The sequence below is a fragment of the Balaenoptera acutorostrata genome, chromosome 1 (genome assembly GCF_949987535.1).
Source record: "Balaenoptera acutorostrata chromosome 1, mBalAcu1.1, whole genome shotgun sequence".
Classification (NCBI taxonomy): domain Eukaryota; kingdom Metazoa; phylum Chordata; class Mammalia; order Artiodactyla; family Balaenopteridae; genus Balaenoptera; species Balaenoptera acutorostrata.
This window is the reverse complement of record NC_080064.1, coordinates 15,945,105-16,191,718: the sequence shown is the minus strand read 5'-3', so window position 1 is coordinate 16,191,718 and position 246,614 is coordinate 15,945,105. Positions and strand designations below refer to the sequence as shown.

Below are 246,614 nucleotides of genomic sequence, written 5' to 3'. Positions count from 1 at the left end.
CTGTCCTGTGACAAATTAATCCAGACAAACCTTCTCTGGGAAAATGGGTAAAAGAACTTTCTGAAAGTTGCCATATTCTCTCAATTTAGTAGAATTCACTAGAGACCAACCTTAGTTGGGTTTTTTATGTTTTGTTTTGTTTTTTAATAAGTTGTCACTCAGTAAAAGGAATGGCAGTACTTGTAATCATTTCCAGTCCCAAAATTTAGCCACACAGTTAGTGGATGGGAATAACTTCTGGCTCTTTAGAATGAACAGTTAAGTTTATATCTAAGATTAAGGTCATCTATAAACACCATCCACCTCATAAGGTTATTGTGAGGATTAATTAAAGGAGATCAGATAAAGCCCCCAGCATTCTGCCTGGAATACCTGGGGCATGTCCTCCCTGTGTCCAATGTACTTTTTCTATCCCATTCTGCAACCTTAGTCATATTCAGCCACATACAAAATTAAACTACACTACCTTCGAACCCATGCCCCCTGCAGCGGAGCATGGAGTCTTAACCATTGGACTGCCAGGGAAGTCCTTCCATCACCATTCTTTTTGGAACTTCAGGTTTGTGTTTTTTTTAACAAATGGATCCAATTTCATAATTCTGACTTTAAAAATCTGTCTTCTTTCCAGTCATAGATTTTGATTCATGTTTTCCTTTAAATTACTGGGTTTTATTGGGAAAAATATCTTCCCCTTTAAGCTTAAAGAAACTTTCTTAAACTTCCCCATAACCATGAAGGAAAGATGTGTTATGGTGACCAACTCATTTTGCTGGGATTTTCCTGGTTTAAAACCCGAAAGTCCTGCCTCCCACTAACTCTCAACCTCCCCATCAGTAAACCCTGACAGTCACCACCCTAGGTGTCATTGATCTGACTCTCACTTATCTCTGGCCACCATCACAGGCTTGGTTCCCCTTCAGGCATCTTCCTGCAAATAAGATTTACCTTTTAAGACACAAAGTAGGAGTGGAGAGAGAAGAATAGTACTGTTGGCAAATTTACTTCCTATTACACTGTCAAAACTGGATATATTTTGATTTTTAGTAAATCTGATAAATGAGTGTCTTTATTATGTCTAAAATGCGGTTGTCTTGCCTCTGGTGTTTAAAAGGGGTAAAAGACGGCTCAACACATACAATTCCCAGAACCTGACATGAACCAGACTTGAAAGCAAATCCTGTTGCTTTCCCTAGAGATGGCAGGACTAAGTACCTTAGGGACCTTAAGTCTAGGTTCTAGTTCCCACTGAAAGACACCTGTAATAACATTCCCAAGTGTTTTTGTTCCTTCGAAGGCTGAATTGTAACTCCATCCAATATGTCAGATGTTTCAAACTTAAAGGGTAGCTTTTAAAACCCTTATCCTCAAAATGACAGTAAACTCTTGGCACTAACACTTTTCAGACCCCCTCAAGGAGCTAGAAACGTTGACTCCAATTGAACACCGAAGGGCTAATGACATCTAGGATAGAGGTTCTCAAACTGTGAATGACAAAATTAACGGATTACAACCAGCATTAAATATATATATATAGAGAGAGAGAGAGAGAGAGAGAAGGGGGGAACATATGACAGAAAATGTTATTTTGTAAAATGTATTTGGTTTTTATATTCTGATGTATGATCCTTTATGCAAAATGATTGGGATCAGACATATTTTAGACTCAGAATTTTTCAGAGTTTAGAAAAACGTTTTTCAGTTCGATGACTGCTATGCTGAATAGAGTTAAAATTATTGTCACCAGTGAGTAGAAGAAAGTGCAACATTGGCAGAGGAGGATCCAGGGGTGTTGCTTATCTCTAAACCAGGGTCTTGGCCTCAGATAATGACAAACAATAAAAGAGAAAACCATTAAGGGGGTGGCAGTAGTGAAGTAATATTAAATCTCTTCATCAGTCTCCACTTTCTGCCTAATTGTATAAATTAATTCTCTTACCATCCCTTTCCAAGCTGCAGCCAAATTGAGAGCCATTTCCAGTCCTTCTGGCTGGAAACCAGAAAAGTCAAGTGACCCACAACCCTACCAGGACAATACCTTCTTAAGGGATTGAAGCTCCAGCCTGGCTTTTGGTTACTGCTGTGTGAAACTGCAAGCCCTCAGCCTTGATTTGTGGGGAAAATAAAGATCAGGCTTGCTAGGAACAGAAACTTCTCTCCCCACCAGGCAATCAAGAATTATTCTTCAAACATCTGTGTTAACACGAGGTGGAGTGTGAGTAAAATAGGTTGATGTATCTTTCATGCTCAACCTTGTGAGGCAGTATCATAGCTGTGGTCTGGAATATTCTTGGAATATGCAATTGCTTCAACTTCCTCTATCCTTATGCCTAAATCTCCAAAGTCACATATTTTGCTTTTCTATACAAAACAAGACCTTTTAGCCTAACAGACTTAAGTATCACTTAGCTTTAAATTTGTGGAATAGCAAAAAACCTATTACACTGGCAACAGGCCATGAAGTCTGCAAAGCTTGCTGTATGCTAAAGTTGCAACAGTGACTTGGCTTCTGAAGAAAATGGGTGTTTTTGTTGAAAACTAGAAATGATGCAGTTGCATTTTGGGGACTTTTTTTTTAATTTAATTTTATTTATTTTTTTATACAGCAGGTTCTTATTAGTTATCCATTTTGGGGACTTCTTAACACTTGCTTTTCTAGTTCACAAAACCCTACATTTCCTCATGTTTCTGGGACTCCAGAGTCAATCCTCTAAGCTGGTTGGCCCTGGGCAGAAGTGTGAAGTCATCACAGAGGACAGCACGTTTACTCCTTTTCTCTCTCCTGGAAGCTCTTCCTCTAGTCAGACACCCGGAGTTCTCACTCTTCTGATCCCTGACTGTCCAATGGAAAGCTTTAGATTCTCAAGTTCAGAGGTTAAAACAATGAATTCTGAATTATTAGTTTGAGGCCTGTATGTTAGCTCTCCTTGATAGCACACTTTAAAATTGCTATAGAAGAGATTAAAAGGAATGAATGGTGGAACTTCAGGGACTTTGATATCAGTGTGAGAGGTCTCTGTGCAAGAGGGTCTTACTGGTGCTCTGACTGTAAACTCCACACACTCCGTAAGAACTGAGCTGCTCTTAAACTTGCCAAGATGCGTGTTCCCTCGGTGCAGAACATCAAACAGCCTAACAGCTTAAGTAAAGGGTGCAAAATTCATCATGTAAATCTGTTTTTAACAAACACAACTGAATGATGTTTTTACTAGTATAGCTCAAAGAAAGCCAAGTGAGATAAACTATAAAACCATACCCCATGTCATCTTAACTCGGATGCGGCTAAGTATAAAAAGCAAAACTGACCAGATGTTACATTTAGCAGAGGTAAAATGCCTCAAGCAATATACATGTCCAATAAAAACTTCAAATCCCTTTGGAAGTGAAAAACTTACAGCTTCAGACTTCAGCGAGTGGTAGCTTTAGTGCATGGTTGGGGGGCGGTTGTGTGCAAGCGCCTCCATGCGCACACTCTGCAGAAAGAATTGTGTTTTCAGGGTTTTCCCTCCTTGAGTGTACATGTTGTAAACAACAGATAAGTTGTGTGTGTGTGTTTTAAACAAAAATCTGTGGAGTGGAGAAATCTAGTTTGCCCTTAATCTGTGTCAGCTTCTTGCATGAGATGGGGCTAAAGACATTTCCGGGAAAAAGAAGAAATGTAGGACGTTTTAAGCATATGAACACATAAAAATGGAAGAGTCTTTAAAAAAGGAGACAAAAGATAGAAATGTTGGTAAGAAAGGAAGTGAGCAGGATGAAGCTTGGGCACAAAATGACCAAAACGCCTTGTGAACATGTTTAATGGGACACCAGAGTGCCAGGGCATTGGTAATGCCATCGGGACATTAATGGTAACACTTACCTTGTAAGGAATTTTTGGTGGTGGTGGTTAAATTTTCATATACCTCCCTTTGGAACTGATGGAGTGGATGGCTATGCCTGGGAAAGCTGGTGAGACAGTTAAAGTGCTAACGGCAATGCCAGAGCCTGAGGACTGGACTAGCAAGTGCTTAAATGGTTTCATAATAAATCTTTGGGATGACAGGCACATGCATTTGAGTGCTAGTCACACTGCTCTGAGCCTCAAGGCAATTGTAGTGTTTATTATTTCCCTATATTCATTACCCGAACACCCTCTATCCCCGACAAAACACCTACTACCTCAGGTACATCGAATTTTCCCAAACCGACTTTGAAAAGTCACATTTTTAAACAGTACGTACAAGCCGAAATACGCCGATACCAACGTAAAATGGCAATCCAAAGGGAATTCCCTGTTTTCTAATATTTATTTATTTATTTATTTATGGCTGTGTTGGGTCTTCGTTTCTGTGCGAGGGCTTTCTCTAGTTGTGGCAAGCGGGGGCCACTCTTCATCGCGGTGCGCGGGCCTCTCACTATCGCGGGCTCTCTCGTTGCGGAGCACAGGCTCCAGATGCGCAGGCTCAGTAATTGTGGCTCACGGGCCTAGTTGCTCCGCGGCATGTGGGATCCTCCCAGACCAGGGCTCGAACCCGTGTCCCCTGCATTGGCAGGCGGATTCTCAACCACTGCGCCACCAGGGAAGCCCGGGAATTCCCTGTTTTCTAATGCCACGGTTTCCTTGTTGAGAACCGTCCCTGCATATGCAGATTAGGGAGCCAGGGAAGACCGTTTCATTGATTAGAAAAATCAACTTTTACAGTTCTTTTCCTGAGTCATTACGCTACCCTGTACTGTATGGATACTTAATGGGAACGAACGTGAGGTACTGAATTTTCCGCTCTCTGGGTTTCTAATAATTCCAACCGCCTTCAAAGAAGTGTAGTTCTTGTGCTGTGGCTAAATTCAGAAGCGGGAAATGCCAACCCCTCTAAAGGCAGACGACGGATCGCCAAAACCAGGGACTGAACCAGAGTAGAGAAGGGTTAAGTGAAAAGAGTGCCCTTCCGAGGAAACCGAAACCTCATCACCCAAGCTAACGGACGCCACCCGGGAAGCGCCGGGTGGAAGGTGCGAGGATACACAGACCCCGTCCGGGCGTGCCCACATCCCGGAGCGCCCTCTCGCGCCCCCGCGCGCCCGACCGGGGAGGCAAGCCTCGCGCGCTCCCTCCGCTCCCGCGGGCTGGGGGTGCGGCCGCCGGCGCGCGCGGGGGCGGGGCCGGCTTGGGGGGCGCGCGCGCGGGGCCGCGGGCAGGGGGGCGGGGCGGCAGAGCTCAGCGGCTGGGCCTGGAGGACAGCGGCGGCGGAGGTGACGAGCGGCAGCGGGAGCGGCGCCGAGAATCCTTGCGGGACGCGGGCGACAGGAAGGGGGGAGCGCAGAGGTAACTCAGGACGGAAAAGGCGGGTGGGGAGTGGGCGCGGGCCCGCTGGACCCCGAGGGCGAATAGCGGAGGCCGCTCGCCCGGGGCGCCGACGCCGCTCCCCGAGAGGAGGGGGCGGGGCGCTCGTGTCCCCGGAGGTGGTGCCTTTTGTCTGCCTTCCCCGACCGCTCCGCCCCCTTCCTTTCCCCCAACTGCGACCTATCCCCCTGCCCCTCTCCTGGAAGCCTCCTCCGGGGCCCTCTGGCGCGCGCGCTCCCGCCCTTGTTTTGTTTGGACTGGGGAGGTGGGGGAGCTCTTCCCTGATCGAGGGCCCTGCGTCCCAGCGCGCCTGCGCCAGCGTCCTCCCGCCCGCTCCGATTGGCTAAGGTCTTGCGCATGCTCCCGAGGCCCGCGGTGGGCCCCGCTGTCCGCTCCCGCCCTCCCCTTCACCCCACTCAGCGGTTTTCGGAGCCGGTTCGAAAGATGCCGGCGGCGGTGACTGGCTGTGGCGAACCCGCCCCCCGGGTTCTCCGCCCCCGCCGCCGCCATTACGGAGCTCCCAGCGGTGAGTGCGCCGAGCGCTGGGACTCGCGGTCCGCAGCCTCTTGCGTTGCGCGGGCGGGCGCTGCTCGGGTCGCGGCGTCGGCCTCCCCGCGCGCATCCCGGAGCTGGAGCCCGAGCTGACAGCTGCAATGAGCGCGCACCTCGGTGTCCGCCGCCGCTGAGCCCGCCGCCCTTTGCCTCGCCGCCTTCATCCTGGCTCCGCTCTCCCCCCCGCCTTGTGCTCGGCGCCGCACCGGCCGCTCCCCGCCTTTGTCTCTGCTGGTCTTCCTGCCCGGTTCTCTCGGCGGTCCGGGCGCGGTGTCAGCTGTTGGCGCCCCTGAAAAGCCTTTGCTGCTGCTGCCGCTGCCGCCGTGACGCGGGCCTAAGCTTTCGTTTTCCCGTATGGCTTTCCTAGAGCTTGTTAGTCACTGCTCCTTAGGTGATGTGATTTGAGCTAATAAAGTCAAACCTGTGAATAGGGGCGTTTGTAAAGAGCTGGAGGCAGGAGTGGTGAAGTGAGAGGCCCAGATTTGAGATTTTGATACCGAATTGACCACTGTCTGTGACCGAGGACGAGTCACTTAACCACTTTGAGGGAGTGTTCACCCCTGCACAGAGGACGGCCAAGGTGAACTTTACCGCCCTTTCCGCGTATACATTTTCTCTGTTATTTATCATGCTTCCCGACTTTATGTTACATTGAAAAGTGAGAATTTAGTTAAAAGTGCAGCTAGGAATTCACCTGGGACTTTATGGACAAAGCTGGCTTGTCTTAGAGTGAAGTTACACGTGTCTAGTTTTATTTTGGAAGATAGTTTAGTTTTGTTTAATTTGGCATAGGCATAAAACTGTTAAGAGCTTTTAAAATTCTTATTGCTTTTTTCAAAAGTTTAGTGTAATGTGTTTCAAAGTAGAAGTAACATTTTTAGATGTTATTTTTGGCCTTGTTTTTAAGCTTAATTGGAAGATTGAGGGCGAGAACTTGGAGGAAGTGTCCTGAACTCTTCGTGTATAGATGAAAATCCTAACTCTTCAGCCAGTTAGATTGTGCGTGTCTTAGGAATAGGTCCCTGTAGTGTCCATATCATCTGTGCCCAATATAGACACTGATATATTGAAATAGGAAAGTGAAAAAAAGTTGCTAGCTAATTATACGCATGCTTTTTGTGACATTACCCGTTAAGTCTGAATATAGTTAAAGATTTTAGATTGGGAACAATTTGATGTAATCAGTGCATAGCTAATGATATTATAATGTACAATGTCTTGTGTACATTTTATGGTAAAATATGAAATAATAATACTTTCCCTAAAATGCTTACTTTCAAGGATATCAGTAAACTGAAATACATTGTTGAACTACTTATTTTTCTAGTGCTTTCTCAATGTAGAGAAAGTAAATTAGAACTCTGAAATTACAGACTTTCTACTTTTACAACCTTTTCTTTATTGCCTGCATTTAAACAACTTAGCACTTCCCTTGACAAAAGCAAATCTTTGTTATGTTAATCTGACATTAAATTTAAAAAACAAACAGATTGATGACCACAGAAAGACCACATAAACCACAGGTAAACTCAGATGGCACATATAAGAACCCAGATGAAAAACTTATTCAAGTTTCATCTATTCATTCTTTCACTTAATAAATATTTATTAAGCACCTATTCTGTGCCTGGCATGTTTCTTAGGCACCAAGTATGCAGCAGTGAACCAGCCAGATAAGATTCCTGCCAGGAAACAAGTGTGGCGGCCTAAAAGTCTGATCATTCAGAAATGTAGCAACGAAAGTTAAATTAATGGGTACATGTGATGTTAAGGTAGTGTGAATTAACCATTCATATAGTTTTGTTAGCTCTGTGATGAACAGTAAACTTACGGAATAACTCATTAACCAACCTATTGTAAAGAAAGTGCTATAGACTGAAGCCTTAAGTTTCATGACCTTTACTAAGGAAATGCAGAGCTGAGGCAAACGTTTCTTAATATTTATATTAAGTTTTAAATATTTAGTTTTATTTTTTAAGTGTTCTTCACACTTGCTGAATATAGTAATAAGTACTGTCAGGTGTCATTGTTCGTTCAACTTTTTTTCCCCAATATTTATCCAGCACCCAGTATGTGCTGGGCATCCTTCTAGGTGCTGGGAATACAGTGATGAATTAGTCCTAGCCCTTGTAGTGCTTACATTTCACTGGAAGAGACACATAATAAAAAAGTAAATAGACATATATTGAATTACACGTGGTGTTAAGTACTATTACAAATGCAATATAAAGAAACCTGAAGGGCTTCCCTGGTGGTGCAGTGGTTGAGAACCTACCTGCTAATGCAGGGGACTCGGGTTCGAGCCCTGGTCTGGGAAGATCCCACATGCCGCGGAGCAACTGGGCCCGTGAGCCACAACTGCTGAGCCTGCGCGTCTGGAGCCTGTGCTCCACAACAAGAGAGGCTGCGATAGTGAGAGGCCCGCGCACCGCGATGAAGAGTGGCCCCCGCTCGCCGCAACTAGAGAAAGCCCTCGCACAGAAACGGAGACCCAACGCAGCCAAAGATAAATAAATAAATAAATAAAAAGAAAAGAAACCTGAAAAAGAATTAGAAGGATGGGAGGGCTTTCTGAGGGGGTGACACTGAGCAGAAATCTGATTGAAGTGTCTAGGAAAAGAATGTTGCAGTGTAAAAGAAGAGCATGTGCAAAGCACACACTGAGGACCAAAAGAAGATCTGTGTGTTTGGAGTCAAGAGAGTAGAGTGGTGGGTGGAGTAGTAGTAAGGGGTGAGATTACTGAAATAAGGAGTGGTGGTGATGGGGAGGTTTTAAGCAGGAAAGTGTCAGGCCCTGTTTTTTTTGGTGGATGCAGCCAGGAAGACTGGCAAACCAACTTATTTCTCAGTTATTCCATCCTGGGCATACTTCTTACCTGACCTAATTTAAACTAACATTCTTGTCCTCAGGTTAATGTTGTCTAATGTCTTTATGGACCATGTACTTGTTGCCCTGATTTCAGTCAATTTTATCATCTTGGCGTTGAGAGTAGTTTCCTTCGCACCCCCACTCCTTTTCTGAAACCTGTTTGTTTCAATTTTGAGCAATTAGTAAATATAGAGTTGACTGGAAGGGTTTTGACTTTTTTTTTTAGTATTTTACTTTCAGGGAAAATATTTTTTAAAGATCCTCTACGAACAGAGACTACTGAAGGTTTTGCTGACTTCACAGTATCATTTTCAACCTAGCTAGTATTATCATAGGTTAAGAAAGATGAATTCATTAGTATCACTTCACCAAGAATAACCTGATCATGAAGTTTTACTTCTGTATGGTATTTACATGTAAAAGTATCATCAGTTTTGCTTTTTTTTTTTTAATCGAGAAAAATATATTACTATGTTAAGTTCTAGTTGGATGAGGGAGCAAGTTTATGTTATTGAAATTATTCCAAGATAGACTTCTAGCTTTCACAAACCTAAATAATGCCCTTAAACCCAACTTTTCACAAATGAGAAAACAACTATTTTTATTTTTGTGTTTTATAGTTGTTGAAGTGAATTTCTATATGAGCATTTTAAGTAGTTTTTGTAATAGTTAATAATTTTAAAATATTCATGGATATTCCTAATTTACTCTTGATAATAAGTTTTTAGCGTATTATATGATCTTGAATTCTTTCAGCTGCCTTTCATTGCAGTTGACGGATAGTTCACAAGTCTGGCATTGCTCTTGGTGTTCCCATAAAAAGGTTTTCCCTGTAAACGTGAAAGCGTTCTGTATGTTTGGAGCTTGAAACTATTACCTGACAAATTGAAAGTTCTTAAATTCCTAGACAGGGTTAGAGCTTAAAGTAGAAGCTGAATGACTAGTCTACTCTTTCCCAAGTCTTCATTAATGTTCAATGGCACAAAGATCTAAACGCCTAACTGATGATTTTCTTATATTTTGGAAGAGTTTTTATTATAAAATGTTATTGAGTCCCAGATGAGGATGGGCAGGGCAGAGGGTGTTAATGATCAGGTAAATTTGAGTGATTTACGTGCGTTTTATTTTTAAATCTTTAATTTTGTTCTTTTGTGCTAATTTTGCTTAGCATTAAAGATATGACAAATAAGGTCTTAGAGGCATACTTATTCTCCTAGGTGATGGTCTGAATTTGCATTTCTGAGTCTGGAGGCTCTTAGACTGTCATGTTCTTCAGCAGTATTTTTGCCCTTGTATTACTTCTCTGATGGAGATGGAGTTAAGGTTACAATTAAGTTTCCTGACCCCTTTGAGAACAGTAACAATAGCCTCTCTCTTTAGTAAACTGATCTTTGAGTAAACCTTGACTAAACTGTCTCTAGGTCTCCTTATTCTGTTCTTTCTAAGTTCCTGATACTAACAGGCAGGGATGGGGTTAGGTCCCTTATGAGCTTTCTTGTCCTTGTTGCCTTTGTTCGTGTGGAAGGTGCAACAGCTGCTGTGGCTTGTGCATTTGTCTTAGTCGCTGCTTTTACATAGTCTATATTTTGATAGTGATTTTATCTTTCTGAATGATAACTGACCAAGTCATCTGTCACTTAACTATAAGTTTTATAGTGAATTTTTTTTCCCTTTGGATGTATATGAAATTTAGACGTTTTAGTTTAGTTTTGTTTCTGTTAATCTTCACACCAGGTCTTTTCTGTGCTTTAGGTTGATTCTTCACCACACTGAAACCATTAGGAAAAATCCTTGTGGTTAACAGCAGAGGCTTCAGAGTGTAACCTGTACTCGGGCCTAGAAATTATTTTAAATGGCGACTGATACGTCTCAAGGTGAACTCGTCCATCCTAAGGCACTCCCACTTATAGTAGGAGCTCAGCTGATCCACGCGGACAAGTTAGGTGAGGTAGGGGCTGACACATTCTTGAAGCTCACTCTTGGATCAGTCCCTGACTTCAGGCCCTGCTGGGTCCTTCTTGGTACCTGTTCCTTCCTCTACTTGGGGGAGTCTGGGTTATGCATCTGAACAAATCAAGTAGATACAAAGTTCTTTTCATCTTCCCTTTCCCCTCAAACTCCTGAGAAAACCTCCAACCTTCTAAATTTATTCCAAATCAAGTATAATTACTTATTTCCATTTGAAATTCTAGCTAAAGTAAAATACATTGAAAAGTACTTCTTAAGAATCATATTTCATTTCAAAAAACCTTGTTAAAAGTAATTTGCATCAGATCCTGGAGTCGACTTGAAGAATTCTCCTACATCTTCTGACACCCAGTTAGGCCCCTTGAGAAAGAGAGAAAAGAGAAATTTTGTTTGCATGTGTGATTATGGCCATTTCTTTTCTTAGAAGGTAGAAGATAACACCATGCCGATTCGTCGAGCTGTGAATTCTACCCGGGAAACTCCTCCCAAGAGCAAGCTCGCTGAAGGGGAGGAAGAAAAGCCAGGTAAAGTAAAGCGGTGGACAACTTCAAAAGGCAAAAGTTTCTGCTCCAGTTTGGAGTGTCCCATAAATTCCCTTGAACTTAATTGTTCTTTTTTTATGCCTCAGTGTTTGGGGGGAGCATTTAGAGAGAGAGGTGGTACGTGTTGGTATGTCATTTCCAGACCATGTGGGCAAAGAAAGAATTTCATCTTGCCTCTAAAGATTTTTAGGAGGTGAAAATTTCATGTTCTTGGAATTAAAAAACAGAAAGATGGTTGGAGAGAACAGGAATGGTCGAAGAGTAGCTTCTGGGCATACAGTGTCATGGGGATGAAGACCCTGGAAGAATGGAGGACTTGGGCCTTCAAGGTGGACATGGGAAGGCTCAACCAGAAATCATCAAGAGGCCTTAAGGGAGCAAATGGGCGATCAAAGCATTGGTTTGTAACTTTGGTGTTGGTGGAGAGAAGATTGGCCAGGCAGAGGTGGGAACATAATCAAGAGAAAGGTAGCACCGTCAATCTGGAGTATTTGTGCTCCTCTGTGGCACCTCTAACCACTTCTTCAAGTGGAACTGCTTTTCTTGTTCTTGTGACCTTTCTCTTTTTCTTTTCTTTTCATTGCCAGGGACGAGCACTTGGTGCTGTCCCTGTCGTGGCTGTTAGAACCAAATATTTGCTGACCAGCATATATTACGAATAAAATAATACATGCACCTTTGATGCCTCTATCCTTGGTGCACTAGGGATCTGCTCTTCTCCAGCTGAGCCTGGATTTTGTCTCAGAATCCTCAGACGAATACTACAAGCATTTGGGGTACTCTGGCCTAAGGCAGTGAGGAGACGTGGGAATCAGCATATTAAAAAAAATAATAGTTGCTGGTGAGTTGAGGATAGGTTATTTTTTTCAGCACTGAGATAAGCCACTTGATGGCCCATCTTGAGCCACATTTAACAGCCAGCTAAAGTCACTATGTCACTAATAATGTGAGTTTTCAGAATACACCAGAGTGTCCAGGTGTAAGGTATTAGAAAAGTCAACCGAGAATTTATAAAGGACCAGTAAGACACTTCACAAGTTGTGTTTGTTTATCTTATCTCTGTCCCATTATAGTATTTTGTACATGAAAATAATTGGACTTCACTCATGTTTTAAATTTTATAAATCCAAAAAGGCAGACACAATAGTTCTGTGAGTTGGAAACAATGTCTCATATGTAACAACGTCTCATTATCTGTTGAGCAGTTGAACCTTTATTAAACCGTAAGCTTTAAGTGAAAATAATGTGGAATTTAATTTGTAGTCCTGTTGTTACGGTAAAACTCAGTAAACGGTCTTGGCTTTTCAATTTTTTTAGAATAAGGCAATGTAAAAATAAGTAAACATGACTAACTAAAAGTAAGTTCTTACACAGACAGTTAGATCGGCCAGTTAGGTCAGATCGTTGGGGCGAAGGGTGGTAAAAGATACATCTTGATTAAAAAAAAAAAATACATCTTGTAGTTATCTGTATCACCAGATACCATTGTTATACTGAAGTTCTAGCCTTAATATTTGCGTAACAGCTCTAGAAGCAGTAGAAGAGGCCAGAGGAGGATGGGAATCAGTACAAGTGGTAGCCTACAGGTTTCCCCTAAAGCATTTTGTATAATGTTCATAATAACTCTGTGAAGTAAGGGTACTGAGATTTGGAGATGTCAAAGAACTTTCCCTAAGATAGCAAGCTAGAATGTTAGAAAGTCTGAACTTGAATCCAGATATATCTGACTCCAGAGCCTTGATTTTTGCTGAGCATATATGGGAGGATTTTTCACTTACCTGCAAGTCTGGTTGAAGAGCATAATCCAGGATGATTTACAAATTATAGTTGACTATCCTGAAACTTACGGTTTAGAATTTTAATTTGTAGAATTCCTTTAGCATTGTATGTATGTGGTTTGGCTATCAGAAGGAAGTGGCGGGCTTCCCTGGTGGCGCAGTGGTTGAGAATCTGCCTGCTAATGCAGGGGACACGGGTTCGAGCCCTGGTCTGGGAAGATCCCACATGCCACGGAGCAGCTGGGCCCGTGAGCCACAATTGCTGAGCCTGCGCGTCTGGAGCCTGTGCCCCGCGACGGGAGGGGCCGCGATAGAGAAAGGCCCGCGCACCGCGATGAAGAGCGGTCCCCGCACCGCGATGAAGAGTGGCCCCCGCTTGCCGCAACTGGAGAAAGCCCTCGCACGAACTGAAGACCCAACACAGCCAAAAATAATAAATAAATAAATAAATAAATAAATAAGAAAATCCTTTAAAAAAAAAAAAAAAGAAGGAAGTGGCATTTTTTAAAATTCTCTTATTTATGTGAAGGCCCCAAAGAAGTCTTCATTATTCCAGTAATGAGTTCACATAATTTAAATGACAAAACTCTTCAAGCATATCCTTTTTTTTTTTGCCTAGTTTTGGCCACTGATGCCCTTTTCTTTGAAGTCTCTGCTTAACCATTTCCTGGGGTTCTGTGTTCTGTAGTGGCTGCTCAAGGAGACCTACTGAGAAAAGACACAGACAAGCAACTGCAGACCTCAGTATTTCCCCCTCTTATATTTCTACACTTGCCAGAATCATTTCACTTGGAAAATAAATATTAATTTTCTATTATTTATTCCCTTACTAATATTAGCCTGTTAAATTATGAAATGACTAATTTCTTAATTATGAGTCTCATCATTAATATTATAGAGTAAAACACTCAAGAGATTTGATTTGGGGTAAAATGAGTTTCCCTTTCTGTACGATTTCTTGATCCTTCTCCTTTTCTCACCTAATGGTCTGGATCAGCAACCCCTTATACAGGCAGTTTGTGTGACATAAAGCAGGAAAAAAAAACTGTACTCATAGTCATTTGTTCATTTTAGGATACAACTGTTAATTGCAACATTTGACTTATCTGTTTAAAGAGATAAACTTTTACCTTTTTATTGACTCAGGCTCTAACGTATTTACTTGATGCAGTTCTACTCACCTGATTTCTTTTTTTCTTTTTTTTTTTTTTTTAGAACCAGATGTAAGTTCAGAGGAATCTGTCTCCACTGTAGAAGAACAAGAGAATGAAACTCCACCTGCTACATCTAGTGAGACAGAGCAGCCAAAGGGGCAACCTGAGAATGAAGAGAAAGAAGAAAACAAGCCTTCTGAGGAAACCAAAAAGGAGTAAGGACTTATGCCTTCTTGCTATTTATAAGTGAAGACTATGTAAAAGGACTGTAGGTCAGATTTTTTTTAAGTGATTCAACTTAATTTATGCTAAATACATGCTATTTGGATTTACTTTTTTTGCAGTTATCTTCTGGAGTAGGCTTACGATGTAGTCGTATGGCCTATTAGGATTTGTAGTAGTTATCAGAACAGTGGTTTGACTGATGCAAAATTCATTCTTTCTGGCTTTGGCATGTGTTTTTGTGCTTAGAATTCATTGTGGGAGTGTCTGCTATTGTAAACATTGACATAATTTCAATAAGAAATGGGATGTGACTATAAAAATCTGACCTGAGAGATTCTTCTTCGTTATATTCCTCCCTCTGTGCAGGAATGAGTTATTTTTACGTGCTTATGTTAGAAAGCATTAATCTATACCAAGACATTGCTAGAGTGACCTAAAACTCTGTATATATTTGATGAAGTATTCAATTGGAGGGTGACTTTGAGAATCTGAAGGCAAAATTCGCTATTGATAATCTGTATAATGTGATGGTGATTCTATTTTAATTTAAATTTTTTTTGCAGGACAGCTGGTAGCATTCATTCTATTCTTTTCATAATTGGTGAAAACAGGAATTACTTTTTAAATAAAAGAATGACTTAGAAATAACTATACCTTCCAGGTATAATCCTCAGGGAATCCTTCATCCCAGTTTCATAGGTATATGTAAGGTCTGTGGAATTTTTAGCAGCTACCCTTTCTTTTAGGTACATGGAGTATTGTTATTACTTAGAATAAAATTTGTATAATGCTTTATGGTTCACAAAACTTTTTATAAACATAATATTTCTTGCAGCACCTTGTGAAGTATTTGGTATTATATTACTGTTTTACAGCTGAGGAGATTGAGACTCAGGTCACTTGCTAAGATCATATAGCTAGTAAATGTTGGAGCTGAGACTCAAACCCAAGTTTTCTGACTTCAGAGCTTGAGTTCTTTGCACTGTACTGAATCGCATCTGTTGCAGCTGTTACTAGAATTCATTTTAAAATTCTCATTTCTGTACTGGCCCTTCATACTAGTGCTGATTTATATGACTCCTCTCTCCTGTGTGCAGCTGGGAGAACACACCTTTTTGGTTCATTTGTAGAACCCAATTTTTAAAAAATGTTTTATTTTGTAAAATGTTGCTTATTTTACGTATCACCTCAGTGTGGAAATGAATTAAAACATTGATTTTTATCCCTCTCTGGTCTTTTCTTCTTTCTGACTTTATACTTCTTTCTGAAGAGTTTATCTTGCATAATAACAATTCTTTGTTTTAAAGTGAGAAAGATCAGTCTAAAGAAAAGGAGAAGAAAGTGAAAAAAACAATACCTTCCTGGGCTACCCTTTCTGCCAGCCAGCTAGCCAGGGCCCAGAAACAAACACCGATGGCTTCCTCCCCACGTCCCAAGATGGATGCAATCCTAACTGAGGCCATTAAGGCAAGTTTTTATTTCAAGCAGTTCATCTTAGATTTATTCTGTTTGTCTCTTGCGTATTTGAAAATGGCATACTCCTGTGCAGACATCAGAAATCTTGCTCTGCTTCCTAAAAGAGATTTAAATAGAAGAAAGCCATTGCTAAGTTCATGTTTTTATAATATTATCACATTTGGTGAGCACTGTTAATTTTTTAAAAAATTCAGATTTACTATAGCAAGTATTTTTAACTTATCTTTAGATGTTTTTTTTTTTAAGCTCAGTTTATTTTCAGTATAGTTTTTATTTGAAGGCTGAACATGTTAATTCATTTAACAAACAATTGAGGACTAGCTTCTCTGTAGCAGGCAATCCTACTAGTGATATAGCATAGAATAAGACAAACAGAGTCCTTGCCCTTATGAAATTGAATTGTGATGCAGGGTAACTGAATAGCATTGAGAAAATTTTTATTTCAAAAACATATGCTATCTTTAGGTTCATTTTCAAAGCTTATGTCTAATATTAGTAGTTGGTTATCTTTCACACCAGAACTCTTTTAGAAACCTCACTACTTTGCTTCATCACCTAGTCATTCCAAAATACTTGCAAAATCTATCCTCCTTTCATAGCTTTATAACTTTGCTATAATTCATTGACTTTCATTAGCTTGTGTGATCATCAGATACTGTTTTCCTGTTTTAAGGGTATCTTCTAATCTGACCTTGCCTTTTTGTGTGTAAATTTTTCTGGTTCATTTTGCCATGTGTATTTCACATGATCAGATGACAAGAGGAGTTAAAGTAGAAGCCATAGACACTCTGATTTCAGGGACCTTGTTGTTAGGATCTGAGTCAGAATTGGGGAGAGAAGGCTACAGATCAGTTTAACCAACGGTGGTTTACATAGGAAAGAGGAGCTTGGTGCTCATTCTTAGAATTTGAGAAGACGGCACTGACAAACTGGAAAAAGGTTTGCCTTCAGACCTCTCCCTACACTCCTTCAAGACAACTCTCAGCTCATTAAGAAAACTTTCCTGGTTTATATAGCTTGATTATAGTGAGATCTCTTTTCTTTGTGTAGCCTTTCTTCAAGGATTTCACTTTGTGACCGCTCAGCCTAGGTTTGGAGGAGCAGGGTTACAGTGAGGGTGGAGAAGGGACTAAATTTTAAGATAATAAAACAAAAAATTTAAACAGTATAATTAGGCCTGAAAAATAGTTTGAATATGATTATGCATATTTGTACAAATGAAATACATCTATATCTATATCTATATCTATCTCATGTGTATTCCATGCAGTGTAACAAATCACAGTTTCAGACCATTGACACCATTTTCTGAATTGAACAGGAATCTTGATACCTATTTTCATCTTATTCAGTTTGGTGGAGCAAGGGATTATTTTAGCATTAGAATGTGCTTTTCTGCTTGATTTTCTTTACTCTGTGTTTTCTTATAAGATCAGGAGAAAACTTCAGTAGGTTGTAATAGGTCAGAGACATTTACTTGAAGCAGGTGATTCATTTCAACACAATCCATATTAAATTGTGTTGTACAGTCTTTTCTGGTCCATCTGTCTGTGACTTATTTTTCTTTATTGTCAGTGTATAAAATAACATTCAACCAAGTCTTTATGCAACGACAGTGAGTAAATCCTATGGTCATTTTATAGACAATGGCTACACAAAATTGGTGGACTAGCTCATTAGGTAATAGATGCTGCTTGTGTGCTTCAAAATGTAAAGCTTTTGAAACAAAATTGCTGCCTTTGTGACGTAATGACCTGCTTGAGTTTTCCATGGGCATTAGTCAAATGGAATATAGATAAATAGGATGGAAAAGGAAGAGGGCACTTCAAATTGCAATCAGATGCTCTCATTTTTGTCCAAAACTCCCCTTAAGGCTTTGCATCTGTAAACCCAGTTTTGTGCCATTTATTCAGATTATCTTTGCTTATGGTATCTGCTGGCATTCACACAAAGCCTGCAGAGGAATACTGGTTCTGGTGTGCTGAAGTTCATTCCATAAAATGGGCCAGATCCGTGAACCTACAAGGGATAGAAATGCCCTGCTTTCCTCACTTTAATGCTAAAGATCTGTCTTCTAAATACAGAATAGAATTAGAATGGAAAGAGCTTCTTCATTAACACACAGAATATTGTTCATATGTTGTATCTTCTCTTTGGCTGTTTTGAACAATTTAAAATTGTTGCAGAAATATTGTTAATTCTGTATTTCTCCACAGCCATGATGAACTGAAGTTACCTGCAATACTGTTCACTCTTTCCTGCCATTTTTATCATCCATTATCAAGTTCACTTCCAAAATAATTTATTTTGAAAACATAGGTGTCAGAAAACATATGAAAAACAACTAGTTTAAATTAATGTATATGGTTTGATAAATCTGTTTCCTAGGCATGCTTCCAGAAGAGTGGTGCATCCGTGGTTGCTATTCGAAAATATATCATCCATAAGTACCCTTCTCTGGAGCTGGAGAGAAGGGGCTACCTCCTTAAACAAGCACTGAAAAGAGAATTAAATAGAGGTGTTATCAAACAGGTATTAAATGGTTGTTTGTAATAAGATCATTTCAACATGTATTAGCTATAAATCCATATTTAGTAACATTTAGGCTTTTTGTGCTTTGTGAATTTGTTAGTTAAAATAAGTTAACATGATGATGAAAAGCTTAAAGATAACTATTCTAGAGAACAGAAGCAGTATGGTAGTGTAACTTTTTTTCTAGCAGCCTGTACTTTTAATTGGATTTTTGGGGGGCTGCTTGTGCTTGAGATTATGTAGTGCTGCAGATTAGAAGTGGGGTTGAGGAGTCCAGTTACTGCAGCAGCAGAAAAGGTAATTGTTCTTGTCTTAGGGTTGTTAGTTTTAAGGCCTAACTTCTGTGGCTAGACTGGTTATCATTATAAATTAGATTTGCACATAGGTTCACCTTAACTTTTTAGTATCTGAAACTATTAAGGCTTTTGGGAGCATCAGATAAACCTGAGTAAATTGAGAATAATACTAAAACCAATATTGATTTCAGGCATAAATCCGTGTTACTTTGCATAGTACATCAAAACTTTACTTAGAGCTATGAGGATATTTTGTACAACACAGCGAATATAGCCAATATTTTATAATAATTTTAAATGGAGTATAATCTATAAAACTTTTGAATCACTGTATTGTAACCTGAAACTAATATAATAATTGTAAATTAACTATACCTCAACTTAAAAAAAAAATTGTTTAAGATCATAAAAATCTAAAGCTAGAATGAACTTTCTTGTCAATCTTAGAGGTCCAGAGGGAGGAAGTAACTACCAAGGTCCCATGGTAATAGCAAAGATGGTTCTGAAGATCTAGTCCACTGCATTCCCAGAGTCCTATTGCCTTTTTTCTATATCTTTTTGCATGGTTTGATTAATATAGAATTCTGTGCCACTCAGGCGTTTAAACTCCTCTTAGGAACTTTTCAACAAGTGCTTAACTCCACAGATATATTATTGAGTGTGTCCTGTGTGCCAGGTGCTTGGGGGTCCATCTGTGAGTAAAACAGATTCCTGTGATGGAGCTTACATTCTTCCTTTCTCAAAATGTTGTAAGACTGATATTTAAATGGCCTTTAAAATAATCATTGCTTAAAATATATTATCTAACCATTATAATTAGTATCATAGTATATGTCAGCACAGTTTATTAGCTGGCTTCATGTTTTTCTTTTTGAAAATATAGTTTGTGACCTATTTTGCCTCATAGGCTGACCCTCAGTTTGATGCTTCAAGAAGTTTATAGGCTGAAAGCATTTCCATTTGATTGCTGTATTCACATAGGTGTAGGTGAAGCTAAGGTGTGGAGGACTCAGGTTAATGTGAAGTTCTATGGCAGCACTTCATAAACTGTGGAAGTATGTTCTAAGACTTCCACATACCATCATGTGCAGTGTCTAAAATTGCTAGATAACCTTTCCCATATGCAGTAATAATCTGTAACGGGCGAACTGTAGGAAGCATTGTGGCCTGAGATTAACCAGGCCTGAACTTTTGCCAAGGAGCTGTCTTCCTTTCAAGATAGAGGTTTTCTCACTTCTTTTTTTTTTTGAAAGCTTATAGTAGACTGTTTAACCTGGTATCACCAGTTTTGTAGATGAGGAAACAAAAGCTCAGAGGGTTTATGAGGTTGTCCAGTATTGAATAGCTAAATGGTACCATAAATAGGATTTGATTCCAAGTCTTTTGACTCATCCATTCTTTTTTCTCTGAGGAGTTCAGCAGCACTTTACATTAGTTCTTGCATCACCATGCCCTGTAATTCGCTTAGTCTACTATAAAGTTATCAATATGAGTACCAGAATAATTTAAAATAAAAATACCTGTTATTGCAACTAAAGTTAATTTACTTTAGGTAAAAGGAAAAGGTGCTTCCGGGAGTTTTATTGTGGTCCAGAAATCAAGAAAAGCACCTCAGAAGTCCAGAAACAGAAAGGTAAGAAGTCTGTACCAGTTTGAGCACTGTAATACTATTACTACTACTAACAATACAGTGCTGACTGAGTGTTCACTGTGTGCACTGTGCAGGATGCAGCCTTTCTATGAAGGCCTGGAGAGGTTATCATTCATTTGCTCATTGTGGTTCAGCCAGAGAGTAGGCAGGACAGTGTGCGACTCCAGGCACTCCAGCCCCGGGCCCGTGGGCCTAACTGCCCTCTGTTGAACTATGGGCAGCTGTATGAGTTACACTGCTTTTTTGTGAAATACCTTGTAAACTAGAAGAGGCATACAGGTACATGTTTACTCAATATTAGACCCTAAAACTATACCTTAAGCCAGTTTTTCTTTTTTGTAGATACTAACACTCCCCCTCCTCCAGACACGTAATTTCGTTTATGGGACGTATACGATAATAAAGTGAAATATGTAGTATTTCCTGTGTGTCAGTAATTGAAATCATGACTATTCCTCTGCATCCCCAGTGTTACAGCATTGGAGATTTTTGTACTTTTCTTTATAAGGCTTTCAAACTTTCAAAATGAACTTTTTTGTACATTGCTGTCTGGTGCTGCATGATCCTTTTCATTCTTTGTTATTGAAGGCCAAGAATGTATTAAGACTTTTAATACCTTTTAATTTTTATATGTATTTTTAACTCTCCCAGTTCAATTTTTTTTATTATTATTATTATCTTTGGCTGCATTGGGTCTTCGTTGCTGTGCGTGGGCTTTCCTAGTTGTGGCGAGTGGGGGCTACTCTTCATTGTGGTGCATGGGTTTCTCATTGCGGTGGCTTCTCTTTGTTGCGGAGCACAGGCTCTAGGTGTGCTGGCTTCAGTAGTTGTGGCACGTGGGCTCAGTAGTTGTGGCTCGTGGGCTCTAGAGCGCAGGCTCAGTAGTTCTGGTGCACGGGCTTAGTTGCTCCACAACATGTGGGATCTTCCCGGACCAGGGATCGAACCCATGTCCCCTGCATTGGCAGGCTGATTCTTAACCACTGCACCACCAGGGAAGTCCCTGAAACTTTTATCTCCAAGAAATTGCCACTCAAGTGACATTACACCACTGTGGTATGAATTATTTGAATATTTGCTAAAAAGGGATAGCTTTCTTTTGCTTACTTGATTTGGCAGTCAGCTTGGGAAAGCCCTTGAGTTGAATATAGAAGCATTAGAAAAGAAAGCTCTATATCCTGTAATGATGATAATTTTTGATATTACATTTCAGAACAGGAGCTCTGCAGTGGATCCAGAACCACAAGTAAAATTGGAGGATATCCTCCCACTGGCCTTTACTCGCCTTTGTGAACCTAAAGAAGCTTCCTACAGTCTCATCAGGAAATACGTGTCTCAGTATTACCCTAAACTTAGAGTGGACATCAGGTATGAGCCAGAGGCCTGGACTTTAAACACAGATGTCTGTGTTACTTCCTTATCCCCTTTTTCATGAGAAAGGAGAAAGATTAAATATTCAGTAAGGATTACTTTCCGTTGAGCTAGGAATAAAACCTTTTTTTGTGGGTTTTATTTTTTGTCCCATTATATTTTCCTTTTCATATCTCCATATGTAGTTTCTTTTTGAAACTCAAACCGCATGTTGACTTTCACAGGACTCTGATAGAATAACTCTTTTCATGATGTCAGCTGCTAGAATATTCAGCATTAAACTGTGTCCTCTCAGCTGCTTATTATTTTTTTAATTTTTTCTAATTTTTTTATTGTGATAAAATACACATAAATATAAAATTTACCTTCTTAACCATTTTTAGTGGTAACAGTGTTTAGTTGTATTAAATACTTCCATAATGTGCTACCATCGCCACCATCCATCTCCAGAGCTCTTTTCATCTTGTAAAACTGTGACTCTGTACCCATTAAACAAGAACTCCCTGTTCCCCCTTATCCCCCAGTCCCTAGCAGCCACCATTCTACTTTGTCTCTACAATGTTTGACTCCTCTAGGTGCATACTTCATACAAGTCGAATCATACAGTATTTTTGTGACTGGCTTATTTCACTTAGCTTAATGTCCTTAAGGTTCATCCATGTTGTTGTGCGTGTTAGAGAATTTCCTTTCTTTTTAAGGCTGAATAATATTCTATCGTATGTATATACTACATTTTGTCTGTCCTTTTGTCTGTCCGTTCATCTGTCATTGGACACTTAGGTTGCTTTCATATTTTAGCTATTGTGAAATAATGCTGCTCTGAACATTTGTGTACTAATATCTCTTTGAGACCCTGTTTTCAAATACCCAGAAGTAGAATTTCTGGATGATATGATAATTCTATTTTTAACTATGTAAAGAACCACCGCACCATTTTCCACAGTGACTGTACCATTTTACATTCCCACCATCAGTGCACAGGGGTTCTGATTTCTCCATATCTTCACCAACGCTTATTTTCTGGTGTTTTTTTGTTTGTTTTTTGATAGTAGCCATCCTAATAGGGAATGAGGTGGTTGGTAGCTCATTATTTTTTATTTAGAGGTATAACTGAGAACATAGGAGAATTCAGGCTTCTGTAGCACTTCTACATAGAAATAGCATAATATTTTCATCATTTAAACATTTAATGTAAAATTCTGAGAGAATTTTGATAGTAATTTATTTGTAAAATAATTGCCACTTAAAAGCATCTAGACTGATTAGACTGTCACATTTGCTTGTGGATTCATGCAGACACATTGTCTAAATTTGTAATTCACAGAGTTTGTGTTTTGAATGTGTTTGTGTAACATCTTTGTTATATTGACTTCTGGGAAATTGGGTTTAATCCAGAGTCCTTTCTACAGACGATTTCTGTATTGGATGCACATTGTCCTGATATAGTTTAGTACTGGTATTTACTTTGGATTACTGAGGCATACAGTTAGAATTGCAGGGGTTTCAGCCCAGAAGCCACATTTTCAGAAGAGCACTTAGTGGTCTTCAGAGTGGCCAGTTAGTGAAAGTGCAAGTGCCAAAGAAAGGGGAATCATAGAAGCAGAAAATTTGAAATTAATATCCTGATTTTTTCATGCTTCTTATACCCTGATTATGAGCCACAGATATAACTTTGGGTCCAATACGCGTTGCTTGGCGCATTTAAAGATGGAAATACATTTCAGTCTTATCTCCTCTTACTCTGTTTTTGGTGACTAGAGACTGTATCCTCCCCCAGCTTTTTTCTTTCCTTACGGTTCTACTTTACTTACATGAGACATGCTGGTGATTGCAGTGTAACTTTGCTCTATGTCTTTGGGAACATGTCCTGTTGTCATTTTATGTTGAAACAAAATTTGCCCGAAAATAGGTGGGTTGTCAGCCCATAGATGATGATGAACCTGAAGACCTTTTCTTATTACCTTATTAAATAGTAACTTCTTTCTTTGAAGCTCTTTTTTCCTTTACTTTGATTTTCTCTACCACTGACGGTAGTGGAGTCCTGCCATGCATACATTTAACGTGAAAGTTTAGCCTACTTAACGCTTGACTGACCAAAAGAACAAGAAAAGTACAGTTTTAAAATATGAGTTGTCTTTCTGTACTTGCTGTCTATGATTTCTCTCCTCCTACTTTCTCTTAAACCCACTTTTGTCACACTTTACCCCCACCATTTTACCTGAAGTACTTCTTCCTGTCAGTGTCACTGAGGGCCTCCACATTGCAAATTACAGTAGTCAGTTCATAGTCCTTGACTTACTTGCTGGTCTTTCTACCAGCATTTGACACAGTTGATGGCTCCCACCTGCTTGAAACACTTTCTTCACTTGCCTTTCAGAACACCACACCTTTCTGATTTACCTCCAGCTTCACTACCCACCCATTCTTCCTCAGCCTCCTAAGGATTCCTGATTTCCCATCTCCTGACTCCTTAATGTACGAGTGCCCTATGGTTAGACCTTAGGCCCCTTGTCTTTTCTGTCCACATTCACTTGGAATGAATGGTAATTTTTTCCATTCTCAAAGCTTTAAATAGCACCTCTACAATATTAGTATACAGGTATATAAATCTGGCCCACACTTCCCTTCTAACTCCACATTTATATATACAGACACCTATTTGACATCACCGCTTGTGTGGCTAATTTCACATGTTCAAAACTACACTCCTAAAACTCTTGATCCCCACCCCACCCTTGCCCCGCCCCTCCTGCCCCATCTCTCCCGCCCCACCAGAAAGGCCCTGCACTTCCCATACCTCCTCCATCTCAGTTAGTGGCAATAACATCTTTTCAGTTGCTGAAGCCAAAAACCTTGGGTTTGTCCTGGTCTCTTTATCTCACACCTAAATGTAATCTATAAAAAATTACTTTGTCTTTAAAATACATTCATAAATGGACCTCTTTTCATTACCTTCACTATTTTCACTCTTTTCGAAGCCACCATCATCTCTCACATGTATTAGAGCAGTAATCTCCTGCTTCTCCCATGCTCCCTCCCTTTCAGTCTGTTCTTAACATAGCAGTGAGTGTGAGACTTTTAAAATGTAAGTTAGACCATACCACCTTGCTACTCAGACCTCCCAGTGGCTTGCCAACCACCTCACAGTCAAAAAGTTTAAAGCTACAGTCTTTAAAATGGCCTACAAGACACTATACTTCCATTGCATCTCCAGCCTAATCTGCTACTACTCTTCTCTCCCTTACTGGCCTCAGAGACTTCACACTTGGCTGTGCCCTTTGCCTGGGTGGTTTTCCTCCATAACCCACCTTGCTCACTCTTTTACTTCCTTTAAGTTTTTACTCTCATATCATCACCACATGCCTGCCTTGATTACCGTACTATTTTTTAACATTTTATTTTGGAAATTTTCAAACATACACATAAATGTAGAGAGAACATAACCATCATACTAACCTAATTCCTAACTAAATTAATAATTCCTTAACATTATCCAGTACCCAGGCCATGTTCAGATGTCCTCATTTGTCTCCAAAATGACTTTTCACAGTTGGTTTTTTCAAGTCAATATCCAGACATGGTCCACTCATTGCATTTGGTTGATAGGACCATTTAACTTACATTTGCAACCTTTCCCTCCTCTCCCAGCGTGCAGAATTCTATTTCTCTGCCTTATTTTTCTCCATAGCACTCATCATGTTCTAACATACTATGTATTTTATTTGCCTTTTTTTAAATTACCTGTTTACCCCATTAAAATGGCAGATTTTTATATTGTTCACTTCTGTTTTTCCGAAGCCTAGCACACAGTACATGCTCAATAAATATTAGTTGAATGAGTGAACTAATATGGGCACTTCACCTGGCCATTTCACTCCAGGAGCTTTTGCCCTGGCACATATGAGATGAGACATGAATTTCTGCTACCATACACTGGAGGCTATAGAGCATTGTGGTAAAGAGCACAGACTTTGGAACCAGACCCTTACGTTTAAATCCTGAGTCTGTCATTTCTAGCTTTATATCCCTGAATAAGTTATCTCTTTGTGTCTTGGTTTCCTCATTGATAAACAGTGTATAAGTCATAGAGTTGTTAGGAACCTTAGTATGTGTTAAGCACTTAGAACAGTGCCTGAGACTTCCCTGGTGGTCCAGTAGTGAAGACTGCGCTCCCAATGCAGGGGGCCGGAACTCGATCCCTGGTCAGGGAACTAGAACCTAGAATGCTGCTGCAGCTAAGAGTCCACATGCCGCAACTTAAAAAAAAAAGATCCTGCATGCCACAACAAAAATCCCACGTGCCACAACTAAGACCCGGCACAGCCAAATAAATAAATAAATAAAAAACAGTGCCTGGCACGTAATAAGAACTCATCTAATGTTAGTATTATTAGTCAGTCTCAATTCCAATGTAGTTCTCATGGTATGAGCATCACACCATACTAAATACGATTCTAATGTTTAAAGACTGTTTTTATATAACATGCAAGTCACCTCCTTTATTTGTTAACAATGTTTTTTTCAACCCTAGAGAAAAATGGGGTATATTGGCTTTATATAGGCTTTGGGTTGGCCTCTAAGAAGGTGCTCTCAGAGTTAATTCTGTCATATGACATTAGAAATCAAATTTTAATATCTAATCCTTGTGTATGGTATAACTTCTTCGTATTCTCTTCGATTTTTCTCTTTCTGTGCATACCAAAGTATGAGCATAGCCCAAGATTCAGTTTTACCCCCTATACTTTCCTCTAAACATATTAATTTCTTTGGACATCCCTTAATTTCTTAACAGTTTAAACTCTTTAATTTCAAGAGTCTTTTGATCTTCTTAATTCTGTCCATGCGTTTCTAACAGATTGATGTAACTCTTAGATTCCTGCCACTCAGAACCCCTCCCTCCCTTCCCTTCCATTCGCTTTGTGCATTGCTTTCGTTTTTATCTCTCAGTGCAGACTAACTTTCTCCACAGTTGAAAAACACAGCCACCAACAATCACTCACTATTCCCTGCTTTCTAATTAAACTGGTCTGTTCATCTTATTTTTAAAAAGAAAAACTTGTTACAGTAAATATAAAAATTTGTTATAAATTTGTTATAATAAACAAATTTGTATAAAGTAAATTTGTATAGGGCTTTTAAAAACATTTTAGTTTGCATTGTTTTCTGTAATTCTCAAAATAGACTTAAAAATAGGTATTGCTACCTCAATTTTGCAGACAGAAATCTTACCCTGGGTTACCTGGCTATTCACTGGTGAAAGCAGAACTTTATTTCATTTTTCTATTATAACCTCTTGCTTTTTCCACTGTCCAGGGCTGTCTTATATTGGAAAGTGCAGGCCTACCTAGCATAGTAAGTAAAAATGCAAAATCTGGAATCAGACTGCTCACGTTTATAACCTGGTTCTTCCACGGCCTGGCTATGTGACCTGGGAGAAATGACTTAATTTTTCTGTCACTTAACTTTTCCCCTTCAGTAAAGTATGGGCAATAGTAGTACCTATTTCTTGGGGTTGTTGTATTCTCTTGTTTATTCCACACGTGTAAAACATTTACAGCAGCACTTAGCACTATCATAAGTACAAAATGATGTGATACAGACTAGAATTTTTTAGAAAGAGGAGTTGTGCCTGGGATTTAGCAGTGAGTTGAAAAGATGGGGATTGATTGGGCCCCGTCCAGTCAAGATGAGGATCCAGTCGGGTCCCATCCCATTGAGATGGGTCTAGAGAATGTGTAGAATTTAGATGGGATGATAGAGTGGAGAAGGCATCTTAAAGGAGCTTCATGAGAAAATTTCAGAGGCAGGAGTTAGCTTTCTTTTTGGGGAGTGGAAGGAAGCCTGTGTCTGACTGGATCTAGACTAACAAGGGCTGGCACCAGGCCATGGAAAGCTTTGAAGCTGGGTGGAAGCGTTAAGACCTGACACCTGATCAACTGAGTAACATATTAAAGGAGGCCTTTATAGGCTTATTGACCTAATAGTGGTGTGCACTATGAAAACAGTAGCATAGTGCCCAGAAGGGAGACTATGGTGGCTTGTACTAAGGTTATAACAGTGATGAGAGAGAAAGGGTCAATCTGAGAAGCTTTGAAGCACTTGGTAAGTGTGGTTTTACCTGAAGGTAGGAGTGAGTGATAGAACTGTGAGATTTCTAAAGGCCCAGGATAAGGTGTATGCTAAAGTAATGATTGGTATTGCTGAGAAAACAAAAATATTAAGGGAACCGATTTAACTGATAACTCATTCCTGAAGCATTTGAACCTTGGTTAAGAAGATTCTTCTCAGGGAATTCCCTGGTGGTCCAGTGGTTAAGACTCCGAGCTTTCACTGCCAAGGGCCTGGGTTCAATCCCTGGTTGAGGAACTAGGATCCCGCAAGCATCGCGGCACGGCCAAAAAAAAAAAAAGATTCTTCTCAGATTAGTTGTTTAATTTGATACAAGAGACTAGGGTTTCAGGGCTTCCCTGGTGGCGCAGTGGTTGAGAATCTGCCTGCCAGTGCAGGGGACACGGGTTCGAGCCCTGTCTGGGAAGATCCCACATGCCGCGGAGCAACTAGGCCCGTGAGCCACAATTACTGAGCCTGCGCATCTGGAGCCTGTGCTCCGCAACAAGAGAGGCCGCGATAGTGAGAGGCCCGCGCACCGCGATGAAGAGTGGCCCCCACTTGCCGCAACTAGAGAAAGCCCTCGCACAGAAACGAAGACCCAACACGGCTGTAAATAAATAAATAAGAGACTAGGGTTTCAGTGGTTAACTTAAGCTCTATGATCCTCCATTGGAATCTAACTTACAGAGCAACTAATAGTAAAATTGTTTGACACTTAAATGATTCCTTCAATTGTGTTCCCAAAGCTCTATGCACATGCTTCAACACTGAACCTTATCATTCTCTACCCTAATTATTATTTATTCATCATCTCTTAAATTCCTTGAGTTTAGTGACTAGATCTAAGTGTTTATTCCTGCATAACCATAATAAAAATACTCAGTAAATACTTGTGGGGTGAATGACTTTGAGTGTGTTTTGGGTTATGGCATAAATCATATTTGTCCTGAATGGAATAGCACTGGCTTAGAAATACTTGGATTGTGATTTGGCGGAGAGGGAGTTTCTTCATTTGGAGCGTCAGGATGTACAAGATTTGATAGCATGGTTTCTGCTCTTTAGCACCCTGTTAGAACAGGGGATCCCCTTCACCCTTCCGCCCCAGACGTGTGGATAATGTAATTAATAACTCTAGTGTCAGCTCAGGCTGTAATGCTTAGTGGTTAGAGAAAAGATTTAAAATTTCTTCTCCAAACAAAAGTATCAAAGCTCGATAAAGCACCTCAAGTGGTAATAGTTTGGCCCTCATCATTCTGCCCCTCAGTGGGCTGCCAAGTTGTTAATCTTTTCAACTTAACTTATCAAGTAATCAGTTTCAAAGAAGTCTCATGATTTTCTGCTCCTTGGGTGCTATTCTAGTAATTCTGGGGAGGTGTGGCAAAACACATCTCTTAACTTTTGGGTTACGATTAACCCTTTCTTCAGATGTCCTGTCGTTGGCCTGGGTGTATAGCTTTCCATTTTGTCTTGTTCCATACCACAGACCCCTTTAAGCCCTAAGTCAACTTGATTGATTTCTCCCTGCACCTGAGATTCTTCACCCACCGTTCAGGCCATTGCTCCTTGACAGAGCAGCTTTTGCCTCAACACTTTGTTCTTATGTGTTTCTATTTTGTTTTTGTTTTAATATTTTATTTTACTTACTTTTATTTTTTTGGCTGCGTCGGGCCTTGGTTGCGGCACGCGGGCTTCTCTCTAGTTGTGATGTGCAGGTTTTCTCTCTCTAGCGTGGCACGCAGGCTCCAGAGCGTGTGGACTCTGTAGTTTGCGGCACGTGGGCTGTCTAATTGAGGCGCATGAGCTCAGTAGTTGTGGCACCCGGCCTTAGTTGTGGCATGTGGGATCTTAGTTCCCGGACCAGGGATCAAACCTGCATCCCCTGCATTGGAAGGCGAATTCTTTACCACTGGACCACCGGGGAATTCCTGTTCTTATGTTTTTAATGATATTCAATTTCTTCTTGCCTGCCATTTGGTTTTGATGACCTAGTTTTTTGTTTTCGTTTTTGCTTTTTTTAATACAACCCTCTTAAGGCAGAGATACTATGTTAAAAACAACCTATTTTCTTTCTCAGGGAATTATGTTTTATTAGGCTGACTTTAGATACTGGTTTGTAAAAAACAACTCCATTTTTTGTTAATGTGTATATACTTTTAAAAAATCAGGGGCTTCCCTGGTGGCACAGTGGTTGAGAATCTGCCTGCTACTGCAGGGGACACGGGTTCATGCCCTGGTCTGGGAAGATCCCACGTGCCGTGGAGCAACTAGGCCCGTGAGCCACAACTACTGAGCCTGCGCGTCTGGAGCCTGTGCTCCGCAACAAGAGAGGCCACAATAGTGAGAGGCCCGCGCACCGCGATGAAGAGTGGCCCCCACTTGCCGCAACTAGAGAAAGCCCTAGCACAGAAACGAAGACCCAACACAGCCAAAAATAAATAAATAATTTTTTTTAAAAATCAGGAATTTTGCCGCAGAGAATATCAGAATTAGATGGGACTTTAAAGATATCCATTCTTTGCTTGATTACAAAGTTTGGTTGCTATTATAGTCTGATGGTAAAAAAGAGGCTTTTGGAGTGCCCTGGCAAGTTGGAAATTGGTTCTGTATGGTTCATGGTTCTGTATGTACAGGTAATGACTTAGCTTCTTTGCTTGAAGAAAAAAGAAATACCACTTATTAAGGGTGCCAACAATTTATTACTTTACTGTTTTAACAAAGTACTACACATCTAATAGGAATCAGAACTTCAGTTCTTTAGAATAACCCTGGTTCTGTTTTTTTCAAATCTTACCTTCATTAATATATTTATTGTTATTTTATGTTTTCTCTGCAGGCCTCAGCTGTTGAAGAATGCTCTGCAGAGAGCAGTAGAGAGAGGCCAGTTAGAACAAATAACTGGCAAAGGTGCTTCTGGGACATTCCAGGTTAGAGGCTAAAAAGGCTTGGTTGTAGAGAAGTAGTTCTCAAAAGTTGTGGTTTCAGGACCTCCTTATACTCCAAAAATGTATTGAGGGCCCCAAGAGCTTTTGTTTATGTGGGTTATGCATATCAATATTTACCATATTTGAAATTACAACTGAGGAAAATTTTTAATATTAATTCATTTAAAAAATAATAAACCCATTGCATTTAACATAAATAACACTTTTTATGAAAATTATATTTCCCATAGGACTTCCCTGGAGGTCCAGTGGTTAAGGCTCTCTGCTCCCAATGCAGGGGATACGGGTTTGATCCCTGGTCAGGGAACTAAGATTCTGCATATGCCACATGGCACGACCAAAAAAAACCCTGTATTTCCCAAAATAAAAAATTTAATGAGAAGAGGATTACCATCTATCACATTTTTACAAAAGCTTTACTGTCTAGCTTAATAGAAGACAGCTGGTATCTGTTTTAATATATTTTGGGTTACATCTATGAAGAAAATCCAGCTCACACAGGAGTACAGTTAGATAAATGTGGAGTATTTTAAGATAATTTTCAGATAGAGGTTGATACTGTTCTTTGATAGTATACCAAAACTCAACAAATGATAGTTTTTTGTAATAGCTTTATTGAAGTATGATTTATACACCATAAGATACAATCATTTTATGTTCCAATGTATAATTCAGTGATTTTTAGTAAATTTTTTTTTTTCCTCCATGCCTGATTGCACTGGATAGAACCTCCAGTACAGTGATGAGAGTAGATGTCTTTGTCTTTTTACCCATCTTAAAGGGAAAACATTCATTCTTTCACCATTAAAGCTGTGGGTTTTTCATAGATGCCTATTATCAGATTGAGAAAGTTCTCTTCTGTTACTAGTTTGTTGGAAGTTTATTACGAATGGCCGTTGGATTTGTCAAATGCTTTTTCTAAAACTCTTGAGATGATCATATGGCTTTTGTCCTTTATTCTGTTAATATGATATTACATTCATTGATTTTGTGGTATTAAAATACGTTAAAGGTGCCATGTGGAACCTGAAACCGTATCAGTGAACTCCTTGTACTCTTACCTTAAAATCCTTTGCTCTGTCTTGAACTTTGAGTGTATCTTTTAACCATAATTTTATCACTTGGTCATTTGAAGAATAGTAGTTCATTGAATTATGCAGTTTAAGTATTGGGAAATTATTGTGCTCATGATGGTAGATACAAGTTTTCCACAATTTAAATTTTCTCTTGAAAAGTTGAACTTATCATTGGCAACAAATACTCTTAGTTGTTTTCCTTGATATGACGGGCTCACTTAATTCATTTTCAAGAAAATGTCTACCAGATACCCAAGTCTGATTAACCATAGTTTATCTGTTAATTGTTCCTTCAAATAAAAAGGATATTCCATGAAAAATGCAGCTAATTCAGCTCACAACTCAATCACTAGGTGCTTTTCCTTGAGACTACCACCATCCCTCCAGATGCAGCTGACATGCTTTATAAATTTGTCTCACTTTGCCCCATCAAAGTATCAAAAAGACATGCACTGGAGTTGAGATTTAATAAAATCATTTTTATATCAAGGACATTCCTAAGTGAAACTGGGTTTTTTTTGTTTTTTTTTCTTTTAACCATAAGCGTATAGCAGTAAAGAATGCAGTAACTACTGGTACATTTCTGTGCCTCCACCTTGATTTGTAGTAAGGTAGCAGCGGTTTTACCCATCATTGTTTTTCCACCATTAGTGCAAATGTCATCACAGTGAAAAAAGCAAATCACATCTTAGTATTATGAAAATAGTTTTAACCTTGCAGATCCTCTGAAGGGATCTCAGGAACCCCAGGGGGTTTGTGGACCTTTCTTTTGAGAGTCAGTATTGTAGACCATACCTCAGTTTGTCCTTTAACCTTTTGGCTTATTGGTGCTAACCTTTGTTCCCCAGCCTTTTGTCCTTGAAGTATGCTATATAATTTTCTTTTGTATGATACCCTAAATATTTATCAAACTTTTCCTTTGCTGTTTTCCTTACAGGATTAAAAAGGCTATTTATTATTTTTATAAATACTCCATTTTTCAGATTCAGAAAAAAGGAAGTATTCTCAAAAGTGTTAATTTATTGTGGTCATAACAAGTTAACCTTCTTATTGGAGTAGAGCTGTCACTCTCTTTGGGTTAGGTTGGCTTTTGCTATCTTCAGTTGGATGGAGGGGTGGATAGAAGGAGGAAGTATCCCTAGGAGAGTTGGGACTCCTCAGTTAGGTTGAATACCTGAAGAGTGGGAAGAGAAAGTCCCTAACCTGACAATTTATTGTAAAACATATCTGTGCTAATGCAGGAACTCCGACCCACCTGGTGCAGAGGAGTCTTGTCTTGACCTGCTTTGGGAGAGTGTTGTCTTGATGCTTTTCTCTTCCTCCTTGGAAAACAGCTGAAGAAATCAGGGGAGAAACCCCTGCTTGGTGGAAGCCTGATGGAATATGCAATCTTGTCTGCGATTGCTGCCATGAATGAGCCGAAGACCTGCTCCACCACTGCTCTGAAGAAGTATGTCCTGGAGAACCACCCAGGGACCAATTCTAACTATCAAAGTAAGACTCAGAGTTGAGCACATTTAACGGGCATCCAGGGGATTGTCTTGTGAAAGGATCCCTACAGATCATGCTGTTAATGATAAAGCACTAACTACTGACTGAAAACCAAGAGGGAACAACTTTACAAACTTATTTATTATTTACAAAAAAATAATCAAGACTTATCCTTGATGTACAGTGTCTGCTGAGGATCAGAATTTGATTTTACTTTGCTATAAAGATTTTTCTGATATTTATTTTTATTATAATAGAGACAAATTTCTAGGTTCGAAACACCTCTCAAGTATAGTATCTTTTCACCGACTTCTGAATGTTTACCAGAACATCTAATATCACCCTGAAACCAAGCCATTGTTTTAAAATACTTACCACTTAGGTGATTTCTTATTGACTTAAGCCTTAAACAGAAAATACTTTTTTTCAGTAAAGTATATTTACCCTTTCAGGTGGTGATTTGAGATTAGAAACCTTGCCTTAGCAGCATTATCACATACAGATTAGTGAGAGTGTATATTTTCTCAGTGAACTATGAGAGTAGGCACAATGGTGTAGGGTGAGGAATATGAAAATTAAGTAACAGAAGATGCATACTAGAATATATTGTTTTAAATGAGAAGCTAATTTTGAAGTCTTTTTTTAAAAATAAATAAATTTATTTATTTATTTATTTTTGGCTGCATTGGGTCTTCATTGCTGCATGCAGGCTTTCTCTAGTTGCAGCGAGCAGGGGCTACTCATGATTGCGGTGCGTGGGCTTCTCATTGCAGTGGCTTCTCTCGTTGCGGAGCACGGGCTCTAAGCACGCAGGCTTCAGTAGTTGTGGCGTGCACGCTCAGTAGTTGTGGCTCGCGGACTCTAGAGCGCAGGCTCAGTAGTTGTGGTGCACGGGCTTAGCTGCTCCACAGCATGTGGGATCTTCCCGGACCAGGACTCAAACCTGTGTCCCCTGCATTGGCAGGTGGATTCTTAACCACTGCGGCACCAGGGAAGCCCCTGTATGGCTGTTTTTTCTCTTCCCTTACTTTAGATATGTACTGTGTTTAATTGTGCATATTGACCCTGTAGATTATTCTGTGGTTTTCTCTTTTGACCACGTGTTATAAGAGAAGATGAATTTGGTTATTAACCTTTTCAGTGTCACTAATAATTGTGGCAGCTATTTATTTGGACACTGAATCACTATAAAATGTATTTTTATGTGTTTTTATATGAAAGATGAGAACTGGTGAGGCCTTTAGGAGCCATGATACTGTTTTTTTACTATTTGCTGATTCTTGAGAAATTGGTTTTCTCTTTATAGATATCCTTCTAAATGCTTATCAGTACTTATAGGCACTCAATAGATGTTCAAATGAATAGAAATGAGAGATTGAGTTTTAAGTTGGCTATTAACCATTTATGTGCGACGGTAGGGTAAGTCATTACCCACCCTTGGCTACTATTCCACTTTTGTGCAATGAGGAATTTGACACAGTGGTCTGTAAAGTCTCTTCCCGTTACAATTAACTCTTTCCAAATTTATGGACACTTAATAATAATTTAGTGAATTAGTTAAAAATCCCTATGACCACAAGGGATTCACTTAGCACATGTCAGGACAATAAATTGAGGTATAACTGATTGTGGTTGAGGGAATTTTCAAATCTGAATAAATAAGTACTTTCTTCATTTTTGAATTTATTGTTCAGTGCATTTGCTGAAGAAAACCCTACAGAGATGCGAAAAGAATGGGTGGATGGAACAGATCTCTGGTAAAGGATTCAGTGGCACCTTCCAGCTCTGTTTTCCCTATTACCCCAGGTAAGCACCTAGCCCATGGTGTGAAGTAGTGGTCATTGCAAATTTAAAATCTGACTCCAGATTAAAGGTTTGGCTTAACTTATTTTGCCCTTATTATTGTTATACTGAACTGAATATACTTGAAAATAAAGACTACTTAAGGCGGTATTGTTCTAGAGCTGAAGGTTTTCATATAAGAACAGGGGGATTGGGGCTATCCTGCTGGAACTTATTGTTAGGCACATGTTCCTGAAATCAAGCGTTGAATTCTTTGAGATCCTTGGCCAGTCATTTAGATGTTCATTCCTTCTAATAAAGAATAAAGTACATGGTAATGACAGGAAGATTATTAGAGGATTATATATGTTTTAATGGTCCAGCACCAAGTAGGGAGAGCATTGGCTACTTCTAAGAATCCTAGTCTGCCTCTTCATACTATAGAGACAAGGCTGTTTATTTGAAAACTTGTCTCTTATACATATCTTATTTATTCATTTAACCAAAAAAATGTATTGAGCACCTCCTATGGACCAAGCCTTTTTCTGTGTACCCGTGCTTTCGCCTTCTTACACTTTCGTTTCTAATAAAGTACCATGACATGTACCACTAAAACCTATTTCAGCAGTATAGTGTAGCTTTCTTATATGGTTCTTTGTGCATAAACATAAGTGTTACTTGATTGAATGTATATTATTTGAGTTTTTCAAATGTTTAAATATTCTTAAAATCATACACGTACAGTGTTATTATTTAAGGACTTATTAATCAGTGGGATCAAGTTTTCTACCATTAAGGACAAAGAAAATTTAGAATATCCTTGCTGAATTTCTCAAAAACTTTGAAGAGATTCAGGCTTTATGACACTTTTGAGGTCTTTTACCAGTATCATAAAGGCAAAAAATATATACTGCTGTGTAGGCTGTTCACCGCTGTATAGACCATTCACTGCTATATATTCAATGGCTGATAACAGTGCCAAACACATGTCAGGCGCTTAAATAATTGTTTACTAAATAAATGATGGAACTATCAGTTTTATTAAATGGAGAGAGGAAGGGAATGAGGTATGGTCTGGGACTTTTATAGATTTGTCATAACTTCATATGTTTGTTCAAAATAGGTTAAATTGTACCTGATATTTGTAACCTAACTTGACATAATTGGGGAGGGTGGGAAGAAGTGGGTCATGTCCAGGGAAGAGCATATCTAGGTTCACATTCTTTTTTTTTTTTTACATTGAACAGTAGGTTCACATTCTTTTCCTTGTCCTGATGGGACTTCTCTTTACCTTTTTTTTTTCTTACTAGCCCAGGAGTTCTGTTTCCAAAGAAAGAGCCAGATGATTCTAAAGATGAGGATGAAGATGAAGATGAGTCATCAGAGGAGGACTCTGAGGATGAAGAGCCACCACCTAAGAGAAGGTGGGGACGTGTGGAAAACGCTTCTCAGAGCTGAAAATGACAGCACTAGGAGAGGCTGTGAGAAGTGTTTGAACAGTTCAGGATCCTTCTCAGATTCTTTGTGTAACATTTGAATTTGTCTTGTTCTTGAGCATTTAAAGGCTCTAAACTTGTGAAACACTGTGAATATGTAATTACTCTTCGGTCAAACCTGTGTGTGTGTGTGTGTGTGTGTGTGTGTGTATGTATATCCATAGTTTGGTTATTTGAAGAAAAAGTATTCCATATTTTTCTAGGAAAAACATTGAATTATGTGTAGACTTCAGGAATTGGTTGAGTTTTTATACAATTTAGTACAGCCTTTAAAAAGTAACAACCCACATTCCTCTTCTTAGCCTAGGTGACTTCTACCTGTGCTGTTTCTTTTTTGGCAAAGTATCTGGTCATCCTGGTGAAGTGAATCTCTCAAGTACTAAGTAATTGCCTTTGCTCTTTGGTTCTCACAGGTTGCAGAAGAAAACCCCAGCCAAGTCGCCAGGGAAGGCTGCATCCATGAAGCAGAGAGGGTCCAAGCCTGCACCTAAAGTCCCAGCTGCCCAGCGAGGGAAGGCTAGGCCCCTGCCCAAGAAAGCCCCTCCTAAGGCCAAAACTCCTGCCAAGAAAGCCAGACCCTCACCCCCAGTCATCAAAAAACCTAGTGGTAGCTCTTCAAAGAAGCCTGCAGCCAGTGTGAGAAAGGAAGTGAAATTGCCTGGCAAGGGCAAATCCACCATGAAGAAATCTTTCAAAGCAAAAAAGTAAATTTTATACGAAAAAAGGGTATCATGATGAAATTCAAAATCTTATTTTCTAAGGTCAGTGTGCATTTGTTTTAGTTTGATGCTTTTAAAATTACATTTTTTTCCTCCCCTATGAACGTTATGGGGAGGGAATATAAATAAACCAGTTTAGCCATTTGTTAGCTTAAGGTGCTCTTCTTGGTGCCTGCCCCTCCCCCCGCACCCTCCCTCCCAGTCATTTTAATTTCTGCGATAATTCTGGACTTCCCTGAACTGTATAATCTATACTTGTCCTTTTTTCTCCCCCCACCCCAATCCTCTTTCTTTTTTTATGGTCAGCTTTGGCTTTTTTTTTTTTTTTTCTTCCAGTTTTATCTAAACAGTTGCGAAGATTTTTATATTTGTTAGAAAGCATCAAGAATGGGATGCTAGTCAGGTGCTGGAAGTAAAAAGGAGGCAGTATAGCACTGACTGAATCATGAAGCCTCCTGCCTGGAGACTTCAGTTATAGCTATAATAACTAATCTTATTTATAAAACCACTCCACTAGCCCTTTCTCTCCAACTATAAACACAGAGATGTCTTAGCTTTGGGAATAGGCCAAAAACATTATGATCTCATTCAATTCTGAAGATGCACGACTCCTTTGGGCCACTTTTCACATTGATCAATTTCTAGGTATTTTTCATTGGCCCCTGGGCATTGCATTCCCTCAATAGCAAGCACAAGATCTCTCCACCACTTGGTTTTTGACTGAAGGGGAAATACAGGAACATACTGAATTTGTGATTTCTGGTGTCACCTGTGTTACCAAAAATCAAAACATATAAAATCTTCTTGATCAAATGTTTAAATATATTTTTTAATATTTGGAGCATGAGTTGTCACTTCCTCTTTGCCTTTTTTATTGGAGAGTTACACCATTGCTAATGTAGAAATGCTAAGTGGAAAAACATACAATTTGCTAAAATAAACTGTGGGTTTTTTCCCCTTCTTTCTTTCCATAGCACTTTTGATAACAAGCAAGTGGCTTCCTTTTTGAGTTATTTAAAAAGAGAAAAGAAAAAACAAATGAAGCCCGACTACCTAACCCTTTCTTATTTGTATTTGTTTTAGTATTGTGAAGTTGTGTTAAATAGCACTAGCTTTCTAAGAAATATTGATTTCTGGTTATCATTTATCTTCCCTGTGGCACTTGACATTTTAATTGTCTTAAACTTTTTGGTGTACATCTTCTGGCCCCTTGAGTGCTGCCAGAGGCGAAAGATGTTTGTTTAATTCATTCCATTTGCATTGTCTCCTGGGATCCCATCTGCAGCCTAAAGTGTGGCTGGGAATTGGACTTGAGAAGATTGGCTTGAATTAGATCCATAATCATGTGTGATCCCACCATGAGTTTATTGGAATTTGTGTTGCATGTAAGGCAATCTTTCCTGTTGTAAATCTTCCTTTTTTTATGTACATATATTTTGAAAAATATGAATAAACATGAAATTTTAAAAGCTGCTGAACTGTAGCTTACATTTAAAAGTTTCCAGTATACCCTCTGAAGTAGCCATAAGTGTTACACTTACTTTGAGTCTTTTCCACTCCTTGCACTAGCCACCATCCATTTTCTGTTTAAATACAAGCTCCAGTTTATTTGCTTTTTGAATTTGTATATGGATGGTAAATGTTTCTAACTACATTGAACCTGATTATTTAATGCATAAGAGATTTTTAAAAATCATTTTGTATTAAGGTCCTTGTTTTCAAGATCATAAATTCCAGTTTTTCATGTTTAATGTCTACATATGTCCTTGGACTAGAAAAATACAGCACTGCAAAAGAATTGATAAACCCTAGAGACCTAATTCTAGAAAGTAATTCTAAATTTCTGTTATGCTATTTAGCAGGTAATAATTCTTAATAGTACAGTTGTTAGGAACCTGTGCTAAGAATACTCTTATGGAATCAAAAGTGGCAGGATTTTGGTTGGTTTCTGTGTTTTATGATACTGTTTTATTTTAAAAAGAAGGCCTGAACCTGGTGGCTATGTTGTATATCAGGTACTCTACCATAGAGTGAGACACTTAGATCATTTAAGGTCCCTTCCTACCCTGACACTCTGTTAAATTCACAGAATTCAGGTAAGGACAAAACTGTCCTTGCTTTCAGCATGGGAAAAGACAAGAGGGCCATTGCACTCTTCCAGGGAAAATCCCCAGCTGTCAAAGACATGCACCTTCTTGACGTTGAGACAAAAAGTTGTTTGGGTTTTTTCCCTTCCAGCCATTCTCAAGGAGCAGAACACAGTTTTTACTTCCATGTTACATAAAAGAAAACAGCAAACCCAAGAGATAACCCAGCAATTCTTCGTGTGGATCAGTGGCTTCAGTACTCTCTGTTAGTGGCTTTTAGTGAACTCAGCTACAGTGTTTCATATGTCCTTAAACCACCTACAAACTGCCTTTGATAAATGAATCTCACAAAGTGCTGGGAGAGAGATTGTTGGCTTCTTAAAGCTCAAATGAGAAAGAAGAGATATACCATTGCAGGAAGGGTGGAGTCTCCTTAGTAATGTGACAAAAGCATTCAACACAGGTAGAAATCTATCCTAACCATCCACGCAGATTTAACTAAAGGAGGCCTGGTCTAGTCATGTCTATTGCCTATAACAGGAAAATTACTTGGAAACAAGAGCTAGGTAATATACCAATACCTTTGATGTTTTTTCCATCGTTGCTCTTTTATAAGATTTTGTCAGCCCCAGGATAGGCTTGCTAACCTATCCTTACACCTACTTTACTTATTTTTTAATTTATTTTTGGCTGCTTTGGGTCTTCGTTGCTGTGCACGGGCTTTCTCTAGTTGTGGTGAGCAGGGGCTACTCTTCATTGTGTTGCGCGGGCTTCTCACTGCAGTGGCTTCTCGTTGCGGAGCACAGGCTCTAGGCGCACGGGCTTCAGTAGTTGTGGCATGTGGGCTCAGTAGTTGTGGCTCACGGGCTCTAGAGCACAGGCTCAGTAGTTGTGGTGCACGGGCTTAGTTGCTCCGCAGCATGTGGGATCTTCCCTGACCAGGGATTGAACCCTTGTCCCCTGCATTGGCAGGCAGGTTCTTAACCACTGTGCCACCAGGGAAGTCCCCTTATACCTACTTTAAAGAACCTAAGAAGTTATTCTTGCTCAGGTCGAGATACCCTTGCCATCCTCATCTGTCAGGAGAAAGAGGTTAAGCCGGCCTTACACGTGAACTGCTGTACTTAGCCAACTAAAAGAAAACTTAATCCAAAAACTTAGGATTATAATTGAAGTGTCTCATCTTTGGAACCTGATAAATCACAATTCTTTGGGTTAAGCAAAAGTTCTAATCCTAACCATGAAGAGAAATTCTACTCTTAATTGGATAAAGACCATTATTAAACTGTTTCCCCCTGTCAGTCAGAGGTTCTGACGACATTACTTTCCAGCGTGTAGAGTTGCTTTTGCATTTTTGTGGTAGAACAGATGGTCACTCAGTTCTGCAGAGCTGAAGCTGAAGAGCTAGAACTTGAAGCTCTTGGCTTAGGAACTCCTTGATGAACACGTGCTTGGAAGCCAGGAGAGATGCTAAACGGCATCCCTCAGCTGCGTTGAGTTTTCCTTTTTTAAGAAACTAATCTATACCATCTTTATTACTGTATTCTTTCTATCATTTCCACAAGATTCTTAACTCTGAAGGCTTTTTTTGTGTGTTGGAGTAATTTTCTACCTTTATTTAAATATATTAGCTTAGTTTTAACTGCTTCTAATTTGTTTTGTCAACAACAGGTATGTCAAAGGAGGTTTCTAAAGGTACCTTCCCAAGCTGTTTTCCTCAAAAAATGGCAACTCGTGGGACTTCCCTGGCGGTCCAGTCGTTAAGACTCCGCGTTTCCACTACAAGGGCGCAGGTTCGATCCCTGGTCTGGGAACTAAGATCCCACATGCCCTCAGCTCAGACAGACAGACAGACAGACACACACACACACATACACACACACACACACACACACACTGCAACTCTTGATATTGTATGTAAATGTAGAATTTACATCATTTGCTTTTAAATCTTTGTTTATTAGAGGAGAGTTCTTTCTCTAGGGGGCCTTGAATATGTTTGACAAAGCGTAGTTATTATTTTGACTTATTATTTAAATAATAATAGTGACAATAATAGCTAACACTAAATGAATTTTTTTTATGTGACAGGCTCTGTACATATATCAACCTTGTTTAACCCTAGCAACCCTATGAAATGGTCATTGTTTATTATTCCCATTTTACAGAAGGGAAAACTCAGGCACAGAGTGAGGCTGAGAAACTTGCCTCAGGACACAGTAGGTGGCAAAGACAGAATTAAACCCAGGCACTCTGAATGCAGAGCCATCTCTAGCTGCTCTGCTCCATTGTCTCCCCTTGACAATTTTTCAAGCTTCTGAATTCTCCCTTTATCTTACAGCACAATGACGCTATGTTCTATTCATGGAAAAGAAAGGATTTAAGAGTGCAGAGGATTTGGAAATGAGATTAAATTATTAAATTTGCTAATTAGGAGTCAGTGTGACTTTTGTCTCAAGAAGTTTGGTAAGAACTATTAAAATTAGATCTTGGATTACTGGAAAATGTTAGCTAGGCTGCCCTAAGGTAGTCTTTTGTTTTTCTTTTAGGACACTATGCAGGCACTTGATCACTCTCAAATCCTAGCCATGGGACACTTCCTGGTTTCCTCACAATTTACTTATTCCAGGCAAATTCTTTGAGTTCACAGGATGCTGATAGTTGTGAGCACTTTCCCTCCAGGGGTCACAGCTTCTATCAGAACTTTTGTGTTGCTAAGTGAGCAGTGCTCTTACCCTTTATAGACTGTAAACTTGCATTCCAGGAGGCCTACCAAGAGAAATTCCAGAATGGGGATTGTCTGACAACTGAATTTTTTGTAATAATACCGGCTTAGTAATCATGAACTGGAATATTAGAAATCCTTGCCCTTGATTCTGAAAGAAACCTTAGTCATCCGGTCTCTCCTACCATCTCTGTCTGCTTTGTTTGCCCAATTCCAACAGATAATTCCTTTTCCTAAAACCCAGAGTTGCACAACATCCTTGCTCCTCCATTTTACTGTTTAAGAACTTTTACTCTGATGAAATTCTTCTCATGTCAAACATAAATCCTTACGTTGTAACTTAAATTCGCTGGTATGTAGAATAAGACATTTTCACTAATTCCAAATTGGGATTGACCCCTGGTTAGAGTATATGACTCAGCCCAGCATACTAATAACATCTTTAGCTGTGGTCTTGCACAGTGGTCTTTGGGGGCTGTATCACTTACCAGCTATGTGACCTTGGCTAAGACAATCTCCCTGTGCCTTGATTTCCTCTGTAAAATAAAGGGGTTCAAATCCACAGTTCTTGGGGTTTTTTTAGAATAGCCATCCAAAGGCAATGTGAGATGATCAAGTATCAAAGAAAGACTGAACCATGTTCACTAAGGTTACTAAGGCATTTTAGAATTTTAGGAAAGACTTTTTAAATGAGACAGAACATCCAATTTCACAAGAATTCGGTTTTGTTGTTTCAACTACCATTCATTGTAGTTTCCTGTTGTTAGGCACTTTAATCACACTATCTCAAATCGTCACAAATATATTCTCAAAAGTATGTGATATTGGACTTCCCTGGTAGTGCAGAGGTTAAGAATCCGCCTGCCAATGCAGGGGACACGGGGTTCGAGCCCTGGTCCGGGAAGATCCCACATGCCACGGAGCAGCTAAGCCCATGCACCACAACTACTGAGCCTGCGCTCTAGAGCCCGCGAGCCACAACTACTGAGCCCGCGTGCCACAACTACTGAAGCCCATGCGCCTAGAGCCTGTGCTCCACAACAAGAGAAGCCACCGCAATGAGAAGCCCGCTCACCGCAACTAGAGAAAGCCTGCACGAAGACCCAATGCAGCCAAAAATAAAAATAGATAAATTTATTTTTAAAAAAGTATGTGAGGGCTTCCCTGGTGGCGCAGTGGTTGAGAGTCTGCCTGCTAATGCAGGGGACACGGGTTCGAGCCCTGGCCTGGGAAGATCCCACATGCCGCAGAGCGGCTGGGCCCGTGAGCCACAACTGCTGAGCCTGCGCGTCTGGAGCCTGTGCTCCGCAACGAGAGAGGCTGCGACGGTGAGAGGCCCGCGCATCGCGATGAAGAGTGGCCCCCGCTTGCCACAACTGGAGAAAGCCCTCGCACAGAAACGAAGACCCAACACAGCCAAAATCAATCAATCAATCAATCAAACATATGCATCTGATTCAAGATCCTCATTTAAAAAAAAAAAAAAAAGTATGTGAAATTATCCCCAATTTTCAGAAGCAAATTTTGCTAATTTCCCCCCAATTAAACATGTAGTAAGTGGTGGAGTTAGACGTAAACCAAGGCGTGGCAGACTCGACCAATCACCTTGCTGCCCCACCTTCCTTAGCGGGTTTATACACTGAGAGCTCAGGTAGGAAGATGTCTGGCAACAAGTTACAAGAGGGACAGACCATAGATGAATGGGCAGTGGTTAACAGAATTTTTTTTTTCCAGTTAGCAGATTTTTAAACCACTAGGAGCTTACTTGTTAAAAGATGAGCAGGAAAAAAGAAACATATACAGCTTTGAGTTACAGATGCCAGGGAGCAGGAGAGAAGAGCAGCCAAGTGGACGAGAGAAGTGAGTTCCTTCTAGGCTGGGGTCACCAGAGGCCTAGGTAGCCATTGGCTGCCACCTGGGCCAAACCTGGGGCCTTAGCTGGCTGTGGATGAAGAGCGGGGCTGCAGAGAAACCGCAGCTACTCGATGTGCAATCTTTTTAAAATCTCCGTTAAATATTATTACCAGCTTATGTTTTCAACATAGACGTTATTTTGGATAGTATTTGATATTACCTGCGTTTCTTTACTTTCTGAAATGCATCCCTAGACTCCTGTCTGACAACAAAGCCTCTAATGAGTGTTTCTGGGGAGGGGTCCTGTTTAAACCTGTACTTTTCAGTTGGAAAAGTACTAGGAACTATTCCTTGTTCCCCTGCTTCTCAAATGGGGTAGAGGTAGCAACAAGATTAAATACCTATTTCTGGGGCACTCGTTTTATTCCAAAGTATCGGGGGCAGTGCTTTATGTTAATATCAAAAGAAGTAGAAGGAAGTACAAAGTCCACAATAGTCACTAAGATAAAACAAGATTTCCTAGAAATAAAGCAGCGGCAGCACTGAGGCTCTACCAGGTGATCCCCAGGGAGTGCCCGTTCCCTCTTCTCCAAAACCACTGGAAGCACTGCCCTAACCGTGACTGAGAGGGTGGGTGGAGGTGCCTGCATTCTGTACCCCTTTGGAACTAAGACTGCAACTTCAGGCAAGCCACAGAACCTTCTGGTTCTCAACTGGAAACGAGAGAGAGTTGAACTAGATTAGATAACATTTCTCTGATCCTGTAACCTCCACACTTTTTGCCACCCAGAAGACACCAGAAAGAGAGAGGATCTGGCCATAGAATGTTGTGGTCTAGTCTGCTTTGTGAATGAATGAAAAGGAATCTTATTTTAATCACTGTATTAGTCTCCTTGGCCCATAACAAAATAGCACAGACCAGGGCGCTTGAACAACAGCAATTTATTTTCTCAGTTCTGGAGTCTAGAAATCCAAGATCAAGGTGTCATCAGGGTTAGCGCCTTCCGAGGGCGGAGGGAAGGATCTGCTCCCGGCCTCTCTCCTTGGCTTGTGGTTGGCTGTCTTCTCCCTGCAGGCACGTCATCTTACTTCTGTGTGTGTCTGTGTCCAAATTTCCTCTTATAAGCATACCAGTCATATAGGATCAGTGCCCACCCTAATAACCTCATTTTAATGTAATTACCTCTTTACAGACCCTATCTCTAAATATAGTCATGCTCTGAGGTACTAGGTGTTAGGACTCCAACATATTAATTTGGGGAGAAAAGACACAATTCAGCCCATAACATATCGTAGAATTAAAAAAAAAAAAAAATCTGTTCTAGGTCACTTACATGAGGGGGTGTGTAAGATGTTGGGGGGAGGAGGGTAAGTTGCAGGGATGGCCATTAGGACACACCCGAGGGAAGGAAAGCATGGTGCTCAAGGTTGAAAGTAGCTACCAACATGGGAAGGTATTGCTGAGGAAACATGGAAACGTGCGCTGTAAAAGCCAGATGCGTATGGGATGCTGTGCTGAGGCCTGTTCCAAGCTCAGCATCTTGGCTCCAGTTTCAGTCCTCTTGTTGCAGACGGGCTTGGAAAGGATGTGATGTTACTTCCCACTCACATTCACCAGCTGGCAACTCCAGTACCAGATTCTGGGGTTTCTAGTGAAAAGGGAAGGTTGTGATAGCAAGATCACACCTGTATGGTTTAGTCACTGTCACTGACTCATCAGGAAATGCCATGACAGGGCCATGCGCCCTCACCTGTTCAGGGATCACGACCCCACCACCCTAGCTTGCCTTGTCATTCCTTCCCCTGCTTAATAGGGATGATTTCTCTGGTCTTCCAGCAAAAGTGAGTCATTAATCCAGTGGTTGAGGTTCTATACCTGATGGCTCCCAAGAGCTGTCAGGAATGTAGGATGAGATATGTGGGGCAGATAATGATGCGGTGGTGGCCGTTTCATGCTGCAGCCCTGAGCGGAACTAGCTTGGCTCACCCAGGAGATGGCTGACTCCCACTGAAGTTTGTTTCCCTTGGTGCAAACCTCGGAGCTTGTACATCTGTTGTACATTTACTAAGGCTACATGCATGGTAGAAGCTCAGAGTTTCTGTGCTTTTGGTGGAATTAGGTCCACTGAGTTTGGTAACCTGAGCTCAGACAGGCGGTTACGTTACTCTGGTACACAAATAAAAATGAAGAAATGAACTTCAAATGTATAAATCCATTTGGTTTTGAAACATATTCCTGAGTGAGTGTATTGGTGAAGACCAATAAGAAGAGGATCCTTGGTGGTCACAAAGTCAGGAGTCAATGTCACATACATTTTCCACACATGTATCTTCCCAGGTCTGGTTTTTGTGGTGTTCTGTTGTAAATTTCTGTGTCCCAGGGATCTAGCACAGTGCCTGCCACTCAGATCTTCACCCTCTGTCCCTTTCTCCTGAGAAAGATTTAGAAGGCAAAATTCTCCCTCTGGTTTTAACGGTTTCACCATCTGAATTTAATTCCTTGGTCTTTTTTCATTTTGACCTGAAACAAATTCCTGTTGCTATTTTTAAAATTATAGGCATCAGGATGAATTGTGTGCCTCAGGAACTCATTAGAGCCAGTAGTTAATTCTGCTGTGGCTTGTGTTGTTTTCTCTGAAGAGTATCAAAATGGGGACTGTGGTCTAGTAATTGGCAAGTTCTCTATTTAAAATTTACATGCTTTTTAGGAAAGCTAGTAAGAATTAACCCTTCATCCTTTGTGTACCCTGAGTTTCATAAATTGGGATTTTCGGAAAGCAGGACCAAGTTGTAAATCAATCGATCTTTCTCATCAATGGGCTCAGGGTTGTCCCATGGCCTCGGTGAAGGGTTTTCCAGAGCACCTGGCATGCGAACTCAACAGACACTTGCCGTTCAATAATGTATAAGAGAAAAAAAAAAATAATAATGTATAAAAGAAACTCAAGAAAAACAGCAAAGTCTAACAGCAGCTAATATCCACTGAGCACTTCACTTACCGTGGGTCAGGCACTGTGCCAAGCACTTTGCCCACGCTAACTCGTGGGAACCCTCACGTCCCTATGATTCAGGTGTTAGTAATACTTCCAGATGAGGCGCAGGAGGATTAAAGTGATTCAGGTGCTTGCCCAAGGTCCCACACCTAGTCAGAGGAAGTGCCCAGATTTGGGACCAAGCCTCGAAGCATTACACCTCGCTGCGGCCTCTTGGAAGGGCATCCAGGTGCTCTGGGGAGACAAAGCAATGCCCCGCAGGCCAGCATGGCTCACACGTGCCTCCTTCCCAACTCCCCTGAGGCCCTCAGACCTCTGCTGTGCCCGCCTACCTCTCAGGGTGCCCACCTGCGGGGGTGCAGCCTGTGCCGCCCCTGTGTCCCTGCTTTCCTGCCGTGTGGCAATGCTGGTGTTTCCTCTGCAGAATTCAGGTGTCATACCCGCCAAAGGCCGGACTGAATCGGGCTTGCTGTTTATTTTTTGGCACCTACAAGGTTCTGGGCCCTTTGGGAACAAAAGCGCTCTCCATCTCCAAGCTGTGGCTGACACCCTGGGCTGGATTTGCTCACCAGTTTCCCCCCATCTCAGTGGATTTCCGTGTAACCCGAAGGGCATGGTCACGGCCCCGTGCAGTGATAAGTGATAACGTTCGTGCCGAGACTTCTCGAGCGGGCTGGGCAGGCTCAGTTAACTCTCTTACGAGAAAGGCCCAGAACGGCCGGCGGGAAGAGGGCGAGGAAAGGGATGCGCCACATCCCCACCCCTCTGGGGCTGAGGGAAGGAAGGGAGAGACTGGCCGAGTTCCCCAGAGGCCGGGCCCTGCGCGCATTCATTCACTCATCAAGATGACAATCCCTGAAGGCCTCCTGCGGGCCAGGCTGCCCTGCGCACTGGGGATGGAGGCCCTTCTGGCCGAGGCTGCTCGCACTCTAGTAAGAGGAGTAGGATGACGGACAGGAGTGGCGAGGGCTCTTCAGGAGGTGGAGGAGTCACTGGTTGTCAGGGAAGCTTCTCGGAGGAGTAGCTGCCGCAGCCGCCGCCGACAGGACGAGGAGGAGCTAGCTAGGGGGCGGGAGAGAAAGACTCTTCAGGAGGAGGGACCCTTCGGCGAGGCCCGAGGCACGAGGCACTCAGGTCCCCCACCCGGGAAGAGGCGCCCTCGGCGGGAGGGAGCTGCCCCTCCCTCCCTTTAAGGCGGAGCGCCCGGGTGCGAGACGGCGGGGGCGGCACCAGGGCCCCTCGCGGCCGCCGATTGGACGGCGCGGCCGAGCGGAGCCGCCCCGCGGGCGCCGATTGGGTGGGCGAGGGCCGAGGTGACCCGGGCGCTGGTTCCCGCGGCCACGTGGGGGACGCGCGGGGAGCGGGGGGGGCCCTGGGAGGGAGGCGGTAGGGGCGGGGCGGGCTCCCGGATGGGCGGTGGAGACGCTCGGGGCTGCGCGGGGGTCGCAGCGCCGAGCTGCAGGACGCGGCTCGAGACGCGGCGGCCGCGGTGAGTGAGCGCCGGGGAGCCGGGCGGGGGCTGGGACTGGGACTGGCTGACCGGCGGGAGCGGGACTCGGTCCCCAGGAGCGGAGATGGGGGAGGTTCTCGGATGGGGAGAAGCACCTCTGTCCCTTCCCCATCACCGTCATCATCCATCACCTCCACCATCACCATCCGTCACTTCCACCGCCCCTCCGCTAGCGTCCTGCCTCGGTCGCCCCTCCGTCGGTCCGAAGACTTTCTCCGCCCCGGGCCGGCCGGGGACCGTCAGCTGAAAGCCCTGGCAGCGCTCCCCAGGAATAAATACCTACGCTATGGAGCGCTCCGTACCGCCTGGACGCTTGCCCCGTATGTGGTTTGGCCCCACTTAATCCTGAAAACAGCACTTTCCGCTTAATGTCGTCTGTATGGAGAGACCGCCCTGTACTGATAGCACCACCTTCCCCACCCCACACGCACACACATCTCGTATCTTCTTCACCTTGCTGTATTTTCCTCCAAGTAACTTAAGCCCCCTGAAATGTTTGGGGTTTTTAAAAAATTTATTTATTTTATTTTTTATTTTGGCTGCGTTGGGTCTTCGTTGCTGCGCGCGGGCTTTCTCTCGTTGCGGTGAGCAAGGGCTACTCTTCCTTGCGGTGCGCAGACTTCTCATTGCGGTGGCTTCTCTTGTTGTGGAGCACGGGCTCTAGGCGCGCGGGCTTCAGCAGTTGTGGCACTTGGGCTCAGTAGTTGTGGCTCGCGGGCTCTAAAGCGCAGGCTCAGTAGTTGTGGCGCACGGGCTGTTGCTCTGGGGCATGTGCAATCTTCCCGGACCAGGGCTCGAACCCGTGTCCCCTGCATTGGCAGGCGGATTCTTAACCACTGCACCACCAGGGAAGCCCCTCCTGAAATGTTGATTTCTAGTACTGTCCCCCCAACCCAGCTTGGGTGCTCCGTGAGGGCTGGGACTTTGTTTTGTTCACCTGGCACGTAGCGCTTGGAAATATTCTCAGCAGGAACAGATAGATGAACAACTCCAGGAGGCAGCTGCTATTACTACCCCACTTTAAGGCTGAGGAAATGGAGTCTGAGAGGTTGTGACTTGTTGGTTACATCAGCCAACCTTGTGGGACCCCACAGTCCACTATCTTGACCCTAGGCTGCATGGTTCAATCTCTCCCACCCTGTGGTCCAGGCAGGTAGGGGCGGCACCAGGGGTTGTACTGGGGGCAGGGGGCTCTTCTGTGCTGCTGAGCCAAAGCCAGTGGAGGTGAGGCAGGTGACTGGAGTGGCCCTGGCAGCCCCAGACCATCTGGCCCAGGAGGCAGTCAGAGAGAAAGCAGCTGTTTTGCTGATCAGATCCGCCCCCAGCACCGGAGGTGTTCCGGGCCACTGCCGCTGCTTCCTTGCCTCACCTGCCCCTGGATAGGCTGGGACCCACCAAACTCCAAAGGTGGACACCCTGCTCACTTGGGGGAGGGCGCTGCCATGGCCTGGGGAAAGAGCCCCCAGAGACCCAGGCTTGCTTCCGAGCTCTCCCCTATGCTGTGTGACCTTGGGCAAGTGACTTCACCTCCTGAGCCACCATGTGCTAAGCACAGAGTCTGCAGGCTGAGTGGTCTCCCACGATGCTGGAAGGTGGGCCCTCCTTATGACAACCATTCAGCTACAGTGCAGTGCAGCAGAGGGCCTCTGTCCGTGACCCTCGAGGTAGTCAACTCATCCAGTTCCCTGTCTCTAAGCAGGGCCACCTGGAAAACCTCAGAGGAGCAAGAGAAGTGCCCCAGTCTCATTTCAAATGTGTCTGCTTAGGAAGGTTCTGGCCCAGAGCCATGCTCCTGTGCAAAACCTCAGAAAAACAGGTCTGATCCAAAGGGATAAGTGGGTGTCTGTGCCTGGAACAGGTAAGCGGGTCTGTTTCCAGGGTTAGGGTGAGCCTGCACCCTCCCTGGTCCCCTGGGCAGCCCCCAACTTGAGGCCTGGGGCCGAAATGCACTGCACCTCTCAGGCTTGGGGGGAAGAAACTTCCAGTTTTCCGGGGTGGGGGAAGGATCAGGTGATGGGGGGTGAGGGGGGACCCATAAGAGGGCCAGTGGCCTCCCCACCCGCACCCCGCAGCCTGCACCCTGGGGTGTCCCCAAGGAAGCTGCGGCTCTGGATCTGGAGGGAGGAGGCTGTGCACAGCCTTAGACACAGCGGTCCCGGCCTGTGCGTGCGCCACAGCCCTCGTGGCTCCTTTCCATCTTACACGCTTAGCGTCTGCGGGACTGTGTCAGCAGCGCCGGCAGCATGTGAAATGTGCTCCCCATCTCTCCCTCCTCCCATCTCTCCTTTATCTCTTTCTCTACTGTCTTTCTTCCCACTCCTCTGTCCCCACTTCTGTTGGCTGCCTTTTCATCCTGGGTTCCTTTGCTCTCTCCCTTTTGCCCCGTTTGGTTTTTGGTCTTTGCCTCCTCCCACCCCCTTCTCCCCGCCCCCGCCCCCGCCCCCGCCCACGGGTTCCGGGCATCCCAGCCCAGGATGTGATTATGAAGTTGAAAGGCGAGTTCCCTGGAAGCCCCGTCTTCACACCTGGAACCGAGGCCACGTAGCTCTTGTGCCAGTTACACACCTAACTTGCTGTATTTAAACGTAAAATGACAGTAGGTAATGGACGTGATGTGAAAAATAATTAGGATCAAAAAGTAGAGAGGTGCCAGGAGGGCGGAACCAGGAAGTCTTCAAAGGGACCATGCAGCCTTTATTTGCTGGCTTTTCCCTTACTGGCCGCTCACCGGATGTGGTCGATTGTTGCTGGTGCCCCCACCTGTCCTGAGCCTGGGGTTGAAGGTCAGGGGCAGGCTGAGGTAGGGGCCGTTCCTGGGCCCTCGGCGCTGAGTCAGCTCCAAAGCACCCAAACCCTCCTTCTCCAGGACTCCTGCAGGTGCGAGAGCACACCTGGGATGCACCCATTTCCTGCCCAGCGCCCTGTCTGATCCCTGCTTTCTCCTGGCGGGAATCATGACTCCCAGGCAGGTCCCCCCACTCCTGGACCGGGTGGTCTCTTCTCAGGTGTGGCCCGGTGCAAGGATGGCACTGAAAGTGGTCCGACCTCGCTGTCCTGCCAAGCTCCTGCCTGACCATCAGGTTTGGGGGTTCCCCATCCCTCGTGAGACTGTACTTGTTGATCACAGCTCTGAGCCTGGCAGGCATCGTGCTGGGTTCTGCGCCTCCATTCAATTCTCATTGACTCCTCATGTCATCCCAGGTTTGGGGACAAGGAAATGGAGGCTCAGAGAGGTGAGGCAGCTTGCCCAAGGTCACACAGGATTTGGACCCAGGTCTCTGTGATCCCAAGTGCAGTGATTACAAGTAGCCTGGTGAGACGGAGCCCGCCAGGATGGGGGATGGAGGTGGGAGTCTAAGTTGGCCCCAGGGAAGCCTGAGGGAGCTGAGTCCCTGGGACCTAGGCAGAGGCATTCAGCCATTCTGTCTGTGACGCGTTTACTCCATGTTCACTGAGCACCAGCTGTGGTCTGAGCTCTGACGGGGAGTAAGTGCTCTCCCTGCCCTTGAGGACGGTCTAGAAGGCAGCTTTCCTCCTCTTCCCCCGCTGGTGGATCTGGGAGAGGGGCCCCAGGAAAGACCAGATCCTGGGTGGCAGGGCTCCTCAGCACCCCCGGGGGCAATTGTCCACCCTCCCTACCCCCTGCCTCAGCATCAGTGTCCGGTCTGGTTGGGGTGGGGTCTTCTGGCAGGGGCTGGAGTCAGGCTGGGTGGAAGGAGCCCGGGCCCCGTGACGCAGCCTTGGCCATCCAGTGCCCCCTGCCCCTGTGGACTCCAGAGCTCCTGCCCTGGAACCTGCCGTGGCTCCCCACTGCCCACAGGGCAGAGCCCCAGTGTGACGTTGAAGGCTGATCCCAACCCGGCTGCTGCTCTGCTAAGTTCTACCTCAGGGCCCCAGCTGCCTTCACTCCTCCGTGCCTTTGCAGACTCTGTCCTCGCCGCTGTCACATCCCTCCTCTTGGGTGCTGCCTTCCCAGGCTGTCCCCCTCCCCTGGCGCTTTGCACAAGCTGGTTACACGGCTGCACCCCCTTCCTCCAGCTCTTTCCTGAAGCTCACTCCTCAGCGAGGCCTTCTCGGCTGTAGTCAACCCCAGCCTGCCCTTCATTTCCTCCTCTCTGCTTTATCACCATGTAGCATATTCCATATCTTACTTATTATTTAGTTTACTGTCGGCTCCATGAGGGCAGGCAGGGAGTTTGTCATATTGGTCAGGGCCGTGTGTCCCCTGGGTCCCAGCGCCCAGGATACTGCCTGGCACACAGCCAGTGCTCAGGCAGCGTTTGTTGGATGCAAGAGCTTGGCGGCCTCTGATGGGCGCTCTGAGGCTCGACCGCCTGGGCACCAGCCCTCCTCCCCCGCCCTTTGCAGCCTTCTCTCCTGCGGACCCTGAAGCCGGGCACCCTGGGGGCCATGCAGAAGGCCGGGGCGGGGGGCCGGAGAGCCTCCGACTGCGGCCCTGCCCCTCACCGGCCCAGGTGCATCACCAAGTTTGCCCAGGTGGGTGGGCCCGCCCCGCCCCGCCCCGCCCCGCCCCGCCCCGCCCCTCCCCACGCGCTGGGCTCCGATGGGCCGTGACTGGGTGGCAGGCCCTGGGGGTGGGGAGGATTCGTGGGTCACGGGCCCATTTCGGTGGCCCCAGCTCTGGAGTGTGTGTGCACGGATGAGGCGATGGGGCCGCAGAGGGGCCGAGTGGCTTCACCAGGGAAAGTAGCAGAGCCTGGACTCCGAGTCCGCGCTCTGTCACCGTCCACAGCCTGCCCGACAGAGCGGAGTGTGTGCGTGGAGGGCGATTTGGAGGACGGGGGTCAGGAGCCATAGGGCCTGACCCCCTGCGCCGCCCTCCCACCCCCCACCCCACCCCCAAGCAGTACGTGGGCTCCTTCCCCGTGGATGACCTGGACACCCAGGAGAGCGCATGGCTGGTGCAGCAACAGCTGTGGACACTGAAGGTAGGGGCTGGGGGCTGGGGAGCGCACTTCCCTGCGGGGGATCACAGCCTTGGGGTGTCGGCCTGGGAACGGCCCCGAGACCCTGTGATCCGTCCCAACCGCCATTCAGAGAGATGGAACAAGTGAGGCCCAGGGAGGGGCAGCACCAACGCCATTCCGAGAGATGGGCCCTGTCAGGACCACACCCGGGCTCCTGGAGCCAAGCCCCTGAAGCCCTGGGGCCCCCTCCCTTGGGCGGTCATGACCTGTGCCCCACAGGTGGAAGCCACAGGTGGGAGAGCTGCGGGGTGGTCACAACATGGCCCAGGTTGGTCTGCCAGGAGCCATCCACACTTCCCCGGCTCCTGGGGGCTCCCTGTCCAGGGCTCAGTCCCCTGGCCGCTGGGGTGGAGGTGGCTGACCAGCCCAGGGGGACTAGTACAGAGGCTGGGCTGGGCAGGGCAGGGCCTGGGAGGTAATGTCTGCCCCCCACCAACTGTCTCCCCCCCAGGACTGTCCCCGCCGCCGGGCTGTCATCCTGAAATTCAGCCTTCAGGGCCTCAAGATCTACAGCGGGGAGGGTGAGGTAGGAACCCGTGTGGGTGCAGGTGAGGACCGGACAGGTGTCCTACTCCCTGGGGATGCACTCGCCTCCACCCAGCCCTGCACTGCCCCTCCAGCCTCCCCGGCTGCCCAGCCTGCTCTGGGCCTTTGGACGTCCTCTCTCCAAGGCCCTCCCGCCCTGGCAAGCGTGGACGACAGTTTCTCCTCCCTCTCACCCCCTGGCCCCCAGCCCTCCAAAATCTCCGGGGGCCACCTCCTGGCCTGAGCATCAGGACCAACCAGCCCCATGAGGTTTCTGTGGGTCCCCAGGCTTGGCCAGTGGGCTGTGGCTAGCCTCTCATGACTGTGGAACAGGGCCAGGCAGGCTGGAGGCCAGTTGGGAGCCCCTGCTTGGTCCGCCATCCTCCTCTTGGTGCAAACCAGTGTTTGATGAACACTAAACCGCGTGCCAGACTGTGAGACCCACGACTCCGGCGCCGCTCACCTAGGACTGGTGCAAATGTGTGCAGGGCTGTGCATTGTGGGGCCCTGGGTTCAGGGCCTGTGCCACCTGCACGAGGTCTCGCTCACCCCCCAGCCCCACTTGTCACAACAAGGACTCAGAGAGCTGCCCTCACTGGCCCAAGTCACCCGGAGAGTGAGTGGCAGAGCCAGGATTTGAACCCCAGTCACCTGACTCCAGAGACCAGGCGTGCAAGCCCAGGGCTGGCCACAACTGCCTGTCCCCGTGACCCGCAGGCCCTGAACCCTCTGCCCCTCAGCTCTGTAACTTGGCATGACCACCCCAGCCAGCAGGTTGGCAGCAGGGAGCAAGGGACCCGAGCTCAGGTCCCCTGTGAAGGATGAGGGTTCCCATGTGAAGCGTGGTTTGGGCAGGCCTGGAAGGAGGGCAGAGTTCTTCACCCCAGAAGCAGGGTGGGCCTGAAGCTGGGCGTGCAGGCTGGAGAGCAGACCCGGGAGGCCTGCCAGCGGGTGTGCGGGGCCCTTGGGGCTGGGCTGGCACACGCTGGGCTGGCAGCTGCAGGCCACGTGGTGGGTCTGATGGAGGCCGGTGTGCCTGCTGCATCCCCAGGTGCTCCTGATGGCTCACGCCCTGAGGCGCATACTCTACTCCACCTGGTGCCCAGCCGACTGCCAGTTTGCCTTCATGGCCCGAAATCCCCAGAGCCCGGCCAGCAAGCTCTTCTGCCACCTCTTTGTGGGCAGCCAGCCTGGAGAGGTACCTGGGGCCCAGGGCAGAGGGCGCAGCACTGGGGGGTGTGCTGTGCTTCAGTGTGGGTTCCAGGGACTGAGGCCGTGGACGGCTCAGCCAAGCTGGCCTGCGCCCCCTCCAGGCATGCACCCCTTGCCACCCTGGCTCCTTCTGTGGCCCTGCCCTCTGAGGACTCCCTCAAAGCGAGTCAGTGGCCTCAGCATTCCCCGAGCTTGGAGGTGGGGACCAGGCTGTGCCCTTAGAGATCGGAGGGTCACACTGCCAGGCCTTTGCCCTTGCTGTTCTCTCTGCCTGCAACCCCTTCCCCGTCTCATCCTGGCAAATTCCAACTTGCCCTTTGAGGCTCAGCCCGTGTGTCTGTGGAGCCCACCTTGAATCCTCCAGACCGCCCCCCATACCTTCTGCGGTCCTGTGACACGAACTGCACTCTGTCATCGGTCTGTCCCTAACTACAGTCACTGGAATTCTTTGAGAGCAGAGGCTGGGTCCGGGTGTTGAACTGTTCTGGTGCTTGGCCCCGTGGGGAGAGTGGGTGGGCGGGTAGATCCCGAAAGTCAAAGCCAGTATGGCCGCCATGAACAGTGGAGCCTCGGCAGCCAATTGTTTGGCAAGCAGAGGCTGGGTTTGGTTCTGCGCAGCAAGCATTTGCCATCACCCCTGTATGTCAAGCCCTGTGCCGGCCACTGGAGTGACAGCTGGCTGAGACATGGCCCTTGATCATCTGGAGCTCAGAGTTCCAACGTGTTGGGCCTGGATGATGTGTGTGGCGGATGGAATGTGTGGGCCCCAGAGTGCTGGGCTTCTCCAGGGGGTCTTCTGTGGTCCATTTCATTAAAGGGGCACAGGGAGGTGGGGAGGAGGAAACTGAGGCGCAGAGATGCCATGCTGTACCCAGGGTCACACAGCAGCTCCTAAGTGACGGAGCCAGGATTGGATCCCAGGTTCTGTGACTTCAGGGCCTGGGCTCTTAGCCACTCCTCCAAGAGGGTACAATGCACAGGGTGAGGGTAGTAAACCTAGGGGTAGGAGTGCATTTAGCCCATGTCGTCCCAGCTCCAAGCATGATGCCTGGAACAAGGTAGATGCTCGGTGTTTGTTAAATGAATAGAGGAAGCTGGCAGGGGATGCTGCATGGTGGTGAGGTTTTGAGGGATAAGAAGTTTTCCCCGGAAGAATAGGGAAGAGCATTCCAAGCCAAGGGGCTGCGTGCCCCCCTGGTGAGTGGACCGATGCCTGAGGAACCCCCCGGGAAACCTCCCCCCGCTGAGCCCGCCTCCCTCTCCCTCCCCAGGTCCAGATCCTGCACCTGCTGCTCTGCCGCTCCTTCCAGCTTGCTCACCTCTCGCAGCACCCTGAGCAACGGGCACGGCCTGAGCCCTGCCCGGGACCCGTAGGGGACGTGTCCCTGAAGCCCCTGTCCGGCCCTGGGGGCACCCCTGGCCTAGTACGGGAACCCCTCGGCGGTGATCAGCTCTCACGGAACGTTAACGCGCTGGTCTCCTTCGGGCGGCTGCCAGCAGAGGGGCCTGGGGGCAGTGGGGTACGCGGGACCCCAGCCAGGGAGTGGGCCATGGACAAGGGAACTGGGCGAAGGTTTGGGGATCAAGAGGGGCGGGTTCTGGACTTCCGTGGGAGGGGATAATGGCTGGGCCTGAGTCTTGGCCGCCCCTGCGGGGTCCTCTTGGTGCCCTAGAAGGAGCCGCCGGAGTCGGAAAGCCGCGGGGGCGCCCGCCACGCCCGCCTGGGGAACCCGTACTGCTCGCCCACGCTGGTGCGCAAGAAGGCCATCCGCAGCAAGGTGATCCGCTCCGGGGCCTACCGCGCCTGCACCTACGAGATGCAGCTGCAGCTGTCGGCTCGGGAGGCCTGTGAGTGGCCGGGCACGGGTGCGCGAGTCGGCGAGGGTGGGCCTGAGTGTGCGTGTCTGCGGGGTCGTGACTGTCGATGCCTGCGCCTGGGAGTGCTGAGGCCTCGTGTCCACGCGAGGGAGGGCAGGAGGGCGCAGCCGGGGCTGCGTGCCCAGGGGCTTGCAGAGGCGACTGCGTAGCTGCCGATGTGCTGTGACTGGGGAGTGGCTGTGCGTGGGGATGTGCCTGGGCGCCGCTGTGCTTTGGGGAAGCAGGATGTGTGCAGACTGGGCCGGGAGCAGGAGGCTGGGGAAGAGACGAGCGCGGGGGTGATGAGGCCTGTGGGCGTGGGCCGGGCTGGGCGCGGGAGGGGACCACCGCTCTTCCTCTGTGCCCTGGATGGTCTCCATAGTTCCTGACGCGTGGGAGGCCTGGCCCCGGGGTCCTGGGGGCCCCTCATGCCTGGTGGAGAGCGAGGGCAGCCTGACGGAGAACATCTGGGCTTTTGCTGGCATCTCCAGGTAGGAGGGGGTGCCCAGCCCTTTGGGGGGGGCGGTCAGAGAAATAGGCTGTGGGCTCCCCCGAGGCCCTGAGGTGTGTCCATCCCTGCACTTGGGTGGAGGCCTCCTGACCTCGGGACCTCAGGCCAGGGGCTTCCCCACCGTCGGCCTCAGTTTTCTCAAGTGTGAAGTGGGGATAATAAAAGGACCTTCATTGCATGGCTGTGGAGAGGATCAAATGAGTTTATTCAGGTAAAGCCTTCAGCGCCTGGCCTGTCACAGGGTTCAGCTCCCTAAATGCCAGCTCTCTACCGATTGGGTCTTGAAGTTGTCAACAATTAGGATCCCCTTGGAAACCTTTTAGAAGGAAAGGCTAAAAGCTTCCTCCCGTTGCGGGCCTACTCTGGGGCAGGCGCTGTGTTCACGATACTGTGGAGCTGTGACGCCATTAAGCAAGCTGAGGCTGGGTCCTGACTGGGGGGCCCGCCCTCAGCCTCTCCCTTCTGCCCCCCCAGGCCCAGTGCCCTCGCCCTGCTGCGGAGAGACGTGCTTGGGGCCTTCCTGCTTTGGCCTGAGCCAGGCACCAGTGGCCAGTGGTGCCTGTCGGTGAGGACACAGTGCGGCGTGGTGCCCCACCAGGTCTTCCGGAACCACCTAGGCCGCTACTGCGTGGAGGTAAGAGTGCTCCTGGCCCTGCCCCTCGCCCTCCAGCCCCGCCCTTTTCTAACCACTGAGGTCCTGAGCCCGCCTCACCCTCATCCCGGGTCCCCATTGGCTCTCTCTGGCCCCACCCCTTATTTAACTCTCCATCCAGCTCTTTCGTCCTTGGCCCTTCTGGCCCCGCCCCCACTGGCCTATTGGCCCCACCTGTACTCTGCTGGCTCCACCCTAAGGCCTCTCGCTCCAGCTAGGTAGAGTCTTGGACTAGGGTGGTGCCTCACATTTTTACAGAAATCTCGGCTTTTAAAAAGTCACGCTTTCCCACTCTCTAACTCATCTTTCAGCAGTAGAGGAAACTGATCAGAGAGGGTAGAGGCTTGCGTGAGCTCACACAGCCTCCGAGTCTGTAGGTCTGGAGTCTTGGCCTGATCACAGGTTTCCAGGGACAGGGGTGGGCAGGAAGGACTTTTTAAATGTGTGGCGTTACTTCCACGCTGAGTGCCTCCGTCCTGTCCAGGCTGGGAGGAGAGAAAGGGAGGGAACCGGGGTGTGGTTTCGCTGTGAGCAGGACAGCGTCCTCTCTGGGCTGAATATCCTCCTCCCTCCTGGGGCAGGATCCTGTGTGAGGGGGCGCTTGGTGCGCTCGCCCATGTGGAAGGGGGAGCTGGAGCTGAAGTCCCTTCCCCTCCTCCCCCACCCCCACCAGCACCTGCCGGCTGAGTTCCCCAGCCTGGAGGCCCTGGTGGAGCATCACGCTGGGACGGAGCGCAGCCTCTTCTGCTCCCTCGACATGGGCCGCCTGAACCCCGGCTACGAGGAGCAGGACTGCGGGCCCGAGGGCAGGCTTCCCCCGACTCTCCGGCCCCTTGGTCATGCCAAGTCCGAAGCAGAACTGCAGGGCCTGGGCTAGGACGCTGAGCCCCACGCCAAGAGGCCCCGCCTCATCCTGGCTCCTGGGCCTCAGCAGGCTGCTCTGCTCTGCCCTTCTTCCACCCCGCTGGGCACCAGTTCCATCCGGTCACTGCCCTTTGGACCAGTCTTCCATCATTACCCTGCCTGTGGGCAGAGCCCTGAGAGTGGGGATTGCCAGTGGCTTCTCACAGGACACGGCCTGTCAGGATTGCAGGAGCGGCAGGCAGAGCTCCAGGCTTCCATGAACTTGCTGGGTGACTTTGGATGCTTGTCTTCTCTGGGCTTCACCTTACTCCTAGGTGGGGAGCTTTCCAAGGTGGGCAGGAAGGTTTGCTCCAACAGAGGTGGAGGCCTCTCCTAAGGAGGCCAGGCCTTGGGGCCCTGACTGGGCATCTCCAGAGAGCTCCTGGCCAAGGCAGCCAGACACATGAGGGAGAGGTATCTGGAGAGGCAGGAGCGAGTTCTCACTTTGGGCGAAGGCGTGGGGACGGGCCACCCTCTCCGTGAGAGAAACAGGGGTGACGTGGTGGAGCTTGGGGCCCACATCCAGGCTGACGGAGCGAGGCCTGTTTCCCATGTCCTTTGAGGCTAAAGGAGTCTTCCCCTGAGTTCTGAAGAGTGGGGCTTAAGAGGGTGCAGAAACGGCAGGACGGACAAAGAGCCATGCCACCCAAAGCCCACACGCAGGTGGACGCCTGTGTGCAGAAGGGGACGTGAATGGGCCGACAGGGCAGAGAATCGCAGTGAACCTTCAGACTAGGAAGGCTGCTTTTTCTCCACTCAAAACCACGGACTTGTGGTTCCTGCTTACTTGGAAGGGATGTCCCAGTCTCATCCCCACCAGCACACCCCTGCCCCCCCAGGCTCACTTTCTTTGGCCATTTGACTGGGAGGGGCCAGCAGTGAGCTGCAGGCTTAGAGGGGTGACCGGGGTCCTGCTCCACTCATCCTGCAGGCCAGACTGGGTTTGGTGGCTGCCTGGGAAGCCCCCCAATGGTGGCATTTCCCTTAATGGGCATCTGTCAGGGGCCACTTCCCTAGGCCAGCCCCCTTGGGGATGGGGGTCAGGGAGGAATCATCCAAAGGTAGAACTGATGTGGGCCCTGCCAAAGGGTATTTGGCCTCAGCGGGCAGTGGGGGTCCATCCAGGGAAATAACGCTAGTCTAAGGCAATGGCCCTGCGGTGATTGACGGATCTGGGTGTTCCCCTGTATAAGTAAACTTGACAGACAGGCATGAATCTACCAGATTAAGATAGGGAGCAAGTTCACTTTGGATGAACTTCTATTCCTGAGGCAGAGGCCAAGTCATGAGTCTGGGGGCTGCCCTCTCCCCCATCTGGGGAGGGGATGTGACTGCTCAGCGCCTTGAAAGTAACAGACTTCTGACTGCTGCATGGACGAGGGCAACCCCAACGGAATAAAAAGAGGGGAGGAGCCTCAGAAGTTCAGGCCTGGTGTTCCCAGCTTACAACCTCCAGCTCAGCAACTGGTCTTGGCTGCGGCCTTGTCACTCTTGTCACAAGGGGTAGGAGGAGGCCGTCCTTTGGGGGCTCTTTTCACTGGAACCACAGCACTGATTTTATACCGAATGTGAGTGGGAACCCAGCCTCATTTTACGGCCATTACTACCAGAACCCATCTCCTCCCTGGGCAAAGCCCTGGCCCCTCGTGGGAGGCACCAGGTTCACATTTCCCTGGCAAGGAGAGGGGTTTGGTGACATGGGGCCCAGGATTACAGCCCTGGAGTCTCACACATTTAAGAAGACCTGATAACTGGTCTTAACCTCTATAAGGGATGGATTTTGTTGCACAAGTTATCTGTGTGGACAAGGTGTCAGGAATGTTCCCAAAGTACTTTAACTTCCTTCTCACAGCCTTTATGGATCACACAGTACACAGGTTTTTGACCCACATGTGCAGACGCCTCAATGTCTTAATTATAGACCACAGTTTTCTCTGTTCCAACCAGCGCCAGCTGTGTAGCCCAGCTCTCCTTACTGTGTGGACTTGAAATAAATAAAATGCATTTCTTCGGATTGTATAGTACAGACTTTTCCTTTGAAAGGCAAGGTCTTTGCCAGTTTGCCGGCTTCGCTTTTGTTTGCCAACCATACCTTCCATTGGTGCTGAATGATGAACCAGACGGAGATCCTGTCCTCCGGGGCTCAGGAGGTCTTGAAGGAATTGGGTAGGTAGATTCAAGCAATGACTCTACTGCTTAAAACCTTCAGTGGGTATTTCCTACAGGAAAAAGACTCAAGTCCTTATATTCTGGCCACTCGGGTTTTCCTTCTGCTCCTGCAACGTGCCACAGGGTCTTTGCACAGCCTGCACAGGCCTCCTTGTCTTCCTCTTCTTCCTTTACCTGATTAACTCCTCAACCTCACCATCTCTCAGTCTCAGGAAGCCTGCCCTGACTGCCCCTGACCCCCCTGCCCGGCCTGGGTGAGGTTTCCTGGCTAGATATTCCATAAAACTGGTCCTTTAGTTTGTTAATACTCTTACTTATGGGATTTTTGTTTGTGGGACATTTGTTTCAAATGTCAGCCTCCCCCACTAGACTGTGGGCACCTGGAGGGCAGGGACTGGGCTGTCTCCCGGCGTCTATCACCGTGCCCGGCAGGCACATAGCTAACAATTTCTGTGCAAAGGGGAGTGTAGAGGAGGTGTGACGGCCGCTATTCTGGAGGGACTTGTGCTCGGGGTGGGGGTGGGGAGAGAGGCCAGGCAGCCTCTCCAACCAAAAGACCAGCTTTCAAAGTTTTTTGTTCTGTTTCTCTATCTTGAGTCTTCATAAAAACAAGGGGCAGCGTCAGAGGGAAGCTTTGCTCTGTCCTCAGGGCTGTGATAGGCTCTGGGGCAGCCTTCCCGAGTAAATACAGGGATGTGGATAAAGGGCAGCAAGGTCCTGTTGCCTTTCTCGGTAGGTCTCTAACCCCCGGGTGAGGCCGCTCCTCTAGTATTTCTCTCCGAGGTGGAGTCAAGCCTGGCTTCCCCTGGGCCACCTCGGGCAAGTTGCTTAACCTCTCTGAACTGGGGCTGTGGGGACTGGAGAAGAGAACGGCTGTGCAGCACCTGGCACCGAGCCGGCAGATGCTCCAGCAAAGCCAGTGCCGGTCCTCCCCGACGGCCGCCCCCGCGCGCCGGCCTCCAGCCGGGGGATGCTCTCGGGGCCCGCCGGGCGCGGAGAACGCGCGGACGTTCGGGAGCCACGGGCTGTGACGCCAGGGGCGTTGCCCAGCAACCGCGAACGCCGTGGCAGCGTGCGTGCTAGCGGGCGGCTGGGGCGGCTCCGGGGACTCGGGTCTTGCGGTGGCGCCTGCAGCGCTGATCCCCCACTGCCCCCGCCCGGTTCGGGCCTCAGGGACGGGCGAGCCCGGGAGCGGGAGGAGGCGGCGGCTCCGGCTCGGGTCCTGCGACTCCCCCGCCGCCCCTTCCCTCCTATCGAGGCGTCCCCCAAGGAGTCAGGTCCACCCGCCGCCGCCGCCCCGCCCCCGCCGTGAGGCCCCGCCCCCCGCGCCGGGCGCTGGCCCCGCCCCCCCGGCCCCGGCGCCCCGGCGTCCCCCGCCCCGAGGTCCTGTGTCCTGGTCGCGGCGTCCACGTCGGGCCGCACCCCGGGGACCCCCACCGCGGCGCCATGGCCTCGGAGTCGGTGAAGGTGGTGGTGCGCTGCCGCCCCATGAACCAGCGGGAGTGGGAGCTGAACTGCCAGCCTGTGGTGACGGTGGACTCCGCGCGCGGCCAGTGCTTCATCCAGAACCCGGGCGCCGTCGACCAGCCCCCCAAGCAGTTCACTTTCGACGGCGCCTACTACATGGACCACTTTACCGAGCAGATCTACAACGAAATCGCCTACCCGCTGGTGGAGGTGAGGACGCCCGCGAGGCCGCCTCTGAGGACCCGCTGGGCAGGACTTGGGGCCCCTCGGAGGGGTCCTGAGGGACTGCCCTGCCCGCAAGCCGGGCGGGAAGGCCCTTCTGGAGGGGCGCAGGTGGACAGCAGCAGGTTGGTCTGAAGACTTCTGTCCTGTCAGCAGACAGCTGGAACCCGTCTACAATGTCTGTCCGGGTCTCCACTGCCCCCGGTGCCAAGGCTGGTCCTCACCCCCATCCTTCCAGCCTGCTTCCCACAGGAACTCTAGCCCCCAAGACCACTTGCCCTCCACCCTCACCCAACACCTTCAGGACTTCTCTAAAAGCTCCAGCCACTTCCCCAGCCTCCTCCTCTTCTCCCAAGAGCCCCAGGTCTCCTCCTCCTCCCCCTCCCCCTCTCCTTTCTCCTCCGCCCCCTCACTAGTTCCCTGCTTCTGCAGAGAGAAGGCTGCTGGCCTGGCCTTGATCTTGGAGAACTGGAAACCCTTTACCTTTGGTCTGACTTACCTTCCTCCTTGGCGGTTGAAGAACAGGGAGGCCACAACAGTTTCTGCCCCTTATAGGGCTTTTGCTTTTTTTCACACTCTCACACTAGGTAGCTCCTTGGCGCTGCGTGACAGGGAGGTTCACATTTCACAGATGGGGAGACTGAGGCCCATAGGGAGGAAACATGGCAAGCTCCCACAGTGAGTTTCTGGCAGAGGTGGGGCTGGAGCTACTCCTGGCCCAAGGCCTCTTTCCTTGCTACCGCCATCTCCCCAGCTGTGCATCGAATCACTAGTGAAGTGAGATGTCACAGGTTGTTTCAGGAAAAAAGGAAAAGTTTGGGAAGTGCGGCATACACCCTCCCTCACTTGAAGCTGCACATTAGGGTACTTGAGGCTCTGGGGAGCCTTGCAGTGGAGAAAATAGTTTGGCTTATTTAACCCAGCATTTCCAAAAGGTATTTGCCCATGGAACCTCTTTGTTTTGGCCGGCAGGCCAGTTAACATCCCCCAGAGCACCTCCTTTGGCCGCAGTCAAAACCACCTGTGAGGGTGGAAGTGTTCTGGAACCCAGAGCCCCCCAGTGGTGAGGGCGTGACTGTAGAAGATGCCCAGGGAAAGAGAGCAGCTCTCCCCAGAGGGTGGTACCACGCTCTGGAGATGGCCAGGCTGTCCTACCATCCTGGACTCCCCAGGCTGGAAGGACCAGAATAGGTCCTCTGGTCCAGCTCCCCCCACCTACCCCGAGTCCTTGAATGTCCACCCTGTGGCAGGAGCTCACTCTTCCCAGAGCTGCCTGCTCCACCTTGGCTTCTTAGCTCCTAGAAGCCCGTTCTGCACGGTGAGTCAGAGTCAGCCACCCTGACGCTTCCAGCAACCTGCCGTAGCTCTGTCCCCAGGGCCCCTCTGCTTCCTCGTCCAGGGTTGCCCCTCGGAGACTGGAAGATTCCGAGATTGAGTTCTCCTTGGCTTTGCCTTCTCCAGGGCCTCAGCCTTGCTCATGGGTTCCCCTCCGCATCCTGGAAATAATTCCCCTGAGCAAGCCTCCCTTGTCAGGGTTCCCAGGAAGCCCCAGCCCAGAGGGGGAGACCTAAGGAGACAGTGGCTACCTCAGATCTCCAGTTCTCACTTCTGTCCCGAGTTCACTGCTACAGGGGATTCTGTCAGACCCCTACCTCCAGTCATCCCACAGAGCCTCAAACTCAACATGACATAGGTTCCTTCTCATTCATTCATTCATTCAGCTAACAAATAGTATTCTCATACCAGGCCCCATGCTAGGCATGGGGAGCGCCACCCTCAGCCAGCTCATGATCAGGTGGGGGAGCAGCTAAGCTAGTAGCTACAAGCCAGGGTGATGAGTGGGAGGAGAATCCTGGGGGACTTTGGCAGCATAGAGAAGGCTAGCAAACCTGGGCTTGGAGGGGATGGGAAGGCAGGGAGGACTTCCTGGAAGTGGTGAGATCTAAGCTGAGACCAGAAGGATGAGAGGAGTCAGCCAGGCAAGAAGGTGAAGGAAAGGGCCTTTCAGGTGGAGACCAGCATGTAGCATTTGATCTTCACCAGACATATGTAGAGCTGGGGGCATCATTCCTGGCGAGGAAACGGAGACCTTGAATGTCACAGAATGAGTTAGGGGTGGTTTTGCTTCCCAGCGCAGTGCCAGGTCCCCGTGCTCCATCCTGCTGCCTCTATTAAATGAGCGGCATGTGAATCATATGCAAAGCACAGTTCAGCAACTTGGAGCCAGGAGTAGCTGCACCCTTCGGCCGGGCGGCTGTGTGTCTGTCCTGCTGGGCTCTGACCACCTCCAGGTGGCCTCCTGCCCAGGCCCTTCCCTTCAGTTCCTACTGCACGAAGCCAAGCCCCCAGCACTTCAGACTGACCCTTCCTTCCCTTCCCCACCCTTAAATCCAGGCTCTGTTCCTGATCTTCTCTGTCACTGGGTGACCTCTTCCACTCTCCTGGGAGCTGTCCAACTCAGCATGTCCAACCCTGAGCTCCTCACCTCCACGCCCAGTCCACTACCTGGTCTGTGGGTTCTTTCCCAGCCAGTGGCTTTGCCATCTCCCCGTCCTCCCCCCTTCACACCCATGACCTTAGAGTCGCCTCTGATGACCCACCACCCAACCCACCCAGGGACCAGGTACTGTGGCTTCTACCAGGACAGACTAAGGACAGGCCTGGTTTCCAGAGACATCGATGCGGTAGAATTTGGCCCCTGGATGGAACACAGAACTGTTCATTTGGGAGAGGACAGAAAGGGGACATGAGGCAATTTAGCACAGATGCTGTTATTTCAATTTCAATAGTTATGCGTTGATTTTAATGGGAAGTAGAAGAAATATTTAGCACGTCCAGCCTGTAATGCAGCTTCACGGGAATTATTGCTGAGGATGACATCAAGTTAAGTTAAAAAGAGAGTCAATTAACAGTTTGATTTCATGAAAATCATTTAGTAAATAATAATGCGGGGAACATGGCAGAACCTGGGGTGGACAGAGTGGCTGACATGTAGGACCTGCTCCACGTGTGTGCATGTCTCTGGTGGGTCTGGAGGTATCAGTTGATGGGTGAAGCGTTTCTGAAATCTTATGTTTTGCCTTAATGCGTGTAAAATTGTCTTCTACTTCACTCCACAGCAGCGTGGTTCTGCAGAACCTTCTGCAGTGGTGGAAATGTTCTGTATCTGGGCTGTCCAATTCGGGACTACCAGCCGTATGTGGCAAGTGAGCTCTTGACATGAGGCTAGTGCTTTTGAGGAACTGAATTTCAGTTTTATTTGATTTTTTTTTTTTGCATATAAATTTATTTATTTATTTATTTTTGGCTGCTTTGGGTCTTCGTTGCTGCACGCGGGCTTTCTCCAATTGCAGCGAGCGGGGCCTGCTCTTCCTTGTGGTGCACGGGCTTCTCATTGCGGTGGCCTCTCTTGTTGTGGAGCACGGGCTCTAGGCGCATAGGCTTCAGTAGCTGTGGCACGCAGGCTCAGTAGTTGTGGCTCGTGGGCTCTAGAGCACAGGCTCAGCAGTTGTGGCACACAGGCTTAGTTGCTCCGCGGCATGTGGGATCTTCCCGGACCAGGGCTCGAACCAGTGTCCCCTGCACTGGCAGGCAGATTCTCAACTACTGCGCCACCAGGGAAGTCCCTGAAATTAATTTTAATAATACATTTTATTTGACACAATAGTATCCAAAATATTATCATTTCGATAAAACATAATAATAGATACTATCATGGCATAATAGCTATTAGGGAGATATTTTACATTGTTTCTTCATACTAAGTCTTTGAAATCGGGTGTGTGTTTCATACTTACCGCACGTCTCAATTCAGGTGCTTAAGTGTCCATAGTTCAAATGAAATGAAACACAAAAAAATAAAGTTGTGTTTGATGGGAAAATATTTTACACTGCTTCAGTTTTTAAATGTAAATTAACATAAATTCAGTTCCTCAGTCGCATCAGGCACACTTCTGGTGTGGCTTGTGGCTGCCCTACTGGACAGGGCATAAAAAATATTTATTTTGATATAGAATCCCTTGTCAGGTCTGGGTGACGTTGATGGTCCAGGCACTGCACCGTGTTGTCCCTGGGGCTTCGCATGCCCTGGCTCTGAGGCTCCTGGTTGGGTGACTGGTCTGCCACGGCTCTCCCACACCTCAGGGGGCCCATCCTGGTGTGTCGCACCTGGCCCTCTGATGCGCTGAGGATCGTGACTTCCAGTCTTCCTTCCCCAGCAGTCCCTGGGGATCCCGAGCCCCACAGTGGTCTACGGCATGGGTCTTTCGTTTTTTTTTTTTTTTTTTTTTTAATATTTTTAATTAAAAAATTTTGGCTGCATTGGGTCTTAGTTGCAGTACCCGGGATCGTCGTTGTGGCATGCGGACTCTTAGTTGCGGCATGCGTGTGGGATCTAGTTCCCCGATCAGGGATCGAACCTGGGCCCCCTGCATTGGGAGCGCGGAGTCTTACCCACTGGACCACCAGGAAAGCCCCTACAGGATGTGTCTTTGCAGTGGAAACGGGCACAGATGCCACCTGGGCCCTGGGGGCCTGGGCACAGCTCTCTGGGCCCACATTCTAACACAGGATTCCCCTGCCCCCATACTAAGTTCTAGAATTTGTGATCTCATGAGCTGGGTGAGGGCAGGGACTAGGGTGTCTTCCTTGTTCATGGCTCTGTCACCAGCCACAGCTCCCCTCAGGGAAGAGAGTCGGTACCTATGGAAAGAACAATCTCATCAGTGAATGAAGGATGCCCTTGGGGATGCCATCTGGTTTGCCTCCTACTTCTTCCCAGCTTCGTCTCCATCCCCCTCACCCGAGTGCCACCTGCTCTCAGCCTCTCACCTCTCCGGTCTTTGCTCAGGCTGTCCCCTCAGCCTAGAATGCCTTCCTCTCCCTGTCACCTGTTAAAATCCAAGCCACCCTTTCTGCTCCGCCTTTCTCCTCCACCTGCCCAGGGAGCTTGGCCTGGCTCTTCCTGCACCTTCTGTCTCCCCCTCTTGGCACTCCCTCTCCTTGCCTGTCCTGTACGCCATCATTACATGCACCTCCACCTCATATGAGGATCATGTGTATATGTCTGTCTCCCGCACGTTCCAGGCAGACACTTAGGGAGCACCTACCTCTGTGTGTCAGCACTTCGTGTACCAGCACGTGAAATCATTCCTGTGTACCCCTCCCGACAGCCTCAGAGGAGGTGCTGTCCTTACCCTTTGTTACAGGTGAGGAGGCTGAGGCTCCACGTGCCTGAATAAGGACAGGCCAAGGGCACAGTCGGTAAAGGATGGCGGCCAGGCTCTTAGCCTTACGCAGGGACAGTCTCCTACCCCACCGGGCAGTGACCCCCTTGAGGACAGAGCTGTGCCGCCTTCATCTCTGCGCTGCCCTCCCCCAGCCCTGTGCCATCGTGGTGGGAGAGCCAGGGAGGGGCCCTAAGTCTGTGAGTCAGGAGGCAGCCCTGCAGCCCCGGGCCTGGCCCCAAGCCTGGCTGAGCTCGGCCAGCTGAGCCCTGGGCTGTGTCCTCCCACGCAGGGTGTCACCGAGGGCTACAACGGCACCATCTTTGCCTACGGCCAGACAGGCAGTGGGAAGTCCTTCACCATGCAGGGCCTGCCGGACCCCCCCTGCCAAAGAGGCATCATCCCGAGGGCCTTCGAGCACATTTTCGAGAGCGTCCAGGTATGGGCCTGGGGGATGGAAGGGGCAGGGTTGGGCTCCCCAGGCGTTACCGTGAATGGTCCCAGAGCGCTCTTGACCTGGGCAGTGGTTGTGGGATGCGGTCAGAGCGGCCTTGACGCGGCACGGATGAGCAGACCCAGGCTCTGGTTTCTGAAGAGCTGATGGGAGAACTTAAAGCTGAGAAAATTCTACATGCTGTGTGTTCCTCCTGCCATTTTTGGATTTTAACATTTCGTATAACACTTCACATGGATATGATGACCCAGAGTGCTGGCCCAAGAAATGGCTGTAAACAATCATAGCTTCCTTTTTTAATTGAGCAGTTGCTACAGACCAAGCATTGTGCAAAGCCCTTTGCATAATTATCTCACTACCACCCTGGCCCAGGAGGTAGCTGTCATCCTCATTTTTGAGATAGGGAAGCCAAGGCTTGGAGCCCTTATGGGCTGGGCCCAGACCAGTTATCCCAGTGTCCAGGCTGCAGGTGAGACGTGCCCTGCTGACCACTCGTGAATGTGCAGAGATTCCTGCATCTGGGAAATGGCAAAGCAGGGACCAGTCAGCTGCAGAGCCCACTGTACTACACCTGGGACTCATTTTGATGACCCACAGGAACATCAGGCAACTGGAAGAACTGCCGGGGATCAGCCCAGGGCCAGTGCTTGGTCCAGGCCTTACCTGTGGCCTTGGTCTCTCTACCTGAACAGTGGGGAGGCCTCTCCCATTTCCTTTCCCATGCGGCTTGTAGAGAGAGCATGAGTCCATAGCAGTATGAAAATGATGCTACTCTGAGAAGCCGGAGAGGAGGGGAGAGCTTGCCAGGCAGGTGGGGCCAGGTGAGGCTGGGGACACCTCCTGCCACGATGTCCTCTTGTGATGTCCAGGCAGCTGGTGCTCAGGTATCTTTGCTCTCCCTGCAGTGTGCAGAGAACACCAAGTTCCTGGTCCGGGCCTCCTACCTGGAGATCTACAATGAAGATGTCCGTGACCTGCTGGGCACTGACACCAAGCAGAAGCTGGAGGTGGGTGCAGCCCTGACAGGGGTGGGTGGGGGGAGCTAGAGGGGGAGGTTGGCATTGGGGGTGCTCCCTCAGAAATATGGGGAAGGGTCCTGAGGACACAGGCGCTGGTTCAGACTAGAATGGGAAGTTTTGAACTTCAATTTTGGAGTAGTCTCAGAGTCTGTGAGGCAGGGGAGGGGTTAATGGGCCTACCTGCACCACGCAAGGGGAGGGGATGCCTTCTCTGGGGCAGTGCCACTTACATCTGTTGAAATAGATGGAATTTGGTGACAGATTTCATTTGAAAAAAGGGTTCCACTTCTAAAAAATTATTTTGAAACATTCTAAGGGACTTTCAAGCTAAAAAGGTAATAGTGATCATTTATTGAGCACTTACTGTTTACTGACTGCTTTCGGCACGTTATCCCATTTAATACTCCCAGTCACCTCGTTAGGTAGATACAGGTCTCCCCAACTATCGGAAAGCAGAGCGAGTGTTTTGTAAGCTGAAATGGCATAAAGGGAAGAGTATCCCCTGCTTTCCAAAATCTTGTTTCCACTTTGCTTTTATGAAAGACTGACATTAGTATGACAAAGGCTTTTTTGGTAAAAGTGAAAATCGGATTTCTTTCCGGCTTGAACTTAGAGAAAGTTGGGGATACCCATATTATTATCCTCAGTTTACCGATGTGGGAAGGGAGGTTTACAGAGGGTAATTAACTTGCCCAAGCTTCAACAGCAGGAAGCTGGCCAAACCTGGAGTTGAACCCAGATCTGTCTGACATCAAGTTCCTGCATCGCAAACATCCCATTTTACCGCTGCAGATGGGCTCAGATTCTGGGACCTTGTCCGCCTCTGAAAGGGGTCTGGTGTGGAGGTGTCCAAAGATCGATGATATGACCTCAGAACGTTGTTGTGAGGATTGAAGAGGGTAACAAGGGTGAGCTGCTGAGCAGAGGGTCGGCGCATAGTAGGGGCTCGATGTGTGAGCTCTTTCTTGCCATTGGGATTCCGAGAAAGGATGAGGAATATGACCTGGGGGTTGCAAAATGGACTCAAGACAGAAAAAACTACGGCTGGCCCAACTGGTCACTGAGCATTGCTCATCTCGTAAATTGTCCTCAGTCTCCTGAAAGGCTAGAATCAGAATGAAAGAACATCATTTCCCAGCTGGGTGAAGCAGAATTAGATGCTTTGAGGGCTCTATCAAGATGGACAGAACGTGGCTGACCCTTTGGAGAGCCCAGCGAGGTCAAGTGACCTGCCAGGACTGGACAGCCAGGTGGTGGCAAGGCTGGACCAGGTCTGGGACCTTTGGGCAAGGCTAGGTTATGTCTCCTGTCTGGGACTCTCTGAATGCTGGATGGGCCAGGTCAAGTCCAAGGAGGAGGGACTTCCCCGGTGGTCCAGTGGTTAAGACTCCTCACTCCCAATGCAGGGGGCATGGGTTCCATCCCTGGTCGGGGAACTAAGATCCTGCATGCTGCATGGCGCGGCCAAAAAAAAAAAAAAGTCCAAGGAGGAGCCCAGTGAGGGGAGACTGATCCAGATCTGTGGCCAGCATGCTGGTGGCTGCCCCCAGACTCTGGGGCTTCTCATCTGACCAAGAAACCAATGCCCCCCTCCACGCCCCCCGCAAGAGGCCCGCAACCAGCGGTGGAGGTTGACCTTACCTCCTTCAGAGTCAGAATGCCTGAGCTGGGGGAATGTCAGTCATTAATGAGCAGCAGTCCTGGGAGGTTGCTATGGAGATTGCCATTCTGCAGATGAGGAAAGGAGGCTGGGAAAGAGGAGGTGACTTGCCTGTGGCCACTAGGTTAGAAAGCCACAGAGTCAGGGTTGGACATTTTCTGTGGCCGAACTGCCTAAGTCTCCCCAGGGCACAGGCCTTGACAGCCACGGGAAGGGGCGCAGAACCAGATAAAGGGGCTGCTGCCGATGCCGCCCTGTCTTCCAGACCCTCACTGACCTCTAGATTGGACAGGACGTTGGGATCACCTGGGTCCCGTCCCACCCCATCCATGTGGGGCAGGGCTGTTTCCCTGCTCAGATCCAGAGCCCCCCACTTGCCCCTAGGCCCCCCAGTTGTCCTGGCTTCATTTGGAGGGACTGTGAGTTCCTCTCTGACCCGCAACCATCGTGTGGCCCAGCTGAACAAATCCGACCCCAGGGAGCAGCTGTTTTGAAAAAAAAACTTGCTTGTGCTGGCCAGATAGTGGAAAAATCCTTAAAATTTTGAGCCAGAAAGACCCTTAGAGAGCTTCTAAGTCCAGTCCTTTCATGGTATAGATGAGGAAACTGAGTCCCAGGGAGGGGAGGGACTTGGCCAAGGTCACACAGCAAATTACTAGCAATGGCGCTAATACCAGAATATGTGGGATCTGAGTAGTCAGGTGCTTTCCTCCCAGACTTTTTGGGGTGGGAAGTATAGGAAACCCCGGGGGCAGTGAGAAGCGAGTAGTGGGGTTCCATCTGAGGGGGGATCATTCATGAGTTGAGTCATCCATTCAACAGAGACTTACTGGGAAGACCCTGGAGGTCAGGCCACAGACTATAGCAGGTCCACACGGGTGTGAACTATCCCCCACCCCAGTCCCCATCCAGACCAGGACTGGCCCCCAGCCCCCTCCTCCTCAGCTCCTCACAGACACAGCAGTGCTCTGCCCTTTCTACACAGGCACCTCCAGCCACCCACCTGGGGTCTTTCCACTGTCTTCTCTCTCCTGGAGCTGGAGCAGCTGAGTCATAGCTCAGCCCCCAGACAGGGAAGCGGGGAGGGGAGCCCCGAAAGGCCAGCCTGCAGCATCGGGGCCCCTGCCAGCCGGAACTGGGGCAGCAGGGCCCGCCCCCCTCCACTTCCTCCATACCATGGACCCTAGGATGGGTTCGGTTACCCAGGCCCTGCGGGCCCAAAGGTTGGCAGCTGCCTGTACGTGGCCTAGCTGGACCGCGGGCCTCAGGCTCGGTGAGCCAGGCTGCCTGGGGGTGAGGGCCGCCAGTGACAGATGTGCTCAGAGACGTTCCCCATGGGTGCACGGAGCTCTCTCAGAGGAGGGACAGCTGGGTTCTCTATAACCCTCACAGCAGCCTTAGGAGGAGCTGCTGTTCAAGAACCGGCCCAAGGGCACAGTCAGTAAAGGGTGGAGATGGACTTTGCACCCAGGTGGCCAGGCTCCACAGCACAGCACAGGGCCTGGTAATTCTGGTAATGAGAGTGGTTAGATCAGCGAGGGCCAGCAAGGGATTTGGGGAAGCAGATTACACCCCCTCCCCCAACACCACGAACCACCATCACAGAACCCAGCTCAGTACTGGGTGGCAGAGGTGGGGCCCTCAGGGGCCTCTCCAGTTGGTTCCCGCAGCCGGTGTCGGGCCATTGGCAGGACCCCGCACCTCCGTGGGGGCGTTTCCCGGCCGGCTGTGGTCCCATCCTGCATGCGTCTCCCCGCAACCCGGCCGCATCCCAACTGGTTGCCATGGCGACCGCGCTCGGCCTGGCATCCCGGAGGAACAGTTACCAAGGAATGCGGGGCACGGCTGGCGGCTGACACTCGGGAGGTGGGTGGAGGCCGGAACAGCAGGGGAAGGGTGGAGGGATCCAGGAGGTCAGGAGGTGAGGGGGGCGAGCCCTCCTGGGCCTAAAAATCGGGTGGGTGGGAGACCCCTACATTAGGTGTTGCCTCCCCTGCCCTCCTTTCCTGCTCGTGAGGTTGCTCAGGCTGGAGAGGACGGCCTCATCCTCTTGGTATCTGTGTTCATCGAACCCCCTCCAAAAACCCCCACAGAGCTCCTTTCATGTCCATTCTCTTTTCAATCCTCCCAAAAGTCTTGTGGAAATAGGATTTATCATCCTCATTTTACAGCTGAGGAAACCGAGGCAGAGAGAGGCAAAATGACTTCCCCAACTAGCAAGTCACAGAACCAGGTTTCTAACCCGTGTCTGTCTGACTGAATAGGAAACTGCGTTCTTCCTGAGGCCAGGAGCAGCCATCTGTCACCTGCGCCTACCATGTACCAGGCAGGCGTCTAGCCTCTGAGAGTGTGGCAGTGACCGAAGCAGGCACACAGCATCCCAGGCTACCATCAAGCCCTGCTCTGTTTGCAGGGTCTCCTGCTCCTGTCCTTTGAGCTCCGTCCTCACAGCCACCTTCTAGGTCAAGGTCAGCCCTTTGTCATATCAAACTTCAGTTACTCCAGGATGCTGCAGCCTCTCTCCAAGCCCTGCCTCTGGAGTCTTCCACTGCCGGTGACCCCAGTGCTGCCCTGCCATTAATAGCTGTGTGACCTTCAACAAGCCACTTAACCTTTCTGTGCCTCCGTCGCTTATCTGTTCCATGAAACCCAGTCCTTCGGTCTGGGTCCGGCTCTTTCTCCAGACTTGGGGAGATAGGGCAAGCCTGTGCTTGCCCCTCCCCGCCCCCCGCCCTGCTCTGCAGCAGGGACCCAGCCCCACCTGGGACCCTGAAGCTGCCTGGGGCAAAGCCTCTGAGCCTGCTCTGGCTCAGACCAGCGAACGGATGACTTCTGTCCTAATTCATTCTGCTCTTCCCAGAGTGGTTTTATTTCCTCTCATGTTGCTTTTCACAGCTCAGCTGCCTGGAGAACAAGCAGGCAGCAGTCAGATAAACTGATTTACTTGCTGCCATCGTGCTGAGGGCTGGGGGCCAGTGGGAGTTCTGGGCAGCAAATGGCCCTTCACCCACCATGATCCAAGGGTCTGGGAACGTTCTTGTTGCCGTGGAGCCGCGGCAGGGAGGCGAGCAGAAGCCATGTTGGCAGGTCAGGGGAGAAGCACTCAGAGCCCTTGGGTGAATGACTACAGACAGGGTTGGCCCCTGGGAGCTGAAGCCCCAGACCAGAAACCACCTTCACAACCACGGCACTAACTACAACAGTGAGACCGCGGCTGCCATTTATGGAGCAGTTACCATGTGCCAGGCATCATGCCGTGCGTTGTACGAGCCTTAGTTTACAGAATCCTCACCACCTCCCTAAGGGATAGGTATCTTGTACCCATTTTACAGATGTGGAAATGGAGGCTCAGAGAGATGATGTCACTGACCCAAGGTCCCACAACAAGGAAGAGGCGGGGGTGGGTTTGAGGCTTGTTCTACCTAGGACAAACCCCCAGCCTGTGACAGGGAGTTCGAGGTGCCAACCCGCCCTGCAGGAGGGCAGAGGTGGTGGGAGCTGGGCCCTTCCCTCAGGTTCCCCGGGGAGCCCTGACCCGTGCCTCTTGCCCGCAGCTGAAGGAGCACCTGGAGAAGGGGGCGTACGTGAAGGGGCTCTCCATGCACACGGTGCACAGTGTGGCCCAGTGCGAGCGCGTCATGGAGACGGGCTGGAAGAACCGCTCGGTTGGCTACACGCTGATGAACAAGGACTCCTCCCGCTCCCACTCCATCTTCACCATCAGCATCGAGATCTACGCGGTGGGTATGTGGGGCCGGGCGGGGGCGGAGGGGGCCGGACCACCAAGCCGGGTGCCTGCTCCTAGTAGCCCAGACCCTTCACCACTCGGAGCCTCGAGGGCCCCAACTGGGAAGAGATGCTGGGGTCGCCTGGAGGAAACACAAGAGGACTGTCCCTGTGCCAGGACCCGTGTTTCCAGGATAAACAGCATCATCAACAACAACAGTAATAAAACTGGTAGCTACCATTGAGCACTTACTACGTGCCATGCAGTGTATTTGCATTAACTCATTTGCTCCTTCCAACAACCCCATGAGGTGGATACTCATATCATCCCCATTTTACAGATGAGGAAATCGCGGTCGCACAACTAGAAAGTCTTGGAGCTGGGCCTCTATCCCAGGGGTCTGTCCCCAGAGTGTGTGCCACCCAGAACTTTTGGATTCTCCTCTTTCTTTAACATTCTCTACTCCAAAGCCATCTCACTCTTCCTTTATTTCTGGAAGAGTTACTGAGAAAGAGAAGAAGAAAGAAAGGAACTCGTTTATTTCAGGCCACCTATAGACGCTGTGCTGAGTCCTTTACACACCTCATTCTATTTAAAGCCCACAACAGTCCTAAATGCAGGCATTATAATTCCCATTAACAGATGAGGAAACGGAGGCTCTGAGAGGTCAAGTGACCTGCTTGTTCAAGGTCTTACTTAAGTGCTTCAAGGTACCTCTTAACTGCTAAGTGGTAGAGCTGGGATTTGAACCCAGGTTTCTCTGGCATCTGGGTTTTTCCCACTAACACTGCAGCTGCCTCCAAGTTTGTGGTTCATCACAAACAGAACTCCGGAGAGCAGTGGAGCAGGAAGCAGCCTCAGCCCAACTAGGAACATAATTGTGGAGAGATCCCAGCCCAAGGTCAAGGCCTGGGTCGATGGAACCCCCAGCAGCACACTGCCCACCTGTGTGGTGACCTGGCTCCAGGCCAACCCCCTGGTGCTGGCTGGGTCAGAGTCTCCCCCAGGGGTGATGATATGGGGAGGGCGGGTGGTGTGATCACATCCTCATATGATGATGCTGTAGGTGGGGGCAGGGACTAGGGCCTGAGAGGACAGATCAGGAGGGAGGAGGAGAGAGTGGCCCTGTGGGGTGCCTCTTGGTCTCTGCAGATGGGTTTGAAGGATGAGGCAGGCTGCCTGCAAACAGGCTTTTAAAAATTTTTAAAGATGTTTTTTATTTCCATTATAAAATAAGTTCAATAAAGATATTTAGGAGTTAGAGAAAGGTAGGAGAAATTACTCATAAACACAACCAACTGTTAACATTTAAGCATATGTTCTTTTGGTCCTTTTTTTCCCTATGCAAATTTTAAACACACTTGAAATCTTCTGCTTTATATAAAGTTTCTTCCCCATGTTTCATTTCCCATGCCATCCCTTAGAATGTTCCCACATCGTTCCTGCCATGTCTTCCTGACCATGGGAGGTGGCTGAAGGACCGTGCATCAGTCACCACCCTCCTCTACCCAGCCCTCTACGAGCTCTTAATGCTGTTTCCGGTTTCTCAGTGTTGTAGATAATACCATGATGAACATCTTTGTGCACAAAGCCTTTTCTGCTTTTCTTTATTTATTGTTAAACATTTATTTATTTATTTATTTTTGACTGCGTTGGGTCTTCCTTCCCGCACACGGGCTTTCTCTAGTTGCCGCGAGCGGGGACTACTCTTCATTGTGGTGCGCAGGCTTCTCATTGCGGTGGCTCCTCTTGTTGCGGAGCATGGGCTCTAGGCGTACGGGCTTCAGTTGTTGTGGCTCACGGGCTTCAGTTGTTGTGGCTCACGGGCTCAGTAGTTGTAGCTTGCAAGCTCTAGAGCACAGGCTTAGTAGTTGTGGCGCACGGGCTTAGTTGCTCCGCGGCATGTGGGATCTTCCTGGACCAGGGATTGAACCTGTGTCCCCTGCATTGGCAGGCGGATTCTTAACCACTCTGCCACCAGGGAAGTCCCCTTTTCTGCTTTTAGAGTCATCTTCTCAGATTAGATTCCCTGGAGCAGGCCTCCTGGGGCAAGGGTACAGACCTGTTGAAGGCTCCTGGTACATCCTGCAAAGAGCTTTCCAAAAGGGCATTTCCAAGTCCCTCCTTCCTGCTGCTCCTTAAGAAAAAAATAGCCCAAAGAATCAAGCCCCCTGCATGTCCAAGCTTCCACTGGGTGCCAGCCAGACCTTTTTACTTCAGGTAGCTGTGCTCACGGGCAAAACCAGGCCAATTCTGCTTTCAACCAGCAGGAAACTAAGGAGGAAGCCCCTGCCCCTCCCCCCTATTTCATTTGGAACCGTTTACCGTGTCCTCTGGTGACAGTAAGAATTATTAATAGTATCAAGAGCCGCAAGCTGTCATTTAAGGAGCACTTGCTGTGTGCCAGGCACGACCCCGAGCTCCTCGCGCCCGTGCTCTCTGTGTAAGCCTCACAACAGCCCTCAGGGTGGGTCTTAGATTCCCATGTTACTAAGAGAAGGCTGAGGCTCAGAGTTAATTTCCCTGAGTTCCACAGCTGCCGAGGGGTAGAATCAAGATCGGATCCCTCAGGTCTCTGCCTTCAAAACCTGTGCTCCGGTCCCCTGCTCCCAGCCAGTGGCCGGCTCCCATCACCCCCAACACCCGGGTCTGCCCTGCCAGCACAGCCGCGGTCGCTGCAGAACTGGGCTCGTTCTCAGGGCAAACGAATCCCTGCTGTGTGCTGGGCCCTGTGTGGACTCCGTACAAGTGTGCTGTCCGTTTACTCCTTCCACCAACCAGCGCTGGTGGGGAGCTATCGTTAGTTTCATTTTGTTGATGTGAGAACTGAGGGTCAGAGAGGTGCGTGGCTTTGCCAAGGTCACACAGCAAGTAGGAGGCAAGACTTGGATGGGAACTGGGTCCAAGGCTCTCCAAAGCCGATGTTTTTTGCATTGAAGGATTCAGCTCCCTAGTGACCCAATCACATCCCCTCACTGCCGCCCACTCCCCACCCCAACCCCGCCTTGCCCCGCCGTTGCCTCACAAGAAATCTGTAAGAGCTGTCTCAATAACCGTAAGAAATCCTGCAGCACTCAGAGAACAGTCTGTACCTCCCAGCCCCTGCTCCCTGGAGTCAGTTGGCCCTGGCTTCTGCTCTTGGAAGCTGTGTGACCCTAGGCATGTTAAATGCCCTTTCTGAGCTTCACTTTTCTCATCTGTAACGGCACAATCCTAGCACCCCCTCCATGGGGCTCCTGTGCGGCTGCAATGAGACCCTCGGTGGGTGGGGAGCTCCCAGGGCCTCCTTACCGTGGGGGCTCGCCCCAGGGCCCTCACCCCTCTGCCTGGTCTGTCTGCAGATGAGCGGGGCAAGGACCACCTCCGGGCAGGCAAGCTGAACCTGGTGGACCTGGCAGGCAGCGAGCGGCAGTCCAAGACGGGTGCCACGGGGGAGCGGCTCAAGGAGGCCACCAAGATCAACCTGTCGCTGTCGGCGCTGGGCAACGTCATCTCGGCCCTGGTGGACGGGCGCTGCAAACACATCCCCTACCGGGACTCGAAACTGACGCGGCTGCTGCAGGACTCGCTGGGCGGCAACACCAAGACGCTGATGGTGGCCTGCCTGTCGCCCGCTGACAACAACTACGACGAGACCCTCAGCACGCTGCGCTACGCCAACCGAGCCAAGAACATCAAGAACAAGCCTCGCATCAACGAGGACCCCAAGGATGCCCTCCTGCGCGAGTACCAGGAGGAGATCAAGAAGCTCAAGGCGATTCTGGCTCAGCAGATGAGCCCCAGCAACCTGTCAGGTGGGCGGCAGGGGGAGGGAGTGGAAGGGAGGGCCCGGGACGAAAAAGGCCCTCTCCCTTTGTCTTCCCGCCTCCGGTTTCCCATCTGAGGGGCATGGAAGCAATGTCCCACCTCCTCGCAACTTCACGTGAGCATAGGTTTTTGAACAGCCGGGGAGAGCCCTGGTTGGTGACGGCCCAGATGGTTTCTGCTTGCCCATGACCCAGCATGAGGCCCGTCTGCCTGGCCTGTCCCATCAGCTGGAGGCTCTGTCCCCCGTTCCCTGCCTCTAGGCTGCACATCCGTCCGCCCTCCTGTCTGCCTGCTGTCTCCATGGCAGCGTCGTGATGCTGTGCTGCTTAGCAGCTAGGTGACTCGCCCTCCCCCAACGTCACACCCCCACTCCCAGTTAGGCAGCTTGTGATGACTGCTCTCACACCCCGGTGTTTGGCTGTCATCTGGAAGGTAGAAATCTATACCTGGAGCATGGGCCTGCAGGGTCCTTGCAACCAAGGGACTCCAGAGTTTTCTTTATCTGAGAATCCCTTGGGGGAAGGGAGCACTAAAGAGCCTGAGTCCATCTGTCCGTTCATCCACCTCCCCACCCACCTTCCTCTCTATCCATCCATTCTACACACCCATTGATCTACTTATCCACCCATGCATCCATCCATCCACCCAGGCATCCATCCATCCACCCAAGCATCCATCCATCCACCCATGCATCCATCCATCCACCCAGGCATCCATCCATCCACCCAGGCATCCATCCATCCACCCAGGCATCCATCCATCCATCCACCCAGGCATCCATCCACCCAGGCATCCATCCATCCACCCATGCATCCATCCATCCACCCATCCACCCATCCATCCACCTACCCATGCATCCATCCATCTACCCATCCATCCACCCATCCATTCAACCCACCTGTCCTCCCACCCACTCCATTATTTATCCATCTACCCACCCATCCATCCCTTTAATACACCCATCCATCCATCCATCCAACCCACCCACCCTCCCACCCACTCCATTGTTTATCCATCCACCCACCCCATCCATCCTACTGTCCACATGTCCACCTACTCATTCACTCTGTCCTGTCATCCATCCTTTTATCTATCTTTCCTCTCACCCTGCCCCCATCCATTCATACCTGCTCTGTGTGTGGACCTGTGCTGGGCATGGGGACACAGAGATGAATGAGATCCAGGCTCTGCCTCATGGGTATACCTGGTTTCCTCGGGGAGAAAGACACTCCAGCAGAGCATCGTGTGCATCTGGCGCAGAGAGCTGTACAGGGCACTGCAGGGCAGAAGGGAGTGTGTGGCCAAGGCTACCTGGGGGTAGGGTGTGGTCAGGCAGGGAAGGCTTCACAGAGGAGAAGGGGTGATTGAACAGAGTCTTGGGGGATAAGTCTCCTGTTAGACAGGATGAGAGTGGTCAGTCTGTGCAGAGATGCACAAAGCTCTAAGGTCTGTTTGGGGACCCACAGGTAGGTCTGCCGACTGCCTGGCGGTCGGGTGGTGGGAGATGGCTATGTAGGGGTTGGCCAGGCCTGGAGTGCAGAGGCCCTTGAACACCACTGTGAGCGGTTCCACTTGGGCAATCTGCCTTCCTCCTCTTTCCCTCCTGCCCCACCCCTGACCCTGCTTAGCCCCCCGATCAGTGAGGGGAAGCTAGATGGAGGAATGGCGAGAGGTACCAGGAGGGGGTTGGGGCGGCTCTGCTGGCGGCTCCCCTGACCCAGCAGCTGAGATGCCTGCAGACTTCCCTGGTTATCACGGCAGCCTTGTGGGGTAAGCGCTCTTAGCACCTCCTCTTCCTGGATTTGGAGCATGGAGCCCAGCAAGCTGAAATGACGGATGCAGGGCAGGCAGAGAGCTGAGATCAGGGCAGTAATCACCAGTTCACATCCTGGCTCCTCGGGGAAGCAACTTAGCCCCCCTGAGCCTCAACGTTCTCATCTGTAAAGTGGAGATAATGACAGCACCTGCCTTGTTATTGCTGTGGGGTGGTTGAGAGGATTGCACGAGATGATTCACGTGTGGGCTTAGCACGGAGCCTGACACGTAAGGCTCAACAGATGCTACCGGATGCTTTAACTTTATAGTTGGGTCTTGAAACCAGGTGTGTCTGACTCAAAGCTCCAGGTGTTTCCACCACAGGCACTTACTGTTAGCCGTTGCCCTCTCAGCCCTAGTTCTCCCTCTGGTCATTGGCATATTTCTCTCTCCCCACTTTCAGCAGAACTGGAGACATTTGTCTGTTTTCACTGGCCCTCCGTGCTCTGCTCTCTTGCCCCTAGTCCAGGCAGGCCCCGCGCCCCCATCCCACCGAAGCTGCCCTTGTCATGGATGCCCTCCTGGTTGTTAAACCCAGTGATGGGTCCTCAGGAGGCCTCACCTGTCCTCTCAGCGTCAGTTGACTCAGATGATCCCTTCCCTTCTCCTTGAAACCCTTGCTTCCTGGACACCCTTTGTCCTAGTTCTCCTCCTGCCTCTCCGGCCGCTCCTTCTCAGCTCCCTTGTGTGAGTCTCCCCGTCCCTAACCTCCTGATGTCAGGCTGTCCCAGGGCCGGTCCTCTAGCCTTTTCTGTCTCTACACTCACTCCTAAGGTGGGTTCATCTGGTCTCATGTCTTTATTTTTTTAATTATTATTATTTTTTATAAATTCATTTTATTTATTTATTTTTGGCTGCATTGGGTCTTTGTTGCTGCGTGCGGGCTTTGTCTAGCTGCGGCGAGCAGGGGCTACTCTTCGTTGCAGTGCGCGGGCTTCTCATTGCAGTGGCTTCTCTTGTTGTGGGCTCTAGGCACGCCTAGGCGCGTGGGCTTCAGTAGCTGTGGCAGGCGGGCTCAGTAGTTGTGGCTCGCGGGCTCTAGAGTGCAGGCTCAGTAGTTGTGGCGCACGGGCTTAGTTGCTCCACGACATGCGGGATCTTCCTGGACCAGGGCTCGAACCCGTGTCCCCTACATTGGCAGGCAGATTCTTAACCACTGCGCCACCAGGGAAGCCCTGGTCTCACATCTTTAAATACTATCTCCGTGCTCATGATTCTCACATGTGGACCCCCAGCCTGGCTGTGTGATGCGTGTCCAGGTCTTAATTTATAAAGGTGACTGAGTGGTGACACAGAGAGGTCAATGTCATTGAAAGAAAGGGTAATGTTACTCAGTTACCCTGGAAATGAGAGGCACGCCATGCAGGGCCACAGGGGGAAGCACCAGTGTGGGTCAGGAGGCAGAGAGGAGTGAGGGACAGCCCGGGCCAGAGCCTTTATTGGGGTTTTGGTGGAAAGACACAGCCGTGCAGGAAAAACAGCTCAGGACTGGCTAGCCTGAGTAAGCCGGCAGGATTGGGGCATACGGGCTGTCCCTGCTTGCCTGGTCCAGGCCCCGGTTGACTTTGGGCAGGGGAAATACTGGCTGTGTGGGAGAGTTAGATAGAGGTGGGTGTGGACTCGGAATTGGTTGGTTTGCATATGAAAGGGGGGCTCCTCCGGACAAGCTGTTTACTCCCTCTAGGAATTGGCTGGCCCTGGGAGGGGCAGTCTCTTCCTGGCCATCAAGTCCCCCAGGCTGTCAAAAACATCAGGAAATAAAACCCAAACCTGATTGATAAACCACGTCCTCTGATTTCCAGACTTGGACATCTGGCCATCTATCTAATTGTCATTCCAAACTTAACGTATTGGACACTGAACTCTCGACCTTTCCCAGACCTGCTTGTCCTGCAGCTGTCCCCAGCCAGTGACACCTCTCTCCTTCCAGGTGTTCAAGCCAGAAACCTTGGGGTCATCCTGGGCTTCTCGCTTTTGCTCAAACCTCAATCCAATCCAGCAGTAGATCCTGTTGTCTCTACCTTCAAAGCAGGTCCAGAATCTGTGCCGTTGTCCCCCCAGTACATTCTCCACACAGCAACCAGGGAGCTCCTGTTCAAATGCGAGTCATTTCACTGCCCTGCCCAAACCCTCCAATGGCCCGGTTTAACCCAGAGTTGAAGCTGAAGCCCTCGCCACGGCTTGCGAGTTTCCCTCTCTGACCTGCTCTTTGCTCGTACTCTCCCTCGCTCACTCTGCTCCAGCCTCAGTGGCCTCCTGGCTGTTCCTGGAACAGTCACAGCCCCTGCCTGCCACAGGACCTTTGCACTCACCATTCCTTTCTGTCTGTCCCCAGGATCTCTGCCCGCCCCACTCCCTCACTTCCTTCAAATAACTGCTTTCCTCCCACCTTGTCTAAGAGGTCTTTCCTGTCCACACTATTAAAATTGCAGCCCTTCCCCCTGATCCTTACTTCTCAGCACCCTTCCTGCTTTCCTTCTCTTCTTAGAAAATATCACCTTGTTAACATGTTATGCATTTTGCTTACCTTTCTCCCCCAGTTGAAAACAATGTGTGTGTGGAGTCTTGTCTGTTTTGTTTAGTGCCAAACCCCCAGGCCCTGGAACATGTAGGTGCTCAGGAAATACTTGTTGGATGAGTATATGAGCATCTTACACAGAGACATGCTTGAAATAAGTTCAGTACTTTGAGGTCTTTTTTGAATGAGCACGCAGTTGCCTTTTTACGGATTTTTGCTTAGCTCCTGCAAACCATGTGCACCTTGGTCTCAGCCCCTCATTTTTGCTTTTCTCCCAGCCCTGCTGAACAATCAGGTGCCCCCAAACCCCGTCCAGATTGAAGAGAAGCTGTTGCCCCCATCTGTGATCCAGCATGACACGGAGGCCGAGAAGCAGCTGATCCGGGAGGTGAGGCCCTGGGCAGGTGGAGAAGGGGCAGGCAGGTGGGGCCCAGCAGAAGACCGTCTCCAGAACGATACCATTTCCCCGCCACCATCACCTTGGGGTTGGTACTCCAATCTCCCTTTGGAGCTCAGAAAGCTGAGGCTCAGAGAGGTGCCATGACCTGCCCAAGGTCACACAGCTAAGGAGAGTCTAAGCCGGGATTTGAACTCGGTTTCCTGACTCCGGAGTACAGTCCATCCCCCGTTGGTGCCTCTGTGCGCGGAACAGAGAGGGCTGTGGGCGTCTGCAGGGGCGCCATCTCTCGTCTGTACTGCATGAAGGGCTGGCTGTGGATTGATGGCAATGGAGAGGGCATCCCTGGCGGTAGGGATGGCCAGTGCCTCGGCAAAGAGGTCAGGGTGGAAGGGCTCTGGGCTGAGAGCAGGCAGCCTGGGTGGGCCGTGGGGACCCCTGGGCACCCATTTGACTTGACCAGTGGATAAGTGGGGCGTTAACCTCCCAGCAAAAGCTGTCACCTCGGGGCACCTGGGTCCTCCCACAACTGTGGCTTCCAGCACACTGGGACCCAGCAGGGTAGGTAGCACCCTGATTTACAGATGCGGAGCTGACCCCAGGGGCACTTACACAGCCAGACACACAGCGCCTCCTACCCCTGGCTTAGGATCCGTCCTGACTCCAGGCTCTGTTGATTTCCGGAGGTTCCTGCCATTTGAGGGCCGCATTCTGAGACCTGAGCATGTGGTGGGGTTTGACATTTGATGGTCCCTGTAGGTAGGGCACTGGCTTCTTCCTGGTGGAAAACCTAATGCCAGGGAAGGACAGCTCTGCAGGGACTGGGGCCTGGACGTGTCTGCAGCTGGGCCTCTGCCACTCAACTATGACCTCAGATGGGAGCAGCCCTGGGGCCCCCAGAGGCCCTGGGCAGGCTGCGGGGGCCTGAGGCCCAGCCTCTGGGAGGCAGACCGGGTAAGGCCTGGGGGAATCTCAGTCCTGTGGGCTGGAGGGCTGGGAGAAATCGACCAAAGAGCCCCCAGGTGCTGCCCATGACAGGTGGAGGCTTTCACTGTTTGGGGAGAGGCTCAACTGTAGCTCCTGGACGGCCCCATCCGGGCCCCTGTCAAGGTTCTGGGAACTCAGCCGCTCATTCTGCCTTTTCCTCTGCTGCTCTGGGAGCTCCTGGGGCAGGGGCAGGGGCAGGTTAGCTCTGGAGCCCTGGGCCCGGCTCCCCAGGGCGGTGTTGGGAGGTCCCGGGAGGAGGGGGCCTTTGGGGATGGCTGAGCACAAGCCCACAGGATGAGAGAGGTTGCGCTTCAGGGTGTGTTGTGGAATCACGTAGGGACAGGTGGACGTTGGTCACAAAGCAGTATGGGGAAGGGGGGCGGGGGGCGGGGGGGCTGGCCTGGGGCTGGGATGGCAGCCTCCTCCCTGAGGAAGCCGGGTTGGGTGGGCAGGCATCCTGGCTGTGTGATGTGCAGGGCGCTGTCGCCCCCTAGTGGTCATAAGGGAGAAGACCGCTGTTCTGGGCCGGATGCTAGAGTAGCCAGTGATTGGAGGGTCCTACTGCTCTGGGGATGGGGGTCGCCTGCCTCCTCCTCAAGGGCAGCCTAGTGGACGCTGCGTCAGACCACTGTCCCCTGGGGCTGCCACCACCAAGTCTATTTTATGGCCCTGGAGTTTCTTCTGTGAGCCACACTCAGAGGAAGAGGTGAGGGGGTCTGTCCTCCCTCCCATTTGTTCTTTCACTTAAGACTCTCTGTGTGCCTAGACTGTGCTTTCCTTTCCATTCCTGAACCAGTCAGGATGCTGAGGATGAGGGAGGTGGCCCCTGTGTGTAACAGAGAGGGCGCCGGGCCAGGAGTCGGCTCAGCCATGGGCTGCAGCTTTGACTTCATGGGCTTCCGTCTCTAGCTGCACCAGGGGATTTGGACGAGAAGATTCCTAGGGCTCATCCGGCTTTTACATTCTGTGAGTCCAGTTCTTGCGGGCTCTGTGCCCGGGCAGGTTATTTAAGCTCTCCAAGCCTGTTTCCTCATCTCTAGAGTGGGTATAAGGCGGCTTTCCTGCTGCTGGAAGAGGCTGGGCTGTGTAACAGGTGCCAGCCGGGGCTTGGAGGTCTGGGTTTGCGCTCTAGCCCCCCTGCCCCATTCAGTCATCAACAAACATTTTCTGAGCACCTACTAGGCGCTGGGCGCTGGAGCCAGAGGCGCAGGTGGGCCCAAGGCAGAGTTTTATTGTTCTTAATATTGGAAGTAGCATGGGAATTCCTTGGTGGTCCAGTGGTTAGGATTCCGCTGCCAGGGCTTGGGTTGGATCCCTGGCTAGGGAACTAAGATCCCGCAAGCTACATGGTGTGGCAAAAAAAAGGAAGTAGTAGAGCATGTTTTGTGGATTGTGGGGAATGATCTAGTGCCGAGGGAGAAGTCTGAGGTATAGGAGGGAGGGGGGACTGAAGGAGCAGAGTCCTTCTGTGGGGGGTTCGGCTTTGGATGGTTTGTCCTCCGTCACAAGAGGACACAGAGCTTTCGGGCAGAGGGAGGGTGAGGGAGTTCACCTCTGCCCTCTTCAGGGCTCTCTGTGGAGGACGAGACAGGAAATGGGGGGAGCGGAGGGTTTCAGAGAGAGGGAAGGTGGAAGGACTAGGAAGGGTGGGACACCACTTAGAGGTCCTTCTGAGATTCGGGATCACACATTTACAGGTGAGAAGGGAAGCCGGTGCTGCCGTGTGTGCGTGTGTGCAGGTCCGTGTGTGCGGGTCCATGTGTGCATCTCCAGCCAGGTCTTCGAGGGTGTAGGTGCCACTGGGCCTAAGCCTGGGTTTAACTGGGGTCAGGGCTGTGCTGGAGGGAGCAGGGGAGGGTGCTGAAGTGAGAGAGTCAGGGGTGCTTGCTGAGGGATGGATGTAGTGCTGGGCCCTGGGATCCCAGCTGGATGAGGAAGAAGGCGAGGGCGGGGGCAGGGGCAGGAGAAAGCAGACGGGGCGTGGGCTACAGGTCTCCACGAGGCCATCAGAGAGCTGCGTGGTTCTGGGCAAGTCTGGACTCTCCCTGGCTCTCAGTAACGTTGCAGGTATCGCCCTGAGGCTCAATGCATCTCAACTGTGCTGCATAAACCGTTACGTTTTAAAAAAATATTTATTTGGCTGCGCCGGGTCTTAGCTGCGGCACGCAGGATCTTCGTTGCCACGTGCAGGATCTTTAGTTGCAGCATGTGGGATATAGTTCCCTAACCAGGAATCGAACCCAGGCCCCCCTGCATTGGGAGCGCAGTCTTAACCACCAGACTAGCAGGGAAGTCCCAGAAAACGTTAAATTTTAATGTTGTCTGTCTCCTCTTCCACCCCGAGAGCCCAGGTCTTGCCGTCTGTGCTGTTGCTGTCTGTGCTGTTGTAGGATTCTGTGCTGGTTCTGTACTTCCTGGGGGATCTGGAGGGGTGGGCGTGTGCAGGGGCTCTCCCATCTTTAACCCCGTCCCGCCCCTCTGGCTTACTGCCGCTGCAGGCCCCTCTGTCAGGAGCAGCTCCAGAAGACAGCGGGTCACAGATGAACATTAGTTCATAAAGGCCCGACCCTCCCTGTGGGGGACGCATATCAGACACCTGAATAGCCTGCCTAGCAGTTCTGCTTCATGCACTTGCTGATTCAGCGGCGATTCCCCGAGTCCCTCCTCTCTGCTCAGCACCGAGGCTGCAAGACGGGAGGGTGCATGTTCTCTGGTGGGGAAGCTAGACGGTTAATCTATAATCAGACAAATGCAGAGAATGATGGAACTTATGATCCAGGCTAAGAAGAAATAAGTGAAGTGGCAGAGAGCGGTGGTGGTGATCTTCTGAGAGGGTAACCAGGGAAGGCCTCTCTGAGAGGTTGTTACCAAGCCGAGGACTGAAGGGAAGAGCTTGCCAGGGAGTGAGGGCAAAGGCCCTGAGGCTGGCGGAGTGGGGGGCATGGGGGGGAGTGGACGTGTCTAGGAGTGGAAAGCACCTGGCGTGCCCAAGAGTGGCAAAGATGGGGTGGGCTGTCCAGATCACTGGGGACTGGAGGTCAAGTTGAGGTTAGATTTTTATCCTCCAACTTGGGAAGCCACTGAAACATGATCTATGGGTGCATAGCTGCCATGTGGAGAAAGGTTTGGAGCAAGAGTGGAGGTGGGGAACCAGGCCCGGATGAGAGCTGGTGGTGATGGCAAAGATGGAGAGAGAAGCAGATGCATAAAAATACATTTCGTCTTTGATGGCTTGAGGACTATTTGGTTAAAACATATATTTTGATGCAGAAAGGTGTTCGTGATCTATTGCTTTGTGGAAAAAATAGATTACAGACAGATACGCATATTATTAGCCCGTTAAAAATGTATGGAGAGGGCTTCCCTGGTGGCGCAGTGGTTGAGAATCCACCTGCTAATGCAGGGGACACGGGTTCGAGCCCTGGTCCGGGAAGATCCCACATTAAAAAAAAAAAAAAAAATGTATAGAGAAAAGTGCAGAAGGGTCTTCACCAGCCAGGAATCATCCTAGTGTTGCGGAGGTAATTTTAATTTTGTTCTTTTGGCTTATTTGTATTTTCTGGATTGTTTGAATGACAAAAGAGGATTACTGAAAGCTGCGTTTTGAAGTGGTGGTAAAATGCTGCCCCTCTTGTTATCCCCCCGCATCTGCCAGGAGTACGAAGAGCGCCTGGCCCGGCTGAGGGCCGACTATGAGGCAGAGCAGGAGTCCAGGGCCCGGCTGGAGGAGGACATCACTGCCATGCGCAACTCGTACGATGTGAAGCTGTCCACACTGGAGGAGAACCTGCGCAAGGAGACAGGTGGGCCCCCGCCCCCCCAGCCGTCAGGAGGGAGGCCAGCCTGCTCTCCTCCTCACCCCACTGACTGACATTATAGAGCACTTTCCATGCACCAGGCTCAGTTCTATTTAGTCCTCACAACAGCCCAGCAAGGCAGGCACCACAGTCACCCTCACTTTGTAGATGAGGAAACTGAGGCCCAGAGAGGCTAAGTAACTTGCCCATGGTCACACAGCTGGTAAAGTGGAGCCAGGACTTGAACCCAGCAGTCTGATTCCAGAGCCAGTATTCTTACCCACAGCACTGCCTCGTGATGCCTTGGCCACAGGCTGGATCGCTGCCCAAGGTTGACTTAGAGCTATAACATATCACCCATGTTTTATGGGTAAGTCCTTTCCCCCAGTTTCTACATCTTCTACAGTCTCTTTTCACATTTGAGACCATTTGTTACCAAAGCAACCACATCCCCAAATAAGCATTTAATCATTAGCAAGAACTTTTACCTTCCTGGAAATTTTTATCTTCTATTTGACATTCTAGAATGTTCCATCCCACCACTATCTTTCAGACACCTGTGCTGCCAGGCAGCCCAAACTTCCTAATACTCAAATACTATACTCAATTACTATAACATCCACCTCGTAATGATGACAGTATATTCATATCATTGGTACAGTTTATTGGGCATTGCGTGTGCCAGGTACTGGGTAGGTAGGTACTTCTCCCGAACTCCCTCAGTGAGTTGGGACTCACCGCATCCTCACATTGCAGGTGTGCAAACTCAGGCTTGGAGAGGTTCAGGCCATGAGCTAGGGAATGGATGTCTCTTTCAGCAAAGGGGACATCAGGACTCTCTCAGGGGAGCCCAGGACACGGTGACAAAGAAGAGGTTGGGATGTAAAGGAGCTGGTCTACTGCCCATGAGCTGGGAGCAGGAGGCCTGTGCGATCATCTCCCATCCCAGGTGGCAGGGAGATGCCCCTCTTGGTGTAGACCTGGAAGAAGAGGGAAGGGCAGATTCTAGCACTTTCTGTCCTTGGGAGTGTTTTCTCCAGTCCACTTTGAATATCAGGCCTCCAAGGGATTTTATTTGGTCTCGCTAATATCCATCCACAGCATTCATTATATCCCATGGCTCTAGCTTATCCTGTGGACAAGGGCCCTGAGCTGATCACCCCGGCGAGGCCCCTGAGGGTCTTGGGTGTGGAACCTGCTGATCGGGAGCTCTCTGCCTTGGAGACAATAATACCTGCAGGGAAGTCAGTTTATGTATTAAGAGCAGACCCAAGGCAGAGTGGTAAGAGCCCAGCACATAATGGCTGGCTGGGGAGGTCAGAGAATGGAAAGATCATGGAGCTGGTCAGGGAAGGAGCTTCCTGGAAGAGGTAGAAGGAGACAGGCCTTGAGTTCTGATGCGCAGACGGGCAGAGATGGGAAGCCAGTATTTGGGGGCCTGGGAGGCTCTGACTCTTAAGCTGGTCTCTTGGAGATGGTGAGCTTGGGGCCGGCTTCCAGGGAAGGGTCCCGCCTGTCCACCCTGTAAAAAGCTAAAGGAAGGTCTCTATTTGCAGAGGCTGTCCTGAAGGCAGAAGTCCTCTACAAGGCCGAGGTCATGTCCAGGGCTGAGTTCGCCAGCAGTTCTGAGTACTCACCTACTTTCCAGTACAAGATGGCCGTGAAACCCGAGATCTACTCCATGCCTGGCACCCTGCCCAGTGAGGGTGTCTTCAAGACTGAGGTTTCTTCCAGGTTTGAGGAACTGCCCAAGGTGGAGGCCTCTGAGTCGGAGGTTTCTCTTGGGTCTGATGAGTCTTCCACGCTCGAAGAAAATTTCATCTCCACGGCTTTCCCTGGGCCCAGGGAGCACTCCAGCCTGGAGGCCCCTGTGCCCGAGGTGGAGGCCCCGAGTGGACACTTCCTGGATGAGGATGTCAGCCGGAAGGCCACGGAGCCCCTGTGGGAGGAGGAGCCCTTCCTCCAGGGAGAAGAGCCCCACCTGAGGGCCCTGGAGCTACTTCCGGGCCTGCACGACCCATTTGCCGAGGTGGAAGCCAAGCTGGCCAGGCTGTCCTCCACGGTGGCCGGGCTGGACGTGCCCCAGGCAGACGTACCCAAGGTCGCCACACAGGTAGCTGATGTCGTGCAGGATGCCATGGGGGCAGAGCTCAGCTGGGGCACAGAGGTCATTGGGCACGTGCAGACGTCTAACCTCTGCCGCTGCAGCACCGCCGGCGCCATCTCTGCGGTGGCTCTGGCGTGGCGACAGCTCAGGTGTTCAGGGGTCTGGGAAAGAGAGGCTCTGTCTAACGCTCTGTAAATCAGTAGGAAGGTTGGGATTGAGATCCCAGGCGATGCCAGCTGGGCACCTGTTTTGCTGACGGAGGGACATCTGTGCAGGGAGTTTGCTGGTTGCCATCGTTACACCGAGCTCCAGGCCTGAAAGAGCTGGAGGTGGCCTTGGTCAACCCTCATGCTCTTGTGGGGGAGGAGTTTCTGTGAGAATCCAGCTACCTTTCAGGGGCTACCCAGGAATCCTGAGATGCTGCTCTTCCTCCGTCCTGCCCCTTTGTCCAGTGCCTTCTCCCTTTTCAACCCTCTGTTTTTATGTTTAAAAATCTTTTTTTCTCTTTTCTCCCCTTTGTCCTTCCCTTCCCTTCCCGTGTGTGTGGTTCTGTGGGTATAAAGACCACAGGCCTTTGAATCGGACCTGGGCTCAGATCCCAGCTCTACCACTCACTCAGTTGTGTGACCTTGTCCAGTCACCTTTCTGGGCCTCAGTTTCCTCATCTATAAAATGGGGATACTGACACGTGCTTCACGTGAGGTCATGCAGGTAACGCTCCTGCAACAGCAGTGTCTCTCCTCTCTCCCCCATTTCCTCTCTCCCCTGTTCTCCCCCCTCATCTAGTCTCCCCTCCTTCCCTCAGGAAGAGGTGGTGGGGTTGGTGAGCAGGTGGGGAGCTGAAGGGGGAGGTCAGGGCAGGGCAGGGCAGGGCAGCAAAGGATGATTCTGGCCCAACCACTCCTTTTCCCCCTGCCCCTGTTCTCCCGCAAGCACCCCTCCCGGACAGATCTGCTGGAGCCTGGTGACCTCAGGTCTGAAGCTGAGGCGGCCAACGACCTCCTGCCCAGGACTGTGAGTGCTGACGGGCGGGGGCATTTCCAGGGGCCTGATTCTTCCCGGATGCTTCCGCTTGTCTCCTCCCTCTCTGGCCTCAGTTTCCTCACTCATAAAACTGGAACAACAGGGACTTCCCTGGTGGTCCAGTGGTTAAGACTCTGCGCTCCCAATGCAGGGGGCTCGGGTTTGATCCCTGGTCAGGGAACTAGATCCCACACACCGCAACGAAGTTCCTGCACGTGGCAGTGAAGATCCCACGGGCCACAACTAAGACCCAGTGCAGCCAAATAAATAAATAAATAAATAAATAACAAAAACAAAACCAAAAATAACTAGGGACAACAACCCCAGCCCTCCCCCAGCTTATTCCCATCTCAAAGCAGCGTGCAAATCAGAGGAGCCATCACCTCTCTTTTTGTTGATTTGTCAATAAGAGGCCACTGATCCACAGCGATTTTCAAACTTTCCTCAGCCGTGGAGCCCTTGTCTAAAGCATAGAGGCCCATCATATGCGGTGGAGGAGGGCCGCAGAGCAGGGGCTGGGGGCCCCGGAGGCACCATCAGGGAACCCCTGTGGGGGTGGGGGGCCCATTTTGAGCTCTGCTGCTCTCAGACCCCACCCTTGTTTTCTCTTCTGCTTCAGAGAACACAACGGGCCAAGGGCAGTGGGAGGAAGGCTTTAAATCTGCCCACATTTGTGGAGAGAGAAAGCGATCTGCCGGCTTCTGGACCTGATCTCTGGGTAGGAGCCGGCGCTGCAGGTTCTTAGGAGATGGTAGACAGGGAGGTTGGGACGCCCCGGCTGGCAGGTGACATTGAGATGGGACCGAAGCAGGAAGAAGGCACGGGGGTGGTGCACCAAGCAGGGGTCAGCAAGTGTCAGAGTCCTGGGGTTGGAAAGATCTTGACTTTCTCAGTGACAGAAAAGGAGGTCAGAGAAGTGGCAGGATGGATGGGGTTGGGGGGAGAAGGCAGGGAGCGGGCACGGAGGGTGCGGCAGCCCATGGAAGAAACTGGATTTTACTGCAAATGTGATGGGAAGCTGTGAAGGATCAATTTATATTTTAAGAAAATCCCCCTGGCTGCCGTGTGTAGCCTGGAGGGTGAGGGGTGGGAGAGGGAGCTGGGGGACCGTTTTGGGGGGGTGTCGGTGGAAATGGTGCAGTTTTGTATAACTGGGCGTGCCCAAGCCAGAAGTGATCCGTCCCAGACTGCCAGGGGCCGGGCTGCCCCCGTCTGGGATTGAGGCCGCTGTGAGCTCGTGTCCAGGAGTTGGCCTCCCGCCTCCACCTGGGTTTCTCTTTGTGCTCAGGAGGTTGACCTGGGCCTGGGAGTGACCGAGGAGGTGGTGTCGGCAGCAGAGCCCAGTGTGGGAGCCGAGGGTGAAGCCCAGGTGGCCTTGGAGGCTCAGCCTCAGTCTCTGCTGGCCATGACAACTGCGAGAAGGGACAGTATGGAGGTGGCAGTGCTGACCGATGACCTACTGCCCACTGTGGACCAGCAGCAGGTGCTTGCCCGGTAAGCACCTGAGCCCGGGGGGTGGTGGGACCCCACGTGGGGCGGGAGGGAGCTATGCCCTGCGCGCAGGGGTGGAGGTGCCCATAGATTCTTCCTGAGCCCCACCCAGGTCTTCTCCTGATGTGGCTGATCCTCTCCAGGAGCAGCGGGGCAGGGATGGTCACTTCTCGGGGCAGCCAGGTGGCAGGGCTCTGCTCACGAAGCGGCACAGGTGCCACCAGATCCCATCAGGGCGCCTGCGGGGGATCAGCTGCTCCAGGAGGGAGGGAAGGGACTGTCCCCGCCTGGTTTTCGAGGGGCCAGGCCTGCAGGCTTCAGGAGCTCAGGGCAGGCGATGCAGGCTTTCCCCAGGTCCCAGCCGAGCCTCCAGTTCCTCCCTGATGCAAGATGTGCTCCCCCTAGGGACAAGCCACCCCAAACACACCCTGGGGCCGCCTGCGGGGCTGGGCTTTCCTCACTTGCTCTGCGGCTTTGTGCAAGTCGCTTAACATCTCTGAGCCTTGGTTCTCACCTCTGTAGATGAGCTTACTGTCAGGCTCACCTCCATGACAGAGTCAGCCCCACAGCCAGGGGTTCAGCCCCCTCCGGGCCCCACAGTCCACCGTTCAAACATTAACTGAGCAACTACTACGTGCTGGGCACCAGGATGCAAGCATAGATGGGCTGTCACCTTGGCCTTCAAGGGGCTCTCAGTCCCGGGGCAGGCAGGTACACGAGGCCCGGGGAGGCAGGTTCTGGAGCAGTTAGAACCAGGTTCTGTGTAGTCACTGCCTGGGTTCCCGTCCGCTTCCACCACTTCCCAGCTCTGCCACCTAGGCTGAGGTTAACCTCTCTGTGCCTCAGCTTCTCATCTATACAGTGGGTGATAGTGAGAATCTCGAGAAGCTTGTTGTGAGGGTCAAATGAGACGACGCCTACAGAGGCGGGAGCTTGGTGTCGCGCACACAGAAAACACATGGCACATGTGGCGGCTTTCACGGTGTGTTCTGGAGTGTGGTCAGAGAGGGCTTCTCAGAAGAGGGGACAACTGAATAAGGTTTGCACGAAGATGCCTCAGGGGTGGCATTTGAGGTACAGGGCACACCTAAGGTGGCACAAAGGTGCAGGCGTGGAAACAGTCTGGATGTTTGGAGAAGCAGCCGCCCTGAGTTGAAGCTGGAGTGAGTTAGGAGTGGTGGCGGCGGAGGGAGGTGAGACAGGGAGGCCCTGTGTGCCCCCGGGGCTTGGGCTTCATCCTGATGGGGACCCTACAAGGGTCTTAAGCAGAGCAGTGACTTGGATGTGACTACCCTATATCCTGGCTGCTGTCGAGCTGAGAACTGAGCCTGAAGCGGGTCTGGGCCCGGCTGCTCGGTTTGCGTGGTCCCGTTCTTTCCCTTGAGCATGAGCTCCTATCCTGTTATGAATCCTGGGAATGTCTTTGGTTATACTCCCCTTATGTCCCTTTGGAAAGAGGCAGAGTCTAAAATACTTCTGTGGTGCTTTATTAGAGAGTAGGGAGTTCTACATAAGCCTTTGTAGTTATTTCAAATTTGTACTTTTAGAGGCAAAACTCTAAACTTTCTTTTAGCATTTTAGATACAAATATTAAAGAAAATGAACTGTTCATAATGTTCCCTGATTAAACATTATGCACTGACTGTATGGAACATTCTCCACAACCCAGGGGTATTCTGATCCCTGAGGTCGCCTGGGAGCACGGCCGCGAGCCTGCTCTGTGGGGGCACCATCAGTCCCCGGAGGCGGGAGGCGGGTGGAGCAGCTCTGGCTCCAGAGGGAGACTCTCGCCCTTCCTGTGGGGCAGAACCAGCTGGGTGGCTGAGCACACAGGCTTGGAGTCAGGGGCATCTGGCAGGAATGCGGGGTCTGATTCCGAGCCAGCAGCTTCACCTCTCTGGGCCTCAGTTTACGTGTCTGTGAAGTGGGGTTGTTGGAAGGAGTCGATGAGATCAGGCTGGACATCCAGTGCTCAGTGCTCGGCAGACTTTGTCACGTGTGCTTTCTCCTCCGTGAGGGCAGCTTGCAGCTGTTGGAGCAGCAGGTGGTCGGGGGGGAGCAGGCCAAGAACACGGACCTGAAGGAGAAGCACAGGCGGCGGAAGCGGTATGCAGACGAGCGCAAGAAGCAGTTGGTGGCGGCCCTGCAGAACTCGGACGAGGACAGCGGGGACTGGGTGCTGCTCAACGTCTACGACTCCATCCAGGAGGAAGTGAGGGCCAAGAGCAAGCTGCTGGAGAAGATGCAGAGGAAGGTGAGGCCCTGGGCTCAGGCTGCGCCCCCGCTGGCCCCGCCCCCACACGCAGGCAACGCTGGGCGGGGCCTTCACACCCGGTCTTGACACCTGCGTGTATGTATTCGGTACCTGCTGTATGACACGCCCTATTCTGGAAGCTGTCACGGTGACAGGTGCGTCTCTGCACTCTTGGAGCTCGCGTTCCAGGGGAAGTGTGTGTGTGTGTGTGTGTGTGTGTGTGTAAGGAACAACGCAGCAGAGAAAGAAGCAAGAGACTCTAGGGAGGGGTAGCCCGATGAAGAGAATGGGGGGTGGGCAGGAGGTAGGGGCGGCTGTATTTTTATGTATTTACTTTTTTTTAAGTACCAATGCCCAAATCACAAATGCACAACTGAATTCATTTCCACAAAGTGAGTGCCCTGTGCAACCAGCACCCAGGAGGCACCGAGCATTAGCAGAACCCCAGAAGTTCCTGGGGCCTCCTTAGATGGGGGGGACAGGGCCGTTCTGGTGGAGGTGGTGACTTCTCAGGTGGGACCTGATGGAAGAGCGGTCTGGGCCGAGAGACCGTCCAGTGCCCGGAATGAGGTCCGAGGTTCGGGGAACAGAAAGGCAGCTACCCGGCTGAGCTTGGGGAGTGAGGACAAGAGGAGAATGAGGCTGTGCTGTCTGTGACGGACACTTGTGTGTCGTTCAGAGCATCCTCCGGGTGATCTGGGCCTCATAATGTCCTCCTTGGCCACCTGCTCCCCCCTCCTCATCCGCACTCAACACAGGCGACCAAGGGATCTTGCCAAAGCGTAAAGCTGATACATTTTCCTCTTTAAACGTCTTTAGTTTTAAATTTTTCTTGGCTGTTTTCATGCCTTTTCTTAATACCCTTTATGTCTTTAATTGAATTTGGTCTTTGTTGTACTTTGGTCTACATATCTTAAGTTTTTTTTTTTTTTTTTTTAAATTGTTTTAAAGCAACCATTTGCTTTTTTTTTTTTTTTTAATTTTATAGCTACTTTATTTATTTATTTATTTATTTTTGGCTGTGTTGGGTCTTCGGTTCGTGCGAGGGCTTTCTCTGGTTACGGCAAGTGGGGGCCACTCTTCATCGCGGTGCGGGGACCGCTCTTCATCGCGGTGCGCGGGCCTTTCACTATCGCGGCCCCTCCCGTTGCGGGGCACAGGCTCCAGACGCGCAGGCTCAGTAGTTGTGGCTCACGGGCCCAGCTGCTCCGTGGCATGTGGGATCTTCCCAGACCAGGGCTCGAACCCGTGTCCCCTGCATTAGCAGGCAGATTCTCAACCACTGCGCCACCAGGGAAGCCCCCTATCTTAAGTTTTTAAAAAATTCTTTCCTCGTTTTGTGTTAATGTCCCACTTGACATCTTCTTCATCTTTGTCCATTTCAAGATTTTGGATTTCTGATTTGCAAATTTCACATCTGTGAGTGCTTGTTTAAGGAAACTATTCACATTGGGGTGTTGAGTTATATTTTTAATCTGTTTGGTTCCGTGTGCTTGTGCTTTGGGGGGAATTTTCTTCTGCTGAAATGCTTTGATTTTCATTTTCTGTACCTTATAGTAGCTTTGATTAGATACATCTGCTCTCTTCTGTTTATTTCATAATGTCTTGTTTTTCTGCACTCTCAGTGACAATTGAATGCAGAGGTTGTTGGAGGATGGAGGGAACAAAAAGTACCCACCAAACTAAGATACCTTGGGACAGAAAAACGAGGCAGGCAGCTCCATATATAATCAATGGATCAGTTGATTATAGGGTAAGGTACTCACAGGGTGGGATTGGGCAGGTGACAATTTGGAAGCATTCGCAGCTGCGCTTCGCAGCACCGAGGGGCCGTTGGGACAATTCTGTATTTACCTAGCGTGTGGGGGTAGGTACTTGAAAACAGGAAGAGCACTTTTAAGTCAAGATTTATGAATGGGTAACTAGTCTTGTGGGCAGTGGGAATGCATCAGGGAAAGTCTTCATCATTGTTTGGAGACTACCAGAGCATAGAGGCCACCTGGACTTAATCATAATTAAACAATATCTATTAACTACAAAGCCCTACACAGAAGAGATTTACTACCCTGTACAGCCCTAGGTAGGGTCCATGAAAGGACAGGAGGAACTGAACGGGCCCAGGATGGCATCAGTTATGCTAACAGCCATACAGAGGTAAAGGTTCTGGGTGGCTTGCTAGGTTTTCCTATTTGATAGCACACTCTTCTGGCCATATGGAAGTGCAGCTTTACATATAGAGCTTTTCATTAGTGTCCTATGGCTGCTGTAGCAAATTACCACACATTTAGTTGCCTGAAACAACACAGATTTATTATTTCACAGTTCTGTAGGTCAGATTCCAGGTACAGCGTGGCTTGGTTTCTCTGCTTAGAATTCCACAAGGCTGAACTGAAGGTATGGCAGGACTGCATATCTTTCTGGAGGTCCTAGGGGAGAATCCATTTGCAGATTGTTGACAGAATTTATTCCCATGTGGCTGTAGGATTGAGGTTCCCATCTCCTTGCTGGCTGTCAGCCATGGTCATTCTCAGTTTCTGGAGGCAGCCGGCATTTCCTGGCACCTGTCCCCCTTCAAAGACAGCCTGGACGATAGAGTTCCTCTCCTGCTTCCAATCCCTTTTTTTTAAAATGGATTAAAAAAATTTTTATTTATTTTATTTATTTATTTTTGGCTGCATTGGGTCTTCATTGATGCACGTGGGCTTTCTGTAGTTGCGGCGAGCAGGGGCTACTCTTCGTTGCGGTGCGTGGGCTTATCATTGCAGTGGCTTCTCTTGTAGAGCACGGGCTCTAGGCGCGTGGGTTCAGTAGTTGTGGCGCATGGGCTTAGTTGCTCCAAGGCATGTGGGATCTTCCTGGACCAGGGCTTGAACCCATGTCCCCTGCATTAGCAGGTGGATTCTTAAGCACTGCACCACCAGGGAAGCCCAGGAAAAAGTTTTACAAAAGAAGTACAAAACTTATATTCCAAAAGCTATAAAACATTGTTGAGAGAAATTAAGAATACCTAAATAGAAACTTCCCTGGCGGTCCAGTGGTTAAGACTCTGCACCTCCACTGCAAGGGGCATGGGTTCAATCCCTGGTCAGGGAACTAAGATACCCTGTATGCTGCACAGTGTGGCCAAAAAAAAAAAAGAGAGAGAGAGAAAAGGATACCTAAATAAATGGAAAGATATACCATGTTCATAGATTGGAAGACTTAATTTTGATAAGATGGCAATACTTCTCAAATTGATCTGCATATTTCAAGGCAATCACTCTCAAAGAACCAGCTGGCTTCTTTGAAGAAATTGACAAGCTGATCTTAAAGTTCATATGGAAATTCAAGGGACTCAGAATAGCTGAAATAATCTTGAAAAGAACAAAGTTGGAGGACTCATACTTCCTGATTCAAAATTTACTACAAAGTTCCAGTAATCAAGGCTGAGTGGTACTGGTGTAAAGACAGACATATAGAATCAGTGGAATGGAACTGGGGGTCTAGAAATAAACCCTCACATTTACAGTTAGTTGATTTTCAACAAGGGTGCCAAGATGATTCAATGGAGAAAGGATAGTCTTTTCAACAAATGATGCTGGGACAACTAGATACCCACATGCCAAAGAAAGATGCTGGACTCCAACCTCGTGTAGTATACAAAAATTAACTCAAAATGAGTCAAAAACCTAAATAGAAGAGCTAAAACTATAAAACTCTTAGAAGAAAATGCAGGTTTAAATCTTTATTACCTTTAATTAGGTAATGCTTTCTTAGGTATGATACCAAAAGCACAAACAACAAAGGAATAAAAGATAAATTGGGCTTAATCAAAACTAAACTTTTGTAGGAATTCCCTGGCGGTCCAGTGGTTAGGACCCCACACTTTCACTGCTGAGGGCCCAGGTTCAATCCCTGGTCAGGGAGCTAAGATCCCACAAGCTGCAGGGCGCAGCCAAAACAAAACAAAGCAAAACGAAAAAAGAACCAGCAGGTATTTTAAAAAAATTAAACTTTTGCGCTTCAAGGAACACTATCAAAAAAGAGAAAAGATATCTCACAGAATGAAAGAAAATATTTTCAAATCATATAGTATGATAAGATGCTTGCATCTAGAAAATATTAAAAAAACATACAACTCAAGAATAAAAAGACAATATGAACAATATGGAACAATATGGAGGTTCCTTAAAAAACTAAAAATAGAATTACCATATGACCCAGCAATCCCACTACTGGGCATATACCCAGAGAAAACCGTAATTCAAAAAGACACATGCACCCGAATGTTCATTGCAGCACTATTTACAATAGCCAGGTCATGGAAGCAACCTAAATGCCCATCAACAGACGAATGGATAAAGAAGTTGTGGTACATATATACAATGGAATATTACTCAGCCATAAAAAGGAACGAAATTGAGTCATTTGTTGAGACGTGGATGGATCTAGAGACTGTCATACAGAGTGAAGTAAGTCAGAAAGAGAAAAACAAATATCGTATATTAATGCATGTATGTGGAACCTAGAAAAATGGTACAGATGACCCAGTTTGCAGGGCAGAAATTGAGACACAGATGTAGAGAATGGACATATGGACACCAAGGGGGGAAAACTGCGGTGAGGTGGGGATGGTGGTGTGCTGAATTGGGCGATTGGGATTGACATGTATACACTGATGTGTATAAAACTGATGCCTAATAAGAACCTGCAGTATAAAAAAACAAACAAAACAACTAATACTAAACTTTCATTGGGTTATTTGTATGGAAATATGTTAATATAAATGTTTCAGACATTACATGAAATTTCTAAAAATCTTATATTTGTATTTGTATGGAAATATGTTAATATAAATGTTTCAGACATTACATGAAATTTCTAAAAATCTTATATTTGTATTTGTATGGAAATATGTATGGAAATATGTTAATATAAATGTTTCAGACATTACAGGAAACTTCTAAAAATCTTATATGTTCTGGTATAATGTTATAAGTAATAATCCTAGTTATTACTTTAAAATGTATATCTCAGAAATAACTAATTTTCTTGTCAACTGCATTATTATGAACTTTCATCAAATCTTTAACCATGGTCATTTTTAAGTCTTTTGTCATTTACAGACAGTTCTGGGTGTACTCTGATGATTTTGCAAATATGTTCCTATAAAAGGGTTTCATCTTCAAGAAATTCATGGAAAAGACTCTGACAAGTACAGGTTTCTGGTAACTGACTGTACTGCTGAACTGAATGAATAAGCATTTTCAGAACTCTAATGAAAAACTGATGAACTCATAAAAGTGCTAACAAAAGATCAAGATGAAAAAAAAAATTAATTACATGGGACTGAGTGAACTGATGAGGATGAGTATAATTTTTGTGACTTTCTGTCTGAATTAAAAAAAAAAAATCCCACAAGGATTCAGAGGCAAAGAATATACAAATCAATTTTCACTGCAAAGTAAAGGAGCTGTTACAGTGGAGGATTACTGGACTGAATGTCAATATTATGACATAGTATGAGTGTGTTTCATGTTTGGTAATTGCAATCATTGTTGCTTTTGTTGTGGTTATCCATGTACAATGCTTGGTGTCAGTCTATTTATCTCTTGTAAAAATAAAATACAGTGTGTGTGTGTGTGTGTGTGTGGAAAAAAAAAAACAAAAAACAGCCAGATAACAAGCAGTGTATGTTTCAGGAGCATATTGTCTTGATCTGGGGAGTCCTTTTCAGCTAGTGGAAAAATATAAAACCGAAAGAAGTCAAAGTTGCTAGTGACAATTTAATCCAAATAGCTTAATCTGAAAAGCTTTATTGCTTAGAGAGATATAATATTACGGAAAGCTGAAACATATCAATGTACTGTTAGAGTTTCTAATTCTATGACATAAACTTATTTTTAAATATTAAAAAAAAAAATTCCAGACATGGGAACTATGTGGTCCAGTCCCATATTGTACAGACTGGACCAACAGAGCAGAAATAGAGAAAGAGGAAGACAACTTTTCACAAGACCCTCCATGATCAGGTGCCACCACCTGGCCAGCTCATCTCACATTATGGTTTCCTGCATTTGCTCATTCACTGCTAAGCTCTAAGGACAGGGAATCATCTTCTTTTCCTCAAGGGGATATCAGGTCCTTCACTTAGCCTCTCTAGAATGTTCTTCCTTCCCCAGTCCCTCTTCTAAGTAATTCAAAACTGAATTCCTAAAAGCCTTTCCAGCTTAGTTTATTAGTTCATTACTTCATTTATTCAATAAATTTGTCATGTGCCTACTATGGGCTAGGCACTGAGGGAAAAGTGATAAAGAGAACAAAGCCCTGCCTTCACTGGGTTTACATTCTAGTGGAATAGACAGATATGAAACAGATAAATCCATATAAGTAAACTAGAGAGTTATAAATTTTATGATGAAAATACAAGGGATTATAGCTGAGCAGTCCAATAGAATCTCCTGCAATAATAAGATTGTTCTATATTTGTGCTTCCCATTGTGGAAGCAGTAGCCACAAGTAGCTACTGAGCATGTTAAAAAATGTAGTTGGTGTGACAAAATTAATTTAGTTTAGTTTAGTTTAGTTAATTTAAATTTAAATAGCCATAGTTGGCTAGTGGCTACTATATTGGACAAGGCAGCTCTATAGCTTCATAGACTTCTGTTTTGTAGGACTTAATACCAATTTGTATTTCATATTTGTGTCTGTGATTCCATGTTTAAAGTAGGAAGCATTTACATCTTGTCTGTTGTTGATTCATTAATGCATAACATTTCACCTTGTAAGTAGTAAGTGCTCAATTAAAAAATTTAAATGAATGATGAAAAGTGGAAAAAAAAAAGAATAAAAAGACCACCCAATTTATTTATTTATTTATTTATTTTAAATACTTGCCTCTTTTTAAAAATTAATTAATTAATTTATTTATTATTTTTGGCTGTGTTGGGTCTTCGTTTCTGTGCGAGGGCTTTCTCTAGTTGCGGCGAGTGGGGGCCACTCTTCATCGCGGTGCGCAGGCCTCTCACTATCGTGGCCTCTCTTGTTGCAGAGCACAGGCTCCAGACGCGCAGGCTCAGTAGTTGTGGCTCACGGGTCTAGTTGCTCCGCGGCATATGGGATCTTCCCAGACCAGGGTTTGAACCCGTGTCCCCTGCATTGGCAGGCAGATTCTCAACCACTGCACCACCAGGGAAGCCTGACCACCCAATTTTAAAATGGGCAAAGGATCTGAACAGACATTTCTCCAAAGAAGATATACAAATGGCCAATAAACACATGAAAAGATGTTCAACATCATTAGCCATTAGGGAAATGCAACTCAAAACCACAGTGAGATACCATCTCATACCCACTGGAATGATTGTAGTAAAAAAGACATACAATAACAAATGTTGGTGAGGATGTGGAGAAATTGGAGGCCTCTTATACTGTTTGTGGGTATGTGGAGCCCTCATACACTGCTTTGGAAAATAGTCTGGAAGTTCCTCAATTGCTTAAACATAGTGTTACCATATGACCCAGCAGTTACACTCAAGAACAACAAAAATATATCCACACAAAAAATTGTACACTGATGTTCATAGTCGCATTATTTATTTATTTATTTATAAATTTATAAATTTATTTATTTTTGGCTGCCTTGGGTCTTCGTTGCTGCGTGTGGGCTTTCTCTAGTTGCGGCCAGCGGGGGCTACTCTTCGTTGCGGTGCGCGGGCTTCTCACTGTGGTGGCGTCTTTTGTTGCGGAGCACAGGCTCTAGGCACATGGGCTTCAGTAGTTGTGGCATTCGGGCTCAGTAGTTGTGGCTCGCGGGCTCTAGAGTGCAGGCTCAATAGTTGTGGTGCATGGGCTTAGTTGCTCCGTGGCATGTGAGATCTTCCCGGACCAGGGCTCGAACCTGTGTCCCCTGCATTGGCAGGCAGACTCTCAACCACAGCTATATCTCAATAAAGCTGTTATAAAAATCATTGTGAATGATTACAAATGTACAAAAATATATTAAGATTGTTACCATGAATGCCATGTATCTACTATCTAGCTACATTCATGGAGCATAATTAATTTAGTTGAAGGCTCTGTGTACCCACCCCTCCCTGATGGCTCCCCGCCCACCTGTGTCCTACCAGGCATCCTCTGTTCTCAGGTGGTTACATGTGACTATCATTCCCATGAATTTATTTTTAAAATTTTTAAAAATTTATTTTATTTAATTTATTTATTTTTGTCTGCATTGGGTCTTTGTTGCTGTGCGCAGGCTTTCTCTAGTTGTGATGCGCAGGCTTCTCATTGTGGTGGCTTCTCTTCTTCCGGAGCATGGGCTCTAGGCATGTGAGCTTCAGTAGTTGTGGCACGCGGGCTCGGTAGTTGTGGCTCATGGGCTTAGTTGCTCCGCGGCACGTGGGATCTTCCCGGCCCAGGAATCAAACCCATGTCCCCTGCATTGGCAGGCGGATTCTTAACCATTGCGCCACCAGGAAAGCCCTCCCATGAATTTAAAACAGCCTTCTTTACTAATCAAACTGTCCCTGCTCTTTGAGGAAACAGATTGCGCCAAGGTGTCTTGGGGTTCAGGGAGGGCCTGGTTGGAGTTGGGAGTCCCCATGCTTAGGAGGCTATGGAGGGCCAGTCTGGCAGACCTGGGCAGGAGATCAAAAAAATCTGGAACCCATGGTTGAATCAAGGTGGGTCTGATTCTTAAGTCTGGTGTTTGTCACATCATAACAGGATTGTGGCAGTGGGAGAGCAAGGACTGTTGAGTCTGAGAATTTATGCCTATTGCTTCTTTTAGAAAAAGAGTTTGTACAGTTCTCTGAGATCTTGTAGGACTGTGGTAACTACAGTGTTATGTGTGGAGCCTTCTCAAAGGCTCCTGAATAAAATGTATGAGTGTGGGATGGAGACTGAGGGCTGGCAGTGGGGGCTGATTATCAGCCTCTTCCTGCTTTCTGCAGGGCTGTGGACCCTGTAGGTGCTCATTTAAACCCTGAGTGGAGAGGTGGGAGGGAAGGTGAATGAATCAATGGAAGGATGACAGGACAGATGGTGGAGATCAGAATGGACGGGTGAGTGGATCAGTGAGCAGAGGATGAGTGGCTGGCCGGAGGGGCAGGGAGCGGATGCAGAGGTCAGATGGATGGTGAGATGTGTCCATGTCTTTCCTGCTCACTGCTTGTCATCCTTTGTTTTTAGCTTCGGGCGGCAGAGGTGGAGATCAAAGATCTGCAGTCAGAGTTTGAGCTAGAGAAGATCGATTACTTGGCCACCATCCGTCGGCAGGAATGTGACTTGATGCTCTTCCAGCAGCTCTTGGAGCAGGTGCAGCCCCTGATTCGCCGAGACTGTAACTATAGCAACCTGGAGAAGATAAGGCGCGAGTCCTGCTGGGATGAGGATAATGGCTTCTGGAAGATCCCCCAGCCCATCATCCTAAAAACCAGCCTCCCAGTAGGTCAGAAGCTTTGCTGCACTGCCCCCCACCAGTTGTCCCCACCCTTCTCCACAGTTTGCCCTCCTGCAGGCTGACAGGTGGCCATGCAGCTCTCCCTGCTGGCTGTGGGTGCAGCAGACATGTGACTCTGGGTACCCAAAATGTTGGGGACCTAAGAGTCAGACAGATGTGGGTTGGGATTCTGGCTCCACCATTCCCTGTGTGACCTTCTGGGGACTCAGTGCCCTCCTCTGTGAAATGGGGATGAATAACAGCACTTTCCTTAAAGATTGCTGGGTGGCTTAAAATGTGTTAGTACACGTAAAACCCTTAGAGCCATGCCTGGCACATTTTCAATGTGTGGTACATTTTCTTATCGTGATCATCATTGTCATTATTTCATCCTACAATAACCCTGTGAAGGACAAAGATTTTTTACACCTGTTTTACATATGAGGAATCTCAGAGAATGTAAGTGACTTATCCAAAATCACAGTCATAGCGGTGAGTTGTAGGCCAGGGACAGAAATGAGCTGTTCAGAGTTTCAGGCCTGGTTCACCTTCTGCTTTTGCCACTGACCTCCTGTGTGATGTTATGTTGGTCAATGTCCCTCTCTGGGCTTTGGTTCCCTGATCTTCACAAAGAAGGGGTTGGAAAAGATGATCTTGAAGGCTCCCCCACCTCCACTGAGTCAGAGTAGGGTCAGACTTGCAGTGGATCCTCTCCAGCCACCTGCTGGCTCTGCCCATTCAGGGAGCAGCAGTCTCCTACATCCCACGGGGCCCGCACCGGTCCTCACCTGGTCAGAGGGTACCCATCCAGGTCCTACATCTCTGACGATCACGGATGGCACTGGCACCATCCCTACTGAAACTCCAGCCACCCCATTTCCCACAGTCTGCAGGCAGAGTGGCCTTTCTCCCTGCGCCCACCTGCTCTCTAGCCTGGAGGCAGGGGAGTGGCTTCTTTGGTCTGAGCCCTCCTGTTGTCTGTTTCCCAAAGCCATCCCCTTGCTTGGGCTGGGAGGTGTCCTCCCCTGGCTCCAAGCCTGAGCCACGCCTGAGCGCCCAGCCCCCCGTCCCTCTGGCCCTCATTCCAGGCAGCAGTGACCTCAGCTTCTGTTTTCTCATAGCAGTTTCAACAGGGCTACAGAACAGATCAGCCCGCAAAACCTCCACAGCGGACAATGGTGAACCAGGCACGGTAAGGTCTCTGGGAGAGCGAGGGGAGAGCTGGCACTGGGCAGGCTTGGCCCCCAAGGCGCAGTGGGTCAGCGCTGCTGTAGAAACTGGACTCTATTTCTGTCCACCTCATGATTAAAGTGGGGGGATGAGCCAGGACCCTTTCTGTGTAATTCTTTGCACCCAGACCCTCCACCCCCTCTGGCCCTCATTCAAAAGCCCTTTATGCGCATAAAGACCAGAGGAAAAGCAGGGGTTCAAGGCAGCCCACCCTGCTGGTGAAGGACAGAAGCTTCAGCTTCAATCCCAGTGGCCAAGGAGTTCATTCTGGTTCCCTTGGTCCCAGCTGGTACCCTTGGACGGAAAGCATCCTCGGAGTTTCCATAAACAGTCATTGGGATTCTGAAGTCACTTTATTTCATATCTCCCTTATTTTGTATTACAACAAATATATATCCTTAAAGCAGAGGTCAGCAAACTTTTCTCTAAAGGACCAAAGAGTAAATATTTTAGGGTCTGGGGTCCATATGGTCTCTGACACAACTACTCAACTCTGCCATGATAGCACAAAACCAGCCATACACAATATGTAAACAAATGAGCACAGCTGCGTTCCAATAAAACTTTACAAGAACAGTCTGTGGGCCAGATTTGGCCCATAGGCTGTAATTTGCTGATCGCTGCCTTAAACCATTACAGATATTTTGGAAAACCTACACAGAAAATACATTTGCAGTCATGATAAGGCCACTCATAGGTTAATGAATTCCAGCTAAGCATCTCCGCCTGAGCAACTCAGGCTGGTTAAAGCTCTGATTGGCTGCTTTTGATGCCTTAACTTTGTAAAAAAAAAAAAAAAAAAAGTGTTAAGTTGTTCCTGAAACAACCATTCTTAACCTGGGACCACAAATGGGTTATATTAGAATGCTTTTAGTTACAGTAAGCAAACTAGGGAATTTATTGGTTCATGTTAAGTGTACCAGTTTCAGGCATGGCTGGATCAAGGGGCTCAGCCAGTCCTGGTTCTGTGTGTTTCTTGACCTTTTGGCTCTGTTTCACTTGGAATCCTAGGTTTGGACTCAGGCAGGCTTTCTCCATGTGGCAGGAAAGATGGCTGCTAGCAATTGGTGATCCAATAGGAAGAGAGACCTGGTCTTTTAGAGCATCCTTAAACCAGTGCTTGTGGCAAGATTCTGATTGGCTCTGCCTGGGTCATGGGCCTACTTTTGGACCAATGACTATATCCAGAAGATGTAGTTCTGTGATTGGCCCAGTCTGGATCACATGTCCAGCTGTGTAGCAAGGGGATGGGCAGGTGGGAGTGGTGATATTAGGGTGCTATGAATGATCACCCCACCAGGACCATGTCAAGTGGGAGAAGGGTAGTTCCCTGAAGGAAGAGATTCAGGCTGAAGAAAAGAAATCCACTATAGCAGTGAAAAATACTAGTCCTTGGTGATAAAAATGTTGGGACTCCAGTTCTCATGATCATAAGTGAGCTCACGAGCTGAGTACTGTATTACCTATTCTGTGAATATATTGTGATGGGCTTAAGGGTGTGTAACATCGTCCTTGCCCCGATGGACCTTGTTTTGAGCTTTGCAGGAGGAACAAGGCACTTCGCGTCCCAAGGAAGATGGGGGTGGAGGGTGGGGAGGAGCATGTGTAGGCTTGGCTGATGACTGTGACCCTTTTGCCCTGAGCTGCCTGGATCCCACTGCAAGTGTCTGGGGTCTGAAGTGTAGGGTACACCAACGTGGGCAGTGAGGTTCAGGGCAGCCCTGCCACCCAGGCTGGCAGAGCCTGCTGAACCCTGGGTAAGGGCCCAGATAAGAACTGCACAAACAAGGGGTCTTAACCTGTGAGGATTTGGAATCTCAGCAGGAGGAGGACCGCTACAGGCTGATGCTCAGCCGGAGTGACAGTGAAAACATTGCCAGTAACTACTTCCGGCCCAAGCGGGCCAGCCAGATCCTCAGCACGAATCCCATGAAGAGCCTCAGTGAGTACCCTGCCCACCTCCTGTCCCCCAGGCCCTCCCTGAGAGCTCTGGAGGATTTGGAGTCACACAGGCCTGGGTCAGAAACCCCTTTCCCTCTCTGAGCCTCAGTTTCCTCAGCTGTAAACTGAGGGGGATATGCCTTCTCCTCAGGATGAGGTGAGATGAGGTGGGAAGTGCTCAGTACACAGCCTCCCCTTTCCTCCCCCGCTCCGTCTCCCGGTGGGGAGGTGCTGAGCTGGATCCTCTGTCTCCCCGACACGCAGAAGGTCCTCAGCACACAGCTTGGGCCCCGGCCTGGAGTTGTCTGGGACTTGGTCAGTTGCTCACCAGCTGCCTCAGATGCCAGTATGGTGACTTTCTCCCACTGAGCCAAGTGGGGGCAAACAGGACCACAAAAGCAAAACACACTTTTACAAGCAAGAATCGAAAATCACTTTGTTCCTCTGCTTTTAAAACTAAAATCAAAGGCCACAGAGCTTCCAATAAAATACCAATAAAAAGCATATCTCAGTTCTACACAGAGGTTATTTGAGAGACAGAATGGGTGGAGTTGAGGAATAAGGAGGGAAAAGCTGGACAGGAAAGAAACTGACATCAGTTGAGTAGTTGGCATCGTGCCCATGTTGCAGATGAGGAAACTGAGGCTCAGAGAGAAGTGGCTCCCTAAGGTTATACTTCCAGGAAGTGGTGGAGCAGGGATTTGAACCAGGCTTGTGTGGCTTGACAGTCCAGGCTGCCTCAGCCTGAGGCTTTAAAACTCCATGCTCCCAGCCCAGACCCTTTGGATGCAGATGTAGTGCTGGGTCCAAGGCCTCAACCAGAGCAGCTTCTCAGAGCTTGGGGTCCCAGCTGCGGGACCAGGGCCTCTGGCTGGGTGGGGGGTGGACCAGACTTTGCACCCCGCACACACGGAGTCTTTTCTCTCCATCCTCTGCGCTCCTGGCTTACCAGCGCTTCTGCCCTGCTTCTCCACAGCTCATCACAGCTCGCCGCCAGGCCTCAGCTCCCCACTTGGCAACAGCTCTGCCATCCCACCCACCCAGGCCCCTGAAATGCCCCAGCCTCGGCCCTTCCGCCTTGAGTCCCTTGACATCCCCTTCACCAAGGCCAAGCGTAAGAAAAGCAAAAGCAGCTTTGGCGGTGAGCCTCTGTGAACGCATTGCCTGCTGCTGCCCTGCCTTTGGGCTCCGTGAGACTGCCAGGCCCCTCCGGGGAAGACCCAGCTAGGTCTCCTCCCACCTGCCCCCCACAGTCCTGGGGGCGCCCGAGGGGGCCCTGGCCCTGGGAAGGCACAGTCCCCTCCCTGCTACCCAGAGAGCCCACTCTGCCCGGGGCATGAGCTCCTCGGAGGCTGGACCATCCTTGGAGAGACCTGCTCCGGCTCTCCACGCCACGTCAGTGTTTTCATCTGCCCGCCACTGTGCCCACCAGTGTTGTCCTGTGCCTCCATGGGCTCAGAAACCTCAGCTCTGCCTCAAGGCCTTCACTAGCAGCCCGATAGAGTGGGGCAGTGACTTCCACATGGGTCAAGCTCAATGTCTTGGCGATTGAAAATTGTGCCTCCATCTAGTAGGCCCCGCTTGGTGAGGAAGCCCTGTGGGACGGGCACAGGAGTCCTGGAGCAGCTGTTCCCATGCTGCCCACTCCCAGCGGGTCTGCGGCCCAGAGGAGGCCACTCCACATTAAGCTGCCCTAATAAACTGCCTTTAACTGATGAACTGCCCTTCTCTGATCCTCTGACAGCATCACTGGGGCCCCTCCCTGCCACTGCCTGGCCTTCATGGGGAAGCTCTTTCGGAGCAGGGATTCTTTTTTTTTTAAAATTTATTTATTTATTTATTTTTGGCTGCATTGGGTCTTTGTTGCTGCACGCGGGCTTTCTCTAGTTGCGGCGAGCGGGGGCTACTCTTCCTTGTGGTGCGCAGGCTTCTCATTGTGGTGGCTTCTCTTGTTGTGGAGCACGGGCTCTAGGCACGTGGGCTTCAGTAGCTGTGGCTCACAGGCTCTAGAGCGCAGGCTCAGTAGTTGGGGCACACGGGCTCAGTTGCTCCGCGGCATGTGGGATCTTCCTGGACCAGGGATCGAACCCGTGTCCCCTGCATTGGCAGGTGGATTCCTAACCACTGCGCCACCAGGGAAGTCCCGGAGCAGGGATTCTTAACTGCCTGTAGGCTCCAGGGTTCCTGCAATCCCCTGTAATTGTGAGTATAAGTGCATTTTTTCTGGGGAGAGCATGTGAATGTGAACTGTCGTTAGATCCTCGAAGGATCTGTGACCCAGGAAAGCAGAGTCCTTGTTTTGGAAAATAGGGGCCACATCTTGCTGAGGCCCAGAGAAGACCCAGGTCTTGATGGCCCTCAGGGGCTGTGCTGGAACTGCATGTCCTAACATGGCCAGAAATGAATCCAGGCCACCCCAGCTGCCTAAGACAGACCCATCCCTTTGCCCATTGTATCCCAGGCCTGCCCTGTGGGAGGGGCCCACAATCTGAGGGAAAAGTCTTGGCCTTTGTTGCTATCCTAAGCCTCATTTTACGCTGAGCCTCATCTGTGAAATGGGGATACCAACCTCATAGGGTTATCGTGAAGGTTAAATGAGATAGTGTGTAAAGTTCCCAGTGTGTAGCAGGTGCTCTGTGTTAGTCCCCCTAAATCCTCCCCCTCCATATTTTGTATTAATTACTGTGATACCTGCCACAAGCCACATGTCTGGCCCAAGGAGCTCACGCTCTGGAGAAGCTAGGGTGGAAGGTGATTAGGAAACTTTGGAGATCAGTCTAAGGAGAGTCAGGCTGCAGTGCATACTTTGAGCAAGAGGATGTAAGATCAGGTTTTTATGGGGAACAGAGTGCCCTTGTGAAGGGAGCAGCAGTGGGTAGGGCTACCATAAAGGATGGAGAAGATCGCGGGGCTTAAGATGGGAATGTGGGAAGAGGGTTCCTGGTGGAGGGGGCTGCATGAACAAAAGGCAGGAGGTGGGGAAGCTCAGGGTATGTTAAAGGTGGGAGGAGAACTGTTCCATGGAGGCCCTGAGCAGGGATGGAGAGGCTGATGAGGCTGCCCAGATGCGTTTAGGTGGAGACCTGCGTGAACAGCCTTTGGGTGCCCCTGGGCTGGGGCAGGCTGCTCAGCAACGGCGGCACCATCAGGTCTGAGCTTGAGGTGGATTGACGTGGCATTGTGTGCAGAAGGGCAGGAGGGCTGGGCTGCGGGGCAGGAGCTAGGGGCGAGAGGCTTAACTGTCCGTGCAGCCCTAACCTTCCATGCCGGGGATGGAGGTAGAATCCGTTAAGGAGATGCACAGAGCGAGACTTTGACTTTTGCCCCCGCATTCTTGGTTTGGTGGACAAGTATAAGAGGTCAGAAAAGAATGGCTACCTTCGCTCTCCACAGTTACCGTCACCATTTGCCCTGGGATTGTGTTTGGGACCCAGAGAATAGCTGAAGTCTTGGAGATGCTTGTGGTGGCTTTTACTTAGAGCCGTGGTGGGACTGAGGCAGGTCTGAGGTGAGCGGGTTGCCCCCGTGTCAGTTTAGAAGGGGCGGGGGCCAGCAGTACTGAGTGGAGGCTCAGCCTGGCTCTGCACGAAGTGCTTCAAAACCCGCCCTAGTCCTCCCACGAGCCAAGGCTGTTCCAAAGGCACACAGGTAAGTAGGAGAGCTGGGCCTCGCCAGTGTCAATCGCCAGCCTAGGACAGTGGCCTGGAGACCAGGGAAATGCCCAGGTAACAGGGCTAGTGAGAGACGGGGATTGGAAATGAACTCAGCTAGAGCTTTTGATTGGTAGGCCAGTCCGCCGCCCATCCACACTGCCTCCAGTGTGGTCCACCAGGCCGGGGAGGACAGGCCCGCGCCAAGGCCCTGGACCCGTGAGCAGCAGGACAAATTCCCCACCCCCTCCACGGTCCCTGATCTTTTTCCAACCACTTTCTCCCTGGAGACAGTGGGGGTGGGGCCTTGTTCCTAGTCGAATCTGTCCTGGGCCAGTGAAGACCGAGGAGGTGGCCCGAGTTGACGCCGCCACTGCCCCAGACCCTGTTCTGAACGCGACGGCCCAGACCACGACCAATAGGTTGAAAAGGCGGGATCCACCCATCCGTCCCAAGCTCCGGCGGGAAGCGGGTTCTGGGCTCCGGGCGGAAGCCCGGGATGGGCGGAACCAAAGGGCTATTAACCCTGTTGATTGGCCGCGGCAGCAGAGCTGTCTCTCTAAGATTGAGCCTTTTCCTTTCGAGAGGCGGAGCCGCGCGCCGCTTCCACCAATAGCGTTCAGAGTATCCGCCTCCTACCGGCGCACTTCCGGCCGCGCTCCCCGCTCCTCACCGGTCCGAGCAGCGGCTCCGAACGCCCAGCCCCGACGTACACGGATCACTTCCGGGTGGTACTCCACGACCACGGGCCGTGATTGGGCGACTGTGGAAGGGGCACTTCCGGTGTCCAGGTGCTTGGGTTCTTCGGCAGGAGCAGGAAGATGGGGCTCGGCGCTGCGGCCCGTGCTTGGTCCCTCTTGTGGCTGCTGCTGCCCTTGCTTGGCCTGGTCGGCGCCAGCGGCCCCCGCACCTTGGTGCTGCTGGACAACCTCAACCTGCGGGAGACGCATTCGCTTTTCTTCCGGAGCCTGAAGGGTGAGACTGGGGCCCGGGAGGGCGGCAGGTGAAAGTTTGGGGTTGGAAAGGTCCCCAAGCCCGAGGACATTGGCCGCCCTCCCTCCCACTCGTTTTCCATGAGCTGGCCGTCCAGGTCTGACCTGCCTCTAGTGGGGCGGGAGGGTGGGGGCGGAGAACGGTCGTGATCTCTGCAGCGGTGGTTTCCCTTTGCGTCCCCGTCTGCCTCAGCTCGCTGTTTTCTTCTCCAGATCGGGGCTTTGTACTCACATTCAAGACCGCAGATGACCCCAGCCTGTCCCTCATTAAGTACGGGGAGTTCCTCTATGACAATCTCATCATCTTCTCCCCTTCGGTAGAAGGTAAGGGCTGCCGGTCGCTCCCAGAAGTGGGATTCGAGGCCCAGGACTGATTTATTCCTTTCTTCAGGATCTTGGGCAAGTTCTGGGATGGGGTGAGTTGCCAGCCTTGGGCGCTGCTGCCAACAGAGAAGAGGAAAATGTTAACCTCTAACCTGGGCTTAGGAGAGGACATCTCCTTTCCAAAAGACACAGCTGAGGATTGTGGGATCAAGTGTTGTCGCAGACCGTAGAACTCCGGGCTCGGGATTCCCTGGCGGTCTGGGGGTGAGGACTCTTGTGTGCTTTCACGGCCGAGGGTGCGGGTTCAATCCCTGGTCGGGGAACTAAGATCCCACACGACGCCCGGTGGGGCCAAAAAAAAAAAAAAAAAAAAGAACTGGCTGTGCTACTTAGGGAAGGGAGTTTTCTCTGTTAAAGGGCCTGATAAGAAAGATGGACACTCCCCCCACCCCCCATTGGGTTTGCCTGTGTGGGAAGAGGAAATGGGGTGCTATAAATATGGTTTTCTGTAAAGGGGCACTGATGGTAGTTGATCCTAAGAATTCAGATGGAGTCATAGTTAGGCTGAAAAGAAACTTTAGTGATTATTACCTAGTCTTACCCCCTATTTGAGGCTGGGTGGATATGTCCAGGGCTTAGCAGAAGGCTGGTTGTTGAACAGAATGAACATCTTCACTCGATTTTCCAATTGACATTCCTGTGACGGAGAGCTTACTATCTTATGAGGCAACCCACTCCACCACTGGACAGCTCTGTTAAGAAGTTCTTATATTTAACTGGAGTTTGTCTCCCACTTCCTGCTTTGTTTATTTAGGGGCAGGGAGAGAAAGGGTTTCTGATACTCCCCAGGGCCTTAGAGAATAGGTCTAACGCTTATTTTGCTTACAGACACAGCCTTCACATAATCAGGGCCCATTCAGTTGTTTCTTCTCCAGACTCAGTATCCCCAGTTCCTTTGGCTGTTCCCCTTTTGTCCTGCTTTTTCTGTGAGCATCCCAGTCGTTCTCTTCTTTAGTGGCTTCAGTTGATCTTTTTCTCAGAGGACACAAGTTGTCCCTGTCTGGGGTAAGACAGTACTGCCATCTCTTCCTTCAGTTGATGAAGCTTAGGAAGGCTTTCACTTCACTGGCATCGACTTTATGCTCTGTGGTTTGTGTGAGACGGGGTTCTGCCAAATCCCTGACGTATTTTCCCCAAGTTCCCTTTACTTATCGAGCTGCCCCCACCTCCCCTGCAGCATGTGCCTTTGGAATTGGCTTTTTGGAGGCAAGTGTAGTACCAGTTAAAATCTTCAAGTCACTAGGCAGGCGAATGGAGCCTTTAGCAGGTTAATTGGCATTTGCCAGGTTGCTGCTGTGGTGGAACTCTGAAATCGGTACCGAAGAGTGACAGAGAGCCTGCCCTTGAGGAGTTTTTCAGTGTGTCTCTGAGGAAATAAAAATAATTAAAAATAAGGACTTGAAGGGCTTCCCTGGTGGAGCAGGGGTTGAGAGTCCGCTTGCCAATGCAGGGGACATGGGTTCGAGCCCTGGTCTGGGAAGATCCCGCATGCCGCGGAGCGGCTAGGCCCGTGAGCCACGGCTGCTGAGCCTGCGCGTCTGGAGCCTGTGCTCTGCAACAAGAGAGGCCGCGATGGTGAGGGGCCCGCGCACCGCGATGAAGAGTGGTCCCCTCTTGCCGCGACTAGAGAAAGCCCTCACACAGAAACGAAGACCCAACACAGCCAAAAATAAATAATAAATAAATAATAATTTTAAAAAAAAAAAAAAAGAAAAAAAAAAAAATAAGGACTTGAAAGGAGTTACCAAACCACGTGTCGGGATGTCCAAGATGGAGTGGCGGGACCGCCCAGGTTGTGCTCGGGAGTGTCTCTGAGAGGGAGGGAAGCAGTGGCAGGTGGATTGGGAGGAGGCTGAGGTAGGCTGCTGTTGGTGGGAGAAACGGCGGAGCCTAAAAAACTGCTTCAGAAATCTCAGTCAATTCCATACTCCCTTCATGATTTTTACCATTTTCCATATCATTTGTGCTAATAAAGTTTTTCTTCAAATTGACCTGCTTTAAAAAAAAAAAAAAAAAGGGCTTCCCTGGTGGCGCAGTGGTTGAGAGTCTGCCTGCCAATGCAGGGGACACGGGTTCGAGCCCTGGTCTGGGAAGATCCCACATGCCATGGAGCAACTGGGCCCGTGAGCCACAACTACTGAGCCTGCGCATCTGGAGACTGTGCTCTGCAACAAGAGAGGCCACGACAGTGAGAGGCCCGCGCACCGCAATGAAGAGTGGCCCCCACTTGCCACAACTAGAGAAAGCCCTCGCACAGAAACAAAGACTCAACACAGCCAAAAATAAATAAATAAACAAATGTGGGGTTTAAAAAAAAAAAAAAAAGATTGGTCATGAGTTGATAAGAACAGAAAGTACGTTTAAAAAAAAAAAACACTAAAATACCACTTTAAAAGGAAACTAGTAATGAACCCATTATCACCACTGCAAATAGAAAGCCAGTGCCATCATTTGCTGTCAGTAGCGGGTACCTGTAAATAGAATGAATGCAGTGCTGTCAAGTTCTAGCTGATTCTCAGTCTGCTGAAGGCTTTGGGCCCGAGGCGTCCTCTTAAAAGAGGAGGTGAGCTAGCTTAGAGACGCGTTAAGACCAGTATCGGACTGTGACCATTCTCTTTGATCGAGAAGGCTGAAAAAATAATTGGAAAGGGAACGACGTCTCTGAGATGCAGTGCTGTTTGAAGCCCTGCCCCACGTCTGTTGTCACCCTGTCTGCCCTGCAGGGTGGGGAACGCTGTCATAGGAAACCCTCCCGGGCGCCCGGGGAGGAGGCCGCCGTGCTGGGGGCTGGGTTCAGGGTAAGGGTTTGGCCCCCGCCCCGAGGGCCCTCCTGTGCTACTACCGTGGTCCCCTTAGGTGTGAGGACGCCGGCCTGGTTCCCGTCTCCATGTATCGGTGGGTTCCTTGCCCTCTGGGACCCGGAAGCTCCCAAGGCACACACAGTAACGGCTACAGGAGAAGGATCCTTCGCACATCCTCTGCACCCAGGAAACACTGGGCTCCTGTTTTACAGATGGGGAAACGGGCTCAGAAAGGTGAAGGGATTGCCTGGATCGAAGCCCGGGTATCTCAATTTCATAGCCTGTGTTACTATGCTAGAGTTTCAACGGCAACACTCTTGACGTTTTGGGCTGGACAATTATGTGTTGTGGGCGCTGTCCTGGGCCCCTACGCAGCAGATGGCAGTAGCCTCCTTCCCCCTCGTGACGAGAAACATCTCCGGGCATTGCCCTGAGCAGCACAGTCGCCTGGCTTGGGAACCACTGTGCTGTACCACGAAGCTGTCTTTGTGTTGTCTGAGGATCTGCCTGGCCTCTCTGGAGGAGGGTGGATGGATGGCTTAGCATGCTGTGAGGGGGTGAGTCCCCACACACAAGATGTTCCGTCTATGCCTGACGGAAAGGCACGACGCTTTTAGTTTTTTCTCCTGAAAAATACCCCGCAGAAAAGAGGGCCGTTCTCCTATTCACATCTTCACAAAGTTATATTGTGGACTCATTTCTGACTGCCTGGTGGATGTAATGGACAGACTTCTGTGTCCAGTCCCAGTAAGTGGTACCTGCAACCTTCCAGTTGCTCAGGCCAGAAATCTTGGGGGGTTGTCCTTAGTGCCTCTCTCCCTCTCACACCCCACATCAGGCTTGGCCTTCAGAATGCAGGTGTAGGCCCGTCCCTCCTCCCCATTTCCCCTTCCCACCTCCCCTCCTCCCCACCTCCCACCTCCCCTCCACCCCTCCACCCCTGTGGTCCAGTCACCACCCTTCACCGCCTGGGGGATCGCAGTGGCCTCCTAACCCATCACTCTGCTTCCACCCTCACCCCCTGTACCCGATTCCCCACCTAGCTGCCAGAACCATCCTTTAAAGATATAAACAGATCACGTTGGTCTCCTGCTCAAAAGCCCTCCAGTGGCTCCTCCGCGTGGCCATTGTCGTCACGGGGCCTACAGAGCCTGCAGGAACCGGCCGCTCTGCTGCTTCTCGCCGCTTTGCTCTCTCCAGTGGAGCCACGCTGGGCTCCTCGCTGGTGACCTGTTCCCCGCTTCGGGGACCTTGCCCCTGTCGTTCTCAATGCCTGGGATGCTCGCGCCCCCATCTGCCCAGCTCGCTCTCGCACCTGCTCAAAGGCACTGTGCTCTCCCAAGGGCTTCCCTGATCAGCGTACACGTATTACAGCCCCTCTCCCCCCTTTTTCTTCTCAGCACACAGGAAATAATTTTCATGTAATGAATAAGTGAATTACTAAGCACTCCCACCATTACTTTAAGTTGAATGTCAGGGCGCACTTCGGGGAAGACTCGGGAGCCTGCAGTAGCCCCACTCAGTGCTGGTTCTGGATGCTTGTGGCTGTCCCAGCTGACTGACCGAAAAAGGGTATGCTCTCGCAACTACAGGTGCTGGAAATTAATGCACCTTTTTGGTGATCACTTTCAAACAGTATGTGAAGTGGTCCTGTCATGGCTGTCCTGGATCTAAATCTGTAGGATTAATAGGGAAAAAACCTCTCATGTCAGGCAGAGGCGTCCTAGTGTCAAGTGACAGCATCATCCTCAAATTCAAAAGGGCTGTTTCTCAGATGGCTTAGATGGAAGTGAAGTTGATGGGCCCTGGAAAACTGTGTTAGGTGACCCCAGAAGTGGCTCAAGTGAAGACAAAGATACTGATGTGAAAGGTGCAGGTGATAAGTTTGAATGAAATTGTTTCATGAAATGTGAGTGGGAAAATGTGACATTTCTAGATGAACAGTTTATGTGTGACTTGAAATATGTATGACTAACTTGACAGCTATAATTGGTAGGTGTTTGATTATTTCATTCGTACTTCTAAAGGTGTATCAATTTGAGCCATTATTTTTGGCTCTTCACACTGGGGAAGCTGGGAGAATTGCCCTGTGTCGGGGCATGCACGGTAAAGGTCCCTCTCGTTTTGGGCTTCCAGAGGGTGCTATCCCGTGATTGATTGCGGCTGGTCTGCGGGCCACCTTCCCCGCCCAAATGTCAGAGGAGCAGTTAGAGGAAACTTCTGGGTCACGAGTCTGGTGATTCTTTCAGATTTCGGGGGAAATATCAACGTGGAGACCATCAGTACCTTTATTGACGGTGGAGGCCGTGTCCTTGTAGCTGCCAGCTCAGACATTGGTAAGTCTGACCTGGGAAGTTCTGGTGTTTTCCACCATTTCTCCAGGGAGCTTAGAGAGCTTTACAAATGGAAGCTGCTAAATTGGCACTCACGGAGGGGGGCCTCAGCCAGGGAGGGAGTGAGGGAACTCCAGTGCCATTTGGTCCCTCCTGTGCTTTCCTGTGACCGGAGCCCATGAGATGAGAAGTGTGGGTCCTTTAAAGGACTGGGGTCCCTGTTTGTTTGTTTTTCCTTTCTTCTGTTTTTGTCTTTTTCCTTTGTTTCTTTCATGTTGTTTTGGTGGCTCTTCTCTTACGAAAAGAAGGCAAGAGGGGAGGATTGACAGATTATTTTTGTGTTTCTTACATCGGACATTTTCAGAGATATGTAGAAGCAGGGAGAGAATTCCAGTGTTCCGAATCCCGTGTACTTACTACCCAGCTGCACCAGTGAACACCACTGACCAGTCTTGTTTCATTTCTTCCAGTGTTGATAGGTTTTTAAAACCATATTGGGTGGGGTTCTTGGTGGGGCGATGATGAGGAAGAGAGAAACCTTGTAAGCCCAGGCTCATCCAGATCAAGTTCGCCCGCGGCAGTCACTTTGCTTCCAAGGAGGTTTCTTCGAAGAACCAAGGTCACTGTGCTTGCGGAGGGAGAGGGCCAGGTGGTGGCACTTGTCAGTTCAGGGTCCGACTCCCGCAGGCGGAACACCAGGGGTCCAGTGGGCGCTGCGCCCGGCCAGCTGAAGCTGCAGGGCCCCGGGGCTGACTGGTAGAGAGCGGCTCGTGAGGACGCTAGGACGAGGGGCACTGCTTAGCCCAGGGCCCACCTTAGGGTCAGTCAGGCATCTCTTGCCTCTGTGCTGCAGGTGACCCTCTTCGAGAGCTGGGCAGTGAGTGTGGGATCGAATTTGACGAGGAGAAAACAGCTGTCATCGACCATCACAACTATGACATCTCAGACCTTGGCCAGGTAATCAGGACTGTCACCTTCCAGGTTTCAGGCCTTAATAGCAAAGTTCAGCCTAGAAACCGGGAGGGGGTCCAGAGAGGCTCCGTGGCTTGGGGCGCCTCTTCCTGACCCCCGTCTTCCCTCTGCCCCTGCAGCATACGCTCGTCGTGGCCGACACGGAGAACCTGCTCAAGGCCTCGACCATCGTGGGGAAGTCGTCTCTGAATCCCATCCTCTTTCGAGGTGTCGGGTGAGTGAGCAGCGAGAAGCCCGCAGAAACCCGGGGGGAAGGAGGAATTGCTTTCTTTTGTCAGGAAACCAGCCCAAACTTGTGACTGTTGGGGGGCTTTCCTTCCCCCAGAGGATGTGGATGAGATTAACATGTGACATTAAGAGTTAGACTCCGTTGTTACAGCAAGAAGAGAGCTAGGTGTTTGGCTGTTAAAAGTAGGATTAATTCTTGTGAAGAAATGGCTCCTGGAGGACCCCAGGTCCTTTGGGCTCCGTTCTTGGGGTCAGGGTTGGACCGTTCTCTTTTCCTTCTACAGGATGGTGGCTGATCCTGACAATCCTTTGGTGCTGGACATCCTGACGGGCTCTTCCACCTCCTACTCCTTCTTCCCCGATAAACCCATCACCCAGGTGAGGAGCCTTCGCAGCCTTGAGGCCTCCTGAGCCTGGGCCTGGTAGCAGAGCACTTTTTGTTTGAAAACGAGAAGCAAGCAGGAGAGCACCCGTCTCTGAGGCAGTGAAATGAGAAGTTGGTGGGAGGGGGACGAGGGCAGCAACAGCGGGGGAGGGAGGTGGGTCTCAGCTTCTGCCCTTAGCTGGGGTCCGGGTGGTCCTGAGGCCCCGCTGCTGGTCCTTCGCCCTGGCTCTCCTGGCTCACGGCCTCGTGTCGTTCCCAGTACCCCCATGCCGTGGGGAAGAACACCCTCCTGATCGCGGGGCTGCAGGCCAGGAACAACGCCCGGGTCATCTTCAGCGGCTCCCTTGACTTCTTCAGCGACGCCTTCTTCAACTCGGCGGTGCAGAAAGCCGCGCCCGGCTCCCAGAGGTAGATGCAGGGGGTTCTTAGGGGTGTGGTCTGGGCGGTAGGTCTGCGTGGATGGGGAGGAAGGAGGCTTTTAGCTAAAAGTGTCAGAGGCTACGTATCTTCAGGTGCTTTCAAATTATTTGAAGACTTTATATTGTTGGTGTTGGTAGTCCAGACTTTTCAGGGTAGTGACGACTTATCTGGAGATGTTTCGATAATTGTGTATTTATTGTGCAGGTGACATCCAAAGCAACACCTTGCACCTATCCTTTCCTGTGTTCCTGTTCACCAGCATCCCTAGATGTGTATGGCCTCTAGGCAGAAATTGGCTGTGTGTGGTTTATCCTGGTGGATAGTAATTGGTTTTACCAGGCGCCACTGGAAGCAAGCTGGTTCCAGCGCTCCAGCCTCTTCCGTTTCCCCTTCTGCAGGTATCCCCAGACAGGCAACTACGAGCTAGCTGTGGCGCTTTCCCGCTGGGTGTTCAAGGAGGAGGGTGTCCTGCGTGTGGGGCCTGTGTCCCATCATCGGGTGGGCGAGACAGCCCCACCCAACGCCTACACTGTTACTGACCTAGTGGTAAGAGCTCCTTGGAGTGGGAGGGCCCCCGGGTTTTGGCCAAGTTGATTCCACTCAAAAGCACTTACTGAACATTTCTGTGTTGGGCCTGAGAGGCCTAAATAAGGCTGAATAAGTTCATCTTCACTGTAAGAAAGTCAGTTGAGGTGTTGAGAGCCTGGCAAGTAAACCCGTATCCTAACAGGCGGCCTTCTTTGGAGGAGGTGTGCTTTCGCTGTGGGAATGCAGGGGTGGGAGGGGCTTTGCTGATTCACTCTGCTAGGAGCGGAATTCACAAGAGAAACCACATTTGAGTTGGGTCTCGAGGATGAATCTGTCAAGAAGAGAAGTAGGGAAAGGCGAGAGCGGTGAATATGGAAGCAGGAATGCCCAGGAGTGCCCGGTGCATTCGGGGAGGGCAGCGTTTGGGTGCAGGCTTCCACGGGCTTGTAAAGGGGTGCAGGTACGAGTCAGAGGGGTGAGCTGGCTGGGTGGCGTCCTCCATCACTGTCCAGGGATGGTGGGTGGGGCTTGCCCAGGTTTTCAGAACTCCTGGGGGTTCCTGCCAGACTCACGGTGGGGATTCAGTGCAGCTGAGGGCTGGGGGCGCCCCGCCAGTCCCCGGCCACCCCGGCTAACCGGCCTCTCGCCTCAGGAGTACAGCATCGTGATTGAGCAGCTCTCAGACGGCAAGTGGGTCCCCTTTGATGGTGATGACATTCAGCTGGAGTTTGTCCGCATTGATCCTTTTGTGAGGACCTTCTTGAAGAGGAAAGGTGAGTGCAATTCTTGCAAGAGAAAACTCTGGGAAGCCTGTCCCTGCCTGGGGCTGGCTCTCGTGCGGCCGACAGATGCTGTGGGAAGCCCCTCCTGGTTACATGTCTCGGCTCTTCCCCAGCTGGCAAGTACAGCGTCCAGTTCAAGTTGCCCGACGTGTACGGCGTGTTCCAGTTCAAAGTGGATTACAACCGGCTAGGCTACACACACTTATACTCTTCCACTCAGGTAAGCCGGCTCGCAGCCCCGTCCCCAGCCAGCGCTTGCCCTGCCTGGGCCTCCGCGTGGCCAGGGCCTGCCACCTCTGTCGTGTCGCAGGTGTCAGTGCGGCCGCTGCAGCACACGCAGTACGAGCGCTTCATCCCCTCGGCCTATCCCTACTACGCCAGCGCCTTCTCCATGATGGTGGGGCTCTTCATCTTCAGCGTCGTCTTCTTACACATGAAGGAGAAGGAGAAGTCTGACTGAGGGGCCAGCGCCCCGGACTCCTTACAACAGAGACGGAGGGTTTTTATAGGATTGCTTTTTCTCCCCTCTGTGGTGGGTTTTTCTGGGGGGTTTTGTTTTTTTAAAGCTACGGACAGTGGCACAGCTTACCTCAGTGGGAGATGGAACATCGAGTACCAAGGGGTGGGGGGTTAGGGAATAATTTCTGAGTTTTTCCACCTTGAATGCTAAGTGTGTTTTTCACATGTGAAGTCAGCTCTCATTTCTAAAATAAAGAGAAACATCGCCCTCAAACTTCATCTGGCCCCCATTGTGCTTTGCTGGTGTGGGTGCTGCTGAGAAATGACTGGATACAAAACAGTAAGTAAGTGGGCCTTTTTTTAGTTTTGCTGAAGACTGGAAATGACAGAGCTTCTAAACGTCACGGGATAAAATAAGGTTAATACAGGCCAGTGGGGAAATCACTGAAATGGGAAATCTAGGAAATCAACAGTGCTTGACTTTGTAACAGAATTACAGAACTGCTTGGTTGAAAAGAACCTTAAATTTTGTTCACCTTGCTTTAGGCAATAATTGTGTTCCTAAAAAGCATGTGTAAAGTTGTATATAAAATCCCTTCCCCGTTATTGATCGTTTCTTGTCTTTGTGGTATAAGAATCACTCTCAAAGCCAAGTATTCAGTTCCAGGCACATACATGTTCTGCAGTTGTAAATATGCATTTAATTCTTCACAATTCCTGTAAGAAACGCTAGTCAGAAGGGGAAAATCAGCAAGTTTAAAACACTGCCCTGTTAATTCCCATTTCATCAGTCATGTTAGCTCTGCTAGACTCAATTCAGTAGCTGGACGAGCTCCGTGGAGACGCTTCCGCCAGAGCACCCTCAGAGCTGTTCCAGGACGCGTGACTGAAGTGCAGAGGCTCCCGCATCTCGGGCCGGCCTTCAGCGTTTTTCACTCTGGTACCTGCATACCCTGACCTGTGCGAACGTTTGCCTCAGCGCAGGTAACACGCAGACTAACGTGGCACGCAGGTCTAACCCGCCTCAGCTCGGCCTCACCTGCTCGGTCACTGACTTTTCAGAGGTCTGTGAAGACAGGACACGAGCTTAAGGTGGGACTTTTTGGTCAGCAGCTTACACCCGAGTAGCCCCTCGCCTGGTACAGTGGGCTCATTCCTTTGGATTTGTACGCAGAGTCACATTTTTAGCGCTGATACACAAAGGGGCCTAGTGATTAGCCAGGGTTTCTTTTTAGAGTTAGTTAGGCCCTCTGAATTCGTCTAGACGAGGGGTTGGCAAACTTGGCCTGTGGGTCAGTCTGGCCTGCTGCCTGTTTTTTGTAGGCCTGCAAGCTAAGAACAGTTTTTACGTTTAAGTGGTTGAAAACAATTGAGACTATTTAGTGACATGTGAAATCCAAATCTCAATGTCCCTAAATGAAGCTTTATTCGGAAGCTGCCACACTGACTTGTTTACATATTTAAGGCTGCCTTTGCGCTGCAATGGCAGAGTTGAGGAACTGAGGAGCTGCAACAGCCTGAGTACTGGCCCTCTACAGACAAAGTTTGCCGACCTCTAGCTAGACCAGTTTCTTCATTTTAGAGGTAAGAGAACTTCAGTCCACACAGGTTATATGATGCATAAAGAATCACACTGCTTGAGCGAGTTAGTAGCTAGACTGTGAACTCAAGCTGTTCCTTCCGCTTGCCAAACCCGAGGCCTTCTCTCTGCCTGACTGGCCTGCCCTGCACCATCTTTTCTCCTGACCGACTCCCCCACCCCTCACCTAGGAGCCCCTCCCTCAGCATTCACAGACCATCACGACACAGATACTGGAAGTCCTTTTAGTAATTCACCAGCTACATCGGCTGTCACGGGGCCGCCCTCCACGAGCAGAGGAGGAGGGCTGCCTGACTCAGCGCTTCATACTCCAGGTTGGCCAGAAATAACATCTTCATTTTTGTTTCCACACAGTTCTTCTCTGCAAGCCTGCTGGCCAGCAGGGTGGCGGCTGATTGCTGGAGGAGCCAGCCGATCATCCTGTCTGGTTTCAGGTTCTTCAGGGCTAGAGTACGTTCACCCCAGAGGCTTAAATGAAGCACGTTAGCAGCCACTCGGGCAGATGGCCTCTGTAACAGGAAGGGAAGCTGATGCTTAGAACACCTGTGACAAAGTCTTCACCCACAGCCTGCTTTGTTAATGCATCCCTGATGCAGGGCCTTCCCTTCTCTGGCCCCGAGCAAATTCTTCTCCACCCTTCTCTCTCCTACAATACCCTGTACCCACCTGACACACACTCCCGGCTTTTCCATGGGTACAAATTGGTGGGGGGAGCGGGGGGCAGTGTGCATTGCTGGAAGAGCCTCCCCACCCTGGAAGGCCCAGGAGCCGTGTCTGGGGTGAGGGGAGTTGTCATGACTTAAAGACGGGCAGCAGCGAGCACCTACCGTGACCATGACAGCCTGCAGCACTTGGTGAGGGGTGAGGGGTAAGTGGTAGGACAGGAGTTTGAGCCCTGGTCTGTCCAGGCTGTTTCCACTAAACATGCCACCTCAACCGGACCTGCCACTCCAATTCAGGTTTCAAATATGTTAGCCTTTGTAGTAATTTCACAATGTCCAGATCTCTTAGGAGATGTCATCACATCTGTCTGATTAGATCTCAGCTGATTCTTTAAGCTACATCTTCATTACACGTTTCTTAAAACTGCATCTCTTTCCCTCTGAGTAACTTTAAGCAACTAAAACCAAGAGGAGTTGAACTGCTGGAATCCTGACTAATTTGGTGGCCAGCTCCCATACTCCTATCTATACGCAAGTCTACTTTGTATTCTCCTATACTTGGCCTTTACCTTTGTAAGACAGAGGTGCCACCTATCACTCTAGTGCTTTCCCAACCCTGACCTTTACTCTGGAACATGAACCGAGGTTTCCATCCACACAATCCCTGTAAACCTGGGGACGGCCTCACCTTGCTGGCATCTCGCTGGAGCAGTGACCTCACCAGCTGTCTCGCCTCCAGAGGCACCGACTCGGGCAGCGCTGGCAGCTGAGCTTCTTGGTAACTGCGGCTTTCAAGGTGGGCCCTGCCCTGACCGTAAAAGGGATTGGGGAGCCCGAAGATTTCGTAGGCGAGCGCTCCCACCGCCCAGGCATCAGCCTTGCTGTAGTCGATCACTGCCCTGGGGCCAGGGCAGGCTGTGGACACCTGTTCAGAAAGCAACCGGTGAGCAGTCATGCTGCTGGTACTTCTAAACTATTCATGCTCCTGCACAGCACCCGATTCACAGACTAATCTGAACTCTGTCCCAGGGAACCCAGAACCTGAGTGAACTGTAGCTCAGATGCAGGAGAATCTGCTCAGCTCTGCTTTGGGCTGATGACAAAACTCACATCTCCTGGAACATCAGACAGATCCAGATTTAAGCAAAGAGGCAAAGAGGCAGGGAAGGGACTTCTGATAAATTGTGGGTCAGAGAAGATCAAAGTGTCGAGTGAACAGTGAGGAGACCTGGTGGGAGAGGCTCTGCTGACGGCACCTGACACGCTCAGCAGGACTCACCTCGGGGGCCGTCAGGCAGCCGTTCCCACCACGGTCCGCACACCAACTGGTGAAAGGCAACCGCAGGCCGACGCGCTCGTCAGCCAGGCAGCAGCCGAAGTCTGTGATCACCAACCAGGGGCAGCCGTCTGCAGACAGACAGGCAGAGGTGAGTGGCCGAGCCTCTCCCCACCAACGCCCCCGCCCCGAGGTCCTATGTTTCCACTAAAGCCACCCTCTGGATGTGGGTACGAGGGGCTCACAGGGACTCCGTGTTGACCCAGGAGCCCAGGCCAGCAAGGCCTGGACAGCTGCCCACTCGCCGGAGAGCCGAGCGGGGCCAGCCACACAAGTACAGGTGTGCCTCTAGGAAATCAAGGTCCCCAGGCAAAGAACGGGATAAAATTTGGCTCAATCTAAATAATCGAGTAATTGGAGCTCTCCCAAGATTGAAGGAGCAGCTCTTGTTTTACTCATCAGGTGGTGCTGGCTCAAATGACCGCCAAGAGTCTTTGAACTTGAAACCTCAAATCCAAACCTAAAAAATAGGTGCGTTATGAATTAGTTATTTGTAAAAGGATTCATACAGACTTCCTTTAAAAAGCCAGTTCCTTAGAAATGCATATTTAATTATCTTTAACCTTCTAGTTCAAAACTGACCAGAGGTATGACTCTCTTTTACAGGATCCCCAGGCAAGTGGCCATCCAGCTTCACTTGAGTGCTTCCAGTGACGGGGAGCTCACTGCCAGGGGCAGCTGGGCTGACATTCAAGCAGTGCTCACTGTTTGAAAATTCTTTCTTATATTAAGCTAAAGTCTACCTCTCTTTCACTTTATTCAAGAAAATGTCCGCCACTGAGGTTTCTGTTCTGTAAGCGGACAACCGAACGGAACTTAGGAACCGTTCACCACCGCTCCGCGGCTCCTACACACACAGAGAACAAAAACCTCCATCTTGAAGGAGGGAGTGCTCATCTCCTGTGTACAGAGCTAAGACACAACAACTTAGAACATAAAAATCAAAAAAGACCCAAAGGCTCCTAAATGTCCCCAGGCCTAAAGTCCAGCGTGCCCTGGACCGCCTGGAGGTGCAGCGGGGCACCTACCTGCGTCCAGCTCCACGAGGACGTTGTCGGATTTCAGGTCTCTGTGTGCGACGCCCTGCTGCACCAGGTGAGCCACCCCTTCCAGGAGCTGCAGAGTCATCACGGTGGCCAGGCGGGGGCTCGGGCTGTGCCCACGAAGGTACTGGCGCAGGGTACAGGAGTAGCTGCCAGAGAGGGCGACAGGGCCTCGGCTACTGTGCACCAAGATCCCGAGCACCTTATTTCCTATTAGGGGGATGGCCTTTCCTTTTCTTCCTGAACTTTTTGATTTCTTTTTTCCCCAAGTATCCTTTCTGTTCCCACCCACCATCTTGAAATTAGAAAGTAAGAACTGAGGCCTCACATATTAAAAGTAACAGTACAGATACTTGTTTCCTTAAAAACCCATACGGCAATGCCAGGGGTGCAGGGACGGAGGAAGGAGCAGTTTATGTTAAGAAACCAGGTAAGGTGAGCACAGAGGGGGCAACAGTCAAAGGTACTAACAGCACTAGGGGGAAAAAAGTATGTTCTGACTCAACACATGTTTCTGTTTTCATGAAAAGTTGTCCTACAGGGAAACTGCTCCACAGGGCAGACACGCCCTCAGCCTGGCCTCCCAGAGGGCGGGGATCCCTCTTCCCTGCAACCCCGGGCTCCAGGCACACCGCTCACTACGGGTCCTGCCACACCCCTGCCACTTACTTCTTCATGACAAGGAAGAGTGTCCGCCCGTGGCCCAGGCCTTCGGGGTGAAGGCGCGGGGGCAGCACGTCAGGGTAGTCGAGCAGGGCCCCTGGCAGCAGTGGCACAGACGATGTGAAGGCGCGGAAGACGCGGATGACGTTGGGGTGTGCGGCCAGCTGCTTGGGACCCCCCTTGGATCTTCTTTTTCAGCCAAGTGGGACAAACATGAGGCCAGTAGCAGATATGACACTTGGAAATATATAACGGTCTAAGGCCACATTCAATACTGACATGCATTTATGCGCCCAGTTCCTCATATCAACTCTGCCCCAGGTGCAAAGCCTGGTTTTAGAAGGAAAAGCCACCATGACTCATTGCATTCAGTGACTCCACCAGCCCGTCCACTGTCCATCCATCCCAGGTGGCAGAACACAGTGTAGGAGACCCTGGAATCGGACTGCCTGGGATTGAATCCCACCCCTGCCACTCCAAGTCCTTGGCCAAGTTGCTTAACTTCTCTGGGCTCAGTCTCAATGCAAAAGGGGGATAAGGTGGTAACATGCCTCATGAAGTTGTTAATGCTTGTAAAGGACCTAGAATCTCCTCGATTCCAAGTTCTAGCATAACACTTGGCATGGAGTATGAGCTCAATAAACCTTTGAGTGAATGGATACACATGCAGTTCATAGTAGAGATGTCACCTGCTGCCACGCCCACACCTACCGCTCAGACACAATGGCCACGTTCGGGACGGCATGACCAGGGCTGCAAAACCACCTGCTGTGTACCAGCCCTGCCCCTGGCTCAGAGCTGCTGGGACTAAGGGTAAGCACCTACCCCAAGGGCAACAAGCCTGCAGTCATGTCTGAGGCCCAGTGGCTGGCAGGAAAAGGGGAGAGTCTCTCTTTGTGGAGTGAGTGAGTGAGTGCAGAAACGTGGCAGTAACTGGGCAGTCAGCAAAGGAGCTGAGGGTGAAAGGATGCTGTTACAGAGCAGGACCCTATGGGGCCTTCCCCCGAATCCTCTGCCTTAGCTCCTCTCCGAAGTACCTGGATGACAGTATGTGATGCACATTCCTGAGCTGTTTTACAGATGTGACAACCCCCCCCCCATATGGAAGACGCTAACTACGTGATGACCACAGGCTCACGGCCCCCAGACCTACCGGCGCCTGAGGATCGATAATGTGAACCCGTGACACCGCCCTGCCACCTCACCATCAGCCAGTCAGAGAACTGTGCACGAGCCACTCACACACCCTGTGACCCCCTCCCCTCCCCTTTAAAATCGCTTTGCTGAAACCCTTGGGGGTGTTTGGGGGTTTTTTGGGCATGAGCCATCCTTCTCCTTGCGTGGCCCAGCAATAAATCTTTCTCTGCTCCAAACTCCGATGTTTCAGTATTGTTTGCCCTCACTGTGCTTTGGGCACATGAACTTGAGGCCTGAGGGAAGCCAGAGGTGTAGCCATGGGTAGGAAATAAGGACGCTGGGTGGCAGAGGAGGAGGAGGGAGCAGAAGCCCAGAGACATCAAGACAACACAGAGAGTTCGACACATGCCCTGTCCTCAGAGCTGCCTCAGTTCCGAGCTTTGAAGCCAGTCCACCGTGTGGCCTTGTACAGCTCCTCTGGACTCCACCCAAATGGGCCCCTGTCCTAAGCGATCAAAGGAATCAAAGCATTGTTCCTAGCCTGGGGCCATTAAGGCCAGTGGGAGAATCACGATCACAGCACAAGGCTGTCAGTGCCACAGTGGGAAAGTGCTGCCTGGTTGACACGAGAGCCCAGAGGAAGCGTGCGGCTGTGCTGGGGAGGCGTGTGTGTGTGTATAGAACTGGAGCGGGACTGGAGTGTGTGTGTATAGAACTGGAGCAGGACGTGTGTGTGTGTGTGTGTGTGTGTGTGCAGGACGTGTGTGTGTGTGTGTGTGTGTGTGTGTGTGTGTGTGTGGGGCTGTGGTGGGGGTCTAACTGCACACACAAGAGGCCTGTGTGCATCTGGGGAGGGCATATGAATTCACCATGGTGGAGCATAGGGTGTAAACGGGAGACGATCAGAAATCAGGTGGGAGAAGCAGCCACAGGAGCAGATCACGAGGGCTGAGTCTGAGGTCCCCAGATGAGCAAAGGCTAGGAAGAAATCCACCCAGTGCTCTCAGGGTCTCGGAGTCTTTCTCCTGAGACAGAGTTGATGTCATCAGTACTTTAGGTAACAGACCTTCTGCCATATTCATCTAATCATTCCACAGACATTCACTGAGCTGTTGGGTGTACACAGTAAACAAACACAAAAGCCCTGCCCTCAGAGAGTGCAGCCGGAGAGACGATGAATAAATAGACAAAGACATCTATGATTTAAGAACAGATGGAGATAAACACTGTGAAAAAACTAAAGTGGGTAGAAGTCTGCAGAGCGACAGGTCTGCACGGCAGCACCATGTCAGCTGGCTGACGCTTCCACCACAAAAGGAAGCACCAGAGGATAAACTTAGCCCCTAGGAAGCAGCTGACACCCACCCTTCCCTACAAAGGAAGCCGGAGAAGAGGAGGACAGGGCTAAGCCCCCCAAGCAGCTACTTCCCTAGGCCTGCACCGACCCTCAGTCACACTAGAGCCTTCCAAGCCCTGGAAGGGGTCTTCCATATATGTTTCCTTAAGTCCCCATTTCCACCTTCCTGCTTCTGATCTACAGACCAACCCTCTAGTAAGTCACCAAAAACGCAGCGGGCCACCTCTTCCTGGTGGTCTACAAATATTAAAGGGAGCACAGCGTCTCCTCTGGCACAAGTATTATCTTTTACAACCTGTGGGTTTGCAAAGCCAAGGTGAGCTTAGGCTGCCATCCAGACTCTTCCCTCTGTGGAGGGAGCCTCTTTTCCTACTTCTTTGCCTAGCTAATGGCTATCCATCTTCCAAGAGGCAGAACTGTCCCTTCAAGAGGCCTTTCTGAATGGCCCCGAACCCCTGCAACACACACACCTCTGGGCTCCCTTAGCACCTGAGCGTACGCCATTCTAGCACTTACCATGCTAGACTCTGCTCCCGACTTCTCAGGCTCCTCTGTCACATGGAGAACAGGCCATTAAAAATAAAATCTCTTGGCACTATCGGGTCACGGCAGCTATTCGTGAAGTGAGTGTTGCCTCCGCTGGGGACAGAGGTCGATTTGTTTCTACCTGGGAATTACTTAGGAATCAGAAACCAGATCCATTTTCCATCGTTCTGAACTGGGCAGCTTTGGACGGCCTTCTCTCCCTACTCCAGCGTGAGTCAGCCACCTGCATCTTCCACCGGAGTCAGACCGTCTACAATCTTTCCCGATTATCCACCAACTGAAAATCCATCACTGACTACATCATTCAGTGAGACTTTATCATCTACTGTGTGTCGTGTCAGACACTGTGCTGAGTGCTGAGGGCACAGGTGGGGATTCTGCTCTGTGTGGTGGGCAGATGGGTGCTTACCTGTGAGTGACCGCTCCATACTCCCCGGCCAAGGCCACTCGGCTGGCTGGGACGAGCTCCCGGCTCATTGTGCTGAAGATGGCTTCGCTGGATGAGCCCGCCTGGAACACAGCCATAATGGATCCAGGGTTACACAGGCCCAAGCAAGTCCAGGCCCTCCTTATAATCTGGACCAGGACGGTACTGCCTAGAATTGGCTTTGACCTTCAAGCTAAGATAACCTCTCTGAAGTGGGAAGCCAAGCTGAGTCTCTCCTGGGAGAGAGAGGGCAGAGATGCCATCCACGCCAGCCCAGAGGACGCTTCCTACACCTCACACTCTTTGGCAGCTCAGGTGCCCACGGCAGGAGGAGATGTCAAGATGATCAAGGCAGGGACCCTTCTTCCTGCCACAGGTGCCTCCGGTCACCACCAGGCTCAAACCTGACCACCGAGCACTAGCGCGCACCCGCGCAGGCTCCCTTCAGCAGACAGGCCCAGCCCGACAAGCCCCCGCTGGATAAACTCGTGCCGAATCACGGAACAGCCCTCTTCATCACCCGGTAAAAAACAAAAAACAAGGAAAAGCACCCTATTTTCCTCATTTCATTATGAACAGCTCTCAGGACTTGTGAAACCTGTCAAGAATCCTTTAAGAATCAAGTCTTTTAGCTTTTGTAAATGCATTTGCTGTCGTGCCCCAACCAGTGGGAGTTTTGATACTAAGACTGGATATTTCCTAGGCTGAGGATTTGGCTACTTGCTAGCTATTAGCCCAGCGTGGAAGTATAGTCTAATAACCTCCATTCCCCAAATCGAAACCTGAACCTGCATCCTTCAGTGTCCAGCATGAGCTGTGTGGCTGTGTCCCACCTTAGCCTTGGAAAGACGCTCTGGGCAGGAGGAAACGCATCAGGTCTTGATGAATTTCCTAACCTCTCCTCCCACCCCCCATGTAATGGCAAGATAAATTACTCTAAATGGACAGAAGTCTTTGTTTTCAGGTGGGAAAAATACTCAATTTCCCAAAGTCTCGAGTTCTGCAAGAGTTGAGAGTAGAGAGGCGACAAGCCAGCCTTGGGTCTGCAGGGGCGGTGGGAGGTGTGCGGCCCCTCGTGCCCAGTGTGGCAGGTCAGGGAGAGAGAGGCCAGTGCAGACTGCAGCCCTGAAATTAACTGATCGGCCTGGACGCTTTAGGCACTTGCTACTCGGTGTGGCTCACGGCCCAGCAGCGTGGGCATCGCCTGGGAGCTCGTTAGGGAGGGGGAGTCTCAGGCTCCACCCCACAGCAGCTGCCCACAATGTGCCTTCTGACCTGACCCCAGGTGATGCATGGACATATTACAGTCTGAGACACGCTGCTTCAGACTCTTGTGCAAGAGCGTGAGGCACCTGTACCGTGGAGAATCTGTGTTGTTTCCTATTTACTGCCTGGGAAAAAGCGCCATGAGGTTCCCCCAAGATCGGCATTTTGAGAAACGCCGGCTTTAAAGATGGAAGGCCCCACCCTTACCGAGATATTCCACATCATCTTGATGGCCAAGGGAAAGGCAGGGGCCAGTGGGGCTTGCTCCTCTTCTCGTGGAACGATCTCTGGGCCTCTCCCTGGAAGAAGCCCGATGCTCCCTGCCACCTGCTGGTCCTGGGGCAACACAGGCATGGTGGCCTCGTAGACAGCGGCACTGCAGCCCTTGCCAATGGACTTCCCGATCAGATACTCCTCCAGCCGGAAACCCTGCCAGCGTCTAGCGTCCAGTGGGTCAGGGAGCAGCTTGTTTTTCTGGGTGAAAACTGCCTGTGAAGAAAAAAAGCAGGCACCGTGAGCCAGGGAGCCCAGTAAGGCTTCAGTGAAGGGATGGGGAGGTACAGTGAGGCGAGCTCTTCACTGACAAGACAAAGAGCCAATAAAAACACAACCAAGTTGGGTTTCACTGCTCGTCCTGGGCTCAGGCCATCCTGCTTTCTCTCTCATTACTCAGAATAATTTTTCTCGAAGTGTCACTTCATTGCAGTCACCGAGACAGCCCAACACAGAACATCATGAATTAGTTAAGAGGTCAGAACTCTCAAACTCTGCAGCTGGCATATCACTCCTTTGCTGCCTGTCAAGCTCCCAGCACAAGCTTGGAGGTTTCTGATTACGGAGACGGCTCCTTCTGCAAAGACCTCGGCAGGCAGGTATTGGATGGTTCCCAAGAACTGTGTATGGGCAGAAGCCTGTGGTCAGCAGCCACCCCTCCCACTTGTGAATGACCTCAGACTGCTTTTGCAGGCAAGGGGGTAAAATCAGGGGGCTCCCTGGAGCTGAGTCACCAGGTCCTGTTGTTGGGCTGCACCCCACAGGCCTGCAAGCCTTGTATCTGCCCAGCCTTGAGACGACTGAAGAGCCTGGAGACAGTGACAAAGACATCAATGGTTTATTGGATGCGGCATCTTACACGTCTGCAGCATAAGGTCCTGGAGCAACATCCCAACGTGTGTGGCAGACAGCAGGCAGGACACGGTGGCAATCTTCACTAATCTTCACTAGTTGGGGGGGGAAGGAGGCTACCATTTATAGGGAAATTGGTATCAGGTTGGCTCATCAGTTACCAGGGAAACCGGCGGCTGGGGCACGTCCCTCACAGCCCCTCAGGTTAATGACCATCACAAGGGCAGATGTTTCCCTTTAATAAACTAGCAGGTGGAACTGTTTTGGCCTAAGGCTTAGAACAATCACTAGCTGGGGCAGGGGGCAAGCACCTTCCTGTGAGTAGGATGTAAGTGAAGCAGGGACTGGTCCAGCAGGGGATGTACAGAGAGCAAGAGGACGGCCATCTTGAGTGGCCTGACCATACATCTGTCTTCCTGTCTCTACCTCTTAGGAATCTGGTGGGCCATTCTGTTTGCAGAAAGGAAACAAGAATACAAGAGTTCTGATGGACATAGATGGAAACGCAGGTGCTGTGGGGATGCACTGGGATAGAGGCTACTTCCCCCAAATTGGGGTTCTTGCCTACTTCAGGCAGGTGACATCATTTCTCCAGTCACCCAAACTCTGCCTTCCCCCTCAAATCTCATCTGATCTGCTGATCCCCCCCTTTTCACGGTTAGTCACTCAGCTCCAGACTCTCCCACTCACGTCCTCCCTTCACCTGCTTCTGAGCCGGATGAAACCACACTGCTTTCACATGTCACTCATCAGGTTCAAGAACCTGATAGGTTATTCAGTACCTTGTCCTGGTACTTCCTACATGGGAAAATTGTTCTGCAGGCTGGTCTGCACTGGCCGTACTGGTCTCTCACATGCCTCTCCCTGAACCTTTGCTCAAACTATTCCCCTCCCCCGCCCCCTATTTCTACTGTCTTCACTCTACCTGCTCATCCTTACTCATCCATCAAGTCCCAACTCAAGCTCCTGCTTCCCCATAACCAGTCCTGACAACCCAGCCCACAGCAACCTTTCCTTCTGGAGGATTCCTAAAGCACCGAGAACCTATGAGCTAATACACCTCGTATGATAACTTCTAATGTTTTTAAAAAATGAAAGTCTGTCTTGCCTTGCCAACTAGCTTCTAAGCTCTGTGGAGTGGAAGCAATATCTTGTAGAGTAATCCTTTAGCAACCATGATTTTGAGAATGAGATACATGTTTTAAAACTTTTAATTTTGAAATAATTATAGACTCACAGGAAGCAGCAAAAAAAAAAAAAGTACAAAATATCCTGTGTACCCTTCACCCAGTTTCCCACAAGTGACATCTTATAAAGCACTAGTACAAAGCCCAGGAAAGTGACAACATACACTACTGTTAACTAGACTACAGATCTTACTCAGTTTTCACTTTTTTTTTTTTTTTTGGCTGCGCGGCAAGCGGGTTCTTAGCTCCCCGACTAGGGATGGAACACGCGCCCTCTGCGGCGGATGCGCGGAGTCTTAACCACTGGACCACCAGGGAAGTCCCTCACCATCTTTTCTGAGCTGCATTCTTTCGTTTGTGCGCGTGCGTGTAACTCTATGCAATTTTATCCCCCGTAGATACATGCAATCACCACCACAATCAAGACAGAGGAGTGTTCCGTCGCCACAGAAGAACTCCTCTGTGCCACCTCTTTGTATTTGGGCCACCCCTACCCGTCCCAGTCCCCTGGCAACCAGTGATCTGTTCTCCATCTCCACAGTTTTGTCATTTCAAGACTGTTATATAAATAGAATCGCACAGGATGTAACCTTTTGGAACTGACTTTTTTTCACTAAGCATAATGCCCTTGAGGTTCATTTAGGTTGTTACCTATCGATGGTTGACTCCTTGTTATTGCTTAGTATTCCACTGTATGGCTGTACCAGGGTTTGTTTAACAATTCACCTGCTGAAGGATGTTTGGGTTTTTAATATTTTGCTATTATGAATGATGCTGCCATGAACATCTGTGTACAGGGTTTAAAAATTCTTAAGAATTGTGGTAAAATACACGTAACAAAATTGGCCATTTTAACCATTTTAAGTGTACAGTTCAGTGGCATTAAGTACAGTCACACTGTTGTATAACCATCACCACCATCCATCTCCAGAACTTTTTTCATCTTGCAAAACTGGAATTCTATACCAATAAACAGTGACTCCCCAGCCCCTCTCCCCAGCCCTTGTTCACTTTTCATCTCTATGAATTTGACTAAATACCTCATATAAGTGGACTCATACAGTATTTGTCTTTTTGTGACTGGCTTATATCACTTAGCATAATATCCTCAAGTTCCTCCATGTTGTTGCATGTGTCAGAATTTCCTTTCTTTTTAAGGCTGAATAATATTCCATTGTATGTATATAGCACATTTTGCTTATTTTTCACCCACTGACGGACACTTGGGTTGCTTCCACCTTTTGACTACTCTGAATGATGCTATGAACATAGGTGTACAAGTATCTGTTCAAGTCCCTGCTTTCAATTCTTTTGAATATATACTCAGAAGTGGAATTGCTGGTATATGATAATTCTATTTTTAATTTTTGGGGGGAACTGCCATACTGTTTTCCATAGCAGTTACTCATGTACAGGTTTTTGTGTGAACATAAGTTTTCATTTCTCTGGGTCAATGCCCAAGACTGCAATGGCTGGGTCATACAACGAATACATGTTTAGCTTTGTTAAGAAACTGCCGACTATTTTCCAGAGTGGCTGCACCATTTTATATTCTCACCATTAGTCCGGTTTCTCTGCATCCTCACAGGCATTTGCTACTATCACTAATTTTAAAATTTTAGCTGTTCTAATAAGTATGCAGAGATATCACATTGTATTTTTAACTTGCATTTCCCTAATGGCTAGTGACGTTGAACATCTTTTCATATGCTTATTTGGCATCTGTATCTCCTCTTGGTGAAATATATATTCATGTCTTTTGCCTATTTTATATAGGTTCCCCCCCGCCCCCCCAAATGCTTTCCAAATGCATCTAAAGCCACTGGTCAGTGTTCTACGCCAGTATGACACCATACAGAATTTTAGCACTAGAGTTGCCAGATCTGGTGATTTTCTTTCAAAAGAAGTCAAATGCCCGAATTTTTAAAATTAATTGGCAACTAATTAAAAATTTTAAGTCACAGAAAGGTGAAGTGTGAGGAAAGGACATGGAGGATGGTAAGCTTAGGGGGTCAAGCTCCTCAGTTTAAAAACAGCCTCCTTAATTTTAAGTAGGATTTGTCAAGTTGGCTGCCCTTGGCTTCTGCCAGTTGAGCTGTAGCAAAAGACAAGTACAGAGGCTGGGGACTAGGTCAGGTGTCACCTGTTGCCCCAAAGGGGACAGAGTGCAAACGTGAGACACTCTGGTGACGAGTAACACGAACTGGGCTGAAAACCAGGAAACATGGGAGACACTGCTTGGTTTTCAACCAGCTGTGTCCTTGGGCAAGTCACCCCACCTTCCACAACCTCAGCGCTAAGCTGTGAAACGCAGGGGCTGTACTAACTCAGTGAGTGTTTCCAAACCCCAGGAAGAATGGCCTCCCTGGAAGAGGAGGGAATCCTGCCAGCAAATGGTCTTCAGACTTGAACTCAACAATGGTTCTTCCCTGGGTGTCCACCCTGCCCACCTACCCTGCAGATTTTGGACTTGCCAGCCTCCAGAACGGCAGAGCCAATTCCTTCAAATAAATCTCCCTTTTTATAAACACATCCTACTGGCTCTGTTTCTCTGAAGAAATACAGATTTTGGTTGAGCAGAAACAGAATTCTCTGAGCTATTTTAAACATTTAAAAAGCCTACGAACCCCTATGTATCTAGTCACCTCTGATAACTCTATCCAGGTTAACTAAAACCCATTAGGTCTGCTGTTTTCTCCTGCTGTTCTTGCTTTTTACTGTGGCTTCAGTTATGTCACTAATTGGCTAAACTGGATGCAGCCTGGCTGGCACAGTGGTTTAAGGGCACAGGCTCTGGAAAGTCAGGCATGGGGCACTGCCCTTTATTAGCTGTGTGACTTCAGCAAGTTACTTCACCTTTCACCTCTCTGAGTATGTTTCCTCATCCATAAATTGTGGATGACAGCTACCTCAGGAATAGAAGTGTTATTATGATTTAGTTGTCCTTAAATTTTAGAAAATTTATGGAAAGTCACTGGCCTCGGTGCAAGAGGAGCTATAATTAACATATCTTTCAAAACATGCTGAGGAAGGGAAGACAGTAAAACAAAAGTGAGGTCCTGGCCGGGTATGAGGAGATCAGTAACAAAGAAAATGAGCCTTAACCGATGACTGCCAAGAAATTCCAGCTCCGACAAGATAAACCTTGACCCAGGGCCCCAAATCAGTACATGCTTCCCAGCCCCGCCCCTCACCACACCCACACCTGGCCCCGCCCCTCACCCAACTCGGGACCCGCCCACGCGCTTAGCCCCGCCCCCCGCCTGACTCCGGCCCGCCTCTGCTCCGGCCCCCGCCCGCAACCAGCGCTCACCTGGATCTCATCACAGGCCGAGGCCGCCCGCCGGCCCTCCGCTTGCTTCTCCTCGATGAGACCCAGCCCCAGCCCGAAGGCCAGAAAGACGGCCCGGCCGCAAGGGCCCGCGCCGCCCCGGGGCCGCCCCACGAACTGCCTCTGGAGCCGCGCCGCCAGCCCGGCCACCGACTGGCGGAAGAAGCGGTAGCGGCCGGGGAGCCCGAGCCCGAGCCTGCGCGGCTCCGCGCCGGGTCCCGCGGCCTGGCCCGGGCGCTCCCCGCGACCCCAGCCCGCCGCGGGGCCCGGCCGCTCCGGTCGCCCCCAGCCGTAGGTCGGGCCAGGCTTGGCCGTGAAGCGCAGTAGCAGCGCTCGGCCCAGCTGCAGGCCCCGGCCCAGCGCCTGTCGCACCGCCATGGTCTCCCCGGAGCCGCAGGCGTCGGTGACGCCGGGCGAAACAACAAACTTCGGGGCGGTGCCTCTGCGCAGGCGCGGTCGCTAATGGGCGGGGCCGCCACTCTGGAGGTTTCCTGGCTGGGCGCGCGAGGGCGCTGTGCGCGCACTTGCGCGGCGGGTAGTTTCTAGCGCTTTTGTACCCAGGGTCTAGGAGTCGCGTGTCAGGGTGGTCCTCAGTGTGAACATCGCTGGTTCTGGGCAAAATCGAATAATTAAGAAAGGAAACATATTTATTATCATCCACCGTGCCAGACTCTTTACATTTGTTAATTTTCCCACCAATGAGATAGGAATGTCATATTTATAGATACGAAAACAGGAATGGAGAGGGCAGTGAGGGTCCCAGGTCGTATGTGTCAGAGCTGAGGTTAAAGTTCACGTTGCCCTGATTGTTGGGTCCTTGTCTCCCAGTGCCCTTAGGCTCCTCTCAACAAGCCCACGGTCCCTGCTCGCTTCTTAGGACCCCAAGAGAAATCGCACCCAAAGGCCACATTTTTCAGATTAGTGAACTGAGTCCCCGAGACGTAGAGCGACTTGCCCAATGTCCCACAGCTTGTTAGTGGCAGAGCCCTGTAACCCAAAGCTGCTGTTAGAAATGGCCGATAAAGGGATTCGCACTGATTTCTTTTTTCTTGCCTTTTTTTAAATGGGAATTTTCAAACACACAATATTGGAATAGTATAGTGAACCCCATGTACCCATTATCAGCTTCAACAATTCTCAACAACTGGCCGTTATTTTATTCATCTATGCATACCTCCCTATGCCCCATTCCCCCAACTTTAAAGTAAATCCCAGACATCGTATTGTAATGACTTTATATTATAAATACCTAAATATCTATTGCTAAGTGATAACTCTTTTAAAGAAAACATAAACATATTATTATCACCTCTGAAAATATTAACATTAGCTCCATAATATCATTTACTATCCAGTCAATATTCAGATTTCCCTGTTGTTTTGTCTTATTTTACAGTTATTCAAATTGGGATCCAGACAAGGTCTACATGATTTATTTGGTCAGTGGGTTATTCTTTAACAAGGGACTATGCCTTCCCCAGGCTAAGGAGGTATATTGTGTGGTGCTGCCATTTAAAAAACATTGCTGTAATCATGGGTACCTCTATTCTCTCTCTTTTTTTTTTTTTAATTTTTATTTATTTAATTTATTTATTTATGGATGTGTTGGGTCTTCGTTTCTGTGCGAGGGCTTTCTCTAGTTGTGGCAAGCGGGGGCCACTCTTCATCGCGGTGCGCGGGCCTCTCACTGTCGCGGCCTCTCTTGTTGCGGAGCACAGGCTCCAGACGTGCAGGCTCAGTAATTGTGGCTCGTGGGCCCAGTTGCTCTGCAGCATGTGGGATCGTCCCAGACCAGGGCTCGAACCCATGTCCCCTGCATTGGCAGGCAGATTCTCAACCACTGCGCCACCAGGGAAGCCCACCTCTATTCTCTTTACCCCTAAGGATAATTGTGGGTAAGAGGCCCTGGAAGAGATGTAGAATGTTTTTGTAGGTGTAGCCCTGTATCTCTGTGTGTGACAGGTGAGCTTCAGGGCAAGGAGACATTTATCTGGCCTGAGACCCACCTCAGCACTGCTTGGGTAGAAAGGCACAGCCTAATCCATTTATTTTTGGGCTCATTTGCAACGTTCAGCACAGCTCTTGTTCTGTGCTGTATAGTAAGTAGGGATAGGAGTAAACATGAATAAAAATAAGGCAACTGCAAAAAGATCCATCTTTGAATTGGTGAATTTAAACATATTGAAATATATATATATATATAAAGTGGGGAGCTGGTAATTTTACTTTTTATTTTATGTATGCATTTACCTATAGAAATGCATATATAGCTTCCCCAAGAATGTTTATAGCAACACTATTCCACATAGCGTAAAACTAGAAACAACTCAAATGGCCATCTGTAGTAGACTGGGTAAATTGTGGTATATTTACCCAGTGGAATAGTAAACAGCCATAAAAGTGTCTACAACTGTAGGCAACAACATGGATATATTTTATAAATATACTGATCAGTTAAAGAAGGCAAACATAAAAAGCAATAAATACTATGTGATTCCATTTATATAAAGCTCAAAGGCCAACAAAATTAATCTACAGCGTTAGAGGCTAGGATAGTGGTTGCCCTTGGAACGGTAGTTACTAGAAGGAGACTTGAAGAGGCTTTTGGAGTGTGGTGATGTTTTCTTTCCTAATCCGGGTATGTTCATGTCATGAAAATTTACCTAGATGTACACTTTGATTTGTGCAATTTTCTGTGTGTAATATTTCTGTAAACATTTTACATAAAGCTTTTTAACATAATGAAAGCTTTTTTGAAAAATTCAGTCTATCTTGTCTCTCCCCCCTTCCCTCTTCCCACTGGTAACCACTAGTTTGTTCTCTAAATCTGCAAGTCTGTTTCTTTCTTGTTATATTCACTAGTTTGTTTTATTTTTTTAGATTCCACATATAAGTGATATCATACAGTATTTGTCTTTCTCTGTGTGACTTATTTCACTAAGCATAATACCCTCCAAGTCCATCCATGTTGCTGCAAATGGCAACATTTCATTCTTTTTTTACGGTAGAGTAGTATTCCATTGTATATACATACCACATATTCTTTATCCACTCATCTGTTGATGGACACTTAGGGGTAGGGGATTAAGAGGTACAAACTATTATGTATAAAATAAATAAGCAAAAAGGGTATATTGTACAACACAGGGAATATAGACAATATTCTGTAATAACTATAAACTGAATATAACCTTTAAAAATTGTGACGCACTATGTTGTACAACTTACATAATATTGTACATCAACTATACTGCAATAAAAAATTTTAAAAATAGACACAAAAAAAGAAAAGGTGGAAGCAAATTTAAAAAATAAAATAAAATAAAGCATTTTGAGGGAATTCCCTGGCAGTCCAGCGGTTAGCACTCTGAGATTTCACTGCTGAGGGTCCGTATTCAATCCCTGGTCGGGGAACTAAGATCCTGCAAACTGCACAGCACGGCATGGCCAAAAAAAAAAAAGTTCAGTCTAACTCATTCATGATCTCAAATTTTTTTGAAAAATTAACTTAGTTTGAATAGTGTGATAAAGTTCACAGAATTTACTTAATTGTCTTTGCACTCAGTGGTTTCAAACAACAAATACAAATAAATTTTAATTTATTTATTTATTTATTTTTTGGCTGTGTTGGGTCTTCGTTTCTGTGCGAGGGCTTTCTCCAGTTGCGGCAAGCGGGGGCCACTCTTCATCGCGGTGCGCGGACCTCTCACTATCGCGGCCTCTCTTGTTTCGGAGCACAGGCTCCAGACGCGCAGGCTCAGTAGTTGTGGCTCGCGGGCCCAGTTGCTCCGCGGCACGTGGGATCTTCCCAGACCAGGGCTTGAACCCACGTACCCTCATTGGCAGGCTGATTCTCAACCACTGCGCCACCAGGGAAGCCCAACAAATACATTTTAATAATGAGCTTTTTTGTGTCATAGACCTTGAGTTGAACTTTGCTCTGCTGTAGCACACATCTCAGTCAGCCTTTTCCTGAATGAACAGAGGATGGGACTTTCCACTGTTTAAGGCCAGCCAACATTAGGGAGCATCTTCACTTTGATTCTTCTGATGATGGTGTGATAGAAAAGGCGGGACACCAAGAGAGAGCAAGCAAGAGGCTTCACACTCCTTCCTTCCTGCTTAAATATGAAATTAAGGGACATGTAAATAGCAGCTGTTGCTGGAGGGATCTTCAATTATCTGAAGAGTTCTGCTCCCAGGCTTGCTTGGCCATGGTGTGGACCCCTGGTTAGAGACAGGTGGCCAACTGTTTCAGCAGTTTGTGTGTTCTGATCTCTCCTATGGGGAGAAATAGCAGGCCTCTTGTCATATGCAATCATATTTATTTGGGAGAGACATTAATAAATAAGTAGATGGATTTCCTTCCAATTTATTTATAGAGGCACATGGAAATCAGATATTATCTTTAATTTTTTGATCGATCTCAGAGAATTTTAAATTACAGTTTTAAAATGTTCCATTGAAATTGTCCTTTGGAGAAAGGTAAGGAAGAGAAGGTTGGAGAAACTTCACACTCCAGTGACCACAGGCTCAACCATGGAAACTTAGTTGGGGCAAAGATCTCCTTTAAAGTTTAAATCTACCCATCTGCTGCGTGTCATTATCATTAATGTTTACTTTAATGTTTACTGAGAAGGAACAAGAAGTTCTCTGAGATATTTAATATTTTAATGAAAAGGATTTTCTTTACTCTCCTAGGAATGTAACCTTTTACCATAAGGCTTGTAACGACTATGCAGCTTATAAGACATTCACTAAAGGGACATTGCATTGATATTTTTGAGTTAAAGAGTGCAGTTGTTATTGGCTTTTGGGTTTGTTTCCCTAAGCTGCAAATAAACCTGCTGAACCTGTGATGCTTAATCTACCCACCTGTAGAAATGAAATCTCCAGGCTCATATTAATTAACTGTCCATTGTAGACAGTGCAGTTTCTTGTTCAACAGAGAGCACTGGACTCATTCATTTCTCCTTCTGTAGAAAAATCTAAGGTGCTTATGACATGTCTAAACCAAGCACAGTGAGAAGCTCAATTCTTCAGCAGACCTCTGTATAGAAAGGACAAGCAAAACAAAACAAAACAAAACAGAAAAAAAAACAAATGAAAGGGCAAGCAGGTGGATTTCTACACAGAGAAGCTTCCAGCAGGGATCACAGGGTTCCATGTTCTCCCTTCTCAGGGTAGAGATACAGCCTTATTGTGTGGGGCCCAGGGGCTACCTTTCGTAGGGATCACGGCCCTGATTCCACTGTCCTCATCTGTCCTCCTGAGAAGGAAGTCTTCCATGGTGGTACCATGTCTCAGGTCTCAGGGGAATCATCCTGAGTTTCTCCCATAATGGTATCCCATGCAGGTGAAGTCAGGGATATGGCATATGCTTTTCTGCTAAAATATGTTTATACTGCAGATTTAATATTCTGTCTGGGAGTCTCATTCATTCAGAGAATATTTATTAAACATCCAAGGCAGCCTTTACTATGCTCAGCCACAAGAATTAGAGGAGAATGGAAGGGGTTGCTGGAGAGGCCACAGGATTCTTTTCTGGTATACACTCTGCTCTGTGGCATCCTGTGTCTTCATTGTACCCTTTTCCCTCCAGGCAGCAAGACTGTATAGTTTTGATAAAGTGCATAATATTCCTAAGAAGCATCATTTAACCTTCCCCCAAAGGACATGGGGGTGAAAAAGGCTGATGCTAATGGAAAAATGGAAAAAGACAAGACTTAAAAAAGAGAACTGTTGAGGGCTGTTTGACCTTCCCTCGTGGACCATGTCCTTTGGCACCATTTCAATGCTCTTTGTCTCCTCCTGGCAGGAGACAGACACGTTTTCCCAGGGCAGCAACATCCTTTATCCACAGACCATTTCAGAAATGTTATCTGTAAATTGCCAGCAGAGGTGGAAGGGGTTTTTGCTAAAACTGTTGACAGAGCAAAGCTGCTGCCAGATCAAAATCCAGCTACTTGGAACTCCTGGGCTGTAGTTTTTGGAGGTTAGAATCCGACAACAGTGGGCAGAGAGTGAGATTTCATTGGGAAGAAGTGTCTCTGTTTTTCCTGGGCAAGATGGATGCAAATGTGGTGGTGATGGATTGTGGAGGTGTGGTGTTGTTGAGACATTCAGACAGTCTGTGGTTTATGCAGTCCGATAAGTTTGCTGCCCTGCGGTGATTATTCAAAGTACAAATATGGCTATGTCACCTGCTGCTTAAAATCCTTCACAGGCTCTTTGCCCTTGCCCATTGCTCTCAGGATAAAGCCTAAGCTCCTTAGCCTGGCAGAGAAGGTGCTTCACTCTTTGGCCCTAGCATCTTTCTTGCTGTTCCCCTTCCCTGCCCTTTGTGGTCCAGCAATACCGAATTACTTGCAGTTGTCCCAAGCATCATGCTGATCCCTCTGTCTTAATTTACCTCTTTGAAAGAATCCCCATTCACACTTGAGGTCACCTCCTCCAGGAAGCCTTCTTTGACCTTTCCTAGACTGGGCTAGATGCCCCTTCTCTGTCTCCCCTTCTAAACAGTCAGTTCTGTAAGGACAGGGATTGTGATTTTTAAACCTTAGATCCCCTAGCACCCAGCATGGGGCCTGCTGGATCTCCAGCCCTCCCAAGGGGGTGGAGAGAGGAAGGGGCTGGGCTATCTTTCAAACTCGCAATCACATGACTCACTCCACCTTCCCAGGGGTGAGCCAGAGGAGAAGTCAGAAGGAAACAACAGGAATGTCAAATAGCTCACTCCCCGCCCCCAACAGAATCAACTGCTGTGTTTGCTCTCTAGAATTTTGCTACATTATTGCTAAATGAACCTCCTTTCTACAAGCTTCTTTCTTTTATTCTTTCTGGTTTTTTAAAAATTAAAAAGTCTTTTAAATAAAAGTAATATGCATCCTTGGTTTAAAAAAAACAGTAACACTATATAGAGATGGGCTCATCATGAAAAGCAAACGGTCTCCTGTTCCAACTCCCTCTAAACCCAGAGGCATGCTATCTTACTCCTTTGGCTATTTCTTCTATGATTTCCTTCAGTTCTCCACTATCTCCTGATTTGGCAGACTGAGCTATTTAAGGCACAAAGCTGACCATGTCACCCCACCCCACCCCATCTGAAACTGATAGCTGCCCTTTGGAATAAGGTCAACTCCTTAACAGGGCCAACCAGGCCTGCTTCTTCTGGTCCTCCTGCCGCCCTTACCCACTTTTCTGTTTTCTTTTTTCCTGTCTATGTGCATTTTCAATTTTTACATCTTTAGAGTGACACCCCACCCCCCACCCCCGCACCCCATATCCATGGCTTTGTGGAATCCCTCCCCCTTAACTGTGGGCTGGACTTTAGTTACTTCTTCTAAGGAACAGAATTTGGCAAAAGTGATGGGATGTCACCTTCATGGTTAGGTTACCAAAAGACTCTGGCATCTGTCTTGCTCCCTCTTTTGCTCTCTTGCTTGCTTCTTCTGAGGGAAGCCAGCTGCTGTGTTGTAAACTGCCCTGTAGAGAGGTCCACGTGACAAGGAACTAAATGGTAACAGCAACAGCCCCTAGGAATCCTGCCAACAACCACACCTGTGAGCTCTGAAGTGGATCCTTCCCCAGTCGAGCCTTTGGATGAGCCTGCAGCCCCAGCTGACACCTTAACTATAGCCTTGTATGAAACCTTGAGATGACCTAGATTAGCCCAGAGTCCTGACCTGCAGGAACTGTGTGATAATAAATTTTTGTTGTCTCAAGCTGCTAAATTTTGGCATAATTTGTTATACAGAAATAGGTAACTAACACAATCATTATGCCATTTTTTTTTCCTGTTCAGTCATAGAACAGGAAACAGGTTTTTAATTTCCCCTCCCTTAACTTCCCCTTCCCATACCCCTTCAAAAACTATTTACGGACTAGGTGTTCCTTCCATGCCTGTTTCTGTGCTCATATAATTGTATAAAAAATACTGTGTGTGTGAGACTTATTAGGCCATTCCATTATTTATTCTTGAACAGCATTTTCTGGCTTCATTTCTGACACAGGCACCCAAAGTACCCCTGGCATCCGTCAATCATAGTTGTGCCCTTCTCCCTCCCAAAAGGAAATCCTAAAGAATCTTGTAGTTTACATAAGCAATTAGCAGCAGCTGGCAAGAGCCACAGAAATATACATGCTTCTATTGGAATATGTCCATGGGAATCTGGGACTCAGCTTTAGAGTCCTAAAAAACACAGACAGCCCTGAACAATAGAGCATGTGCTGCTCTGAAATCACAGCCCTCAGAACAGCAGGACTGCAAAATGAAAGTGCTTTTATTTTAAACAAACATCCCAGCTTCTCTGCAGCCAAATGAGTGTCATTCTTCCAAGGGGACATCGTTCAAATAATTTCTGGAATCCTTCTTTGCAAATTGCCTTCCCCAGTCTGTTTCCATGAAGTATAAGAACACTGGGCTTCGTCCTCCAGACAGTCCTCATTCTTTGACCCTCCCCAAACCCCATTCCCTAAAGGGCTGACCCTTTTTGTGCCCTGGCTGAAATATCCCCTCCTCAGGGCTGCTCTGTGCATTCTCAGGCAAGCTCCACTCCTCCTGCAACCTGCCCCTGGAGCACTTTCTTCCCCTTGGGTGACCCTTGTCATGAAGTACTAGAATCATTTAGATGTCATTTGCCACAGGTAGACAGAACCCTGTGAGGGCAGGGATTTTATCTGTCTTATTTACTATTGTATCCCCAGGGTCAGGTCCCAGCCCTGCAACACAGTAGGCAGTCAATAAACAATTGTTAAATGAATGTAAAAGCCTGTTTGCAGAAATCAAATCCATCATCAAAGGACCCAAATTTGTCACCCTTAATAAAAGGAACAGGTGGCATGTATCAAGAGTTTGCTGAGGACCCAGCACTGGGCTCTCAATAGGGCATTATTTCCTTTGATCCACACGACAATGCTGTACACTGGGAACTGTCATCCCTGATTTACAGATGAGGAAATTGAGACTCAGAGCAATGAAATCGCTTGCCCAAAGCCACACAGTTTGGAGGCTGTTCAACTCTGAAGTTCAAACTTTTAACCATTGTGCTATACCATTTTTTTCTTGTTAAATAGAAAAAAAATGTTTTGGAAATTTAAAAAATACAGACATGTACAAAGGAAAAACCCCACTAATCTAGATCCCCATCAACATCTTGGCCTATTTTCTTTCACCTTCCTTTCTTCTTTTTCTTTCTCCACTCCTCTTTATTGAGAACATTCAGAAGAGTGTGCTGGAGGCCGCAGCAGTCATTTCTAAAGAAAGGCAGGGTGGAGTTTTGTATCATGCAGCAATGTTGGAAATACTTTCCCGTATTTCCTGGTTACTGCTCCCAGGATGGCAGCAGGTAGGTCTGGGTGTGTAATGGAAAAGCCAGTCTTACCGGACAGTAACCCCTGCAGATGCTCTGATCTCAGTAGAAAGGACTCCCAGGGAAGGGGTGAATTACCTGTCCACTTCCTGTGCCCCCAGCAACTTGCTTGCCTGGGAAAGAGGAAATCTACACCCTATTCGTACCCCAGCCACCAAAGCTCACCCCAAGGCCAACTCCTCCAGAGAGGACCCCCCAGAGCTGTCAGCCCCCTTTACAGGGCCAGCCTAGCTCCTTCCCTTATTTAGTCCTCACCTCCCTAATTGTACCAACAGACAGTCCCCTCCCTGACCCTCCTCACTCCCCAGAAGGCAGCATGCCCCCCGCAACCATGCCCACCCTGCACTTGGTACCCGCCTGGACCACAGTGTGTATTTCTGTGCATTAGTCCTGTTTACACCTCTCTCTCCCCGTCAGACTGCAAGTTTCTCAAGGGCAGAGACGGTTTCTTATACATCTTTCTCTCTGCAGTATTTGGCATATAAAAGAGACTCAGTAAATAAAGGCAGCCAGACATCAGCTGTGGGAGAATGGAAAAAACACTCGGAGTCAGACAGACTTGGTTCAAATTCCAGATCTGCCACATCACAGCGCGTGGCAAAGAGCAGGCACTGTTTCTAGACCACAGGGGGAGTTACAGGACCTGGATTCTGGTTTGAATTTTGCTGCAGTTCTAAAGCAAGTTACTCAACCAGGGCCCTCATCTGTAAGAAGGGGGAGATAGCTACTTCGCCAAGTTGTCAAGTACTTTAAATACAAAATAATCCACGCAAAAGTACTTGACACAGAGTAGGTCCTCATAGAGACATTTGCTATGCTGTCTAGACAAACTCACGCCTCCCCCTTTATAGTTGGGGGTGACAGCACCCAGTGCCCCGGTCTAACTGAGCCCAGAACGACTCTAGAAATGGCCGTTGGCAGTAAGATCCAGCCCAGTGGCCTCCCATCTGGAGAAGGCAGGGGCAAGAAGCCTAAAAACTCAGCTCTCCACACCAGCTACACAGGTCCAAGGTGCCCGTTTCCTCTCCTGGAAGAAAGAATCCAGGTCTTTCTATAAAGACAAATCACCCTGCCCCTCCTAAGAGCTACAGCAAGGATTGAGACAGAGCAAAACGTGCTCTCCTGAATCAGTATGTTCTGTAATGTTAGAATTAGAAAAGTTGCTCAGAGCAGGATAGAACCTTAGATAGGATAGAACCAAGCAGGATAGCACAGACTTGGCTGGAATTTGAAAGAGGGCCCACAGGAAGGAAGAGAGGGTCGGGGTCCTCTGAGTCCTAGGGAGGACAAGGAGGGTTGCAAGGAGGGGCTGTGGCCCAGGCTGGAGTGAAACCCTGTATCACTTCAGTAGAAACCCCAGTGCTTGAGTGTAATTTGGAAAAGTCATCTCTGCCCAGCGCCTGTGGGGTTGGGGACCACTAGGCAGGCGTCCCCAGGTCTGTGAGTCCGTCTTCATGAAGTTCTCTGGGTGGCTGTCCCCTTAAGCACGTGTGGGAACCCAGGGTCTCCCAGGCGGTGGGTGTTCCCCATCCCTCACTGGATCTTCTGCAGGTCCTCGGGCCCAAAGGAGGCAGGCAGCAGCTCCTGGACTGTCCTGACAACGTACGTGCCATCCGGCTTGGTCATGTAGACAGCCCAGTCAGTGCCAAACTGGAAGAGAGACAAAGCCAGTGTGAGGGAAGCAGTGTGGCCAAGGGGTGAGGGCTGAGGGCTGACCTGGGTTTGAATCTGGCTCTACCTCTTACTGTCTAACATGCCTCTCTGTACCTCGGTTTTCTCACCTGTAAAATGGGAATGACAATAATCACACCTGGTGCATAGAGCTTGAGGGAGGAGCCCATGAAAGATGGCACGTTAAGCAGTTAGCACAGTGCTTGCACATTGCTAATGGGCGATCAATGCTCCACTCTCTGATTAAGGACTCACCCAGGGCTTTCCAAGAACAATATCTAACCCCTGGGGCCAGATCCCCTCCTGCTGTGACAAAGAACAACTAATATCTGCTTCCCTTAGAGCCTCTCTATAAGTCCTGACAACCAGGAGAGGTGGCATGCCTGCCTCATCACACACCCGACATTGAACATGCAGGATTTCGCCATCTACCCTTTGAGGGATATTATCCCCATTTTACTGATGAGGAAACTGAGGTTTTGCAGGGTAACGTCAGGAAAGCAGAGTTTTAGCCCAAATCTGTGTCCCCATCTTTCTCTTACATAACAGGAGCTACCACTTGCTGGCTGTGTGATGTGGGGCAAATGATTAAACTCTTTGGGTCTTTGTGTGTGTCTTGATCTGTGAAGTGGTTTTAGAGACAAAAGACTTATTAGGCAGGAAGATAGGTGTCCTAGGTGGAGAGTTAAATCAGCTGTGGTGTAGTGGAGAGAGTCCTGGAGTTGGAGTCAACAGCCCGAGGCTCTGCCTGGCCAGTGCTGCGTCCTGGAGGTGCCTGCACGCCGTGTCTGGCACGTAGTAAATACTCCATCAATGGAAGCCATTCCTACTGATGACTTGCGTTTCCTAGTGACCGCTCAGCTTTGCCGCCTGCTGTTCACGCTTCAGTCTGAATCACCAAGTTATTACCAGGCACAATCCGTCTCTGGCTTTTTATTTTATTTTACTTTATTATTATCTTTTTAAAATTTAATTTTATTTATTTTTTTATACAGCAGGTTCTTATTAGTAATCCATTTTATAGATATTAGTGTATCCATGTCAATCCCAATCTCCCAATTCATCTCCCACCCCACCCCACCCCACCGCCACTTTCCCCCCTTGGTGTCCATACGTTTGTTCTCTACATCTGTGTCTCTATTTCTGCCCTGCAAACCGGTTCATCTGTACCATTTTTCTAGGTTCCACATACATGCGTTAATATACGATATTTGTTTTTCTCTTTCTGACTTACTTCACTCTATGACAGTCTCTAGATCCATCCGTGTCTCTACAAATGATCCAATTTCGTTCCTTTTTCTGGCTTTTTAAAATTAATGTTTTAAGGATGGAAATTTTTCTGCTTGGCGGGCTCTGCCTGACGGTATGGGTGAGAGTCGAGTGGAGGCAAGTTTAAGCGCCAGGCCCCTGGCCCCCAAGCTTCAGCTCTTATTATTTGCATTTTGGTTTCAGTTTTGCCTCTCCCTCCTTCAACTTTTCCATTCCCCTTCTCTCATCTGCCAGCATCTAATCTGTTTGGAGAAAACAGCAATGAGCAATTAGACTGAGGCAGGGCCTCGGGAGTCAGGGAGTTGGCATTCTGATGTGCTTTCCTTATGTGGCCTTGGACATGCCACGGTGCTGAGCAGCCATTCGTGCCCCTCTAACGGGAGATGAAGTGCCTATTGTGAATTCAGTGCCTTCGTGGTGGCATTTTTCATCTGGATTTGGGACATGAGTTCTGCTAATTGTGCCTGATTTGCAGTCCTGGCAAGAAGCAGAAGGAAGACGGAGATGTTTGCATGTTCGAGAGATGCTTTGAAACCCCCAAGGCACAAAAGCAAAACTGAAGCAAGCCCCACTTCCCCCCATTTCAGACAGCTCCCAGAGCAGAAGCCTCCATGGAGCAAGCAGGTCCTATTCTGCAAAGCATCATTATGTCTCTACTGGGGCTGAAAATAAGTTGTTCCATTTATAGGACCGTAAAGGCAAGGAGGCATCCGGGGGGAGCGTGGGCTTTGCAGTCAGCCTGAACTGCCGTGAATGCCAGCTCGCCACTGACCGGCTGCGTGCCCTTCAGCAGGTCATTTCACTTCTCTGAGAAATGGGGATAATGACCCCACACTTCCCTCCAGGTCGGGGGTGGAGATTAAATGAGATGCTCTATTTACAGGGGCCGATGACGTCACATCAGAGCCCAAGGGCCTGGGGATTCTTTAAACTGGTGGCTTTAGCCTCTGGGGACTCTGGAGGACACAGGCCCCTTTGCGAGTCCACCACAGCCACGGACATCCCCCCTCCCCCAATGTACGTTTACACATCAAAAACTTCACTGAGCCCAGATTCAGAAGCCACGACCAAATCCACCCCTTTGTTTTTAGGATTGAAGAAACTGAAGTCTTCCACCAAGAAGATCTTTGTAAAAAGTACATCAGATCCTTTAAGTCCCCTCTTAAAAACATCCAGTGAATTCCCTTTATTCTTTTCTTCCCCCAACTTTTGTTTTAATGTCGTAAAATCATTTTAACCATTTTTAAGTGTACGATTCAGTTGCTAATGGGCAATCAATCTTTATTCTTGGAATAAAACATACCCTCCATTCACGGCCTACTGTGTGATCTGACCCCTGCTCACCCCTCTGACTTCCCCTCCTATCACCACCACCCCCAACCCCTGCCCCCGTGTTCTAGCCTCTTTGTCCTTCATACGACTCATCCAACTCACCAAGTATATGGGCATTAAACTTGCTGCTTCCTCTGCCTGGAAATCTCTAGACCTCGGTCTACCTCATCTTTTCTCATTATTTGTATCTCTGCTCAAATGCTGTCTTCCAAGGGAGGCCCTTCCTGGCCATCTAAAGCAGGGGGTTGGCAAACTTTTTTCCATAAAGGGCCAGGGAGTCAACAGTTTAGGGCTTGCAGGCCATAAGGTCCAGGTTGTAACTCTTCATCTCTCATGTGGTAGGACCGAAGCAGCCAGAGACAACGTGTGAGTGAGTGGGCATGCCTGCGTGCCAATAAAACTTTATTTACAATAACAAGCAGCAGTCAGGATTTGCCCCTGGGATGTTGTTTGCTGACCTCTGACACTGATCTAGAGTCAGCTGCCCCTTCTGTCACTCTCAACTCCTTTTTTCTGCATTCTTTTCTCTGTAGCCCTCATCCCTCTCAGGAACTCTACTGTTGATTTATTTTCCTCCTGTTCGTCTGTCTCCTGCACTAGACTATAAAGTCTGTGAGTGCAGGGCCTGGCCTGTCTTTTCACTGCTGTCTCCCCAGAGCAAGGTCAATGCCCAGCACAGAGCAGACACTCAGTAAGTATTTGTCGAATGAAAGAATAATTTCCAGTGATTCATGCAAGCTTGGGAAGGCCTTAGGAGTCAGCCAACCCAGCAAACAGGACAGTTGCTGTGTCTCCTCGCTGGCAGCTTGGCTCAGCTCCCAAGGCCTGGGGAAGAGCAGGGAGGCATCCATTCCAGAAAGAAAGGGAAGCTGCTTACCTCTCTCATGACCTGCCGGCAGGCCCCACATGGGGAGATAAAATCATCTTGCAAGTTACTGCGGAAACAGAGAATCAAACACGGATCAGTCTCTTCGGAGGCCAGAGGACAATTGCTAAAATTCAGGCCCCAAGTCCTGCCCGCCTCCAGATTAAGTCAAATCCCACCAGGCAGTTCCTGGTTCACAGGTGTGCTGCGTCCTAGAGGCTGAGAAGAAGCGCACAGAGCTTTCCGCACTTGCAAGAGGCAAGGCCATGTGCAGGACCATTACTTTCATCAGTGAGTTCAGTAAACGTTTAGTGAGCACTTACTCTCACCAACGCCCCAGGGACACAAAGGTTAAGGAGAATTTGTCTCTGGCCTTCAGGAGATTGCTTAGCCCAGTGGGTGACATAGAAAACTAGATGAGTTATCATTTCAAACAAAATGCAGTAAGAATGCATGGTAACTAGGAGACCGTCCCTGACTAGGGAGGGAGAGAGAATATTTTATGGTGTAGGTGGCATTTGGCCCGGTCCTTGGAGGAAGTGTAGAGTTCATATGTCACCATTAGTGAGCACCTGCTCTGCCCCAAGCTCCTTACCAGGCACTTGATAGACATTATTTCATTTAATTCTCAGTATGACCTGAGTGTCAGAATGACCATTTTACCTTCAAGAACATATATTCAACTTTGTTATAAAGCAGAAACTAACACACCATTGTAAAGCAATTATACTCCAATAAAGATGTTAAAAAAAAAAAAAAAGAACATATATTCAGTGAGATGAAGTAACAGAGTGCTATTCTGAAGCTCTGGGGTTTTCTGTGTTGCAGGCAAGGGATGTAGTATGTGCAAAGGCCCTGAGACATATGTGAGTCAATGAGAAAACTGGGCTCCCTGCATTGGAGAAAGTCAGAGAAGAGAAGCTTACAGCCCAGGGGCTGTCTCTGAGAGTGAAGGCACCTGAAGGCAGTCCTCCAGCCCTGAGCAGGACAAAGGATGGTGTTTAAAGAAAGAGTAAACTGTAAGAGCCTCCAAGCCTGATGAAGCACCAGACATTAAGCCAGTGGCCACCATCATCCTTGCTCTTCTGAGACCCAAAGCTCTGTGATACCTCTGGACGATTACAGGATTTAAAATTTGGTTCTTGATCAGTTCTTCCTTTTGCTAACTACGTGTGACTTTGACCAAGTCATTTTAACCCATGCAAGGGTCATTTCTTTGCCTAAAAAATGTGGGGAATAATGTCATCCACTTTGTAGGAATGCTTAGAAGATAAAATGAGATCAGGTGTGCAAAGGCCTTGGTAAACTTTAGAATGCTATACACACATTGTTATCACCTCTGCTAATCACTGGCACTCTTCCTTCACATATATAAGCTCTGTCATAATTTTAGTACCTTGTCATATACAGTTTTATTACATACTGTGTGCTTTATGTACTATTGTATAATTAATTTACCTTATTGTGTATTAACAATAATTATCATATTGTTTAATAGGTGCCTAGAATGTGCCAGGCATCCTCCGAAGTACTTTATAGTCATTATCACATGTTAATCAACAAACATTTATTTACTGAGCACCTACTATGTGCCAGGCACTGTCAGTGCTGGGGATACAGCAGTGAGCAAACCAGGTAAAATTCACTGTTCTCAGGAGTTTTTGACTAGTGAGATAAGCCAGATAACCAACCAACCAAGCAACCAACCAGTCAACCATGATAGAGTGGAGACAGAGACAGATGCTATGCATTGAATAAAGCAGCTGAGGGGAGAGAGTGGAGGGGTGCTATTTTATTTAATCCTCATGACAACTCCCTTTTACATGTGGAGGTCCAGTCAAAGAAAGCTTCTGCTCATGGAAAGGTGGGTCCTCTCTGAACACACTCTCAGCTTCAGAGTGATCCCATGGGAACGTGAGAGGGTGGGGACCCCTGCCCAGGAGGCACCCTGAGCCAAATTAACCCATCTGGTTACCAGGTGACCGATGTTGCAGCCAGAGCCTCTCTTAAGCTCTTTGGAGGCTGGACTCCGTTATTTTTTATTTCATTGCACACATGTTGGCTCAGAGTTTCCTCTGTGATAGGCAAGCATGGGAGGGAGCAACAAAGACCAATCAGAGAATCCCTGACTGCAGGGACCTTGCCGTCTGGAAGGGAGATAAAATCTGCGTGCCAATGTCATAACTACAGGCAGACTGTGGTGAGGGTCACGGGAGAGGTGTTCTAAGTGAAATTCAGCCTCCCTTCCATGGCCTAGAAGGCCCTGTATGATCTGGCCCCTACCAAGCTCACCACTTCCTTTCCCAATCTTGTGACATGCATGGCTAACTGCCCAAGGGACAGCCCCTTGGAGAGGGTGACCTGCATTGGGGTTTTCAAGGTGGGGTATGAACATGCATTCCACTGGAATGTTGGATTTGGTCTCAGGTTCAACCACCAAAAGTCACAAGATGGTACATCCTGGCAGCAGAGCTCTGAGAACTGGGAGACAGCCCGATAATAATGGCTTACACTTACATTGCACTTCTCTGGGCCAGGTACTGTGCTAAGGGCCATATGTGTATTAACTCATTTAACCCCTTATAACCTTATAAGACAGGAACTATGTAGGTACTCTTACCATCTGCGTGTTAAAGGTCATGAAAGGTGAAGTGACCTGCCCAAGGTCACAGAGCTGGTAACCAGGATTTGAACCCAGGATCTGTCTACTCTGCCTTTGGTAGTTCTGCAGCTTGTAGAAGTAATAATGATAATGTTAAAACAATAGTTTTAAATTATTGCATACCCCGAGTCCTCCCAACAGCCCAACAAGTAGGCATTACTCTCCTCCACTTTACAGAAGAGCTGGGCTCAGATTGTTGAAGCAATGTGCCCAAGGTCAGTAGTGCAGCAGGATTTGAAACCAGGTCTCACTAACCCGGGAGGCTGGGCTCTTAAGCATTACTCAACATTCCAGCCAAGAGAAAGAATGAAAAGCTTGGGAAAAGAAGCATCCCAGAAGGTCCTGGGTGCACGGGGACCTTTTCTCCTTCCTTTCCCTTTCTCCCTCTCCGCTGCCCTTTGCCTCTTCCGCCTTGTGCCGGGTGTTGACAGTTTCCTGTGGTTTGTGCTGACCTTCGTCACACACTGAGGCCGGCTTATCAGACTTGACAGGCTGGAAACCTATCGACTTTGATGATGACAGCTGGGACCCCAGTAGGGCAAGCTTATCTCCCTGTCAGCAAAATCCCACCTGAGCTGTGCACTTTCTACTTTACAGATCTCGAGGGGGCTCTCTGAGACTGTTCACACTCATCAGTGTTAACAAGGGAGCTGGCACCTCCCATTCCCCCTCTAAATCCACACTCTCAATTTAACAAATCATTAGTGCAGTAATGACTGCTTTTCTGGCTCGGGAATGCTGGCGCAGGCTGAGTACCCGGAGAGGAGCAGTTGGGTGCTGGAAAAATGCGGTTTTTGTGTAAACAAGGACATTTGCTAATCATCACTAGCAAAACTCAGTCATGTTTTTTAAGAGTAGATAATGACCAAGAGAAAAAGCCTTTCATCTGGAACATTCTAAACAGAGCAGGGCCACCTTGCCATTATCCTTTTGTTGACTTTGGCCTCCTTTTCCCCAGAATATCATTATTTTCTTGGATCAGCTTTGAAGTTGAGTTACCCCCACCCCTGTTTTATAAAGTGTAATTCACATCCTGATCTCTGCTCGTTCGCACAATATGTTCCCAGGGTGGCCTCATTTATTCCTCCCAAAGCCGGAGGGAAGCCGGGACAGGCCTTGGTCACAGGGAGAGCTCTCGGAAGCTGGGGCCCTTCTCCAGAAGTGCATCCTTGGCTTCCGTTACTCAGGGAAGAAAACCTTCAATAATGTGGACCACCTTGCGGGCCAGACTGAGGCCAAATTTAGGATCTTGTAAAAGAAACAGGGGGACTTCCCTGGTGTCACAATGGTTGAGACTCCACTCTCCCAATGCAGGGGACCTGGGTTCGATCCCTGGTCAGGGAACTAGATCCCACATGCATGCCACAACTAAGAGTTCGCATGCCACAACTAAGGAGCCCACCTGCCGCAACTAAGACCCGGCTCAACCAAATAAAAATAAATAAATAAATAAATACTAAAAAAAAGAAAAAAAGAAATGGGGGCTTGTTTCTGTCACACAGACGTCATAGGCCTTGCTCTCAGCCCCTACATTTCTACCAGAAAGGTCCTGCATCTCCACCACAATGAAGAGATCATTCACACCTAGTCCATGACCCATGCACCCGGATGTCCCTAAAGACCAACACTTGGTCAGCCTTGCAGTCTCTTCCTGGGTGGATTCAAAATTTCCAAAGTTATTTTCCCTGCACCGTTATCTTGCTACGAGAACTCTCTCTCATAGACAATGCGACGGTACACACAGAAGCAATTCGTCATTAAATCAGAAGCATAATGGGGTCCAAATTAATAAAAGAGCCCATTCACATGCTTTGAATCCTGAAGACACTGAGTCTGGGTCCAGGGCCAGTAAGAACTCAACGAATTCCCTTTGAGGGCACAGACGTGGGAACTTGGATAATTATGCCTGCGGCCTGTAGAGAGAGTTAACAAGTGCTCTTGTTCAGCCAGAACCTGGGCTGGGATCTGATCAGTTTAGACCATAGCCTGGGTTTGCCTGGGTGTCACCCCACCAGCTTGTCCTTTCATCCTGGTTCTTGCACCTAGAGGTGATTGATGCCAAGTGAAGGAGCTGGCACAGTGAAGGACGGATCTCAGTATCAGCTCAAGGAGAGCAGGGAAGAAGGTTTCCTTTCCTGGCACAGCATGGCACAGTGGAATGAGCCCTGGAGTCAGACTCTAGATATGTATCTGTCCCGGCTTCTCCACTAATTCCTAGGAAAGTTGCCCATCGTCTCTGGGCCTCAGTTTCTTCAACTGTAAAATGGGTATAGTGGCCAGGCAAGTCTATAGCAGGTGATTTTTAGGTCCCTCTAGTTTTAAGTTTCTATGCTGCCTTTCTATTGTATCTTATAGGGATTCTGTTGTGTTTTGCGCTATTATTAGAACAAGAGCGCGCCTGCTTTTGTCTTAGAGTTGTCTTGCTTGTTTACCTGCTCTTCAGGCTCACCAAGGGCAGAGTCCCTTTCTTATTTATCTTCTACCCTCAGCACTCAGCCCAGCCCTAGAGTGCCCCACACCATAGGAAGCGCAGTATAAACACATGTTAGATGAATGAATGGATGAGTAACTGGTGTGTGGTGGATGCTGGCTGAACAGGTGAATGAATATTGCTGTGAGCAGCCTTTCCCACTCACCTGGAGATAGCAATTGCCCTGAACTCTTTGTACCCTTCTGAGATGGCCTTCTGGATGGCGGTTCGTTCAGCACAGACGCCCAGCGGGTAGCAGGCATTTTCTATGTTGCACCCTGAGAAGAGAAGAGAGCCCAATGCTATTTGCAGCAGAGCCACTTCCTGTTGCATGTGTAGAGTAAGAGGCTTGCCCCATTCCAGTGCCGGGAGGGACCCGCTACTAGGAACAAGGTGCGGGCAAGGAGAGGGCAACCTGACCAGAACTGGGAGACTCCGTGACCCACTGGTGCACTGGTTCTTCCCAAGAACCTTCCACTCTCATCACGTATCCGATGCCTGCATTTCGAAGCACAGCCTGGAAGCAGGGGCAGCATCACAGGGCAGATTAGCTCAGCCTCATCCCCCCAGCAGAGGTCAGGTCAGGGCCAAGGGAAATGCCAAGGCTTAAGAAGGTGAGCAGAGCCCCCCACCCTGGGTCTCAGAGACAGAAGCCACAGGGTGGGGCGTGGTGGTGATCCTGATTCAAAGATTGCACCTGAGTAAAAAAAAATATATATATATATATATATATTTTTTTTTTTTAATAATTTTTGGCCATGCAGCGTGGCGCAGCATGTGGGATCATAATTCCCCAACCAGGGATTGAACTTGTGGCCCCTGCAGTGGAAGCGCGGAGTCTTAACCACTGGACCGCCAGGGAAGTCTCCAAAATTTTTGGTGTGGATACCAGCTGTCAAGAGTTCAACCAGGGTTCTCTGTGAGTTGTACTGCAAAACAAAACTGTCAAAACCAACCAACAAACAAAAGCTCTCAAGCTTTGCAAAAGGTGTTCATGATTGCACAAAGGGATTCCACCCCAGGGGCGTTCTCTGGAGTGTTCCTGGGGACAATGGGCAAGGGCTGCTCCCAGGAGACAAAGCACTGGCATAGCCAGATTGGCTGACTAACAGACTGCATTTTCAGGGAGGTGAGACCATGAACCAATGGCCACAGGAGCTGGGCTTTCCCCGACCATCAGGGTGTCATATTCAGTATGTCACTCTTCACAGCTTGCCCTTCTCCCTGAGGCAGGATATTCATTGTTCCCCAGTATTCATTTTCTCCTTCTCCCTTTAAATAATACAAGTGATTCCCATTCCCATATGGCTGATCACATGGCCACTCAGAGACTATATTTCCCAGCCTCCCTTGCAGCAGAGTACGGCCATGTGACTAAGTTTTGGCTAATGGGATGTGGCCCAAAGTGAGGTAGGAAACTTCTGGATCACATCTTTTGTAAAGAGACTGCTTGCCCTTTACTTCCTTTCTTTCCCCCTCCATAGGCTGGGTTGGGGTGGGACAGCTTTGACCATGTGCTTTATGTTCATAGGGATGGAGGAGTAACAGCTCAGAAGGAACCTGGGACCCTGGCCAACTCCTGGAGCAGAGTTGAGTTGCCTACTTGTCCTGGACCAGCTGCCTACTCTGAATCATTATGTTAGAGAAAAAGAGAATTCTGTCAGGTATGAGTCATTGTATTTTGGGATCTTTTTGTTACAGTAATTTAACCTGTATCTAACTAAAACAGAAATTTGTGCTAAAAATAGGATGTAGCTTTGACCAAAAAAAAAAAAAAAAAATCAAAAATATGTGGCCTTGGCTTAGCAGTTGGGCAATGTGAAAGAAAATACAGATGTGGCAAGATGGAAAGCTGATTGATGGCCCTTGCTACTCTGTGGCAGATTATTTGGTAAAACCCCACCCTGCAATAACCTGGAAGGCAAACCATGGTACATACTCTTGGGACTTTTCTACCTAGCAATGTGAGTCAGCCTTGTGGCAAAGATCTGACTAAGGCTGTCATTTCCACCCAGTTATTGTTTCGGGTGCCTCAAGGTAGCCACCGTTAAAATGAGGCAGCAGGGCTGGGCTGGGCAGGGAAGCCAGTTAGTAAAAAAAAGGGAGTTGGCCGGCTTAAGAACTATTGCACAGAAAGGATTCTTTGGGTGTGCTACTCCTGTATGAAAGTGGAAGCAAACAGACCAGAAGGTTTCTAAGTTTTTGATAGATTTGGATAGCCAGAGAAACCAAAAGTCTGGCCTACAAAAGCCTGTGATTGTTCAATTCCTAAAGAAATCTGGGGCCCCCAAGACTCCACCATCAGAAGTAAGTTGAGAGAGCCGTGTGCCCCCAAGGAGAGCATTCTCTCTGACACCCACTTCAGAGGTATGGCTGAGGAGGATAATGGTCAAGGAAGAAGCTGCCAGAGGGCAAAGCCAGGGGCCCCAGTGGGCAGTGGACAAGGGGGTGACCCCCAGGGCAGAAAGGGGAGGCAAAGTGTACCCCGGGGCAGGGAGTTTTCACACTTCTTGCCCAGCAGGTCTGATAACTGCAGGGACTGGTGGCCAGCAGGTGTTCTGTTCTCCTAATGCGAGATGTGATGACTGTTAGCCTTTCCTGCTCCACGCTGTATATGGCCAGAGCGGGTGTGACGTGGGGGGCAGACGATTATTTTTTAGTTTTCAGGCCACTGGATTAGCAAGGCCACACCCGGCCTGAGAAGGGCGACTGTGCCCCACCAAGGGATCCTGCTCTTAGAGCGGATGCAGTGACCGGATGGACTTCGGGTTGTCACCCTCAGAAAGTTCAAAAGTGGGTCCTACGTGTGGGAAGAAAGATGTACAGATACTTACAGGCCACAGGGGGTCTTGTGGCAAAGACTAATTGTTCCCAGTGTTCACACTCTCAATAGAATCCATTGGAGTTTAGTTGGGCACATGCCTACCCAGCTGGAGACGATGTTTCCCAGCCTCCCTAGAAGCTTGGGGTAGTCCTATAGGGTTAGCCAATGGGATGTGTGAGTGGAAGTGTTGGGTGAAACCTGACCCACACTGGGCCAATCAGAGTAGAGCACCTGACCCACACTAGGCCAATCAGAGTTCTCCTCTGTGAGAGACCATCAGTCCCTCTCTAACACCAGGAGTTGGGCCTGGGCCCAACTAGTTTCCTTTCTTTATGGAGAAGACCAATAGGAGGCAATGAAATGGACACTCAGACGAGAGATGGTGGGAAAAGAGTCTGGCCTCCTGATGCCAGTTGCCCTTGAAGCCCAGAAACACTCCAGCTCTGCCACCATTTAGTTATAGGAGCCAATGCACCCTCCTTTTGCCTAAAATAGTTTAAAAAATAGTATTCCTGGGCTTCCCTGGTGCCCCAGTGGTTGAGAATCTGCCTGCTAATGCAGGGGACACGGGTTCGCGCCCTGGTCTGGGAAGATCCCACATGCCGCGGAGCAACTGGGCCCGTGAGCCACAACTACTGAGCCTGCGCGTCTGGAGCCTGTGCTCCGCAACAAGAGAGGCCGCGACGGTGAGAGGCCCGCGCACCGCGATGAAGAGCGGCCCCCGCTCGCCGCAACTAGAGAAAGCCCTCGCCCAGAAACGAAGACCCAACACAGCCAAAAATAAATTAATTAATTAATTTTAAAAAACCAGTATTCCTATCATTTGCAACCTTACAGAAATCAGTTAATACAGTTGGGATACAGGACAGGGAGCCGTCAGGGAGCTGCAACCATGAAAGGCGTGGTTGATATTTATCAACTGCCTACCCTGGCAAAGCATTTGTTCATATTCACATGTGAGTTACTGTAGCCTGGATAAGTGGCCCCTAAATGCTCAAGCTCTCTGCTAGCTCAGTGAAAGTTAAACGAATAAATGAAGGAGTCTTTCTTGCTCCCTACCTAGTCTCCCCAGCCAGGTTCCTGATGCCTGCTGGAAATGGCTTCCTTTAAACACACCCTTGCCTGCTCATACCTGCCTGCCCCTCCCACCTTTGCTGACCTGTGACCTTGCTGCATTTGACTTCTGCCTCTCCCAGAAGCAGAAGAGTTGCTCCCCACCCCACTTCCCGTCTAGCAACCCTCCCACCCCTGCCTCATCCCTGACTCAGGGACACTTTTCCCATTAGACGTGATTCACATAAATCTTGGGTTTTGCTGATGTGACATTAAAGCAAACTGCCAGACTGCAAAGGGCCCGGGCTCTCAGGATGATCGCCTGTGTCTGCTTTTGAAGTTCACAATGACCTCATATAGAGAACTCTTCCTTTACTGTGTGTAAAAACTTCAATGGGCCAGTTAAGGAGAGGGAGAGTTTGTTCTAGAAGGGAGTGCACTCACATACCCTACTGTTCAAATAGACTTTTGTAGAAAGATCCGGTAGGTTTTGTTCTGCCCTGGGACCCTTAGCCCTCCTGGCTCTGAGAAGTTGGGAAAGGGACTGAACCTCCTTGAGGCTCAGCGTCCTCATTTGTAAAATAAAGATGACAGCACCTTCCTCGCAGGCCTCTAGTGAGAATGAGTTGAGATCGCGTGTGTAAAGCAATGAGCACAAAGCCTGGCACAGAGTAAGTGTTCAGCAGCTGGAGCTGCTGTTCTTAATTGCATGCAAGTCAAGGCTTTGGTGGTGGTAGGCCTGTATGACTGAGCTTCTGTTCCTTCCAGACAAGGGGTCACAGTGGCCCTGTCTCTGTCCTTCAGGCAACTTTGAAATTCTTTCCATGACTACAAGGCCCTCGTAATCTGGTGCCAACCTGCCTGCCTCCTGGACCTCAACTCCTTTTGCTTTCCAGCTGTTCCCCAAGTATACACCTGCTACAGGGCCTTTGCACTGGCTGTTCTAACTGCCTGGAACTCTCTTCCCCCTATAAGCACATGGCTCACTCTACCCAGGTCATCTCCTCAGAGAAGCCTTCCCTGATCACTCTATCTAAAATTGTTTCCTCCCCCCTTACCTCCCACCCTCTTAATCCATTTATCCTGTTTTAACACTTCACACTTTCCTGAAATGAATGTCTTTAATATCTAATTCCCCCATTATCCCCCCAAGTACAAATTCCTGAGGGCAGGGACTTTGTCTATATTGTACATCGCTGTATGCCCAGGGCCTAAAACAGTGAGGCCAGTGAGGCTCTCAGTTACTTATTATCGAAAGAGTGGAATTTCCCACTTTAGTGCTAAATCTCTGAGCTGCAAAGGAATAACTGTATGTGGGGCCTCTAGCAAGTTCAAGTGTAATTTCCGAGTCCTGCTTCTAAAAAAAGAAAAAAAAAAAAGAGGAGGAGGAAGGGAGGAAGGAAACCCATAAACTGTTGATCCTGAAAGGCCAGACAATTTTGTTTTGCTTCCCTAAAGCCCAGAGCACAAAACGTCTTCTGTACAGGCAAACCAACTCCGTTCCCTGTGTTCCCTTCACTGACTCTGAAACACACAGGAGACACGGGCTGGGGTGGCACCAAGTTAGAAATCCATAATTATAAGATTGGACCAGAAATAACACTATGGGGGCTTCCCTGGTGGCGCAGTGGTTGAGAATCTGCCTGCTAATGCAGGGGACACGGGTTCGGGCCCCGGTCTGGGAAGATCCCACATGCCGCGGAGCAACTAGGCCCGTGAGCCACAACTACTGAGCCTGCGTTTCTGGAGCCTGTGCTCCGCAACAAGAGAGGCCACGATAGTGAGAGGCCCGCACACCGCGATGAAGAGTGGCCCCCGCTTGCTGCAACTAGAGGAAGCCCTCGCACAGAAACGAAGACCCAACACAGCCAAAATAAAATAAAATAAAATAAATAATAATTAAAGGTGCTAATAATTAAAAAAAAAACCTTTAAAAAAAAAAAAAGAAATAACACTATGATGATAGTGCTATTATCACTCATTGCTTTCTTTTAATCTTTTCTTTTATTGCTCTCCTTTTATCTGCCAGGCACTCATGGAACACTTTATCTGCATTCTGTTGTTAATCTTTTTAACAACTCTGTAAGGCAGATCCTATTCTAACCCCATTTTACAGAGGGTAAATCTGAGGTGGGGATCAGGGAGTCAACTCACATCCTGGCATGACACATACAAAGAAGTGTCTTTCTCTGTGGCATTTCAGTGAGGCCATGTTCTGAGGAGGTTTGTTGCTTAAGGCAGGGCTGGAGTCCGATGTCATCGAGACATCAGCCAGGAAAGAAGTTCACAAGGAGGTGACTGGGACCCAGTCCCCCAGAGAAGACAGCACTGCCGGAGACCATGTCCCCCTCTCTGCGTCCGCTCTGCCTTCCGAGGGATCTTAAGATTCGAGCAGGGGTTCATCACACTCAAGCAAGTGGGCCTCGGCATCTTCTGGAGGGCTTCTTAAAGATTTCTCAGCTCCGTCCCTGGAGTTCCTGCTTTAGTAGTTCTGGGTTGGAGCCCGTTAACTGGCACTTCTAACAAGTTCCCAGGAGGTGCTGAGGCTCTGGGTCTGGGACCACACGTGAGAATCCCTGGACTAGAGAACTGTCACGTTCGCGTGCTTGAAGAAATACTCCACTCTCTCCACGTTCCTGCCTCTGCTGCAAATGCAATGCACAGTTTCACGAATGGATTCTATTCCAACTCAGCTATAGAGTCGAGGGATTTTAGTGAAGCTCATCTTTGTAATAAGCTGCTTTCGAGTGACAGTGCAGAGGACCAGCGGACGAAGCTGGGGTGGGGGGCACAGCGGGAGCGAGGCGTGGAGGGTGGGCAGGGCTGTAAGGAGAGGACGCTGGTTAGGGAAGCCTGCTTTGACTCACCTAGAAGTGCTATGGGTGGGGCTGGGAGCCTGCGTTGGGTCAAACGCTATGAGCTCCAAAGGGTGGTCCTGGGGGAGAAAGGGAGCCCAGGGAGGGAATCAGGGGCTGGTTGGGGGAAGACAGATGAAGGATTAGGTTTAAAGGTTAAGCCGAGACAAGCCGAATTCAGCAATTAACCAGGATGTCCTTAAACGTTTTTTTTTGTTTTTTAGTATGGTTTTTTTCCTCCCAAATTAATTACATGTGATCCAGAAAAGTGCTCCCCTTGCCTCCCCGCCAAATGGCAATGAAACATATGGAGTGCTGCAATCCCTCTGAGGAAAGGGGGAGACAGACCACCACCCCAAGAGCATGAACTGAAGAAGAGAAACTCCCCCATCCCTTGGGTGATGCCCGCAGGGTGGTCCTCCATGGGTCTCCTCCACCCCCTCCCACCCGGCAATCCACCACCGCTGGCTGAGCACCGTCACGTGGGGGGCCCCGGGCTGACTTCGTCCCCCTCATCCCCCTTGTGTCCCATCTTAACTCTTCTCTCTGTGTCCTCACTGCCCCTTCCCCCAGCATCTTTCTTCCCCGGTGAGCTCCTCCTCTCTCTGTCGCTCTCCCCACAGCAGTGACAGAAGGTAATTGTTGTAGTTATTAACTACCATCCTGATGGCCCAGCTGCGAGGGGCACAAGGCCCTGGCCGGGGTCAGGGGTAATAGAGGAAATAAGATCATTATTATGAGATTGTGACAGCAAAGCTCTCAGACTTGCTTTTGAATTGGACAGAACACCAGCTGCCTCTGAGGGTGCAAACTCCACGGAGGCTGGTCTTTTGTTCAGCGGGAGACAGTCACAGAACTGGGCAGACTTGTCCCGCTATGAGTTGTAAACTCAGTGTCTAAGTTCAGCTGTGCCCTCTCTGCCTCCTAATCGTCTCTAATTTACCCCCTGATGCCCTATCAGGTTTCCTCTGGTTGTTCAAGGTCCCTCCTCTCCAAGCCCTGCCTCACTGCCATCTACCCTCCCTTTCCTTCTAAGTAAGGAGATCCAGGGATTCTGGTAAATGCCCTCCATCTGTCCCCCCTCCTCAGCACAACTCTCTCTGCCCCCTTCTGTGTATCCATATATCCTCATGCAGCGAGGGGCAGCAGAAAGAGCAAGGAATTTGGAAGCAGATAAAACTGATCCTCAGTTATCTCATTTATAAAATGTGCGTTTGGCTCTTGGTTTGGTCTGCTTGGCACCTCCGCAGTCCTTCTTGTGGTAATAGACCCACCCACCCTGCACTGAGAAGGAATATGTGTGTGAATCAGCTGGCCCCATCACACTACCCCATCACGACAACAGTGATTGGCCCAGGGATGTGCATGAGATTGGAGATGGACCAATCAGAGCCCTTCCCTGGAATTTTTCCATCTCGAGCTAGTGGGAAAGAGTTCTTTCCTCTCTGCTTTTAAGGTTGTAAGAATGTGAACTAGGAATGCCTGCACTCATGTTCCCTGATGCCTGGAGAAAGCCCACCTTTAGGATAAGAGAAAGAAACCAGCATCCAGAAGGCTAAAGAAGAGCATGGTGGCATTTGAGTTCCTGGATCCAGCTGTCCCTGAGGCAAGATCTACCCTTGACCATTGTGGTTCTGTTTGGTTTCTGGCATTTGCAACTCAAAGTGCTCTGACTAATGCATGTGACACTCATTGTCTCCTCTCATGTGGTGGCTGTGAGATTACAAAAGATCTTTCATGGAAGTGCTTAGAGAATGCTTAATCCATTGTAGTTATTAATATGGCTGTTGGTCCCTGCCCACCATGTCCCCAGCACAATCCAGCTCTGTCTCATCCTTTCCCTGGTCTCCGTGGCTGGAAATCCTAGAACCATATTCCTTTCCTTTATTCTAATACTGCCCACCCTAGACCCAGTCCATTAGTCCTGTACAATCCCTCTCAGATCTTTCCTTCTTCTTCATCCCACCTGCCACTGTCCTAGGCCAAACCACTCATTCACACATTCAACGAACCTTAACTATAGGCCAGGCAACATGCTGTCAGTGAGTAAGACAGACATTGTCCCCCTGACACTCTTTCCTCTGTCCCAGTCTTCCCTGAGTACCTGTCAGACTCATTGTCCTCAAACCCCACGTTCCTGCCACTCTTCCTGGCTCCCCACTTGCTGCCTCATCAGATCTCAGTGTCTCTACCTGGCCTTCAGAAGGGCTCCACAATCTGCCTCCAAATCATCATCACCATCCCATTAATAGTAGAAGCAGCCGCCATTTGTGATATTCTTATTTTGGTCCAGAAACTGTGCTAAGCACTTTAGCTCCTTTAAAGGCATTAGCTCATTTAAAGCCTCACAACCGGGGGTGAAATTCAACATCTTTAATGACTAATGCAGCACAGGCACCAACAATCAGGGAGGACCGCCAGGCCAGAAACACCAGCTTTGTTCACAGCCATCCTGAAAGGCCGGTATTGTGATCTTCGGTTTACAGATGTGTAAGCTGAGACTCAGGAGGGTGAAGGGTCTTGCCCAGGGTCACACAGCTGAGAAACAGCAATGCCAGGATGCAAACCCAGGAGCCTTTAACTCCTCCAGGGCCTGTACCCCATCCCATAAGAACTCCATAAGTGCCCAAGGCATGACCCTTTTTCTGGCGACATCAGGTCCTTCTCTGCCCTTTAAATAGGCCACACCTCTGCTCACTTCATCCATTCTCTCCTGCAATCATTGGTTGAGGCTCCCACTTTGAGCCATGGCCTTTGCAAGAGGAGGGGACCTCCATGGGGGCAGGGACTGTCATTTCTGCTCACAGTGGTATCTCCAGCACCTGGTACATTACCTAGCACATAATTGTTGCTTGGCAAATATCTGTTGAATGAATAACTCAATGCAAGGATGGGGAAGGCCCCTCTCCGTACACCATCTGGAGGGGACATGGAAGTGCTGGAAGGAATCAATGGCTGATTGCATGTTCAAGGCCCTGAGACAAGGGGCAGTGTGGATTGCAACGTTGTTTGAGGTGGTGGTTAATATTTAATGCTCATCTGAGCCCCCGGGCCAGCACTGAATTTCCACATGACACTCAGAGATTCTTTATTCCCCACAGGAAAACAAACTTGGAAGTCAGGGGAACTCTGGGTTCCCATCTCAGCTTGTGATCTTGGGCATTTAACCTCTCTGAGCTTCAGTTTCCTTCTCTGCAAAGGGCCGATATAATAACTGCCTTGCAAGACTGGAAAGGTTAGATGGATAACGTGAGTCACGGTCCTTTCACATGGTAGCACACACTCACGGTCACCTCTCCAGCTCAAAGATGTTTAAGACCCAGGTGACTCGTGAAACCAGAAAGAACCACAAAAGACAAGAGATAAGATGAACATCAAGGACAGCCCAGAGGGGCCACTATAGAGGGGGAGGTGTGGCTCCCAGCCAGACTGGCAGCTGAGCAGTGGTGGAGGCGAGGGGCTCACACCTGGCCCGGGGCTGCTGGGGGTGTGGGTGGGGTTACCAATGAGAGACACACAAGCCAGCCTCCGGTCCTTTAGCTGCTGCCCAAGCGGAATGGGGACTCCTGGCAGCAGGGCTGGGGCTTCCCATCTATCACTCTGGGCCAATTCTCATCTGCCCTGGGGGCAGGGCGGTGGTGGGAATGGGAGGGGGGAGGGGCACGGCTTCCCTGCCACCTCCACGCCCCGTTCCCCACTGTCCTAAAAGAGGATGTCCCTAAGCTTAGCAAAACCAAGTCTGAATTTTTGTTCAAGTGAGCTTTTCTATAAGAACAACAAACCAAAGAAAAGGAACTTAGGAACAGATTAGTGCCAACTCAGATTCCTGTCCCTCCCTCCCTCCCCAGGCCGGCGGCGCTCAGTGCTGGTTACCCAAACCCTGACTGCCTTCTTTCCCTTAAGACCCTCTGTAAGGCCCACACCCCACTAAGGGGTAACCCCTGGATTCCTCGATTTCACCCCCAGCCATCCCCCTGGATGGTAGGTGACAGGAAGAAAGCAGGGTTTGAGGGACCCTAGCACTGGTCACAGCAACCTGTGTGACCTTGAGCAAGTCAGGTCACCTCCGGACCTCAGTTTCTTCATTGAAAAATGGGCATAACACCTGGCTCAGTGCGTGGGTGGTGAGGACTTGCCTTGTAGCAGTGGAAGCCTTTGTAGGGTGCCAGACGTAGAGGAGGGCTCAGAAAGTGTTAACCTTCTCCCTCCCAGCTCAGGGACTGCCCATGCTCTGCGTCTATGGCATCCCTTTCCTGCTTCCCCTTCCCACTTCCTTCCCCATCTCTCCGCAGCTTCCCGGTCCTCCAAGAATGGAAAGCCACTGGATTTGAGCAGAATATTCATCCTCACTGTCTGGGACAGCAAGCAGGGCAGGGGTGAGTGGCAGAGTTACAGGAGCGGCCCAGGGAAGAGGGGAGAGAGTGCCCTCCTTCCGCCCTTCCTTCTTGTCCTCCCCTGGCCTCCCACCCAGGCTGCTACGGAGGGGGACCCCAAGGCGCCGCCCTTACCCGAGAAGATCCGCCCGTCCCCGGTGAGGAGGGCGGCCCCCACGGGGAAGCGACTGTAGGGGCAGTAGGCGGACTTCTTGGCCTCCCGGCAGGACAGCAGCAGCCGCTGGACGTGCTCGGGCTCCAGGGCGGGGCTGGGACTCTTCTGGGCCATGTCGGTCCCCTGGGGCCCGCGGAGGAGCGGAAGGGGAGCTCACAGCCAGTGTGGGCTGGGCCCCACCGAAACAGCAGCTCCTCCCCCGGGGTGTGTCCCTGCCGAGAGTCTCCCAGGTGCATGCCTCTGGGGATGCTGGGCGGGGCCAGGTGAGGGAGAGCAGCCCCCCTTGGTTTGGGGACAGAGGGTGTGGTGTGTGTCCCAGTGTGGAAGGATGCCACTGTGTCCACGTGTGCTTCACACTCTCCCTTGGGGACCACTCCCCCTGCTGACACACTGATGGGTGAGAGGGTCAGGGGATGGGTGCCACTGTGATCTCAGCTGGAGGGAACCTCTGAGATCATCTACTCAGGACGCCTCACTTTTTTTTGTTGTTGTTGGCAAAATAGACACTGGGCTGCTGGTAAAAGAAATGAGTTTGCATCCTGGCTCCACTACTTCCCATATGTACAACTGTTGGCAGGTGACTTGCCTTTCTGAGTCAGTTTCCTCATCAGTACAGTGGGGATAGTGACCATCTCTGTCCTGCATTCTAGGATTACAGAACAGCTCCAGCTTTGGAGTTTAGTAGACCCTAGTTTGAATTCCAGTTCTGCCATTTATTAGCTGTATGACTTTGGGAAGTTAATACCACCTCCCTAAGCCTCAGTTTTCTCATCTGTAAAATGGGTGCACTATCAGTATCATGTAGCGTTTGTAATGAGGATTGAATGAGATATAATTTGTTACAGTGAGCATGGTTGGAGGATCCCATGATGTCATGATGTGAGCATCCTTTGTGATTCCATGCAAATGGGGTTTTTGTCATTAAGTGACCTGGCCAAGATTACATAGGAAGGGCAGAATACCAGTTAGGGCATCCAGAGGCATCCAAATGTCCCCAGACCCCCAGCAAACAGGCGTGAATCTGCAGCTTCTCTTAGGGCTTAAATGGGTGGTGTGGGGAAAGGGAAGGGGAGGGGAGGTGGGAAATGAAGCAGCATCTCCATGCCCTGCACGCTGACATCTCTGGGTTCTGCAGTGTAGCATCTCTGTGTCCTGAGCCTGGAGCTCTCAGCCACGTGGAGACACAGGCAAACACCCAGCTGTAGAGTTTCCTCTTCCCCTTCCCTCCCTTCCCTCCTTCAGATTCCCCACACCTCCTTTCCACACATTTGGCCCTCAGAGAAGCAGCTGGTTCCCTCCCCCTCTGTTGCACTCTCCTCCTGGATTTATACCTTCGGCATCTAGAGCAGTTTCCGGGATCTGAGGCAGGGCTGGTGGAGAAAGCAGCGACAGGGCTCTCCTGCCTCTTCTATCCCTGTACAGCCCAGGCACCCCAAAGGCCCTTCCCCCAAGGCTCGAGGAAAGAAAGCAAAGGATGTCCTGGGACCATGTGCACCCACGTGACATGGGAATAATTCTAAAGCTTTTGGTGGCCAAGTAGAATCACAATTGGGAAAAGACTTATGGTGCCCTGCTGGCCTGCCAGGTTTGTTAAGAGACCTCACTAAGCAACTCTGTATCTGTCCCCTGCCCTGTCTTGACTCACCCCAGCTCAGCTCAGCCCAGCCCTGCCCAGGCCAGGGGCTGGACTCCTTGTCTCCACGGTACCAAGAGAACATGGACGACCTCCAGGTACTCATGGCCCTTGGCACCTTCAAAGCTCTTTACCTGCCCATGTCATAAAGGGAGGCAGTGACCATTACAAAGCCAGCTGTGTGGAGCTTGAGAGGCAGCGGTAGCTCTGGAATTCCTTATAGAGGGGGCTTGGGGTGGTCATCTGGATAGAAGGAGAGAGTAGGCCTGGAAACTTGTTTAGAGCTAAGTTATAGATCAACTATAGATAAATACATATATAAAAACATTTTTTTCTTGGCTTGCAGGATCTTAGTTCCCCAACCAGGGATCGAACCTGGGGCCCCGGCAGTGAAAGCTCCGAGTCCCAACCACTGGACCGCCAGGGAATTCCCAAGATGAACAATATTAATGGCATTTTCTAAACATGCTTTAATCTCCACTTTACATAAAATTAAGAAAACTTAATTGCCCAGATCAAAGAATAGGAATATTGAAGAAGATGTTTTGAGAGGCAATGGAGATTATCAGGGTCCCCAAACCCTCCCCAACCTCCGCCCCCAGACCTTTGCTCAGTGAGAAAAACCACCCAGAGTCCCCATGTTAGAGCTCAAATACCATTCACTCACTTATTCATTCAATAAACAGTTACTCATGATCATAGCTAACTCTTTTTTTAAAAATAAATTTATTTATTTACTTATTTTTGGCTGCGTTGGGTCTTCATTGCTGCATGCCAGCTTCCTCTAGTTGCAGCGAGCAGGGACTACTCTTTGTAGCGGTGCACGGGCTTCTCACTGCGGTGGCTTCTCTTGTTGTGGAGCACGGGCTCTAGGTGCGTGGGCTTCAGTAGTTGTGGCGCACGGGCTTAGTTGCTCCGTGGCATGTGGGATCTTCCTAGACCCGTGTCCCCTGCATCGGCAGGGGGATTCTTAACCACTGCGCCACCAGGGAAGTCCCCATAGCTAACTCTTATTTTGCTCTTTCCATGTGTGTGCTAGGGCCTATGCTAAATGCATGATTTGCTTTATTTCATATAATATTCACCACAAGGTAGATAATGTCAATATTGCTCATATTTTACTGATGAGGACACTTGAGCTCCTGGAGATCAGAAGTGGATCTCAAATCTGAATTTGCTGGGCTCTCATCCATCCCAGAACTCATCGGGAGCTGGTTTAATGGACATGCAAGGGGTGCAGGTTTTGGCATCAGACCAATCAGTTTAAATCCTCCTCTGCCTCTTGTTACCAACTGTATACCTAGGCAAGTTAGCTCATTACTGTGTGCCCCCTTTCCTCGTTAACACAATGGGACAACACTGCTACTCACCTATGGTGAAGCATGGTGACCAGAGTCAGATTCTGCCCAGGAAGCTTTCCCATTTCTTTTATTTTGGTCCTTTAAGGGGAGACCTCCTGGTGAGCTGTCAGTCACTGCGCTCCCACTCCCTGGTAGGTAGAGGCAGTTGACACAAGATGGCCAGTCAGAGACCTCACTTTTCTGCTGAGTCAGTGGGAATGTTGGTTTCTCCCACAGTCATTGCTAAACTAGGAGGATGTGACTATTGCTGACAGCTACTTTGCCCTCTGGGTAGAGAGAGCCTGCTTGTGAATTGAAGCCAGGTGAAGAGAAGCAGAACTGAGAGATGAAGGGAAAGAACACTGATTTCTCTTTGAGCTTCTGGATCCAGCCCTGCCTGAAGGCACACTTCTAGACTTTCCTTTAATTGAGCCAATAAACTCACTTCTTTCTTAAATTTGTTCGAGTTTTGTTTGCCAACCTGGTGGTATCTAGACTAACCTACTACATCCTAGGATTGTTGTCAAAATCAAGTGAGATAATATAGGTGAAGCTCTTAGCATAGTTACTGGCATATGATAAGTGTTCAAAAAGTATTAGCTCATATTATAATGAATACTGTGTGCCAAGCTCTGTGCAGGACACTAAGGAATCAGGTGAATGAGACTTGGTATCTGCCTTTGAGAATATCACACTCTAGTGAAGGAGACAGACAAATCAATAGACAGATATAAAGCACTTAAGACATGATTAAGTACTGGGTCCCATGGCAATACTGAATAACTAATTGTCTGGAGGGAGTGGTGGGTAGGTGGATTGGAAAAAGAGTCCCAGATGACATGAGGTTAAGAGGAGTCTTAAATGATGGGTGGTTATTCATAGTGGACAAGGTGGGTGTTATGGGGTGAATTATGTCCCCCCCACCCCCCCGCAAAGAAGTGCTGAAGTCCTAACCCTCAGTACCTCTGAATATGACCTTGTTTGGAAATAGAGTCATTGGAGATATAATTAGTTAAGATAAGGCCATACTGGAGTAGAGTGGGCCCCTAATCCAAAATGACTGGTATTCTTATAAGAAGAAGATCATGTGAAGATACAGAGACATAGGGAGAATACTATGTATGGGTGGAGACAGAGATTGGAGTAATGCATCTACAAGCCAAGGATTGCTGGCCATCACCAGAATGTAGGAGGGAGGCATGGGACAGATTCTTCCTCCTAGCCCTCAGAAGGAACCAACACTGCTGACACCTTGATTTTAGATTTCTAGCCTACAGAACTGTGAAAGAATACATTTCTATTGTTTTAAGCCATCTAGTTTCTGGTACTTTGTTATGGCGGCCCTAGGAAACTAATAAGTGGATATAGCAAATGCTGTCAGTGCTTCACCTGTACCCTCAGCCACCCCAGAGGTCACCTCCAGTTTTTGTGGATAGATCCTGGCTTCTACCTAAAGTATACCCTAGGCTCAGCCCATATTTAAGGAAGGCCAGAAATGTCAGGGAATTAACACCTTTAGAAGGATTAGGATCCATAATTTATCAAGAATCCCTAAAATCAGTAAGAAAAAGACAAACACCTCAGAAGGATAATAGGCAGAGACTTGAACAATTTTACAGAAGAAATGGGGTGAAAAGAACTCTACAAGTTTTCAAGATTTCAAACTTGGCCACATAGAAATTAAGGAGTTTTGTTCAGTTGAGGACTTCATAGACAAAGCTATCAGAAGGTTAAAAAACTGGGGAAAAAAACCTATCTTTTTCATGGCTAGATAATAGCAAATGGGTACCATAGTCACTATGTAACAAACTCATGGCAAATTAACAAGAAAAAGACAGGAACTTCTGTAGAAAGATGGACAAGGGATATGAGTAGGCAATTTACAGAAGGGGAAATGCAAATGGCCAGGAAGTATTTGCTCAACCTTTATAGTCACAGAAATGAAATTAAGACAATGAGATGTTACTTTACATCTATCAAAGCGGCAAAGAGAAAAAAAAGTAAGAGGAGGATAAGTGTTGGCAAAGATGAGGGGACACTGGAACCCTCTGTACTCCTGCTGGGATTTCAAACTAGCACAGTTTTCTGGAGAGCAATCTAGCAGGACTTAATGAAATTATGTATGTGTTTACCTTGAGATTCACTGATCCCAACCCTAGGTAAACAGAGACACTCTTACATATATCCATAAAGGGATTTGTACGAGGATGTTTTCTGAAAAGTTTTAAAGGTTTACTTTTCACTTTTAAGTTTTTCATTCATCTGGAATTAAAATTTTTATTAATTCTGGTGTGAGGTAGAGGTCCAGTTTAACTTTTTCCCATATGGATATCCAGTGATTCCAGTACCACTAACTGAATACTCCGTCCTTTCCCCAGAGATCCACAATGACGACCATGTCAAATTTCAATTCTGTATGTGAGTGGGACTTGTTTTGGACTCTATTATGTTCCACTGGTGAATTTTTTCACTCCTACACCCATACCATACCTGTCTTTATTATAACTTTATAATAAGTATTGATTTCTGGAGGCCAAATACCCTCACCTGCCCCCATCCCCGCCTGCCACTTGAGCCTTTGCTCTTCTCTGTGCATTTTATAATCAAGTTTTCAATATCCACTGAAAACTTTCTTATCTGGCCTCTGAAGGAATTTGTAAAATGTTGGAGTAATCTATTTGACTTTTTGGAAGAATTTTCTTGTAAAACCATCCTGAACCTCATGTTTTCTTTTAAGAAACTATCAACTGAATTTCTTTAACTATTATAGAGCTATTTGAGTTTTCTATTGCTTCTTGAGTCGGTTTTAGTAAACTAGTTGTGTGTGTTTTTTTAAAGGGTTAGGGCCACTGTAGTGAGAGCCCAGAATCCGAACCATTAGGCCACCAGGGAACTCCCCGATAAAACTCTTTTCAAAATAATGTTTTAAATGCTTAGAATTATAAAGCAAGCCAGTTGTATTGAAATACAGTTATCAGAATAGTTAAAATATTTGTGTACTTTTAAATTAATGCATTAAATAACAAGCTCTAACAGTAAGCCTAATAACTACTGTGATTTTGAAGTCATGATAGGAGTAAAATGTATTTTGGAATACTGCAATAAAGTGATGTGAAAATATTTATGATTTACATCGGTGACAAAGTCACAGGTACTGTAATATTTCTGTGATTTGTTGTCTTCCTTTATGAATGATGGGAAGGCTAAACTTTAGTTAGAAGTTAGTAAAAATAAAGGCATATTTTTTTCCTTCTAAGTTCATGGACTCCCTGAATTCTATCCAATGACTCAGTGGGAGTCCATGGGTCCTACAATAAGAACCCTTGCCTCGTTTTTTAATCTTTTCTTCCTTTGCTGTGAGTCTGTTATAAATGACGTATTATTGGCTTTAAAAATATTTCTTCTAAAAGTCTCTGTCTTTTGGTCAGATACTTCAATCCATTTACACTTGCTGTAATTATCGTTATATTTTAGATTTTCCCTGCCATCTTTTTTTTTTTTTTAAATAGATCTTTATTGGAGTATAATTGCTTCACAATACTGTGTTAGTTTCTGTTGTACAACAAAGTGAATCAGCCACATGCATACATATGTCCCCATATCCCCTCCCTCTTGAGCCTCCCTCCCATCCTCCCTATCCCACCCCTCTAGGTCATCACAAAGCACGGAGCTGATCTCCCTGTGCTATGCTGCTGCTTCCCACTAGCTAACTATTTTACATTCAGTAGTGTATATATGTCGATGCTACTCTCACTTCGTCCCAGCTTCCCCCTCCCACCCCGTGTCCTCAAGTCCATCCTCTATGTCTACATGTTTTTTTTTTTTTTTGACAAAGAAATTTGTTTATTGCTGTGGCATACAACATTTTATGATAATAACTAGAATTATGGCTGATAACATTATACCAGGACATAATGAAATTTTAGGAACATCATATAATTTCTGGAGCATCCATATTAGTAACATTTACCTGACAATATAACCTAAAATGACTTAAAAAACTTGGTCAAATAGAATCATGGGTCACTGTGAAACAATACTTATTCACTTAACCAGAGTGTATGTCTACATGTTTATTCCTGCCCTGCAACTAGGTTTATCAGTACCATTTTTTTTTTTTTAGATTCCATATATATGTGTTAGCATACAGTATTTGTTTTTCTCTTTCTGACTTACTTCACTCTGTATGACAGACTCTATGTCCATCCACCTCACTACAAATAACTCAATTTCGTTTCTTTTTATGGCTGAGGAATATCCCATCATATATATGTGCCACATCTTCTTTATCGATTCATCTGTCGATGGACATTTAGATTTGTTCCATGTCCTGGCTATTGTAAATAGTGCTGCAGTGAACATTGTGGTACATATCTCTTTTTGAATTATGGTTTTCTCAGTGTATATGCCCAGTAGTGGGATTGCTGGGCCATATGGTAGTTCTATTTTTAGTTCTTTAAGGAACTGTTTTCCATAGTGGTTGTATCAATTTACATTTCCACCAACAGTGCAGGAGGGTTCCCTTTTCACCACACCCTTTCCAGCATTTATTGTTTCTAGATTTCTTTTTTTTTTTTTAAAGATTGATTGATTGATTGATTGATTGCTATGTTGGGTCTTCGTTTTTATGAGAGGGCTTTCTCTAGTTGTGGCAAGCGGGGGCCACTCTTCATCGCAGTGCGCGGGCCTCTCACTATCGTGACCTCTCTTGTTGCGGAGCACAGGCTCCAGACGCGCAGGCTCAGTAGTTGTGGCTCACGGGCCTAGTTGCTCCGCGGCATGTGGGATCTTCCCAGAACAGGGCTCAAACCCACATCCCCTGCATTAGCAGGCAGATTCTCAACCACTGCACCACCAGGGAAGCCCCTAGATTTCTTGATAATGGCCATTCTGACCGGCATGAGGTGATATCACATTGTAGTTTTGACTTGCATTTCTCTAATGATTAGTGATGTTGAACATCTTTTCATGTGCCTCTTGCTCATCTGTATGTCTTCCTTGGTGAAATGTCTGTTTAGGCTTTCTGCCCATTTTTTAACTGGATTGTTTGTCTTTTCGATATTGAGCTCCATGAGCTGTTTGTATATTTTGGAGATTAATCCTTTGTCTGTTGTTTCATTTGCAAATATTTCCTCCCATTCTGAGGGTTGTCTTTTTGTCTTGTTTATGGTTTCCTTTGGTGTGCAAAAGCTTTTAAGTTTAATTAAGTCCCATTTGTTTATTTTTGTTTTTATTTCTGTTACTCTAGGAGGTGGGTCAAAAAAGATCTTGCTGTGGTTTATGTCAAAGAGTGTTTTTCCTATGTTTTCCTCTAAAAGTTTTATAGTGTCTGGTCTTATATTTAAGTCTTTAATCCATTTGGAGTTTATTTTTGTGTATGGTGTTAGGGAGTGTTCTAATTTCATTCTTTTACCCATAGCTGTCCAGTTTTCCCAGCACCACTTATTGAAGAGGCTGTCTTTTCTCCACTGTATGTTCTTGCCTCCTTTGTCATAAATTAGGTGCCCATATGTGCGTGGGTTTATCTCTGAGCATTCTATCCTGTACCATTGATCTATATTTATGTTTTTGTGCCAGTACCATACTGTCTTGATTACTGTAGCTTTGTGGTATAGTTTGAAGTCGGGGAGCCTGATCCCTCCAACTCTGTTTTTCTTTCTCAAGATTGCTTTGGCTATTCAGGGTCTTTTGTGTTTCCGTATGAATTGTAAAATTTTTTGTTCTAATTCTGTGAATAATGCCATTGGTAGTTTGATAGGGATTGCATTGAATCTGCAGATTGTTTTGTGTAGTATAGTCATTTTCACAATATTGATTCTTCCAATCCAAGAGTATGGTATATTTCTCCATCTGTTTATGTCATCTTTGATTTCTTTCATCAGTATTTTATAGTTTTCTGAGCACATGTCTTTCGCCTCCTTAAGCAGGTTTATTCCTAGGTATTTTATTCTTTTTGTTGAAATGGTAAATGGGAGTGTTTCCTTCATTTCTCTTTCTGATTTTTCGTTGTTGGTGTATAGGAATGCAAGAGATTTCTGTGCATTAATTTTGTATCCTGCAACCTTACCAATTCATTGATTAGTTCTAGTAGTTTTCTGGTGGCACCTTTAGGATTTTCTATGTATAGTATCATGTCATCTGGAAACAGTGACAGTTTTACTTCTTCTTTTCCCATTTGTATTCTTTTTATTTCTTTTTCTTCTCTGATTGCTGTGGCTAGGACTTCCAAAACTATGTTGCATAAGAGTGGCCCTGCCATCTTAGTTACTAAAAATATCAACTAGAATGAAGTTTGACTTATACTATAGAAAACTCCAAATAATAATGGTTTAATTAAGATACAATTTTATCTCTCTTTTAGTCTAAGACTCCATAGTCATCAGGGGTCCATTTTCCACCTTCTTAGTTGTAGCTTCCATCTTCAAGTTTATCCTAAGATTCAAGATTGCTGCTGGAGCTTTAGCCTTCACAAACTCATTCAAAGCAGCAGGAAGGAAGAATGGTGGAAGAATAAAAAGGGTGCACCTCCACTTACACTTCATTAGCCATAACTTAGTTATCTGGTCTCATTAATAGTAGCAAAGGATACTGGGAAACGCTTTTTTTGGTTGGGTACATTGATGACCTGAATAACATCAGGGTTATTTTATTAAGGAAGAAGAGCATGGTGGACTTTAGCAGTCTCTGCTTTAGTCTCCCGACCACAGGTGTGTCCAACTGTCAACAGCAGTGGCTCTGAACCTTCAGTATGGTACCTGACCCATAGAGGACCGGCCTGCCATCTGGTGGCAGGTTGGTTACATTGGATTCCTTTCATTGTGCAAGTGGCATAGATTTGCCCTCACTGGAATAGACATTTATTCTAGCTATGGTTTTGCGTTCTCTGCTGGCCATGCTTCTGCCAGCAACATCATTAGCGGATTTACTGATGTCTTATTCATAATCATGGTAGTCCAAATAGCATTGCTACTGACCAGAGACGTTTTTCAGCAAAAGAAGAAAAGAAATTGGCAGATGAGTATGAGATTCACAGGTGTTGCCACAAACTCTTATCACCAGAATCATCTGGCTTTATGGGTTGGTGACATGGCCTACTGGTACTTGGTTAGTATTGGCTAGAAGACAACTTTGTACAAATCTTAAGTGCTGGCCCAAGTTGGCATATGCTCTGATTCAGCAACCAATGCAAGTTGTTGTTTCTCTCTTTTCCAGAATCCATGGGTCGTGGAATCTTAGGCTGGATCACTTAAAAATTTTTTGCTCCCTTTTCCCAAGGCCTTGGGCTCTGCTAGTTTAGAGGTCTTGGTATGCAAAGGAAGAATGTTTCCACCAGAGCACCACCGAGGTCCCATTGATTTGGAAATTGAGACTGACATCTGGCAGTTTCAGACTCTTCATGCCCTGGATGATTCCTCCTGAATGAAGCTCAGGTGATCCCACCAGGTAAAAACCTTTGACCACATGAAGTGCTTGCTGAAGGCAAAGGAAAAATGGAATGGATAGTAGAGGAAGGATGTTATAAATGCCTCATGACCAGTAACAGAAATGAGAATTATATCACTTATCTATATATTCTTCCTTCCTTGCTATGCCATGCATATATTTAGTGATGGTGCTAATTGTCTCTCTTTCTTCTTCTACCATTTTGTATAGGGTCAAATGTTGGTGGTAAACTGTACAGTTTAGTGCATAGATTATTGAATATGGAATATTGTGGGACTGAGGTTAGAGAAGTGAACATACTCAAGCTCCCTGGAGTGGGAGCTGGGTGCAGTTACTGCTGGTGCTTTGGATTTTTTTTTTTTTTCCTAAGGAAAGGATAAGAATGTTCTTTTTTGAGATACCCTTGCATTAATTTGGGCAGTAACATGTTGTGGTTGTTTTATGGACATTTCAGAATGGAAAGTAGGGTGGAAATGGATGTTGAGGAACTAAGGAGTGAACTGTGGCAAATACTGAAGACCGACCCTACTCAGCATCTCTTCATAATGACTTCTACTGTAGAGGCTGGAACGCTAGAGAAGACATTACCAGGCTCTCTTGCAGCTAGGATTTCCGTATGTCACCTGGCTTCTGCCAGGAAGATGCAAACAAACCAGAAATGGAAAGTAGAATTGAGCACTGGGAGGAGGTAGACACATGGCTCTTCTGGATGTACTGAAGTGGAGGCATTTCAGTTCTTCTGAGGCAGGTGTGGAGGAAGCCCTAGGGCCAGTCCAGTTCCCACCTTCTTGGTGCTAACAGGAGTGTCAGCTGCTTCCCACCTTGGCAGCTTTCCTTACTGTGACTAGGGCAGTGAGATTCTTGAGTCAGCAGTGGTGGCAGTGGTGGCAGAAGCTCCCCTGAAAGGCTAGTTTTGCAATGAGGTTTGGGGATTATTCCTGGAATAGAGTCTGCTTCTCAGCCCTTCTAACGAGCTTGAAACCAACCTAATCACCTTAGTTAACCTAACAGTAGTCCCCATGCTCCAAACATCCCAGGGGAGCTCCCAGGCCAGTCCTTTCCCTACTCAGAGCCCAGGGACAGAGGAGTGAGGGCAGAGCTGGTGGGGGAGAAACAACTTCTTCTGGAACTCTCTGCACAGTGGCCTACTCCGGGGAGCACCAGGCACTTGCAGATTAATTTTTAACATGACCCAGGGGAGTCCAAAGGGCTGAGTTCCCACCTCTGAGATCATGAGATCCTATTCCCTTCCAGGGGTCTCTGGCCCGTGGGGGAGGCAGCAGGAGAGCTGGACCCAAAGGTGCACCCTCTGTGGCAACCCTCTGTGCATCTCTGACCAAGGTGAGCCAGGATATGTCTGCAGTGTTTCCCTCCCCTCACAGGTCATGGCTGCAAGGACACAGGGGAGGAGGAGGAGTTTGTCTGCCTGGGGGTGGGGGGCAGCAGGAAAAGCCCCAGAGAGGAGGTGATACTGCAGCTGGATCTTGAAGGACAAGTAGTTCACCAGTGAGTTGAGCAGGGAAGGGCATTCCAAGAAGAGGGAACAGCTTGAACAATGGCTCAGAGATGCTGTCCACTTCTGTTTCCCTATAGTGATTAATGGTAAAGTCTTTAACGTGTCACGTGTATGGGGGCTTGTTCTGGGGCCTGCAGAGGAAGATGCAGGGGAGGGTATTCTAGGCCCTGCCAGTCTCAGATAAAACATATCCCAAATGATTGACTGGATCGGGTAGCCGTGAAATGGGGGACATCAGAGTTTGATGGGTGCCTGTCAAGTGTGAGGTCTTGCGCTGGGCGCTGTGACACACCTGCCATCCTCACAGCCGCCTTGTAGGGGAGGAGGGCTGCCCATTGTACAGATGAGGATACTGAGGCTCTGAGAGATGAAATCTGTTGCACAGGGTCCTTCAACAAGCAAGAGAGTGGCAGAACCAAGATATGACACAAGATTTTTATGACCCTAAATGCCATCCAGGGAGAGGACAACAGGTTCAGTAAGACATGTGGCAAAAATGCAGCTGTGTTTTGCTCCTGCCCCTGGGCGGCTCAGTGGAGCTTGGGCCGTTCCCGTAGCAAGCCTGGTTCTTCAAAGAGCGGGGCCTCCTGCTCTCCCTGGGGTGGGGCTCTGGGGGTGCAGAGGGCCCCTTTGCTACACAGGGAGACCACATTCTCCTGGCTTTGCTCCTACTTCTCTGTCGTCTCCATCCTTGGCTTCTTCTCTGCTCAACCACCAAGCACAGAGGGGTCTCTGCCTCTGTCCACATTCACTCCTCTCCTCTCCCAGGTGATTTCATCCAGAATTATGGCTTGAAATGCCATCGAGAATCATCACTTCCAAACTTACATGCCTCGTTCTTGGAAATAGTCTTGCTTATCCAGCTGTCCACTTGGCCTCTCCGTTTGGATGTTTATTAGCATCATAACTCGAGGAAATCTGAAACAAAACTTCTGTCCTCACCCGATCCCCGACCTGTCCCTGCCCCTGCCCTTGTGTGTCCCTCAGTTAAAGGTATGATCAGTTACTCAGGCCACAAACCTAGAAGTGACCCTCTATGCCTTGCTTTCCTTCATCCCCCATTCACTCCATCACCAGGCTCTGGCTCTACCTTCAAAATACATTTTGAATTCAGCCACTCCTCCCCATCTTCACCACTGCAGCCCTGGTCTACGGCACCACCGGTTCACAGCTAGACCTCTAATTGGTCTTCCTGCTTCCTCTCTTACTCCCTCTCCCAATTCCATCCTTTAAAAAGGGGTCTGAGTGAGCTTTTGAAAACACAAACAACCCCGCAGTCTCCACTAATTGGAATAGAACCCAAAGCCTTCACTGTGGCTTATGCAGCCCTGCCCACCTCTCTGGCCTCATGTCCTGTGAGTCTCCATCACCCACTAGCCACATTCAACACACCAAGGACGTTCTCATCATAGGATCTTTGCGCAGGTTGTTCTCTCTCCTGGATGTCTCTTCCCGGGGGGCCTTCAAACGGCATCTGCTTTGAGAGCCTTTCCTGACTGCATCTCCCCATCACTCTCTCCTGTTACCCCACTCACTTTCCTTCAGAGGGCGCTTCACTATCTGATAACATTAGCTATGGGCTGACTGTCTGTCTAGAATGGCAGATGGATGTCTATGTTGTCTCCTGGGCACCTATGGCCTGGCACACTGTAGAGGTTCAAAAAACATGTGAAAAGGAGGGAAGAAGCCCCCCAAAGTACAGTTCAGGGCAAACTCTGGGGCCCCAGAAAAGACCCAAGAGTCATAGTAGATTTGTCCACCTTGGTTACTTAACCTTAAATAACTGCCCATTGGGGCCACCTGGTCTCTGTCTGAAATTCCTTTCTCCCTGCATTCAAGAGTAGTCAGGATAAAGTCCACCCAAGGCAGCCCTTAACCTCCTAATCTGCAGCCACCACAGGCAGATTTAAGGTGACCTCAAAGAATTCTCCAATAACAATTCACCTTACACTGAGGTAACTAGAAAGGCCAACAGAGAGGGTTCCCAAAGCAAAGAAACTTGGATCCATAATATGATAATGACTACATTTGACTGAGCTATTATTTCATGCCAAACAAGATATAATGCTTTCCATACATTTTCTTATTCAATCCTCAGAGACACACCTTGAGGCTGTTGTATTCATTATCTACTGCTGTGTAACAAACTACCTTAACATGGAGTGGTTTAAAGGAATGACCATTTTACTTGCTCGCAATTCGGTAGGCCAGCAATTTGAACTGTACTCAGCTGGGCAGTTCTTTTGCCGGTCATGCCTGGGGTCACTCACGTGCAATCATCCAAGGGAACAAATGGGTTCAAGAGGTTTAACATGGCTTTGCTCACATGTCTGGAGGTTGGTGCTGACTGTTGACCAGGTCAGGTGTCTCCAGCAAGCCAGCTTGGGCTTCTTCCAGGGGATGGCAGAGTTCCAGGACAGCAAGCCCCAGTGTGCAGCATTTTTCAAGCCTTTGCTTGAGTCACGTTTGCTGATGTCCCATTGCCAGAGGAAGTCACACTACCAAGCCCAGAGTCAATGTGAGAGGGGACTTACACAAGGAGAGATAATTCATCAGAGGCCATTACTGAACAATCTATCATGGAAGTTAGTATGTTATTATCCATGTTTTTTAAGTGAGGAAACGGGGAATCAGAAAGGGTAAGAAACATGCTCCAGGTCACATGGCTACGAAGAGGCAGAGTGGAACAGAAATCCTTGGCTCACAAGCCTCAGGATCTCCACTGCTTTGCAAAGGCAATTAAGTCCCCACTGTGAGGAACCAAATTCCCACCAAGGGAAATGATATCAAGCTCATCTTCACCAGGCTCTCAGGTACACTCCTTTTATTACATCCAGTCAAAATCACATCAGCTGGGGGGCTTCCTTGGTGGCGCAGTGGTTGAGAATCTGCCTGCCAATGCAGGGGGACACGGGTTCGAGCCCTGGTCTGGGAGGATCCCACATGCCGCGGAGCAACTGGGCCCGTGAGCCACAATTGCTGAGCCTGCGTGTCTGGAGCCTGTGCTCTGCAACAAGAGAGGCCGCGATAGTGAGAGGCCCGCGCACCGCGATGAAGAGTGGCCCCCACTTGCCGCAACTGGAGAAAGCCCTCCACAGAAACGAAGACCCGACGCAGCCAAAAATAAATAAATAAATAGTCAATTTGTATTTGTAACCTAAAATATTAAAAAAAAAAAATCACATCAGCTGGGATTTTCCTGGTGGCTCAGTGGTTAAGAATCCACCTGCCAGGCTTCCCTGGTGGCACAGTGGTTGAGAATCTGCCTGCTAATGCAGGGGACACGGGTTCGAGCCCTGGGCTGGGAAGATCCCACATGCCGCGGAGCAACTGGGCCCGTGAGCCACAATTGCTGAGCCTGCGCGTCTGGAGCCTGTGCTCCGCAACAAGAGAGGCCACGATAGTGAGAGGCCTGCGCACCGCGATGAAGAGTGGCCCCCGCTTGCCGCAACTGGAGAAAGCCCTAGCACAGAAACGAAGACCCAACATAACAATCAATCAATCAATAAATCTTAAAAAAAAAAAAAAAAAAAAGAATCCACCTGCCAAGTCAGGGGACACGTGTTCAAGCCCTGGTCCGGGAAGATCCCACATGCCGCGGAGTAGCTAAGCCCATGTGCCACAACTACTGAACCTGTGCTCTAGAGCCTGCGAGCCACAACTACTCAGCCCATGTGACACAACTACTGAAGCCGGCGTGCCTAGAGCCTGTGCTCCTTCCGCGATAAGAGAAGCCACCACAATGAGAAGCCCGCACACCACAACAAAGATTAGCCCCTGCTCGCTGCAACTAGAGAAAGCCCGCGAGCAGCAACGAAGACCCAACGCGGCCAAAAATAAAAATAAATAAATAAGATAAATTTATAAGCGCTTCCCTGGTGGTGCAGTGGTTAAGAATCTGCCTGCCAATGCAGGGGACCCAGGTTCGAGCCCTGGACCGGGAAGATCCCACATGCCATGGAGCAACTAAGCCCGTGTGCCCCAACTACTGAGCCTGTGCTCTAGAGCCTGCGAGCCACAACTACTGAGCCTGTGTGCCACAACTACAGAAGCCCGTGTGCCTAGAGCCCGTGCTCCACAACAAGAGAAGCCACCGCAATGAGAAGTCCGCACGCTGCAATGAAGAGTAGCCCCCGCTCGCCGCAACTAGAGAAAGCCTGCGCACAACAGTGAAGACCCAACACAGCCAAAAATAAATAAGTAAAATAAATAAAAATAAATGTAAAAAAATTTATAAAACAAAAATCGCATCAGCGTAAGTTACTTCTGTTTCTCAGGCTGCTCATCTGTAAAGTGGGTCTAGTAACAGAGCTCTCTTTTCACTATTGTGTTTATTGTCTGTTCTTGCCCTGCTAGAATGGAAGCCCCTTGAGGGCTGGGATTTTTGTCTGTGTTGTTCACTGCTCTAACCCCAGTGCCTAGAACAGTGCCTGGAATAGAGTAGCTTCTCAATAAATCTTTGTTGAGTGACTAAATGGATGGATGGATGAGTGGGGGATTAGGAGCAGGATAGGTGGGAGAAGATGAGGAAAGGATAGAGCCATGGCTTTGAGAAAGCTTAAAAAAAAATTGAAAAGCCACTGGCTTCTCTTTTCTGCCTGGAATGGTTTGCAAACCACCTACTTGGTCTTCAAGCCTGTGGTGAAACCCCTCATCCCTCATGCAAAGTCTAATCAGGTGGGGCAAGGGGGTCGCCTCTCTTCAGGGATGCCCACTTTTTTTTGGCTCTGCCCTCCTTAGCGCTCAGCGTCCTCTCCATTCAGCTGGCAGATGAGGAAAGCAAAAACAAGGCTCGCTCAGGGCAGGAATGCGAAAGAGGCTCACATGCCATTGGCTAGAACGTAGTCACATGGCCGCACCCGGCAGCAAGGGAGGCTGGGAAATGTGTAGTCACGCCTCTGCAGGGAGAGATGACGGCTTTGGGGGTCATCTTGCCAGTCTCTTCCACGACCATTTCTAGCCCAGAGATTTCATAACCTTGGAATTTTCCATCTCGTAGCACCCACTTTCCTTACACCACTCTACTTTTTCTTTTCCATACATGTGTCTCCTTCTAACAGAATGTATTCATTTACTATGTTTTTTATTTATTATTGGCCTCTCTTCACTAGGATGCGGGCTCCACAAGGGTAAAGATCTTTGGTGTTCTGTTCACCACTGTCTCCTCAGGACCCAGGACAGGGCCTGGCGTGCAGAAGGCACTCAATATTTATCAAAAGAAAGTTGAATGGATGCGAGTGTGGCCCTCTGGCCTGCAGCCTGATACTGAGAGCACAGTAAGCCCTAGACAGATGGTAAGTCTCTCCTCTGCCTGCTGGGAAAACCACAGTGGGGTCTGGGGAGTGTCCGGGCCTGGCTGAGAAAGGGCGCTGTGCCTGAGCCTTCCCAGGTGACTTGCCCCGTGCAGGGTGGCAGCCCTCTTCCTTGGCACAGCTCCACACCCAGGATGCCCGGACTCCTGACTCCATTCAGACCAAGAGGCTTGCCTCTCTGGAGAAGCGGCCATTGCAGCCGAGTCACCTGTACTCCGTGCGGTCCTCATGCACAGGGCAGCCTATACCAGTTCATTTTCCAAGACAGAACCTGATTTTTTATGTTTATTAAAAATATTTATTTTATTTTTTATTGTTTTGGCCACACTGGGAGGCTTGTGGAATCTTAGTTCCTTGACCAGGGGTTGAACCTGCACCCTCGGCCATGAAAGTGTGGAGTCCTAACCACTGGACTGCCAGGGAATTCCCTGGAACTTGGTTTTTTAAATGTAAAACACAGAAGGGAGCTTGGTTCCTCTTTTCCAATTCTGTGGGACAAACACAGTGGTCAGGTGGCAACTTCAGAACATTCGAGCTATAGAGCCGTCCAGCTTCCATAGCCTTCCTGTGCCTCATTTTCGAGAGAAGGAGACAAAGTCCAGAGAGGTAAAGAGACTTGACCAAGGTTGCCCAGGGTTCCGGTGACAAAGAACTCCCGGGCAGTGCCCACAGCATGCTCCCAGAGGACAGGTGTCTAGGTCCCCCTCCTGGCTGGTTCCCTTCTCTGGGCAAGGCACCAGTGATGGGAAGGGCACAAGGAGACAAGAAGAAATGGCTTGGGGCGGTGGGGTGGGGGTGTGAGGAGAGACCACCCAGAGCTCCTCCTGGAAGCACACAGTGTGGTCAGGGACCAAGCAGAGAGGAGGGTAGAGGCAGCAGAGAAGGGTGGTGGCCTGAGGGCTCAGAGAGAGGTTCTGGTCCTGGCTTTGAAGGTGAAGAAAGAACGTCATCCTGACTTGTCGCCTTTTAATCCTTGCAGCATCCCACCCCCTCCCAACCTCTATGGAAGCTGCCAGCCAGCACTCTCTCTAGGAGCCAGGGCCACCAGCCTCCACAGCCCTGTTGTAGCACAAACACCTCTTGGTGCAGAGGAAGCACCACTGGACAAGCAATCAGGAGACTTGGGCTCTATCAATTCAAATCATTACTAAACACCTACTACTTGCCAGGCACTGTCTTCAGCAGGCAAGGGCTCTGCCTCATGGGGCTTCTATTCTAATAGGGGAGACTGTTGATGAACAGACAGACAAACACATGCCTGAGATCATTACAGATGATGACAACAAGCAGGATAATGGGACAGATGATGGCTGAACAGGTTAGTTTGAGTCGTGGGGAGGGTGGAAACAAGGAGGGCCTCTCTGAAGAGGTGACATTGGAGCTGTGATCTGTATGTGAGAAGGTGGCAGCCATGTAAAAACCTGAGAGAGGTGTGGTCCCTCCCCGGGAAGTGGCAAGTGCAAATGCCCTGAGGCAGAAATGAGCTTGTGTTTGGGCAAATATGACCGGTGAGAGGGACAAGAGGAAGAGTATAAAAAGAGGCTCCTTCCCTTTGTCATTATCTCTGTGGGATTTGAGTACATCTTATCTCCTTATTTGACCCCTAAATTTTGGGCATCTGTAAATTTAAACAAACCTTTCTTGGTCCTATTTCCAATTTTTATTTTAACATCTTTTGTACAGAGGACAGGATATTATTAGTCTGAGAGTCAGAAGACCTAAATTATGGCCCCAGAGTTTTCAGTAGCAAGCAGTGTGACCTTGGACAAATCCCTTTTCTCATCTTTAAACCAGGAGATTGGACCACAAGCTCTAAAGGCCCTTCCGGCTGAGACATCCCAGCACTGAGAATTCATGTTAACTCTTCTTGATCCTATTTATTTTCAGCCCACATGTGGATCTGCTCAGGATACATCTGCTCCTTCTTCCAGGATCTGCACACATTTATTAGATGCTTTTAAAAACGCGAGACAACCTGCACAGACATTAGCAGGAGATGGTCGAATATATCATGCAGCTATTAAAAGAAGAATGACTTACACTAAAATCCCCTGAGCTGGACGGAAGCGCATGATGTAAGTGACAAAACTAGCTGTGGGATGTTAGAGAAAGACCCTGTTTTTGTGAAAACCAAACGACACAATCTCTGTGTGTGTGTGCATGTGGGTTTGTTTATGCTCACAAGTCAGGAGAAAGGTGGGAGAGAATAAGCAACAGTCTGCAACATTAGTTATCTAGGAGTGTGTGTGTGTGTGTGTGTGTGTGTGTGTGCGTGCACGTGCACACGTGTGCATGCTTCCTCTAAAGGCAGCAGCACACTTCCCAGAACTCATCCCACCCTCTGGGTCTGTTTATCAATGAGATTCTGGCAGAGGGTACGTGATGCCGGTCTCCGAGTTTGTGTCCTTTGGAGACTGAGGGAGGTAGAGAGGAATAGGTGTGGGCAGTGTCCACTTTGATCTTGGAATGTCCCTCTCACCTCCTGGCACCTGCGCCTCTATTTCAAAGGCTGCTGAATGATCACAATCTGAGGCTGGTTTTGGTGGCAAGAGATGCACCAGAGCTGTCCAGGGCCTGTGGGATCCAAGATCACAGGCACGATTACAACATGAGAAGCAGATGCTCCAGCCTGCTGTTTCCTGCTCCTGCTTTAGGACTTCAGAGGCAGCTTGGGCTGCAAGGGTCTTCTGGGGCCTCCCTGGCCATCCCTTTGACTGCAGACGGGATGAAACCAGCCATCCCTCCAGGCTACCCTGGGGGGCGGTGTGTGTGGGGAGCTTATTGTTTGAGCTTCTTCCTGGTCATGTAACTCTCCCCTCCAGGGAATCCCTGCAGATGTCTATTTTAAACCTCCCTTGCTGCCGTCTGTGTTCATTTCCTTTGCCTGGGCTCCTCCCCCCAAATAGGAACCCTTCAGCTTGGATGTTGTGGAGCGGCCTCACTCCAGCTTTATTGTCCGTAAGGAAGTCCCTAAGGAAGCACCCTGCCCCGCATATGGTGCTTGAAGCTTTTCAAAGCCTCTCATGTTGCATCCCATTTGAATGGCCCCTTACAAGAATCCTCTGAGGCAGAAATACCTAGGAGTACTGCCTCCATACTACAGAAGAAATGGGGATGCAGAGCAGTTCAGTGACTTGTCCATGTCCCGGAATGAATAACAGGCAGTTCTGGGTCTTTGACTCTGAGATCAGCCTGCTCGGGTCCCGATCCATCATCAGAGGTGCCCCCTCCACTTTGAAGGTCTCCTGGGAGATTGGCTCAGTGGCCAAATTTAAATCTGATGAGCCGACTCCCCAGTTGCAGGGGAGTGGACCAGGGTGGGCTCATGATCTGGGGTGACCACCTAGAGCCTTGTGCTCTAGCATTTGAACGAAGGCCAGAAACTGAGCGAAGAGGCACGTGGAATCAGGGTCAGAGCCATGTGCTGATTGAAGGCGTGGAGGGATGGGCACTATGAGCTCCATCCACAGAGGGAAAACTGGGAAGGTGTGCGAGGGGCAGCCCGGATGGGAGACCGGGTGACCTCGGAGAGGGGCAGGGCCTGGGGACTTCTAGATCCCCTGAGCTGCCTGATGTCCCACAATCAGGCGACCCTGGCAGACCCTGAAGCTTTTCAACAATCCCCCTTTTCCAGAGCTGGGGACCTGATGAGAGCAGAGACGGCAGGGCCAGGGCTCTCTTAGATGCAAGCGACAGAAGGCCCAACTCACACTGGCTTAAGCAAAAAGTACAGCTTATTGGCTCAAGGCGCTGAAAACTCCAGGGGCAGACCTGGGCAGGTCCAGTGAGATCCAGGGGCTCAAGTGATGCTTCGGGGCTTGTGGCCTGCTCTGCTTTTCCCTGCTGGCCTCTCAGCCTCTCTCTCTTCATGGTGGCAAGATAGCTGCCAGCAACACCAGACATACTCCCTACCTCTCAGCAACTCCACCAGAAAGTGAGCGTCTCTCTTCCTAAGAGTTTCAACGAAAGTCCCAGAACTAAGTTCCACTGGCTCTGACCATGTCACGTGCCCATTCCAGAACCAATCTCTGGGGCTAAGGATACAGGATATTCTGATTGCTCAGGCCTGGATCACACGTTCTCCTCTGGAGCCCATGTGTATGAAGTCAGCTCCGCCCAAAGCCCAGGGACCAAGAGCAGAGAATGATGGTTTCACCAGGAGCATCAGGGCAGTGGGTCTCAAGAAGAGTGCGTTAGTCAAGGTAAGCTACGTGCTGCAATAAACCCCCCAACATGTCAGTGGCTAACACAGTACAATTTCATTTCTTGCTCCCATTGCTGGCAGGGCTGGGGCTCTACTTCACGTGCCCATTCAGGGACCCAGGCTGGTGGAGGCTCTGTCATCTTCATCATATAGCTTCCAAGGACACCCTGGGTGATGACATCCGGCAGGCCAGCAGGAGAATGAAGCAAAGGCTACGTTTTGTTTGGTCCAGGCCCTGGGAGTGACACTCATCAGTTGTATTGGCCAGAACTCAGTCACATGATCACATCTCAGTGCAGGGGAGGATGGGGAGGCAGTCTCTACCATAAAGGGGAGATGGATGAATGCTGGGCAGACAAAAACAAGATCCACCTGAGCTTTCCAAGTCCTTTAGCCTTTGTCAAGGGTTCCCAGCATGCCGCAGTACCGGCCCAATCTTCCCGGCTGAGGTCTCCTTTATGATGGCTTGAACTCCACCTTCCCACTTAATGCCTCACCTGCCCAACCTCTTTCCCTCTCACGTTGAGTGGTGAGGAGGCTCAGTTATTCTGGATCAGTTGACAAACCCATATGTGCTTTATGGACAGGAGGCAGTCGAGCAAAGGGAGAGAGAGGACAGTTTTGGCTCAGAGACTCGTCAGATCTGCGTGTCAGCCCCGTGATCCTTTTCGGCTGTCCTCTACTGGTCCTTAAGCCAGCAGCCCCCTCCTCTTCTCCATAGCCTGTAGCTAAGGGCAGACAGGGACTTGAGGGAAGCTGATCCGTCACTCACAAAGGACTGGCATCTCAGCTTTCTGTAGACCTTAGCTGGGAAGACTATGTGACAACATTGCTGCCGGCAGCAGCTAAACATTCATTCATTCATTCATTCACTTACCTCTGAAGTGCTTACTGTTTGCCTGGCATTGCGCTGGGTGCTAAGGCAAAAAGGAGATACAAAAGCTTAAGATATTAGATCTAATCTAGTGTTAAGGCGATCAGGCTTATGTCAGTTGAACAACTGGAGATGAAAATAAGACAAGCTGAAGCTGAATCTTCTACCGTGATTTAGAGATGATGCCACCCCAGGGCATGAACAAACAGCATCTTTAGTGTCTCAGGGACCAGGCACCTGATCTCCTCATCCCAGAGCTGTCAGTAAGGGGAGCTCCAGGTAAAATCATAATAATCAACATAATAGCAGCAGCTACAACTTATTATGGGCGCCAGGCACTGTGCTAAATAAATTATCCAAGTGCAAAGCTTTCATTCTCCCAACAACCGTATAAAATCCAGACTCACCCACCCCTGTTTTCACAGATGGAAAATCAAGGCTCTAAAAGCCTTCAGAAACCTGCTCCAAGTTATAAAGCCATCAGGTGGCAGCTCTGGGAAGGGCAGTCAGGTCTATCTGATGCTCACGCCCAGGTTTGGCCGCCTGTGTGTTAAATTAGAGATGGCATCTGTCTGGATGGTCCTCCCGCTGCCCAGACAGCACACCTGGAGTTGGCTGGTCTCCTCCAGGAGCTGCTCTGTATTGTGAGTGGCAGCCCTTTGCTGGGGCTGGGCTAGACCAGAGAGTGAGAAGGCCCAGTCCTGGGGATTTGGAGCTCAGAGCGGACCCCGGGGACAGAGGCTTCAGTTTCTTCCACTGGCCTCATCTCTTGAGCTGCTGTTTTTCTCCCCAGGAATAGCCGTCCATCTGAGCAGGGCGTCTGAGGATAGCTCTCCTTCAGCATCTCCAGGCGGAAGCCTGGCAGAAGGAACACTTCTCCACCCACTTGGTTTCCTATTCCATGAGGGCTCTTCCATCTGGCTCATTCATTCATGTGTTCATTCAACAAATTAATATTGAGCCTCACTCTCTGCCCTGCCGTGGTCAGGGTACTGAAGGGGGTGGGGAAATGAAGATGGATCAGCATGAGAGACAAGACACTTCCATATAAACAGGAATCCCCGGGGTAACCTGATGAGGACCACGAGAAAAGTATAGGCCACGTCCTGTGTGTTTGAGAGGAGAGATCACCCCCAGGTTTGGCAGGAGTGGGGGAAGGGTGTGCATTAAGGAAAGTTCTGAGGAGGTGGGATTTGTGCTGGGCCTTGAAGAGAGGGTAGGATTGGACACATGCAGCGGAAGGAAAGGACATTTGCGGTAGTGAGAATAGCAGGGGCACGAGCCTGGAGGTGGGAGCACGTGGCCACGTCTGGGGCCTGGGAGCACGTCCATGTGTGGAAGAGAAGCAGCAGGAATCAGGATGGCATTGGTGGGCCAACTCTACCCTGTCAGCTGTGAGCTGTGGCACAGTCACCCCAGTCACAGCCCAGCCCCTCCGGAGCAGGATCAGGAGAGCAGGAAATAAGGCCCCAGAGGCCCCGGGAAGAGGCTGGCTCAGCTGAGACACACTGAGTTGTCCCCGGCTGTCTGTTGCTCTTGGAAAGCCCTCCATTGACACATTCACACTCCAGCGTTACTTCTCAGGCCTAGCTGACCCAATGGACCTAAGACACACACAGCATGGGGGCTGGAAGGAAAGTTTAAAGGGCATCTCACCCAGTGTTTAAAACTCGAAAAAGAAAAATCTGTAGGGTCCCATTATTCAACTGGAATCCCATAAACCCCAAAGGGAAAACAGAGAAGATGCTCCAGTTAAAGCAGGTGGGGGGTGGCCTCCCCATTCCGTCTCCCCGTCACTCCCCACAGCAGCTCCCAGGGCACCCCTGGGAAATCTAGGACTGGGAGAACTCTCCCATTTTTATTTTACAGGTGGGGACTCTGGTGCTGGAAAAGAGCCACAGGGACACCAGATGGCTTGCCCAGTGCTTCAGGGATCTTCTTGAGCTTGTGTCTAAGATCGGGGGAGAAGGGCAGTCAGTGCATAGGTGGAGGGGGTCTGGTTTTCCAGGATGCATCTTCCACCTTTGGTAGCAACGATGCTTGGGGCCTGCTGGCTGGGGCTGCCCTCAGCACCCACTCTGTGGCCTGGTGGCAGTTGGCACTGTGCTGGCTCCCCTGTGGCTTATCTCATCCTCAACCCACTGTGGGAGGGAAGGTGGACCAGGTCCTTCCTCCATCACACACACTGAGAATGGAGATGTGGAAGTTAGGATTAGTGGTTAGGATTCCGGGCTTTCACTGCCATGGTCCTGGTCAGGGAGCTGAGATCCCGCAAGCTACACAGCGTGGCCAAAAGAGAGAGAGAGAGAGAGGGGGGGGGAGAAAACAACTTATAATCACTGTTACCAGGGAGAGTGGAGTGGACGTGGGGGGAAGGCGCACACTAAAAATCCTAATCTAAAGAGAAGAATCCTATGGGTAAAATGGTTGTTCTTCACATGTGCTGGGCATTTTATTATCTGCCAAAGCTTTTTCACAGACATGATTCTATTTACTTCTTATAATCAGCCTGTGAGGTAGATATTAGCCCCCTCCCATTTTACCACTGATAACGGTGAGGCTCAGAGAGGCTGAGTGAGTTGCCCAACATCATACAGCTGGTAAGGAGGCAGGGACAGTCCTTTCACTCTGGTCTTCTAACTCCAGGTCTAGCGAGCATACTGTGAGCAAGGAAAGGAAGAAGGCAGTTCTGTGTGTGTGTGTGTCTGTGTGTGTGTGTGTCTATGTTTTGGGAGGCTGCCAGAGAAGCGTGGAGGAGCAGAGGCTAAGGCTGGGAGCGTGCTCGTGAATTATTATATTGCAAGTGTTCCTTTAATTATATGCATTTCACTTGAGAATATAAGAGGCACAGGGAAGGGACTCCTGGACCGCTAGGACCTAGCTTAGTGCCTGTCCCAAGGCAGGCATTTAGTAAATTTCTGCCGCAAGCATCTGATTAAAGAGGGTGTGTTTATGACCTTGTTGCTGGGTGAGGTTGTCTCTAACGCAAGAGGCTGCGTTGGAGCCCATCCTCCTCTCCCGGGGCTGACATCTTCCCACTTCCTTCTCTCCTTCTGCATATGGGGAGAAACACCAACAAATCCCCTGGAAATGCATAAGAGGGAAGCAGTGAACATGCCGGGCATCCCTGTCACCCCCCAAACATGTGAAGTCAAGCCCAGCTTTCCCCTTCAAAGTGCACCCCCCCCCCGACCCTGCCTGGGTTCCTCCAGGGTGACGTGGCAGTGGTACCCTCTGTTCCAGCAGCTCCAGGAAGCAGAACAAGCCTGATTGCTGGTGATTGCAGAGGCCACTCATCTGGGCTCTGGACAACTCTGGGATCAGTGCCCAGCTCAGCACAGAAGTAAAGAAGATATCCAAGCTCAGGACTCCTGCTGTTATAATGGTCTGGACAGATCTCTCCAGCTCCTCTGAAAGCAAACTGGGTTGCCCACCCCTCTCCCTTACATCCTTGAGGAGACCCAGCAAATACCACCTGCTTTGACATGCATACACATGAATCTTCTCAAAGATACATGGCTGATGAGAAGGCCCCAGCCCAGTGACCCCTCCCTGCCCAATGTCCCAGAGACACTTGTGTTTGGTGCCCAGGCAGAGAGACATTCCGGGACGCCGAGACAGACAGCTGACACCCCTTCCAGGCTTGGCACAGGTGATGTGCACCTGCTACTGTCTCCTTTCCCGACATGAAGGGAACAGCTTCCTGGCAGCAGCCCCTTCGTCCCCCCATATCCTGAGAGTTGGCTCCAGCTGCTAAAGGGGATACTTCCAGGGGTCTTCTCCTGCCCTTTAAGGTTCTGATGATAATCTTTTCACCCCCAGCAGGCCTGGCATCAAACACAACACAGGAGTGGTGACAGGCTGAAAAAGCAGGAACACTTTATTTACAGTGATCATTTGGTGACACATAGATCTTTGGGCTTTTGGTGGCCTTGCTGAGAGACACGTGGGCAGGGGCCCGCTCTCTCTGTTGGGTTCCCGCATCCTCCTGCCTCATCCTGCTATGAGAATCCAGCTGCTGTCAGGACCCTCACGCTCTGACAAGCCTCAACTTGGGGGCATCCCTCCTGTGTCCATTTTCTGGGTAGCCAGTGTCCTCAAGCACTGCCAGAGGTCCTCCTCACCTCCTCTGGAGGCCTCGTCTTGGTCCTGGTTGTGGGGCGCCTAGGGGGGAACCACACACATCGGTATGCAGAAAGATGGGGTGGGTGAGGAGTCCTGTGGCGGGTGGCAGGTGCCAGGGCACAGGCTTGGACAGCCATCTGGTGCAGGGAGCTGTTACCTGGCCCAGCCTGTGGTTGGGGTTGGTAGGAACGTCCCAGTCTTCTCCAGAGCCAGAGGAGTGAAGTCCCAGAAGTCCTCCAAGGGGTAGAGAGGCCAGGCATAGAGAAGTCTTCCTTGTGTGTATGGCAGCGGACTCAGTTGCCACTTTGGGCCCGGCCTCAATTCTCCGGGGCTACTTACTCTTCCCCCTACAAGAATGCCTCCCCAGCGTTGGTCTCATCCCAGGGAGGAAGGCTAGTCTGGTCAAGGGCAGGACCACTGCCTCCACCTGGCCAAGATCCAAGGCCACCCTCCTGGATTTCTGGAAACGGTCTCCCCCACTTCTCTTGAGAGGATGTTTGGGGAGGGAGGGCGTGGTCTATGGGTAAGGAGACTTGGTGTGAAGCGTAGGGGGCAAATCCACAATGGAGGGCTCCGGGAGACTCAGGTGGGGGGAGAGGTGAGCACTGAATCCTGTTTCTCCCCCATCTGGTTCCCCAATACAAGGGCGTGTCAGGCGTCACCGTGAGCCAGGACGAGGCTCGAGCGGACAACAGAGACCACGAGGGAGGCAAGGGCCGGGGTACCAGGGGGAGCCGTAGCGGTCAGGGCCGGGGTTAGAGGCTGTAAGTCAGGCCGGCCGGGTCTGGGGCCGCAAGTCCTGTCCCTTCGGCTCTCAGCGCGCCTGGCCCGCCCGCTCCCGGGGGCCGGCCTTCCAGCGGCGAGGCTGCGAGGGCGGCGGAGGCGCCGGGGCGCCCCGCAGGCTGCACGTCCTCAGCTCCCGGGCCAGGCTGAGCACCTCCGGCCGCTCGCTCTGGGGGGCTCCTTCCTCGCGCTCCTCCGCCTCCTCGTCCTGGTCCTCGTCCTCCTCCTGGATGCTGCTGAGGCGCGGCGCCCCGCGGCCGCGCTCGGCGGCCGGCGGCCGGTAGGCGCACTTGGCGTTGAGCAGCCGGCGCAGCGGGGCGCGGGGCACAGAGGCGGCGGCGCCCCCCGCGAGGAGGTGCTGCTGGCGCACGTGGCGCGCGTCGCTCTGGCGCTGCAGGCGCTTGAAGTCGCTGAAAGCCGCCAGCGCGGTCTGGCGGAGCAGGCGGGCCAGGGCGCGCGCCTTGTGCGCCCGCGCCAGCAGCACGGCGTGGCAGCGCAGCACCACGGCCTTGTGGCGCGCCTGGTGGCGGTAGACCCAGGCGAAGACGCGCGGGTGGCGCCCGTCCGCCGTGCAGTAGGTGATGCGCGGCAGCAGGTAGGCGTGCGCCGATCTGCGGCCCCCCGAGCCCCCAGAGCCGCTGCGCTCGCACGGCTGCATGCGGATGCCGTGCGGCCCTAGCGTCAGCTTCATCTTGGTGCCCCCGCCCGGCCCGCAGCGCGCCCAGATCTTGCCCACGGCGTCGTCGGTGCAGCCGTCGCCCTTGGCGTGCAGGGTGACGGCGTTGCCCAGGTACCACACGGTGTAGGTCGGGTCCTCCTTGTTGAGCTCCACTTTCTGGCGCCGGCTGCGGAACACGCGGCCCAGGCGCTCCAGCGGCCAGTCGGGCAGCAGGTCCGGGCAGGAGCGCAGGAAGCTGGAGAGCAGCGACGTATAGGCGAGCCCCGGGCTCAGGCTCTTCGCCTTGCACTTGGCCTCGTCCTCCACCAGCACGAATTTGTTACGTCTCCACGGCAGCATCGCGGCGGCGCCCAGAGGGGCTGGGGACGCCGCGAGCTCACGGGCGTCCTGCCCGGCGGCCGGGGGAAGGGAGGGCGCGCAGAAGCCCGCGGCCCCGGGCTTTCGAGAAGCTGGGCGGCGCCGGAGACAGTCGGTTCCCAGAGATGCCAGGCAGGGCTAGCTAGCTTCGCAGATGCCCGGTGCCCAGCCGGGCTGGCAGCCGAGATGCCCGGGCGGCGGCCGAGCGTCCGGGAACAGCGTCCCCCGGGAGTCGCTCCAGCCGTCCGGGAAGCAAGGAGGGGCAGGGGATGGGCGGGGAGGAGACGCCCCCCAGGCCCGAATAGGGGGGATCCCACGCTCCCCGCCGCCCAAATTGCGGCGGCAGGGAGGTCGCCGGAGCCGGGGCTGGCGGCTGGCTGCTCGGAGGGGTGGACCGAGAGAGCGCGACTGCGGTGGGGACTCCTTCAGGCGTCGCGGCTCCACCTCCCCGGGCTGCCTACATCACCGGGCGGGACCGCTAGCTCTCTTGTCCCCTCCTCTCGCCCTCCTCTCTCTCCTCCCCCGCGCAGGCTAGCAGTGCTCTTCGCCCGAGACCCAGCACAGGCGCGGTGGATCGGGTTTAATCATTATCGTCGGAGGGGAAGGGGTGGAGGGGGAAGTTAAGGAGTAGGAATCTCCTGAAATCCACCGGAGGGCTTTGCCAACGCAAATTTCTCAGGTCTCACTGGTGGTCTCTAAGCTCCTCCTGGAGCGTTCGGTATTCCCCTCCTCTTTCTAGGATTCCCATTGCCCCTCACATCCCTACCCGCATCTCTGAGAGTGAGTTCGGGTGGGTTCCTGATGGGCCGGCCTGGCTCACTTTGCCTCTTGTCTGCACAGCAGAAAGCCAGATGAGGTGGCCGAGCAGTGCAATGGAAAAGTACTGTCGCTTGGTGAAGCTTTCTCCCAGGTTCTTCCAAGGTCGTGGGCCAGGCTCCTGCGCCTGAGCTGGGAGACCAGTCACAGCTCCAGCGGCTGGTAGTGGCCCTCGCCTGGACTAAAGCCGGGAGGGTACTCTCTGAGGGTGGGGAACCTTCCAGAGTGGTCCTGGGTCTGTGGGAATTGCAGATTAAAAGCTCCTTTGGCCAAAGGGCAGCCTCTGGACTCTCCCGGGATTAAACAGATACCACTCCTGTGTGTGATCACCTCTCCTCCTCCCTGCCGCCACCTCCGGGGGGTTTGCATTCATTATCTCATTATTGCAGGACTACCCAGGCTCTCAGTTAAGCGACTTGCCCAAGGTCACAAGGCTGACAGGAGGTGGAACTGGGGCTCCACTCAGGCTCGGGTGACCCACGACAGGGCCCTCACTCTTCTATGAGTCCACTGTTCGCTGCATATGGGTGGGGCGTTTTCCACCCTCCCCTGCGACCTTCCAGTGGGGCCTCTTACTAGGGAGGGGTTCTAGTGTACTGGCAAAGAGACACTTGTCCCTGGGTATGGGGACACATCTGCCCCTTTCAGGATTTGTTAAATCACAAGCTCCCTAGAATCTCAGGACTGTTCTGATGGGGGCCCAGGAGTCTCCTACAGAGCCAACACCCAAGCCCTTTCGGTGGCTTCAGAACAGGTCATTCGGGGAGTCTTCCAGGTCAGGAATGAGCCCTGAGGCTTGGGCTAGGCCAGGCCAAGCCAGGTGACCTCCCAGAGTGGGGACAGTGGGAAGATGATATGTCCCACAGCCTGGCCACATTCGTCCCAGGCCAGCCGGTTGGGCTCAGAATCCCTGGGGGGATGGGGTGGGGGGATAAAAGCAACCCTCCCCCTCACAAGGCTGCCTCACTGAATGCTCCTAAAATGACATGCAAATAAAGAATAGGAAATTACTTGGAACTGCAGAATCTTAGCTTCAGTGGGGGCCTCAGAGACTACCTGGTCCACTGCAGCCTCATTTTATTTTATTTTTAAGGTAGAAATGTCTTTATGGCTTGTTGCTGATTATAAAAGTAATACATGCTTGTGGTAAAAAAAAATCACTCCAGAAGGACATGGAGGTCTCCTACTGTCCCCATGCCATAGCCATGGCCTTATTTCTCCATCAGAGGACAGGCTCTGAGAGGCACAAGGATCCACCCACTGGACCTCACTGCCTCGGGGTCCTCTTCGCCACAAGCATCAGGAGGCTGGTGGGAGCAGCCAGCAGCAAAGTTTCCACTTGCAAGGCTGAGATATCTCCAAGCTTTCGGGAAGGCGTAGCCTCCTGGGGTTGCTAGAGTTAATGTATCATGACACAGGAAGCCCAGTTAAATTTGAATTTCAGCTAAATGACCATTTCTTTAGTATAAGTGTGTCCCAAGCATTGCCTGCATTCCACCGGTAACTAAGCCTCCTGCCTCTCAGAGAACAGGAAGGGGTGGGGCGCTGCATTTGGGAGCCGAGTGTAGGCTCGCTCCCCTAGTCCTGCTTCTGTTCTGTTCCCACTGCTTTTGGAATATCCTGGCGGGGGGTTGGGCGTGGGGAGGGTTACCCGGGACTGTGTTGAGATCACAGTGTGCAAGGGTCTGTTTTGTTTGTTTGTTTGTTTTTAATTTTTATTTTTGGCCACGCGGCATATGGGATCTTAGTTCCCTAAGGGGAACCTGTGCCCCTGCAGTGGAAGTGCAGAGTCTTAACCACCGGACCACCAGGGAAGTCCTGCAAGGGTGTGTTTATGTTAAGTCCTCTGGACCACAAAGCAGCATTTGACATCGTTAGCCATTTTGTTACCTTGTGGACAACTCACCTTGGCCTCCGTTGCAGGGATTTCCTCCCTCTGGCACCCGCTCTGGGACCATTCCTCCCTTCAGGGGCTCCTCCTTACACCCTCGGGCCTGGTGTCCTGCCTTCGGCTCCTCTTCTAAACTTGTTCCTTGGAAGGGTTCAGCTGCCCTAGAGCTCCCACTGTCCTGTCTATTCAGAAGATTGGAGAGGCCGGCCTGGTCCCATTCATCCAGGCAGAGTTCAAGGCCGTCCCCTCCCTTAAGTCTTCCTTCCCTTCTCTCCCGTCCATGGTAGGAGCTCCCAGCTTTGTACCAGAGCAGTACCATCACGGCTTCACAGACTGGCATGTAGTTGGATTTTTTTTTCTTTTTTCAATTTAATTTTTAGCTCTAGCATATGTATACTGGTATTAGTTGAAAAAGTCATATAACTGCCTTATAGTAGACGTATAATTAAAAACTCAGTCCCCTACCCCATGCTTTCCCCAGTCTCAAGTCTCACTTCCAAAGACAACCCCTCTTTCATGCATTTTAGATGGTACTTCTGTCATATGCCTCCTTATTTTTAAATAACACACCTAATTCAGATTTTCCACTTTTTGAAACTTTTATCTATTGCCTCTCGTCTATGGAAGGTGAAGATTTAATGCCTTTTCATCTACCCACATCCCACACATTATTTTCCCTTCCTTCCTCTCAGTTTAGTTATATCATTTTGTTGCTGTGGCATCAGTATTCAGTGTTTAAGTATTATGACTATGTAACTATTGTTCATAGCTGAGCATTGAAGTGTGTTATGATTTCATTTTTCCTTACTGGAAAACATTTTTGCTTTTCTAGAGGTATTTAATCACCTTATTAAAAAACAAAAACAAAACAAAACAAAAAAAACTTCCTTAGGTACCCATCACTAATTCATCCCCCAACTGTCCAGCGGTACCATAAAATGTCTCTCTACCTGGTTGAACACACCAGGTGGTCCTTCAGGTCTCTGTGTTTCTTAGAGACACCCCTCCTGAGGCATCCTCCCTGGGCTCCAACCTGGACTGCTTACCCTACAGACCTGTAGAGCTATCGTCCTGGGACCTTGTTTTACTACCACCCTGGAAATTTCCTTTGATTCTTTCCTGTGTTGGATCCTGTTTTCTGGTTCCCTTGCTTTCTGCCTTCCCCCCAACCCCCGCTCCCAAACAGGGTTTATTTCCTTGTTTTGGTAGAGCATGTATTCCAGTAGCTTTGATTGCTAGTTCTGCTGGGTGTAGAGTTCTAGACTGGAAATAAATTTCCCTCAGGATTTTGAGGAGTTGATCCATGGTTGCTGTTGAAAAGTCAAGTGACATTCTGATAGCCGATCCTGTGCGTGTGTGACTTGATTTTTCTCTCTGAAAGTATTTAGGATCTCTCAGAGGTCTAAAGTTTCAAATGATGTGCATTTACTACGGGCACTTCTTGGGGAACCTTTCAATCTGGAAATCAATCTCTTAATCTGAAAATCAATTTTGGGGGCATTTCTTTGTGCTGATTCCCTCCATTTCATTTCTGTTTTTGTTTTTTCTATTTTAGTTGGATGTTGGACCTCTTGGATTGATCCTCTAATTTTTCAAAATGTTCTTTCCAATTTTCCATTTAAAAAATGTTTGTTGTATTTTCTGGGACGTTACCTCAACTTTATCTTCCAACTTTTCTATTTGGATTTTTTTTTATGTCTCTTCTCATAATTTTTCACTTCTAAGAGCAATTTCTTGTTCTTTTTTTATAGCATCCTGTTCTTGTTCATGGACATATTATCTCCTGTTCCTCTCAAAATATTAATTATAGTTGCTTTAAATTTTTTTTAAAATTTTAATTGTGGTAAAATACACATAACACTTACAATCTTAACCATTCTTTTTTAAAAAAAATTATTTATTGATTTATTTATTGGCTGTGTTGGGTCTTCATTGCTGCATGTGGGCTTTCTCTAGTTGTGGAGAGTGGGTGCTACTCTTCATTGCGGTGCGTGGGCTTCTCAGAGCGCAGTCTCAGTAGTTGTGGCACACGGGCTTAGTTGCTTCGTGGCATGTGGGATCCTCTGGGACCAGGGCTCAAACCCGTGCCCCCTGCATTGGCAGGGGGGTTCTTAACCACTGCGCCACCAGGGAAGTCCCGATCTTAACCATTCTTAAGCGTACAGTTCAGTATTGTTAAGTATATTCACATTGTTGGGCAACCGATCTTTAGAACTTTTCATCTTGCAAAATCAATACTTTGTGCTAACAAAACAACTCTCCATTTCTCCCCCAGTCCCCACCACCCCCACCCCCAGCCCCTGGCAACCATCATTCAACCCTCTGTCTCTATGAATCTGACTACTCTAGGTACCTTATGTAAGTGGAATCACACAGTATTTCTCTTTTTGTGACTGGCTTATTTCACTTAGCATAATGTCTTCAATGTTCATCCGTGTTGTAGCATGTGTCAGTATTTCCATCATTTTTAAGGCTGAACAATAATCCACTGTATGTATATAACATATTTTGTTTAGCCATTCATCCGCTGATGGACACTTGGGTTGCTTCCACCTTTTGGCTATTGTGAATAATGTCGCCATGGACATGGGTGTATAAATATTTCTTGGAGGGACTTCCCTGGTGGCGCAGAGGTTAAGAATCCACCTGCCAATGCAGGGGACATGGGTTCGAGCCCTGGTCTGGGAAGATCCCACATGCCGCGGAGCAACTAAGCCCGTGTGCCACAACTACTGAGCCTGTGCTCTAGAGCCCGCGAACCACAACGACTGAGCCCATGTGCCACAACTACTGACGCCCGCGCGCCTAGAGCCCATGCTCCACAGCAAGAGAAGCCACCACAATGAGAAGCCCCTGTGTGCACTGCAACGAAGAGTAGCCCCCGCTTGCCACGACCAGAGAAAGCCCGCGCGCAGCAACGAAGACCCAACGCAGCCAAAAATAAATAAATAAATATACTAAAAAAAAAAAATTTCTTGGAGACCCTGCTTTCAATTCTTCTGGGTGTATAACCAGAAGTGGAATTGCTGGATCATATGGTAATTCTATTTTTTAAAAAAATAAATTTATTTATTTACTTATTTTGGGGTGGGTCTGCGTTGGGTCTTCATTGCTGTGTGTGGGCTTTCTCCAGCTGTGACGAGCGGGGGCTACTCTTTGTGGCGGTGTGGGGGCTTCTCTTGTTGCGGAGCACGGGCTCTAGGCACACGGGCTTCAGTAGTTGTGGCACGTGGGCTCAGTAGTTGTGGCTTGCAGGCTCTAGAGCACAGGCTCAGTAGTTGTGGCGCACGGGCTTAGTTGCTCCGTGGCATGTGGGATCTTCCCAGACCAGGGCTCGAACCTGTGTTCCCTGCATTGGCAGGCAGATTCTTAACCACTGTGCCACCAGGGAAGTCCCTCTCATTGTGGTTTTGATTTGCATTTCCCTAATTAGTGATGTTGAGTATTTCTTCATGTGCTTGTTGGCTATTCGTATATTTTCTTTAGAGAGATGGCTATTCAAATTTATTTTTTTGTTGTTGTATTGTAGGAGGTCTTTATAGATTCTGGATATTAACCTCTTATCAGATATATGATTTGCAAATATTTTGTCCTGTTCCTTAGGTTGCTTTTTAATTCTGTTGATCATGCTCTTTGATGCACAGAAATTTTAAATTCTGATGTAGTCCACTTTGTCTGTTTTTACTTTTGTTGCCTGTGCTTTGGTGTCATATCCAAGAAATCACTGCCAAATCCAATGTCATGCAGCTTTCCCTCATGTCTTCTTCTAAGAGTTTATAGTTTTAGGTCTTATTTTTAAGTCTTTGATCCATTTTTGAGTTAGTTTTGGTATATGATGTAAGGCAAGGGCCCAACATCATTCTTTTGCACGTTGGTATCTAGTTTTCCTAACGCCATTTGTTGAAATGACTGTTTTTTCCCCATTGATTGGTTTCGGCACCCTTGTTGAAAATCGTTTGACCATATATGCAAGCATTTGTTTCCATCTCTATTCTAGTCCATTCGTCTATATGTCTGTCTTTATGCCAGTACCACACTGTTTTGATTACTATAGCTTTGTAATAAGTTTTGAAATCAGGAAGTGTGAGACCTCCAACTTTATTCTTTTTCAGGGTCCTCTGAGATTCCATATGAATTTTAGGATTGATTTTTCTTTTTCTGAAAAAAAAATACCATTGGGATTTTGATAGGGTTTGCATTAAATCTGTAAATTGCTTTGGGTAGCATTGGCATCTTAACAATATGAAGTCTTCCAATCCATGAACACGAATGTCTTGCCACTTATTTGTGTTGTTTTTAATTTTTTTCAGGAACATTTTGTAGTTTTCAGTGTTCAAGTCTTTCCCCTCCTTGGTGAAGTTTATTCCTAAGTATTTTATTCTTTCTGATGCTATTGTAAATGGAATTTTTTTCTTAATTTCCTTTTCAGAAATTGTTCATGGCTAGTGAATAAAATGCAACTGAGTTTTGTGTGTTGATTTTGTATCTGGTCATTTTGCTGAATTTATTTATTCTAAGGTTTTTGTGGAATCTTTAGGGTTTTCTAATGATAGTTGTTTTTTTTTTGTTGTTGTTGTTGTTTTATTTCTTTGGTGTTTTTTTTTGCGTTGGGTCTTCGTTGCTGTGCATGGGCTTTAGTTGTGGCGAGCGGAGGCTACCCTTCGCTGCGGTGCGTGGGCTTCTCACTGCGGTGGCCTCTCTTGTTGCGGAGCATGGGCTCTTGGCATGTGGGCTCAGTAGTTGTGGCTCATGGGCTCCAGAGCATAGGCTCAGCAGCTGTGGCACACAGGTCCATTTGCTCCGTGGCACGTGGGATCTTCCAGGACCAGGGCTTGAACCTGGGTCCCCTGCATTGGCAGGTGGACTCTCAACCACTGTGCCACCGGGGAAGTCCATGATAGTTGTTTTTAAAAGTTTTTTTTTTTTTCAGTTTCATGCATTGCTCTTCTCCCTGAGTTCTTTCTGCATGTTTAAAAAAAAAAAATTAAAAGATGTACATCTCTGACTGTCATGCTTACAGCTTTCCTCTGATGTCTGGTAATCACTATCATCTAGCCCTATCTGAGAGGCACAAACACTGATTGGAAACTCTATGTATGGGAGGTGCAGGGGGATGAACAGGACTTGTCATATATGGGCCTCCTTGTCTGATGACATGCTCAGCCAGGTTACAAAGAAACTCTGGCAAAGACTCTCTCCTTGACCAAACTTGGCTCAGGCTCCTCTGAATCCTTTTCTCGACTAGGCCCCCTCCTTGTCCATCCTGCATCACCCAGTTTTAGCAAGAATCTTGTTAAGTCAGTTTAGACAGAATCCCCCACCCTGGATATCTGATCACTATCCTCACCCTCCCATCACCCCCTCTGTTGATGGCTGATCACCCGGGTCGGCCTTCAGCAAAGATCCTGCAAGTCGGTTTAGTCAGAATCCCTTCTTAGCTCTGACTTTTCCTCTTAGTAGTTTGCCCTCCACTGACCCTCCTCCCTGCTTCTTGGCTCTAAATGCCCCCTTGTTCTTGTTGTATTTGGAATTGACCCCAGTTCTATCCTGAGGTTTCTGTATTGCAGTCGTTCCTGAGTAAATCTGTTTTTAATCACTTTTCTTCACCCCTCCCCCCCAAATCTGTTTTTACCACTTTAACCACCATCCAGCTCTGTTTTTTTTTCTTTAACAGCCCTCCAATGTTGAGGTCTGTAGGTCTTTTCTTTTGGGCTGGCCAGGGTCCCCAGGGAGAACTCCTAGAGCCTCCTTGCCATGGGGGAGGGAATGTATAAACCCAGCTGCCAGCATTCTGGGGGCGGAGTAGAGATGGGGCCTCCTGGAGGTCTCACTGATCAGTAAGCAGGCTGCCACTTCATCCATGTTCAGGATGGTGCCTCCCTGCCCTCGGCCACGCCTGGGGTCCTCAGTCCAGAGGCGCCTTGGGTCCATCTCCCCAGAGAAGAAAGCTCCAGTGCAGGGGTGGGGTGGAAATCTCCATGCTGCTCCGGAGAGGGGAAGGTACCTAGGGCTCTCACTGCAGACTCTCACTGATCCTCGGTTTTTACATCTGACCTGCTGTCACCAGAGATGTCTGGTGCGTGGGATTCCTGGGTTTCTGGGGCTCCTCAGTATGACACGACTTGATTCTTTCTGGGTTTCCATGCTTTGCGCTCCACTGAGCTTGCTACCCCTTGTCAACGTGCCTTCCATCCTCCAACACGTTGTTAAAGCCTCTCAGCGGCTGTCATCGCCTCCTTCTTTTCTTTGTCAGTTTATGCCGCTTTTGTTCCTTTATTGTTGTTTTAGTGAGGCTTGGGGAATGAATGGGGACTTTATCTCAATGCTCCATGTCTAATGAAAATCTCTCCTCAGTACTTTTCTGATGGTTCATTATTGTGCTCAAGATTCATGTATCACATTCACTTGGTCTCATTATCATTTGTTCCTGGCAATGTAAACGTACCTCAATGCATACCAATCGATTAATTAATTCATATTTATTTATGCATTTATTCAGCAGCTTTGTTCTGACAAATGAGGAAGTTGGACTAATCGCCACAGTTCCTTCTGGTTTGGACATTCTACCATCATAGGAATCATTTTACTAAGTGGGTGCTGAGTTCAGAACTGGACACCGTGGGGGCACCTAGAGATAGGTAGAGATGTGTAAGACGTTCTCGTTGGAACCATCCTCCACGACGGCTCCCGGTGAGCCTCACCTCCTCGTATTCATGCCTGTGTGTGGCCCCCTCCACCCTGAATAGGGCTGACCTGAGTAATGAAAAAGATATTGTGGATATGACACTGGGTGATTTCTTTTTCTTTTTTTAAAAAATATTTATTTATTTATTTGGCTGTGCCGGGTCTTAGTTGTGGCATGCGGGATCTTTTAGTTGCAGCATGCAGGCTCTAGCTCCCCAACCAGGGATGGAACCCGGTGGGCCCCCAGTATTGGGAGTGCGGAGTCTTAGCCCCTGGACCACCAGGGAAGTCCTCAGCTCCAGGTGATTTCTGAGGCTAGAACTTGAAGGACATTGTGGCTACTGCCTTGTTCTCTCCTGGATCACTCTTGCTGGAAGGTACCAGCTGCCATGTCATGAGGACACTCAAGCAGCCCTACAGAGAAGTCCTCATGGCAAGGAACTAAGGCCTCCTGCCAGTTCACTACCCATGTGAGGAAGCCATCTTGGAAGTGGACCCTCCGCCCCAGCCAAGCCTTCAGATGACTGTAGCCCCAGCTGACATCTAGGCTGCAACCTCATGAGAGACCCTGAGCCAGAACCACGCAGCTCCCAAATTCCTGACCCACAGAAACTGTGAGATAATACACAGTTATTCTTGTTCTAAGTCACTAAGCTTTGGATTTGTTTTTTAGCAAAACATAACGAACATAATCCCCAGTCTGTCACACAGGCCCCCAAAGCTCTGATTGCATCCCCCTCTCCCTGCTGCCCAGCTTCCCTCTAAGACCCTCTTGCCTACATCTCTGTGCCTCAGCCATGCTTTACCAGCCTCCTCCCAGTGCCTCTAACCTCTGAGTACCGTCTTGCCCCAGGTCCTTTCCACATGCTGTTCCCTCTGGTCCTCATCCTTCTTTCTCATCTCCTCTTCCAGCCTATTCATCTTTCAAGCCATTGCTTAAAAGTCACTGCTCTTAGGGAAGTAGTTCCCTGAACTGTCCTGATTTCCTTGGTTGTGTCCCTCAAAGCACCCTTCAAAGCATTTATCAGAATTGTTATCAATTCATTATTTGTTTTTTTGTTGTTTTTTTTTTTGGCTGTGTTGGGTCTTCGTTGCTGCACACGGGCTTTCTCTAGTTGCGGTGAGCAGCAGCTATTCTTTGTTGCGGTGCACGGGCTTCTCATTGTGGTGGCTTCTCTTGTTGTGGAGCACGGGCTCTAGGTGTGCGGGCTTCAGTAACTGCAGCACGCGGGCTCAGTAGTTGTGGCACGTGAACCCTAGAGTGCACGGGCTTCAGTAGTTGCGGCGTGTGGGCTCTGGGGCGCGTGGGCTTCAGTAATTGTGGCTCGCAGGCTCTAGAGCGCAGGCTCAGTAGTTGTGGCGCACAGGCTTAGTTGCTCTGCAGCATGTGGGATCTTCCCAGACCAGGGCTCAAACCCGTGTCCCCTGCATTGGCAGGAGGATTCTTAACCACTGCGCCACCGGAAGTCCCTCAATTCATTATTTGTGTAATCATCTATTTAATGACTGCCTTCCTTTACTCCTAAGCCTCCAGGTACTCTCAGGGCAGGGAATGCATCCGTCTTTTCCACTGCTAACTCCACACTGCCCTGGATGGCATCAGGAACATAGTAGGTACTCAAAAGACAGTTGCTGAATAGCTGAGTGAGCTTGACTCAGTTTTCATTCTCTCCACTATGAGAAAAACAGCTTAGAGCAAATCCCTAATTGATGGCAGGTCAGTACATTATTCTTAAAGGACAGCACATACACTTTTATTAAAAAAAAAAAAGTCTCACTTCTGAAAATGACTCATTTTGTGACCTTGGGCTGCTTACCTTTCCTCTCTGAAAAAGGTAGATAGCAATTGGTAAAGTGCTTCTCTTGAAGGCCAGGAACTATTTCATTTAGAGAGATTTTGGCAAGGTTTTCAATGCTCTTAAAGTACAATTATCTTAATATCCAGGTGGTTGTAAATGATTATATAAGTGATGAATATAAATGCACTATGATTTACCACGTGGATATATTTCAGTTATAAGGATGTATGTGTGTGTGTGTGTGTGTGTATGCATGCCTTTTGGTGCTAAATTGGTAAACATTTGTGTGTGCATATTTCTTTTTAAAGAAGCATTTACTCTAGAATGCTCATGAACATCCAAAATTCTGCTGTAGATTTGTTTGAAGCTGTAATTGTTTGACTTTGCTCAAAGCTGTATTCATTTCTAATAATAACAAACCAATATTTATTTATGTGTCCAGAATTATGCAAAACCATTTCCTTTATCAGAGCCAATCCTCATGACTACTTTTGCAAGATAGGAACTATTATAATTCCCATTTTACAGATGAGGGAACAGAGGCTCAGAGAGGTAAAATAACTTCCCTAAGGCCACACAGCTAGTAACTGACAGAACAGTAACTAAAATCTGTTTGGCACGTTCTTAACCTTTGGAAGGATCATGCACGTGTATTTGTGACTAAGAAATAAAGAAAAAGAGGAAGGTGTCCAAAATTACTATTCATTCTGAAGGATTTTAAGCATAAAGGAGCCTTCAGAATAGCATTAGTCTGTAATTAGATGCCCCAGTACTGAGTGGTATGAATGTAGGAGGTGAGCAAAGGTGATGGATGAAAATGTTACCTTCAGCGCACCTGTATTCATGAGATAAGCTCGTGCATCCATCAAATTATAGTCCAGTGCAAAGCAAAATCATGTTTGCATAACAAACAGAGCAGCCTAAATAAAGGCTGGTATTTGGATACAGCTGGATCTCAGGAATGCAGGCAAGAGGAGACTCCTGCAGCCCCCCGGGCCCTGAGCAAGATGGGAGCAAAGACAGGGTCAGAGGAGGGGATTTAGAGGTCGGCTTCATTTTGTACTGATGCTGATCTCACTGTGAATCCCTCTACTTGACCCCCTCTTCTAACCACATATAGTCACTCTTTTTTAATTTTAAAATTAAAAAAGGGGCTTCCCTGGTGGCGCAGTGGTTGAGAGTCTGCCTGCCGATGCGGGGGACGCGGGTTCGAGCCCTGGTCTGGGGGGATCCCACATGCCGCGGAGCAACTGGGCTCGTGAGCCACAATTACTGAGCCTGCGCGTCTGGAGCCTGTGCTCCGCAACAAGAGAGGCCGCGATGGTGAGAGGCCCGCGCACCGCGATGAAGAGTGGTCCCCACTTGCCACAACTAGAGAAAGCCCTCGCACAGAAATGAAGACGCAACACAGTCATACATAAATAAATAAATAAATGAACGTGAATTTCTAAAAAAAAAAAAAATTAAAAAAAATTGAAGTATAGTTGATTTACAATGTTGTGTTAGTTTCAGGTGATTCATATATATATATATATATATATATATATATTTCAGATTCTTTTCCATTAGAGGTTGTTACAAGATACTGAATATAGTTTCCTGTGCTATACAGTAGGTCGTTATTTTTTATCTATGTTATATCTTCATTCACTCAATCAGCCATTCAACAAACGATTTCTGACCACTTGATATGTAGGCACAGGGTACAGAAGAGAGCAAGGAATACGTGGGCCCTCTCCTCTGGAGCTTACAGTCCTGCTTGGGAGAGGGCTGTGTGTCACAGGAATATACAGTATGAACTATTATGCAAATAATTATGTAATTATGTGGCAAGAGGATGGAGCGGTCTGAAAGGGGCTCCTAACTTAGTCAAGGGGATCAGAGTCCAGTTACCTGAGGAAGTCATTTCTTTAGAAACATAGAGGAGTTGTTGGGGGAGGGACTATTAAGTAATAAAGAATTAGTGTCTTCGTTATCTATGGGTAATAAATCACCCCAAAACATAGTGGCTTACAACAGCAATAATCATTTCATTACCTCTCCCGGTTTCTGTGGCTCAGGAATTTGGGAGCAGCTCAGCAGGGCAGTTGTTGGGGTCTCTCATGAGGTTTCAGTCAGATGTTGGCTGGGGCTGCGGTCATCCGAAGGGTCGACCGGGGCTGGAGGGTCCACTCAGACACGGCTCACCCGTGTGCCTGGCGAGATGCTGTTGGCCATTGGCTGAGGCCTCAGTTTCTCTTCATAGCTCTGCTTGCGTGCCCTCATGGCCTGGTGGCTGATTTTCCCCAGAGTGAATGAGCCAGGAGGCCAAAATGGAAGCTGCAGAGTGCTTCTCTGCCATAGTCTATTGGTCACACAGGGCCAGCCCTGATCCAGTTGGGGAGGGGACTACATCAGGGTGAGTGCTGGGAAATTGGATCATTGGGAGGCATTTTGGAGGTGGGTTAAGAAGGACACATCAATAGGGGTTAAATGATGGTGCTCCCATGCGATGTTTTCCTGCAACCCCCTCCAGGGTAGGGTGGCTTCTGTCCCACACCTCTAACCACTGGACCAGCAGTGGGACAGATGTCCTTATTGCTCCCAAATCAAAATCCCCTTTTCCTCCCTAAAATATTCCAGGTCACTAGACCATGCCATCCAATACTCCTCTTTGCTACAGTCATCTACCAGCCCGAGGGGCCTTCTTTCCTAACATCTGAGCTCCTGGCTCAGTGTTCTCTGCTCTGCCACTCCTGCTTAATTCTTGGTGACTTCAATATCCACAAAGTGATCCTCTAACATTCCCACCTCCCTGTCCCTCCTCTGAGGATCCTGTCTTCCACCCATCTCAGTACTCATCCCCACTGTCATACCCTTGACCTTGCCATTATCAAAAACTGCAACCCCTACATAATGTCAATTTAAAGCATCCCACAGTGTAAGAACTTACCTTCTAGTGTCTCATCTCCAGCACTGCTTTGACCCCACCTGGGCCTCCAATTCACGGATCTTGCTGCCTTTCCATCCTTCTCATAGCTCATTTCCCTCCTCCCTCAGCTTAAATCCCACAACTTCCTTGCATATCCCTGTGTTAGTTTCCTGTTGCTGCTGTAACAAACTGCCACAAACTTAATGGCTTACAACAATAGAAATTTATTCTGATATAGTTCTAGAGGTTAGAAGTCTGAAGTAGGTCTCACTGGGCTAACATCAAGGTGTCACTAGGGCCACGTTCCTTCTAGAGGCTCTAGCGAAGAATCTGTCTCCTTGCCTTTTCCAGCTCCTAGAGGCCACTCGTATCCTTTGGCTCATTGCCCTTGCCTCCATCTTCAAAGCCAGCAACGTTGGGCTGAGTCTTTCTCATGCTGCCATTTCTCTGGTTCTCTCTTTTCTTCCTTCCTCTTCTGCTTATAAGGACCCCTGCGATTACCTTGGGCCTATCTGGACAACACAGGATAACCTCTGCATTTCATGGTCAACTGACTGGTAACCTTAGTTCTATCTGCAGCCTTATTTCTAATTCCCTTCTGCCATGTAGTCTGCTATATTCAGAGATTCCAAGGATGAGGATGTGGGCATTTGGGGGGGGCATTAATTTGCCTCCTACAAACCCCTCAAATGCTTTTCCCTTCCCCCGGGTTATGTTACTAACCTGAGCAAAATCCCAAATCTCGTTTCATCCAACTGTCTACTTATTCCGTGTCTGTACCCACGCAGCTCAGCCTGGCTGGAGAAAGAAACCACAGCTCGCTCCACATTCATGACCACTGGGCTTGAGTAGACTCTTAGACCGCCAGGCAATTCTACTACATTTCCCTAGTCCATTCACTCTCCCTGTCCTGCATGATGATCTCACACCTCCTCCTCACTCTTCAAATCCCCACACTTCCTTCCTTGTCCTTACTCTCAGCTGAGGCTCTTGCTTCCCCGAGAAAATTGGGGCAATAAGAAGAGAACATCCTCAGACTCAGCTGTGCATCCACCCGCCCACCTGCATCTGTGCTCATATCCTGCCTCCCTCTCACCGCTTTAGACCAACAGCCCAAAGCCAGCCCCTCCACTGGAGCTTGGAGCCTGTCCATGCTCATGTCCTCAAGGTCGTCACTCCAGAGAGCCCCTGCACTTCCTTCTGTGGTATCAGTACTCACACCCCCTCTTTTGGATCATTTTCCCGTCAGCACACAAGCATGCTATCATTTCTCCCATCACACAAAACCAAACCGAAATAAAAACCTGTCTCGATCTGACATCCTCTCTCCAGCCAATGCCTATTTCTCTGCTTTTCTTTACAGCAAAACTAGAAAAAGTGCTCTCTTGCTTCTTGGGTCCAATTTCTTGCCTCTCACTTTCTTGGATCTGCTCACATCCAGCCTTGGCTGCCACTGAGCTTCTCAAGGTCACCAGCAACTGCCAAGCTGCTAAATCCAATGGTGGATTCTCAGTGCTGACCTTCCTGGGCTCTCAGCGGCGTTTGATACCGCTCACCCCTTCCTCCTGAACGTACTGCCTTTGTGTCCTCACTTGGTGTCCTCTGCTCTCAATGGCCACTCGTCTCAGCCTCCTCTGCTGAGTTCTCCATATCTCCTTGACCTTGAGATGTTGGAGTGCCCCATGCTCCCTTGGTGATCTCATCCAGGCTCTTAGCTTGAAATACCGTCTTATAAGCTAACCACCTCCAAATTCTATCTATAGCCTGGACCGCTCCTGAATCCAGATTCTTTCCTACCCTCCACTTGGAGGTCAAATAAACTTCTCAAAATTAAAATGACCAAAACCAGGGATGGCCATGCCAGCCTCTCAGTTGGTTACTCAGGCCGAGAATTTTAGCATCGATCTTGACTCTTGTCTTTCCCTCACACCCTTAACCAATCTGAACCAGTTCGTGTCAGGTCCCCTCCGAGCACATCCAGGATGTGACCCCTTCCTCCACTCCTCCCACCCGGGTCCACCCACTTTCACCTCCTGCCTGGAGAGGGATGCAGCAGCCTCCTCGCTGCTGTTCTGCCTCTGCCCTGGGCCCTACTCAGTCTATTCTCAACACAGGGACCCTTCTAGAAGGTAAATCCAATCAGGTCCCTCCCCTGCTCAAAGCCCTTCAGTGGCTCCCTGTCATAGTCTGTTTGGGCTGCTGTAACAAAATACCATAGATCGGGTGGCTTAAGAGTAACAGAAATTCATTTCTCACAGTTCTGGAGGCTGGGAAGTCCAAGGTCAAGGCACAGGTAGATTCGAAGCCTGGTGAGGGCCCACTTCCTGGTTCATAGACAGTCATCTCGCTGTGTCCTCACGTGGTGGAAGGGGTGAGGGAGCTCTCTGGGGTCTCCTTCACAGGGGCACTGATCCCATCCATGAGGCCTCCCCTCTCATGACCTAGTCACTTCCCAAAGGCTCCACCTCCTAATATCATCACATTGAAGAACACATTTGAACACATGAAGTTTGGGGGGAGACAAATATTCGGTCTATAGCACTCCCCATGGGCTACCAGGCCTCAAATGAGCAGCCTAGCTGAACTTGTCCCCTGCTGTCCTTTTCCTTGATGTGATCACTCCCCAATGGCCTCCTTGCTGGTCCTCTAACAGGCCAGGCACACCTCCACCTGGGAGTCTTCAGACACCCACGGATCCCCTTATCTCTGCCTTCACATCTTTGCTCAAATGCCACCTTCTCAGACCAGCGTGCTGACCATTCCATTTAAAACTGTGACCCCCTGACCCCGGCCCTGTGCCAGCACTCTCTGCCCTCATCCTCTGCTGTATTTTTCCCCACTGACCCTTGTCACCATCTGCGTTCGTTTCCTGTTGTCCCTGTAACAAATGACCGCAAGCTTAAAACAACACAAATTTATCCTCTTACACTCCTGGAGGTGAGAAGCCCAAGATAGGTCCACAAAGCTGTGTTCCTCTTGGAAGCTCTAGGGCAGAATCTATTTCTTTGCCTTTTCTACCTTCTAGAGCTGCCCACATTCCTAGGCTCGTGGCCCCCTCCTCCACCTTTAAAGCCAGCAGCATAGCATCTTCTCCCTCTGACCTCCTGCCTCCCTCTCATAAACATCCTTGTGATTACCTTGGGCCCGCCTGGATACTCCAGGATAATACCCTCATCTCAGGATCACATACGCAAAATCCCTTTTGCCACATAAGGTGACATATTCACAAATTCACAGAGATTAGGATGTGGACATCTTTGGAGGGCAGTATTATTCCACCTACCCACCTTCCGCTAAACCATATTTTACTTCTTTATTTGTTTATCATCTAGCTCCTTGAGGATTTGGACTCCTCAAGGAGGATTTTGGTCTGTATCCCCAGTACCTAGAACCATCCATGGCTAGTAGTAGATGCTCAATAAATATTTTTTTGAATGAACATCTGTTGTTTTGGCCATGGCTGTGTTTGCCTGGTCTTGAGATATGTACCACCAGCAACAGCGACTCTGTTTGAAAGCACGTACCCACTATGTGCCAGGCGGTGTCAACAGTGCCTGGAGTAGCTTTGAGGAGTGTGTTGGGCAGCCCCCCAATCCAGGCAGCCTGATGGGAGCTGCATTTTCCTTCCATCAGCCGTTTTTTTTTCAGGCTGCTTCAGTGCAATTTGATTGAATGCTTTGATGTTTATCAGAGTCCCGAGGTGGAAGGCTTCGTCCCGCCCCACCACTCCAGGAGATGTCTAGAAAGAACCTCGTCTCTCTCAGATTTGAGCCGGAGATTCATCTTCAGTCTCGCAAATGGTATTTTGTTACCATGGCAACCGGACTTCTAAAAAAACGATGTCAAGTAACATGCGGATCCCAGTGCTCATGGCAACCACCATTCTGCATATTTTGGGGAGAAAATGTGTCTTGCCTTCTTCCTGCCTGAGTTGAGGAGGGGGAAGGTGAGCTTAGCAGCACCAGGTTTCCTTCCAGAATTGATGAGACGTTGAGATTTGGGGCAATAGCAGGGTCAGAGGCTGGACACCTCCTCCAGTGTAAAAGCAGCTCTTTTCTACAAGGTCGCATAAGCAGTGCCTTCCACCCCACCCCCCATGCTTGAATGGAGATCTGTCTTCTGCCTCTCCTGTCTTTGATGTTCAAACCTCTGGAGACTTGCTTGGGTTCTACCAGGGAGATACATGGTAACACACACACACACACACACACACACACACACACACGCACAACCCTGTGGGCTGAGGATCTGAAAGGTGTAGGCATCACTCTTCCCTCATTCTTGCATTTATTTGCTCATTGATTCATTCATGTGTCCCCTCAGTAAATATTCACTAAGAGCCTATTATGTGCCAGGCCCTGTGCTGGGGCCTCTGAGGCAAATAGGACGTGATTCAGGATGTGATCCCCATTCTCCAATCCAGAACCTTACAGAGGAGATAAGTAAACACACAAATTACTCTGAACCTTGAAAGAAAAAGGCGTACATAAGGCACAGGAAGGAAGGGAGTGATTAACTCTGGCGGAGATGTAGGTGGGAGTGGAAAACAAAGAACCCAGCCTTGTTTTAAGTTCTTTTACAGAAAAAATTGGCCAAAGTATATACATTTGAGGAAGATTTAAGAAAAGATCTCTGACAAGTCTCTCAAAGGCATTTTTCACGACATACTCCATTGCCTCAACTGAAGATGCACATTTTCCCCATTATAATGTTTCTGAAATCAGGATGTGTTTTATGATCAAGTATATATTCAATGAAATGTTTCTTTCCCTAGTCCCAATTAAATTGATGGTGTGTCTTAGAATCAAGGAAACGTGAGATTTCCCTTTTTTCATTCCCAGTATTCATTAGTAACTGAGCCTGAGACCTCAGAGAATCTTCTTGGGCTTGGACTCCTCCTCACATTTCTTCTCTGAAGAAGTGCAGCCTTTCCCATTAGAGACAGGGTGTGGTTCAAGTTAGAAGGATTTTGAGGGGTTTCTCCGCACTGGGTGGCAGATTGGTTAGTGTTTAAGAGGGTGGGTTCTTGAACCACACTACCTGGGTTCACGTCACATCAAGGCTCCGTCACTTTCCAGCTGTGTGGCCCCCTCGGAGCCTCAGTATCCTCATCAGCAAGGTTGCACTACTACATACTGTTAGGGCTGGTGATCCTTCAGTTTGTCCATTCTGGACAAGCCAAACGCTGTACACTGAATACAACAAAGCAGAAAGATGAGTTTACTGCAAGCCTTTCAACCTGCGAGCTGGAAACTCAGGGCCACAGGAGCAATGAGTTCCAAGTTGCTCACAGATTAAGGGATTTCGGGGGGGGTAAATGCTGAAGATTAAGGGATTTCGGGGGGGGGGGTAAATGCTGAAGATACTTGGCTTTTTCAGCTGATTGGTTGCCTTAGTGGTCTTTTTTTCCTTGTCTCTCTCAGGTTTGAGCCTGAAATTCATCTGCAGTCCTCTCTAGCACATGGGTTTTGTTATCTCTCTTCCAGTCCTGACAGGTGATGGGCACACGGTTTGGTGACTTTTCAGCAGTTTCTTTTACTCTGACATGCCTCTGCTCAAAAGCTCCGTGCTGCTAACAGAAGAGAGTCCGGACTCCACAGTTCCTGGCACCTAAGTCTTCTGATACAAATTTATTGAAATATTGAAAGGACCTCCATGATCTTGCTCTAATGTGTCTTTTCAGCCTTTTCCTCCACTACCTCTCCCTGACCCTGGGTGGAATCTATTTTTCTGTAACTCAACTGGTGCATTTTTTAGGAACCTCAGGTTATCAAACTGTGTTGTTTAATAATAATTGTTTCAATAGAAAAATAATAAAGGCTAGAGTGTTTCAGTTTTGGGGTTTTTTTTTGTAAATTTATTTATTTATTTATTGGCTGCGTTGGGTCTTCGTTGCTGTGCGCGGGCTTTCTCTAGTTGCAGTGAGCAGGGGCTACTCTTCATTGCGGTGCGTGGGCTTCTCATTGCAGTGGCTTCTCTTGTTGTGGAGCACGGGCTCTAGGTGCGTGGGCTTCAGTAGTTGTGGCACGCGGGCTCAGTAGCTGTGGCTCACAGGCTGTAGAGCACAGGCTCAGTAGTTGTGGTGCATGGGCTTAGTTGCTCCATGGCATGTGGGATCTTCCTGGACCAGGGCTCGAACCAGTGTCCCCTGCATTGGCAGTTGGATTCTTAACCACTGTGCCACCAGGGAAGTCCCAAGAGTGTTTCAGTTTTAAAACACTGAGAGCTGTCTTTGTCTGCTCATCAGACCCTCCTCTCTTCCAATCCCAACCTCCAGCCTCTAGACCACAAGGGTGAGCACATGTCCCAGATTGCGCAACCATATTATCCTATCTCTTGGCCACAGTGATTGGTCCAGGCAAAGACATATGACCCAAGACAGCCAATGTGAGGTCTTCCCTGAGATTTTTCCCTTGTCATCCATCCCCCTCCCCACCCTGCCCCAGTTCTTTTTGCACGATGAAGAGCTTAACCTGATACTTCTTGCAACTATGATCTAATTGAAAGGAGGAAGACTAATGGTGCTAGGAGAGACTGAAGCAAACAGGCAGAGGAAAGCAAAGGAGGGGAGGAGGGAGAGGGGAAGGGGAGAAAAGAAGAGAATGAATAAATACTGGTGAATTTGAGCCCTGGATCCATGTGTCCTAGAGGCCAGCTTCACCACTATGCTTTTCCTACTTAGAATATTGGGTCTATAATTCTTCCATTTTAGCTTAAGCTAGTTTGAGTTGGGTCTGGCTAGGACTACAGCAAGGCCAGCTTGCTTGTATGCTCCTGAGAATGAGTGTCCTTAAATTTGTACCCTAGACTCCTCACTGCCTAGTCTTGGCCTGAGTTAAGTTTCAATGACTTGTAACTGAATGAATTCTTGGCTAATAAAAACTCTGCTTATATTTTGTAATTGCAAGTTAGAAACATATTAGTTTCTATTTGATCAACATATTAGTTGATCAAATTAGCCAAATACATTTAAATATATATATATATTTTAAAATTTTTATTTATTTATTTTTGGCTGTGTTGGGTCTTCGTTGCTGTGCACGGGCTTTCTCTAGTTGTGGCAAGTGGGGGCCACTCTTCATCGCGGTGCGTGGGCCTCTCACTATCGTGGCCTCTCTTGTTGCGGAGCACAAGCTCCAGACGCGCAGGCTCAGTAGTTGTGGCTCATGGGCCTAGTTGTTCCGCGGCATGTGGGATCCTCCCAGACCAGGGCCCGAACCCGTGTCCCCTGCATTGGCAGGCGGACTCTCAACCACTGCGCCACCAGGGAAGCCCCATTTAAATATTAATGAGAATATCCTGAAGAACACAGACAACTGGGTCAAAGTCAGTGGATTTCTAGGCTAAGGAAGTAAACTGTAGCCCATTTCACAACTGCCAACCACTGGCTTGGTTATAACAGAAGCTATGAATTAGAAAACATGATTGTATTGGTTATAACTCGGTCAGGTATCATTTGTAACCTTCTCAGAGCTCCTGTCACTCTGACCTGTCTTATGGCTGGTAGAATGGACACTGAGAACTCATTCCTCCTTCCCCGGTAACAGTGCCTAGAACAGTGCTTGTTGCATAGAAGGCACTCAGTTGGTATTTGTTGGATTGAACTGCACAGCACCTGATCTCTGGACACCTCCCTCCTCATACATGTCTAATAGCGGGTATGTCACTTCTTGGCTAGTCAGTGTTTTTCCTCCCCTGGCTTCAGTGATTAGCCAGTGACCCAAGGCAGTCCATGAGACTCAGATTCCTGGACTTTTCTTGAAACTAGTGGGAAAGAAAAGTCCTCTTCCGCTGGGGTTGCAAAGCTATGAGGGTGTGGTTCCGGGGCTCCCAGTAGCCATTTTATGACCTGGGGAATGACTGTCAAAGAATGGAACTAACAGGAGCGAGACAGAGAAAGGTGAGTACTGATTACATTGATTTGAGTCCCTGCGGGGTGGTGGGGGGCAGCTGTGGCTCACCCTGGGGACACAGACACTGGCAGCAGCCATATTTGAGAGCTTTGGGCACTACTGCCCACTAGGATCCTCCCTCTAGTTCTTTAGTGCCAAGACCTGACCCCACCCAACAGCCTGTGGGCACCAATGCTGAGACTCCTCAGGCCAAACAACTAACTGGGCGGGGACACAGCCCCTCCCATCAGCAGACAGGCTGCCTAAAGACCTCCTGAGCCAACAGTCACCTCTAGACACGGCCCCCTAGACAGTCTGCCTGCCAGACACTCTGCCCCCCAGAGGGCCAAGACCCAGCTCCACCCACCAGTGGGCAGGCAAAGGCCCTGCCCTCCAGGAAGCCTGCACTAGCCTCTAGACCAGCCTCACCCACCAGGGGGCAGACACTGGACAGTAGAAAACCATGATCCCACAGCCCGTGATACCTACCCTGGGACTAGTTGGGCCCCAGTCCTGCCCACTAGCAGGCCAACGCAAGCTTTGGGACACCCTGGACCCCATACCCAGTTGTGTCAGGAACTGGTCCCCCTCCCGCCAGTGATCTGACACAATCTCTGGGATCCCTGGGCCCTGCAGCCAGACTCCAGGACCCAGCTCTGCCTGCCAGGAGTTTAGCACTAACCCTGGGATCTGGCTTCACCCACCAGTGTGTGGGCAACAGCCCCGGAGTCTTTGGAACCCTGACTCCACCCACCAGTGAGCCAGCACTAGCCCTGGGGTCCTCCAGGGTTCTGCAGCCAGGTTCCTCATGACCAGGCCCCACTAACCAGCAGCCAGCAGCATCTGTACAAGGCAGGGCTTGGCAACCAACAGGGCTAGGGGCCAACCAAGCCTACCAGACTGTCCACACAGTCAGCCCTCCACAAAAGAAGGACCCATGCAGCCCTCTCAGGAGGAACCCCTAGAGCATGTAGCTTGGGTGATGAGAGGGACACATAGGACATCTCCTACAAAGGGCCATTTCTCCAAAGTCGAGAGACATAGCTAACCTACCACATACATAAAAATACAAATAGCAACTTAGACAAAATGAGGTGACAGAGGAATATGTTCCAGACAAAGGAACAAGATAAAACCCCAGAAGAAGGACTAAGTGAAGTGGAGATCGACAATCTACCTGAGAAAGAGTTCAGAGTAATGATCATAAAGATGATCAAAGAACTTGGGAGGACAATGGATGCACAAAGCGAGAAGTTAGAAGTTTTTTTTTTTTTTTTCCCACACACACACACTGTATTTTATTTTTACAAGAGATAAATAGACTGACACCAAGCATTGTACATGGATGACCACAAGAAAAGCAACAATGATTGCAATTACCAAACATGAAACACACTCATACTATGTCATAATATTGACATTCAGTCCAGTAATCCTCCACTGTAACAGCTCCTTTACTTTGCAGTGAAAATTGATTTGTATATTCTTTGCCTCTGAGTCCTTGTGGGATTTTTTTTTAAAATTCAGACAGAAAGTCACAAAAATTATACTCATCCTCATCAGTTCACTCAGTCCCATGTAATTAATTTTTTTTTCATCTTGATCTTTTGTTAGCACTTTTATGAGTTCATCAGTTTTTCATTAGAGTTCTGAAAATGCTTTTTCATTCAGTTCAGCAGTACAGTCAGTTACCAGAAACCTGTACTTGTCAGAGTCTTTTCCATGAATTTCTTGAAGATGAAACCCTTTTATAGGAACATATTTGCAAAATCATCAGAGTACACCCAGAACTGTCTGTAAATGACAGAAGACTTAAAAATGACCATGGTTAAAGATTTGATGAAAGTTCATAATAATGCAGTTGACAAGAAAATTAGTTATTTCTGAGATATACATTTTAAAGTAATAACTAGGATTATTACTTATAACCTTATACCAGAACATATAAGATTTTTAGAAGTTTCCTGTAATGTCTGAAACATTTATATTAACATATTTCCATACATATTTCCATACAAATACAAATATAAGAGTTTTAGAAATTTCATGTAATGTCTGAAACATTTATATTAACATATTTCCATACATATTTCCATACAAATATAAGAGTTTTAGAAATTTCATGTAATGTCTGAAACATTTATATTAACATATTTCCATACAAATAACCCAATGAAAGTTTAGTATTAGTTGTTTTGTTTGTTTTTTTATACTGCAGGTTCTTATTAGGCATCAGTTTTATACACATCAGTGTATACATGTCAATCCCAATCGCCCAATTCAGCACACCACCATCCCCACCTCACCGCAGTTTTCCCCCCTTGGTGTCCATATGTCCATTCTCTACATCTGTGTCTCAACTTCTGCCCTGCAAACTGGCTCATCTGTACCATTTTTCTAGGTTCCACATACATGCATTAATATACGATATTTGTTTTTCTCTTTCTGACTTACTTCACTCTGTATGACAGTCTCTAGATCCATCCACGTCTCAATAAATGACTCAATTTCGTTCCTTTTTATGGCTGAGTAATATTCCATTGTATATATGTACCACAACTTCTTTATCCATTCGTCTGTTGATGGGCAGTTAGGTTGCTTCCATGACCTGGCTATTGTAAATAGTGCTGCAATGAACATTCGGGTGCATGTGTCCTTTTGAATTACGGTTTTCTCTGGGTATATGCCCAGTAGTGGGATTGCTGGGTCATATGGTAATTCTATTTTTAGTTTTTTAAGGAACCTCCATATTGTTCTCCATAGTGGCTGTATCAATTTACATTCCCACCAACAGTGCAAGAGGGTTCCCTTTTCTCCACACCCTCTCCAGCATTTGTTGTTTGTAGATTTTCTGATGATGCCCATTCTAACAGGAGTGAGGTGATACCTCATTGTAGTTTTGATTTGCATTTCTCTAATAATTAGTGATGTTGAGCATCTTTTCATGTGCTTTGTGGCCGTCTGTATGTCTTCTTTGGAGAAATGTCTATTTAGGTCTTCTGCCCATTTTTGGATTGGGGTGTTTGTTTCTTTGATATTGAGCTGAATGAGCTGTTTATATATTTTGGAGATTAATCCTTTGTCAGTTGATTCATTTGCAAATATTTTCTCCCATTCTGAGGGTTGTCTTTTTGTCTTGTTTATGGTTTCCTTTGCTGTGCAAAAGCTTTGAAGTTTCATTAGGTCCCACTTGTTTATTTTTGTTTTTATTTCCATTACTCTAGGAGGTGGATCAAAAAAGATCTTGCTGTGATTTATGTCAAAGAGTGTTCTTCCTATGTTTTCCTCTAAGAGTTTTATAGTGTCCAGTCTTATATTTAGGTCTCTAATCCATTTTGAGTTTATTTTTGTGTATGGTGTTAGGGAGTATTCTAATTTCATTCTTTTACATGTAGCTGTCCAGTTTTCCCAGCACCACTTATTGAAGAGACTGTCTTTTCTCCATTGTATATCTTTGCCTCCTTTGTCATAGATTAGTTGACCATAGGTGCGTGGGTTAATCTCTGGGCTTTCTATCTTGTTCCATTGATCTATGTTTCTGTTTTTGTGCCAGTAAGAAGTTAGAAGTTTTAAACAAAGAGTTAGAAAATATACAGAACAACCAGAAATGAAGAATATAGTAACTGAAGATTACACTAGAAGGAATCAACAGACTAAATGATATAGAGGAACAGATCAGTGAGCTGGAAGACAGAGTTGGGGAAATCACTGTCACTGAACAGAAAAAAGAAAAAAGAATGAAATGAGGACAGTTTAAGAGACCTCTGGGACAACATCAAATGCACTAATATTTGCATTTTAGGGATCCCAGAAGGAGAAGAGAGAGAAAGGGCCTGAGAACATATCTGAAGATATAATAGTGGAAAACTTCCCTAACCTGGGAAAGGAAACAGTCACCCAAGTCCAGGAAGCACAGAGAGTTCCATACAAGATTAACCCCAAAAGGAGCACACACCAAGACACACTGTAATCAAAATGACAAAAGTTAAAGATAAAGAGAGACTACTAAAAGCAGCAAAGGAAAAGCAACGAATAACATACAAGGGAACTCCCATAAGACTATCAGCTGATTTTCAGAAATTCTGCAGGCCAGAGGGAGTGGAACAATATACTTAAAGTGATTTGAGTCCCTGGATCCAGCCAACCCTGAGCTTTTCAGTCATTTGAAGAAACATATTCTATTTCTTCTTAAGTGTATTAGATTTGGGCTTTTGCACTTGTCTCTGAAAGAGCCCTCATTAATGCAGTTAGTTTTTAAAATCTGTTAGTTTTTAAGATGCTCTTGGTGGTGGTACTTACCAATGCCAGTTCACTGGGATTACACAATGAGGTTTACTATCTCAGTGACAAGAAGTTCAGGGATGGAGTGCCTTCAGGCACAGTTTGATTAAAGCTCTGGCTCCACTTCTCTGTGATTCTCTTAGCCTTGCCCTTCTCCAGGTATTGGTCTTGGTGGCAGCAAGATGGCTTTGACAGTTGCATTACCTCCAGATGCATTTGTCAGAGGAAGAAAAGGGACCATGTCTTTGCTTCTTAAGAGAGGACTTCCCCGAAGCCCCTCAGCAGACCTTCCATCCAGCTTATTGGTCAGAACTGGATCACATGCTCATTCCCAAGCCAATCCCTGGCAAGGGTAATGGGACCACCATGATTGGCTGGGGCTGAGGCCAAGGTCTGCCTCCCTGCAGCACAGGGTTCCACAGTGGGTCCTACATTTACCCCTTCCTCTCCAGCATCTACAGTCTGTTTTCTTTTCGAGTTCCACCCTATCTGTCCACACAGAGACAACTCCCTCCCATCTTAAGGAAAAGCTCTTCATTCGACCTTGCACCCTTTCTAGCCACCATGTTTCTCTCCTGACTTCCATGAGAATTAGGTGGGCTCATGGTTGACAGAACTCAAAGGAAGTTACTGAGGTGTGCAGAAGGGCTCTATATTCAGCGTCTTCCTCAAAATGGACAGAGGCTCAAGAAGGTAGAACCAGGGCCGAGGAGGTGAAGTGTCAGAGATACAAGATGGCAGTAGACTCCTTGTGAGGTGATGACTTCTCCACCAGGGGAGCTATTCAAGCAAAGGCTGGATGACCCTCTCTGGGTCAATGTAGAGAGCTTCTCCTATTGGGAGTGAGTTTGGATTGAGTCTGTTCATTCATTCACTTATTTATTTATTCAACAAATATTTATTGAGCACCTACTGTATGCCAGGTACTGGGCTAAATACTGAGGATGCAGCAGTTAACAAGACAGAAACGCTCCTGGGGTCACTCAGCTTAGGGGTTAGCAGGGGAGATGGACCTTAAGTGAATAATTATACACATAAAATATAGTTACAGGTATTGTAGGATGACCCTCAAAGTCCCTTCGAATCAAAGATTTATGATTTTTACATATAATGCTTAGCTCAGTGCCTGGCACATAGTAGGTGTTCAGTAAGTGTTAATTACTATAGGTATTCCCTAACCTTGGAGCCTATGGCAATGTTTCCCTCCTCCGAACCTCTGTATTATTTATGTCTGAGTGGTACTCATTTGCTATTCAGACATACTTTTATTATTAAACTTTGAATTTGTTTATCTGGTGACTACAGTAAACATTTTTCCCCCAGAAACTATAATATTAACCTACCAAATGATGCTGAACAGATTCAACTGGTTAAAAAACAAGAATTGTTCACATTCATCCACTTCCTTGCCTATCTTTTGCAAGCCAAGAACACAAATAATAATTAAAAGGAGAAGAATTCCTAATATATCTACAGCACTTTCCCACACATCAGCTTATCTGGGCCGACAGCAATCCTGTGCAGAGAGCAGGAATATTATCCCCCCCTTTCCAGCTGAGAAAACTAAGGTTTAGAATATCAGTTTTCCAGTACCTGGGGAGGAGGGTGCTTTTTCTTCCACTTCTCAAGCAGCTTGAATAGAACCCCTGCTAGAAGACACCTGGGGAATCATCTACTTCTCTCTTCCCACTTTACAGATGAGAAACTGAGACTCAGGAAGGTGCTGGGACTTGACAGTCATCACGTGGCTAGTAAATGCCAGAGCTGATGTAGGACTCAGGACACCTGACTGCCAAGCCTGTCCTAATTCACCCTTTCCTAATACACAGGGTGCTGGTCCTTCCCACTGACCAACAGGTGCTGTTAATAATTAAGGGTGTGTGGGGGGATGGGGGATGGGGGTGGGGAGAGGGGTGGGAGTGAGGGGAGGGGTAGGGAGGGGGATCCCGCATTTCCCAGGTGAGGCTGGAGGTAAAGGTAGTCACAGGGCTTGAGGCTTACCTGGGTCCCTGATACAGCTCAGTGTGGAGCCACGGTCAGCCTCAGGGCTCCGCTTGCATCTCCAGCCCCCGCCATTCCTTCATCTCCCTTCCCTGGGCCCTGGGCCCTTCTCCCTCGCTGTTTGCCTTCTACATCCTGTGCTCTTGGCTCCCCCTTGTGGCTAAAAGTATCCACTGCCGCATTGACTGCACCTGTTCCCGGGAAAATCCCAGAGATCATGGAATGTGGAGATGAAGGACCCTTAGAGATAATTTTACAAATTGTTTCCATTTTTCTTGGTGGAATCCTGTCTTCCAGACTAGTTTCCCAAATGTATTGTTATTGACTAACTCTCTGAATAGGAATAACGTGTGTGGTTCAGGGTAGGAAATGACTCCCATCAATCACCAAGTTGTTTGTAGCGCCAAACAACCTGAACGAGATAGAAGTCGGTATAGTTTAGTGCGTAAGCACGTAGCTCTGGAGAAAGATGAAGCTGGGTAAACTCTGCCACTTCACCTCACTGAACCTCAGTTCCCGCATCTGTAAAATGGGGATAAAAATAATACCTAACTACTTTGTAGGGAGATGGGAGAATGGCATGGAAAGCAGTGCCTGGAACACCATATACAAAAATTAACTTGTGTGATATATAGGAAAGTGGTGAAGATACCAGATCCTAAGAGATCTCATCACATGGAGAATTTTTTCTTTTATTTTTATTATCTATATGAGATGATGGATGTTAACTAAACGTATTGTGGTAATCATTTCACAATACATGTAAATCAAATTATCATGCTGTACACCTTAAACTTACACAGTGATGGATGTCAATTATTTCTCAATAAAACTGAAAAAAATTAACTCAAAATGGATCACAGACCTAAATATAAAACCTAAAACTATCCAACTTTTAGGAGAAAACATAGGAGAAAAATCATTGTGATTTTAGGTTAAGCAAAGATTTCTTAAATGCAACACCAAAAGCATGATCCATAAAAGAAAAAAACTGATAAATTGGACTTCATAAAAATCAAGAACTTCTGCTATTCAAAAGACAATTAAAGAGAATGAGAAGTCAAGCCACGATATTGAAGAAAATATTTGCAAATCACATATTTTGTAAAGGACTTGTATCCAAAATATACAAAGAACCCTCAATAATTAGAAAACAACTCAATTAAAAAGTGGGGAAAAGATTTAAGCAGATACTTCACTCACAAAGATATGTGGGTGGCAAGTAAGCACATAAAAGATGTTTGACATCATTAGTCATTAGAGAAATGCAAATTAAAACCACAATGAGATGCCATTACATACCTAAGAATGTTTAAAATCAAAAGACTGATTATACCAAATGTTGCTGAGGATGTGAAGGACTTGGGATTCTCATATACTGGTGGGAATGTAAAATAGTACAACCATTTTTGGGAACTTCTGGGCAGTTTCTTAAAAAGTTAAACATAGGGCTTCCCTGGTGGCGCAGTGGTTGAGAGTCTGCCTGCCAATGCAGGGGACACGGGTTCGAGCCCTGGTCTGGGAAGATCCCACATGCCGCGGAGCAACTGGGCCCGTGAGCCACAATTACTGAGCCTGCGCGTCTGGAGCCTGTGCTCCGCAACAGGAGAGGCCGCGATAGTGAGAGGCCCGCGCACCGCGATGAAGAGTGGCCCCCACTCGCCACAACTGGAGAAAGCCCTCGCACAGAAACGAAGATCCAACACAGCCATAAATAAATAAATAAATAAATAAATGAATGAATGAATAAAAAAAAAAAAAAGAAGTTAAACATATATCTGCCATATGACCCAGCCATTCCTGTCCTAGGAATTTACCCAAGAGAAATGAAAGCATTTGTCCATACAAAGACTTAAACATGCGTGTTCAAAGCAGCTTTATTTGTAATAGTTAAAACCTGGAAACAACCCAAATGTCCATTAACAGGTCAATGAATAAACAAATTGTGATGTATTCATTCAAAGGAACATTATTCAGCAATAAAAAAGGAATGAACTATTAGTGATATATACAATGATATGGATAAATGTCAAAATAATTATTCTGAGTGAAAGAAGCCAGAGAAGAGAGAGTACATACCATGTGATTCTATTTATATGAACTTTTAGAAAATGCAAACTAACTTACAGTGATAGAAAGCAGATTTGTGGTCGCCTGGGGATGAGGTGGGGTTTAAATCATTATAAAAAGAAAAAGGTCTCCCTGATACCCTGCATGAGGTCAGGGGGCATGTCCAGCATAGTATCCCTGGGTCCTACCATATCTGGGAGAGTACATTGGATGGGTTAAATGCTCATTAAAAATATGTTGACATTCAATAATTCCTAATAATTATTATGTTAGGGGCTCTCCCAAGGGAAAGCTCTGTAAGGAAAGTGAGTGATAACCTGATGTGATTGTCAACACTTTTTCTATTTTCTATTTCCTTTGGCACACCTGTGTGGCAACATCAGCGCAGGATGCCTGCTTTCATATTTATTCATTTTATTTATTTATTTTTGGCTGTGTTGAGTCTTAGTTGCGGCACACGGGGTCTTCGTTGAGGCATGCGGGATCTTTCATTGCAGCATGGGGGCTCTCTTGTTGAGGCACGTGAGCTCAGTAGTTGCAGCGCACTGGCTTAGTTGCCCCCAGCATGTGGGATCTTAGTTCCGCGACCAGGGATCAAACCCGCATCCCCTACATTTGAAGGCGGATTCTTTACCACTGGACCACCAGGGAAGTCCCAGCCTGCTTTCAAGTCTATCAGGTGCCTGGACCCTGCCAAGTGTCTCACTGGAATGGACAGCCTATGAGGGCATTTACCCAGTGACTCATAGGGAAACCAACAGCCTAAGTTTGGAACTCAGTGCTTCCAGTGGTGATGTTGTCCTTAGTAACCCCATCTCTCCCAGGTTTGCTCCCCCTAGATTCTCTGCCTGGTACCTTAGGAACTTACCTCACTTTCTCTAAGTCAGAGGCTTAACTTGTGATTCAGTGAGGAGAGCCATTCTGAGCTGGGAATGGTTCCCTAGGGATATCTGGCTGTGGCCGAAATTGCCCATCTTTCATCACTCCTACCAAGGTCCACATGATGTAAATTTCAAAATATCCCAATAGGATCAAGCTCAGCCTGGCTGATGAAGGATTTCAGCCTTTGGCCAGAAAAAAAAAAAAAAGGCAGGGTTATTTAAAACCAAACTGCTTTAAGAATGACAATCTTTTATGGAAAACAAACTTATGGTTAGCAAAGGGGAAAGGCGGGGGAGGGATAACTTAGGAATTTGGTATTAACAGATACACACTACTATATATAAAATAGATAAACAACGAGGACCCACTGCATAGCACAGGGAACTACATTTAATATCTTGTAATAACCTATAATTGCAACGAATCTGAAAAAGTATCGATACATGTGTAACTGAATAGATATAAGAATAGATATATATGTATAACTGAATTACTTTGCTGTACACCTGAAACATTGTAAACCAACTATAATTCAATTTAAAACAATAATTTAAAAAATCTGATGTTGGAAACCCCTCCCGCCAAAAAGAATGATGGTCTTTTTTTTTTTTTTAAACATCTTTATTGGGGTATAATTGCTTTACAATGTTGTGTTAGTTTCTGCTGTATAACAAAGTGAATCAGCTATATGTATACATATATCCCCATATCAGAATGATGGTCTTTTAATGAGCTCCCAAGGAACTTGTAAAAGGGTCTGAAGAATAAAACAAGAAATACCACTGATACTACAGATATACAAAAAATCATAAGAGAATACTATGAACAGTTATATGGCAACAAATTGGACAACCTAGAAGAAATGGACAAATTTCTAGAAACATACAACGTGCCAAGACTGAGTCAAGAAGAAATAGACAACTGGACAGACTGATCACTAGAAGTGAAATTGAATTTGTAATTTTAAAAACTCCCAGCAAACAAAAGTCCAGGACCAGATGGCTTCACAGGGGAATTCTACCAAACATATAAAGAACTAACACCTGGGCTTCCCTGGTGGCGCAGTGGTTAAGAATCCGCCTACCAATGCAGGGGACACGGGTTCGAGCCCTGGTCCGGGAAGATCCCACATGCCGCGGAGCAACCTAGCCCGTGCACCACAGCTACCGAGCCTGCGCTCTAGAGCCCACGAGCCACAACTACTGAAGCCCGCACGCCTAGAGCCTGTGCTCCGCAACAAGAGAAGCCACTGCAATGAGAAGCCCGCGCACCGCAACGAAGAGTAGCCCCCACTCGCAGCAGCTAGAGAAAGCCCATGCACAGCAAGGAAGACCCAACGCAGCCAAAAATAAATAAAATAAATTTCAAAAAAAAAAAAAAAAGAACTAACACCTATCCTTTTCAAACTATTCCAAAAAACTGAAGAGAAGGGAACACTCTCAAATTCATTCTACAAGGCCACAATCACCCTGATAACAAAACCAGACACAGACACTACCAAAAAAGAAAATTACAGGCCAATAACTTCGATGAATATAGATGCAGAAATCCTCAACAGAATCTTAGCAAAACAAATCCAACAATACTTAAAAAAGATCATACACCATGATCAAGCTGGATTTATTCTAGGGTCTCAAGGATGGTTCAACATTCGCAAATCAATCAATGTGATACACCACATTAACAAAAGGAAGGATAAAAATCACATGATCATCTCAATAGACGCAGAAAAAGCATCTGACAAAATTCAACGTTCATTCATGATAAAAACTCTCATCAAAGTGGGTACAGAGGGAACATATCTCAACATAATAAAAGCCATTTATGACAAACCCACAGCCAACGCAATACTCAATGGTGAAAAGCTGAAAGCTTTCCTGCTAAATTCAGGAACAAGACAAGGATGCCTACTCTTGCCACTTCTATTTAACACAGTATTGGAAGTCCTAGCCACAGCAATCAGAGAAGAAAAAGAAATTAAAGGTATCCAAACTGGAGGGGAAGAGGTAAAGCTGTCACTGTTTGCAGGTGACATGATACTTTATATAGATAAATCTAAAGCCTTCACCCAAAAGCTATTAGAACTAATAAATGAAGCAAGGTTCAGGATACAAGATTAACATACAGAAATATGTTTCATTTCTATACACTAATAAATAATGAAAATCAGAAGGAGAAAGTAAAAAAAAAATTCTGTTTAAAATCACATGGAAAAGAATAAAATACCTAGGAATAAACTTAACAGAGGAGGTAAAAGACCTACACTCTGGAAACTATAAAACACTGATGAAGGAAATTGAAGATGATACAAAGACATGGAAAGATATCTGTGCTCTTGGATTGAAAGAATTAATATTGTTAAAATGGTCATACTACTCGAAACAATCTATAGATTTAATGCAATCCCTATCAAAATACCCGTGACATTTTTCACAGAACATATAATCCTAAAATTCATATAGAACCACAAAAGACCCCAAATTGCCAAAGCAATCTTTAGAAAAAAAAAACAAAGTTGGAGTTATAGCCCTTATAGGCTTCAGACTATACTACAAAGCTACAGTAATCAAAACAGTGTGGCATTGGCACAAAAACAGACACATAGACCACTGGAACAGAATAGAGAGCCCAGAAATAAACCCATGCACCTATGGTCAATTAATCTACAACAAAGAAGGCAAGAATATACAATGGAGAATAGATGGTCTCTTCAACAAGTGGGAAAACTGGACAGCCACATATAAAACAATTACATTAGAACATTCCCCAACAGCATATACAAAAATAAACTCAAAATGGTTTAAAGACCTAAATATAAGAACAAGAACCATAAAACCCTTAGAAGAGAACAAAGGCAGAACACTCTATGACATAAATTGTGGCAATATTTTCTTGCATCAGTCTCCTAAGGCAACAGAAATAAAAGCAAAAATTAACAGATGGGACCTAATTAAACTTAAAAGCTTTTGCACAACAAAGAAAACCACTGACAAAATGAAAGGACAAACTATGGAATAGGAGAAAATATTTTCAGATGATGTGACTGACAAGGGGCTAATATCCAAAATATACAAACAGCTCATACAACAATATCAAAAAAACAAATAACCCAATCAAAAAAATGAGCAGAAGACCTGCATAGGCATTTTTCCGAAGAAAACATACAGATGGCTAACAGGCACATGAAAAGATGCTTAACGTCACTAATTATTAGAGAAATGCAAATCAAAACAACAATGAGATATCACCTCACACCTGTCAGAATGACTATCATTAAAAAGTCTACAAATAACAAATGTTGGAGAGGGTGTGGAGAAAAGGGAACTCTTGTACACTGTTGGTGGGAATGTAAATTGGTGCAGCCACTGTGAAAAACAATATGGAAGTTCCTCAGAAAACTAAAAATAAACCTACCATATGATCCAGCAATTCCACTCCTGGGTATATATCCAGAAAAACAAAAACACTAATTTGAAAAGATACATGCACCTCAGTGTTCATAGCAGCACTATTTACAATGGCCAAGACATGGAAGCAACCCAAGTGCCTATCAACAGACGATTGGATTAAGAAGCTGGGATATATATATATATATATATATATATATATATATATATATACACACATGAATATTACGCAGCCATAGAAAAGAATGTAATGCTGCCATTTGCAGCAATGTGGATAGACCTAGAGAATATTACTCTTAGTGAAATAAGTCAGAGAAAGAAAAATACTGTATGATATCATTTATATGTGGAATCTAAAAAATAATACAAATGAATGTACATACAAAGCAAATACAAATGAATGTACATACAAAACAGAAACAGACTCACAGACGTACAAAATAAACTTGTGGTTACCAAAGGGGAGAGGGAAGTCGGGAGGGACAAAATAGGGGTATGTGATTAACTGATACAAACCACTATGTATGAAATAGAAAAGCAACAAGGATATACTGTAAGTACAGGGAATTATAACCATTATCTTGCAATAACCTATAATGGAGTAAAATCTGCAAAAATACTGAATCACTATGCTGTACACCTGAAACTAACATAATATTGTAAATCAACCACACTTCAATTATTAAAAAAGAGAAACAATGTTTTATTTAAGAATGACTTTTAAAAAATGAGCTCCCAAGGAACCCCCTGGAGAATATAACAAAAGTTCCCAAATAGTCAGAAACCTATAAACAAGGATCCCTAGCAGTGGAGACTCTCCATTGGTTTTCAATTTTACAGCCTTTTTTTTTTGTGCTTTCCTTTGCTGTGATCTAAGAATACAAGAATTTCGAAGATTGGGATTGACATATGTACACTAATATGTATAAAATGGATAACTAATAAGAACCTGCTGTATAAAAAAAAGAATTTTGATGATTAAAAAAGAAACAAACAAACAAACAGTTTAGATCATGCCCTGTGGGTTCTCAAACAGCTTTACTAGATCCCATCCTCAAAATGATGAAGTTAAAATGTTTGGTTTGGCAATTAGCGACCTACAGGATGTGGTCCCAACCTTCCTTTTCAATTACTTGCTCCCTGCTCTCTGTCATATGCCCTTGGCTCAGGCTGTACCAGCCAACTCCTGATAGCTTTGCACTTTGCTCATCTTGTTCCCTCTGCATGAAAAGTCTTTCCCACTCCCATCCTGTCACTCTACCCACCATCCTGTTTACAGAACTCAAATTCCTTCCCTCATGAGGAGAGTAAGCTGCATCCCTCTACCAGAGGCCTTTGTTGCCCTAATTCCATTGGACCTGAGATAATAGATGACTCTGCCCGGGTCTGTTTCTCCACAGACCCTAAACAGCCAGAGGGCAGAGCCTGGCTGTATACGGTTGTGCCTCCTAGTGTCCAGCCCAGAGCCTTGGATGCAGGAGGTCGTTGGTTGTGGAGTGACTGGTGTGTTCATCTTCCTCTTTTTAAAATTCAAGTTTTATTAATTTGAAACATGCCATACATTCACATTAAAAAAGTACAAAAGAGTGAAGAGTCACTCTGTTCTCTAGCCACCTAATTCCTTCTTATGGAAACAACCAATATTATTTTATTCAAACGTATATATTCTCCTTCCTTTCTGGAATCAATGAGATCACACTCAAACAGTTTACAGTTTGCTATTTCACTTTGCTATGCTCATATACACATGTATTAAAATTTTGTTTAACCGACTACTGAAAACATTTAGTTTGTTTTCATTCTGTTGTTATTAAAAACAATGCTGCAATTTATACTGTATATTTATTATGTTCACATGTGTGAGTATTTACACAGGAAGAATTTCTAGAAGTGGAATTGTTCAGTCAATGGGTGTGGGCACTTTTAATCGTGATCAGCATTGCCTAATGGTTCTCCATAAAGAATAGGAGTCTCTGTCCCCACACCTTTGCCAACACAATGTGCTATCAAACTTTTGACAAATTTTATTAAAAAAAATAAAGTTAGATCTCATTATAAGTGTGTGTGTGTGTGTGTGTGTGTGTGTGTGTGTAACAAATTCATGATCATCCCTTGGGGTGAAAATCATCAAAGGCATGTGGCGGTGTTGACAATCTGGAGATTCTAACCCTATGTTCATAGAGTGTAATTCTTATTTGACTCCTAGCATAATTAAGGAATGGGGTAGGAAAATGTCATGGATAGCCAGCTGCTTTAATAAAGAGATTTTACTTTTTTAGAGCAATTTACAGCTTTTAGATGCATTTTACATACATTGATTTTGGCCATTGGGTACATTCCTGTATTTTCAATTTAAAACAGAACCTGGAGATAGCTGAATGAACACATGCTTTGCAGGTTGATGTTTTGGATAAAATTTTGGGGTATCTCTTGATTATTTTATGAAGGAGATCAGAAAACAGTTTGAAATCTGCTCTATAGCTGTGTTGTGAGGATTAAGTGGTATGAGGTTCGTAAAACTTTTTGTCACAGTGCCTGACGCATAATAGGCACTCAAGAGCTGCCTCCCTCTCTCCCTATTTTTTGGCTGCGCTGCGGCACGGCATGCGGGACCAGAGATTGAACCCGCGCCCCTTGCAATGGAAGCGAGGCGTCTTAACCACTGGATCGCCAGGGAAGTCCCTGTAGCTGTAATTACTAGTTAATAAAATATGTTGTTATATGTTTTGACGGCAGATTAAGGAGTTGTCAATACCTTGGTGAGATAACCTGCCTTCTTGGAGGTAATAAGCTCTGTTGTCTGGTAAATTCCTCTCCAGCACTCATTAGCAGTGTGACTTGGAGCACACCCCTAACCTCTCTGGCCTCAATTTTGTCACCTGTAAAAAGGAAGAATAAAAGCCAAGACTCAAGGTTTGCCGTGAAGCTGAAATGTGTAATACTCACAAGTGCTTACTAGACATTCTCTTCTTTCCTCCCAATCCAATGGCGGAGTCATCAAACGACCCGTCAAACAACGCGATAACCCCAGGAAACCAGAAGGACTGAGACCGTGGCGACGCGGGCGATACAGTTGTGGCCGATGCACCGAGTGTCGAAAGGGTCATGGAGTGACAAGCGATCGCTCAGCTTCGCAAAACCGTTCCCCACGTACGAGATGGGAGACCCGACCCCAGCAGAAGCAGCTGACGCCCGGCGATCACCCTGGCAACACAGCCTTCCGGTCTGCTCCGCCCTGCCCCACTTCCAGTTCCAGGTCTTGCGTCATCGCTGGGCGACCGGTGCGCGTTTCCGGGAGGGACAGTGCTGGGGGTGCGATTCCGGGTGGAGGGAGGCGGCGCGAGACGGAGGGCGGGGGTCGCGCGTCGTGGGGCCTGACCTCGGCGGCGTCCTAGTTCGCGTCCAGGGCTCGGCGCAGCCATGGAGAGCGGCGGGTGGCCCTCGCTGGGCCAGTTCATCCTCCTGGGCACCAGCTCTGTCGTCACCGCTGTCCTGTACTCCTTGTACCGGCAGAAGGCCCAGGTCGCCCGAGAGCTCAAGGTCAGTGCTAACGCCCGCCTGACCTCAGCCGGTCATCCTGCCCGGGGTAATGGTGAACCCCCGATTCGCCGTGGGCCGTTCCACCCTCGGAAAAGATCCAAGAGAAGGAAACAGGCTCCGAGAGGGTGTCGCCCGGCCGGTAGACGGAGGAACTAGGAACAGAATTCCGGTCTCGTGATAACTGCTTTACTGCCCCCTTTCTCCTAAGTCCCTCTCATTACTCAGAATGAATCTTGACTTAATTATTTTATTCGACAAATATTTATTGAGCACCTGCTATGCTCCAGGCGCTGAGGGTATCGCGTGGGTGGAACAGACAGAAGTCCCTGACCTCATGGAGATTCCATTCTAGTCCAACCAGACAGTAAACAAGTCAATCAGATGGTGTGACACATGGGGTTAAATACTACAGAGTAATACAAGGAAGAGAGGAAATGGAGTGCTGGACAAAGGGTGACATTTAAATAGAGTGACATTTAAATAGGGTGACATTTGAGCAGAGCCCAGGAAGACTTGAGGGGGGCAGTGCAGGTGCCTGGGGAAGAGTAATTCAGAGAGAGGGAACCACAAATACAGAAGCCCTAGATTTACCCACTACATAACCACTCAGCTCCTTGCTTCTAAAAGACTTCCTTTTTATATTAATAGACCTTTAGAAAATGCCACTCAGTTTCCTGAGCTGCACTTTACAACTTACACAGCACGTTTCCATCTTGGTTTTAGTTTTTCTTCACAATAATTTCTTGGGGTAGTTAAAATGACACCTCCGGATTGCAGATCAAGAAATCGAGACTCCCAGGAAAGGTCTATACAGCTAGTCAGTTTAAGTTGGAACTTAAATTTAGGCCTTTTGATTCCAAGTATAGGATTTTTTTCTTGTTGAGCACATTATTTCAGTTGCGAATGTGTGAGCAGCTCATGAGAGATGGACCTCATTAGGTCAGAGACAGGATCTTATTTACCCTTCTTTCCTTCTAGGTTCTAACCCAATGCTTAACAAAGAGTAGATGCTCAATAAATATTTGTGGATTTGTTTTGGCTACAGTTTCATAATACAACAGTTAGGGCTTAATTTGACATTTATTTGAAAGACGGATTCCTAAACCTAACTTCATTATCATCAGATTGTTTACCTTAAGAGCTTAGAAACAAGTGTGTGAAATCCCTGCCATGAAGGGAGTTTTGGAATCTGCCTGGAATGCACCTAGTTACCAAGGAATTGAATTTGTGGCCTGAATGACATCCTGGTGAGATTCCAGCTGCCTCTTGTTTGCTTAATTAAATAAGTTACTCCTGAAGTGGCTGTGATTGTAACTGATACTTTACTTTCTGACTCCGAATCAGAAATCACATTGGCATCAAGTTGGCGGGAGGTGGGATCCTCTGAAGCAGTGACCCATCTTTGGGTGACCTTAAAAGCTTTGCTGATTAGTTCCTAAATGAGGATGAAAGAAATAGCCCCTGCTTGGAAAAACAGTTGGAACTCCTCATATTTTAGGTTCTATTTTCTTGATCAGATTATAAAACTTCCAGAGTAGGGCTTGTGTCTTATCCTTTTGCATCTCTCATAGTGATGGGATTGCATATTTATCACATGCCTACTATGTGCCAGCCCCTGGTCTGGATTCTTTCACACTTAAGTTTCATTTAATCCACATGAAAATCCTGTGAGATTGTTTCCCCCACCTTTTACAGGTTTTGAAACTGAGACTCAGATAAATTAAGTTGCCCAAAGTCACAGTAGATGCATTGAAGCTTGATTCAATCCTAGGTCTTTCTGACTGAATTCCCCCTCCCTTGCTTTTTAAAAAAATTTAACCAACTATCCTATGGTGGATACTTTACTAGCTGTGTGACTTTGGGCAAATTACTTCACTTCTCTGAGCCTCAGTTTCCTTATCTGTAATTGGGGATAATAATGTCTGCTGTATAGGGATGGTATGAGCATTAAATGGGGTTATGCATTTGAAGTGCTTAGCAGAGTGCCTAGAATGTAGTATATCTAAGTGCTTATTTATTCGCTAATTTATTCATCAAATATGTATTTAGTGCCTGCTATGTGTCAGGCACTCTCTCGGCACTAGGGGGACAGCAGTGAACAAGACCAATGAGGTCCTAGCCCTCCTAAGTTCAATAGTCCAGTGGAGGGAGAGACAGATAATAAAGGAGTGAATAAACTGAGGGTTAGTTGTTGTTATTGCCATTGTTTTTATTATCTTCCCAGTGTACATGGTTAATAAATTTTTATTGACCTTGCTCCTGTTTTTTACTGTGTAGCAGCAGCTTAAACTTAGAGTGACCTTAATATGTATGCAGTACCTCCTCACCTCTTTAGAGGTTACTCATCCGGCGTCTTTAAGATTTGTTGATGGAAATACCTGAAAGCAGGAACTGTCCTTCATTCATCCCTGAATCCATAGCGCCCAGCACAGTGCCTGGCTCAGGAAATGTTCAGTGGTTTTATTAATTTTATCTTACTTTTGATGCAGCAGTAACAGGCTTGGTTGGTTCCCAAGCACGGCAGGTTGGAAACTGAATTGGAAGGGATGGAGAACTGGGGATTGTGAGAGGAGGGTAGCAGCAGAGGTAACTGTGCTCGCCAGATTATGAGAGGGAAGAGAGGCAAACTGAAAAGCAGAAGAATAGTGTTTGGCACCAGTTCCTGAAGCCTTGCCCTGTAATGCAAAGGCAGCCCTTTATTATAATGTCTCATGCAGAGCATGAACTGACAAGGGCCCGGTGATGATAATACCTACCATGGCCCGAGCCCCTGCCATGTATTGGTCACTACTTGAGGCGCGTTTACGCATAAGCCCTTTGGCTGCATGGTGCTGTGCTGTCAGGAAGAGATCAAATTGCATTCAGATCTGTGGTATACAAATTGATTAGTATCTTTTATATTTTTGTCTTAAAAAGTTAAAATGAAAAGGAGTGAATGTTTGGTTAACTGGAGGAAGAGTGTAAGTGGCACCCCCATTCTGCAGATGGCAGAGATGAGGCGCTGCCCCAAGCCTGTTTATATGGTAAAAGTTCTGGGACACAGCTTCGGAATCGGATTCTCCGTAGTCTCCTTCCTGCCTGATGTCCTTAGTCTCTCAACGTGAAAAACGTAAATAGTCTTTTTTTCTTTTTTCACTTGTTTGAGCATATCAGTATTCAGCAGTCAATTCAATCTGTTGTTTCCATTTAGGGAGCTAAAAGAATCCACTTGGGTGAAGACTTAAAGAGTATTCTTTCAGAAGCTCCAGGAAAATGTGTGCCTTACGCTGTTATCGAAGGTATGTTTATTTATTGGTAAAGTGAAAAATAACTCCCTCTTCTAAAAGTTTGGTAAAGATCTTCTTGGCTGACATTGAGGGCCTTTTGTAGCCTTGGGGCAGTGGTTCAGAACTGGGACTTTGGGGTCAGAAAGACCTGTGTTACTGCTGTGTGATCTTGGCGAAATTATGCAGCCTTTTCAAACCGCCATTGCTCCATCTCTAAAATATAGGTTACAGAGTTGCTGTAAAACTGAAATGATGTGATCCGTGTAAACTGCTTAGCAGAGCGCCCCAAAGCATAACTTACGGTGATGATGTTTTCATCATGTTGATTAATTAAACTCACTCAAACTAAAAACAAAATTTAAATTACTTTAAAGGAAAGGGCGGAACAGTTCTTCAGAAATAAAATAATTTGTTTCCGTTCAGGAGCCGTTCGGTCTGTTAAAGAAACGCTTAACAGCCAGTTTGTAGAAAATTGCAAGGGGGTGATCCAGCGGCTGACGCTTCAGGAACACAAGATGGTGTGGAACCGGACAACTCACCTCTGGTGCGTAGCCTTGCTCCACGGGCCCAGGCCGCACAGGCGGTCGGTTCAGATGTCGGTGTCCCGGCCCTGTTTCCACGTCTTCAAGCTTTTCCCGAGACAGGGCGGAGACTGGTCTCTCAGTGCTGCTGATATTCTTGTGCGTGGTCTGAGCACCTCTTCCACTGCCGTCACCTAGGCATCCTGTCCAAATGCAGATTCCTGGGCTCCGTTCCAGACCTACTGAGCCAGAATTTCCAGGATAGGGGACCTGGAGTCTGTGGATATGCACACTAAGGTTTGAGAAACACTGATTCATGGCATGGATTAATGATTTCAGTACCTGTTAAGATAATTTCATGCTATTACATGCAGTTCCATTTTTCCAACTGATCCTAGGAGGGTTTTGTTTTGGATTTCTATTTTATTTTAATTTTTATTGTGGTAAGAACACTTAACCTGAGATCTCCCCTTTTAACTAAATTTTAAGTACAATAGTACAGTCCTGTTAACTCCAGGCGCAAGGTTGTACAGGAGACTTTGAACTTACTCGTCTTGTAGAAGTGAAACTTCATACCCGGTGAACAGCAACTCCCCATGTTCTTTTTCCCTCAGCCCCTGGCAACCACTGTTTTACTGTTTCTATGAGTTTGGCTACTTCAGATACCTCATGTAAATGGAATCGTGCAGTACCTGTCCTTCTGTCCGTCTGCCTCAGTTCGCTTTGCTTAACGTCCTCCAGGTTCACGCGTGTTGTCGCATGTAGCAGGATTTCCTTTTTTTTTTTTTTTTTTTAATAAAGGCTGAATAGTATTCCCTTGTTATGTATATACCACATTTTCTTTATTCATTTGTCGATAGACATTTAGGTTGTTTCTGTTTCTTGGCTGTTGTGAATAACCTTGCAGTGAACACGGGAGCACAGATACCTCTTCTAGATCCTGATTTTCGTTCTTTTAGAAGTGGGATTGCTGGGTCGTATGGTAGTTCTATTTTTAATTTTTTTGAGGCATTTATTTAAGATAAAAAAAATCAGTCTGTCTTACAGGGGCAAAGGGAAATAAACAGTAGAGGTGATCTGTGACAATATTTGTTGCCCATTGAGATCGCCTGAGAACCTAAAAAACCGAGCTTCCCTCTTCTGAGGCTCTGGACAGTTGTGATTTCTGTTGTACTCTTCCACTCACTTCAGACTTCAGACTGTCCTCCTGGCATTGAGGTGCTCTCCACCCCTGCCTGGGTGCGAGGTATCTGCCATCCTTTGTTTTATCTTGAGTTCTCTTGTAGGAACGACTGTTCCAAGATCATTCACCAGAGGACCAACGTGGTGCCCTTTGACCTGGTGCCCCACGAGGATGGCGTGGATGTGGCCGTGCGGGTCCTGAAGCCCCTGGACTCGCTGGAGCTGGGCCTGGAGACGGTGTACGAGAAGTTCCACCCCTCCGTCCAGTCCTTCACGGACGTCATCGGCCACTACATCAGCGGGGAGCGGCCCAAGGGCGTCCAGGAGACCGAGGAGATGCTGAAGGTGGGGGCCACCCTCACGGGGGTGGGCGAGCTGGTCCTGGACAGCAACTCCATCCGCCTGCAGCCCCCCAAGCAGGGCATGCAGTACTACCTGAGCAGCCAGGACTTCGACAGCCTGCTGCAGAGGCAGGAGTCCAGCGTCAGGCTCTGGAAGGTGCTGACGCTGGTGTTCGGCTTTGCCACGTGCGCTACCCTCTTCTTCATCCTCCGGAAGCAGTATGTGCAGCGGCGAGAGCGACTGCGCCTCCAGCAGATGGAGGAGGAGTTCCGGGAGCACGAGGCCCAGCTGCTGAGCCGAGCCAACCCCGAGGACCGGGAGAGTCTGAAGAACGCCTGCGTCGTGTGCCTGAGCAGCTTCCGGTCTTGCGTCTTCCTGGAGTGCGGGCACGTGTGTTCCTGCGCCGAGTGCTACCGCGCCTTGCCGGAGCCCAGGAGGTGCCCCATCTGCAGGCAGGCGATCACCCGGGTGATTCCCTTGTACAACAGCTAATGGTCTCGAGGCCCCACAGTGAGACCCCCGCCCCGCTTCAGGGCTGTTTATCTCAAGGCCTTTAGAAGAGCAGTGGTGGGCGGCTGTCATCTCACAGCCCCAGCAGCAGAGGGCGGCCTTTCTAACGTGCAGGGGACCTTTTCGGGCACTGAGCACAGCCCCACAGCCCCACCCTGGGGCGGGCGCTGTGCGCCGCGTCATTTCCCTGGAGCCCCGAGCGCGCGTGGCTGAGGACAGCTCACTGCTCAAGCGCCAAAGTCAGTGGCCTCCAGCTTTTCTGTTCTGGTGTCTTGTCCTTTCTGGTGAGGTGTCGGTTCCTGCGGACTGGAGCCTTGAATGACTCGGCCAGAGGGGAGGCAAAGTTGCCTTGCGGAGCTGCTTCTGAAGAGACTGCCGCAGTCCTCCTCCCCCTTGCTTACAGCCCGGAAAAAAGTTGTTAGGCTGGACGCGTCACTCGAGTCCCTTTCCCTCACCTGCTGGCCTCCTACCTGTGTGCACACGTGTGTCAGGACAAAGGGAAGTGAAGTCCTGCATCTGCCCTCTGCCTAACAGGGCAGGACTCCGGTCAGAATGGAGAGAGGTCATTTGCGGGGGGCACTTGGAACGGTGCCCGTTCAGTGATCCCCGTGGCAGTGAGGATGGGGCCGCTTAGCTGCAGCCCTCCTGGGGCCACCATGGACCTAACGAGAGGGCCACCAGAGCACGCGTCCGCCCTGACTTGGACTCCCGAGGCCCGAGAGGGCTAAGGGCTGGCTCTGGTTTTCCCAAAGGAAGCAGTAAGGCCACTGCTGCCCCAGCCTCGGGCTCTCAGCTTCTCTCCAAGGCTGGCACCGCGGAAAAGTAGCAGCCAGCGTCCTGAGTGCAGAGCCTCTCCAGGCCCCCCTGCCCACCACTGAAAAGTTCACGTGCCGTGGGTGTAATCACACCGCCCTTCTCACAGTCCTCACCCCTCAGCTGTCCCGCTTGAGTTGGTGAGTGTGGAGAAGTGGGGGAGCCTCTCTCAGCACCTCTGAGTGTCCAGGGGCACGTGCATGGCACTTTCCTCTCCCCCTTCCCTGGCTTTGAATATCCATGCCCGATCCTCCTTTGTGCGGGGGAGATGGGGGCGCTCTCAGGGGCCTGGCGCCGGTTCTCTGCGCGTCCAGCATGGACGGCACAAATAAAAGACATTATAGCCACGTGTCAGCCTCTTGCTTTGAACGAGAGTTCAGCGGCTAGGCTGAAGCTGCCCCGGGATGGGATTGAATCCTGTTATGGCGGAATGAGCTGGGGACCTGGAGGCCTCTGTGTGTCCTTCCTTGGCTGCAAGGTGGTGCAGCTTGGTGGTTCTGAAGCGCGGTGGGTGCTGGGGGGTGCTGGGGGGTCTCCGGTCAGCCTGAGAGAGGGCCACCCCGGAGACATGCCCGCAGGTCACGCCTGGCCTCGCTGAGTCGTCTTTGAAGACATCTGTGCTGACATCCTGAACACAGGCAGTGCGATTTCACCTGTTGGGAGAATGGGACGCGGGGGTGTTGGGGACAGCAGGGAGGACACTAACATAGGTACCGGATGCTCTTTCAGACTTTAATTTCGTAGTAAGTCAATCCTCACAAGACCCTGCCAGGCTCTCCTGGCATCTCATCCTACAGATGAGGAAGCATGCCCCAAGGGGGGATGTTCACTGGGTCAAGGACACACAGCTAGTAAGGGTGGGGGTGGGGTCCACATTTAAACTCCAAGCTGCTTCAGACCCCTGACCCTCCTGCTCACCGGCGGTGGGCTGACGGGTCCCTCAGTGCTCACGGGAACGCCCCACAAGGTGCTGGTGCGCCACGTCAGTGGACGAGGCCACACTGGAGGAGGAGGAGGCGGACGTGAGAACCCACCTGCCCATGGTGAGTCCTGTCCAGGGAGGCGGTAAGACCCTGGCTTTACACATAGGTGTCAGGGAGCGGGCAGGGTGAGAGGGGGACTGATGGGGCTGACCTCTGAGCATCTCAAAGCATCTGCCGTTTTCCTGTGTCCTTTCAGCAGACACTTTGAAAGAGGGTCCAGGTTTTAGAGGATGAATGAGCTGCCTGTGTGTGGGGACGCGGGGGGCTTATGTGCTAATCTGTCAGAGTTCAGCCCTTGGCATTAGATTCCATGACTAGATCTGATCAAGTGATGGAAAAGCAGCAAAGGCAGCCTGCCCTTACCCCGGTCTGACTCAAATCCTGGGCAGACTAATTCTGTGTGGAGTGTTCCTCCAAGTGGAGTTGAGTTACCCGTCGTGGGAGACACAGGAGCAGCACCGTCTCTGCCTCAGGAAGTGGCAGCTGGTTGGGAACACGAACACACACATACCCGGATTCCGGATCTGAGGTCCACGCTCGGTCCTAGCCTGGCTGGGCTGAGACTGCCCCATGCTCTCCATCGCCCGTGCTTCCAAAGGTGGAAGTTCCCACCTTCCATTTAGAAAGCCTCATCACCAGCAGGGTTGAAGGGGCTTAAACCGATCCGTGGGACTGAGGCTGGGGGTTGGTGGTGATTTGGAGACAAGGAACTGACCGTGGGATTGTTGTGAATTTTGACTCAACCCTTATGCTCAGCCTCTAATCCTAGGCAGACAGCATTAGGCAGGGATCGTCTTGAGTAATTGCTCCTGGTGTTTTGAAATTCTGTGCGAGGCACTTGATAAGCATGAATGCTTGCAGTCCTGCAAAGTGGGTATTGTTCCCCCCATTTTACAAGTGAGAACAGCGAGGTCCAGCAGGGTCACATTTTGCCTACAGCCACGCATAGTCGTGAGCCTGGCGATGTTAGACTCTCCAGGTATCAGGTATGTTTCTAAGATTTAGGGCGAACTAGCAGGGGAGGCTATATTACCCCTTTTTTTAAAAAAAAATGGGATTTATTTATTTATTTATTTATGGCTGTGTTGGGTCTTCGTTTCTGTGCGAGGGCTTTCTCTAGTTGCGGCAAGCGGGGGCCACTCTTCATCGCGGTGCACGGGCCTCTCACTATCGCGGCCTCTCTTGTTGTGGAGCACAGGCTCCAGACGCGCAGGCTCAGTAATTGTGGCTCACGGGCCTAGTTGCTCCGCGGCATGTGGGATCTTCCCAGACCTAGGGCTCGAACCCGTGTCCCCTGCATCGGCAGGCAGATTCTCAACCACTGCGCCACTGGGGAAGCCCTATATTACCCCTTTTCACAGCTTATGTGATTTGCTCAAGGCTATCAGGGTCTGACTATAAAGCCCTTTGCCTTTAGTCACATCGAAGCTGAGAGGCTAAGAGGGGAAATTGTTCAAGTGACAACTGAGTATTATAGACACACAGCGTTTTCGAAGCCAGTCAGCACCTTGACAATCACCAGTCACATCCCCTGGTTTTATAGACCGCAGGTTGAGGCTTATCCTGGTGGAGCAGGAGCCAGAAGGCAGGTCTTTGGAATCCTAATTCATTCAGAATGGTGATGGAAAATTCAAAAAGCAAACAACATGACAAACTAGGCCAATCTCTGACACCCTTTGCAACCCTGGTCCTAGGCTGGGTGTGGACAGATCTGATGCAGATGGTCCCGCAGGGCCTCGCAAATGCTCAGAGGAAGAGGCTGTCAGGTTTGGTATCCTTGCTGGGCATTTATTCATCTCAGAGACATTTACTAAATGTGTATTCTGTGCCTGGGGATGCAGAAACAAATGTGATGCAGTCCCTTTGGGACAGATGGGTGACTCGGCTGTTGGAGTGTTTGTGGTTCACAGAATATCGCAGCTGGGATGGCCTTTGAGATTAGCCTGGTTAGAGCAGATTCCCTGACCATTCAAAATAAAGCAACCAAGGGCAGGGTATCACTGCCGAAGGGGAGCCAAATAGAGAACACCTACCCCACAGAGCCTAGAATGATCTATTTAAAACACCAATCTGACCACGTCCCTCTTCTGCTTGAAGTCCTTCCCCAGACTCCCTGTCCCCTCAGGGTCCAGCCCTGGTTCCTCCAAGGCATATGAAGGCATGTGACCCAGCCCTTGGCCACCTCGCCAAGCCTCTCCATATCCGTCTCTCTCACACTTGTGGCTTCAGCCACACCGAGCCGATGAGCTTCCTTAAACACGTCGCTGCTCCTGCCTCCTAGCCTTTGCTATTGCCGAGTCCTGCCCCTGGCATTCTGGTCCTTCCTTCACCTTGCTAACATCTCCTCACCCTTCAAAACTCAGCTTTAGGTGTCCTCTCCAGAAAACCCTTCCCTGACTTTCCCCAGCCAGGCGGGGTTAGGTGCCCCTCCCCTGAGATTACATAATCCAGTCCTATTCCTGCTCTGAACCCATGTCTTGGGCAGCAACTGTATCTTATTTCTGCTCCAGCACAATTTTTTTAGGTCATCACTCTATACTCCTTAGAGCTAACATTAGGGCTTGCTCTTTGCTAGGTACCGGCGGAAGACTGGACGTGATCAATGTCATTTAATCCTCACTGTGAGCTATGTGTCTGTATTATTCTTACTTTAAAGAAAAAGAAGTCAAGGCCCAGAGAGGTCAAGTTGCTCAAGCACCCAAGAAAGACAGGATTTAAGTCCAGGCAGTCTGACTCCAGAGCCCGAGCTCTTAACCACTGAAAGTACATGGAATGAATGAGAAAACCAGCGAATGAGATAGTGGATGCGGGGCCAGCAATCCTGGGAGGCTGCCTGTGGGAGTTGGTTTTTGGACCAGAGATGAGGGTCATGGCCTGGTTGTAAGGAACAAGGGAAGGGCCTCTCTGAGGGCCTGGATCCAAGATGGATTGTGTAAGAGAAACATCATGTCCAATGACCTGCCCAGAGCTTTGAGGGCTCCACACAGGAAAGTCAGGACAACATCATTGCGTGGTGGTAAATGGTCTGGACTGGGAGCCCAGAGGCTGCCTTTCTCTCAGGTCCTGGCTCTGTTGCTGTTGTTGTTGTTGAACTTAATGGAGTGATGTAACCACTCTGGGCTTCAGTTCTGTCTGTAAAGGGAGCAGATTGGATTAGACGCTCCCCAAGGCTCCACTCAGCTCTGCCATTTTGCATGTCTGTGACACAACGAGTGGATGAGGATGGAGGGAGGGCAGTTTCGAAGCCCTGAGATGAAGACCCTCTTCAGGCGAGCTGCCTGCCACAGACGCAGACCCACGTTCCCAGAAAGCCAGGGAGATCAGCACATTTTCTCTCTAATTAGATAGTGTTAACTTATCAATTTTGAATGAGCTAAGTTTCCATGTACGATGTCCTGAATTGCTCCCCGGAGTGCTCATTAGTCATTTCTCTTGCAGCTGCTGCCTTATTGTTTTTCAGATGCCAGCCCAGGGACCTGGCATTTCCCTTCCCCGAGAATGGGGCACGTGAGGCCAAGCCAGGGACACTGGCACTGGTCAGAGGGGCTGCCCAGGCCCGGGGGAGGGCCCTCAGCTCTTGACCTTTACCCTGTGTCCCTGCCAGAGCCACTGCCTCGCATTAGGTGCCTCAAATCCAGATTCCTCTGGGATTGGGCTATGACCCTGGAGGGCCACAGCTGAACTCAACAAGCACTTATTAAGTACCTAGTGCACCAACACCTTGTGTCTTGAACCTGAAGGGTCTCTAGGCCGGGGAGAGCGGGGTACATATGAAGTCATACTAATATTAATGTCCAAATTGCCATAACTTCATCCCTCCCACCCCCTCATGGTCTTCCCTGGTGTTTAAGGTGCTTCATAGGATGGGGCTTCATTCATGCTTGCAGTAAGTTGGCTCATAGTCTGCGTTTCTTCCTGCCCTTCCCCACCCCAGGGCTTGTGATGGGAGCCCTCTAATGCTGCAATCTCTACCATGACCTCCAGGTGGCGCTGTGCTCCTATGGTTGAGGCCGCTGGAGGCCTTGCGGGAGTAACTGAGGTGGCGCTTCCGAGAGCCGGTGCAATTTTCTCTCTCCTGAGGCATGGGGCACAGGCCTGAGAGAAGAGGCTGAGAAGGACCCTGA

At 48.4% G+C, this 246,614-nt stretch overlaps 8 protein-coding genes and 1 long non-coding RNA gene across 29 annotated transcripts; 6 read left to right on the top strand and 3 right to left on the bottom strand.

Annotated features, from left to right (window-relative positions):
• Positions 1-5,168: 5,168 nt before the first annotated feature.
• On the top strand, positions 5,169-38,823 carry HP1BP3 (heterochromatin protein 1 binding protein 3). 7 transcript variants are annotated; one of them, XM_057549819.1, is made up of 13 exons: positions 5,169-5,302; positions 10,494-10,689; positions 11,134-11,233; positions 14,245-14,398; positions 15,716-15,875; positions 18,273-18,416; positions 20,265-20,345; positions 21,577-21,731; positions 30,679-30,769; positions 33,198-33,357; positions 35,049-35,160; positions 36,447-36,560; positions 37,046-38,823. In XM_057549819.1, exons 2-13 carry the CDS (start codon positions 10,594-10,596, stop codon positions 37,338-37,340), a joined length of 1,662 nt encoding a protein of 553 aa, XP_057405802.1. In that variant the 5' UTR covers positions 5,169-5,302; positions 10,494-10,593; the 3' UTR covers positions 37,341-38,823. The 7 variants fall into 7 exon arrangements, with proteins under 7 accessions (XP_057405802.1, XP_057405820.1, XP_057405834.1 ...); XM_057549824.1 differs by lacking the exon at positions 5,169-5,302 and adding an exon at positions 5,707-5,846; XM_057549829.1 differs by lacking the exon at positions 5,169-5,302 and adding an exon at positions 5,888-6,452 and having other exon boundaries at positions 11,137-11,233.
• Positions 38,824-48,382: 9,559 nt separating this feature from the next.
• Positions 48,383-61,173, top strand: SH2D5 (SH2 domain containing 5). 12 transcript variants are annotated; one of them, XM_057533130.1, is made up of 11 exons: positions 48,383-48,499; positions 50,220-50,378; positions 52,866-53,017; positions 53,389-53,469; positions 53,960-54,034; positions 55,085-55,231; positions 56,517-56,765; positions 56,919-57,093; positions 57,485-57,593; positions 58,088-58,247; positions 58,939-61,173. In XM_057533130.1, exons 2-11 carry the CDS (start codon positions 50,273-50,275, stop codon positions 59,140-59,142), a joined length of 1,458 nt encoding a protein of 485 aa, XP_057389113.1. In that variant the 5' UTR covers positions 48,383-48,499; positions 50,220-50,272; the 3' UTR covers positions 59,143-61,173. The 12 variants fall into 12 exon arrangements, with proteins under 12 accessions (XP_057389113.1, XP_057389130.1, XP_057389126.1 ...); XM_057533147.1 differs by having other exon boundaries at positions 53,386-53,469; positions 56,517-56,669; positions 56,922-57,093; XM_057533143.1 differs by having other exon boundaries at positions 53,386-53,469; positions 56,517-56,669.
• Positions 61,174-68,543: 7,370 nt separating this feature from the next.
• KIF17 (kinesin family member 17) lies at positions 68,544-109,054 on the top strand. The gene is made up of 15 exons (XM_057554394.1): positions 68,544-68,690; positions 69,611-69,712; positions 74,939-75,128; positions 78,453-78,905; positions 83,530-83,639; positions 88,291-88,438; positions 89,989-90,545; positions 91,473-91,553; positions 92,182-92,280; positions 92,851-93,056; positions 95,076-95,307; positions 104,479-104,737; positions 105,853-105,920; positions 107,783-107,900; positions 108,876-109,054. The coding sequence occupies exons 1-15, from the start codon at positions 68,613-68,615 to the stop codon at positions 109,052-109,054; spliced, it is 2,880 nt and encodes a 959-aa protein (XP_057410377.1). The 5' UTR covers positions 68,544-68,612.
• Positions 109,055-112,284: 3,230 nt separating this feature from the next.
• DDOST (dolichyl-diphosphooligosaccharide--protein glycosyltransferase non-catalytic subunit) lies at positions 112,285-122,112 on the top strand. Its single transcript, XM_007175060.3, has 11 exons — positions 112,285-112,524; positions 112,755-112,865; positions 117,976-118,062; positions 118,913-119,016; positions 119,151-119,245; positions 119,544-119,637; positions 119,904-120,052; positions 120,463-120,610; positions 121,245-121,365; positions 121,488-121,594; positions 121,685-122,112. The coding sequence occupies exons 1-11, from the start codon at positions 112,371-112,373 to the stop codon at positions 121,832-121,834; spliced, it is 1,320 nt and encodes a 439-aa protein (XP_007175122.1). The 5' UTR covers positions 112,285-112,370; the 3' UTR covers positions 121,835-122,112.
• A 377-nt stretch (positions 122,113-122,489) lies between these two features.
• PINK1 (PTEN induced kinase 1) lies at positions 122,490-137,944 on the bottom strand. Of its 2 annotated transcripts, none has more exons than XM_057547163.1 (8): positions 137,496-137,944; positions 132,078-132,359; positions 130,587-130,687; positions 127,144-127,326; positions 126,460-126,623; positions 125,375-125,502; positions 124,784-125,020; positions 122,490-123,942 (listed from the first exon to the last, which is right to left on the bottom strand). In XM_057547163.1, exons 1-8 carry the CDS (start codon positions 137,889-137,891, stop codon positions 123,685-123,687), a joined length of 1,749 nt encoding a protein of 582 aa, XP_057403146.1. In that variant the 5' UTR covers positions 137,892-137,944; the 3' UTR covers positions 122,490-123,684. The 2 variants fall into 2 exon arrangements, with proteins under 2 accessions (XP_057403146.1, XP_057403147.1); XM_057547164.1 differs by having other exon boundaries at positions 127,144-127,323.
• Positions 137,945-148,002: 10,058 nt separating this feature from the next.
• CDA (cytidine deaminase) lies at positions 148,003-168,605 on the bottom strand. Its single transcript, XM_007175058.1, has 4 exons — positions 168,394-168,605; positions 157,320-157,431; positions 152,034-152,091; positions 148,003-148,534 (listed from the first exon to the last, which is right to left on the bottom strand). Exons 1-4 carry the CDS (start codon positions 168,545-168,547, stop codon positions 148,418-148,420), a joined length of 441 nt encoding a protein of 146 aa, XP_007175120.1. The 5' UTR covers positions 168,548-168,605; the 3' UTR covers positions 148,003-148,417.
• Positions 168,606-180,115: 11,510 nt separating this feature from the next.
• Positions 180,116-188,531, top strand: LOC103002902 (uncharacterized). Of its 2 annotated transcripts, none has more exons than XR_450399.1 (4): positions 180,116-180,190; positions 185,477-185,659; positions 187,609-187,752; positions 188,186-188,531. It is a non-coding gene; the product is annotated as an uncharacterized LOC103002902 (long non-coding RNA). The 2 variants fall into 2 exon arrangements; XR_450398.1 differs by having other exon boundaries at positions 187,565-187,752.
• Positions 188,532-193,286: 4,755 nt separating this feature from the next.
• FAM43B (family with sequence similarity 43 member B) lies at positions 193,287-197,446 on the bottom strand. The gene is made up of 2 exons (XM_057553714.1): positions 193,987-197,446; positions 193,287-193,839 (listed from the first exon to the last, which is right to left on the bottom strand). The coding sequence occupies exon 1, from the start codon at positions 196,679-196,681 to the stop codon at positions 195,695-195,697; it is 987 nt and encodes a 328-aa protein (XP_057409697.1). The 5' UTR covers positions 196,682-197,446; the 3' UTR covers positions 193,287-193,839; positions 193,987-195,694.
• Positions 197,447-234,475: 37,029 nt separating this feature from the next.
• On the top strand, positions 234,476-241,854 carry MUL1 (mitochondrial E3 ubiquitin protein ligase 1). Of its 2 annotated transcripts, none has more exons than XM_007175056.3 (4): positions 234,476-234,589; positions 238,064-238,151; positions 238,563-238,683; positions 239,947-241,854. In XM_007175056.3, the coding sequence occupies exons 1-4, from the start codon at positions 234,491-234,493 to the stop codon at positions 240,674-240,676; spliced, it is 1,038 nt and encodes a 345-aa protein (XP_007175118.2). In that variant the 5' UTR covers positions 234,476-234,490; the 3' UTR covers positions 240,677-241,854. The 2 variants fall into 2 exon arrangements, with proteins under 2 accessions (XP_007175118.2, XP_007175119.1); XM_007175057.2 differs by lacking the exon at positions 234,476-234,589 and adding an exon at positions 234,619-234,873.
• Positions 241,855-246,614: the final 4,760 nt, after the last annotated feature.

Excerpts from the sequence above, each read along its gene's own strand:
- HP1BP3 (XM_057549819.1), top strand. The coding sequence starts at position 10,594 with ATGGCGACTGATACGTCTCAAGGTGAACTCGTCCATCCTAAGGCACTC. Across the intron at positions 10,690-11,133 it reads ACGCGGACAAGTTAGGTGAG|AAGGTAGAAGATAACACCAT; the intron begins GTAGGGGCTGAC and ends TTCTTTTCTTAG. Across the intron at positions 30,770-33,197 it reads GTGCTTCTGGGACATTCCAG|CTGAAGAAATCAGGGGAGAA; the intron begins GTTAGAGGCTAA and ends CTTGGAAAACAG.
- SH2D5 (XM_057533124.1), top strand. The coding sequence starts at position 50,273 with ATGTGTCTGCTTAGGAAGGTTCTGGCCCAGAGCCATGCTCCTGTGCAA. Across the intron at positions 53,470-53,959 it reads AACAGCTGTGGACACTGAAG|GACTGTCCCCGCCGCCGGGC; the intron begins GTAGGGGCTGGG and ends TCTCCCCCCCAG. Across the intron at positions 57,594-58,087 it reads GCTTTTGCTGGCATCTCCAG|GCCCAGTGCCCTCGCCCTGC; the intron begins GTAGGAGGGGGT and ends CTGCCCCCCCAG.
- KIF17 (XM_057554394.1), top strand. The coding sequence starts at position 68,613 with ATGCAGGGCCTGCCGGACCCCCCCTGCCAAAGAGGCATCATCCCGAGG. Across the intron at positions 83,640-88,290 it reads AGAAGCAGCTGATCCGGGAG|GAGTACGAAGAGCGCCTGGC; the intron begins GTGAGGCCCTGG and ends CGCATCTGCCAG. Across the intron at positions 105,921-107,782 it reads ACAATGGTGAACCAGGCACG|GAGGAGGACCGCTACAGGCT; the intron begins GTAAGGTCTCTG and ends GAATCTCAGCAG.
- DDOST (XM_007175060.3), top strand. The coding sequence starts at position 112,371 with ATGGGGCTCGGCGCTGCGGCCCGTGCTTGGTCCCTCTTGTGGCTGCTG. Across the intron at positions 119,246-119,543 it reads ATCCTCTTTCGAGGTGTCGG|GATGGTGGCTGATCCTGACA; the intron begins GTGAGTGAGCAG and ends TTCCTTCTACAG. Across the intron at positions 120,053-120,462 it reads GCCGCGCCCGGCTCCCAGAG|GTATCCCCAGACAGGCAACT; the intron begins GTAGATGCAGGG and ends CCCCTTCTGCAG.
- PINK1 (XM_057547163.1), bottom strand. The coding sequence starts at position 137,891 with ATGGCGGTGCGACAGGCGCTGGGCCGGGGCCTGCAGCTGGGCCGAGCG. Across the intron at positions 132,360-137,495 it reads CGGCCTGTGATGAGATCCAG|GCAGTTTTCACCCAGAAAAA; the intron begins GTGAGCGCTGGT and ends TTTTCTTCACAG. Across the intron at positions 125,021-125,374 it reads GCTGCCTGACGGCCCCCGAG|GTGTCCACAGCCTGCCCTGG; the intron begins GTGAGTCCTGCT and ends CTTTCTGAACAG.
- CDA (XM_007175058.1), bottom strand. The coding sequence starts at position 168,547 with ATGGCCCAGAAGAGTCCCAGCCCCGCCCTGGAGCCCGAGCACGTCCAG. Across the intron at positions 152,092-157,319 it reads AGGGCAATTGCTATCTCCAG|TAACTTGCAAGATGATTTTA; the intron begins GTGAGTGGGAAA and ends CTGTTTCCGCAG. Across the intron at positions 148,535-152,033 it reads GCCGGCAGGTCATGAGAGAG|TTTGGCACTGACTGGGCTGT; the intron begins GTAAGCAGCTTC and ends TCTCTCTTCCAG.
- FAM43B (XM_057553714.1), bottom strand. The coding sequence starts at position 196,681 with ATGCTGCCGTGGAGACGTAACAAATTCGTGCTGGTGGAGGACGAGGCC.
- MUL1 (XM_007175057.2), top strand. The coding sequence starts at position 234,754 with ATGGAGAGCGGCGGGTGGCCCTCGCTGGGCCAGTTCATCCTCCTGGGC. Across the intron at positions 234,874-238,063 it reads AGGTCGCCCGAGAGCTCAAG|GGAGCTAAAAGAATCCACTT; the intron begins GTCAGTGCTAAC and ends GTTTCCATTTAG. Across the intron at positions 238,684-239,946 it reads AACCGGACAACTCACCTCTG|GAACGACTGTTCCAAGATCA; the intron begins GTGCGTAGCCTT and ends GTTCTCTTGTAG.